General features: G+C 33.9%; 4 protein-coding genes across 5 annotated transcripts in view; 2 read left to right on the forward strand and 2 right to left on the reverse strand.

The window, feature by feature from the left end:
• Nucleotides 1–10,892: 10,892 nt before the first annotated feature.
• Nucleotides 10,893–218,542, forward strand: LOC129743239 (potassium voltage-gated channel subfamily KQT member 1-like). The gene is made up of 11 exons (XM_055735216.1): nucleotides 10,893–11,020; nucleotides 15,942–16,962; nucleotides 17,008–17,171; nucleotides 95,130–95,347; nucleotides 140,276–140,451; nucleotides 151,207–151,458; nucleotides 151,555–151,782; nucleotides 185,980–186,071; nucleotides 186,303–186,397; nucleotides 203,885–204,026; nucleotides 217,532–218,542. The coding sequence occupies exons 2-11, from the start codon at nucleotides 16,120–16,122 to the stop codon at nucleotides 218,082–218,084; spliced, it is 2,763 nt and encodes a 920-aa protein (XP_055591191.1). The 5' UTR covers nucleotides 10,893–11,020; nucleotides 15,942–16,119; the 3' UTR covers nucleotides 218,085–218,542.
• Nucleotides 218,543–233,854: 15,312 nt separating this feature from the next.
• On the reverse strand, nucleotides 233,855–258,321 carry LOC129749918 (mitochondrial uncoupling protein Bmcp). The gene is made up of 6 exons (XM_055745045.1): nucleotides 258,054–258,321; nucleotides 257,738–257,885; nucleotides 257,374–257,671; nucleotides 257,194–257,312; nucleotides 257,068–257,128; nucleotides 233,855–234,522 (listed from the first exon to the last, which is right to left on the reverse strand). The coding sequence occupies exons 1-6, from the start codon at nucleotides 258,118–258,120 to the stop codon at nucleotides 234,181–234,183; spliced, it is 1,035 nt and encodes a 344-aa protein (XP_055601020.1). The 5' UTR covers nucleotides 258,121–258,321; the 3' UTR covers nucleotides 233,855–234,180.
• A 2,599-nt stretch (nucleotides 258,322–260,920) lies between these two features.
• On the forward strand, nucleotides 260,921–261,984 carry LOC129749919 (uncharacterized). Its single transcript, XM_055745046.1, has 3 exons — nucleotides 260,921–261,196; nucleotides 261,254–261,443; nucleotides 261,512–261,984. The coding sequence occupies exons 1-3, from the start codon at nucleotides 261,024–261,026 to the stop codon at nucleotides 261,722–261,724; spliced, it is 576 nt and encodes a 191-aa protein (XP_055601021.1). The 5' UTR covers nucleotides 260,921–261,023; the 3' UTR covers nucleotides 261,725–261,984.
• A 232-nt stretch (nucleotides 261,985–262,216) lies between these two features.
• The window catches only part of LOC129749916 (cAMP-dependent protein kinase catalytic subunit PRKX), a 293,573-nt gene continuing 267,431 nt past the window's right edge, over nucleotides 262,217–288,358 (reverse strand). For both annotated transcript variants that reach the window (XM_055745041.1, XM_055745042.1), the window contains exons 4-8: nucleotides 288,236–288,358; nucleotides 287,396–287,751; nucleotides 273,456–273,637; nucleotides 273,306–273,383; nucleotides 262,217–263,315 (exon numbers count right to left, since the gene is read on the reverse strand). The exon at nucleotides 288,236–288,358 is cut by the window's right edge and continues 46 nt beyond it. In XM_055745041.1, coding sequence (XP_055601016.1) covers nucleotides 263,190–263,315; nucleotides 273,306–273,383; nucleotides 273,456–273,637; nucleotides 287,396–287,751; nucleotides 288,236–288,358 — 865 coding nt within the window. In that variant the 3' untranslated portion in view covers nucleotides 262,217–263,189. The remainder of the gene's footprint in view (nucleotides 263,316–273,305; nucleotides 273,384–273,455; nucleotides 273,638–287,395; nucleotides 287,752–288,235) is intronic.

Here is a 288,358-nt window from a genome sequence, read left to right on the forward strand (position 1 = left end):
TTTTGCCTTTAATTCTGAGTCAAGTTTGTTACTCTTGAATAATTTTTGCCATTCATCAAAATTTTATTAGGAATTAGTTATTATAAGTTTAGGGGAGAACTGCTTGGAATTTTAGGACCCTCATGGGGGGAGGGGGGTGTAAATCCCCAAAATCTCGTTCCTTTGGCCATGAGTCTGTTATCTTTAAAAAAAATCTTCCATTGAAAAAATAAAATAGCAATCTGAAAGATATACAAAATTATTAAGTAAAGCTTACTTTAAGAACATTGTAGCAATAAAAAAGGAAAGTGTAAGTAAGAAGCGTGATTTTTTTTTCAAAGAATGCTGATCAAAAATTGTGACTGATTTTTTCAATTTTTGAGAATTTCATAATAAATCTAAATTTTATGATTTTGTGCCGACACAGCAAACATTTCGTAGCTATATTTCTATAATATTTTGTTAAACGTTCCATCATGACCGTAGGAACAAGTGGTTTTTGAGGGTTATTTCCCCCCCCCCCCCCCTCTCCCCTCCCCCTTGAAGGTCCAAACTTGCCATGCGAAATGTTCTCCTCCAAACTCAAAATTTCAAGAGGTACAATCGGACTCAAAACTAACTTTTGCTTTAGCCAAACCTTTCAAATTTATTCCCAGGTACACAATCTATTACCGTTATTCACAAATATTTTAAGTTGTTGATAAAAATTTAGTCTAGGATTCAGTTAAGAATATCAAAATTCAAAAAGATTTTATTCAAATTTTCACACATTATTGACCACTGAATTCTTTTAAATTGCTAAGCACATTCATTCTCTTTTCTTCCGGCCAGCTAGGGGAAAATATTAATTGTCTGCGTGATTGTTCCGGAATATTGTGGCTCACTGATAAAACCTGTGATGTAAGCAATGTTTATAAGAACTAGCACTATCAAATAAAATTTAAGCTACATTTACCTTTCTGTTTCGATTTCTATACCAACAGCTCAACCTTAATAAACTTTTGCAGAAAATGATTGCCTTTTTCCTAGATGATTTGTGAGGATTTGTTTAGCCCAATCACGGCAACTTTCACCTTGCTACAAGGTAATTTTTACCAAGAAGAGGGGGAAAATATCTTTTTTGGATTTCTTTTTTTACTTGGTGAAGTGTACCTTTTTGTTCTGCTCAGTTCATGTAAATTCTTATTTGCTTCAAGGTTAGCTTTACCTTTTTTGGATTTATCATTTGACTATGTGAATCCTACCTTTTTTGTCAGCTCAATTCAGAGAAATTTTACCTCGTTGTGAGGTGAATTTCACCTAAACGATGTAAAAGTTACCTATTTGGATTTCACAAACATTCACCTTTTACCTGGTCCGTGATTTTATTCCCTTCTCCTCTGAGTTTTAACCTCCTAAAACAAAGCTTTTACAGCGGACTATTGTTCATGTTTTTTATGTATTTTATTTAGCAAAGGAGTGTTCCAAATCTCATCTTGCTAGACAAACTTCACAATCTAATCTAATCCTCAAGATCATGCTTAGCGAATAAAACCTTAAACTTCCCAAAGTTCAAGCTTCCCGTCAATCATTTCTTTGGCAGTTCAAATCGCGAGGGCTCTTCCCCAAAAGGGAGGCCAAGAACATCAAAAGCTGGGTAATTTCGTTTGTCAGTTTTTTTCTCTTCTCAATGTTGTTTGTCCTTCCTCGCTGAGTACCTTTATCATTATCATTATCACTAACCATCAACGGCAGTTTTTTTCCCTCGGCGGATGGCAAAGTCATCAACCCGTTATGTGACCCCGGTTAGGGAAAAAAGAGGAACCGTCCAGAATGTCCCGAAAATTTGTCAAGTCTTGCTAGGCTAGAAAAAAAAACGCGATGAAAATCCTTTGTGATTTTTTTTCCTGCTGGTTCAAATCCCTCCCAGGAATTTTTCCAAGCCACCAAAATCGTTTGTACTCGTTGTCATGAATTTTAATTAATTTGATTAAGTGACATTTGGATATTTATTACCCGCGCTCATGATGAGGATGATGGTGATGCTGCTTGCTTGCTTGCTTCATTTCAGTTCTACTTTCTTGTCTCCATTTCTACGCTTCGTGAGTGCCATCGGATCAGCATTTTTGCGTGGATTGTTTTAAACTGATTAGGGTAGTCTTTTGGTGTCCTATCACTTTGAAGGGATAAGTAACCTCTTAAGGTATTATCCTTAGATTAATTTAAAACATTTCTAAATATCAGATAAATGTTTGAGAATTGAAATGTAGCCTACAACCTCACCACGACTCATGCGTGGAAATCTATATATTGAAAATTAAACCGAAAAGAATTCATTCACAACAAACAAATTTCATGTTCAAAATATCGTGGATATTAAAAAGAGAGTTGAAATTCCATAATTCTAGAATATTAATATAACTTTTCCGATTTCTTTTTTCCAAACGCTATACTTTTCTTCCGGCTGCAAAATCACGAAAAATGGGTTAATTCACAAAAAAAAAGTTAATCTCTTTCTCGTTGCCAGCACTTTTATCCTCATTAATTAGGGTTTGGGCACAATTCCCGCAGGTTCAGACATTCGGATGGTTTTTTTCGTCCTTTCGCTTTTCATTCTCTGCAACAGGTTGGCTGTAAAATTTTGCTCCCTCCTCCTCTGAAAAAAGTTTGAACAAGAACAAAAGGAGGGACTACAAAGTTGTGTGAATTTGGCTTCAAAAATCCCTTAAAATAATGTTTTTTTTTGTTGCTTCTGAAGCTACGCCAAATTTTCACGCCATAAGGCGATAATAAGTTCAAGCGCGAATAAAATTGCGCACCCAGAAAAAAAAGCGGAGGGAAAAACTACAAAGTAGGTACAATCGGAACCGGAAAATTGTTTTTATCTCCACCAGTGGGATTATACGAATAGCTTCGAGCTGCAACATTGACGGAGAAAAGTTTTTTTTTCCCAGTGAGTTGGGATTGGAAAAAGAACTACTTATTCACTGTGAATAACTCTTCCTATCTACATCTACAAATGTATGAATGTTGTGAGAATGAAAAGTGAAGAGAGTTTTTCAGTCTGTTTTTTGATGGAATGATTTTGCATCGCTTTTCAGGGTTCCACAGGAAAATAAGGATTTGAAAACACGAGCAAAGTTGAATTAAGAATAACTTTAACAGGATGTTTTTTTGTGATTAAATTTGTTTCAGAAAGTTGTACCTACTCTCGATTTGGGCTTTACTGTTCATTTTGCATTCAGAATATGCTAACAGATTTTAATTTGCATGTTAATTTTTTGTATATCAAATCATGTAAACAAATTGGGGGTCTTGAGAAAAGAAGGCGTCCTTTTCCAACATCGAAAAAGAAAATTTCAAAACTTGAGTTTTGATACAGTATAAAAAGGTATTCGGAAAACCAATATCAACGCTCAACGCATAAAAACCGTGTCGTCGAAACTAAGAAAATGGCTGCTTTTCAAGTGTTACATTAATTATCACATTACGGACCAAAAACAAGATTTCTCTTTTTTTCGAATGCCGATTAGACTGAGTCGATTTGGATTCATTTTTTAACTTCTCAAACCCTGAAGTCTAAAAAGCTTCATTTTGGCTCAAAACTCATCCATGATTTTTTATAGAATTTTTAAGTAACATTTAAATGAACTTTGAAGTTTGTATTGGAAAATTGAATATTTTGTACTGATAAATCAATACAGTTTTTGTTTCTTCTGCCTGCAAATGGTTTTTGTGCCAATTTTTAAATTCTCAAGAGGATATTTTCCGCTGAACAACTTTGTGCTAAACCGTTACTTCCTATCTTTTTAGACAAAAAAGTTACTAAATTTGAATATTTACGAGCATGCCTTTTGGCATTGAAAAACAATAAATTTAAATGAAATCACTGCGAGGTATTGCATGACTTCTTTCCACGCAATACTTCGAGAAGCACTAGCAATGATGTCAATGGAATTTATTGCTTTTCAATGCCAAAAGTCATACCCCTGTATTACAGCTGATTGCCTTTTTACCTCATTCGATACAAAGTAATGATCTAGAACAAAGTTTTTCAGTGAAAATCTCCATCAGAGAATTTTAAAATTTTCACACAAACTGCTAGCAGGCTTGGTTCTACAGAAGAAACAAAAATGGTGTTGATTTTTAAATACAAAATATTCAATTTTCCCGTACAATCTTAAAAGACCAAAATTGCTCATGTGTACATTACTGAAAATCATGGATGAGTTTTAAGCCAACAAGAAGCTTTTTCGACTTCAGGGTTTGAGAAGTTCGAAAATGACTCCAGATAGATTCAGTCTGTATATTGCCAATGGAGCATAACTCAAATTATATAAACTTAGAAAATTGTAATTGTTTTAAAAAATTGAACATAACAATTTCAGTTACTCAAAAACGCTTAATTTGAAGGAGGTTTTCGATATTCCAAAAATCTAGTTATTTTTTTTCTGAATAAATGTTAGAGCAAAATTTTAAAATTTCATCCCAGAATGGCCACATACACGGAGAAAAAAGTATAGTTTTTTCAACAATAATCCACTTATATTCAATCATATATCTGATTGCTTTTTGACCAACTATAAGTTTGAAAGTTTCAACAATACATATAAAAGACAATGAGATTGATTTTGTACATTGAACAATATATATAATACATTCAACTATAGTTGTATGATTGTTTTTGTGCATTTAACCAAAGGGTGATACGGTCAAAATTTGGTCAAGGGAAAACGCGTGTAAATCGGTGAAACCATATATTTAAAAATCAAATAAAATTTCTTTTTCAAGTTTAATTAGTATAAAAGTCAGGAAAAACATTCAGTTAGGCTTTCGCTTTTCCAAATCCGAATTGCCGGGCCTTACGCTCAACCCCTGCCAGCAGATTTTGTACAGCCATCTTGTCCACCTTCTTCGCCGTAGAAAGCCAGTTTGCCTTGAACTGCTGCTCGTCTTTAGCAGTTTTTTTGGTCTTCTTTAGATTCCGCTTGACAAAAGCCTAGTATTTCTCAATTGGGCGGAGCTCTGACGTGTTGGGAGGGTTCTTGTCCTTGGGAACCACCTGCACGTTGTTGGCGGCGTACCACTTCATGGCCTTTTTACCGTAATGGCAAGATGCCAAATCCGGCCAAAACAGTACGGAACAACCGTGTTTCTGCAGGAAAGGCAGCAGACGTTTATTCAAACACTTTATCACGTAAATTTCTTGGTTGACGGTTTGGTCCCGGAAGCTATGAAAATGCTACTTTTCAAGCCACAGGTACAGATCCAGACTTCCTGGCTGTCGACAAACGTTCCCTAAACACTTTAATTACGTTTGTAACGGTTGATTTGGCAACTTTGCAACATTTTGCCAGCATTGCGTGCGAGTAGCTCGGATTTTCGCGATGCGCGAGCAAAATTCTGATTAGCTGCTCTTCTTCCTTGGACGGCATCTTGACAACTGAAGAGTGAATTCCAAAATCAAAATAGGAGCAACATTCTGCACACACACACACCTTCAAAATGAGGGGTGTTCAGGTTTTTAAATGCAAAATTGAAAGAAATACGTCAAGTTGATATCGACCAAATTTTGACCGTATCACCCTTTACTGTTTAGACGATTCCAAAAGGATTCAGGTGCTCAACTGAATGAAGAAAAAACGACATAAATCGACGTAGAAAAGCCAGGGGGAAGCTCCCTAACAGCACCATGGTTAAAAACGGAAACAGCAATAAAAATTCTTGGCTTTGGTTTTACCAACTGTATACGAGAAATGATCAGAATGAATTGGGAAACATTGGTAGTCAACTTTTGTCGACAAGTTTGGGTCCATTCACTACGCACACTCACTGTCCATCAAAAAGTTATTTTGCTGAACACATTTGTCACCTCTAAAATATGGTATTTATCATCCACTATCATGCCATACGACGTACATATTTATCAGCATTTGGGAGATCTGATCATTACTGGTAACAACAGTGCTTATATCATCTGCGTACCCGACTATACGTTTACATACGCCACATACGTTGTCTAGCTGTCGTAGCAGAAGTTGTAGATAAAGCACGAATAAGTGCTTCGAAAGGAGGTCCCCTTGCGGCACTGAGCGTCGACTAGGGAAAGATGTCGAGAGGTTCCCAATAACAAGAAGTCGTGATGTAGCGTTTTTGGCAATATTGGTTAGTAGGTGAATAAATTGCGGATTTAAACCAAGATTCGAGAGTGTTTTAAAAAGAAAGCTATGTATGTTCTACCCGATCAAAAGCGTGATGGAGGTCGAACGATATCAGTTTACCTTTTCTTCTATTCGCGATCAGCTGAGCAATTCGATCCTTGCTGGCTAACGCGGCTTGAAAAATGTTTCTAGCGCCATTGGAACATTTTTGGCTTGCGCTGAGCAGGTGGTGGTGCTGGATCACTGTCTCGAGACGTGCCTTCAAAATTCTAGAAAGCAGTTTGTAGTCCGTGTTCAATAAGCTTATTGGGCGATAGGAATATGCTGTGTCGCCTGCGTTTATTTTTTTCACCAATACTATGATGCCATTCACGAATTCTGATGGGTAATTGGAGCGTAAAGCATCGTTCAGGACCAAATTCAGCTCTCGGTGTATGACATCAAACGTGCGCAGGTAGAATTCTTTGGGCAAGTCGTCGGGGCCTGGCGATTTTTTAATGCACTTGTTTTAATAGTTTTGTAAATTTCATCTGTTGTGATGGCTCGCATGCAGTTGCTGTTTTCTTCGTCTTCTCCTGGAACGACCCGGTTGCAGTGGAATTCATCGTTTGTTTCAACAAAGACATTTGTGTACAAGTTTGAAAAATATTGTAACATATGTCTCTGTATTTCGGCGGCATCCGCAATCGTTCTATTCCGCTCGTCTCGAAGTTTGTTGATTGTCGTTCGCCTCTTTTCTCTTTCCCCCAAATGGAACATTGAAAGGGGCTCTCCAGGGACGTATGTCTCGTTGTTTCGAATAAACAGCTGGGTGAATCGCCGTTGGTGGGCAAGGATTTCACCCTTAAGATTGTTTATTGTCGATATCATTTCGGGGTTTTGGAAGTAGCCATCATACGCAAGTTTTAGTAGATGGTGTAGTCGTTGTTGTTCTTGATGGAAGTCTCGAAATGCCAATTTCGATTTCCACCGGTAGAATGATTGGATTTTATTTTTTGCATATGATAGCCACCATTGCAACCAGGATGAATAGTGACGTCGCGTCCGAGTCCAATACTGCCAGTTGATTTGAAACTCCTCCACATTTTCATCAGTGAGTAAATGCGGGCGAAGACTCCAGAGTCCTCTGCCGTTGGGTGAGTCGGGAAGTGGAAGCGAACACGGGTTGTAACAGCTTGATGGTCCGAGAAGCAACAGGCATGCACAGCTGTTGCTCTTAGTTGTGTTAGTAATCCTACACTCACGTAGAAGTGGTCCAGTCTTGATGTCGAGTTGTGAGCGCTGTATGTATGGCCAGCTTCACGAGCATTAAGCTGAACTCATACGTCACGAAGGTTGGTCTGTTGTATCGTGTTTTGAAGAGCGGGACTCATGTTGTTTGGGCCGGTGGCATCACACTGGCGAAAAACACAATTAAAGTCGCCGCCTAAAATTGTGTGCTTCGTACGGTGCCTGAGGTAGTATGAAACCGTGTTGTTGAAAAATCGTTCGCGTTGGGCTCGGAGCATGGAGCCAGATGGAGCGTACACATTGCAGAGGGTAGTGTTGTATATGCGTACTGCCACGAGTCTACCATCTAAACTTCTCTCAATATGGGGGTATTCGATGTGTTCTTTCAAAGCAATTGCCGTTCCTCCTCTAGCTTCATCTAGGTACATTGGATATGACGTTGTAACCGGGCAAGCTCAGCTGTTCGCTCGCAACCTCTTGGAGAAATATAATGTCCAGCTCCATCGTTCTTATAAACGTACGAAAAGCGTTAAGTTTGGTTGGGTTGGTGATGATGTTAATATTAATTGTGGCTATATTGAAGGTTGTAGGTTGTGCATTTATTTTGTTATGCCTCCTCGTCAACACTAATGTCGCTGTAGCCGCCAGTGTGTTTCATTTTCTTGCTAGGAGGATTCTTCTGTCGTTTGCTTGACCGAAGATTTTTTGACGCTTGTGAAGCATCAGATTCGCTGCCTTCTGTCGTGGAAACCTTAGTCGGGTCATTTTGTGTTATTTCTTGGGCTGGATGTGGGATGGCTGATGGACATGCTAGAAACCGTCTCCTACCTGTATTGTCGTACTGGCTCCCAGCTGTGATACTGGTGTCGGTGTAGGTTGGCTGGCTGATGTCGGCGCTGATGGGTTGGCGGTTGTCGGTGTGGGTTGGCTTGTTGGTGTGAGTCTTTGAGGTGGTAGTCTCCTGGGGAGTGTAGGTTGTGTTGGAAGCTTCGCTACGTTAGCATACAAAGGCTTGTTTTGGTCTGCTATGAGCTTCTGCACAAGCAGTCTTTTGTTCTGCACACACGGTATTCCATTGTGTGCGAACTCGTTACAGTTAGAACACGTTTGTCGTAGGCCTTTGTAGCTCAACGTGGTGGTTTGTCCGCCGATAACGACGAAGGAAGGGATGTTAACATCCACAATCATGCGAGCAGCTCGAACACCAGTCGATACTCCTCCCAGGAGAAATTTTTCGTCCCACAGCATGTCACGTACCGATAGGACTTGGCCATACGATTGTAGAAATATGGCTATGTCTTCGTTCGAGACAAATTCGGTTAGATCGAACTATCTAACTTCCACTGCTCCGTCTTCCATCTCGATTCGCACTTTGTACGGTTTGCCTTCCACTACGATCTCATGTTTGTTGTTATGTTCCTCGATGATACGCTCGGCGATATCGAGGTCAGTCACCTTTACATACACATAACCGAGTTGTCTATTCGGTTGCAGCTGTAATACGTTTTCGCACATAAGACCGAGTTGTTGTCCAATGAAGTTATGAATTTCTCCATACGACGGAACTTTTGGTGCATTGGAGAATTCGATGCGAAAAGTATTTTCGCGTCTTCCCATCGCGAAATCGAATGCGCGCACACACGGCACTTGATTCGCGGTGTTTTATGTCAAAACGTACTTTTTATTCGAGAATTTTCCGTTATCGCTCTTTCGTAAATCACGACTGATCCGCTCAAAGGTTGAGCGCAGACTATAATCAAAGAATCAAAATTCAAAATTCTGGCATGAGACTTGACCTCCCTGATGGCCCTTAACCGTATTTGCCGATCATGTGCTTCACTCCATTGCTTGATTTGAACTTTTTAGACATTTTGATAGTGTTTGCATGCTTTTCTACCACTCACGAAGAGTAATTTTTTGAATAATCAACGGTTTTGTCAGCTATCATTATGATACTGATGGATTTTGAAGGAAACTGTGCAATATCATTTTGTTCTTTTTCTCTTGCATCGTAAATATCTCAAAAATGCGTAAATTTTAAACTTTAAAAAAAAAAATTGCTCAGAAAGAACTGTTCACAGGCAACAACATGCTGTCAAATTTTTGAATGTCCGATTACTAGTGGGTGAGCTATCAGCAAAATAATGTGTTCCATTTCTAAAAGAACTTAGCTTAACAGACTTGTTGGGAACCAGCATTATCTTACAGCTGTCAAAATAAGCTTGCCAGATTGCCTGGTTTAATCCGGACTTGCCCGGATATTCAAAAAATTATTTGGGAAAGATCCAGTCCGGCCCTGTTGCCCAGATTTCGTTGAAAATGCCCAGTTTAATATTTATGGATTTAGATATTTACTTTATTTGCAAAATCAATCAAAAAAAGTAAAGATAAGGTTATTATATTTTTAGATTTTTACGTTCAAAAACGAAATTTCAAGAGCATGTTTCATCAACTAATCATACTTGAATTTTCTAGAAGCCTGAAACAGAATTTTAAGCTGACAATTAGTTTAGATGAACACTTCTATGTGTTTTAATTTTTTATTTTCGTTGTATTTTTGTATTTTAGATCGGCTTTGCACTGGATTTTGAGTATGTTGAGTACGTTAATTTGCGAAAAACCAATTATAATTGGAGTAAAAGTCATTTAAAGTTAAAAAAAAAAGTTATTTGACCCCCTACGGCACGTTTAGTGTTAAGATATAACAGCCCAGATTTATCCTGCCCAGACACATATTAAATAACTTAATAACCATTCATAACCAGTTTACAAAAGGATTGCAATATTCAAAGCAAACTGAATCCTAAATTGAACCATAAAGCATCATTTGATAACCGTTCGCAAACATAAACATTTACCAAACACTTACCTGCGAAAGGCAATTCAAACAGCCTGATAATCTTCATTAAGCAACTAAGAGGTAAAAGAGAGAGAGAGAGAGAACGCGTGGTCAAATCTGAAAAAGGAAGAAAAACAACTTCCTTCTGTGGACCACATAATTTGCTTAACACCATTTTCCAATTATCTTCCCACGAATACAGGACAGCGCGAGTTCGACCGAAACGGGACCCAAACCCCAACATCATCCACGGTATTCCGATCAGCAGCAGCAGCATCCGCAGAACAACGCCGGCAAAATTGTGTGATTGTGTGATGTGTACCTAATCGATTGACCTGCCTGAGCTGCTGACGTGACAGTTTGGAAGCTTTGGGTGGTGGCTCCAGAGAGTGAGGGGTTTCGTTGCGCGGAGAGCTTCCGGAAGCACGTTTCCGTTTGCCCGTGGCCGTTTTCTGCCTTCTTTGCAGCATCCGGTCCAGTTAATTAAAGGAAAACAGATCTCCAGGTTTCGGTTTGCATTGACGAGGACGACGGATCGAAGCCTCGAAGAGTTAGAAGAGAGGGGTATCTATTTGTGATTGGTTTGAAGTTTGGGGGCAGTTTGACCTGCATATCGGCAATGTTGACAGTGATGGGGATTAGTGATAGAATGTCATCGTCGTCGGTTCCCAGCAGTTGGTGCCAATCCGTCAAGTGCCGCTGGCTCAAAATGCGCTCCTGGTCATCCTGGGATCCGGTCAAGCTGTATCGGGTCAAGAAAAAGGGCTACTCGGTGTTGGTTTAGATGACGGTTGCCTGCGTCAGAGAAAAATTGCGCACAGCAGCAATAAGTGTAAGATTAATCTGTCATTTTGTGTTTTTTGGAGGTGATCTAGGATACTTGGACAAAAAAGTTAGAAAAATTATACAGAGCAACATATGAAAGCATGGAAACAACTTCTTTCTTTGCTAATTTGAAGTGTACAAAGTCAGAGTACTCATAAGGAGTTTATTTATAAATGTATTTCGTTTTTAAGTATATTTCCACTGGAAACGAAATTTAAAAAAAAATATGAACAGATTTATTCCGCAATTTATGTTTATAATTTCAACGATTTTAATGCGGAACAAAAATTTGATATGTGATAATAATGCTTCTAAATTAATTCTTCAAAATTGACAAAATTGACAAAGTTGACATAATTGTCAAAATTGACAAAATTGATCAAATTGACAAAATTGACAAAATTGACAAAATTGATCAAATTGACAAAATTGACAAAATTGACCAAATTGACAAAATTGACAAAATTGACAAAATTGACAAAATTGACAAAATTGACAAAATTGACAAAATTGACAAAATTGACAAAATTGACAAAATTGACAAAATTGACAAAATTGACAAAATTGACAAAATTGACAAAATTGACAAAATTGACAAAATTGACAAAATTGACAAAATTGACAAAATTGACAAAATTGACAAAATTGACAAAATTGACAAAATTGACAAAATTGACAAAATTGACAAAATTGACAAAATTGACAAAATTGACAAAATTGACAAAATTGACAAAATTGACAAAATTAACAAAATTGACAAAATTGACAAAATTGACAAAATTGACAAAATTGACAAAATTGACAAAATTGACAAAATTGACAAAATTGACAAAATTGACAAAATTGAAAAAATTGACAAAATTGACAAAATTGACAAAATTGACAAAATTGACAAAATTGACAAAATTGACAAAATTGACAAAATTGACAAAATTGACAAAATTGACAAAATTGACAAAATTGACAAAATTGACAAAATTGACAAAATTGACAAAATTGACAAAATCGACAAAATTGACAAAATTGACAAAATTGACAAAATTGACAAAATTGACAAAATTGACAAAATTGACAAAATTGACAAAATTGACAAAATTGACAAAATTGACAAAATTGACAAAATTGACAAAATTGACAAAATTGACAAAATTGACAAAATTGACAAAATTGACAAAATTGACAAAATTGACAAAATTGACAAAATTGACAAAATTGACAAAATTGACAAAATTGACAAAATTGACAAAATTGACAAAATTGACAAAATTGACAAAATTGACAAAATTGACAAAATTGACAAAATTGACAAAATTGACAAAATTGACAAAATTGACAAAATTGACAAAATTGACAAAATTGACAAAATTGACAAAATTGACAAAATTGACAAAATTGACAAAATTGACAAAATTGACAAAATTGACAAAATTGACAAAATTGACAAAATTGACAAAATTGACAAAATTGACAAAATTGACAAAATTTGTCATTTTTGTCATTTTTGTCTTTTTTGTCAGTTTTGTTATTTTTGTCATTTTTGTCATTTTTGTCATTTTTGTCATTTTTGTCATTTTTGTCATTTTTGTCATTTTTGTCATTTTTGTCATTTTTGTCATTTTTGCCATTTTTGTCATTTTTGTCATTTTTGTCATTTTTGTCATTTTTGTCATTTTTGTCATTTTTGTCATTTTTGTCATTTTTGTCATTTTTGTCATTTTTGTCATTTTTGTCATTTTTGTCATTTTTGTCATTTTTGTCATTTTTGTCATTTTTGTCATTTTTGTCATTTTTGTCATTTTTGTCATTTTTGTCATTTTTGTCATTTTTGTCATTTTTGTCATTTTTGTCATTTTTGTCATTTTTGTCATTTTTGTCATTTTTGTCATTTTTGTCATTTTTGTCATTTTTGTCATTTTTGTCATTTTTGTCATTTTTGTCATTTTTGTCATTTTTGTCATTTTTGTCATTTTTGTCATTTTTGTCATTTTTGTCATTTTTGTCATTTTTGTCATTTTTGTCATTTTTGTCATTTTTGTCATTTTTGTCATTTTTGTCATTTTTGTCATTTTTGTCATTTTTGTCATTTTTGTCATTTTTGTCATTTTTGTCATTTTTGTCATTTTTGTCATTTTTGTCATTTTTGTCATTTTTGTCATTTTTGTCATTTTTGTCATTTTTGTCATTTTTGTCATTTTTGTCATTTTTGTCATTTTTGTCATTTTTGTCATTTTTGTCATTTTTGTCATTTTTGTCATTTTTGTCATTTTTGTCATTTTTGTCATTTTTGTCATTTTTGTCATTTTTGTCATTTTTGTCATTTTTGTCATTTTTGTCATTTTTGTCATTTTTGTCATTTTTGTCATTTTTGTCATTTTTGTCATTTTTGTCATTTTTGTCATTTTTGTCATTTTTGTCATTTTTGTCATTTTTGTCATTTTTGTCATTTTTGTCATTTTTGTCATTTTTGTCATTTTTGTCATTTTTGTCATTTTTGTCATTTTTGTCATTTTTGTCATTTTTGTCATTTTTGTCATTTTTGTCATTTTTGTCATTTTTGTCATTTTTGTCATTTTTGTCATTTTTGTCATTTTTGTCATTTTTGTCATTTTTGTCATTTTTGTCATTTTTGTCATTTTTGTCATTTTTGTCATTTTTGTCATTTTTGTCATTTTTGTCATTTTTGTCATTTTTGTCATTTTTGTCATTTTTGTCATTTTTGTCATTTTTGTCATTTTTGTCATTTTTGTCATTTTTGTCATTTTTGTCATTTTTGTCATTTTTGTCATTTTTGTCATTTTTGTCATTTTTGTCATTTTTGTCATTTTTGTCATTTTTGTCATTTTTGTCATTTTTGTCATTTTTGTCATTTTTGTCATTTTTGTCATTTTTGTCATTTTTGTCATTTTTGTCATTTTTGTCATTTTTGTCATTTTTGTCATTTTTGTCATTTTTGTCATTTTTGTCATTTTTGTCATTTTTGTCATTTTTGTCATTTTTGTCATTTTTGTCATTTTTGTCATTTTTGTCATTTTTGTCATTTTTGTCATTTTTGTCATTTTTGTCATTTTTGTCATTTTTGTCATTTTTGTCATTTTTGTCATTTTTGTCATTTTTGTCAATTTTGTCAATTTTGTCAATTTTGTCAATTTTGTCAATTTTGTCAATTTTGTCAATTTTGTCAATTTTGTCAATTTTGTCAATTTTGTCAATTTTGTCAATTTTGTCAATTTTGTCAATTTTGTCAATTTTGTCAATTTTGTCAATTTTGTCAATTTTGTCAATTTTGTCAATTTTGTCAATTTTGTCAATTTTGTCAATTTTGTCAATTTTGTCATTTTTGTCAATTTTGTCAATTTTGTCAATTTTGTCAATTTTGTCAATTTTGTCAATTTTGTCAATTTTGTCAATTTTGTCAATTTTGTCAATTTTGTCAATTTTGTCAATTTTGTCAATTTTGTCAATTTTGTCATTTTTGTCAATTTTGTCAATTTTGTCAATTTTGTCAATTTTGTCAATTTTGTCAATTTTGTCAATTTTGTCAATTTTGTCAATTTTGTCAATTTTGTCAATTTTGTCAATTTTGTCAATTTTGTCAATTTTGTCAATTTTGTCAATTTTGTCAATTTTGTCAATTTTGTCAATTTTGTCAATTTTGTCAATTTTGTCAATTTTGTCAATTTTGTCAATTTTGTCAATTTTGTCAATTTTGTCAATTTTGTCAATTTTGTCAATTTTGTCAATTTTGTCAATTTTGTCAATTTTGTCAATTTTGTCAATTTTGTCAATTTTGTCAATTTTGTCAATTTTGTCAATTTTGTCAATTTTGTCATTTTTGTCATTTTTTTCATTTTTATCATTTTTGTCATTTTTGTCATTTTTGTCCTTTTTGTCATTTTTGTCATCAACATAATTATTCTTGAAAATATGTCTTTCTTTAGAGTATAATATGAACTTTATAGTGCCATTTTTTTTGAAGCAATGGTAAACTTTCATCTTTTTTTTCAGAAAAAAAATTATTGAATGGTTGTTTTGATTTCAAATGATCCTCAGAGTTTGAAAAGGTTTTTTTTCTGAATAGATCGTGTTTATTGTAAGGTACGAAATATTTTTTTTTTTTTCATCCAAAAGCTTATTTTTTCCGATAATAGCTTCGTAAATAGGACTCTTATAATTGATTTTGTTTAAAGATAAGAATAAAGCCTTTGTTGGAAGAGTAAGCAGAGAGTGCAGAAAAATAATACCGAAGCTCCGGATTGCAAAGGGAGCGCAGATTTTTAAGGCAGGCGCTACGAAAAAATATATTTCTCATTTAGCCTTCCGGTGGAAAAGGACGGAATTGGCTTATGAAGCGCAAATTTTTAAGGTTGCTGCTGCTGATTGTTTTTTTTCTGATTTAGCCTCTCGGTGTAAAAAGACTTGAATTGGCTTAGGAAGTGCAGACTTTTAGGGCTGCTGCTGTAGAATGTTTGTTTTGATTTTTCCATCCGGTGGAAAAATACGGAATTGGCTTAAAAAGCGCAGATGTTTAAGGCCGCTGCTGCTGATTGTCTGTTTTGATTTTTCTTTCCAGTGGAAAAAGACGGAATTGGCTTTTGAAGCGCTAACGACACAAACAACAAAATACGCAGAAAGAAGCCTAAATTTATTCCAGCTACTTATGACTCAGGCATCATTACTTCTTAGTTTGGTTTACATTTGCAGTTCACTTCTTATTATCAAAAATTTTGATTAGTTTAAATGTATGCTATGTATGTTACTAGAGATTCAGAATTTAAATGTAACCTTAAAATGGAAGCTACCCATTAAGCGACGATGAGAGTTGTTTGCATACGCTGAGATATTGTTGCACTGTGTTATAAGAGTAGATCATAATTCCAATAAAAACCAATTCCTCACAATGACAAATTAATGTTACATATTTTTTTCAGTTGAGTTCCTCATGAAAATAAGCAAGGACCCACGCAAATAAACAATACCAAAAATGTTAGAGTGTAGTTAGAGTAACATGTCAACTAGTAAAGAGAGTAGTTGAAAAAACGACGCACAGTGAGCGTAATAGCGCCCAATAGAAAAAAAATCTCTCAACCCGGCTGCTCTGGGCGCCAAATGTTGTCGGTTGTGCTCGGTGCGACCACGATAACAATGAACAGAGGCGAGCAGGAGAATCTCTTTCGGCAGTCGCGCAATTTGAGACTGCAGCAGGAAGCGAAACAGCAGCTGCACAACCTGCAGCAACAACAGCAACAGCAACAGTATCAGCAATATTTGAACAAACCTCGTCACTATTCCCATGGTAACATCCACCAGATCACCAGCAACAGCAGCAATCTTCATATGCAATCATCATCATCGAACTTGCGATCGTTCGTCGGCGATGATCGTGGCAGTGGAAGCCACCAATTCGGGAGCAGCAGCATCGGGTGCAGCGACGATCTGGTGCTCAGTGTGCTCAAATCTCCTGTTAAGGAGACGACGACGCTGCTCGGGGGAAGCAGTAGCATTTGCGTCGGCGGCGGGGGTCAGACGACGTTATCGGCTAGCCCGAGTGCCGGTAGCAATGGGTTCGGGGCGAATACCGGAACCGGGACGGCCACTACCCAATCGCCGAGTCCTTGTGGTGGGGGAGTTGGGGGTTATCAGGCCCTGCAAGCCTCCGAGGATGATCTCGTCGATGATATCGAGTCGGCCATCGAAACAACCGAGCTGAACGCGGCTCCGAATGCGGCTGCCGAATCGTCTTCCTCGCCGCGTGCACTGAAATTCCTGCGGCGCTTCCGAACCGGGAAAACGGGACGCTTCGAGCCGCACCACCGAAGGGTTCCGACGCCCATTCGGCGCAAGAATCGTTCCCGGTCCCGATCGAATGCCGATATCCTCGACGGGGTCACGACCGGGGTGGGTGGCGTCGATGACGACGACGATGATGTCCTGCAGGGAGACGACGACCTGGTGGGCACCGGCGTCGGTAACGAAACGACGCCCATGGCCCAGAAGTTGGGCGTCCCGGATCCGTACTACCCGATAGCACTGCCGATCGATCAAGCGTTCAAAGCCAAATATGTTTTCCACCATCGGAGGGGCAAAACGGTCCAGGAGCGGTTCTACGTTTTCTTGGAGCATCCCGTCGGCTGGTTGTGTTTTGTTTATCATTTTTCCGTGTAAGTATGAATGCCCTCAATCATTACTGATTTTTTTTTAAATGAAAGTTACAGGAAACTTGAAAAGCGCTTTTCGTCGATCTTGGCCACTAAGGCATGGATGATTAACTAGTTTTCCCAAGATTGTAGCCTTCCTGTAATGTGCACCTTTGAATGTCTTTCGACAAATAATATTGCTTACTTGCCTTAAATGTACCAACAATTTGGCTTGGTTGAAAACTGTGAATTATTTGATAATTCCTTTCTAACTTTTGATTGAAATGCTCCTTATTGTGAGCCCCACTTCGAAATGTGGTCTTTTTTGTGTTTCTAAAGCTTCGTTCAACGGTTGGTAAAAATCGGTTTCAAATGGTATCTGTCAACTGGTAGATGTTCAACGAGCCAATGTTTTGGTCGAAACTAATCAGGTCGTTTTTCAATGGAGCAAGTAGAAACTAGTCGAAACCAATCCAGCTCGGCAGCAGGATTCGTTTCGACCTGGTAGAAATCGGTCGAAGTAAATTGAAAAGAGACAGGTGATCAACTGTGAATCCATTTCTACTTGTTTCGACCCTTTTCGACTAGGTTTCATTGAACAGACTTTAAAATTGGCCGTCTCTATAAAACACGTGCCTCACTAATACAACAACGGGCCACATGAATTCGTTGCTATCATCCTGGAAGGAAGCACAATCATATTGCTTTCATAAAGTCAGAGGTACAAAATATTAACAATCTTTTAGAATTGATTCGCATTCAAAATTTTGCTCTAACGTTGAAAAAGTTTCAGGTTTTTGTTTGTTTGAAATTTTTATTTATTTTTTATTATTATTTTTTTTTTAAACAAAGCCTAAAACAAATAGTTTTCCGACTATTCCATTGGATAACATAAATTTATAAGCAAGTAAACAAATTGTTTCATTTTACTCTCATAAATAGAGGACAGACATTTGATAACCCATTATGACCTAGGAAAGAAGCAAGTCCAAGCTAAAACTAAGCTAAATAGGTCAACGATTTTTTTAATCTTTTTTTTTTAAATGCCACCCTTATCAATTTTCTAGCATGCGTTCTTTTTTAGTATGCGGAAAATCGGATTGCAAAACAAGACTAACTTTCGTTAAAATACGTCATATCAAAAAAGCTTTATTTAAAAATATGGGTAGGGATGTTACAGAAATTTAAACATTGAGATCCAAGATATCAATTCGGCTCCTAAATATGCTTGAGAGATATATAAAATTGATTTCAATCAAAAATACATTCATAGTATTTTTAACTTATTAACTTTTCACACATACATATGCACCCAGTACCGTCTGGAAGTACGGCGTTTTCTTTTATTTTAAAAAGTTTGAGCTTGTTTAATAAACTTTTTCAAAACATATCAAAACAAGAGTGGATGAAAATTGTACAGCTGTTCATGTCAATTATTTTTCAAATAATTATGTAAATATTTTCGGCATTTTCAGTCTTTATAAGATGTTAAAACGTGGTTTTATTATACATCCAACGTTTCGGCATAATTTATTTTGCTTTTTTTCAAGGAACCTAGCATCACGAAACAAAGTACACTTAAATGGAATTAAAATGTTTGTTGTTTTTAAGAGTAACAATGAAAACATATATGATGTAATTATCTTGGGTCGGAATGTAAAACTATTTTTAAAATGTGTGAATGATATTATCGTTTAATCCGAATGTGTGGATAAATTAGCTAGACTGAGACTGAGTTGGTTTGGAGTAATTTTTGAATTTCTCAAACCCTGGATTCTTAAAAGCTGCGTTATGGTTCAAAACTCATCCATGATTTTTGGCAGAATTTCTAAGAAAAGTTTACACGAGTAAATTTAACCTTTTAGGTTTGTATGGGAAAATTGAAGCTTATAACTCTTTTGTCTAATATGATACCAAGTTACGGTCTTGAACAAAGTTGTTCAGCAGAAAATTTCCTTTGGAGAATTTATATGTAAATTGGCACAAAAACCTTAAGCAGGCTCGATTCCACAGAAAAAATAAAAATGATATTTATTTTTCAGTACAATGTATTCAATTTTCCCAAACACACCAAACAGTTCAAACCTACTCATGAAAACGTTTCTTAAAAATTCTGCAAAACATCATGGATGAGTTTTGAATCAAAACTCAGGTATTAAGACCCCACGGTTTAAAACATTCAAAAATGATCCCAAACTGACTCACTCTAATGCTTCATGTTCTACCTACTGCCGGAGGGATTACAATCTACTGCAAATGTTGTTTACGAACAGTAAAGGAAAGAAAACTGCACTAGAGTGTCCTACCCGGATTTCCCGATCAGGAATTTCCGAGAATCTAAAAAAAATCGAGTATCCCCGAATCCCGGGAAACGCTTAGAAATTCCCGGGAATTTCTTAATCCGATAAAATGTGCTAAATAACCAAAAATTTACACGATCTAAATTGGAAAAAGCAAGGAAAATGATAATTCTACCATGGCTTAGCCTTTTTTTTTATTTATTTATTTAATTAAAAACTAATTATATCTACAGTAGTGTTCAGAGTCCATTTTACATAAAGTCATAAATCCAATATCAATTACAGATTCTAATATTTCAAATTATTTTTTAGTGTTGCTATTAAATAATTCTCCTTGATTATAATATCATTGGCTATTAAAATTGGAAATGAACTGATCTGCTTAACAGAACTCAAATCCCATGAGCTAAGAAAGAAAGATTTTAATACTGTCTCTGTTGTTTCGATTTCGGTCTTGTACGATTTAAAGCACTCTGTGCTTCCAAGAAGCTCCATCCCTATTATTAGTTTCCTTGCGACCGCGTTTAGTGCGCTCCGAATGTTTTGTCAAAACTGCAGAATCCATCTCTTCAACTCTCACGTCTGTTTTTTCACCCTCTGGATCAATTTGTGTCTCCGAAGCTTCCAACTGATGCTCCATGTTTTTTTCCTGATCGTTTCCTACTTTCGCAATGCCTTCTTCGTTGTTCCGATTACACGATGTTTCTGCTGCGGTGATCTCAATATTTTTTCCGCCAGAAGCCATCACTAAACACCGACTGGGTCCAGCAACAATTTCGCTGTATCGCAGAGCCTGAATATTCAACCTCTTTTGGACTGGAACACGCTGTGGACGATTAGCTTTTATGTGATCTTTGCTTCCACAAACAAAACATTTGTTAACTAGTCCCTCATAAATCACGCGAGCTTGAAAGTTTCTCACGTGTACTGTCGCAGGAATTTCAGTTTTGATTTCCATGTGTATTCCACGCACACCTGTCCAGATTGGAAACCCTGTTTCCGTGCCATATTTTTCCCTCACCATTCTTTGAATGACACCAAACTTCCCGAAGACATCTGAAATCTCTTTGTCATCAATTTCAGGTGGTAAATTGAATATTCTCACGTATTTGAACACGCTGGATGCCTCAGAGAATGTCACATTAGTCGAACTATTTTCGTTGTAGTGGAACTCCATTGAAGATGGCAACCGCGACAATGTGCTTTTCAAAAGTTTTTCGCTTGTAAATTTTAAATAAACACAGTGCTCCTTAGGTTCTTTGTACATCGCTAAAAGTTGTTCACCGACCAAACCCATCTTGAGCTTCATAAATTGAAAAACTTCAAACACTGAAGACTCAACTTTTCCAGGTCCAAAATAAATTCTGAGCGAGTTTGATCGGGCTTCTTCCATTTTGGATCCCATTGTTATCACACCACCGGATAAATGCTATTGTGTCGAACAAAGCAAAACTTAACAGTAGCTCGGCTACTCAAGGCTAAATGAAACGTCGCAGCAAAGAAAAAACGACCACTCCGCTCGAGATCCGAACACATACTCACCTTGAACATTATTTTTCTTAAATCTGATTGATATATAAGAATCGTTTTTTCCGATCGAGAACTTAGTGTAAAAGTGAAAAACGACAAAGAATCTATGAAACCAATCAATTCTAATAATGAAACGCTACGACAAGAATCTAAATGGTCTATTTTGCAGAACACATCATTTAGAACTTCTGTTTCGGAAACTGTTAACAGTAGCAAAATCATCAGGAAAAAAATAAATATTGTGGAAGAAATAGAGAGTTATCTGAAAATTTACGATATGCTTGCTAACTTCTTTCGATAGTGAAACATCTTTCTCAATTATTTCAAATTTTTGTACCAAAATCAGACCAGGTTGTCAGTTAAAGTACTTTGTTTTTGGCTCTTGGGTTGATTATTGAATTTTTGAGGCTTTAAAAAAGTTTGAAATGTTTTGAGTTAAAATACAGTGTTTTTTAATTTAAAAATATCATATCGATAACGATTCGTAGGCAGTAGATGGTTAAGATCTTCATGTATAAATCTTCATATTCAATTTTTTCCGGGATCCCGGGATTTCCCGGAAAAAGGGTAGTCAGATTTCCCGATTCCCGGGAATGCTAAAATGGCCGGAAAATGGACACTCTAAACTGCACTAGCAAAATAGGTTCGTTTGGCTTTTTCCGCAGATTAAAATCCTCTTTGCTGTTTTGTCACGAGAGAAAAATTTACTACGCAGTTATTTGAATTCAATTGTGGATAACTGATATGCAGAATGTTCACGTATGCGGGTATGCCATTTTTATCGATGTTCAAATTTCATATATTCTTAGTCCTATATCTTGGCATGTTTATCAAAAAACATTCTTTTTCTATACCAAGGCAGATCTCTAAACACCAAATTGCAGTTTAAAAATGTTTTTCCACTTACCTTGAATTTGTATCGTTCGCCCTCCAACACACTTGAAATTTTAAATAATTTGTTCAAGTCTTTCCTCGTTTTGGAGTTTTTGCAGTTCGTCCTCGACTGAACTCTACTGAATTTTATTTGCAACAAGTAAGTATTTGAGGTAGAAAAGGTTATATTTAATCGACTTGCGAATCGTTTGACAGTACAGTAAAAAGTTAGCTAATATCGCACAGCGCTTAATACTATTATTGATTGTAATTAAATCGTCTATGAGATAGGTTAAAGTTGTATATAAAAAAAAAAGGCATCTATAAATAGTTTTGGAGTCCGAAATGATGCAGTCAGACCACTGCAGTGGTATTTTATACGATCAACTAATTTTTAAACGGAACTCTCAACTGTACATGAACAAAATTGCTTGTTTTTATCAACGTAAAACGGTGCCGAGGAAGTATCGAAAGACAGGGATCGGAACATATGCATTATTAAATCAACAGCTGACAATATGCATAGGCGGTATTTGGAAATTGGCATTCACTATTTTTATAACAAGGTTCATCAATTTAATCAAAGACACATAAAGTTGTATATACAAGTTAAATTTTATTCACAGCAAACATTAAATTCTACTGTACTTATGTTAACGGCGATTCATAGTAAAATCGTTATAAAGGAAAAATATGATTGCTTTGGGAAACAGTAACAATAAATTGTATCATATGGTGAAAAAAGTTATACAAACCTCTGGCTACCTGCAAAAGGAAATTGTAATTAAATTGTAAGACAGGCAATAGAAAGTTATAAGTTATACAATCCTAAGATTTTGTGCAAAGCAAAGTTGCTATCAAATTGTTAAAAATGCATTACAAAGTTCTATATTTTCAAGGTGAGCAACATTTGGTCCGTATATTGCCTCCACTTTGGTACGTACAGGCTCATATAGAATATTTTATACAACTTTTTCAGATTGTAAAAAAGTGTCTATATCTCAGAAACAACTGAAATATACAGATCAAAATGTGCACTGGGCCCTCTCAACTCGTCTCTGAACTTCTAGCTATCCTGTCTGTTTCAATTCGCTTGTAATTTCAATCAATAGTTTTATAAGAAACTCAACATGTTCACGACGTATTTTTTAACTCATTTAAAGCTAAAGCTTTGAAGCGTTTCATTATCTAAAAACTTTTTATTAGCTATGATTCTTCACTATTTTAAGCAATCCTCCCTTGGAATTTCATACAATTTTGGAAAGCCCTCCTCTCAACTCGATTGCCTTTCGTCTTATCTCAAGATTTACTGATGATTCTACCGATTAATTACTCTTGTCAATACGTTCAGGCTGATGTCTTGGCTAACCTACAAATTTTCAAGCTGTCCTCTCAATTCGCTTGATCACCAAGCTGTCCTCTCAACTTGCTTTTTGGCGGAAACTAGCTTATTCTCAATCCGCTTGATCACCAAGCTGTCCTCTCAACCAAAGTTGCCGAAATCACACAAAAATCTGTATTATCACAGAATTTTGAGCAAAATTACGCAACAGAATCTGTGTCACAGATTACAGAATTTTTAAATTTTTTACAATATACACAGATTTTCTAAATTCTGTTAAGATTTCCAAAATTATAAATTTTTATGTCACTTTCGACTTTTTATTTCTGACTCTTATTCATTAAAATATGAAAACGAGGTTGTATAATTAGATTTTTTCCTATGAAAATTTTAAGTAGTTTCCAATTTGTTGATGTTTCACATGAATTCCCAATGAACTTCATAAAAATAGTGTCACAGAAAACCGTCACAGAATTTTAGGATCAAATCACAAAATTCAAGATTTTATTTTTCAAAAATACAGATTTTATTCGACAACCTTGCTCTCAACTCGCTAATCGGTGTTTTTTTTTTTTTCATTTATTTCAAGCTGTCCTTTCAACCCACTTGATCACCAATCTTTCCTCTCAACTCATTTAAACGCTGTTTTTTAAATTCATTTCAAGCTGTCTTCTGAACCTGCTTGATCACAAAGCTGTCCTCTTAATTCGCTTATTGGTGATTTTTTTCATTTGTTTCAAGCTGTACTCTCAACACGCTTGATCACCAAGCTGTCCTCTCAACTCACTTATAGGTGTTTTTTTTAATTCATTTTGAAGCTGTCTTCTCAAACTACTTGATTACCAAGCTGTCTTCTCGACTCACTTATCTGTGTTTTTAAGTTTTTTTTTTTTCAAGCTGTCCTCTCAACCCGCTTGATCACCAAGCTGTCCTCTCAAATCACTTATTTCTGATTTTGTTCTCGTTTGTTTCAAGCTGTATTCTCAATCCACATGATCGCCAAGCTGTTCTTAAAACTCACTTGTCGGAAATTTTTTTTCATTTGTTTCAAGCTGACCTCTCAATCTGCTTGAGGACCAAGGTGTCCTCTCAACTCACTTACTGGTGATTTTTTCTTTTATGTCAAGCTGCTCTCCCAATCCCCTTGATCGCTAATTATAGTGATTTGATATGAGCCTTTTTCCCGGTTCGGCTGTGGTATATATATATGACTTTGCGGGTTGGAGGTTCTCTTAAGACTAACTTTATTTTTAATTCCTCTTTACAGTTCTAGAGCGGTGACCGACCGAACATGGTACAGTCCGAAAGTGAGGAGTCAGCATCTTGCGCTGAGCCCTCACATTGGACTTTGTTCGATATACAGTTTGTTTATGCTTTGCGTGCATAAACGAACTGTAACATTGGTAAAACAATGTTGCGGGTCCACCACAATAGATTTTTTTTTTTTTTTCATTTTGTTCAAGCTGTCCTCTCAATCAGTTTGATCACCAAGCTATTCTCTCAACTCACTTATCGGTGACTTTTTTTTTAAATTTGTTTTAAGCTCATCCCGCTTGATAACCAAGCTGTCATCTAATTTCGATTATTGTTGATTTTTTTTTTCATTTGTTTCAAGCTGTTTGTCAAACCCGCTTGATAACCAAGCTTTTTTCTCAACTCACTTATTGGTGTTTTTTTTTATTCATTTCAAGCTGTCCTTTCAACCCGCTTGAATACTTTTCTCTCACCAAGTAGTCTTCCTAACTCGCTTTGACGATTCTTTTTAAAAATAATTCATCTGTTTTTATGTTCCTTTTATTGTTCTTTTTGTTTTTTTACTCAGGAAAGCATTTTACCACATTTGAAACCAAGCATAGTTCTGTTTAAGCTCTTTATCATAATTTATTAATTTTATTATTTATTAATTTTTTTTCAAATTTTGGTAAAAGTTTCTTAGCGTGCTTAACTTTGACGATTGTTGTTTTCAATTGGTTCGATATTTTTTTAATTTGCACACAGCGCATTTTGATTACCAAACACCTGCCACGGTTACCAAATTTGCAGACTGTTCTGGTCTTCTAAACAAGGATGCCGAAATTACAGGAAAATCTTTCATTTTACGAAATTTTGAGCAAATTTTCATCACAGAATCTGTGTCACAGAATACAGATTTTATTTGTGAAATATTCACAAATTTCGATCAAATTTCCAAGACTTAAATTTCATACCTCAGTAAACACGATGGATTTCTAACTTTCTATTGGAAAAATATGATAACTTTGGTAACTGATTTGTCTCAAGTAAAATGTTAAAAAGACCCGATTTGTCATGATCTTTCAATTAAATTTATGGAATACCATCACAGAATTTATGCTTCCAAAACAGAGCCGTTGAACCACTTGACTGCATCGCATTAAATGTGCAATCCATACACACAGTATACAGTATGATCCTGAGGTCTACGAGGTTTTGTTTTGGTTTGAAGCTTACCAATGATTTTTTGCAGAATATTAGAGTGATCATTTCGCGGTTTAATCGCAACTCATAGGTTTCTATGCGCAAGTTTTATACTTTGGATTCAAACCGATTTATGAATTCATAAAAGAAAACTTTCTGTTAGCCAGTTTTGCCAAGGCTGTAAGTTAGAATCTTTTTAAGTGAATTATAACTAAGCCGGTGAATTGAGGTATGTCTATTGGAATTAGAAAAAAAACAACACTACTCTATAAAACGAAGTATTGCTTGACCACCTTGCACTTTTGTCTGTTTAAAAAAACTATGGCTCATTATTAATTAAAATTGCGTAGTGCCGTATGCTTCAGATTTTTCTATGATTTTGACAACCTTGTTTGGAAGACCGGAACAGTCTGCACATTTGGCGACCGCCACAAGTATTTGGTAATTGAAATGCGTTGTGTAACAAATTTTTTAAAAAATATGCTCGTTAAGAAATTTTTACCAAAATTTTGAAAAATATTAACAAGTACCAAAGTTCATAAATTACGATAAAAAGCTAAATACAGGTGAATTGTTTTTTAAAAGAATCACCAGGGCGAGTTGGGAAGACTGCTTGGTGAGAGGAAAATATTCTTATGAGAACAGCTTGAAATAAATGAAAAAAAAATGTTGAAATGTTTCAAACATCAATTTCAGGAATTACCTACATTCTCAAATACCTCTTCAATCAATAAGCTTCCCAGCAAGTCAAATCGCACACCTTCTTTCTTTCTTTCCACCGTCGTCGTGTCTACTTCGAAGAAAGTTTATTTCTTTACGGCCCCCCTCCCGGATGAATCCAGTTCAAGGGTGCCGTAAATCACAAAATGGGTATACGGCGGGTTCGTCTGCTAAAGCTAAAGCTCTGAAAAGTGGGAAGTCTCGCGCATTGCGGTAAGTTTAAGAAAATTACTAACTATGTTGCTGTTTGGTTGGAGTTGGAAGTAGCTCTTTTAACGAACATGGATGGAAGAGAAATAGCCCCGCAATTGGTCAGTCAGTAGTCCGTTGGCGAAAATTTTCACCCCTTTGGGACCGTGGCCGAGAAAGGTCAAAATGAAGTGAGTAGAAAATTGAATGAAAAGGTAACTTTTGACCTTCGCTGAGGGTTCACGTGTTTGAAGTTGTATCCGTAATGCTTTAAGCTGAAGGTGAATTTGGAACTTAAATTTGAGGACTTATGTTACCTTAAAATGCATGTATATTTATTATGTATTTTTATGAGTCTGTATTTTATCATTATTTTTTATAACAAAAAAAGTAAAAATCACCCAAAAACACCCACATACTGATAAAGAAAAAATGTTTAGGTCTATCGCTGTTATATGCAGATATAAACTCAGCTGTTTATCGCTGCCGGTTGCGGAAATGCGGAATTAAGTATTCTAGACCAAACGCCTCGTAGAGGCAATTATGTGATCCGGATTATTACACCCTGGCTAAGCGGTCTGCTGGAAAACCGACAAAAGTTAGACCGAAGCCAAATACACGTGATGGGGTTGCTTTTGAAGACCCGATAAGCGACTTGTTATATTTGCTTTACGTGTAGGACTTTATCGGCTACATTAGGCAGAAATTATATTATAAAACTTTATGCTCGACACAAATTCTTATGACAGTTTGTTTTGGCGCATTCTACAAGTTGCCTGATGCTTTAAAAGCATTTTTTTACGTTCAAAGATTGGTTTGGTGTAGAATTTTATTATCATTGAAGTACACAAAATCTCATCCCAAAATCCAAAAATTATTTTTCTAAATAGCTTGCACCTTAAAACCACATTCGCTAAATACATAATTGATTGCCCTCCTGCGGGTGCAATTCTCATTTGTCGTAATTTGTATTTAGTGTATCCGTGCAGCACCTGATTCAATCGTTTGTTTTATTGAAAAGCTTATGTGAGAGTTGGAGGTGTGGGTGTTAGTCTTATAGCTTATTGAAGCACGAAGCTTTGGAACGCAGAAAGCGAAAACCAATAACAAAGTAAATAGAACCAATAAAACAGTTTGATACTCGGTTTGCGATAAGGTCAGAACTTCAGTTGGTGAGGGTAGATTTGGTTAAGTATTAACGTAATGGTCTTAAATTTGAGCGCACAATACAACTGAAATTCTTCTTGTATGCTTTGTATTAAAACTATTTTGAATCAAAATTTGAAAAGGGTCTATAATAAGCTTGTCATGTTCCCGGATATTTAATACAAAATTTGAGAAAAATTCTGTTAAAAAAATCCAGGATTTTTCCCAGATTTATTCACTTTATTTGCTAAAAATAAAAAAAATTTTAAATACATTTCCAAATTCATCCATTCAAAACGAAATGTTTTAGCAAATTCAATAAAATAAAACCTTGAAAGGTTTTTTGGAGCTTAAATTATGAAATCTGCTAGAAAGTTTTGTAAAAAAAATTAAGTTTTTTTTTCTTGACTTCATTGAGTAATTCCTGAGTTTTGATCAATTTTCCCCTGATATTGCCCGGATTTTTTGTCGACAATTTTCGAATCAAATGCCCGGACTCTGCCAGGCTTTTATGGTTTGTAAGGACCGGATACGTGCTTTTAAAAATCTGATAACCTTAATCTATACCCTGTGAAAAATACACGAGCATCATTAAAAATGTGTGAAATGAACTGGTCAAGAAGTTCAAGCAGCCTAGTTTTGGGTGCAAGCCTCGTTATTGCCAAATGTTGTTAGATTAAGGTTGCCAGATTTTTTTCAGCACGTATGCGGGCCGGACAAACCGGGCTATTTTTTCAGAAAAAGCTGGAAAAATCTAGGCATTTGATTTCAAATTGGCGACCATAAATCAGGCATTATCCGGGCAAATGTTCTCAAAACCTAGAAATTACTCAACAAAAATCAAGAAAAAAATTGAAATTATTTTTTCATCAAAACTCATCGACGAATTTTGAATCGCTTTTTAGGGTTCCAAAAAAATCTCATGAATATTTTAAAAAAACTTTCTTAAAAAATTTCGTTTTTGAGGCGTTCGTTGTATTTTTTTTTATTTGCCTAATAAAATGAATAAATTCGGGCAAAATCTGAGCATTTTTCAATGAAATCCGAGCAACCGGACTGGACCGGACTGTTCCCAAGTTTTGCCTCCATATTCGGGCAAATCCGGATAAAACCGGGCAATCTGGCAACCGAAAGTTAGATCCATCTGGACTGCAAACACTAGGATTTTCTAAGAGTATTTTACTAACTCGCCAACGTACAGCCTCTAATAGGTATCAAGAGGAGTAAATTTAAATCACTTCGCTTGCTCCTCTAAGATGTCCATCCAAATTGTAAATTTCTCTCAAACTTTTCGCCTAACTTTCCTTTCATAATTATGATTGATGGTAAATAAGAACAAAGTTAGTACCCAAACCGAAGCAGCCCCCCTCCTCCTTTTTTCATATAAGTACCCCTTTTCCTTAATAAATGCTTAATGGGTTAGACGCCAGATTTTCGAAAAAATATTCAACACTCAAATTAGAAATTTGGAAATTTCTAAAACATTCCGTTTGGGTAATGTGAAGAATCCAATATTCCTCAAATGTAAAGAGACATACATTACAAAACCTTCATTAGCGTTAAATAAAAGTAAATGAGCTTGGAAAACGTGTTTTATTTAATTTTCAACAAAACTCGATGGTTTGCTCAACAATGTCGATGATATTACCGAACTTCGAAATGTTGGAAAAATTTGCAACTGCACTTTGCAGGATTTGAACCCGCAAGGGAAGTAGGAAAACGGAAGACTTAGTGGGATGATGCAATAATTCCCTCTGCCTATATAAGATTGACACTCTGCCTCGAGTTCACTGGTTAACTACAAACTTTTTTAGCTAAGCCGGCAAAGCGTTGGCCTAGCGTTGCATCATTTCTCAAATATATTTTTTTTGTTTTATGTCCTTTTCTGAAAACCTTAGCTTTTCTGAAAGTTTCATTTTTCAACAAGAAAGTTCTTTGCAATTTTACATTTATGATTTTTTTTCCACAAGTTCTTAAAACACATAAGTTAACCAAAAATTTTTTGGATCGATCGAATCTCGAAAGCATTTGTTTGCGTTTTGCTAGGAAGATCAACGGAAAAATTATTAAAAGTAGTCGTTGACTTCATGGGAGCGCTTGAGTTTTTTTTTCGTCTAGAAAATTTGAATATTTTGTTCGTTGAAGTGATAAAATTATTGAAAATTTTTATAAAAAGCTGTATAGGATGCCCCGAAGCCGATCTTATGATTAAACAAGAATCCATCTGCGAGGATATTGGCCTACCTTCAGTAGTTGAAAAATGGGTCACCAATGTAATAGAAAAAAAAAACTTTGTTAGGTGAAGTATGGAAAAAATCAGTGATCTTTTTTTTTCAATAACTTTTTCAGCTGAATTACTTTCTGTGCTGAAAATTCGAAGCTAATATATTAAGGTTGCCGGAATTTTTTCAGTACCTATCCGGGCCGGACGAATCCTGGCAATTTTTTATAAAAACCTGGCAAAATCCGGGCATAAGATTTCAAAATTGACGATCGAAATCCGGACAAATTTTACCAAAACTCAAAAATTATTCAACTAATATCAAGAAAAAAATATTAAAAAAAATTTTTTTTCATCAAAGTACATCGACATATTTTAAATTGTATTAGAGGCTTCCAAAAAACCTTTCATGATTATTTTTTATAAAACTTGCTTATAAATTTCGTTTTGGAGGCATAAACTATCAATTTTTACAAAACTATTTGTTTTTTTTTGTTTTATTTGCCAAATAAAGTGAATACATCCGTGCAATACCCTAACATTTTCCAATGAAATCCTGGCAACCGGGCCGGGCCGGGCTGTTCCCAAATTTTGTAAGAAATATCCGGGCAAACCCGTATAAAACCGGGCAATCTGGTAACCTTATAAAATATCGATTGAATACTAAACATTTTTGGAAACTTTCAAATTCAATTTTTTTCGATTATAGTCGTTTTAACCTCTTTATGTCATTCGCGACTTCTATCAACTATGAAGTTGGCGGACAAGTCATTGAAATACTTATCCGGTACAACTGTTATCGATGTTTACTCTTGGGCTCAAACTCACGGACATCGGCTCAGAAAGCAACTGACTTGTCAACTAAGCTATATTACAAGCCCGGGGAAATTTCAAATTCAAAGTAGAGTAAGAAATAAGCATTAAAATTCAACATCTAAATGTAAAATAGAAGATTTCCGATTCTGAATTGAGAATGAGAGTTCAGATTCAGATTTGGGATTCAAATTCAGATTATAGTCCAGTATTCATATTCAGATTCAGGTTAATTCTAAATATGAATTCTAAATATTTTTTGGAAAAATAAATGATTCACAGTTGAGATTCAGAATTCACATTCTGAATTCAAATCGGAATCCATATTTAAATCCGACGTTGGCATTCAGAATTCAGATTAGAGTACAGATTCGGAATTCAGATTGGAACATAAAATTTAAAATTCAGATTAGTACCTAAGTATGAGTAGTACCTATGTAGACTCTAAGTTTAAATTTTAAATTTATGTTCAAAATTCAGATCAAAATGGCAAAATCAGATTCACATTCAGAACCCATACTTAGATTCAGAATTAAGAAGTAATATAAGCCCTCTAAAGCCAACCTCACTTGTAGAGCCTCATATGTCACTAATTTACATAACAATTCGAACGAAAATTATTTAAAAGTATAGATTTGAAGCATTCTCAAAATGTTAAAAAATTTAGGAAAAAATGGGGCAGCCGAAAGAGTACTGAAATTTAGTTCTTCAGCCCCTGTGGTTATGCAATTTTGGAAAAAAATGTTCAAAGTTTTCTATTGCGATAGAGTTTTTCGTAGGACAAAAATTGTTTGTTAATAATCATAAAATTTAACTTCTGTGAAGTTTTCAGCAACTGAAATTGTTGTTGAGAGAGTTATGAACAAGAATTTATGATTCAAATTCAGAACTCAGCTAAAGAATTTAGAATCAGAATTCAGTCATTTGAATACAATTTGAGATACCGAAACAGATACCGAATTACAATTACAATTACAATTCCAGATTTTCTAGTACCTTTTAGTTTTAAGTTTTGAAATTCAGGTTTAATGTTTTGTTTAAGATATTTTATTTCAGATCTTTTTTTTATGATATGATGGTATCAATCGAAAACGCTCACTGGAGAAGATAGTAAGTTGTTATCGAAATACCGGTATCTGAACTTTTTTATGTTGAATTAGAAGGGATCTCTCGATTGCTTTGATTCAGTAGAATTATTCAACTTAGTAGGCTCACAACCCATTACAAAATGAAATGACGTCTTCAGCTGGGCTTATATTTGTAATGAGGTTTTACAACTAGTAAATTTATAATATGAATCTACAATGTTGTTGTAATCTTTGAAATTCCGAGTTCAGTTAGTTTTAAGTTTTTAGAAAAAAAAAAAACATCTCAGTTCAGAAATAGGATTCACATTCAGAGTTCAAATCGGAATTCAGATTTGAATTTTGCGTTCCCCTTCAGAATTCAGATTAGAATTAAAACTCGGAATCCACATTCGGACATCAAATTATAAATTCAGATTAGATATGATATTCAGTTTAGCTAGACTTATAGTATAGATTTTGAATTTCTATGCGGATTCGGATTCGGATCAAGATGCCACAATCAGATTCACATTCAGAACCCAGATTCTGATTTAGAATTAAGATAGAGATGTCATGTAAAGGATTTTGAATTCAGATTCAAAATCAGAATTTAGATCGAGAAGTCATATTAACTCTCTGAAATCCAATCCCAAATTCAGGTTTAGAACAAGAAGACAGATTCATAATTCAAGAATAGAACTTACGTTCAAAATTTTTCAGATTTCTCATTCAAACTTAAATTTTGAAATTAAAGCAAGATAAAAGATTCAGATTTCAGAATCAAATAAGGGGGCATCCATAAATTACGTAACGCTCCTAGGGGGGGGAGGGAGTAAGCTCTAGCGTTACGAATTGTGACATAGGGGAGGGGGGGAGGTATGCTCATCGTTACGTAACAATTTTTTCCTAAAAAATTTCAGTTTAATCGCAGCTTTTTGATATCATACAATTTTTGCTAAATGATAAGCAAACTAAAATCAGCTTAAAATTTGTAAGCATTAACAAGATTGAAACTGGTTTGTAACCAATGGATTGGATATCTGTGAAATAACCGTTGGAAAACCGAATATTAGGTACATTTACCCCCAAGAACTCAATCTAATCCTAGAAATTTTACTATTTTTTCTCAATTGATTTTGATCATTCCGATCAGCTGTTTTGATTATTCTGACGAATATTACTAAGTGGAGTATATTTTACATAACAAGTTATGCTGCTTGAACAAAATAAAGTAAACAAGGTAGATTACTAGTTAACAAGAACAGAGAAACTCGTAATAAGACAATTAATTTATTTTATCAGAGAGTTATCATCAATGAGTACTAAGAAGCGATTTGGATGGATAATGATCAGTCTTAAGCAAGCCTTGCTACAGTTCGGTCGCTTTTTACCATCACTGCGTGGATTGCTATCGAGTGCTTACGTTACCAAGGAAACGTCATTGTTATTTTTCCGAATGGTTTCGTTTTAGTAAAGAAAGACTTTTTTTGAGATTTGTTATTTTTGCTTTATTCTAATTGTGAGAATATCATATCCAATCGGACAAAAGTGCCAAAAGAAACTGATAGTGGATGAGTGAAAATATCGGTGGCGCCATGAAATGCGTTTCCGCCGGTAGTGGTGAGGCATCAGCATTGCCTGAATCTTCTCCTCTGCCACCTTATATGCGATCATCGTCTTTTGACGGTCAAAAGAGATGGCTGCAGCTTAGACGTCCAGGTGATAATAAAAACCGGGACAAACTGCCAACAAATCCTTTTCACGTTGCTAGCGAAATTGAACGTCAATTGAAACGTGGATCTCTTCGTAAAAGTGTTACGTTGTCTCTGGAAAATGGTGGACAGAGTTATGCTATTTCCACTTTCAATCTGGAATTGGTGGAAGCTCTAAAACTAGTAACCAAGCTGGATGTTAACACTGCTGTAGAAGTTGTGGACCATCCTTCTCTTAGTCGTATCAAGGGAATAGTATTCCAGCCAGATACTATCGACATGACGGAGGTAGAGCTTCTTGCGGAGCTCAAAACTCAAGGCGTTGTTGCAGTGAAACGCATCACAAAATATGTCGATAAAAAAGTTGTAAACACTCCTTTGACCGTTTTAACCTTTGCAAGCACCTGTCTTCCAAGAGCAATATACTTTGGATGGACCAGAGTTCAAGTGAGAACTTATTATGAATCGCCTATGATTTGTAAAAATTGCTTACAATATCGTCATACTAAGAAGAGATGTAAGGAGGAAAAACGCTGCACCCGATGTTCAGAAAAACATGAATTCCAGGAAGGTGAAAGCTGCGACAGACCACTTAAATGTCCCTATTGCCCCGAAAACAATAATGAACACTCAGCATTTGGACGGAAATGTCCGAAATACCGTTTTGAAGAAGCCGTCATTCGCGTGAAAACCGATGAGTGTTTGTCTTGGATGGAAGCTAGAAAGAAAGTCGAAAATCAACAACAATCAACAAGAAAACCATCTTACTCCTCTATCATAAATCAAGGAACATCTTTCGAATTGGAAAAAAAGGATAAGCAAATAGAAGAGTTGACAAAAAAAGTTGAACTCTTGTTGGAAAGTCAGCAGAAAATGGTCCAACTTGAAACCAGCTTCAATAAGTTGAAGACAATGTACCTAGATAAATGTCGTGAGTATGAAACCATAAATGAAATGAATGATCTGACTGATTCTCTGAAATCTAAAAACTCCAATAAAAATACCAATGCTAGTGAACCATTAGTCAATATCACTACCAGAAACAAACGAGCGAATCATTCCCCTCCGGCTATTGAGAAAGATAAAAAGAAAATTGCCTATGATTCTTCAACAACGGGTAACTCTCAATGTTTTTCTTCACAAGGATCTTATTTGAATGTAAGTGAACAAGATTTTGATGAGCCTCTTCTGAACATGACGCTACGATCCCAAAAATCTCAGTTATTTCGTGACTGATGATTCACATGAAAACTTGAAGCAAAATTATTCCACCATGAACTATCAAAGATCAACCACTGCACAGTCCATCCAAAATAACACTGCTTCTGATCAAATAGCTGATTCCCGAGTTATAAAATCACCAACATCAATATATGACAATCATCAAACATCAAAACCATCAAAGCCAAACCATCATCATCAGGATTCAAGATCAACCAAACATCAAACAACATCAATCGCCGATCTGAGGTATGGGGTGTGTGAAAGAAAGTGTAGTAGCCACCTCATCGTCCAAAGTGTGGGATGCCCGGAAAACTGTCCGGGCCGCCAACCTCCAACCCGTCGACAGTCTACCGCATCCCACAGCCCTTTTCGGCGCAACTGTAACCCCCGAGCCTGGCTCCTTGCTGGCACCTACCGCTGATATAGTATCATGGCAGGTTGCTGGCATGGAGCACCCCAACAATGTACAGGTCAGTACCACAACAAATTACATTCGAACTGTGCCAAACGCTGGTCCACCTTTCAGAAATGCCAACCAAGGAATTAACGCCACCCTCATTTCATCTTCACCGAGTTGGGATCCAGGGGAGGGCCCGAGCACCCGCCAATTCAAGAAAACTACAATACCACCTATCCAAATATCTTCATCGGGGACATCGATCCACGATAAACGGCATCGGTCACAGGTACTTTCTAAGGGTCGAAATTTCATTCTACAATGGAATATTCGAGGTTTTTGGACCAACGCAGCTGAGTTTATACAGGAGATACGCAGTGAGTTACCAATTATTCTTTGTTTACAAGAAACATTAACGGAAAAATACGGCCGTTTCCTCGAAGAAAAATATTTTATATATGAGTCAGTGTGTCAAACGTCAAGCAAGAAGGGACCAGCTGTAATAGCAGTACTCAAAGAAGTTCCGCATGATCCCCTCGATATTACTCCAGAAATACCTGCTGTTGGTGTGAGGATTCATTCTCCAATGTCAGTAACAGTAGTAAGTGAGTACAATAGCTTGAAAAAACCAGATGATGCTTATCATGCGCTCTCGAAAATTTGCGAAAACATTCCTATGCCTGTTATTTTTGCTGGTGATTTTAATGGCAGACATTTCACCTGGGATAAAATAAATTCTAATAGCATGGGCAACACCATATTTACCTGGGCTTGTGAAAACCAGCTCATCCCTCTTAACGATGGATCGATCACCCGATTCGATGTAGCAGGTCGTTCTGATTCTTCCATCGATGTTACATTTGCATCCACTGATATTGTCAAGCATTTCAGTTGGAAAACATCAAATGAGCCGTTCAATAGTGATCATTTTCCAATTTCTATTCGACTTGATGACCACGGCCCAATCATTCCTCATGTAAAGAAGTGGAGACATAAAATGGCTAATTGGGATGATTTTCAAGCGAGAATTCAAGATTTGATAAGAACCAATCCTACTTCTACTGTTGAAAATTTATCTAAAATTATAATTGATGCTGCAAACGATACTATTCCCAAAACAACTGGCAATCCTTCATCAAAATTTGCGTACTGGTGGTCAGATCATGTTGGTGATCTTATTAAAGAAAGGAAAAGAGCACTTAAGAAACTTCGGAGGATTCCACATGATAGTCTTGCTTGGACATCAGCAAATGATGAATTTCGTAAGGCTCGCTATGAAGCAAAAACAGCTGTCGAAAAAGCAAAAAAAGAATCTTGGGAAACATTTGCTGCTTCTTTTAGCCCTTCCACATCTATTTCCACTATTTGGGAAAATTTTTCCAAACTTACTGGTCGAAAATCAATCCGAACCCTAAAAATGAAAATTGATGACGTTTTTATAGAAGATCCAAGTATAATTGCCGAATCCTTTGCTTCGAAATTTGAACAAAATTTCATGTTCACGAGTGAATTCCTAGAGTCTCACTCAGGCATGGTAGAATCATCTATAACAAGTATAGAGGCGAACCCAACTATAGACTGTGATTTTTCAATGCAAGAATTGTTATTTGCCCTAAATTGTGTGAAAGGCAAATCAGTCGGTCCCGATAGCATTTCATATGAAATGCTACAGCATCTTCCTCTAGCAGGTAAATGCCTATTGCTTGAAATTTTCAATAACCAGTGGCAGCTTGGAAATTTTCCTGAATCTTGGCGTGAAAGTATTATAATTCCAATACACAAACCTGGACAACCTTTTGGAACTTTAACCAGCTACCGACCGATTTCTCTAACATCTTGCCTCAGTAAGATATATGAAAGGATGATAGATCGTCGAATTCGGAATTACATTGAAGAAAACCATTTACTTAATGAAAATCAACATGCTTTCCGCAAAGGATTTGGAACAACAACTTATTTCAGTACTTTGACCGATATAATGAATGACCACAGACAAAAAGGATTATGTTCTGAAATAGTCCAGCTAGATTTAGAGAAGGCTTATGATCGTACTTGGCATCCAGCAATCATAAATGCTGCTAGACAAGCTAAATTAGGAAAAAGATCTTTTGGAGTTATACTCAACTTCTTGAAAAACAGAACATTTCGTGTCACTGTAGGAGGATCTTTTTCATCAGTGAAATATCAAGAAAATGGAGTTCCTCAAGGTTCTGTTTTGTCGGTAACCTTATTTCTACTAACAGTAAATCCAATCTTCGAAGTGATTCCGGATAATGTTACGCTTCTTGTTTATGCAGATGATCTTCTATTGATAGCTGGGCATAAATATACAGCTATAGCTAGACGACATTTACAGAAGGCTGTTGACCAAATCATAATTTGGACTAGAACTATCGGTTACAGCATAAGTGCGCATAAGAGCAACTTATTACATACTTGCCAAAGAAAGACACGCCATTGTTTCTCCAAAAAAAAGAATATCAAAATAGAAGAGTTACCTATTCCTAAAGTTTTAAGCATCCGAATTTTAGGTATTCATTTAAATCGAAAGGGAAACGCATTGACTCATGTTCGAGAAGTTAAAAAGGCATGCAATTCGAGGATCAACTTTTTACAGGCGATTAGTCACTTTGGTAACAGGCAAACGATTTTACAAATTGGAATGGCAACAATTGTGTCAAAAATGATGCATGGTATCGAAATGTTCAAACCAGAAGAAGTGGCAAAATTACAGCCTATTTACAATAGTGTTTTACGAATTTCATCAGGAGCTTTTCGAACTTCACCAATCGACTCTATAGTAGCAGAATGTGGAAGATTAGATTTCAAACATTTTTTATGTTCGATTTTAATACGACGTGCATGTTGTGTTGTACAAAAACCAAGCCAAGGGAAAGTTCTATTCAAGATAGCAGATCAATTTTTTAATCAACTGACCAACGAACGACTGCCAATTATTTGCGAACAGCTTATTGAAGGAGGACGATCCTGGAACGCCCGTATTCCGAAAATTGATTGGTCTATAACAAAAAGATGCAAAGCAGGGTCCAATAAAGACGCAGCAATGAGAATCTTCCACGAACTTCACAACAACAAATACCGACAATGTCAAACCTTTTTTACGGATGGTTCTGTATCTAACGGTAAAGTTGGAATTGGAATTATAGGACCTAACTTGGAAATCTCAGAACGCTTACCAAACACCTGTTCCATTTTTTCTGCTGAAGCTGCTGCTTTAGCCAGTGCTACACACCAATGTTCAAATGAAGCTGTATGCTACACAGATTCAGCAAGCGTTTTAGAAGCATTACAAAAAGGATCCCCACATGCGTTTATAAAATTCATCGAGCATCTTTCAAGCAAGAAAAATATCACATATGTCTGGATACCTGGTCACAGTTCTATTGCTGGCAATGAAAAAGCAGACAAACTCGCGGAATTGGGGCGAAGCAGTGACGTTCTCTGGGATACTGGAACTCCTGCCAAAGATGCAATAACATGGGCATTATCACGTTTATTTGTATCTCAACAAGAAGCTTGGACGACCAAAACAGAAAACAAACTGTGGAGGATAAAACCATGTCGTGGGTATGTCGAAGCGTTACGATTTGTGACATACGGGGGGGAGGGGGTCAAAAAAGTACATTTTTTGCGTTACGTAATTTATGGATGCCGCCTAAGTGAGTTGCTATTCATATCACTTTCATCTTCTTCTGAACCATTTTCTTTAGCAAGATAGAGCTCTTAAATGGTATTTGGTTTCATTAAAGAACAAAAAAAATATTAGCAAGATTCGAACCTGCGACCAGCAGCGCAAGAGTACCAAGCGCTACCACGATATCACTTCAACATTTAATCTAATGACTACAATTGTCTGTGAAATTACTTACCAGATCAGAAGAGAAAATCAAATTCAAATCAAGTAGAGATATTTTGAAATCAATTTGTTCGAATGTTGTTTTTAAAGTAAATATTGAGTGCTTTGAAATTTGAGCACTGCTTTGAAAACCCACAATCACGACAAGTATTTGGATTGTCATTCAACTTTCATCCATAAATCATATTTATTTGTCTTGCCGGAACAAACAAAAAATAAACCAAGGATCAATAAAAATGCACAATATTTAGTTGATATGGATAATCAAACTCATCAAACGGTTAGGAAAAAAACTATAAACTATTGCTCGGTGCTCTAAAGTACTGGGTGTGTTCAATTTTGATAGTAAATACTTAAGCTAGACATGTTTGTTGATTGGATTATATGGATATAAATTTCAGGAATCATCCTGGAGAAAATAAAACCATTTCGACATTTTTAATGGCTTTGATTACAGAAAAAAAATGAAGTACCAATCTAACATTCCCTTCGAACACCACTCAACAAATAACCCGGATGGGATCATAAATTTCCAATTCAAACCAGAAGCACTTTACAGATTAGAGCGGTTATTCGAGCTGTCGAGATGAATTCGTTTTTTTTTCCTACTTCTCCTCCATTTTCTGGACCACTTCAAGAGAGAAGAGTATGGGAAAAGAGTAATGCTACAGACTACAGGTTGGTTCCATTCAAACCGGATACGGAAAGCAATTCGGTCGATCGGATGGACAAATGGGAACATTCATGTAGTTAAGAGTATGTGTTGGTTGTGAATTGTTTCCCCATCAACGGTAATTGAAATTGATGGAATCTTGTAGGTGGAACTCGTTGCTTGAAAAAATCTAGCTATTTCCAAAGGAAATTTGACCTGATCAGAGAAATAAAAATCCAAGTGAAAGCACACATTTACTGGTGAATGATTCATTTGCCAATTGAAGATGGAAACCCAAGATTTTGAGAATTAGTCGATTGTGTGCCAGATTAGGTTCGGAACAACTCAAAAAGTCTTAATTAAAAATGAGAAAATCCTCCAACATTGAGTTTAAATTTAGAAAAGTCATCAACTGATTGTAAATGTAAACCAGAAATAGATAGAAAAATCTGAGTTCTAAATGACATGACTTAAATGCTCTAGAAAAGATTTCTCGTTCAAAAAAACTTTGTAAAAAACGTTCCAACCTTGGCCAGATTATTTTCGTTTGGGTAGCAAATCGTTTAACAAGCTTATTCTAGGCGTGTCGTCGTCCTTTTGCCAATCTAAGCTCCATTTAGGAGACCTTTGACGTAAGTAGGATGTTAAGTAAGGGGTAGGAAAAAAAACATTTACCATCTGGGCAATGCGTGCGTACCTAATCGTGTATTGGAGATTTTCTCCGGTGCCTCGTTTGACACTAAGCAGCTTTCGTGATTTTTTCGTTTACCATTTATTTGTCCTGGAAAGCTTTAAGGAGAAAATTTCAGTCTCTACTTTTGTTTGGCTTTAGATCATTAATTTAAATGAAATAAGGTAAACAAATCGAAGCACAGATTTTCGAAGTGATGAACCAGCTGAAAGCTGAAAATCTCTATAATAAAGACATTAAAAAAAATTTCAAAGTGTTTGATTTGTTAATAATAAATCAACTTTAAATGTACAGTGATAAAAATATGTATGTTAGCAACTTTCTTTATAAGAAGTATTGAGTGGATTCTGAATGAACTTTTTGGAATCAACCCATGGATCAGTCATGAAATATGAAGCTATTTTTTTAAAAGTGATCAGAGAGATTAAACATTAACTAGAAGATAAATCAAAAATATAAAATCTAATAACAAATTTATAGCGATGATTTAAATTTCTTGTAACTTGAACTGAATTTTTGCCAGATTTCTAAAGATATTCTTTTCTTTTCAACTCATTTAAACTTTTGGTTTGAAAGTTGGCATTAGATATCGAAATTCGATTTCTATCATTGAGAGAGCTTCATAGAATTTTCAGTCATGTATAGCATTTTTAAGCTAAAAGGAAGCCGCAATTTCCGGTTATCCTCACAAGGTCCTTGCCTCCTGTGTTCATCTTCTTAAGATTTCACGTCATATTCTTGCGGTGTTGTTCTTGTCCATTTAAATGAAGTTTTATGAAACATCGCTGGTGAACTGGCAACAAAACACAGACTTCCGACAATCTAGTACTTCACTTTTTTTTTGTAGAAGGTTTTTCAGAAGTCGTAAGTCCGGACTTCCGAGGTTAAATTTAGTGCTGACACGTTAATATAAGCATGCACAGATTTTTTTTTGACTATTACGTGTCACTGAAACTGCAACCTTTCAAACAAATCAACCTGTAATTAACGAAACCTGTAATTTTAAATTGTTTTCCTTAAAAGTTAACGAAGATTCATTTATTATTACAGCAAATGTCCTGTAAACAAGTTGTACACTAAAAATAAAATGTCACGTAATTTGTTTTTTGACCTGTAAAATTACGGTAAATGTCCTGCTCCTTTTTGCAACAGGACATTTGCGTAATTTTACAGGATATAATTTTTGCTGTTTGGGCTTTCAATCGCGGTTTTTTCTACGCAGTTTTTCGGAACTAAAGTGAATTATTTTGCTGCTGTATCTGCCGAGTAAAAAATGATCTAAGTGTATAGTAGACTGCTCAAAATTGGATCAGTATCAAACGGGATTTTGATTTTGATGGCTCTAGGATTTGACATACGCTTTAGCAAGAAAGTCCGATTTTAAGTGAAAATTCGTATGGAAAAGTGATTTTTCGTTAAAATCATTAGATAGATTAGATAGAAAACAGCATTGTTGTTTTGATCTATCAAGCACATTTTTCTAGAACATTATTTAGAACATGTTTCAAAAATGAAACAAAATGTAAATTGAGAATCGTTTTTTTGTCACTTTAAAATGTTTTTCACATGAAAAAATAACTAGAAAAAATTTTCATCCAGATTGTCAAACGTTAGATAATATTTATCCATTAACTACCTAATAAAAGGACTCAAACACTGTTTTTATCTAAAAACTGAATGACACTTACAAAATGTGAAATAAAAATTATTAGGACCAAAAATAGTAAACGGTATTTTTATCTTACGATTTTGCTTGATTTTTGCCAAAGGTAAGGACTCCTTGAACAAAGGATCAAGTTTTAAAAAATATCAAAAAAATTTTCGTCCCACGAAAATGCTTCTGGGTCGTCAATGTTGATGCATCTTTCAAACTTTTGGAGCATATGAACTTGAAATTACACTCTGTCAGAAAATGAAAAAGACGGAGATCGCTAATTTAAAAAAAAAATGTGACGAAAAAAGAAAAAAAATCAGTTTCCCCATTCTCCACTACTGAATAACACTTTCAAAATTGAGAAAAAATAGCCGAACAAAATAATTAAAATATGAAATTGAAAAAATTTGCAAACTGACAAAATTGGTCAAATTAACCAAATTGTTGAGATTGTCATAAAAGTTACAATAAATGGAATTCACAAAACTGACAAAGTTTTCAAAGTTGACAAAGACGACAAAATTTACCAAATTGCCATTAATGACAAAATTGAGCAAATAGACAAAACTATCTAAACTATCAATAAATGACACAAAATAAATCTGATATAATTGACATAAAATGGCAAAATAGATAAATTGAAAAAATGTCAAAATTAAAAAAAAAATTAATAATTGATTTCAAAAATTACCAAAATGACAAAAGTGACCAAATTGACCAAATTGGCTGGCAACACTAAATTTTAAAATTGATTAATTGACCCAACTGGTAGAATTGAACCAATTGGTTGAATAGAACGAACTTACATGTTGACAACATTCCAAAAATTTACAAAATTGACCAAATGGACTAAATGGACAAAATGGACATAAATAACACAATTCACAAAATTTACAAATTTTGCAAAATTAATGAATTTGCCAACATTGCCACTGAAAATATGCTTTGTCAATTTTGTCAATTTTGTCAATTTTGTCAATTTTGTCAATTTTGTCAATTTTGTCAATTTTGTCAATTTTGTCAATTTTGTCAATTTTGTCAATTTTGTCAATTTTGTCAATTTTGTCAATTTTGTCAATTTTGTCAGTTTTGTCAATTTTGTCAATTTTGTCAATTTTGTCAATTTTGTCAATTTTGTCAATTTTGTCAATTTTGTCAATTTTGTCAATTTTGTCAATTTTGTCAATTTTGTCAATTTTGTCAATTTTGTCAATTTTGTCAATTTTGTCAATTTTGTCAATTTTGTCAATTTTGTCAATTTTGTCAATTTTGTCAATTTTGTCAATTTTGTCAATTTTGTCAATTTTGTCAATTTTGTCAATTTTGTCAATTTTGTCAATTTTGTCAATTTTGTCATTTTTTTCAATTTTGTCAATTTTTTCAATTTTGTCAATTTTGTCAATTTTGTCAATTTTGTCAATTTTGTCAATTTTGTCAATTTTGTCAATTTTGTCAATTTTGTCAATTTTGTCAATTTTGTCAATTTTGTCGATTTTGTCAATTTTGTCAATTTTGTCAATTTTGTCAATTTTGTCAATTTTGTCAATTTTGTCAATTTTGTCAATTTTGTCAATTTTGTCAATTTTGTCAATTTTGTCAATTTTGTCAATTTTGTCAATTTTGTCAATTTTGTCAATTTTGTCAATTTTGTCAATTTTGTCAATTTTGTCAATTTTGTCAATTTTGTCAATTTTGTCAATTTTGTCAATTTTGTCAATTTTGTCAATTTTGTCAATTTTGTCAATTTTGTCAATTTTGTCAATTTTGTCAATTTTGTCAATTTTGTCAATTTTGTCAATTTTGTCAATTTTGTCAATTTTGTCAATTTTGTCAATTTTGTCAATTTTGTCAATTTTGTCAATTTTGTCAATTTTGTCAATTTTGTCAATTTTGTCAATTTTGTCAATTTTGTCAATTTTGTCAATTTTGTCAATTTTGTCAATTTTTTCAATTTTGTCAATTTTGTCAATTTTGTCAATTTTGTCAGTTTTGTCAATTTTGTCAATTTTGTCAATTTTGTCAATTTTGTCAATTTTGTCAATTTTGTCAATTTTGTCAATTTTGTCAATTTTTTCAATTTTGTCAATTTTGTCACGATTCACGTTTATTTTGTCAATTTCGATATTTATGTTTTTTTTAGATTTCGTCAATGGTGTCCGAATTATGCCGATTTTGTCTATTTTGTCGATTTTGTATTATAATTTTTTTTATCCTCATCCTTTATACAATTTGTCGAGGCTAATGCGAGCGTGCCCGTCACCTTTGACGTCATAAAATATGACGTCATAGTTTTGAGCATCTTGATTAGTGATTGCTGGATAGTGATAGCAAGTCAAATGGATACGTTTTTAGGAGTGATCATTTTTATGATATTTACTTTAATTAAGTAATCTTTAAACTATTTTGTTTTTTTTCCAATTGTAATAGATTGTAGATAAAAAAAATCATTTTTTCTACATTTAAAAAAGCATATCAATTGTGCAGCCCAGTTTTGTAAAAATGCCGAGAACAAAAGGTACAAAAATTCACATTAATACAAAAAAAAATACACCAATATCGTCAGAATTCGTCGAGTTTTGATTTGATTTGATAGATACCTATACAGGTATGTCTATGACCCATAATTATGATCTCACTAATCGACCGATATTTAAACTTTTCTGTAAAAAAGGCAAAAAGTTACTTTTCCACACAATAATTTCCATTCAAACTTTGAAATTTATTGCTAAAGGTCATGGCAAATACCGTTAGATACTTATTTTTGGCTAAGTTTTTTCCAGTCTAGTGTACAGGGTGTTGCCGCCGGTCGTGGCCTAGGGGATAGCGTTCCAGTCTTCTAAGCCAGAGTCCATGAGATCGAATCCCGATCACGGCACATATAGTACTCTTTCTATGGTCTGGTGGTTTTAGCATTTGTAAGATGCTAGCCATAATATCCTTGAAAGATGTACGCCTTAGAGTTAAGTAAATTAGATCTCTTCAAAGAAACATGAAGTTTCACTGAGATCCTTTATGTGTGTGTTCGTTTTAAAAAAAAAAAAAAATAAGTTCGAATATAAATTCATTAATTAACTGATCTGGAAAAACAATCACTTTATATCTACGTTTTTGGCTTAAGGCCCATTTCATTTAAACATTTCAACGGGCTTGGAATCGATTCAAGAAAATATTGAATTACAAACGAACAATTTTTTTTACAGGAAAGTAAATTCGCTGTCACTCTATTTAAAATCAATCAAATCTCGTGACGGAGAATCGGAGTCCAAAAGTCCAAACATAGGCACACCAACCCGTCAAAACAGCCAATCATTTCCGACACGAACCAATGATTGAATCAATTTTTTTTCCACCCCGTCAATAAGTGGCGGCGACACCTTTTGTGTTTTGAAAAGCTTTGCTTGCTCTCCGATGTGTCTAGTTTCCGTACAACTCTATTCAAAGCGCGGGGGCGGTTTGGAAAATCGTTCTGTTTATCAACCATAGGAAAACTTGCTCGGTGTAAATATCAACTTTCCAACTCGACTCCCACCCACACCGTTTTCCTGAATTTCGTTCTGCTAGAAGGGCTAGGGAATAAAATCATCACGTCACGTCTCCCTGTAGCAAGTGGGCTAGGTAGCTAGCTGCAGACACAAGTTTTCGGTTCGTGCCTTCTCGATTTTCCAACCTCAGCAGTTGTATAAATTAATAAACATCACCTGTTGGATGGTGTGTATTATGGTATTGTATATGGCTAGGTTTCAGTCTATTTATAAAGTTTTAAATGTCAAATTCAACGAATCATTGCAGCAGTAATACCAATAAATTTTAAATAATTAATTTAAAAGAAATTTTAGCACAAAAAAAACCGAATGCTTGCTCCACAGAATCAATGAAGAAAATTAATGAATCATGTCGCTTCAAGGCATCTCTGTGTTTCAGTTTTGAAACTTATTTACAGACAACAGATTAAATTGAATTTCCTTTCAAGCCTGTCAGTTCATTCAGAGAGGAACAAAAACACCAGACGAAGTCTTCGGCTGATGAATGTGTTGCCTTCAGGGTGTTATTAGAAAAACCCGAAAGAAAGCGGCACCTTTCGAGAAGTACAAAAGAATAAAATATGACGGCACATCGGAAGCAATCACCTGTGAAAATTTGCTCCATTGAGTAAACAAAGACTAGCCGTATCTTCCATTCAACTTCCCTTCAGGTTGGTGTTATCAATGAAAGGGATCAGCACGCGCCCATGAATCATACTATCCTTTATCAGTCGGGAAGAGAAAAAGAGATGAGTACAAAAGATTTTGTGGCTCCAAGTTATTTCCGGTTGCAATTGAGTCAGACTTATGAATTATTAGTTTTATGATTCTCTGGAAAAAAAACTCGGTAGAGTTCTTTAATTTTAGTTTTAAATAACCTCAATTAACAAAATGTAGCTGGAAGATTTTTTTCGTTCTATTTTTTTTTTTTCACAAACTTTGTGGCCCTATGAACGGGCTCATAAAAGAGTTCATGCTCACAAACAGAGGTGTAACTAACAGAGTATTGAACATCTTTTGGAATCGGCAAATTTGTTGCTTATTAAAAAAAACCCGATTTAATACACTTAACAGTGGATTGTAGCCTTTCTTACAGTCTAAAAATTATATTGGGATACACATGACACAAAATAATAAATAATTGATAGATTTATAAATTCTGAGTAATGATTAAGGTTTTTCGAACGTAGTAAATCATAAATGAATTTAAGAAATTAAGATTCAAAATTTTTTATAAGATGAAGGTATTTTGAAATAATTATAATTTTCACATAAAAAATAACATAATTGTAAACTTATTGAAAATTTTTGAATGATTGAATTCTGGGATATCTTGTATTATCCCGTTTCTATGACATTATGATCTTATATCTATAAAATAGAAGAGGTCTAAAAATGAAGAGTATAAATTTTAAAAAAGATGTCTATGCATGTGTTTCAAATAATTCAACCTCTCGAGTAAAGAAAGCGAATAAATGTAAAAAAAATCAAGTAAATTTACAACTGCTAGACTAAAATACTATGTTTCAACGTAGATTACAATGATCGATCGAATTAACTATAGATATATCTATATCTATATATATAAAAAGCAATTTCTGTATGTTTGTTTGTTTGTTTGTTTGTTTGTTTGTTTGTTTGTTTGTCCACTATAGACTCAGCCGTCTTAAGGGCTAGCGAGCTGAAATTTGGCATGGATGCTCATTAGGACCAGGAAGGATGAAAAATGTTTTTAGATTTTCGGATGACCCCTTCTGAAGGGGGTCGTCCATTGAAGACAAATATTGTTTTCGCGATATTGACGTTACTTTTCGTCGGATCGTGTTGAAAATTTACACATGAGTGTTTTGAAAGACGAGCAATCAATTTCAGGTGTCAAATTTTGTGTAAGGGGTCAGCCAAAGGGGTCGTCCATATTAACTGTTTGCTGTTTTTGCGATATTGACGTTATTATACACCGTATTCAGATGAAAATTGGTACACGATAGTTTTGAGTGACGTGCAATCGATTTTAGGTATTATATTCAGTGTAAGAGGCCGGCAAAGGGGTCGTCCATATTGAATTTTCAGTATCTTAGTGATATTGACGTTTTTATACATCGGATTGGGTCGAAAATTTGCACATAGGAGTTATTAGGGACAAACAACTGATTTCACTTATCCAAACTAAAATCAGGGGTCGGCCAAAGGGGTCGTCCATATTAACTATTCACTGTTGATGCGATATTGTCGTTATTATACATCGGATTCAGACGAAAATTGGTACACGAGTGTTTTGAGAGATGAACAATGGATTTCAGGTACCAAATTCTTTGTAAGGGGCCGGCAAAGGGGGTCGTCCATATAAACCTTCCAATATTTTTGCAATATCGTCGTTATTTTACTTCGGATTGGGATGAAAATTTGCACACGGTAGTTTTCAGGGACGAGCAACCGATTGCAGTCATCAAAGATTGTAGAAGAGCCCCCGAAAGAGGTTTAGCATTTTGGCAATAATTGCGTTGTTATGCAATGATCGAGTCGAAATTTATAGACGTGGTTTTTTGGCACAGTCAAAGGATTTTTGATTTCAAATTTAGTAGCAGACGACAGACAAAAAGATCGACCAATATTTTTGCAATTATTACTTAACAATGAATTCAGAAGTGCATCTGGAAAATGCTTGAAAGTCAATTTCATACAAACTGTTCATGACATATTCCATGTTGAAAGCGAAACGGAGTTCGTATGGGATCAGCTAGTAACAGATAAATGATAAAAAAGACCATTTTTAGCATACCTTCCAGGGGCATTCTTTCTAGTATACAAGTAAGAATGCCCCTGATAGGTATGCTAAAATTTTGATTTCTATGTTGATCCATTTTTGTAAAGGACGAAAGCTGTTTCGAGAAAATCGCGTTGAAAGTAATTAGGTTTAAAATGGAGGTCTTCAAACGGTACTTTTTTACCCAGCTGACAATTCGTTTTGTCAACATTTGGCCGCACGCCCTTTTGAAAAAATTGATATCACTGCTACTATCATGCTGGGTGGGTAGGGAACATAGAATCTTATTGGAAGAAAATAATGGGATACTGGGTATGCCAACGAATGACTTGCAATGTAAGGTCGATTTTTGAAAAGGGCACTTTTTTTGCCATATTAACTAAATTTGTCTGGTTTGTAAAATTTATCAAGTTTGAGAATGTTGACATTTTTTTTTTGTAATTTTTATCAATTTTGTCAACTATGCAAGTGTGGTCCAATTTGTAATTTTTGACGATTTTAACAATCATGTCATTTTTGTGATTATAGACTATTTTGAAATTTTTTTAAATTATGCCAGTTTTGTAAATTTGTTTAATTTTTTTCTATATTGATTCTGTCAATTTAGCATATTTTGAAAACTTTTTCAGTTGTATGATTTATATTCATTTTTATCTATCCAGTTTTGCCAATTTTTTAAATGTTATCATTTATGTCAAGCCATTCAAAATTGGTCAATTTTGGTAAATTTTTGTCAATTTTTGCCATATTTGTGAAATTTGTTAGGTTTGTTAAAACTTGATAAAAGTTTGTGAATGTTGTGTATTTTGTAATTTTTATGAATTTTGTCAATTATGTAAATTTGGTCCACTTTGTAATTTAAAAAAATTTAAATAATTATGTCGTTTTTGTTGTAATTGACTATTTTAACATTTTTGTCAATTATATCGGTTTTGTAAATTTGTTTTGTAAATCGTACAGCGCTGGATTGCATCTGAATTTTAGATTTTAATCGGAGTTCCGAAACTCACTATTGGACCCGATTTTTTTTAGATAAAATTTAAAATCAGAAATACTTTAAAGTCCAGGGAATTCAACATCTTGAAATTAACGCGTCTGTACAAAAAAAAATCACTTTAAACTTTAAAACAGTTGATAAAGTTCAATTAGGTGAAACTTTTTGTTGATGCATTTTCGTTGGAACGCGAAATTACGCCTATTTAAAATGGGATTTTTTTATCGGGGTAGGGCCAATAGATAGCGTCGATTTTTTAAATAGGATTTGATTAGATGTTTCGAAATTTCAAAAGGGTTTTTTTTTCGAGCTAACTGATAGCTTCGCCCTTATGAAATGTTACGCTAGGTTTGTTTACATTTGGCGCGTTCGCCTTTTTTCAAACTTACTACAAAATTATTTGACAGATTCCCGCTTGCTTCGTTGTATCGAAGCCAGCCATCGCTGCAGAAGAATGCGGTGTTGAACCCTACACCCATCAATTAAATAAGGCAAGTTCGGGGTTGTACCCCTATATGAAAATCCATATTAGCATATATGGTTTGGAGAATCGGCTCCAAAATTTTTGAAATCAGTTTGGGTAATACGGAACTGGTACAAAATTAAACTTAAAAAACTGCTAGAATATATTTCACTTCTCCAACTCCTTCCTCTCGCTCGTTTTGACGTCATCCAAGACATCATGAGTGGGAGTGGAGGTTGTAAATTTTACCACTATACACAGCAAGCGCGCGTGTATATGACGTCATGTATAATTTGGCGTCATATATACGATAATCTTGATTTTAGTGATTGCTGGTTGTGGCTAGCAAGCCAAATTGACACGCTTTTTGGAGTGATGATTTTATGATGATTACTATCAAAATTTATTTTTCAGACTATTTTGTTTTTTTTTTTCTTTCTTTTATACATTGAAGAGGGAAAAAATCAAATTTTTTAAGACAAAAATCATTTTTATTGTACTTTCCAGTTTCGCAAAAACGTGTGGACAAAGTTTACAAAAAATCACACCAATACACACAAATACACTGACATCGTCTGAACTCGTCGAGCTGATTCGATAGGTACCTATAAAGGTATATCTAAGACCCATAATTAATGATCTTCCAAATCGACCGATAACTATACCTTTCTGAAAGAAAGGCAAAAACTTAACCTGATCCACAGCTTTGAAATTTGAATTCCTTCGATTTAAATATTGAATTAACACACGAAGAACGTTAGAATTATATAACTCGACCCAAAAATTTCAATCAGAATTCAAATCTAAATTCTAAACATGAAATTATTAATATCAATTTAACTTTTAAATCATCACTAGATTTCAGTGTCATTAAATTAATGGCTTTTTGCAGACAGTCTCTTAGAATTCTGTACTTTAGTTATGAAATCAGTTTTAAAGAGCTTGTCCTGTAATCTTAACTATAATCCGAACTCGTAATCCTGCACGAAACTCAATCCTGATCTAAATGCTTTTAAAAACTCTCAAATTCTGAATCCCAAAGGGTTTTCAATCTGAAATGCAATTTATAGTTTTATTTATAATTCTGAATGTTCAAAATGCTTTAAAATATGAGAAAACTGCAAATTGACTTATTTTTCGAAAAATTGTCAGCCAGATCAAGAAAATTGATGGGCAGTTAGTTATAAGAGTTACCACCATTCTAGGTTAATATTCGAAAAAAAAAATATCGTAAGTTAGGTAGGAGAAGGGAGGTTAAGAAAAAACGGAAACAATTCGAAAAAATAATAAAATATTCATATTTATATAACTTGAAACAATCTTAACAAAAATTTATTTAAAATATAGCTATGAGTCTGTTTTAACATGTTACAAAATATAAAGTACTGAAAGTAAAGTTTTTTTGCCCCTGTGGTCATGCATTTTTTTCCTATATTTTCCTCGTTTATAAAGTTTTTCACAGAACAAAAGTTGATTGTTATCATAAAAATAACCCTCTGAGAATATTTCGGTGATTTAAAAATTTAAGTTCTAGAGCATAGGTCGGCAACCTGCGGCTCTTTAGCTCACTACTCAAATAATATATATGTTTTTTAAAGTTCTTAGATAGCATGTGCCTTGATTTATCAAACAACGTAACTCGTCTGTCAAAATTGATCAGTTGAAATTAGAATTATCAACCATTTCGAAAAATTGGGAAAACCACTTCAATCCTATCTTATTTATTTTTCCCCGTATAATATACAATTTTTACGAAGTTCCAAATTTTCAACCAGTTTTTGCGAAATAAATTTGCATACATTTTTATGAAATTGTGAAATAAGATTTTAGATGTGCTTTGGTAAATTTATTTTTTCGTGTGTTTGTTTTTCAGCTTTTCTCTTGCCTATTAATGTAAAATACCTAGATTTTGGATGGATTTACCCGGTTTTGAGTTTAAAACTAAGAAACCCATTAACCCGGCCTGTGTACGCGAAGGAAAAAATCTGGAAAGCTAACTCAATAAATAACGAGTTTAAAAGTGAATAGATATCGAATACAAAACTCAAAAATTAAGAAATAAGAAATACGAATTAAAGTTTGACCGCTCTTCAAACCCAATCAGCATTGAGAATGAATGAAAATTTCAATTCTGAAAATCTAAATGAAAACTTAATCACAGGTTAAATATTTGTAATCCATATTTAAGGAGTGTATTAGAAAAAAATGCAACACTTTGATTTGTATAAAACTTTTGAATGCTTGAAATATTGATTATTTTTAGTGAATTTCAGCAATTTTCGAGAAAGCACTCAATAAAGAAACAAATTTTTTGGGCAGAATCGAGAGAAATTCAGAAAAGTCCTAAAGGGAGATCAATAAATAAATAGCTGGAAATCAGCTATTCGACCAAAGTTCATATGATAAATCGTTTAAGGAGTCTTTAAGGATTTAACAGTAAGCTAAAATTTTAATAAATGTAATGTTGATTGGTTCCATTGAGTTAAGCGTTAGAGATTTTGTCAAGCGGAATGCGAAAATATCATCAAAAGAAGGGATACCAAGGTAAAATTTCTGACTGGTTCATCTATCGGATAAATTAACAGGCCTTATCTCCTATCTCAAAGATAAACTGAGAAAATTAACAAAATACGGTGGTCAAATCGCGTGCAAAATATTTGGACCGCTAACGGTGAAATATTTTGAAAAATTCCAAATTGGACAGCTAAACGAACTCTCTAGCGGGCACCTGACAGATTTCCGGCAAGTAACTTTCCGTTGAAAAGACAACCATTTTCCCTGCATAGCACTTCAATAGGTCTAAACTAGTTGATTCACTGTTTTGGTTGGATCGGAAATCGTGCCATTTCTCGAAAATTGTGGTGTAGTGATAAAAGATCAAATATGCTGTTTTTGTGCCGAAGTAGGACAATTTAATTTTACTTGATTTTGTTTCAAAACTTTAAAAGTATCCTGAACTGATTTTGCCAGTTAAAACGCACTGTTTCTGTATTATTTACGAAATCACCTTATCACAGATTCATACTGGTCAAACCACAGATTTTCTTCCAGTAATCTAATCTATAACAAGCCATGAAGAATAATCTACAATGTATTGAATTTAATTCTTCATTCAATTAGACGCACAATACTGATGAACACAATACTGAGGAATTATCCAACACAAATTAAGAAAAAAACACTTTAAAAAGTTTTTTTTCTCAGTAATTTCAAAATCGTATTCAAGGCTTTTAAAAACCTTTTCATGATTATGTTTATAAAACTTGCTCAAAAATTTCATTTTGGACACGTAAATAAAAAAAATCTACAACACAATTTGATTTTCTTTGTTTGTCATGCCAAATAATGTAAATAAATCCGGGCCGAATCCAGGCTTTTTTCAATGAAAACCGGGCAACCGGACTTTTGCCAAATTTTGTATTAAATATCCGGGCAAACCCGGATAAAACCGGGCAATCTGAAAACCTTAATTTAACCACATAATTCTAGATTTTGAAAAGGATTAGCTTAACCTGGGGAATATCATAAAAAAGCTTGATCAGCTTAAGAAAATTGAATTCACTTTACTTTGTTATTTCTTAAGCTTTTCTTTGCTGAAGAAAATATAAATGCACTGCTTATGTTAATGTGTTCAAATCTTTCAATTCAACATCATGCAAAGTAGTCATTTGAGCTTGATGTGAATTTAAAATTTTCTTGACGCGTTTTTACCAACGCATTAAAAATTATATAAAATAAAAAGATGTTTCAAGAGTGAACGATTCAGAAGAAAATTCATATTTAAAAGATTTAAAACAAATATTCGAGAGTAAGAAAAAAAAAACTCTAATGGTTTTAAAATTATTTTTGTAAAACTAACGTTCTTTGAACATCAATATATTTTGAAGTTTTTGGATCTTCAGACACAAAAGGTTGCCGACCACTGTTCTAGAGGGTTAAAATAAAACCATATTTGAAGATTTGATGACCCAAAAGGCAATTCTTTTACTTAATGGTACCGTAATCCGGGGTAACATTGTCACTGATTGTTCCAAGATCAGAAAAAGTATCCCAAGGACTAAGTTATTGGTTATATAGGTTTTCCTGAACTATGTATAGATAATTTACATTAGAAAGTTTAAGTAAATTAATATCTAAACTTTTTTAAGCATTCCAAGCCTCTACAATAGATTCTGTTCATGACACGATCAGCTCTTAGGAGTGTTTTTTTTCATAAAAATGTGAAAATGAAACTCCGAGGGAGCGCCATAAATGCGGAGATCCCCGGACAAATAATGCAGTGTTCCATGTAGAATACAACCAGATCAAAACCCGCGTTTTTAAGCTTTTCTAGGAAATTTGAGAAAAAAAGTATTCGTAAATTTGAACAAATACAAAACTTTTAGAAACAAAATTTAAAAATTCACAAAAAATCAGACAAAATAATATATTCAAAACATTGTGGAAAATAAAATCAACCATTGAAACTTTTTTTTTGTGTCGATTATAGTCATTTTAACATCTTTATGTTATGCGCGACTTATATCAACGATGCAGTTGGCAGACAGTCGTTGAAAAACTTATCCGATGCAACTGTAATCGATGTTTATTCTTGGACTCGAACTCACGAACAACGGCAAAGGAAGCAACTTAGTTACCAACTGAGCTATATCACATGCCCACGTAAAAAGTAATGCCATCTTTTTTTGAAATTTGGATTTCAATGCACTGTCATTTTTGGTCATAATTAGTGAAACCTCCTCACCACACCCCACCCCTCATCGACTCTCTCGAAATCTATTTTCCAAGTATTTTGTGGTATGACAGTATAACTATAACAATAGGAAAGATCTTACATTACAGATATGAATTCACTTTTAAAATACTAACAGCCTAGAAAAATCCTACTTCTATTTTTCATCATTACAAATATAGAAAAGGAGTTAAATTGCTGATTGGGCAAGACCCGTCCAAGTCTAGAACAGTCAAGTCTGCTTTAGTCTCATTTAATCGTATCCTCCTTTGTATTATCAAGTTACATAGATGAATCTTGTCTTGGCTAGTTCATCCTTAAAGTTTATTGATTTTTTTTTCAATTTTTAGTGTCACATGTATCTTTCCAAAGCTTATCATGTGGCATGTTATCTCCCGACTAAATCTCAAAACCACATCCTCCTCACACTTTGAAGTGTCGCTGTCACCGAAACGAGAAGTCATAAAAGTAAAAGTCATAACCGAAAACATTTCAAACAGCATCAAATCACCCATTCAGTCATCGTCAGCTGACAAAAATTGGCAAGAGGGAGGAAGCTGTGAAAGGCAATCACAGACTGACTGTCAACTATGTGTCAACCGTAAAAGCGTTCTCCCGTTTCGAGCCGAACATTTTGCATGCTAAACCATGATGCTCAATCGACCCGAAACCCCAAAATCTGCTTCTTCTCTTCGCTGAATGTCAACATGATGATGGTTTCGGTTCAATGGTACACAATTTTCGGTGTGTTTACTCGAAATTCAAATTGCTGAACGAAGGGATCAACCTTGATCTGGAATGCTCAATAGGATAGGACTAATCTTTTCTCTGAACACGATTAATTCCTTGTTTTTTTCTTCAAACGGAATCTGGATTTTCAATTCTCTGTCTATGAAAACAAACTGATTACCGTAATCCGAATTCCGAAAACATTGAAAAGAATTTGAAATTATTGACTCAAAACGGATAAGCTTAAACGTTTTACAAAACATTAAGGAAAAAATCCAAGAAAATACTCTCATGATTTGTAATCCTTCAACATCTTTTTTCATCCGATCTAAGCTCCGGCAATGTAAGATGAAAACAGCAGCATTACTTGAGCTGATATAATTAGATCCATCATCAGCAAACCATCATCAGCCACATGGTGGAAGACAACCGACGATGGAGATGACGACGACTCTTCATTTCGGAAACCCAGCACGTATGTTTGGCGAAGCACATAGACATACACCGAGTAGGGCCTCTGGCCTGAGCATTTTCAATCCTTTCGTTTGAACGGAGAGCTTTGGATTTATAAAATTGAGGAAAATGCTTGATATATCTATGTTAATATTTACGATACAGAAAATACAATAGAGTAGCGAATAGCAAATTGTCACTTTTTTCAGAATTTCAAAGCACCTGTATTCTGATTTTTTTTCTTTTTGACCTCAATAAACGTTCAATTTTTATTTTTATTTTTTTTAATGAGACTAAAGTAAGAAGGTTTGGTTTGGTGTTTTATCCCTTCAGACTATAGACACTATAATTTCATATAGTCTGGCAAAGAGAATGACGGGAGCCAATCGAACTGTCATTCGCGCGGAGCCAATCGAGCATTCTATGATAATGTTCAAGCTCTTCATAACTCTCTCCGGTTGCAAAGTATAAAATGGTTTTTTATATTCGAAAATTTATTACTTTTTTGTTAATTGAACTCGAAATCGATTTTGAAAAATATATTATGATCTATAGGTGAAAAAAAATTAAAAAATTTTCTAAACAACTTTAATTAATGTTACTAAAAAGCCAAAAAAGCTTTGTGAATCACAATACTTCAACCATGATTTTCCTATATTTAGAAAGTTTGCTCGATTGGCTCCCGCGAATGACAGTTCGATTGGCTCCCGTCTTTCTCTTTGCCAGACTATATGAAATTATAGTGTCTATACTTCAGACCAATGTGGTACAAAGAAGATGATGAACAAACACGCACACTATTACAGAACTCGTTATTCAAAAAGTAAAAAGGTAAACAAACCCTACGTCACTTGCCAGGATGTTTATGTATGTATGTAGCAATGATTTTTTCTCTATAGTTTTCGCTGTTAGTTGTTTGTTTGAATATGCGACTGACGTCACGAATGGTCATGGTTACAATGTTTACAAAAAAAAACTTTTACTAACACTTAGCACAGGATTTCCAGCGCCACCTGAGATATGGATTTCATTGAAAAATGTCCGGATTTTGCCCGGATGTTTTCACTTAATTTGGCCAATAAAACAAAAACAAAATTAATTGTGCTGTAAATTGTTTTACTAAGCCACCAAAACAACAATTTTTGAGCAGATTTTGCAAAAATAATCATGAAAGGGTTTTTCAAAGACTAAAATACGCTTTCAAATTTGTTTTTGAATTTTGATGATAATTTTTTTTTACAATTATTTTATCTTGATTTTTGTTGAGCCCGGATTTTCGGTCTCGATTAAGAAATGAAATGCCCGGATTTAGCCAGCTTTTTTTATTGTAAATTGCCCGAATAAGTGCTGAAAAAACTCTGGCAACCTAAGTATGCAGGTTGCTTCCAGACAACGTTGTTTTCGAATTTAAAAATAAATGCCAATTTGACATACCCCTACCATACAGTTTAATCACATAACAAACCTGACAAAATCAGATCATGGAGTCCTGAAGAACAGAAAACAAAAGAAATAAAATAGGTATAACAATTTTTTTTCAACGGCTTAACAGTTCATGTTGTTTATTTTTTTCTTATAAACTACCGAAATTAGTTCTAAGCTAATGATAATTTAACAAACATTCTTATTTTCTAAGTTTTTTTTTGTTTTTTACCTTAAATGCCGATAGGTGACTGGAATTTTTTTCACTATAATTCGACAAGGTCTTCGAAAAAAGAGGAAATTTTAAGCAATAACATTTAACATGAAAATTTGTAAATAGGCTTTAAATGGTCTCTAAAAGTACCTTTTGCATCACCGAATATTTTTCAAAATATATCATTGTATAAATGGTAATTTTTGCAAAATATTCGTAGGGTATTAGACTGTATTTTTAAAACCATTTCAAGCTTATTTACAATTTTTCATGTTGAGGGTCATTGCTTAAAATTTCTTCAATAATTTATTTGAAAAGCTTATAAAATTTCAAAGCGTTGTACTATTTTATAATTTCCATTGAAAAATAACAGAGTTATGAAGCTTTGAAATACGGTTAATTTAAGTTTAAATTTAATTATTTAAAAAAAAATCCTATCGTTTCGAACTAAAAAAAAAAAATTTAAGAAATCTGGAAGAATTAATATGTTTTTAAGTCGTTAAAATAAATCCAATTTCAATTATGGGGAAGATCTGAAAACTCCTGGTGAAAACTCGTTTGGTAATAAAAAAAAATCCCCACATAAAAAAAGCTTCACCTTCAAAGGTGTAACCATCATTTTTGTCCATACTTGCAGTTAGTGTTTTTTGAACCAATAATATTCAGTTATGTTTTTATTTAATTTTTTTCCAGTTTCGATTAATCGACTACAGCGGAGTTACAAATACTTTCACTATTACTGATGCTCAAGTTTTATTAAACTCTATTTTGTAGAATCAGTTAAAAATTGTATTAAAGAAATTTCAAAAAAATATATGTCCAGGACCAGACGAAATATCGCATAAATTCTGTTTGATTCACTTTGAAATAATTGGAAATTATTTGTAACTTACACCTGTTCAACAGTGATCTGTTTTCACTGAAAGAATTCACTGGTGGAATTATAACCCTTTTGGGTTTTAATTTTTTTTTTTTTGTAATTGAAAAAAAATCTGTGACTAAATATGAAAAAAATACAGCAATTTAAACATCTAATGATGTTCGGATTCTAAAGATGCAAGCAGCATAATTTTAATTCTTGTACCACAACATTAAAAAGCGATTATGCATGGTGAATATGATGTAAATAAGGCACATGACCGTGAAACTTGATGAAAATAAATTTTCTGCAAAACTTCTACGAAAATTCCGAAGTAGTGACACGATCGAAAAGCAGAAAATTTCAAGGCAACCCCAACATTTATAACCAATTTTCGGACAATGAGACAAACCATTGAAAACATGGGTGAAGTCAAGATAACCTCGAAAAAAAAAAGATACCACAATATTTTGATAAATTCAGACCCCGTTCAATTTTGGCAACACATCAAAACATTTTTTGTTGCCAAAATCGAAGGTTGTCATAATCGAACGGTTTTTTCTCAACTTTCAAGCTACAGCTCAAGCTACATAAAGAAACTAATTTCATTGTCAGTAACGTAACTTTTAGTTAATTTCTGACAAAGTTTTTTGGACGTTTTTAATTTAATTTTATCATGTATTTGATTCGTCTAGCACTTTTGTGCATTTGTTTAGTGTATTATGTTAGTTTTTCTATTTTTATCATTCTTTATCATTTTTTTTTGCATTTTTAGCTTTTTTTTGGTATTTATTGTAAAATTTTTAGAAATATTCAACTATTTGTCATTTTTGAGTACTGTAAGCTGGGGGAGCATTGATAATTTTCTTATTTCATTTTTGATTATTTGGGAAGGGTTTGTTGTTTTGTAACACTAAAAATTTTAAAAACACTTACTAAGGTAAGGAGTAAAAAGCGTGATCAATAATAGCAGAATATTCAAACAACACAAGAGGATATAACTAAATGTGACAATTGTATTTGTAATTTTTGTAATTTTTGTAATTTTTGTAATTTTTGTAATTTTTGTAATTTTTGTAATTTTTGTAATTTTTGTAATTTTTGTAATTTTTGTAATTTTTGTAATTTTTGTAATTTTTGTAATTTTTGTAATTTTTGTAATTTTTGTAATTTTTGTAATTTTTGTAATTTTTGTAATTTTTGTAATTTTTGTAATTTTTGTAATTTTTGTAATTTTTGTAATTTTTGTAATTTTTGTAATTTTTGTAATTTTTGTAATTTTTGTAATTTTTGTAATTTTTGTAATTTTTGTGATTTTTGTAATTTTTGTAATTTTTGTAATTTTTGTAATTTTTGTAATTTTTGTAATTTTTGTAATTTTTGTAATTTTTGTAATTTTTGTAATTTTTGTCATTTTTGTAATTTTTGTAATTTTTGTAATTTTTGTAATTTTTGTAATTTTTGTAATTTTTGTAATTTTTGTAATTTTTGTAATTTTTGTAATTTTTGTAATTTTTGTAATTTTTGTAATTTTTGTAATTTTTGTAATTTTTGTAATTTTTGTAATTTTTGTAATTTTTGTAATTTTTGTAATTTTTGTAATTTTTGTAATTTTTGTAATTTTTGTAATTTTTGTAATTTTTGTAATTTTTGTAATTTTTGTAATTTTTGTAATTTTTGTAATTTTTGTAATTTTTGTAATTTTTGTAATTTTTGTAATTTTTGTAATTTTTGTAATTTTTGTAATTTTTGTAATTTTTGTAATTTTTGTAATTTTTGTAATTTTTGTAATTTTTGTAATTTTTGTAATTTTTGTAATTTTTGTAATTTTTGTAATTTTTGTAATTTTTGTAATTTTTGTAATTTTTGTAATTTTTGTAATTTTTGTAATTTTTGTAATTTTTGTAATTTTTGTAATTTTTGTAATTTTTGTAATTTTTGTAATTTTTGTAATTTTTGTAATTTTTGTAATTTTTGTCATTTTTGTAATTTTTGTAATTTTTGTCATTTTTGTCATTTTTGTCATTTTTGTCATTTTTGTCATTTTTGTAATTTTTGTCATTTTTGTCATTTTTGTAATTTTTGTAATTTTTGTAATTTTTGTAATTTTTGTCATTTTTGTCATTTTTGTCATTTTTGTCATTTTTTGTCATTTTTGTCATTTTTGTCATTTTTGTCATTTTTGTCATTTTTGTCATTTTTGTCATTTTTGTCATTTTTGTCATTTTTGTCATTTTTGTCATTTTTGTCATTTTTGTCATTTTTGTCATTTTTGTCATTTTTGTCATTTTTGTCATTTTTGTCATTTTTGTCATTTTTGTCATTTTTGTCATTTTTGTCATTTTTGTCATTTTTGTCATTTTTGTCATTTTTGTCATTTTTGTCATTTTTGTCATTTTTGTCATTTTTGTCATTTTGTCATTTTTGTCCTTTTTGTCATTTTTGTCATTTTTGTCATTTTTGTCATTTTTGTCATTTTTGTCATTTTTGTCATTTTTGTCATTTTTGTCATTTTTGTCATTTTTGTCATTTTTGTCATTTTTGTCATTTTTGTCATTTTTGTCAGTTTTGTCATTTTTGTCATTTTTGTCATTTTTGTCATTTTTGTCATTTTTGTCATTTTTGTCATTTTTGTCATTTTTGTCATTTTTGTCATTTTTGTCATTTTTGTCATTTTTGTCATTTTTGTCATTTTTGTCATTTTTGTCATTTTTGTCATTTTTGTCATTTTTGTCATTTTTGTCATTTTTGTCATTTTTGTCATTTTTGTCATTTTTGTCATTTTTGTCATTTTTGTCATTTTTGTCATTTTTGTCATTTTTGTCATGTTTGTCATTTTTGTCATTTTTGTCATTTTTGTCATTTTTGTCATTTTTGTCATTTTTGTCATTTTTGTCATTTTTGTCATTTTTGTCATTTTTGTCATTTTTGTCATTTTTGTCATTTTTGTCATTTTTGTCATTTTTGTCATTTTTGTCATTTTTGTCATTTTTGTCATTTTTGTCATTTTTGTCATTTTTGTCATTTTTGTCATTTTTGTCATTTTTGTCATTTTTGTCATTTTTGTCATTTTTGTCATTTTTGTCATTTTTGTCATTTTTGTCATTTTTGTCATTTTTGTCATTTTTGTCATTTTTGTCATTTTTGTCATTTTTGTCATTTTTGTCATTTTTGTCATTTTTGTAATTTTTGTAATTTTTGTAATTTTTGTAATTTTTGTACTTTTTGTAATTTTTGTAATTTTTGTAATTTTTGTATTTTTTGTAATTTTTGTAATTTTTGTAATTTTTGTAATTTTTGTAATTTTTGTAATTTTTGTAATTTTTGTAATTTTTGTAATTTTTGTAATTTTTGTAATTTTTGTAATTTTTGTAATTTTTGTAATTTTTGTAATTTTTGTAATTTTTGTCATTTTTGTAATTTTTGTAATTTTTGTAATTTTTGTAATTTTTGTAATTTTTGTAATTTTTGTAATTTTTGTAATTTTTGTAATTTTTGTAATTTTTGTAATTTTTGTAATTTTTGTAATTTTAGTAATTTTTGTAATTTTTGTAATTTATGTAATTTATGTAATTTTTGTAATTTTTGTAATTTTTGTAATTTTTGTAATTTTTGTAATTTTTTAATTTTTGTATTTTGGTAATTTTTGTCATTTTTGTAATTTTTATAAATTTGTAATTTTTGTAATTTTTGTAATTTTTGTAATTTTTGTAATTTTAGTTATTTTAGTAATTTTTGTATTTTTTGTAATTTTTGTATTTTTTGTAATTTTTGTAAATTTTTTAATTTTTGTAATTTTGTCAATTTTGTTATATTTGTAATTTTTGTAAATTTTGCGATATTTGTAATTTTTAAAATTTTTAAATTTTTAAAATTTTTGAAATTTTTTAAATTTTTGAAATTTTTGAAATTTTTGAAATTTTTGAAATTTTTGAAATTTTTGAAATTTTTGAAATTTTTGAAATTTTTGAAATTTTTGAAATTTTTAAAATTTTTAAAATTTTTGAAATTTTTGAAATTTTTGAAATTTTTGAAATTTTTGAAATTTTTGAAATTTTTGAAATTTTTGAAATTTTTGAAATTTTTAAAATTTTTGAAATTTTTGAAATTTTTGAAATTTCTGAAATTTTTGGAAATTTTGAAATTTTTTAAATTTTTAAATATCTGTAAAAATTTGTTTTCTTGAAAGTATTTAAATATTCAATAGTATGAATGTTGAATAAATGATGGCGTCTAGCAACAATTTTTTCTTGTACTAAAAAGTTAGGCATTTTCACTTAATACTTACATTATCGAGCTATTCATACCATTTCCGGTGATTTGAAGTAAAAAAATTTTTTTTTTATTTAACTTCAAATTTACACAAATGACTTACAAATATGTTTAAAAATGGGAATTATAATTCAAATATGTGCGATCTAGCCTGAGCGTGTTCTGTTTTGACAACTTGACCGTCATCTAGTTTTAATACGGTTTTTTAAATCAAGCACTGCGTGCCTTTACAAACTTGGAACAAATTGTTTGGATAATGTTTTATTGGAGTTTTAATAGAGCATTCAGAACTCTTAACAACTTAGTAAAAGCTTAATTAGCGTTTCCGAAACTAACTGAAAACAAATGGTTGAATCAAGAATTTAAGCATTTTCATGACCATAACAAAACAGTAATAAAACTAGCTGCATAAGACACTATTCGAATCAGTAGTAGGCAAATTAAAGAGTTATATTCATTTGAATTTAAGGACCGACTATTTCTGGACGTTGGCACGAATTGACCGCTTATATTGTTTTGTAAAAAAGGCTTCCTGAGAAAAATCAAATGCGTTATAAAGGAGCTACCTCATAGATTTTTATTTTTGCATATATTTTTTGTTTTCGTTTTAATATTTTGCTCCTGTTTCTAAGAAATTTTCACGTAAAAATCACTTATAACCATAAGGATTTAACTCCCGCCATAAGGTACAATTAAGAAATAGTGATGTATTTTCACACGAGAAGCCGGAAATCCTTTTGGAATTGAAAAAGACATTTGACGTTTTAGAATCAAGTTTCCTACCATAATTTTAGATTGAACTAAGTCCCTTTGTTAGGGCAGACCTTTTTCTTTTAAACAAATCAACAATCAGTGTAAAACTGATTTACACAAAAAGCCTCTCGAGTTGATGTAGGGCTCCAATCTCATTAGACTCATCGTTTTTTTTTTTTCAAAAAAATTGTTGAGAAATGATTTCATTCGGGAAGTCGCAGTTAGATGCAAGTCGAGTGAATTTCACACAATATCAATTTGACATATTACCAACAATAAAACATTGCGAGATCTCAGTCGACTTCATCTGTCAGCTGTCATCTGTTGAACGCACAACTTGCATAATATATTGTACGAGAATTGAATACAACATTGAATACATAATTGAACGTAATCTAGTGGGAAACTGTATTAAATGTGTATAGTTCTTTAAATAAGGAATTGACACACCGAGAAAAAGTGGATGAATAAATCTAAACATCACTAATGTAACACATTTAGTTTTAACACTAAACATACTGACATACTTTGTATATACCTATTTTTACCGCGAGCGGTCAAATGACGGCAAACACCGTTTTCGCTAAAACTCCCTTGTTTCTCAACCGATTCCTACAAAATAGTTGTAGTAAATTTAGATGTAGGAATTGTCTCAGAAAATCCAAATTGATAAAAAGTTCGAAAAACAGCTACCTTTGAAAAGTCGTCATAAATTATGTATTTCGTATTTCAAAAATCTAAAGATGCCAAAATGTGACAAATTACGACCACTTTCCAATTCACTTTCTAATTTTTTCTACTGTAACAGGAACAGCTTAGGCGGTTGATTGATTGAAAAGTACGGGTTTTACACAACTTTTTTACATTTTTTGTGGCCATGATCTTAAAAAAAATTTAAAAATATGTTCCATATATGCAACATATAGCTTCTAACTTCAGCTTTCTCAGGCACTAATTTTTATTCGATTACTAAATAACTGATTTGCTGCCTTTTTCCTGAAGCCTGTTTTTTCATAAAATGTTTATTGGACTTTAAATAACTTTAAAATTATTGACTGTAGCTGAAAATTGTCTGCAAAAACATATTTAAGTCGAGTTATAAGCTTTTCAAAACTATAAATTTTGTAGAAATCGATTGAGAAACAAGAGAGTTTTAGCGAATACAGTGTAAACCGTCATTTGACCACTCAAGGTATGAATACACATGCGTTATTCGAAAACCGCAACACTTAGAAAAATTTCAATAAAACGCAAAAATACTTGCATTTTAAAAATAAAAATAGTCCTGTCGTTAATTTTGCGAAAAAAAAGTTATAAAAGGCGTAATCATCATTTAAAGTTCAAAAACCGTCATTTGACCGCCTCCGGTACGTTTAGTGTTAAGCAGAAGACGATTGTTTTTCCTAATATAATTACCTTGAACAAGAGTTTTAATCGCATTTTTACTTGTCGATTACTCTGAAAATCTGAGAAAAATTGCTCTGGCAAATATTTTAACCTTCATTTTCTGAAAATAAATTGTTCACCATGAAACATTTAAAACCCAGACTCCTATTACAAACAAATATTTACATTATCAATACCCATCTAAAAAGCTATTGAAAAAATGGTAAAGAATGTTCACTAGACTGGTTCACTTTTCGGCTTATTTGCGGATCAAAGCCGGACTCATATGGGTTGCTCATGCATTTGTGGGTTCAAGTATTTGTGGCAAATTTGAAATCTTTTGAACTAATCTCTGTTCTGTACAATGAGATTTTGTGTGAAAAGTCCATTTTTCTTGAAAATCTTTTTATGAGCCTTTAAACATGTATGGCCCATTTGCGTTATAAGTTCTCGAGTTTTGCCAAAGAACTGAAATTCTTCTTTCTGCTTTCCCACTGTAAGGAGGAAGGGGTCTCGAATAATCATAAAAAAATTTCTCGCAGCCGAGTACCACTTGTCCAAAATTTGGTTTCATTTGCTTGATAATTTCTGGAACTCTACATAAAAGTTGGTATGGGTCTCCTCTCCCCACTCGAATATGATCAAGGTATCAATGAATCATAAGAACATTTCTCGATTTGCATGTACCCTATCTTGTAAAGTTTGAGTTCATTTGCTTGATGAACTCTCGAGTTAAACCATATTATATAGAAGCCCTTAGATACATTTCCCGTATCTAACTACCCTATCATGCCAAATTGATACAAGTCATACACAGTTAGAAAAATCCATGTAGTATTACATGCAACTGCATGGGTAGAAGGGAATCGGCCTTTTACATGCGATGATACTACATATTTCATGTAAAATCCCAATAGCACAACACTTGCTTTGTTTACTGTAAGTTTACATTTTATTACCCCAATTCAATATTCCTATTGGATTCTAATGTTCGGAATAAGATCGGAAACACAAGTTTGACCAGGCATTAATTCTTTATTAGCAGATTTTATGTTTGAAATGTACACCTGTCCATAAGTGTTTGAAGTTCCTCCGGTGATTGGACAGCAGAAAAGATAATTCAAACTATTCCTTTGTTGGGTTCGCCCGCTGCTTTTGGCTCTTATGATTTCTGAAAAAAGATCAATCGGTGTGAAAAATTAGTGACGAATGGTTAAAGTTCTTTAACACCGTCTTTTCACATACAGTTAGATAGATTTTAGATCAGAACTTACCTAGTTTGAATATTCTGCGAACAGCTAACGAAATTCAATTCCCACGGGAATTGGGCTGATACAAAAGCAAAAAAAAACAAAGTGTGTTGACAGTTGAAAAACATGCAGTTTCACGTAAATGTCCTCTAGAACATGCATTCCCATTGAGTTTCTGCGTGTTTCGCGTGCATATTCATGTAAAAATCTTTGCAATTACAAAGATGCTATAGTCTTTTTCATATTTTTTTCAGAAATGATGCGGAAACGTAAAATCGCTTGTAAAGTAGGTTTACATTTTTCTTTCTGTGTAATTCTTCGTTAAGGGTGTGGTTTTTCTCATAGAAACTCCTTCAGCTTTTGGAGGTCTTTGCTATATTTTGATTTTTTTTTTTTCCATTAATTTTATTTTCCCATGTTCTCAGTATATGGTTTACTTTTGAAAAATTTGTAAAAGGTTTTATTTTGACTCAACCCAAGATTTCCGTGCTCCTTCATGTAAAGTCTCTTCCCAATCGAGCGCACACTTCACTGCAAGTAGGTAAGCACCGCACTCGGAGAAACAATGTGCCTGGCTTGCTTTCTTCTTTCGGGGCGGGCTTTTGCTGTTGTTGTTAACTCCCCCGCATCATCGACGGAAGACTTGTTGCTTGCTGCCGGTTTGTTTTGGCCCAAACGGCATTCTGATGAGTTTAGAAGGATGCTGGGGATCATTCCAAAGATTTCCCTCTACATCAGCAGGAGCACGTTCCCGTTCAGAAAGCAGCGAGCAGCATCCTTTTGGCAAACGGCACGTAATAATCTTCCCATCATGTTTGCCGAAATCTATTCGAATTGTATGTTTGTGTGTATTTGGCTCGGAAAGATGGCTGCAGCTGATTTTGCGAGATGACGACCATGTAAACCGAATTAATTATGTACGAATTGGACGTGGCTTTCTCGGAGCAGATCCGATCTGGGAAAGATGTTCTTTATACGAAGATCGGCGTAATTCCGGTTGGCGGAACACCGGGTTTCTCAGAAGTTTGGTTCAGAAATGCTGGTTCATTGCTCACTTGAGCAATTGTTTTGTCTAACATTTAAACGTGGGCTTTTATCGTTCAATCTTTGAGCAAAAATGACAGAAAACAAATCGTATCAACAGTTGAAAATCTAGAAGCAAAGATGTATGCCCCCTTCCCCTGTTTGAAGAAGATATGAATCATTTATCAAAGGATCAATATTCTATCATCAGCCCAACATAGCATGGACCAGCCCCCAGATTGATTGAGGGTTGTGATGATTGAGTTTGTTCTTGGAATAACTCAGTTGGATTTCCGACATGTGAGCAGCTTTCGATGAAGCAATAATTAAATGAAAGCTTCCTGGAAGCTGCAGAACTGTCTGGTACACACTTGGATCGGTCTCATCAAATGTAATGAATTTTTACGGGTTTTTGCGTTTTGTTACAAGGTTCCGGTGGAATGAGCCTAGCGTTTAAACATTTTGGCTAATCGAAAACTTCATTTAGTTCATGGATTCGTCGTAGATTAGCGACAACGAATAGGAAATCGATTTGCAAGAATTGGCATTAGACCGGTTCATTTTTACTTATTTTCGCTAGTCAAAGTCGGACTCATAGAGACTAAAAATAATTCATTTGCAAGTAATTTTATTTATTTTGACCTCATTGAAGCTGAGGTCTGCTAGAAGGTAAATGCAAAAAACCTATTCATAGAAATGAATAACATGAATATAGCTCACATAGTTCATGAAGAAATGGGACAGTTTCGAATGCGTATCTCTTAAAAACCATTCGTTTGATCGAAAAACTATCTTTGAAGGAAATGTAAGTAATCATATGATAATTCATGAAAAAATTTGAAAAAAATATTTATCTTTTTTTCTCAGAAAAAAAAAATACTTTATTCTTGGTATCTCCCATTCGCCGGCGTTCACTATCTTCAGTCATGATATTGAACAGTTTTTCCAACTTATACTTTGGCTAACCTGTATTTAAGGTGACTACATCCTCCTCCTTCAGGGCAATTTAGTGGATTCAGTTGTTTCGAAAATAACAGAACTTCGTTATTTTTGAGCAACTTAACAGCGTTTTAAATGGAATTTTGCTGGCAAAGTTTGGCAAGAACGAAGCAAAACCATCACGAGATTGAACTTAAAGTAGTAATCATACAAGATTACTCATTTGAGTATTTGAAAATAGCGGAAACCAATTTGTTGTTTGAGGTAAGGTTTTAATGACTCATAACTAGGCAAAGCTTCAAGTTAATCAGGAAAAAAATTGTTGAAAAATTCAGCGATCTACACTTAGTTTTCTGCTTATTCAAATTAAAAAATTCTGGTATGAGACTTGAATGTTCTTATGACCTTCAACCTAGGGTTGCCATTCGTCCCGCAAAAGCGGGACATGTTCCGCTTTTTTGGTAAATGTCCCGCCGTCCCGCTTTTTACTTATAATTTCAAGCTCCATTTGAGTATACGAAATATGAGTAATAGTATTTTTCTATTTTTAAAACTGGTGGAAATCATATGTAAATCAATCTTAAAAAGCCTTTTCTTTATTCAAAGTTCCGTTTATGCAAATTAGTGTTGAAAATTGAACATTTGGACACTGAAAACAGTATCGAAAAGTTCTACATTACAGAACTGAATTCAGTTTCAAAAAGGGCTTGTGATATAGCTCAGTTGGCAAGTCTGTTGTCTCCTGAGCCGATGTCCGCGAGTTCGAGCCCAAGAGCAAAACATCGAACACAGTTGTACCGGATAAGTTCTTCATTAACGATCCGCCAACTGCAACGACGATAAAGTCGCGAATGCCATAAAGATGGTAAAACGACTATAATCGAAACAAAAAAACAAAAAACAAAAAAAAACAAAAAAAAACAAAGTTTCGAAAACTAAAATCCACGGCCTACTTGATCATAAATTTTTAGTTGTTGGCACGGTCAGCCATATGTTGTTATTTGTTGAGATACCCTTCTTGTTGGTTAATAAATAAATTTTACGAATTTGTATAAATATGCGTATGAAAATCGTTGCAAAACTCGATTTTTTTAGCAATCGACGTAATTATTCGACTCGTCAAATCTGGTTGGATAAATTGATGACTCCCGTTGAAAAAACCAAATTTTGCAACTTATTGCTTAAATAACTATTTGCTGCATTATAGCTTTTCAGTATTTCGAAAAAATTATCAAAAAGATCTCATTTTGGATAATGCTAGTGATAGGTAACTAAAAATGACACTCTGATTCCGCACTAAAACGGATTCTGGAGGATGGTTCATTTGATTTTTATAATTTTGAAATCTTCCCAATCTTGAAACAAAGCTTATTCGAATTTAACAGTAAAAAAAAAATATTGTGTAAATATAATGAAACTCTTTTCACAAACCAGAAATTCGAAGCTTCAGAATATTCCATAAAAAAAATCAGTGAATATCTACATTGTACATTTTAATTAAATATTTATAAAAACATAATTGTTTGTTATATGATTTTAATCGCCGTAATTTGTATGATTATAATTTTAATGGCATGTGCGGCGGAATGAAAACTAGAGAGAATTTATTTTATAGAATTTGAAAGAAAGGTGGATAGACAGGCATTAGTGCGCCAATAGGAGAAAGCTTGATAGGTGTTGAAATTTTAGGCTAGAGGGCATGTTGATGAAAAGCTCCCATGAATTGCTCCCGCCTTTGCTCTGCATTAGCTAACTATACATGAGAAACCCAGAAAGAGAATTCCCATGTATAGCGAGCCCAATGGTTTGAGAGCGTGTTTTTACACACACTTCAAACGAGCAAAAACGTAGCAACCCAGTTAGCTAAGGCAGAGCAAAGGCGGGAGTAATTCATGGGAGCTTTTCATCAACATGCCCTCTAGCCTAAAATTTCAACACCTATCAAGCTTTCTCCTATTGGCGCACTAATGCCTGTCTATCCACCTTTCTTTCAAATTCTATAAAATAAATTCTCTTTAGTTTTCATTTCGCCGCACATGCCATTAAAATTATAATCAAAAACATAATTGGTTTCCTCGTTTCAAATGTTAGCTGAGTTGCCCAATGAGAACCTTATCCAAGCATTTATTTCGTCATGACATTCCATCTAAAGTATTGTAAGAATCAAGAAAAAATCTTGATATTTTTAAAATAAAAAATCCGCTTGTAATGCTGATATTTTTTTAAAATTGATTTCATTGTTGTTTCCATCAATGTTGTTTTATCGTCTTTGTGTCATTCGCACTTTTTTCCCAACGGAAAGGCATTGAAAAGCTTCAAATTTGTCCGATGTTTACACCTGGATTTGAAAGCATATACGTTGACTCGGCAAGCAGATGTTATATCAATTGAACTTTGCTCCATTATCGTTTAATAGAACTTTATACTCAAGTAAAAAAGTACCGCAATTTGAGAGTAGCAAAAATATATATTTACGTATGTGTACATAAATTTCATGACTTTCTCGAATAAATTTTTAAAATGTCCCCCTTTTTTCGGCTGTGTCCCGCTTTTTTTCTCAAAATGTCCCTCTTTTTTCTCAAAATGTCCCGCTTTTTTTTAAAAACATCTGGCAAGCCTACTTTAACCGTATTTGCCGATCATGTGCTTCACTCCAATCTTTGCCAAAAAGTCACAGAGGGATCTTTGAAATCTTAAACTAAAACTTTTCCAGTTTTCAGAGATTGGGTATCAGAAAAAATATTCAATTTCTGGACAGAAAACCATGAGTTCTATAGAATTTTGGTTTTCTCATTGTAGTAAATTTTCGTTGAAGGTCAATACTAAAAGAATTTTTGGATGAATAGATCATTAATATTTTGAAATAAGAATTACCCCAAATTTTATGAACGCACCCTAAAAGCCCAAGAAAATAAAAGTCCCTAATCAGACCTTGAGTGTAGATTTGACACTCCTTGCTTAAAATTGCTATATATTTGCTGTTTCTCAACCGATTTTTACTAAAATTATAGTTTTGGATACCTCGCTATGTAACTCAAAAAGGTTTTCCAGTCGTTATTCCCCTACAACAATTCAGTTTTCCGTTATTCAAAGTCCAAGAAAAAACTTCCGAAAAAACATACTTGGGAAAAAAGACTATGAAATATTAAAAAATAATTCACTTAGTGCTCAAAAAGGCTGAAAATAGAACATGCTTCGGAAAAAAGACTATCGAATACTCAAAAAAAAATTCACTTAGTGCCCAAACAAGTTGAAGTTAAAAACTATACGTTGCACATCATAAGGATAGATTTTTCGAAACTTTTTAAGATCACAAAAAATGCAAAAAAAAGTGGTGTAAATACCGTATTTTCAAATCAGTAAAAATTGTTTAAGTCGAACCAGATCAATTTTGAAAAGTGGATTGAAAATTTGACGTAATTTGGCACATTTTTGTATTTTCAGATTGTCAAAATACGAAACACAGAATATTAGACGAATAGGTAGTTTTTTTTTCAAACTATTTGTCAATTTGCAATTTTTCAGATTTTCTTGCACTTAAATTCAACTTCGCACTAGATTTTGAGTTTATTTTCTCAAAATTTCCCCAATGAATTTATATTCACCAGAAACCCAGTTTTATACCGATTCTAGTGGTTTAATTATATATGCGAGAGAAATATATTAGTTTTAGTCAGGAGTGTCAAACGAACATTTCTGGGACTTCAACGGGTAAAAATATCAGGGACGATGAGGGTTTATGAGTCTCTGGTTTTAATTTAAAATCAAATTGGGATAAAAAGTTGTATTGATTAATTTGCTTTTGTGAATGTGAATTGTGAATTTTGAATTGTGAATTTTTTTTTAATTCTATGAAATCTACCCCGCTTATATTCGGATTCCTTCCATCAAAGTTTTAAAACTTGACGCATGTTTGCTTGATTTTTTTACTAGCTTGCCTGGTGTGCTTCGCTACACCTTCTTAAAATAAAAAAAAATGGGTGAAAACAATTTTATTATAAATAAATTTCCTATATCTTTAAATGAAAGCTTGCACAATTTTTTTTAATGAAATACATAGAATCATTTTTTATAAAATTCGATCAGAAATTGTTTTTCAATAATTGTTTCAAATTTTATATTAAGAACTCGTTTTCATTTGCCTTTTTCCTCTGCAATGTGGGAAAGGTCTACAAACTGCCGCAAAAAAACCTTCCCGTTTCCCAGCTCTCTATTGTATGGAATTTTTCCTTGAAAACAAACAGAAACGTTTTTCGTACTCGAATACTTTTTTTTCAAATTTTTTCCATTTGTTGGATAAGTTTTCAAGTTACACAAAAAATTGTGCGGAACTGCTTTTCCCCTTTCTTATCCCCCACTGGATCGTAAAAGGGTTTTTTTTAAATAACCATAGAATACATTTCCGTTCAAAATGTCTGGGAGGCTCCTCTCTCATTTTTATTTCCACACTGGAAGAAGGGAAGAGTCTCAAATATTTTTCCAACCCATTTACCCTTGCATGCCAAATTTGGTTCCATTTACTTGATTAGTTCACGTATTGCGCGAAAAATTGTATGGGAGCCTCCCTCACCGCATCCTTTTTTCCCATTATTGGAAGAAGGGAGGGGTACCGCACCATTTTGGGAACCTTTCTCGTAACCAAATACACTCCCATACCAAATTTGATTCCATTTGCATGATCGGTTCTCAAGTTATTCAAACATTTTTCTTTTGTTTAAAAGGCCCCTCCCCATTACAGAGAGTGGGAGGGGTCTCAAACCACAATAGAAACCTTCCTCGGCCTCCAATACCCCCACATGCCAAGTTTCACACAAATCGCTTCTGTACTTTCCGAGTCTATAGGGAACAGACAGACAGACAGACTGACTGAAATTCATTTTTATATATATAGAAAAATTCTTAGAGAATTTTCAGCAAAAGGTGTTTTGTCAGATTTGACACATTACAGTTTGAATGAAAAAAGTCGGCATATATTTGATTCGTTGATAAAACTGGTATAATATTTATTTCATTGTTAAATGAAAAATTCTGAATGAATCTTAATATCTTGTCATTTCATCATAAACAAAATGTGTATTTAGATTTAATATAAGAGTAAGAGAGTTTGAGCAAAGAATTCACTGATCCTGTCTGCCTGGGAGCTCTATACTGCTGCTTGGTTCGTTCAACATTAGAATCTGTAAGCCTAGTGTGGTGGCCATTTGAAGCTGTGTGGATTGTGCGTTTCGAAGCAATTCAAAGAAGATTCGTACGATATGCTCTTCGGGAGTTGCCTTAGGAGAACCCTCTAAACTAGCCACCGTATGCTAAGCGTTGTGCATTACTGGACTTCACACTCTCTCGGATCGTCATGCCATTGGCCAGTCACTATTCGTGGCGAAGGTTTCACGAAATGAAATCGATTGTTCATGGCTTCTTTCTCGATGTAATATCTTTTCCCCTGAAAGAGCTCTGCGAAATCGTGACTGGCTTTCACTAGAATCAAGAAACATAAAACTGAACTTGGTATGGTAGTAACGACTCTCTACGTTCCGCGAAAATAAGCTTTCTACGTTTTATACGCTTTTTGACTTCAATGTATGTACAACAACCTTTAAACCACACGGATTGAATCTTATTTAACCCTTTAATGCATGACTTTTTTTAAATGAGAATTGCAGTTATTGATTCAGTGGAATAATAACATTTTAATTCGAATAACACAAATCAACAGGTTTTAAGTCGTTCTTTTGAGTATTATAAAAGTTATGGCCCATCAAAGTTGCAACATATTTTTTTTAAATCTTAATTCATTTCAATACGAATTTGCAAATTTCTTCCAAACCTTGTCAATTGGGTGCAGGAAGGTGTTTGTGATTGATTGAGGTTAAAAAATGTGATAGAATTTGCGAACCTGAAGAAATATCAGCAATTTTCTAAAAACTACTTTTTTCGAAAAAATAAATAAATTTGGATTTTTCATTTTTTCCGCATACTTTGTTCGATATCTCACGGAAACATTAAAATACCGTAACAAAAACACCATGGGCTAATTCCTTTAAATCTCTAGAACATTTTTTGTCCATACACCTTTCAAAAATATCCACGCGTTTCCGAGATATTTGGATTTAGATTAGTGTTGTTTTAAAACAACACTATGCATTAAAGGGTTAAGTGACGAATTGAGAAATAATAATTAGAAACATCATCGTTCGTGCAATATATGTATGTAACCTTAAATTAAGACCAAGACCAAGACAACTATGTCAGACGGTTTTTAAAACAATAAAACAGTAACTATCAACCTTAAACAAATAAAAGCATCTCTGGAGCCACCACTGATAATTTTCAATATTTCTGTTAGAGTGATCGTTTTTTTAACAACTCTCTGGAGCCACCAAGGCCGTGCAAACGGGGAGGTTTTAGTAGTTTGGAGATTTTCCAAGTAAAATTTTTGTTCACGAAAGGAAATTACCGTACATGTCAGAAAATTTGCTCGCCTCCGTTTTAACATTACTTTTATCATACTGCTTGAATTTCTACAAATTTATGAAAATAAATCAAAAATATAAAATCGGAATGAAAACCTGAATTATAACAACTGAAGGGGCCCCCGTAAAATAAAATCCAGCATAATTTTTCTCTTACATAAGCTAAGGAGGCACCTAAAGTAAGCAGGGAAGGAGTTCTTCCGCATTTTGCGGGCTGAGAGTATCAAAGTCTTGGTATTGAATTTAAAAATTTTCAACCCAACTCTGGACAAAAATAATGAAAACCAAATTTGAAAAAAATCGTAAAAAATGAAGAAGAATATGTGGACAAACACCTCAAATTAATAAAATAGAATTTATAAAAAAAACGTTGTTCATTTTATGGACCATTCGACAGTAGGTACTGAGTTTCTTTATTGAATTTTCATCTCAATTTATGTCTTAGACTTGAAATCTGTATTGAAACATTTTCAACTGATTTGACCAATATTTTATCATCTTCTTAAGTAAATATCCTGATTTTTTTGTCAATCAATCATTTTTGCAGTTATACCTCTTTGGCTTTGAGGGCATCGAATAAAATTTTTGGACAATCTCATTAAAACGTTTTTCTACTGTGTTTTGAAGATAAAAATTGTTATACACATGTGGTGCAATTTCTGCTTTGGCTCTGATTGTCACTTTGACCCTTTTTTTAATTTTCATTTAATTACTAGTTTAGTTCTAAAACTTGATTTGAAATTATGATTTGGATTTGAGACACTGAATTATGGTTTTGAATTTAACCTGAATTGAATTAATTTATTAAAACTCTTACGAAATGATTGCACACGACTAATTATCAATTTTTATTTGAAGATACCAGAAACAAACTTCTACGCAGACAACGTGGCTATTTGAAGTCAGTATACTGAAGAAGTCATTTCCAGTTCTTTTACACGTCTAAAATGTTTTGTAATCTCTGGGATAGCATTTGATATACAAATCTAATCATAGGTCCCCCCGAGAAAATTGTTCCGGGACCTCGGTGGTTTACTCCGGCCCGGTTCATCGAATACTTATTTTGTATGTTAACAAATTGGTAGCCATGTGACAGGCGTTTGATACTAACGATAATCAACATAATCATCCAAAAAAAACTAAAACCACTTTTTTATTATTATTCACTTTGAATATTTAAAAACATCATTACAAATTTTCTGCTAATTATTAATATTCTTCAGAAAACAAACTTTAATTTCAATTTATTTTGTTTCTGCTTCTCCTTGATGCCCAACTTCGCATTCGGAAGGTTTTTTTTCTATAAATTACACAAGGCCACAAAATTCACATTTCTCCAAGGTTTAAAGAACTTCAGAGCTGATTTTCATTAAATTCATTAAATCCAAATATGCAATTTTATATTCTATCAGTTTTTCTTTATAAAATAACTTTTAAAATGTGTATAAATTATTCAAGAAAATTCGGAACTTTGTTGACAAAACTTTAAAACACTTCGAAAAAATTTCAATTTAATGATTTCATTTAATTACAAAATTTTTCTAAGATCGCAAGTGATTTCGATTCATTTGATTCAAAATTGACGATCATAAATCCGGGCAATATCCGGAAAAATTAAGTCTTAAGTCAGAAATTTATCAACAAAAATCAAGAAAAAACTTGAAAAAAAATGTTTATCAAAACTCATCGACAGATTTTGAATCGTATCCTAGGCTTCTAAAAAACCTTTCATGATTATTTTTTAAAAACTTCGCTTTAAAGGCATAATTTAAAAAAAAAATTACAACACAATTTGTTTTTTTTTTTATTGATTTGCCGAATAAAGTGAATAAATCCAGGAAAAAATGAGCATTTTTTAATTAAGTGAAATCCGGCAACCGAGCTGGGCCGAACTATTCCCAAATTTTGTATTAAATATCCGAGAAAACCCGGGAAAACCGGGCAATCTGGCAATCTTGGTATAAACTCTATATCACTAAAACTAGAGGTGAAAGACAAAATCTGTGCAAAGAATTGAGTTCAGAAAATTCTAGGAAAATTCAATATCTATCAAATTAACTTAGGCACCAAAATTCTGTTTTCTTTCGTTGACACTTGAATTCTATGAAAAAAAATTTGAAATGGTAAGAAATATTCATTGAAAAAAATTTCTTCTGTTTGATTTTCATATTTGGTATGTATTTTTGAATAAATTTACCGTTTTTGTTTTGTAAAGTTTTTTTAAATAATTTTATGAAGGATTAATCACCGTAATTTATGTTTGTAGATTTAATTTATCGGCCTAGCGGTGAAAAGTGATGTCCTTTTTAGTAGGGACATCTAAAGATTAGATTTTTTTTTTTCAATTAGGTTGATAGAAGGTTAGATGAAATGAAAGATTTTGAAAATGAGCGGGAAGAATTTATTTAGAAGCATATCATCACATATCAAATTTTTGTTCCTCACGGGCCTACTACTATGAAGCGGTAGATACAGATAGAGTTGCATCTACCACCACACATTAGTAGGCCAAGCGTGGTCCGCCCTACAAGGGAGAACTTGCAGTGCGGACGAACAAAAAAAAATGATATGTGATCGCTCAGATATACTCCCTTTAACTCAGAAACGCATCTATCGATGTCTAGTGTTCTCAGTTTGTTATCTTCGCATTTGTTACATCCGGGGTTTGGATGCGAAACGGTACGCTTGGCCTACTAATGTGTGGTGGTACCGTATCGTACCGTTTCGCATCCAAACCCCGGATGTAACAAATGCGAAGATAACATTATTGATATACTCTCTTTACTTAAACAGAAAATATCTAAACGACATTTAAAATAAGATGAGGCATGCAAGATCTTGGTTTGAAAATTCAATTTTGATTTATTCTAAGCCAACTTAAATTGTCTTCGTCGAATTTTCTTACAGTGAGTGAGTGAGTTAAAATGACAATGTAATTTTTATCGCTCTCGAATGCAGTATTTTAGTTTAAAACAGTTGGATGCAAGGTTGATTGTAATGCAGGCGGGATGAGGATTTTTCAGGTTATAAATAAATTGTGAACGATCACAAAAAATTACGAATTAGAAATGAAATTCTTTTTATCGATGTTTTTTTTTACTATCTTTAGATTACATTCCCTTTTGAAAGATTTATAATAGCATTAGAAAAAGTGCTTAACTTTTTTTTTAAATATTCAATCAAAGATTTAGTTTAGAGTTCTATGAGTTAGGTATAATGTGGAATAACTAAAGTTATTAAGAAAAATATTAAAATGTCAACATTGAGTTGCAAGCACCACTGATCGGTTAACGCATTTGAACTCTCAAACGAAATTTTCAAATTAAGAAAAACATATTTGAAGGGTAAAACGAAATTTGCCAGAATCCGACTTCTCCGAACCGTGACACTAATTTGTGTGAAAAATGACATCATTCCGCCGGGAGAGCAAGAAAAAAAAATTGACAGCCACATGGAATTTCGCAACGATAAATTAATTATTTTAAACCGAGAGCGAGCGCTGAACCAATTTCGGAACAGAAAAAGGAGTCGAGTATAATCATATCATAACTTGCTTCATTATTCATCCTTGCAAATCTACGGTTGGAACGATGCAGCAGAAAATATATTTCATTTTCCCAAACAAATTCGTTTCCCGCGACGAAGTAACAGCTCTTGGATTCTGAAGAAGACACGTTTTGGTTTCTCTTTGGAGTTTTTTTTTCTCGTTTTCATTTTCCATCTTGAATGTTTGCGGTTGGGAAAGTGTAGCATAATTTCCCAACTCGGGGAAAAGTGTACCCTGAAAGTTAAAAAAAAACAAGCGAAAGAGACATGTTTCCTGGAAGACTTCGAGCTTTCGTAAGGGAAGGATCTTGACGTTGATGTTGCTGAGAGCGAAGCGCTCGAAACCGAAGAACGAACGGAAAGATAATCTGTGTCTTATTTTGGTTTTACGTTATCGTTGTTGTTTTCTCCTCGTGACTGCAGACTACAGAAGAAGATGATGATGATGAGAGCGAAATTAATGGTTTCGAAAGATTTCGGGGAAGCTTCGCAGCTCCCGGGACTTGATGCTTGGGGTAATTAAAAATATGAATATCCCGTCCCACCGGCTGAGCGTCTTCTGAGTTCAGTCTAAGCTTGTGAGTGCTCTAGAAGCTGGAAACGGATCGCCCGGATGATAATCTTGGTTCTAGGGGCCGGCGATAAATTTTACTGGCTCGCTTTACTCCGCGGAATGATGAAGCTATTTATCAAAAGTACACCGCACCGAAGCTCATTCGACGAAGACGAAAAAAATGTGAGTATCTAACAGGATTAGCGGAATCTCAAGGTGCAAAGTGAAAAAGCAGGTTCATGACAGCATTAGAAATTTAATGGGCCCAGTACTCTTGGGTAATGAATTTGAAGGCTTGTGGCTTATCTTTGGAAGGTAACAAAGTGTTGGATTCTTTTTGGATGAAATCGTGAATTTCTGTGTAAAAATAACATTTTCAAATTTTATAAGAATAAAGTCTAGTTAAGCCTTTTCCAAGTCTAGCTCGAGTTCAGTCCAAGTCTTGTCCAAGCTAGAAACGTACCAAATTTTCGGTTGGCCGAATATTCGGCGCCAAATACCGCCCGAAAACCGTCAGGCCGAATATTCGACTCACCGAATAGTTGAGCTAAGTATTCGGCCGAATAGGCCAAATATTTATTTTTAAAATATATACAATAACGTAATTGTCAATTTTTTTTATGTTTTGGAATAATTTAAAAAATATCCAAAAGAAATGTTGAAAAAGCTATCGAAGTCCTCAACAAAATGCCTTCACTGCTAACTGGTAACTCAATTAAACCTAGTTTCAAACTGGTCCGAAGTCCTCAACTGGTAACTTTGCCTGAACTAAACTGAAATTCTTAACTGGCAACTTTGCCTGACCTGATTCAACCAATTCAACTGACAACACTGGACCGAAGCCATGATCTGGGCGACAGTTCTCAACTGGCAGCTTTGCTTTTACTGGACTGAAGTCCTCAACTGGTGACTTTGCTTCAACTAGACTGGCTGAACTGAACCGAAGTCTAATACTGGAAACTTTACCTGAACAGAACCTTCTGGCAACTTTGCTTAAACTAGAGCAATGCCCTAAACTGACAACTTTGCCTGAAGTGGAACGATGTCCTACACTGGGATTTTTTTCTTAACTGAACCGATGTCCTAAACTGGCCGAAGTCCTCAACTGGCAATTTTGCTTAATCTGGACCGAAGTCTTCAACTGGCAACTTTTCCTGAACTTGACCGAAGTCCTACAATGGAAACTTTGCCTAAAGTGGACCGAAGTCCTAAACTGGCAACTTTGCCTGGACTGGATCGAAGTCTTCAACTGGCAACTTTTTCTGAACTGGACCGAATCCCTACACTGGCAACTTTGCCTAAAATGGACCGAAGTCCTAATCTGGCATTTTTGCCTAAAATGGACCGTAGTCCTCATCTGGCGACTTTGTCTGAACTGGACCGAAGTCCTAAACTGGACAAAAGTCCTCAACTGGCAACTTTGTCAAACTGGACAGACGTCCTACACGGGTAACTTTGCCTGAACTGGGCTGTAGTTCTCAACTGGACCGAAATCTTGATTGCCTTGATTGCCGACTGGCGATTCTCACCTGAACTTTAACTTTCCACTGAACTGGCAATTAACGCATTTGCTTAGGCTGATCCATGATAAAAAATAATTTATCGGGCAAAATAATTGCAGAAGCTAAACCTTGGATTATTTTATGCTTTGCCGTTGGGAAAAAAATCATTCAATCAAAGAAAACTGGCACTCACCTCATCCCGATTTCGTTATGAAGCCATTTCGTTCCTCAACCACATCGCGTTCGGATTACACAAGAAAATTTCATTGATTCTAATTCAACCAAAGCAACCGGAGAATTCCTTTCACTTGAAGCTATTCACCCTTTTCTCGTGCACTTGAAAAAAAGCCTTCTGGCAGGATCACCATTGTAAAATTCCGGTTCTGTCTTCCGAAGAAAATCTTCGATTGCCTTGTTGTTGTTCCTAGCTCCTACTGATCTGCTAGCGTCCACACGATTTGACGGTTGAAACACGAAAGCAGCTAACGAAGCCGAGGCGTAGGCTCGTGTGCAGCAATGCCAATGTGCCTGATTTTTGAAGGTCCTGCCTGATAACCTGATAAGCCTCGTTTTTTCCCTGATTTTTGGAAATAAGCCTGATTTTGCCTGATTTTTTGGTTTTAACGGAAAATTGAATGTTTCAGTTGGTAGAACTTTGTACAGATCCGTTCAAAACTTAATAGAAATTCAGTGCTAGAAAAACAGTTCTATGATAAATCAATTATTGATCTTTTATTATTTTTTACTTCTTTGTTGAAGACTGCAAAGCGTTTTAACTTATACTTTGAAAAATATCGAACTCATTTTGGTTTGAAATTTCATCGGAATTTCGTTTCAACAGAAGAAAAAATTCATAAAATATCTTTAACATCAAAGTCGAAATAACTTGCAATCTTCGGGAAAGTTAATTGTTGCGTACTGCGAAATTCTCTATAAAAAGCTGGACGTTTCACGGTTAGTTATATCACATTTTCATCCAACAATCAGCGAATTGCGTAATCTTCAAAATAATAAGAAACGGAATAAATGATTTATTTATGTTTAAAAGTCAGCTACTTATATACTTTTTATCAAAATTATTTGACTAGAGGATTAACATGAATGAACATTTTCAAGTTTCTGAAATTGTTCTTGCTTATCTTTTGCTACGAAAACCTAAGCTTAATTTCGGGAGAACTTATATGAAGAATTTAAGCAAAAAGCTTTGATAAGTATCTCAAACATTCAAGTTTGTTGGTTAAAATAACAGTAAGGATGTATCTAATTTAAAAGAATTGTGAACGGTACTCAGGCAGCATGGTTTTCCCTGACTTTTATTTCCTAGGTTCCTGAATTTGTGAAATAAAATAATGGCAACCCTGCTGGTGAGCTGATGCTTTCCTGTGTGTGTGTGTGTGTGACATGCAAAAGCGTGAAATAAGCAAAAGCAGGAAATAAGCATTTATGATCTTTGAATTATCTTGATCTATAATGTACGCACTGATGATATATCCATTGTTCCTCAATTTTCACTATCATTAATTTTATGATTTTTCACTTAAATCAATTTTTGAACGCGTTTTTACCATAATTGAAATTATAATGAAATTCGCTGCTACATTCCACGGCAGAAAACTATCATCGTGCCCTGATTAATGTTGCTTATACTGCCCCAGTGGGGGTTCTCATTATGCCCCTATAGTGACTGATTTTCAGCTTTCGGCAAAAAATTTTAAAATGCATTTTTAAACGTTTTTATCTACTTTTTCAAGTATTTGTTAATTAGGAAATAAACTTTTTTAGTGTCTGAACACGAAACAATGATGTAAGTCACATATCATAGCTGTTTTCTATGGTTAAATAAGCGTCTTCCTTAACGTGGCCATTATGTCCTTATCTCCCCTTTTATGCATAACAATTTATTAGCAACGCATAAGCTTTGCTAAAAAATTAATAAAAAATATTTTAACGGGTTACGAACACAGCACAGAAGTTGAAGTTTGATAAACAGTATACCTTGAAAAATTATTTGATAATGCAAGTTTAAAGAAATATTATCTGTTTATACATTTTTTTATTATAAAACTTTTCAAAAACTGTAAAAACTTCTCTGTTAATTTTAATTTTTTCCTTTCAATACAAGCGTAATAAGATTCAACTTAGCCCCTTTTTATTGAGGTGTATACTTATATTTAGACATCGAAACAAATGAGTTGACAAATTGGGGCTGTCATAACGTGTGGGCTGTTGAAATTTCCGAGATTAAATCCTGCGGGACGTGTTCCTTTTTCGGATTTCCGACGACACGAAGAATCCTACCCAGAGCGGAAGTTGAGCGTTTATGACGAACATATGTTCGTTCAGTCATAAGCATACATATAAAAGTATACACCACATTGGGTAAAAACCTGGAGGGACAATTTTCACAAACGAAGTGAAAATGTGTAATGGTCGTAAAATTTTCACCACATTTGTCAGCTGGTTTTGGTTTTCGGTTTTGGTTTTTTTTGGGTGGTGAAGTGGAACATGTGTGACTTTTTAGTGTAGTTGGTAATTTCGAAAGTTACAGCTTTCGTTGCTAAGAGGAGGAAATTCCTCCTCGAGCGGCAATAACTTGGGCACTTTACTCTCGCTCGGTTAATGATACTTTGGGCTTCTTTTGCTTGAAAATTTCTTCCTTCAACAGGTTGTGATAATGGCTACACCATCATGGGGAATTGCAACTTTTTACCGGAGTCGAAAATTCAGCCCCCCCACCCAGAGTTGGTCCTCTTTAATGGGACTTTGATGGTACTCGGTTAAAACACCATAGAACATTAAAAATTCAATCGTTTTCCAGCCATTCTCTCGCAACAAGCCACGTGTTGCTTTTCGAGGGACTGTGCTCGTTTTTTCTGTTAGCAGAACATTTTTGGGTGCTACTTACTCGTGCAATAAAAAAACTTTGGGTTAACTTTTAATCAGTTCGCTTGCCGCTGAGTCGCTTTCAAAATCTACCATCTAATAATCCAGATCGGCGAATTTCCAACTCCAACTCAAACGAGTTCAGAGAAAGTTTCGACATCTACAACTGTTGGTTTTGGAAAAAATATAGACTGAGCCAACGGTTTCCCTACAAAAACAATTGACTGAGGAAATTGGCCTAATCAATATCAAAGGTTTTGGGTTGCATTTTCGAAATTCCCAATATCGATAAAAAAATTTATTAGGAGAAGGTGATATTATTTCGATCTGAAAAGGATAGACGTTTAAAAACATTGATCCTAAACTCAACAAACAGACTGATTTTAAACTATTTTGTTGAATTGAAATAATGAAAAAAATACAAAAAAAAACCTTGGTTAAGAATTCGGATTCAGGAACGACGATAAGAAAAGTGAAAATTCATAATAAGTTTAAGGATTTAAGCTTTAAAAAAACCATCAATTTAAAACACTGTACAGATTCAGAGATTCAAATGAGTCGTCATTTGGAATCACAAGTAAATAGGTTGATGAAAATGAAAGATGCATAATAAGAATATTGAACTTTATTCTGAAATTTCCAAATTTGCTTCAAATTATTCAGATCATTCAATACTTAAAAATAAATAAAGAAATTCAAATATGTTTAATATGTAAATTCAATAAAATTATCAATATAAATAATATTTCAACAATCCTTGGATTGAACGATAAAAAGTATAAGTTGAATATTTGCATGAAGACCACAGTCTTCATACAAATGGAAAGGAAGGGGGCACTCATACGAGGTTTATGTAAAAACACGAGATCAAGAAAAAGAAACCATATTTAATGTGAGAGCATGATTGCATACGAAAAATATTTCTTCAATGATTCAAGGCCTTCACTTTTCTTACTTTGGGGAGACGTGATGGAGTTTTTGTGCAAAGCTCGAGAAATTTAAAACAATGATTGAAATTTAGTTTAAAATCAGGTTTTGAAAGTGACAAAAAATGTATTTATGAGAATAAGAAAAATTTATTTTCTTATTACTATTTTAATCTCATATTGCAGCACTCATTTTAAAGTGGTTGCATCTGAATGATGTTGAAACTTATTTCAAATGATGAACAAATAAATCAAAATATTAAAATTTCTCCAAAATATCATTAATTTTTGGAAGGTGTAGCGAAGCACACCGGATCAGCTAGTACTCTTATAAAACTTATTTCAGTAAATTATACTGGGAACTTTTTAAACATATTTTTTATTTTAGAAATGAACCATTCTTCGAATGAAAATACAAGGCAAAAAAGGATAATTTTTACCAACTATTTTCTTAAACGACTTCACTGTTAAATAGCTACAAAACAAAAGAATGTTATGTATGAACCATTTTTTAAATTAATATTTTTCCATTCTTCTCGAATGAATAGTTAAAAAAGAGAAGTTTTGACTTAAAAATACTAGGGCTTTTGGCACAGAAAAAAATATCAGTTGTACTGGACATGTATCCTCCATTTTTTTTATTATTCAAAATAAACTATTATAAAATTTGGTGGGAGTTCAATAAGCAGAATGAACAAATCTTTCAAACAGTTAATACTAATTGCACTCATATTTTTGCTGCATCAAAAACAATCTCGGACCAGATTACCAAAAAAGGGTCTTTAATAAATTTTATAATTAGATCATTAATTTTTACGGCTTTATCGGTGAATTTTGATATTCTCTTTGTGAGAACATTTGAAGATTTTGAAAACACAACACAATAGTTGGTAAATAAGCAATAAGAAATGGTTCTATGACTAAATATTTGATGCCCCTCCCTTATTCCAGTGGGGAGATAGAATGATGAGAGGGAAGGAGAAAAGGAACCTTTTAGAATTTTTAGCTTAACTGGAAAACTAATCAAGCATATGGAACCAAATTTGATATGGGAAGAAATTGGAATACGAGAAATGTTTCTATGATATTTTCAGAACCTTCTGTTTCTACAGTGGGAAAAAATTAAGAGGAAAGTTACACATTTTTACATTGCTCGAGAACTTATCCAGCGAGTGGAACCAATGCTTGGTAGGGTATTCGAGAATGAGTTTCTATGAATATTTAGTACTGATGCTTCCTTCCAGTGCGGTAGTGATAGGAAGGAGAGAGGGGGTTCCTTTACAATTTTTGCATAACTTTAGAGCTACAATTCTTTCGCATAAATCAAAAAGTTACCTAACAAATGGAACCAAATATGACATGAAATCGGAATGATTATTTGAAACACCACTCTTCTTCCAGGGAGTACACAAGAAGTAGCTAGGGGGCCCAATACAATTTTGTTGGTCTAATTGGAGAAGTTATTAAGAAAATAGAATCAAATTTGACATGGGAAGGTATTTAAATACGAGATATTTTTGTTTTTGTTTTATGAATGTTACAGACCCTTCTGTCTTGCAGCGTGGAAAAAGGAGGGAAGCAGGGGGTTGTATGGCTTAAGAACTTTTCAACCAAAGGAACCAAAAATACCTAAAATATCAGGGTTTTTTATTACGAAAAAATGGGATCTTTTCAGCAGTTGCAGATCGAAAGGAGAAAGGGGGGCTTCCATACTTGTTTTTCGGCATAAATTGAGTACTTATTATGCAAGAGCCAATATAATATGAGAGAGATTGTTTGTGTATGTTCAATTTGAGAAACTCATTTTGATCTCGAAAACTTATCAGAAAAATGGAACGAGATGTGACGTTATTCTATATGTATAATAAATCGTGAGCCCTTCCGTCCCTTGGAAGAAAGAAAAGGGTGAGGAATACATCACCTCAGTATGGGGCAGTTCCATACAATATGGCGGTAAAAAGTATGATTAGGTGTTTTGGACTATTTCGTAATTTTCGAAAATTTTGTATGAAAATTACTTTTTTAACTAACTTAAAATAAATTCATACTAAAAAAAAAATAACTTTTAAAGTAGGATGCTTGGTGTTATTTTAAACTTTTTAATTCTTTTGAAAACCGGGTTTTAGACTAATTGATCATTAGATGATAAATATCGTCAATACATTTCAAAGTTTCATGAAATTCAAGAGAAAAATGTGTAAAATTGTTGATCAATCGTGGTAAACATTTTTTTTTTTTTTGACAAACCAACATAAACTTGGTTGAATTTATACTCATTAATGGGTAAAAATTACCAATTTCTATGATATTAACAGCTTTATTTGACTATGACTCAAAAAACGGTGCTCTCGGGTGCCTGGAATCTCTTTCACTTGGCAAGTCGTAAAAAATTTTTTAATAAAAATAATAAATCATGATTTAAACCCATAATTTCAAAGTCTTCAACAAGTAATTTTGAATATATAATTTAGCTGAAAATTACAAATTTTACTTTAAATTCTCGATTGTTTTGTCTGTTCTTAAGAAAAAAAAAATGATTTTTTTTTTAAATAATCAGCAGGTTTTCAATTATGGAATTAATTCCATAAAAATTAATTTTTTTCTAATTAAAACCTAGATCTCCTTAGAATTTTTAGGACCTTAAACTAGATCTTGATGGTGAAAAGAGTATGGAGAAACGCGGGGCTTTTTTTGGCAAGGCTTTAAAGTTTTTGATTTTTGAAAAAAAATGTTGTTAACTCATTATTATCATTGATCAATTTATTGTGCTAAAATTTTGAATGGTTCAAATCATAGCATTTAATATAAGCTTTCATATGGTGTACTTTGAATTTAAGAAAAAAATGTTTTTCATAGAAATAAATGTGATTAAAATTTTTTCATTCTTCGTATACATTTTTCAATTTTTCAAAGACTGATGTCTGTGGGGCGTACAGTATCCAAAATAATGAGTTGAAAAACTGGGAAAATCTTAGTCAAATCTTAAGTTATAGCTTATAACTAAAAAATAAAAAAAAGCGATCCGATAAAGTTCAGTTTTTGACTTTTTTCCGTCTAAAAGAACCCCATAGTGCACGTGTCAAACATATATTTCGGCATAATTGAAGAACCTATGTGAAGCTTATATAAACAGATCAAAAATTGCAAATCTTTTAAAACAAATTTAGAGATCAAGTTTCAGAAAATAAGATTAAATCAACTTTGTAGTGCAATCCTTAACTCCAGTTGAAGCTCTCATTTCAAACCGTTTGCTTAAGAATTTTTTTAAAGATTAATTTAAAATGATGCCAACAAAACAAAATTGAACAATTTCCTAAAATTTCATTAATTTATGGAAGGTGTAGCAAAGCACACCGTGCCAGCTAGTCTATATCTATATATATAAAAATGAATTTCTGTCTGTCTGTCTGTCTGTCTGTCTGTCTGCTCCCTATAGACTCGAAAACTACTGAACCGATTTGCGTGAAACAGCACGTGCTTGTCCGATTGGGAAGCATGTGCTTTACCAATCCATCGGGTTGGATGTATGGGTGAACGTAATTGCGCCTCTCGCTATTACTTCTCTCAGAAATTCAATTGATGTGGGACAAAGGGTCTAGAACGCACCTTTGAAGCTTTCCATAAAATATGCTCTTGGCTCATTTTCAACATCTTTCAATTTTCTTCTATTAAGCATCTGCTTTGTCTATCCGTCATTTAATTTCAATCTTTAATTCTTCTATCAAGAATTTTCGTAGTATCAAGTTCACCGCTATGCCATTAAACTTTCATAAAAATAATAATCAACGGTGACTATTCGTTAAAAAGAATAAGTTAGATTGTTTGCGTACGATTATTTGAGACCCTCCTTTTTAGGGTGAAGCTTAAGGAAACAGATTAAAATTTTCAGATCTTTAACACAAATTTATAGATCAAGATTCAGAATATTAGTTTATGTTATCTTTGTGTTGCAATTCGAAACTCCAGGTGCAGCTCTCACTTTATAGCGGTTGCTTATGAATTATGTCATAATACAATAAAAATTTGAATAATTTTTGAAAATATCATTTTATTGTGAAATGTGTAGCAAAGCACATCGGGTCAGCTAGTATGTATATAAAATTGAATTTTTGTCTACCTGTCTGTCAGTCTAATCTTTACAGACTCAGAAGCTACTGAACCAATCATCGTGAAATTTGGAATCTGAGAGTATAAAGGCCGGAGATGGTTTTTATAATAGTTACAAATCCCTCCGACTTAAGGGAGGGGGAGCTCCTACACAAAATTATCATAAAAGATGACACAATCCCTACAATTTCAAGAAATTTCTTTCAAATTTTGCTACAAAACCAAATTTATATATTATAAGATGATTTATAATATTGGTAATTAAGTTTTGATATTTTCAGTTGATTAATTGTATTGAAAATCCCTTATTTTTGCTGAAAAGAGAGTGAGTCCCATATAAAATCCATATAAAAGTGACAAAGCTCGTACAATTTCCAAGCTATTTTGATCAAATTTGGCATACATCCATACATTATAGTTATAAGCAGAGGCGAATCTACCAAGCAAGCCTCTCTAGTAAAATAAAATAAATTAAAATAGTTATAAAATGATTTGAAATATTATAAGGCGTTAAAGGGAAGGGACTCCTATACAATTTTTTGCTTAGCTCAAAAACTTACAAAATACGTGTAACCAAGTTTGACATTGAAAGGAATTGAGGTAAGAGAAATGTTTCTATGATGCTTTGAAATCCCTCTTTCTTTCCACTGGGGGTTCAATATCAAATTCTTCTATTACCTCCCCCCTCCCCCCTCCCCCTTGGATTTTACTGACAAACTCGAAGGGAAGAAAACAATGATTCATGTATTATGTTGAAAATTCGATAAAATAAAAAATAAAAAAATTGAACATTTTAAAGAGAGAAAAACGAATTGTGGAATATTGGAATTGATTTTGTTTATTCTCGATTTTTTAAATTTGGATACAAATTTTCGATTTCTCGGAATAGCATTCAATTTTGTGGTCTGCAAGTTTTTATAAAATTCATTCCATTTTTTTTAAATGATCACAAACACACCGAAAGGGGAGATTAATTCAGCATGAGATGATTTCAAAGTAGTCGAAGATTCCTTTGAATTCAGCTACAGTATTTGAAAGACCCAAATACTAGTATTTCACTAGCTACTTGCTAGCATCCTCAGTGGGTTATCGATAACCCACTGAGGATGCTAGCAAGTAGCTAGTGAAATACTAGTATTTGGGTCTTTCAAATACTGTAGCTGAATTCAAAGGAATCTTCGACTACTTTGAAATCATAGTTTCATTCAGCTAAGAGGTTCTTCAAACCTTTGATTATTAGTCAGCATGAGAGTATTTTTGATTTGAAGATTTTTTATTTTTTTTTTTTGAGACCGCTCCCTTTTTCCAATAGGTAACTTGAAAACTTATCATGCAAATTGAACCAAATTGAGCAGTGGACGATGTTTCAGTACAAAATATTTTACTATAATCATTTGAGTGATATCCATTTCTCCTTTCACTGGGGCTACAGGAAAAGGGGAGGGGGGATCCTATACTATTGTTGGCTTAACACTAGAACTTATTGAGCAAATGGGAAAAAATTTTGGAAGGGAGAGTACTTAGATACAAGAAATATTTCTATGGGAATTTGGTTCCGATCACGGGATAGATAGGTGCCCATAATTTTTTCGTTTATCTCGAGAACTTTTCAGATTAATGGAACCAACATCCTACACAAAATTATCATAAAAGATGACACAATCCCTACAATTTCAAGAAATTTCTTTCAAATTTTGCTACAAAACCAAATTTATATATTATAAGATGATTTATAATATTGGTAATTAAGTTTTGATATTTTCAGTTGATTAATTGTATTGAAAATCCCTTATTTTTGCTGAAAAGAGAGTGAGTCCCATATAAAATCCATATAAAAGTGACAAAGCTCGTACAATTTCCAAGCTATTTTGATCAAATTTGGCATACATCCATACATTATAGTTATAAGCAGAGGCGAATCTACCAAGCAAGCCTCTCTAGTAAAATAAAATAAATTAAAATAGTTATAAAATGATTTGAAATATTATAAGGCGTTAAAGGGAAGGGACTCCTATACAATTTTTTGCTTAGCTCAAAAACTTACAAAATACGTGTAACCAAGTTTGACATTGAAAGGAATTGAGGTAAGAGAAATGTTTCTATGATGCTTTGAAATCCCTCTTTCTTTCCACTGGGGGTTCAATATCAAATTCTTCTATTACCTCCCCCCTCCCCCCTCCCCCTTGGATTTTACTGACAAACTCGAAGGGAAGAAAACAATGATTCATGTATTATGTTGAAAATTCGATAAAATAAAAAATAAAAAAATTGAACATTTTAAAGAGAGAAAAACGAATTGTGGAATATTGGAATTGATTTTGTTTATTCTCGATTTTTTAAATTTGGATACAAATTTTCGATTTCTCGGAATAGCATTCAATTTTGTGGTCTGCAAGTTTTTATAAAATTCATTCCATTTTTTTTAAATGATCACAAACACACCGAAAGGGGAGATTAATTCAGCATGAGATGATTTCAAAGTAGTCGAAGATTCCTTTGAATTCAGCTACAGTATTTGAAAGACCCAAATACTAGTATTTCACTAGCTACTTGCTAGCATCCTCAGTGGGTTATCGATAACCCACTGAGGATGCTAGCAAGTAGCTAGTGAAATACTAGTATTTGGGTCTTTCAAATACTGTAGCTGAATTCAAAGGAATCTTCGACTACTTTGAAATCATAGTTTCATTCAGCTAAGAGGTTCTTCAAACCTTTGATTATTAGTCAGCATGAGAGTATTTTTGATTTGAAGATTTTTTATTTTTTTTTTTTGAGACCGCTCCCTTTTTCCAATAGGTAACTTGAAAACTTATCATGCAAATTGAACCAAATTGAGCAGTGGACGATGTTTCAGTACAAAATATTTTACTATAATCATTTGAGTGATATCCATTTCTCCTTTCACTGGGGCTACAGGAAAAGGGGAGGGGGGATCCTATACTATTGTTGGCTTAACACTAGAACTTATTGAGCAAATGGGAAAAAATTTTGGAAGGGAGAGTACTTAGATACAAGAAATATTTCTATGGGAATTTGGTTCCGATCACGGGATAGATAGGTGCCCATAATTTTTTCGTTTATCTCGAGAACTTTTCAGATTAATGGAACCAACATCCTACACAAAATTATCATAAAAGATGACACAATCCCTACAATTTCAAGAAATTTCTTTCAAATTTTGCTACAAAACCAAATTTATATATTATAAGATGATTTATAATATTGGTAATTAAGTTTTGATATTTTCAGTTGATTAATTGTATTGAAAATCCCTTATTTTTGCTGAAAAGAGAGTGAGTCCCATATAAAATCCATATAAAAGTGACAAAGCTCGTACAATTTCCAAGCTATTTTGATCAAATTTGGCATACATCCATACATTATAGTTATAAGCAGAGGCGAATCTACCAAGCAAGCCTCTCTAGTAAAATAAAATAAATTAAAATAGTTATAAAATGATTTGAAATATTATAAGGCGTTAAAGGGAAGGGACTCCTATACAATTTTTTGCTTAGCTCAAAAACTTACAAAATACGTGTAACCAAGTTTGACATTGAAAGGAATTGAGGTAAGAGAAATGTTTCTATGATGCTTTGAAATCCCTCTTTCTTTCCACTGGGGGTTCAATATCAAATTCTTCTATTACCTCCCCCCTCCCCCCTCCCCCTTGGATTTTACTGACAAACTCGAAGGGAGGAAAACAATGATTCATGTATTATGTTGAAAATTCGATAAAATAAAAAATAAAAAAATTGAACATTTTAAAGAGAGAAAAACGAATTGTGGAATATTGGAATTGATTTTGTTTATTCTCGATTTTTTAAATTTGGATACAAATTTTCGATTTCTCGGAATAGCATTCAATTTTGTGGTCTGCAAGTTTTTATAAAATTCATTCCATTTTTTTTAAATGATCACAAACACACCGAAAGGGGAGATTAATTCAGCATGAGATGATTTCAAAGTAGTCGAAGATTCCTTTGAATTCAGCTACAGTATTTGAAAGACCCAAATACTAGTATTTCACTAGCTACTTGCTAGCATCCTCAGTGGGTTATCGATAACCCACTGAGGATGCTAGCAAGTAGCTAGTGAAATACTAGTATTTGGGTCTTTCAAATACTGTAGCTGAATTCAAAGGAATCTTCGACTACTTTGAAATCATAGTTTCATTCAGCTAAGAGGTTCTTCAAACCTTTGATTATTAGTCAGCATGAGAGTATTTTTGATTTGAAGATTTTTTATTTTTTTTTTTTGAGACCGCTCCCTTTTTCCAATAGGTAACTTGAAAACTTATCATGCAAATTGAACCAAATTGAGCAGTGGACGATGTTTCAGTACAAAATATTTTACTATAATCATTTGAGTGATATCCATTTCTCCTTTCACTGGGGCTACAGGAAAAGGGGAGGGGGGATCCTATACTATTGTTGGCTTAACACTAGAACTTATTGAGCAAATGGGAAAAAATTTTGGAAGGGAGAGTACTTAGATACAAGAAATATTTCTATGGGAATTTGGTTCCGATCACGGGATAGATAGGTGCCCATAATTTTTTCGTTTATCTCGAGAACTTTTCAGATTAATGGAACCAACATTTATAAGGGAGAGTATAATATAATAAAGAGTAGATAATAGGGTATAATTGAGCGGTTTCTCGAAAACTGAAGAATATTTCAACATAAAAAATACTCGAATGTATAGAAAACAGATGCCTACTCATGTGAATGTATTTCTTTTACATAAATTCGATGTAATATTCAATTTAATAACTATTTTCCTAACTACTTCCGATGGAGGGGGGGGATATAGGGGGAGGCGAGTTCCGTAAAAACATTTTGCAAAACTTGAGAACTTATCGAACAAATGTAACCAAATTTGACACGATTTTTTTCCCAAAATATGATTAGTTTTGGAAGGTGTCGTAAAGCACACCGGGTCAGCTAAGTTAAACATTACATAAACGCGGATACTCAAAAGAGCAAAAAAACCCAAACTTAAAATTTGTAGGAAGATTTAACATTTGTTAAATTGCTATGATTTTTTGAAGTCATGATAAAACCAAATTATTTATTCGACTACACAATATTGTATTACTCAAGACAGCTTTATTCGACCTTTAATCAAATAAGATGATGCCACCATGATGTTTACAATATGACCTTCGATTGGAATTTTGATTTAAAGTGAATATTTTCTTTAAGTTTTATCTTCAATAAGTTTGAATAGCATACGTTAAAGCTGTGTCAAAAAACAATTTGTACAACATAATCAAGCAAAAGAAAATCCAAAGATTAATGTCTAAAGATTCGTTTGATAAGCCAACAACAATTCGCTCATGTAAACTTTCAAGTTCAACTTCTTCTGAATTAATGAATAAAAATTCAACCCTTCAACGAATTTTGTAGAAACCCTTTTTATTGAACTAAGATCCAATTCCTTTTGCATTTTTATTACTGGTAAGTATAGGTATAAGATTTTGGCTACATCACTGTAGTATCGTCGTCTCATTACTCCTATTATGACCTTCTGATATATTTCGTTTGAAAACATATAATTTTGAAATTTTATTATTTAATACTCATTGTGATTTGATAACAAAAATCACAAACCTCAAAGTTTATATTCTTCAAAACATGTTGATCTGAAATGAGGACCAGAAATGCAATAGGTAGTTGTTTCAGAATTGGACTTCGGGATACTAAAAAAATTGGATCGGGATAAATGTTCATAACACATATCAATCTATTAAAATTTTTTGAAATTTTCATTTTTCTGAAGACAATGCTCGATGAGAAAAAAGGTTTTAAAGCCAAGCCACAAAGAAATTCATTATTTTCCTTCGTAGATGGACCAAATCTATGGAAATATGTTTTTTTTTAGTAAAAATGTCAGGAAAATCGATTGGACATAGTTTCAATTCATAGTTCGCCGCACGAGCTTATAAGCAGTGATAAAGTACCTTTTTGACCCCAAATTAACAAAAAAATTTAATTCAAAACTTATTTTATTCTGAATTAATTGAAAAAATTTAGGGGAATAGTAAGAAAAAATAGCCATAGCTCCAGTATACAATGCGCAAGGAGGCTTAAACAGCCTTTGATTTTATTCCTCGGAAAACCCACATATGATAGGTCTCACTGGATTCAAAATGTTCAAGTATGAAAATGCTTTTTCCTGAATTTATTTTAAAAAAAATGTAGGGGAATTGAGGGTCAACACAGCCATAGCTAGATTCTACGATACGTGCTTTTGCTCAAACAGCCTTTATTCGATTTCGTGGAGATCTTGGAGAAAATCACACAATGGTTCGAAATTTTTAAGTCCGAAATTACTTTTTTCAAAATTAATTAAATTTTTCAATTTCAGGAAATTCAGAGTTAAATCAGTCAAAACTCCATTTTTCGAACCGTAGCTCAAACAGCTTGCATTTGATTCCGCGGAAAAATCACACAAGATAACAAAATTTGTCAAGTCCAAATCAGTGTTTTTCTGGATTGTTAACAAAATATAGGGGAATAAGTGGTTAAAAAAAACACTATATCTCCGTTCGTAAGCTCGTGTGGCGTCTGAAACTATATAAAATCTATTCTCCGAACGTTTTTACTAAAGGAAAGTATATTTTAAAACATTTGTTTGATTCATGTAGGAAGAATGATATTGAATTTCTTCGCATTTTATACACATTTTTCAGATCATCATGGATTTCAAAAAGGCTCAAATGTGGTCCATAGTATACTGTATCCAAAGTTGACACTCATTGCTCCGAAAACTTAACAGTCTTATTGACACAATATTTCGGCTTACTTTGTAACATTCTTCTTCCGGTTCTGTTAACCGAGACTAACAGGTATTTCAGTCGCCACAGAAAGATTAAAGTCACTATACGAAGCGTCTCAACATTTGATCGTTCTGCTACGCGATTCAATGCTTAAAAATAAGATTCTTACCACTGACCTGTGTCAATGTGTTACATATTACATACTATATATTTCTGATATTGCTAATTTAGTTGAATTTTTACAGAAATTTTCGGCCTTGATTCATAAACATGAAAGGCATCGTTCATATAATATTTTTATTTTATAAAATAAATCATATCATGATCTTCAACCATAAAACTTCACATTTCAGGTACAAAATTGAATTACTGCTTTGCTCAAAATGACCTTCAATATCATTTCTCCATAAATTGAATTGTCGACCCACAAGAAGGGAACAGTGTGACAGCGAGCTACCATTTAAGCTTTGATATCTTCCGGTTTCATCTCTTGAAAACGCGGGCGGGACTCGTAAAACATTTTCCCAGGAAGCAACAATAAACATTAAAACTAATCCTTCCGTTTCCTGTTCTTTTTTCTTCCTCTCCCCGCGCAGGTTTATGCTCGTGTTGGTGTGTCTGATATTTAGCGTACTCTCGACGATAGACGAGTACAGTAAGTTCGCGAACGAGACCTTATTCTGGATGGAGATCTGCCTGGTGGTGTTCTTCGGCGTCGAATACCTGGTGCGTCTCTGGTCGGCCGGATGTCGCTCCAAGTACATGGGATTCTGCGGCCGGCTCCGCTTCATCCGGAAGCCGATCTGTATTATAGGTGAGTAGTGAGTGGGCGGAAGTTGTATTAGCATTAGTTGAGTGAGTGGGTGGCCGGGTGAGAAGCAAGTGTCCGGCTAAGGTTGAGTGGATTCGGCTGCCTATCAAAGCGACGTTAAGTAGCTTTGAAGATGCTATATTGAGTCGTGTCAGAAGATTTTTGGAATATTAATAACCATGCTTAAAAGATAATCCTTTTACAACCAATAAAATCCGCTGTTATTTAAAGGCTTAGGAATGAAGATCTAATCGAAGCATTTTTCAAAACGTTTCAATAAATTTCAAACCTTTCTAAGTCTTTTTGGGGAAAATTTCAGAAAAATCTAGAAAAGATAGGAAAATTCTCATCAACTTTTCAAAGAAGCAGAAGCCTTTCATAGAAACTAATTGTGTTGAAAAAGTGATACTGAAGATTTCCAGTTCATCAATTTTCACCAACATTGTGTGCCACAACATCAATGAAAGAAAGGAAGGTTTTTGTCACTTGAACGAACTAACTTCTCATCACAGCAAAGTGGGAAAACTGCGTAGAACTGAAATCCTAATCCGGGTGTCCGGTCAAGAAGAATGTTTTTTTTCTCACTTTTATGGTGTTGTTGCTACTTCAGAAACAAAGAGAAACTCGATCCGAAATAATCTCCGGCCGGTTATGCTTCAAAGACTGGCAAAAAAAAGATGGCCACACTTTTACTTGCTTACTGCTGCTGGTTTCGTCCTTCAGAAACAGGAGGATCATACCGAGAGGATAATTTTTTTGTTTCGTAAAAGTTGGCACCTGGTCCGAAGAAGTCCCCCAGGCGGAAAGCTTCCGATGATGTTTTTGTATGAAAACTCCCCAAAAAAAACTCCCACGGATGATGGGACGAAAACTTTGATAATGATTACCATGTTTCTGGTGTTGTTTTTTTTTATGTTTTCTTGTGGCTGTTTTTGTACATTGACAGAAAATGAATATGATTCGAACATTTCAAAGTTACTTGTTGTTGACAGTTACGTATCAGACAGAACGAGTTTGTTGATCTAAGATAATGTTGGAAAAGGATCATTTTCTGAAAACGAAACTTATATAGAACTAAATCCCCAGGTATTCTCCTTGTTTTTTACATGCAGAAAAACGTTTCCGAGAAAAGTTTTTTTTTGTAATAAAGTCATTTCTTATATCAAAACTAAAATCTTTCAATTCTTTTCCCACTATTTACTGCTTTATTTTGAAATGAAGGATTTTATTTTCTTTTCCAAAATTTGAATTGAATTTTCTCAAGTTTAATTTCGATATCCGATTTTCAGTAACAAATTTAAACATATGTTCTAAATCTCATTTACCTAGATGTCAAAAAAATAAATACAGAATGACAAAAATGACGAAAATGACAAAAATGACAAAAATGACAAAAATGGCAAAAATAACAAAAATGATAAAAATGACAAAAATGACAAAAATGACAAAAATGACAAAAATGACAAAAATGACAAAAATGACAAAAATGACAAAAATGACAAAAATGACAAAAATGACAAAAATGACAAAAATGACAAAAATTACCTTTCTTACAAAAATGACAAAAATGACAAAAATGACAAAAATTACCTTTATTACAAAAATTACCTTTATTACAAAAATGACAAAAATGACAAAAATGACAAAAATGACAAAAATGACAAAAATGACAAAAATGACAAAAATGACAAAAATGACAAAAATGACAAAAATGACAAAAATGACAAAAATGACAAAAATGACAAAAATGACAAAAATGACAAAAATGACAAAAATGACAAAAATGACAAAAATGACAAAAATGACAAAAATGACAAAAATGACAAAAATGACAAAAATGACAAAAATGACAAAAATGACAAAAATGACAAAAATGACAAAAATGACAAAAATGACAAAAATGACAAAAATGACAAAAATGACAAAAATGACAAAAATGACAAAACTGACAAAACTGACAAAACTGACAAAACTGACAAAAATGACAAAAATGACAAAAATGACAAAAATGACAAAAATGACAAAAATGACAAAAATGACAAAAATGACAAAAATGACAAAAATGACAAAAATGACAAAAATGACAAAAATGACAAAAATGACAAAAATGACAAAAATGACAAAAATGACAAAAATGACAAAAATGACAAAAATGACAAAAATGACAAAAATGACAAAAATGACAAAAATGACAAAAATGACAAAAATGACAAAAATGACAAAAATGACAAAAATGACAAAAATGACAAAAATGACAAAAATGACAAAAATGACAAAAATGACAAAAATGACAAAAATGACAAAAATGACAAAAATGACAAAAATGACAAAAATGACAAAAATGACAAAAATGACAAAAATGACAAAAATGACAAAAATGACAAAAATGACAAAAATGACAAAAATGACAAAAATGACAAAAATGACAAAAATGACAAAAATGACAAAAATGACAAAAATGACAAAAATGACAAAAATGACAAAAATGACAAAAATGACAAAAATGACAAAAATGACAAAAATGACAAAAATGACAAAAATGACAAAAATTACCTTTCTTACAAAAATGACAAAAATGACAAAAATGACAAAAATGACAAAAATTACCTTTATTACAAAAATGACAAAAATGACAAAAATGACAAAAATGACAAAAATGACAAAAATGACAAAAATGACAAAAATGACAAAAATGACAAAAATGACAAAAATGACAAAAATGACAAAAATGACAAAAATGACAAAAATGACAAAAATGACAAAAATGACAAAAATGACAAAAATGACAAAAATGACAAAAATGACAAAAATGACAAAAATGACAAAAATGACAAAAATGACAAAAATGACAAAAATGACAAAAATGACAAAAATGACAAAAATGACAAAAATGACAAAAATGACAAAAATGACAAAAATGACAAAAATGACAAAAATGACAAAAATGACAAAAATGACAAAAATGACAAAAATGACAAAAATGACAAAAATGACAAAAATGACAAAAATGACAAAAATGACAAAAATGACAAAAATGACAAAAATGACAAAAATGACAAAAATGACAAAAATGACAAAAATGACAAAAATGACAAAAATGACAAAAATGACAAAAATGACAAAAATGACAAAAATGACAAAAATGACAAAAATGACAAAAATGACAAAAATGACAAAAATGACAAAAATGACAAAAATGACAAAAATGACAAAAATGACAAAAATGACAAAAATGACAAAAATGACAAAAATGACAAAAATGACAAAAATGACAAAAATGACAAAAATGACAAAAATGACAAAAATGACAAAAATGACAAAAATGACAAAAATGACAAAAATGACAAAAATGACAAAAATGACAAAAATGACAAAAATGACAAAAATGACAAAAATGACAAAAATGACAAAAATGACAAAAATGACAAAAATGACAAAAATGACAAAAATGACAAAAATGACAAAAATGACAAAAATGACAAAAATGACAAAAATGACAAAAATGACAAAAATGACAAAAATGACAAAAATGACAAAAATGACAAAAATGACAAAAATGACAAAAATGACAAAAATGACAAAAATGACAAAAATGACAAAAATGACAAAAATGACAAAAATGACAAAAATGACAAAAATTACCTTTCTTACAAAAATGACAAAAATGACAAAAATGACAAAAATTACCTTTATTACAAAAATGACAAAAATGACAAAAATGACAAAAATGACAAAAATGACAAAACTGACAAAACTGACAAAAATGACAAAAATGACAAAAATGACAAAAATGACAAAAATGACAAAAATGACAAAAATGACAAAAATGACAAAAATGACAATAGTGACAAAAGTGACAAAAATGACAAAAATGACAAAAATGACAAAAATGACAAAAATGACAAAAATGACAAAAATGACAAAAATGACAAAAATGACAAAAATGGCAAAAATGACAAAAATGACAAAAATGACAAAAATGACAAAAATGACAAAAATGACAAAAATGACAAAAATGACAAAAATGACAAAAATGACAAAAATGACAAAAATGACAAAAATGACAAAAATGACAAAAATGACAAAAATGACAAAAATGACAAAAATGACAAAAATGACAAAAATGACAAAAATGACAAAAATGACAAAAATGACAAAAATGACAAAAATGACAAAAATGACAAAAATGACAAAAATGACAAAAATGACAAAAATGACAAAAATGACAAAAATGACAAAAATGACAAAAATGACAAAAATGACAAAAATGACAAAAATTACCTTTCTTACAAAAATGACAAAAATGACAAAAATGACAAAAATTACCTTTATTACAAAAATGACAAAAATGACAAAAATGACAAAAATGACAAAAATGACAAAAATGACAAAAATGACAAAAATGACAAAAATGACAAAAATGACAAAAATGACAAAAATTACAAAAAATGACAAAAAATGACAAAAATGACAAAAATGACGAAAATGACAAAAATGACAAAAATGACAAAAATGACAAAAATGACAAAAATGACAAAAATGACAAAAATGACAAAAATGACAAAAATGACAAAAATGACAAAAATGACAAAAATGACAAAAATGACAAAAATGACAAAAATGACAAAAATGACAAAAATGACAAAAATGACAAAAATGACAAAAATGACAAAAATGACAAAAATGACAAAAATGACAAAAATGACAAAAATGACAAAAATGACAAAAATGACAAAAATGACAAAAATGACAAAAATGACAAAAATGACAAAAATGACAAAAATGACAAAAATGACAAAAATGACAAAAATGACAAAAATGACAAAAATGACAAAAAATTACAAAAATGACAAAAATGACAAAAATGACAAAAATGACAAAAATGACAAAAATGACAAAAATGACAAAAATGACAAAAATGACAAAAATGACAAAAATGACAAAAATGACAAAAATGACAAAAATGACAAAACTGACAAAACTGACAAAAATGACAAAAATGACAAAAATGACAAAAATGACAAAAATGACAAAAATGACAAAAATGACAAAAATGACAAAAATGACAAAAATGACAAAAATGACAAAAATGACAAAAATGACAAAAATGACAAAAATGACAAAAATGACAAAAATGACAAAAATGACAAAAATGACAAAAATGACAAAAATGACAAAAATGACAAAAATGACAAAAATGACAAAAATGACAAAAATGACAAAAATGACAAAAATGACAAAAATGACAAAAATTACCTTTCTTACTGTTTTGGAACATCATAAATTATGTGCTATAAAGCAAGAGCCACCCTAGCGACTGAGCATAAAAGAGAGTTCTCTCCTGAGAACTCACTCTCCGTGACCGATCGTGTGATCGTGTTCGTGGTACGATCTGTTTACCAGCATAAGCATAGCACATACATCACATAAATCAGTTCGCAGCAACCTCCGTAAAGCAAACATCGCCTTCAGATTTACTTAACCCCGTCGGGGTCGCATAGTTGGGAATAAAAGTAAAGTTTCCCCCAAATCGGTTAGTTTTGTGGATTCAAATGGAAGAAAAGTAATCCCCTGTGATCGATATCACTTCGCCACACCTCGAGTGACAACAGAGGTTTGTGTGTGAAGTGTTCCCCCGATCGTTCCCAAGAGTGAAATACAGTCCACTCGAAGTTATCGTTTGCTTGGGACGATCCGGAACATTTTTTGGTCCTTCGAGCCGGATAGTGGCCAGTAAACCCGACGGAAGAACCCGGAAAGCCTACCAAGAGGCATCAGTGCACGGCCATTGCACTTCATCTAGCATCAAGCCGCTACGCCATCGCTGCTACACCATCGCGCATCCTAGCGCTATTCGCATCATCGCCGGAACACCATTTTGCTGCAACACAAAGCATCACGGAGGGCGAACAATACCTGAATCAGATTGTCGGTCGGAACTTTCCTGGGTCTACGGAGTCGGAACCAGACACAGCAGGAAAGTAAAAGTGTGCATGATTGGTGGTGTTTGCTCTTTCTTTGGAAACTTGTGGGTAAATAAATTTGATTGAATTTGCTTCAATTTTTACGAATTGGGTCACTTTTTACTTACGATATTGTGTGCAGTCCTTGGTCATAAATCTTTCATCATTCGCTGTTTCGTTTGGATTCACTTGGCAGCAATTATTGAACATTTTTCCCTTGTCAATCGGGCGCTTTGGTACATTCTTTTCCATAGAAATATTAAACTAACGTTGAGTTGAGTCGAGACCTTTACACGATTGTTTTTACACATTCATAGTCAAGGTGAGCGTACGGCAATTATTTTTTTCAATCAGTGAGAGTTGATTCAAGTCAGTGGTTTTTACCTATGTCAGTATAATTATTTAATGATCAGCGGAGATCATTAGGTCGTGTCGGTGTTAACACTATATTCCAAAATTAATTATTTTGATAATTTTGGAAAATTCATGTGTGATTGGCAATTTATTAGTGCAGTTGAAACAAGCGGACGTGTCGAAGTGATAAAATCAAAGTTTTTTTTATACTTTTTTCGGAATTCCAGTTTTTCTTTTGAAATTTTGGACTGAGTCAGTTTGTGTCGGAAATTAAGTCAGTTTTTTGTGGAATCCAAGTCAGTTTTTTAGTCAGATCATTATGGAGGACGTCGATTTCAACGAGCTCAAGGAGCAAGACAGGCAGTTAAAGCGGACCATCAATGGAGTAGCAAGGTTCGTCGAAACTTTTTCGATGGAACGGCATGAGAATCAAATCGACGTTCGATTAGAGTTGTTAGAAGATGCAATGAGGAAATTCGACGTCGTTCAGCGAAAAATTAAGCTGATTTTGGACGAAGAAGACCTCGAATTAAAGCCCGAATCCAAGGAAACTGACGGGCAGCGCGATAAACGAGTGAAATCCAAAATCGCCAAGCGTGAGGCAGATTTTGACGAGGCTGCGTCCCAGGTCGAAGAGGTTTACTGCGCAGCGAAATCTTCCCTGCTAGCTTTCAAACGTACGAAACCAGTGTCAGTTGAATCGTCAGAAACATCTTCAAGTTCGGTTATGTCTCGCGTAAAACTTCCTGAAATCCAGCTGCCCCATTTCAGTGGAAGAATTCGAGACTGGGTAACATTCCGCGACATGTTCCAGAGCCTAATCCATAACAACGACCAGCTTTCCCCAATTGACAAATTCACATACTTGAGGTCATCGGTGACGGACGAAGCACTCCAAGAGATCAGCTCAATTGAACTCACGGCAGCAAACTACCAGGTGGCATGGAACGTTTTGGAAAAGCGCTATGAAAACAAAAAGCTCATCGTCAAGGCACATCTGGACGCGCTTTTTGCGATCGAGCCAATACATCGAGAGCACAGTGAGTCGCTGAATCGCCTCATCAGTGACTTCGACAAAAACTTACAGATGCTGGACAAGATTGGGGAAAACACGGAAAGCTGGTCAACATTGTTAGCTCACATGGTCAGCATGAGATTGGATCCAGTAACTCTTCGGCAGTGGGAAACGCATCACAACTCAAAGGAAGTGCCCACCTACGCCAGCTTGATGAACTTCCTTCGAGATCAGTGCTTAGTTCTCCAGTCCCTCGTCGCTAACAATGCTCCTGTGTCACACTATCACCGGTTAAGAGGCTCACCTGAGACAGAGTATCGGCGCTTCAGGAACACAACAATACATCTCACCTCGCAGCCTCCTGAACGTTGTGTCTTTTGTGGACAACGTCATAACAATGTCTTCCAGTGTTTGAATATGAAGGATTGGTCAGTTCCACAACGGATTTCCGAAGTACGAAAACGTCGCTTGTGTTTGAATTGTTTAAGACCCGATCATTTTGCCATAAATTGCACCAGAGGAAAATGCAAAATATGTTCTTTTAATCATCACACACTTCTCCATGTCGAATCCTCTCGTAATTCCGCTCGGCCGACCTCACCAAATTACTCCTCCTCCGTTTCACCATCGCGCAGTAGACCCGATTCTGCCAATCAGCGTGAATCAAACCATTGGAGGCAAAGCCCACGCACACAGCGTACACACAATCAAACTAGTCGGCCATCTACCAATTCGTACCCAGTCATTCAAGCACCCATCCCACAAGTCAACCCACAAGTATTCCCACAACACACCACAGACAATCTTTTGCACACTTTGGAATCAGTCAGTAACCCATACAGAGTATGAGTTTGTCAGTTTATTGTTGTCGACTGCTATCATTCGCGCTGAAAAACGGTTTGAAAACACACGTTTGCATGAACGTTGGAGTGGTATACATATTTTTTGCTACGCCTCTAGTAGTATTACAATCCACTGCATCTCCAGAAATGTTGAGATCACACGGAACAGGTTATGTCTCGTGCTTTACGGAAATTGCCTATCTTGTATCGGTCAGTAAAACTGTCAGTAAATCATTTGGTTGAGTCAGAAAAACATTCAGATCCCAAAGCGGAACTTGTCGAAACTACATTCAGAAACTCATTCAGAAATCCATTCAGAAAAACATTCGGAAAAACTTTCAGAACTTTATCGAAAAATCGGTCAGAAACCCATTCAGTACAACAGTCAGAATCTATGTCAGTTTTTACGTCAGAAAATCAGTCAGTCGGACGAAGGTCCTGAAGTAATTCGCATCACTCGGCCATTTGTTGGAATTTCTTCAGCTCATCTTGAAGATTTGCGAGTAGAACAAATTCGTCGAAGGCCAACCCACATTGGTCAAAATTTTAGATCGCTTCGTATACGAGCTGAAATCGGACAGCACAACTGCAAAACCACTTGAAATTTTGCTTCATCGTGTCGCACCTCAATCGTCGTTTGTCGAACGAAGAATTGACGGTGGACCCAGTTGGTCAGAATGACTAAAATGTCCCCCATTCTATGCCTCCGTCTACATCTATATCCTACCAGTGCAGACGTCGAGAAGAACCATCAGCACACAACACACTCTGCGAAAAACGGTACAACTCGCGGTCTAAAATCGACGAAAAAATAAGCGTTGGAAAGGGTCGACAGCAGACATTGTCATAGGTGACAATGTAACGGTTGTTAGAGCTAATCATGAGCTTAAAGTTTCTGTTTGAATGGTCTACTTTAAAGAAAATAGTCAATGGGCAAGAAAACGTGAAAAATAGAACAAAAACGAAATAGTTGACCGAGACATCTACACAACCTTATTACTTTCCATGCGCGATAGCAATCATGTCGACAACATAAAGTCAGTTGATCAAGAATGATTGTGTCAGATTACATAAGTCGGAAATTGAAACATGTCAGAATGCAAAGTCAGAACTTGTCAGATTGAACAGTCAGAAATAATTTTGTCAGAACTGAAAATGTCAGTTATGAGTTTGTATTTGTCTGTAAATGTTATGTGTCAAATTGAAAAATCGGTAAAAGGGTGCATGCTGCTAAAGAGTATTCAAAAACTCGCTAAAGTCCTTTCGAATTATTGTTCTTTTCATGAACCTCACCAATCGGACCTCTGACGCCACCAACAACCCCCAACCGAGAACCTCCTGTCCAATCCACCACCATAAGTCCAGTCCGGACTAGCAAATACACCGGAATTCTCGTCCCTTGCAACTGATTCACGGTATCATCGATCAAGAATTTGTCCTAAGAAGCGGAAGTGGCTATTACAACGGTCGCTTGGTCAGGTGTCAACTTCTGGTCGGAAATCGACGGGTTGACACTTCGATCATTAGTCATCGGTCGAACAAGGAACAGCCAAACACTCGAGTTACAACCTCTGGTCGAAAGTCGACAGGTTGTGATATCGACAACATCGGCATCATCGTTTGATCACCCTAAACACCCATCATGCGGTGATTGTTCCATTGAACAACAACGCCAACATCCTGCACATCGGACTCGGAATTCTCCTTCACGCATAATCGCCACCATTCACCAAATTTCATCGGAATAGCCCTCTACCATCCCCTACTGATGACCATCACAACAATAAACATCATCATCATCATGAAATTTTCAAAATTTTATTATCTTTTGAAAATCAAACATATGACAAAATCGAAATGGTCTAGTGTTCGTCGTTGCTATCCACCAGCCAGCAACATCAGGCCCGGCTCAGCAACATTTTTCGGTCCGGCCTAGAGCACAATTCGGCATGGCGCACAAAAGCATCTTGGAGTTCGAACGAATCTGGGATATACGGCATTATCAGTTGAAAATAGGCCCACAAGTAGGCACCGGTTACGCAAGAAGGTTCAAAGGGTTCCCTGGTCAATTCCCAATGTCAGCGCAAAATTTATCGTTTATCGAAAGGAAGTCATCATTCAATCGTCGATTCCGGATACACTTATCAAAAAACAATTCGTCAGTTGGCCATCTATTTATTGATAAATCCAGCTTCAGGTGCCAACCCCTGGTCGAAAGTCGACGGGTTAGGTATCGAACAAACGATAGTCATCACAATGAACATTGGTCCACGGTTCCTCCAGCTATCAAAACCAACTTCCGGTCGAATGTCGACAGGTAATCATCGGTGCAGCACAAGTCCTGTGTCAACCTCCGGTCGAAATTCGACAGGTTGACATATCACCGGTCACCAGTCATCCATTGAAAGTCGGCCTCTGGTCAGAGATCGACAGGCTGGAGAATTATCCAATTGTACTCACCATGTCATCACGAAGTCATCACTTTCCGGTTCCAGACAATCACCATCTCCACCAAGTCATCGTCATCTACAATGAGGAAGAAAGAAGTAGTCAAATTTCAAAACTTTTCGCACATTTTGAAATATACTTACAACAAGAATCGACACGGCCCAACATTCTTCGTTGCTGGTTGCCAGCCAGCAATGGGATCAACATCAGCGAGGAAAAACAAATTTCCCCACCCAGCGGAGGGCACTCCGCGACACCAACAGCAGCAGCACCTGAACGAAAAGAATGGAGTAATCCATCAGCTGCTACCCGTATGATACGATATGTGCGACTTACCTTCGAAATTGTGTGGTTTTTTACGGCCAAAACTTCGCAAATTTGATTTTTATCCCGCAGAACTCTAATTACCCAGAGACAACCAGCCAGCTAATCAAAACAACAAGCAAATGCATATGTTTGTTTCAGTACCATTCAGAACAGCATCGATAGGAGAAGAGAGCAATTGCTACCCGGTCCCAGAGATTCCAGTCTGTTTAAGAAGCGTGTACACGGACATAACGCTTGACAACAAAATGTTTTATGTATGATTTTAATGAGTTGTGAAATTGAATGTTAGTATTGTATTCAGTTAGTTGATAAGTTATCCAAAGCGAATGTATAGATTAAGATAATGTTTGTAATATTTTGTTTCGAAACCCGTATGGTTTCAAGGGGGCCGGCGTGTTTTGGAACATCATAAATTATGTGCTATAAAGCAAGAGCCACCCTAGCGACTGAGCATAAAAGAGAGTTCTCTCCTGAGAACTCACTCTCCGTGACCGATCGTGTGATCGTGTTCGTGGTACGATCTGTTTACCAGCATAGCATAGCACAAATAAATCAGTTCGCAGCAACCTCCGTAAAGCAAACATCGCCTTCAGATTTACTTAACCCCGTCGGGTCGCATAGTTGGGAATAAAAGTAAAGTTTCCCCCAAATCGGTTAGTTTTGTGGATTCAAATGGAAGAAAAGTAATCCCCTGTGATCGATATCACTTCGCCCACCTCGAGTGACAACAGAGGTTCAATCAATTGGGTAGCCTTAATTGCACCCCCGGACAGTTAAGTGTTGTGTGTGAAGTGTTCCCCCGATCGTTCCCAAGAGTGAAATACAGTCCACTCGAAGTTATCGTTTGCTTGGGACGATCCGGAACACTTACAAAAATGACAAAAATGACAAAAATGACAAAAATTACCTTTATTACAAAAATGACAAAAATGACAAAAATGACAAAAATTACAAAAATGACAAAAATGACAAAAATGACAAAAATGACAAAAATGACAAAAATGACAAAAATGACAAAAATGACAAAAATGACAAAAATGACAAAACTGACAAAACTGACAAAACTGACAAAAATGACAAAAATGACAAAAATGACAAAAATGACAAAAATGACAAAAATTACAAAAATTACAAAAATTACAAAAATGACAAAAATGACAAAAATGACAAAAATGACAAAAATGACAAAAATTACCTTTCTTACCAAAATGACAAAAATGACAAAAATTACCTTTAATTCAAAAATGACAAAAATGACAAAAATGACAAAAATGACAAAAATGACAAAAATGACAAAAATGACAAAAATGACAAAAATGACAAAAATGACAAAAATGACAAAAATGACAAAAATGACAAAAATGACAAAAATGACAAAAATGACAAAAATGACAAAAATGACAAAAATGACAAAAATGACAAAAATGACAAAAATGACAAAAATGACAAAAATGACAAAAATGACAAAAATGACAAAAATGACAAAAATGACAAAAATGACAAAAATGACAAAAATGACAAAAATGACAAAAATGACAAAAATGACAAAAATGACAAAAATGACAAAAATGACAAAAATGACAAAAATGACAAAAATGACAAAAATGACAAAAATGACAAAAATGGCAAAAATTACAAAAATGACAGAAATGACAAAAATGACAAAAATGACAAAAATGACAAAAATGACAAAAATGACAAAAATGACAAAAATGACAAAAATGACAAAAATGACAAAAATGACAAAAATGACAAAAATTACCTTTCTTACAAAAATGACAAAAATGACAAAAATGACAAAAATGACAAAAATTACAAAAATGACAAAAATGACAAAAATGACAAAAATGACAAAAATGACAAAAATGACAAAAATGACAAAAATGACAAAAATGACAAAAATGACAAAAATGACAAAAATGACAAAAATGACAAAAATGACAAAAATGACAAAAATGACAAAAATGACAAAAATGACAAAAATGACAAAAATGACAAAAATGACAAAAATGACAAAAATGACAAAAATGACAAAAATGACAAAAATGACAAAAATGACAAAAATGACAAAAATGACAAAAATGACAAAAATGACAAAAATGACAAAAATGACCAAAATGACAAAAATGACAAAAATGACAAAAATGACAAAAATGACAAAAATGACAAAAATGACAAAAATGACAAAAATGACAAAAATGACAAAAATGACAAAAATGACAAAAATGACAAAAATGACAAAAATGATTAAAATGATAAAAAGACAATGGTGTTGCTTATCCCAACTTTTTCTTAAATATTTTAAATATTGACAACAGCTTAAATAGCAAAAGTTAAAAGTAAATTTATTGTTTCACTGCGCCAAAATGCATTTAAATCTTTTTGAGTTTTTAATCTTATCTGTTAAGTTCTTTTTTTTTCAAGGTTTGTGAGAAAAAATTCAAATAATATATAGCTTTTGAGTTAACCTTTTTTTGAGCATCATCCACAATTTGTTTGCTTTGGCTGTTTTTTTTCGCCTCAAGCCCTCCGAAAATACAAATATGTGTCCGCTTATCCAGTCATAATAATTATTTCATAAGCGACCGTGAAACATCAAAAGAGACATTAATCCATTGAACAACATCAAATAATTATTCGATAATTGTGATGGTCAGTAGAAAAAAAACCTACTGTCCCGGAAAAAATGATGAATTAATCATTCTCGCGTCGTCAAATGTCGACAATTGCTGCGGCATAAACGGGGTGCTCCTTGTGGAATTGAGCCCTGCCTGTGGAAGTGCCGTACTGTGGAGAGCAATTTTTATTTATATTCTGGCGCTGAAATAATTATGATTGATTGCCTTCCGGTGTGAGGCCAGGTAACATTCATTGGAGGGTTATTCGGTTCTCCTTTTGAGGTGAATGAAATGAAACATCGGTTGCAGCCAATTGAGCAATAACATCAATTTATTGAATTAATTTCAAATAATAATTCAGCAAAGTGGGAATTTGTTGAATGATATTCACAATAATTGAATTTTCAACAGCTGGAAAATTTTATATTGAGATATTTTTTCTACATAAGTAATATGTACCAAACAACAAGATGGTTTTTTTAGGAACATGTTCATAATGCTTCTTTTAATGGGAAACTTTTCTGTCCCGGAACAACAAATACTCAATATTTGATGGGCAACACTTGGACGCAAACAGATAATTACTAGCCCCGAGGAAGAAAAACCATCCATCGGGAAGTGAAACATCAACTTTTGTCTTCTCCCGAGAATCAGTCAACATCGGGCAGGGTTGCAAATGCTTTTTGTGAGTAACGGACAATTTAGAACGTAAAGATTTTTTATAACACTTAGACGTTTAAACTCGATCGCTCCTCGTTACGGGAAAATATGTTCGTTGCTCACACACACAGTTTGCCCGCGACCAGCGCGAAGAGTATAGCGGGTTAAGGAAGTAACTTCCACGGTTAGTAGCAAGCGATTTGATCGGTTCTGGTCGAAGGCCATCCGGTAACTGGATGTTTCCAGCTTTTACATTTTACATTGGTAATCTTGCCAGTAGCTGGAACAAAGCTAGCCTCGTCAAGCTTGTTCGTATTTATAAAAATATCTCCAGTCGCTTTGTCCGGTGTCTCCAATGATTAGAGCCAACAATGGAAATCGCATGCAAGGTCAGGTCAGTATGTTTGAATCAATGAGTGACGGGCGCCGAAAACTTGTCCATTGAAAACGATTGCCAACTAGAGATTTCAAACAAAATACGGCGTAAAATTCTTAAAGACGCGGTCAATTATTCCAGGCGGCAGCGCTATTTAAAAGTTTTGAGTCGATACGAATGAGATGAAAATCGCCATCTTCAGTTTTTTATAGACAGAAACACCCGTAGTTTTATGTTTGGAAAGAACGTTAGCTTAAACTAAGGCGGAAGCGCAAGCTTGAAATAAGGTAGAAACGGCAGCTAAAACTGAGTCGGTAACGCCAGCTTCACCTAAGGCGGAAACACAAGCTATATTTGAGGCGGAAACGCCCGCTTTAACTGAAGCAGAAACGTCAGTTTGAAAAGACGGAAACGCCAACTCTAACTTATGCAAAAATGTCAGCTTTAAATTAGGCCGAATCGCCAGCCATAGCTAGCCATAGTTAGAAACATTTCATGTTAATCTAAGGCGAGTACGCCAGCTTTTTCTGCTTTTTCTAAAGCATCTTTGTGGACTAAATTAAGCACATCTTTGGTTTCTGAACGGCAAGCTCTCCGGGAATAAACAGAAAGTTGAAAATTCCTCAAAAGCTCGAAAAGAAGGTTTGTTTATTGAAATGTTCCAACAGAATTTTAAAACCCTTTTTTTAGCATAATTCTTTCGGATTAATCCACTTCGCTTTGAATATTCTGGGCCAGCGCTTCTACTCGCTAACTTTCAGCTACTCAGTTCAGAGTGACGGCTACTCAGTTGTCGCCAAAACCGCACCTACTCAGTTCTGACTAAACGGCTTTTACTCAGAACTGACTAACAGCCCTTTTCGCGACAACTGAGTCATGGTTACTCAGAATGCGCGAAAAATTCTGAAGCGGTTTTTGGCCGCTTTTCTATGCTAGTATAGTTAAAACCTGTATTATTTTTCAGACAAATGATGGATTAGTTGATCTGATGAATAACAAAAGTCCAAATGTTGTGCAAACACATTTATTTAAAAAAAATCACAAACTTATGGAAATTTTTTTTTCCCGTCGGGTTTAGTCTCCCGGGCCGGGACCCATGATGCCGTAATATTCCATAATAATTGTGTTTGAACCATGATTACTTCGTCACAGAAACCTGTAATAAAAATAATATTGAATTAATAGCCAGAAATTACCTTTAGAATGAATATTCACCTTGTAAATTTTCTAGCTTTTGCCGCACGAAAACAACCAAGTCTGACCGCCGCGCACAAACTGATCAACATTTACTCAGTTGTCGCCTTCAAGCACTCGAGTTCTCTGAGTGCCGAATTTTCTGACGTCTGAGTAATTTTTCCGCTGATTTTTGAGTTCATTAAGATCAGCCGTCGGCTGCTTCATACATGAGGCGACGTCTGAGTAAAAGGTAGCCGTGCTCTGAGTATTTCAAATTTAACGAGTACTTGAAAAAAAAAATCACATCGAATGTGAAATGGACTGCCCCAAATTTGTATGAAAAATTCAAACCCTGTGAAATGATATGCGCTGCAGGCTAAAATTGATCGTAAGCCTAGTACAAGATCTCATGGCAAATTTCGGCCAGATCGAATCACATGAAGGGTCGCTCAACGTGCCTAAAGTTTGTATGGGATTTTAAAATAATTCATTTGGGAGAAACATGAAAAACCAGTTTTTCATCAATAACTTTGGTTTCCTTCGGCCGATTTCTTTTGAACACGCTTTTTGATAAAGCCCAAACTATGACAAATATTTCATCCGCAGACTGCATTTCGATAATAGTTAAGATAAAAATGTTATTATCTAGGCTTCAAAAATGGGCCAACTTTTTCAGGGTGGTATTCATCACTGTTAACGAGTCGGAGCGCTCGAACACATCGACGTCTCATTAATTCTCCGTTAAATGCGGGTGAACTATTATAATTTTTTACGATATGATATTTCGAAGGTTTGAAAATCACGTCGGTTATATTCACTCTTAAGTTTAAATCCATTTATTCCCATATTCCTGTTTTCAGCTGGATTAACAAACAAAATGATTGATTTTTCATTATTTGATACTAAAAACATCTAGTTTCCTAACAACCATATTTTATCATCCAAAAATTGAGCTGAGTATTATTGCTAAAAATGTGTGAGTGAAAATTAAATGTAGGCCCAAGTGAGGTCAAGCAATGCATGAATTAAGCCATATCCAACACTAGGGTGCAAAATTTGCCGTTACGTAACCACAGATGACGTCACAACCCATACTGGCTGTGATTTGTGGCAATCTTTTAAGTCGTAAGAACAAAAATTATCGAAATTTCAGAGTTTGAAAGTGCCACATGAAAGACTTATTGTTTTTGTTTTAATTTAAAAAAAAATAAAACAAAATATATGAATGATTAATCTAATGTTCATTAATTACTAAATAAAATTAAAATCCATGAGAGTTTTCTTCTAACTCTTGGATATTTTATTAACACAAATAACACACGACGTATTACAGGACACGACACTTATCGTTGTTACTAACGGAAAAAGGAATTAAATTTACCTTTTTTGTCGACCGGTTTCGGGCTCGATGTTGCCCATCTACAGGACGATGTCCGACTGACTAGATGAAGGAAAAACACTAATACATGTTCATACTATCCAATAGTATTCGTCAAAGGGTAGTCGGGTTGTTGAAAATTTGGTTTGAGCAGGTTGAAAAGCGGTGATATGATTGGAGCGTCATCCTCGTTCATAAGTGGCCTTTCCGATGTGGTGATATACCTGGATTCCCATGCGTTTAAATGTGACGCTTTGCGTACACATTTTTTGAACTTAACCTTTTCCCAATCTATGTGATGATTAAGTTCTGACGTGTGGGCAGCTACACTTGATTCGTTGCTCCTGCTGTTATCTACTGCATTTTTGTGCTCTTTGATTCTGGTTCTGAATTTCCGTCTGGTTTGCCCAATATAGACGGCCGGGCAGTTTTGACATGGAATCTCATAAATTCCAGATCTCTCTTCCGGTAGCACTTTGTCTTTTAGAGAAACCAGTCGATCTTTCAAAGTGTTTGAACTTTTGTAAGCCACTTTCAGACCATGTTTAGAGAGAATCTTACGGATACTATTTGTCAGTGGTGGGTGGTACGGCAGGCTGACTCTTTGGGATTCATCTCTTTCTGGTTTGAATGTGGTAGCGTTGCTACGGAGCCGAAGGTTTGTTTGTAGAATTTACCCCGAAACAAGAAGAAATTCTGATTCATACAAACCTCGGCTATGGTGACGTACGCTGTTGTACGATGTTGTAGATGGGCAACATCGAGCCCGAACCCGGTCGACAAAAAAGGTAAATTTAATTCCTTTTTCCGTTAATAAAAACGTTAAGTGTCGTGTCCTGTAATACGTCGTGTGTTATTTGTGTAACATAAGTTTTTACGTTTAGCACAACCAGTAAAATGAGTGATATTTCATTAAATTTGTTTTTGATTATCATCAAGGATCTCTTCTGGATCGTCAACTCTTCTGATATGGTATGATTTTATATCAACTCAAATTAAAATCCATAAAGTTCAAAATTTGAACATATTAATAAAAGCAGGATATTTATTATTTCATCAGCAAAAAAAAAGCTTATACAGTCCCCCCACAATCATTAGTCACTTAACGTATCATTAAACCACAAAATGTTCGTTCATTCGGGCGTAAGTGGACCAAACATCAAGCTTTGCTTGAATTTCAGTCATTAAACATTCCCTCTTTGATTTCAAACATGATTTTGTTTCCAATTTTGTTAAAAAATAATATATTTTACCGAAACAATCAACGTTTTTCAAAACCACAATTATGGGTCAAAATTGAAGCTTGTAACAATTATTAGTCATATTGCCCACAATTATTAGTCACATAGAAGCCCATGGCAACACCCGAATATCAACATGAAAATCAACAAGTTTCTGGCAAACATTCAGGGGCATTCTTTGCTAGTAGGTATTATGGATGCAGAAAAAATCCAAAATATGAGCGCTAGTAATCATAGCAGCTTTGCCTACTAGCGACACGTCGCATACGTCGCGACGTTGAAAATAATAACGACGCAGCGCGAGTTTCCTAGGAGACTTGAAGCATGCGATTGACGCCCTAAGGAAAATGTACAGTAAATAACATAAACAATGTTCGAGTACTACATCAAAATCGCCTACTGGACTGAAAAAAGAAAAACAAACCAGCGAATGACAGGAATCCCGCTAGTAAAAATGCGTCGCTAGTCCTACTGTCGCTATTCGGTTTGGTGCTTTACACATAATATACGTTCAAGGGGCAATTGGGTTGAGCTAGCAACCAAGAAATGTTTTGTTTTGCTTGTGAAAAAGTGACCCATGATTGTGTGGAACTTGGTGGATTCTGTAACAATTATGGGTCACTTTTATTTTGCTAAATATTATTGAATTTTAGCATATCATTCGCTCAGTTTTATTTGGAAAATGTAAACTCTTCTTTTGTGCTTATATGAGACCAATTCATGTGGTTGGAATCTTTGAAATATCCGCATAAGGGGCTTAACGGTTTAAGATGTCAACCTTATAACATTGGAATTTTATGCGATAGTTCCACAGCTTATAGTTCACCTTTGATAAAAAGTATTCAAACAGCAATTTTACTGTTATAAAACGCACAAATAATATTTTTAATGCATTTTGATGATATTATCGATTGACTAAAAATTATAATATGATATAATTTCTTTTGGTTTAGTAGATATCAGCAGTTCTAATGATCGGTGACTAATAATTGTGTGTGACCCATGATTGTGGGGGGACTGTAAAATAGTAAAGTAAAGGGAAATAAATTTTCTTGAAATTATCAAGCTTTTTAATGACATTCCCAGATTTTGAAAGTTTTTTTTCAAAATTCAGAAGTATGAGGTTAAATTCAAGTGATATTTATGTAGTTTGAAATTTAAATCTTTAACAATCATGCTCCTGACAACTAGTAGATACTCATGACATCAAGCGAATGTGTCTACAGAATTTAGTGCATCTGAATAATTAAAAATCTCATTCTATGCTACATGGTTTTCTTCGGAATTGTGGGTCTAATGGAATGAAGAAAAAATTTCAAAACGTTGTAGATTATTCATCAAGGCTTGCTAAAGCTTAGATATCTGGAAAAAAATCTGCGGTTTGTATAAATTAGTATAAATCAGAAATAATGTGACAAAATGTAAAGAAAAAATAAATTTCAACTGGCAAAATTAGTTTTTGGATAGTTTCAAAGTTTCGAGAAAAAAATTAATAAAAATATATTGACGGTGACTAACCCCTAATCAAAAATTTAAAAAATATGCCCGTTATTGAAACTTCGTTTAAAATGTGTGTCGTTTTGGTAAAAATTGGCTGCAGGGATCACAATTGAATCATAGAAAAATGCTTCGAGGTGTAAAAACCAATTTAGTTAATGATTTCATGAATTGATCCTGTTAATAAGTTTCCAAATAGATTTACAGAATTCATTTTTTTTATTCTCAATGCTGATTCGAGTTTGAAAAGCTGCCAAATTTTAGTTTGTAAGTCTTGATTCTCAATTTTGAAATTTTGTATATGAATTTCATGTACCTATTTACTAATCAACCCGTTATTTATTGAGTTAACTTTACACATTTTTTCCTGTACGTATCCAAGCTGGGCAAATCTGGGCATTGAGTTTTTGAATTTTAAACTCAAAACCGGCTTTTTTATCCGGGTGAATCCAGTCAAATCAAGGTTTTTTCCACAAAACGTGAGGTTAAAAGTGAGAAATAAACACACGAAACATGATTTTTTACCAAGGCACATCTAAAATCATATCTCACAAATCCAAAAAATGCATGCAAATTTATTGCGCCAAAACAAGTTGAAAATTTTAAATAATCTGGAAAAAAACGGGCATTTTTCCTTGACATCTGGGCAACCGGACCGAACCGGGCATTTCCAATTTTTTTCTTTGAAAGTCCCGGACAAGCCCATTCAAAACCGAGTAATCTGGAATGCTTATGAGTTACATTAAAATTATCGTTTTAAGTTCAAATAAATATAATAAGATTGAGGCGGTTTTCCAATATTATTAGGCCGGAACAAATTTCAAATCCTTCTTTTGTCACTCGCAATTGGAACATTGCGAGGGGGGGGGGGGGGACAATAAAAAATAATGCCAAAAACAAATAAATTGGAATAAATTGCACGAAAAATTGTAGGCAGTAAAATTGCATACTATATCATTGCACAAAACCTATAAATCAAGTAATTTTTGTATCGAAAAAACCAATAAAATCAAGAAATCGAAAGGTGATAAAACTCCCATTTTCCACAATCCGTTTTTCTCTCTTGTAATCTTTCAAATATTTGATTAATTTTTCAAAATTTCCATAAAAACATCAAACTTTATTTTTTCTCTCTTTGGATTTTTTGGAAATCTGGTAGGGGGGGGGGGGTGGGGGGGTTGTTTGACGAAAGAAGAAATTTATAATTGTTCCGGCGTTATGTTGTTCTGTAAATGTTTTTCAAAATGGTTGATTAATTCTAATACGATTTTGGAAACTTCAAATGCAGAGGACAAAAGTGATTGCAAGTGTATACAATATAAAGTTTGATGAGAGTTACATTGCATTTACGTTTAATGATAAATTAAATCTTGTTTTCTATGCGGATGCTTCAAAAACAGTGAAAACAAAAAAATGTAAAATTAGGCTTCAAAAATGCTTTTTTCTATAGAAGATGCAGTTTAAAAATTGTTTTACCTTTGAAAATCCAGGTGCCAGGTCACAAGAATCAATTATCGGTTTAGCACGATTTTATAAACTTATTTAAAAATTTAGAATATTTCCGCAGATAGCTTAGAAAATTTTATATGAGATTCAACATTCGATTATCCAACTGTAAAAAAACATTAATTTTTTGAATTTTTATTTGTTTGGAATCAAGATAAGGCACTCAAACATAATCCTTGATAACAAATTTGAAACTTAATTAATATTTTGATCAAGATTATAACATAAATGCAACCTTGACATAGTAACTTCATTCGAGGAGTTCAAAACAAGGAGCCACCTCAATCAAAATTCTCAGGAGCCGCTGCAATCAAATTCGTATTCTTAATGCAAAATATGATGCCCTTCCCTTGATTATGATGAAATCCATAATTCGAAAATTATTCTTGCATTCCCAATTTTAATATGTTTCAAACGGACCAGATTTCAAAATTTTCAACTTTAACAATAAATGAATATTCTGCAATATCAGTCAAGAAACATTTATAAATAATTTTTATTTTTATTTGGTTCAGTGATTGCCAAGATATAACATGTCGAATATCGTGTTATACCATTTAAATTTCCATAGTGAACTAAGCAGAACCTAAACCACCCTAAACTGAATTTTTTTTTATCTAAATGAGATTGAGGTTAAATATTTATAGCATTGTTTACATGTATTTATGAGTATGAACTTGTTTCAATAAAAAGGGTGCATTCACAAATTGATTAGCATTTTTAATTTGAATTTCAACGCACTTGAAAGTTTAAAAATTTTCATCTTTGTCTCATCTTAGTTAAAAAATCTGAAATCAACTTTTAGTTAAATCTTGTTCGATAAATAGAAATATAAAGTTTTGGATTGATAATTGAAAATTCAAATTATTTTGAAAAAATTGTTTCAGTTTTATGATTTGAGTTTTTGATCTGATTCTCAAGCTGTTTCCATCTTCAAATTCCTATCAGTGACAAACTCGAAGAACATTTAAATATTTTAAAATATTTTAATCAATAGGCCCAATCGCAATGCATTAGCAGGTGATTTTTTCTATTTACAGTCAAACCTGGATAAGTGAGGGTCCAAGGGACTGGACTTTTATTCTCGCTTAAAGAGGTTTCTCATTTCTTCAGGTTCTCTTTTGAAGAAGGTCAGGAACAAGGAAAAGGATTCTCGCTTATAAAAGTTTTAAGTTCTCAGTTAATGAGGTTTTGTGCTGTAAATAGCTTAGAACGTTCTGATTCTTCTCACTTATAGAGGTTTCTCGCTTATCCAGTTCATCCTGGTTCAGCTTTATTTTTGGAAAATATGTATAAATCTGTCTGAAGGTATGAAAATTTGTATAAAAATCTGTGCCTGTGTCTTATCTGTAATTGCGTTGAAAAATCTGTGCAATACGAAAAATTCTGTAAATATGACACCGCTGGTGTGGTGGCTCGTTAATCTTTTTGCACCCAGAAACAGTTTTTGACAGTTGCCGATTCTTTTAAGTCACGCTTGCTTAGAATACTCGGCATTTTAAACGTTACAAATATTTGCATTCACTCTTGAGTAAATTCTTATAACATGCTTAATCTATTCTGAAGGGGATGTGTATTTGTGAGAAATGGACCTAATCGCTTGTATCATATTCAACTTAAATACCAGCAGAAATCCGAATGTAACAAAGTATGTATAAAGAATATAATAAAATGTGTGCAATGTACTGAGTACTGTATTGTACCGAAAATTTCCAAATCTTTGATTAAGGTTTAAGGGGGAGCCGTTTATTTTATTGGAATACGTTCAAATTCTCAAATTTGCCCCAAAGTAACACCAGGTTTAAGATTTAAACAATTGTATTTCAAAGTATTCAAATTTATTGAAAGCTTCCAATGTTGAGTATTTCTAATCATACAAAACTAACGCAATCCCTTGAATAGCGCCGATGTGGTCTAGCAGATAGGCTGGCGGAATACACGGGTACACGGATGCCGGAATACCTGTAAGTAAACTAGCCCACCTGATTCACTCGTTCTTCCAATATAAACCTACATCAACACAATACATTCACTCCATAACAGTTCATACGAAGCCATGGGGTTCGGGTATGGTGAAGATTTGTCGAACTTATTAATCTAAGAATGCATGTGAGCACATACTTAGGCAGAAACTGCGGTGAATCCGTGCACCCATGGTGGATAACCAACATTCATACAACATACAAAACTAACGCAATCCCTTAAGCCTATATTTCCGAAAATTTGAAGATTAAAAAAAAAAGACCGAAAAAGGACCAGACATACAACTTTTTTTTTTTTTTTAAATAAAAAAAATATAAATCCTGCAAATTAAAGTATTTCTTTCCTTAGAGCTATTCTGACAAGATACTTTCGAGAAAATTAATCCAGTTACTTAATGATTTTGTCTTTTAAATATAAGTTGATTTTATTTTTAACGTGTGGTGTCACAACTTCATTCCAGCCATCAACTTTTCACATCCCTGACGCGACGTCATCTCATCCTCAAAAACAAACCGAAAGAAAGAAAACCCAAAGTCAATGGGAAAAACTTGTCAGCAAATATTTGCCCGGCTTTCCTGCGCCCAAGAGGAATTCTATGTATCTTGCCTGAAATGCTCTTAGGGCCGGTACCTTCCTGATGGAAATGGGATGCTGCCTACGACACCATACACTTTCTCAACAATCAACAAGTCGTTAAATATTCAAAACACTTACACATTTGGCTTCTATCAAAGGAATATACAAAGTTATATGTAAAGATATGTTTGCCTCTGGCAAACGTAATCCTTTGCCTTTGGCTGGCTGATATCAAATATTTAGTCTTCTAATTTACCAAACCTAATTATTGGCCTGGATAAACAACAATGTCATCCAGCTTAAGATTTATTACTTACCAAACATCGAATTAGAGTCCCGAGAAATTAATGCTTAATCAATACACCTGTCAAATCGAGCTAAGTGATATATTAAATCTGTCAATCGCTGGCAGCCGGCACGCGTTGTTTCAGCATCCCTTCTTGAATGCTTTCTCCAACCGTTAAACTTAAAGGAAATTTTCAAGAACCTCACTTTTGTTGGGTGCCATTTTTACTTTCGGTTGTTTGTAAGGGCTTTCGGCTATCAGCACAGCAGGAAAAGCCAAATTTTTCGGTTAACGACAGCCGTTGAATAATTCATTGGGTGGCACAAAAATGTGGCACCCGATTTTCCGAAGCTCAATGGTTCTCGCATTAGTTGTTGATAAAGGATCAATCAATTTAGATAAAGGTTCCTCCCTGCCTTTCACACGGAACATTAAGCCATTTTGGTGGATGGGGTAAGACGGAAAAATCAGTTGTGCTTTCTGGGAGATATTTTCAGGGTGAAACAAGTTGAATTTCCGTTGCGGATGGAAGTTGATTAATAGGTTTGTTTGACCCAGAAAGGGCTCCGGGTTGTCACAATTCACGGTTGGATGAATTTCTAACAGTTGTTTGAACGAAACTTTTCAGAAAATTAACCCATTACGTGAAGTTTGTTTGAGTAGACAACCGAACTAAAAATTAAAATGTACAAAATGAGGATTCAAGTAAATTATCTGAATAGAATAAGGATATGAATTTAGAACTTCATTTATAAAATTATTTTCTGAGGTGAAAATTTCTGATGTGTAAATATGAACCCATCATAGTAATTTGAAATTTCAAAAAAAAAAAAAGTATGGAAGATTAAATTAACTTGACATAAAATTACGGAAAATTACTTGACCTAAAAAGGTGTAAACTAAGTGTTGACAAGCAAGTAAAAAATTTTGCTTGTCTCCGGCGGAATTTTGTCTACAATCACTCTAGGCTCGAGAAATTTGATTTCACGGCACTATGTGACGTTTACGAGGTGAAACTAGTTTTTTATTGAAAATATCGATTTGCAATTCAATCAACCTTTTGTATTGAAACTCTAAACATGACTTACAAAAACCCTACCTCGTCTAGAGAATGGGTTTTTATTAAGAAGTGTAACTAGCAAAGTTAAGAATTTCAAACCAACCATTTCTTAAAATTAATTCATGGAATACTAATTTTATACATCAACAAGTTGCTGGCCATGTAACAGGTTTTTTTTATAGTTGATTGACGCTTTAACTTTAGAGGACTTTCATGTCCTGTAACAGGTATTAACCACTTACGATGATCATCAGAATTAGCAAAACAAAAACCTAAAGCTAGTATCTTCTGATTTATTTGGGTGTCCTGAATCTAAATATGCAATTTTTCTATCAGCTTGTGTTATTGAAATAAACTTTGAAATTTGATTGAAATCATAAAAGAAATTTCTGCACTTCTTTGAAAAAAAAATTTAAAAATAAATGTTTTAGATCAATTTTGAACTTTCCTCAAGATTTAGTTTTTTTTTGTCATTTTAAGTTCTGCGAAAAAAGTTATAGAAGTTCTCTATTTGTTTACTTATTTTATTACCCGAATTTTTAAAGAAGTTTTAAATCAAAATGAATTTTAATAATTTTCGAAGCATAAATCTAATCGGTAGGCAAGTTTTTACAAATTTAAAAAAAGGAAATCAATTTTTTTAAATTTCTGCAGTAATATCAGAAATACTTGTAATGATAGCTTTCCAAATTTGTAAAAACTGTAGAATTTCACTTGCTTGCTTCATCATCAGCAAAATTTGATTTCTCAAATGAATGAAGTAAATATTTTTTCTTAAAAATAGATTTGTTATTCAATCAGTTATTAATGATTGATTCAATTTAAAACTTTAACATTCTAAAACTTATAAGCTTCATATCATCGAGACTAAAGGCGATAGACTAAATTTGACAAAACATACCGAATCAATCATTAAAACATTAAAATAAGACGTGTTTATTGAAAAAATCCTTCTTAAATGTTAAAAAAAATCATCTTTTCCATCCTCCTATCTTTTTTTTTTATTTTCATATAAATTCATTGATTTTTAAGTGCAGTTTTTTTTTAATTTTCAAATAAATTTATCAAATCAAACAATTAAAATTGTTAGAAATATTTATAAAAAGATTGTCTTTGTTTTTGGATTATGAATTTTTGTGTTCTGCAAACATTATACTTTGAATCTAAATGTGTAATAAGAAAAAACATAGTTTCTACCTTCTTTTCTTTGAAGGACCCAATATTTCAATTTAAAGTGACAAAATCTTCAGAGCTTGCAATTCTAAACTTTAAACCTGCGATTAAAAATTTATTTATTTTATTTTATTTTATAATATTAAATTTTGCTTTTTGAATAAATCATGATTTTAGAATTCATCTTCAAAAAGTTCAAAAATGATTCGAAGTAGCATTTTTGAGGCCTAATTTTAATGCGCAAAGTTAACTAAATTCGAATTAGCTTAGTGCTTGTCAATATTTGCATCAAAACTTGGAATTCTTAATTTTTATTTTTTTTTTTCATAAGTTTTTTAATGATCACTCGCGACATGGCATGTACTTTGTCAGTGTAATTGAACATGATGTATTGAAATTATATAAAGTTATATTTTGAACTTCAAAAAGGAACTTTTTTGCATTTGTTTTTATAACTGAAATAATTTTATTGTAGAAACAGATTTTACCTCCCACTTTGATTCCTGGCACTCTTGAAGTAATACTAAATATTTTCTTTTTTTATCAAATTAAATTCAACTACATCATCATCAATACATTTCAAACCATGAATATTTTTTTTCAAATTCAAAATAATTTCGCAATCAACCCATTCAATTGAAAATGAAGTAGAGAAATGTAAATTAAGATGAATAATAAGTAACAATTATAACAATTTTCCTAACAAATTTTAATCATAGATAATTTTTGACCTGAGCTGACAGTTTTAAGACATCATTTTTTTTTAATCTGTGTTTCGAAAATGTTTATTCCAAATTTCAACACTAGTCTGTTTGGAATTTATATCGATGCAAATTTCTAGTTCAGAATAAGGAACATCATTTTAAAAAAATATCAATAACCTGAATTTGGTTAAGTTTATCAGTAGAATTTTGCTATTGTTATTTTTAACTAAATTTGAATTTCTAAAAATGATGCATTTTTCTAAATAATGCATTTCTGCAACTTAAGCGGAAACTGCGGTGAATCCATGCACCCCTGGTAGATTATTTACCAATATACATTAATAATTGTTTTAGATATTCAAAATTCAGAAAAATACAGAACACAAAAAAATAACATTGAGAATATCAGATCAGAATTTAAAAACCAATCAAAATTAGAATAAATTCGCGAAATTTAACAAATAATACATGAAAGTATTGCCAGCAAACAGAAAAAAATTTTATTTCGATTCGAAATTTCAATCCAGTATTCGAAACGCATAGCCAATGTCAAATCAAAAGTCCTAAAAAATGGTTCAAAATAAAAAAATGAATTTGATTATTGCATTGCAGTGGAATGTCAGTTTCTGAATTAATAATTTAGAACAAGCATTAAATTTTTAAATTTTCAATATAAACCCATACAAACCAGGTAATTTTGTGAAAAAAATCATGGGAAAAGAGGTAGAAAATCGTATCGTTTCGTTTTAAAATCTTAATCTTATTTTAATCAGAAACTTAAATTTAAACTCGACATGACGAGCGATATATATTAATTATGAAAATAATATAAAGAATCAAAAATTAAAGCTTTCTATTCATTCTATATCCAAAAGGTAAAACTGTAATAAATTTTGAAATGCAAACTTGAAAATATAATAAGATATGAAAACATATTAAAATTAAATAAAAATTAAAATAGGAGGAAAAAGGACAAAACAAGCATCCGGGGAATAGTTAGCACTCCTGTTTTTTTTTTCGGAAGTACGTATTTTCTTAAATAAATTTTGATGAGGAACAGGTTCACACCTTCTTTAGTATTTATAACAGATTACAGGTTTAATTGGAGCTTGCCCGGTTTAGCTATGAAAAAAAAAGTTGAATCCAAACAGTAAGTTTGAACCTCGAAAATTCAGGTGACACTCTTTTTTGTTAAACATTGTTAGTACGTCTGATTTCAATATCTGAAAAGCGCTAATGAAACTATGTATTTACTCTTCGGCACGAACTCATGGGCATCGGCTTAGAAGGAGACTGACTTGCCAACTGAGCTGTATCACAAGCCCACTTTTTCTAATAAATTTATTTTAAATCCAAGAGTTTGGAGAATTGGGTTTGCATATTTTATCAGGCAACATTCGGCTGTTATTGGTCTTTATCAAAATTGAGCTTATAAGGAACTAAAAAAATAGTGAAGAGACTACTCGTGTACTTTGTTTGCAATTATTTACCAAAAAAAGCGAACGGCAACAGCAAATCTACAAAAAAAACTCAATTACCATCAAGACGCCATTCACCGCCCAGACACCATTTACCGCCCAAAATCACCCTTTTGTGTGTATTTTGAAAAAACTGGGATGTTTTCTCCAAATATAAGACCTGTGTTCTGTGTTGGCATCATTGTTCGACCATTTCACTGAAAAAACATCACTTAATTATGCTAACTATAGCCAGAAATAAAATATTTGGTTTTTCGTTTCCGGTCAAATTATTGAATTCGACGCCTGTTAGCGAATTAAGCATTACTGTACTCCTAGGGCAAAAAGGGTTTTTGTTTACTAGATAGTACCTATTGGACCTAAAATCGACTTGAAACGATAGTTTTATTTTCGTAGAATAGATTTGCATCAAAAAATTTTCGATTTTTTCAATAGTTGTTGTTTTTTGAAGCGTTTAGTGATGGGCGGTAATTGGTGTATAAAAAAAAGTGTGGGTTCCTAATGACCGGTCACGCACAATTTCTTTGTTTTTAACGCATGTATTGTGTCAAATGTGTGAATTGTAAGAAGCATTTAGTTTGATTATGTTAGAAAATGATGTTTTATCGCTGAAAGTAACCGGTTACTTGAGGTTGTTTGCCGGGAATCATCATTTTGTCAGTCAACGCACTTTGTTAAAATTCGTACTAAATTTGCGGAAAAAATTTCACAAAATGTATTCTCCAAAAAGCCAAAATATGGTTTTGAAAGCTCGTTGTATGGAAAATACTAAAAAGAACAGTTTCCGTGTTGTTTAGATAGTTTTTCCTTAAGAAAACATTATCGATACCCAAAAAAGTCGAGTGGGCGGTAATAGGGCCAGTTGAACACCCCAAAGTTTAGTTAATTATTTTGAAAAGCGTACATTTTTCGCATTCCACTAAATTTTTTATTTAAAGTAGAGCAGTTTTGGGATGTATTGGAAAAGAAAGCGAATAAAAATCTGCCGTCGTTTTTTTATTACACATGTTTGAAGTTGAAAAACCGCTTAACTGGGCGGTGAATGGCGTCTTGATGGTATTTACGAAAAAGATTGAATAGTGGTAAGTTTCATATTTTTGTTACTAAATTTGAAAGTTGATGTTTCTTTTCAAAAGTCCTGAAAAAAACACACCGTGAAAAGAACTGACAAACATTTGCTTGCCTAAGAATAGTTTCTTAGGAGTTTTTCAACAACCTTTTTCACCTAACTATTTCAACTCAAGCACCATGAAATCAATCATTCGATCTCGAAACGACCAACAACTTAAAAAAAATATTTCTTGCAAGTTTGATAATGCGATTATTTTGATTCTGTGAAAAGTAATGTATTGAAGCAACTTACATATAAGTCACAAGTCTTCGTTCCTTTTGTTGTGGCAATGGACGTGTGGAAAAACTTTCATAATCATATTTTACATTTCACGACCATTTACAATTTCATCTAAATCGGACTTGATTTGGAGGTGATTCAAAGCGCTCAAAGTTTAATTTTTTTTACCCTCAAAAATCAATCGGAAAAACTAAAATTTGAATTTGATGTCAATTTCCTTTAAATGCATTAAACGTCGAAATCTGGGGTTATCTCGAAACAAAAATTATGGACAAAAAACGGCTTGAGAATTTCAAAAACCACCTAAGGGAGGACCAAAGAAAATCCGGAGAATTGATTGTTTTTTTACCAAATGATTTAAAAATGCAAAAAACGTCGACATCTGGTGTTTACTCGAAAAAAAAATTGGGCAGAAATCGACTTTCTAAGACGTTTTTTGAAAACCGGGAATAAGCCCCAGAAAGTCGATTATTTGAAAAAAAAAATTTTTAAGAAAATTTCCGGATGTTTTTTGACTTTTTAAAGTAATTTATGATCTAAATAAAAATATCGATTTTTTTAATTTTCTTGTATCCTTCCTTTGGTGATTGTAGAAAAAGATTTGAGACACCTCTAAATCAAGTCTGATGGAGCGGAAATTATGCGCTGGTCAGATTATTGGGCCAATCTTCAAATTGAATATGATCAGTTTTCGAAATTCGACATGACCCATTTTTTATTATTAATAAACATAATTTATTAAGTCAAACTTTGTAGACTACAATAGCTAAAACTACTTAAAAACTAATGTAAGCTATTGTTTTGTTGTTGTATGCCAATCTTTCGAGTAGAGTTTAAATTTTTTACAAAACATTGGGTAAAACAGCTTAAAAATTCATTAATTCTTAGAATTTTTTCAAGAGTTTTGTAAAAAAAAAATGAAATAATTTTGAAGCAGTCTTGAAAGTGTTTTATAGTATTTTGTGTTAAAAACGCTTGTGTTTATTAACCAGGAATCGAAGAAAAGGTAGTGAAATAGATTTTTTAATGTTATTAAACGGCTGCTTACTTTAGGGTTAAAAAAGTATTTTTCGTTTTCTTTCAAACTGAAAAATAGGTTGAATAGGTTGACTCATCTTACCGACTCTCTGGAATGTGAATAAATATTTAACATATTTTGTAAACAAAAGGATAACCCACTTTCGTTGTACATCAAATGCACATTCCATGTTTCTCAGGAACGTGCGCGACGTTCCTTTCTGCTTTTGACCTATTTTTATAATATTTCTCCATTAACCAATCGCGTGATTAATTACACCAGCGATTTTATCATTCCCCACTATTCAAACAAGCCTTTATACGTATGTCAAAAAATACCTCAAAAAGGCCTAATTACTTCGGTTGCTGGAATGCAGTGAGCAGAAGGTGTTTCTGCTTCCTGCTAAAACCCAACAGATGTTCCCGGTTGGCCTGTCTGAAATTAACAGTAACGACCCTAGAACATGGTATAAAACATCTAAAGTTAGCGAGGGGTTGGAGAATCGTAAACATACCTCCAGCCATATTTTTACTTGGAACCAAAAATGTCGTGACGACTATCAATTTAGTAGCTTGGGTGCCACCCAAAACTTGTCTAGGTGCCGAGAAGTTTGAACAATTTTAGTTTGCTTGCTTACTGGCTAATTGTAATGTCCAGGTTTTTGGGAACTTTTATAGCAGCTAGGGTGATTGTAAAAATCTATTTCGCCTTATTGTGACATCAATTTTTTCGCTTACAATACTAAGATTTTTTCAACAAAGCATTTTTTGATCGAATTCATAAAAAGATTTCGTAGCTTTATTTTGTTTGTTGATTTTCAAAATTGTTTATTTATTCCGCGTCTTGAAAGTAGAATGGTTTCCCATATGAGATCTAATACCAGATACACAAGGCCAAATTGCACCAAAAATTTTAAACTTTTCACTATTCTAGAAGTTGCAAATAATTTTTTTCTGTGTATGCCTCGGATGAACGTTAATTATTACAGTACCGTTCATAATTGTATAGAAAATGGAAGCAAGCGCACTGTCACTTCGACTTTGAACTTCCATAACTTTTGACTCTGATGATATTTTTTGGTCAAATTTTCTGCGTTAGATAGATCAACTATCACACTATTATATCACAAAATTTGAGCTTTCTGGAGTTTGTGTGGCCTGAGATACAGTAATTCTACGAAAATCGGACTTTTTAGACTTTTCTCATTCATACTGCAATATCTCAGGAACTATACTACATTTTTTGTTGAAATTTTGCAGAGTGATTGTTGAAATATAAAGTAAGCATGTCTGAAGTTTTTGGAAAGTTTTATTGATGGGATCAAAAGTTACGGGAGGTACAATTTTTCAGGCATGAATTTTTTCAGGCAAAAATGCGATTTCTATAGAATTTTGGACGATTCATAAGAACATAATCGTTTCCATCCACAAATCAGTCAAAAAATGTCTGGCAAAAGCAATGATGAAATGAAAAAATGAAATTAAAGATCTATTTGTGTTTTGAAATCAGAATCTCGCAATATTGTTTTGATTTTTTGGTTGAAATAGATTTACTGGTTGTTAAACATAAAATAGGAGTTTTCTATGAAAACAATCGTCCAAAATTCTATAGAAATCGCATTTTTAGGTTCATGCCTGAAAAATTGTACCTCCCGTAACTAATGATTCCATCGATGAAACTTTTCAAAAACTTCAGACATGATAGCTTTACATTTCAACAATCACTCTGCGAAATTTCAATAAAAAATGTAGCGTATTTTCTGAGATATTACAGTTTGAATGAGAAAAGTCCAAAAAGTCGGATTTTCGTAGAATTACTGTATCTCAGGTCACACAAACTCCAGAAAGCTCAAATTTTGTGATATAATAGTGTGATAGTTGATCTATCTAACGCAGAAAATTTGACCAAAAAATATCATCAGAGTCAAAAGTTATGGAAGTTCAAAGTCGAAGTGACAGTGCGCGTGCTTCCAATTTCTATACAATTATGAACGGTACTGTAGCTACATAAAGTCGAAAAAACTAGAAGACTTAACTTAGGCATTTTCTTGTTGAAAAAAAAATCCAAAAAGGGTGAAGTGACTGGCTCACTTTTTAAAATAAAACTTGACTCAAGAAAAATAAACTTCGTCAGTTAGAAGGTAGCACAGTCGTGCCCCCACAAGTTTGGAACCGGTAGCTTTTGGCTGCCATCACGTTATGTTTTTCCACACAAACAGCACGTATTTTTTCTTGAATTAAACTTGGAAGGTATGTGAACAGGGCTTTGAGAAAGGGGGAGAAAAAGTGGGGAAATAAACTTCACAACACTCGTTTTGGTTCTGAAAAATATGAGTCATCCAGAAAGTTGAAAACTAGCGCTGAAAGCACTATTACCCCGAAAGTAATCGGTCGTTGAACGTCATTAGGGGTCGTAAAAAATTACTGCCCTCATACTTCGGTGAAAAGGAAAATTTTGGACGGCAAAGAAAATTGTTAAGTTTGGAAAACATCACCGAAACAGGAAACTTTTCATTTTTCTTTTGAGTTTGGCAGAATTTTTTTTAAAGGAATGATCTTATGTTACCAACAACGACATGAACAAAAAGTGTGAGCTACATTTACTTTATAAATTAGTCTACTGACTGAATCCTTAACAAATTTCGGATTTTAACGGTCGCCATGGAAAAAAACCGATAATACTTTCACAAAGAGATAACTCCCTAACAGAAAAAAATTATTTTAAGCTTCAAAGACTTTGCATAATGACTGAATTCGTAATGCAAATTCATCCCCCATTAAAATGTTTGAATTATGTTTATTAGTCGCTCCCCATCAAGGTCAATTTCGGTGTCTTCCTTCTGGTACCCGAAACCGTACAGTATATTTTAACCCCCAAAAATATTCGACCTCTTCCAAAACGGCGCCTCATAATCCACCTCTTGGCTCAAAATTATATACCATACCTTTTCCGGGCTGCCACTTTGAATCGCCAAAACCACAAAAATCCTTTCTCGATGGCAATGGCTTGGCTGCTGGCTTCATTGGCGTAGCGTGCCGTGTGCCTTCTTTAGCTTCGAAAAGCCCCTCGGGCAGTCATAAATTTGATGAACCGGAAGACTTCCGAAAAAGACCGGGGCTTCTTCTCTCACCTGATGTATACGGAGCCGTTTCCTTTTTTTGGGGTGAAGATTTCGGTGCCGGTCAAGAGTTTTTTCTACCCATTTTTGACCATCTTCTATTTGTGGCGGCCAGCAAAAAAACTACACCTTGATTTTTGCTGTGCAAAGTTGCACTCCAGCTGGGTTTCCTCAATTCTATTCAAGGATCCGAAAGCCTTGGGTTCTCAAGGGAACCTCCTCGTGGCGGTCAGTGTTCTTAAGTGGTTACCCAAGGTTAGACTTCATAGCCGGGCTATGGTTTTTTTCCAGCTCATTTATTTGATTTACAACTTTTGATTTTTTTTCATCCTTCATTTTATTTTTTTAAATCCGGCAAGTGGATTGTTTTTCATATTCTAGCATTGTACAATATACACTAATGAAATACCTAAAACCACTTAAAATAGGTAATCTTATTTTGAGCAAGGAAAATCTGTACATAGATAATCTGTACATAGAAACATTTTTAACCCTCATTCAACCCTGATTTTTAAACACGTTATAGTCCCTGGAGTGTCTACTCGCATAAAGCTTTGTTACTTTGCGCTATACGATACATTTTTCCTAAAAATACATCAATAGAAACATTCAGTAAAAAATGTTCCGAAAATTATATAGCGGAGAATGGGAATATTTTTATCATATCTTTTTGGAAAAGTTTAGCAACTCGCCGTTTTTTGCATTTTCTGACAGTGTGTAACTTCAAGTTGGAACTGCAAAAGTTGGAACGATACATGAAAGCGTAGATGAATTAGAAGCATTTTCGTGGGAGTAAAAAAATTGCGATATTTTTAAAGTTAAGAGAGACTTGATCCTTCATTCCGGGGGTCCTAATCCTTGGAAAAAAAAATCAAACAGATTTTTCAAAATATAATCTAAATTGATCATTTTGGATATGTTTTTTATCATTTCACAATCTATAAATGTTAGAAGCAGAAAATTCCAAAACTATTTCTCAACCCAAGAGTCATTGCATACCTTAAGGCGCTTTTTTCCAGATTTTAGAAAAATCAATTTTCTTACCTCTTTTTGTCAGACAATTATTGAATAAATATCAGTTATTGGATAAATATTAGTAATTTCGTAATAAAAAATGATCACGTTCTATTTATAAGAAAAATATACTCTTTTGAACTCTAGGGATCAATTGAACCCATGTTGAAGATTTTAGAAAACTTTGTCTGAAAAATGTTGAGAGTTTACCATTGTTACACCATTGATATTATGAAGTTCATGTAACGATTTAACGATTCATATATTGGAATATATATTTTTGTAAAAAAATTTCATGTCAGAAACATTTTAAAGTGATACGTGAAACATTTGTAAGTGATGAAGTCGCATTTTGTGAAATTTTTCAAACAATGTTAAAAAAACTCAAAAAAATTTCATCAGAGTTCAAGAAAGCTGAAATTAAAAGCTATACAATGGAAAATAAAAAAAAAATCACATTGTTTTCATATTTTTGGTCGACAAAAATTTAAAAAAGTAGTCTAAAAACGTAGTTTTTATTTAAACTCTTGAAAGAACTGTTTTAGAGTTGGAAATGGAGCTTTAAAACACGGCTACGATATTTTTTCTTAAAATTTCCAACATTTTGCGATCATTAGATTTTGGATACGTAGAGAATTGAATCTACTATAAGTTGGCTATTGAAATGTTATCCTTTTTTTGTAATCTTCCCTGAATTTTCACTCAGTTTTCAGTAAATACTAAATATTCTGGAATACTTAAAATTTTGGAACGACTTTAAGTTTATAATTTGCAAATTCTAGTGACACATCACAGTGGATTTTTTTTTTATTTCATACGAATGTCAATTAAATTTGATTTCCATTAAATATACTCTTAATTTGTATAAACTAGAGATGTACCGAATATTCGGCCCCGATCGGAGGTACGAAAAACACGTGCTTCGATCCATCCATGTATCATTGTATAGATCAATGCAAAGTCAGCCTATCGACTTTGCTTCTTCTAGACAATAATACGATGTGGGACAAATGGTCTTGTGCGGCAAGAAGTTTTCTCAAATCACGCTCTTGGCTCATTTTCAACACCTTTCATGCTTCCTAATCTAATCTATCCGTCTATAATTTTCATTACTTTCATTTGAAATTCTTCCTATTAGAATGTATAGTTCACCGAAATGCCATTAATCATTAAATTAAAATCATAAACCAGCGGTGATAAACTGTTAACACGGAAAATATTTCTATGATTATTTGAGACCTCTCCCTCTTTCCGGTAGGGAGATATAAAGGGAGGAGGGGCCCTATTTTTAAATTTTTTACATAACTCAAATACTAATCAAGCAAATGGAACCAAATTTGGCAAGGGCGGATATTTGGGAACGTGACATGTTCTAATGATTGTTTGAGACCCCTTTCTTCTTCCAGCGGGAAGAAAGGAAAGAGGGAGAGAAGTTCCATACAATTTTCATTGCATAACTCAAGAACTACAACAGCGAATAGAACCAAATTTGGCATGGAACGATATTTGGGTACAAGAAATGCTTCTATGAATATTTGGTATCCCTCACTCCTTCAAAAAGGTGGATGAAAAGGGGGGAAGAGGTCTCCCTTACAATTTTCAGTATAACTGGAGAGCTGATCGAGCAAATTGAACCATATTTGGCATGTGAGGGTAATATTTGAGAACCCTCTTTTTTCAGTAGAAAGATATAAAGAGGGGAGGAGACCTCTTTCATAATTTTTCCAATAATGGCAAAATAATTAAGCAAATGGAACCAAATTTGGCATGGAAGGGTATTTTGGAACGAGACATGTTCTAATGATTGTTTGAGACCCCTTCCTTCTTCTAGCGAGGAGAAACGAAAGAGGGAGGGGAGTTTCATACAATTTTTACTTTATAACTCGAGAACTACAACAGCAAATGGAACCGAATTTGACATGGAACGATATTTAAGTACGAGAAATTCTTCTATGAATATTTGGTTTCCCTCCCAACAAAACAATAGAAATTTGAATAATTTCTTAAAATATCATTTGTTTTTTAAAGGTGTAGCAAAGCACACCGGGTCAGCTAGTAGACCAAATAAAGAATAATAGATAAATTAAATCTGACCAGGAGAGCCACATGTTTTTTTACAAATATCTTATAGATTTTTCTTTTAAATTTTCTATTACAAAACGATTATTTCATCAGATTTTCATTAGATACGATGTTAACACTGCTGTTGTAATTAGATGAAAACTATAGATTTCAAGTAATTTTATTACTTGTTCCTCTTGTATGTTTGAGAATAATGCCTAGTTTCTGTTCAGATTTTCCATTTTTTTACAAGTTTTTAAAAAAATCGTTCAGGTCCGGCCATGTGGATACGTATCGTAGAAAGTATTGTATGCTTAAGGTTAAAGATCATCGTTTTTTTCTGGCAACTATTTTGATGATTTTTCGGCCGAATATTCGTTTGGCCAAATAGTTGAAAAGGTCAATATTCGGTATTCGGCCGTTCGCCGGTACATCTCTAGTATAAACAGTGAAAATTCGCTTACAACTGAGTGCAAACTCAGGAACGATTACAAAAAAAAGGGAACATTTCAAATTCCTAAAAATTACCGCGAAATAGCAAACTTTGAAAAATTGAAATTGATTCAATGCTCCACGTATCTAAATTTTATGATTGCAAAATGTTGGAAATAACATGAATTTTGTATGCGTAATTTAAAAACTAACTTTTTCATTTCTAAAACAGTTATAACTTATAAGTCAAGAGGTGACATGAAAACTATGTTTTTTAAACTATTACTTTTTTGTTATTTTTGTTCGACAAAACCTTGAAAAAAATATGAAAATTGTTTTAGATGTTCCATCGTATGGTTTTTAACACGTTCGTCGTCAAGAGTGGGTGATGCAAAATTCGTCGATATTTGAAAAGCTAAAACACCAATCTGGAGATACGCTTTTATTCAAAACAATCTCGGATCATACCCATATTAATCTCTGTTTTCTAGCGAAAATTTGGAACCGAAACAATATTTCCTATTGATGTTTTGGCTGGGTGACACTTGGCAATGAACGTTTTAACTTCAGCTTTCATAAACTTATAAGCAATTTTTTTTTAATTAAACCATAATTCAGTCAAGGATGTTTTTTTTCGGATTTTTAATTTAAGAAGTTGAATTGCGAAAAATCAAGTGGATATAACTGTATAAAATGTTCGGAACATTTCTTTTTTGAAATGTTTCTATTGATGTACTTAATAATTGATGTTTCACTCCAAGACAGCAACTCGATTGGACTTGAAACAAAAACAGTTATTGCGGTTCAAAAACTGTACATACAATGAGTACTTTTTACGCATTGCTTTTTATTCGAGAATTTTCGGCTAAATACAATCTTTGAACCGCTATAACTTTTTTGTTTCAAGTCCAATCGTGTTTCAGTCTTCGAGTGCAATATTTGTCTCAATTAGGCTGGAGAAAATAAATATCAAATTCTTCCTTTCTCACTCCCTCCTTCGAAATTTCCAAAAAACCCGAAAAGGGGAATAAATAAAGTTTGAAGTATTTTATGTACATTTTGTACATTGTACATTTACATTTTCCAAATATCCGAAAGATTTCAAGACCAAAATAATAATTTTGGAAGATGGAAGTTATTTTACCTTTTGTATTCTTGATTTTATTGAATTATTCGATAAAAATTACTAGATTTATAGGTTTTGTGCAATTATATAGTATGCAATTTTGTTGTATACAAGCTTTCGTACAATTTATTCAAATTTATTTGTTTTTCGCATTATTTTATATTGTTACCCTCCTCGCGAGGCTTCAGCTTCGAATGACAGAAGAAGGATTAAAAATTTGTTCCGACCTTAAGGCTTTAAGAAAATTGTTCATAAAAACCAATCAGTTTATGGACAAAAAAGTGATTAATGAAAAATCAGTATTTTTATTTTTCCAAAATATCATAAAATTCTATTCACGTTTGAGACCCTTGCAACCCCTCCCCATGGTCAGATCGTTCTGAAATTTGACATGTGACCTTAGGATATGCTAATTATATATTTTGGCTTGGAGCGAGTGAGATTTAATTCTTTCCATACTATGATAAGTACATCGTTGTTCGATAAATCATTCAAAAATTCAAAAATTACTGTTATGGGAAAGCAACCATAACTTCTTCAATTTTCAAACGATTTTTAAAACTGAATTGATATTCAAGGTCAATGGAAAATCAGTTTTTTTTATTTAACCTTTGAGTCTAAAACTTTAGCTTAACAAAAATTTCTCTAAAAAAATGCGTTTTTTTATAAATTTTTCTATCATAAAGCCACTAAAATTACCAAAAATATTATCAAAAATAAAGTTTCAATGCTCTATAGCAAACTTATTTACCTTTAATATGCAAAAAAGAGATTTCGAATTACTGTTTTGCATTCAGAGATATTTGAATTTGAGTTCAAGTTCTTTTTTTTATTTTTCCAAAATTTCATACTTGGAGCATAACTCAAAAACATTTCTACTGAGATTTTTTTTAAATTTCATATTGAGATTCAGCGCCCAATTTCACATTAAAAATGGTTAGTTAATTAAGTTTTTTTTTCAAATTTTGTAAACTAGTGCTATTAAACATATTGAATAAACTCTCCAGCACTGCAAAAATATAACTGCTTTAAAAATTATTTTTTTTCCATTTTTTTTTCAGAATTTATTCCTTTTTAGGTATGATATTTTCATCTGACATTCTCAACTTCAAGAAAAATGGGAAAATTCGAAAACTTCTGTATTCTGTGTTTTAAAAAAACACAGAACACAGAATTTGTATCCTTTTTTATTTTCAGTTTTAAGCAATCTTGTTTTGAATTATGGGTGTTAAATACCTTTATAAGTTTTTTATTAATTTTAGCGACTTTCATTTTTTTTCTTATTTTTGTTTAGCCGAGTGATCACATTATAAAATTTGTTTTGAGGATTTAATGCTATTAGCACAATTTCTACAATTGTATTTACTAGAAAAAGTGTTTGTGATAATGATTATGCAAAAATCTAATTTTTTCAAAATTTTATTTCTAATTCTATTTTTTTTTTCTTAAATATTCTTTCTCAAAGAATATACAATTTCACCGATATAGCCGATAAAATAATTTCATTAAACAAATTTACGGTGATTAACTCTTCATTTCGTAATTCTATTTCTGGATTAATCGGTTCTCGGTATTGATTCAATTTTAGCTAATTGTGTTAGACTTCAAAAATTATTATCGAATGTGGAACCTTTTATTTACTGCATCTTGTTTTTAGAAAGCTTTTTAATCAAAATATAACACAGTAATATGACCTGAATCCATGATAGATTGAAGTAACCTGATTCTCAATTTTGTTAGTCGAATTTATATTTATAATATTTGCTCAGTATTCTCTTTTGCATTTCGATGAAATTTTCTTTCGTTTTAAACTAGCTGTCCCGGTAAACTTCGTTTTACCTTCCAATTAATAAACCGTTATAAATGTTTAACTTCTTCTACACGTATTGAGCTTCTTGGTGCTCGTAAATCAATTTATACGAAAATCGGTTTTCAATTTTTTGACTTAAGCTCCATTTCAAGTAGATTTTGTATGGGGGCCCCCTTTCCATAAAAAGTGAGATTCTTGAAACTATTATACAAACCATGTCTCACCCGAAAACGCCATTTTTATATATTAGATTCTAGGAAGTGTGTGACATTTATTAAACAATTCATTTCTTTCCTGGTTAAATAAATTTTTATTTTTTATGAAACAATTTGAAATTTGAAATTTTGATTCCCTCCAAATGAGTTTTTTTCAGTGCAAATTTTTATCTTAAAACCATCAATAAAATTTAAAACTTGCTTAGTTTCATTTCCCGTTTTTAAGAGTTTTAAACCAGACATACTTGAGATGATTTGCAAAATTGTGTCACCTGAATTATTGAGGCTTACATTTAGATATTGTTCAAATCAATTAATTATAATTCAAAGCTCTAGGTTCTGGATTAGAGTACCTCGTATTGACAAGATTAATCAGGAACTCAGAGGATTCTCATTATTAGATTTTTTTTGTTTGTACAAACCCTTTTTTTGTTAATTAAATCAAACAGGTATTAAATATATTAGCTTCATCTTGTGCAAAATACAGATGTTAAATTCCAATATGTTTTTATTCGAATTTTATAATTTGCCTTCTTCTGACCCTAAGGTCTTCAAATTTGATTTCTGAATATTGGTTCATCCAATTTTTTATTTAAACTACTTTTTTAAACAAACTTTCTAGACTTTTTTCTGAACATATCCGTTCCGAGAAAATCCGGACATTTTCAACTTTAAACTTTGCAAAATCTGGAGGATGGATTTCAAAATTTTCAACTCTCTAACCAAGCAATTTACAGGTAAATCCAAATAACGGAATTCTAAAAAAACAAGTTTTATGGTGAAAGATAAACACATGAGAGTAAATTTTTTTTCAACGAAGCATTCAAGCCTTAATATTTAAATTTCACAATTCCCTTGAATATTTGCATGTTTATTTCGATGGAACAAGCTTAATTTTTTTTGTAATTCAATCAAAACTCAAGTATTACGTAAATATCAGTTTTTGGTTTCAATTATGCTAAGACTGTGAATAAATCCGGACAAAATGCAAGGCAACCAAGCCGGGCCATGTTTTCAATTTTTGTTCGGAAAACCGGGCTAGCCCCAATAAAACCTGATAAATACATTTGAAGATCTAATTATATTTTATCTTACAGATTTTTAGAGTCTTGGTATCAAATAAAAAATCCAAAATTATATGTCAAGAATCAGATAAAATTGGTGCCTAGAATCAGAGCTACAAAAAATATAAAAAGTGTTTTTTTAATGGTGTTTTTTTCGTTAAATTTTAATATAGCTTATTCATGATTGTAAATGATGGTTTGAATTTCGTGTTTAGGACCGAGTATTGTTCCAAAACCTTATCCACAAGTTTTTTTCTTCATCCTCATGCTTATATTTTCAAAAAGTATTTTTAATTGTTTTTTTACAAACCTTCTGAACTTTTTTTTCGGTGAAACGTACCCTTGGCATAGTCGAGGTATCCTTATATGAAAAATGAAACCCAAATTTTGACTTACTCCGACCTTTATTCTTGCAGAATGATACAAAAGTTAACTTTCAAGGCATGATAGAAGAATTCGGTATAATTTTTCCATTAAAGTGTGCTTGGGAATGCTCTCAAACACTTGATATTTCTAGGCAAATACAGACTGAATTCTGAACAAACTTAGTTAAATCAAGGATTATATTATAAAAATCTAAAACATATTGTATGCAACTGTTGTTACTATTTTTCTAAAAATAATTAAATTTTTACAGGTTAAGAAGGTTTTTTCTTATGTTCAGACATTTGAATAATTCATCCAAATAAATCTGTCTTGAACATTGCCTTCTAGTTCCCACCTGTTCCAAGTTCAAACCACTTCCAACTTTATCAGCATTTCCAAACCAGTGTCCTGGTTTAAATGACCACACACAGGTTAAAGCGAAGGTGGAAGAATTAGAGAACCACCGGAGGTAGTCCAGCTGCTGCCAAACACAAACCACAATTGCCACTTTCCGACTGAACTACACTCTGCAGCATCTGAAGTGGGTATTTTCTCACCATGTGGTTAACCGAAATGACCGAAACGACCATCCCGTTGTTGGTAAGCTCTTGCTAGAGGGTCTTGATGTTGTTGGTGTTCCAACTCTGCCGGTTGAGTTGACATTCCTAGAACGTGGTTTTGAATTATGTACGCCGTGATAATATTTGTTTCAGACTGAATTGAGTGTTGAAAACGATTTAAAAAATAACTGAAGCTGACGTATTTATTTGGATGAATTTAAAGTTCTTCGTTTTTGTTTATTTTTTCACATTCTGATGAACAAACACTACTTCTAAGCAACCTTTCAAACTGAAATCAATACTTTTGAGTAGACAACGGTGGCTCCAGAGAGTGGATCTATACTAAGGCTATGATCATTTAGTATCCGGGCAGTTACAAACGTGTGTATTTTCAAAACTATTCATTTGATCGAAAAACTTTCTATGGAGGAAATGAAGGTGTTAATATGAGATTTAATGTAAAAATATAAAAAAAATATAATTATCAATGATTTCAAGAAATACTCTAACTTTTTCATAAAATCTTTTTTTTATCTTTGCACACTTTTTTCAGTCATGTATTGATTTATTTTTTTTACCACAGAAGCAAAACCTTTGCAAAATCATGATATTTTACACAAACTCACCTAGAAAAAGCAATTGGAATCTGGTTGGAACCTTTTTGTTAGTAGGCATCTCGAAGAATTCGATTTCTTAAATCCGGTCTTAACATAAATTTTCTTGTCCATCGGAACAAATCTGTCATATTGCGTAAAAACCGGATGCACAAATTGCGATCTTTGTAAATGATCATTATTAGTTAATTACTTGGTGTTTACTAGTCAGGCAATACTTTTTGCCTGCCAGAAATGGATGTTTTGCATTATTCAAGAAGTCTGCATTCAGTTATCCCCAATAACCATAGACTATTTACCATATATAAGATCAAGGGATGCACTCCGATGGTTGGCTTGAACTTCGTGAGCATCCTAGGATGGCTCTTTATACTTCTTAACCATTTGGTCCGGATAAAAATCAGAAAAAATCAACAGTTCATGAGCTTTCAAGTCAACAATGAAGAATTTTCGAGGCGCAAAATCCGAAAAAGGAGCAAATTTGTGCAAAATTGTTTATACCATGTATTTTTGCATCGTAATTATCTCAAACACACGTTAACTTAAAAATCTATCAAAAATAGGCAATGATCATAGCCTTATGTTCTAAATTATGTTCCTAAAAAAACAGAATAATCCACAAACAATGGTCACTCCAGAGAGTGATTCCATGCTCCGCAGCCGGAAGCTGAATGTTATGTTCGCAAAAATAACACACACATCTTTCAACGTCCCTTAAGTGCACAATCAATCAAAATATTACTCTCCCTCAACCATTCCGTCAGACAGACATTCCCCACAGAGAAAATTCCCCTCCCACCAATCTTAATCAACGTTTAATGCAACCTGGAAAGTGCTCTAAAATCAACTTGACTGCTTAATTCGCAATCAAACAGAAACCAAGGTCTCTTTCTCTCTGTCTGACGGTGTGTGTGTGTGTGTGTCTGTGCTAATCTGGAGAACTACCCTAAAGTTCGTATACTACCCTCAATTATGCAGATGGAAGTGTTCTCGTTTGAATTCGTTATTTGCCAAACGAACGTACGAATGAAGGAAAGAAGACGGAGGCCATTACCTCACCTCATGCCACATCAGCTTCGCATTCCTTATTCTCTCATCCTTGATCCTCACCCCCCACATTTCCCTCAGCAAGGATATGGCGTGTCAAGTGAAGATTTTCCCACCATCTTTTCTGGCTGCGGAAAATTATACTTTGCGGTTGAACTAGCAGACGTGTAGCTGCCATGCCGTTTGCATAATGCAGACAAAGCTCCGTGGTGGTCTTTCTAACACCCACCCACCCACACCTACTTATGAATGATCTCTAGCTCTTTTCGGGGGCGGAAAACTCCGTCTCACAATCGAATCCTACTCAACTTGTTTAGTTTTCTTCCCCAAATGGGGAGGAAAACAACTGAAACAAAACCCGACACTCGTTTTGACTTCTGCTATTCAAATCACAAGTTATGCTAAAGGCATTTTCCGTTTTTTGCAACCGTTTCTGATGTTCTATTTTTCATTTCTTTTCTTCCCTCAACACAGATTTAATAGTTGTAGTAGCATCGATGGTTGTGCTGTCAGTTGGCTCAAATGGACAGGTGTTTGCCACCAGTGCCATCCGAGGTATCCGGTTCCTGCAGATCCTGCGGATGTTGCACGTCGATCGGCAGGGCGGCACCTGGCGACTACTCGGTTCGGTCGTTTTCATCCATCGGCAGGTGAGTAGCAAGTAGCCTTGGAACGTCTTTATAGATGTTTATAATAAAAATCGTTTAAAAATCGACACAAAAAACAGGAAATTTGCGGAAATTATCTGGATTTTGTAATTTGTATTTGTATTTTTTGAACTCGACATCAATTGGGTATTTGAAAAAGAAAGCAAACTTAGACTGGGATTATTCAATTGAACATTAAATACAAATTTTAGAAGAATGCAACACTTTTTTTGTAAATAACTTTTGAATACATGAATGGAAATTGATGAAATTTTCAGCGAAACTGCCTAGTAATGTAAAGTTCAGATGTGCAATTTTTTGTGACGATGTGCTAAGCAATTTTTGAGATAACTATCATTAAAGAAGTTTTTCGATATGAACCATTTTCTAAATCAAGGCTTTTTTTTATTACATTCTCTACCTTCAAAATTACTAAAAAAAACTTTAATTTGGTCGAAGTTAAAAACAAATTTTCCTTCTTTGGCACAAAACCAACATTTTTGACATTATAGTTTTCGCATCACAGTTTTCGCATAATGTTAATGGCATGATTTCCGATCAAAACAAAATAGAAACAGAATACAGTGAAAACACTCTTATTTGTATTTTTTACCCATTTATCGTGTAAATAGTTATAAAACATTGATTTATTTGCAGCTTCCACAGATTGACAGCCTCCTCAAGTTCCAGACAGCAATTTTTTTTCCTTGTTTATCTCTGCAAAATGCAGGCGAAACTTATCAACGGAAAGTTTAAAGCTGAAAACCTGCCAGGTGCCTTTCTATCTTTTATAAATAAAGTCGGGCCTGTTTATTAGTCAGCTATATGGAAGAACCAGTCAGAAAAATTTATATTTTTTATCATTTCCCTTATTGAAATTTGCGGATTGCCCTTGATAAAACCTTACACATTCTTTAACTTTATGGAATCAATTATCTTCAATGTTATTCAAATTTCAGCTCACTGTTAGATTCTCTAGGACTTCTTAATCGAATAACCATTTGAATTTTGGTCGAATTGTTTTTTTCCAGCTGTTTTTGGGCCTCTCACTGGGACTCACCTGGATTCTTCTCGATCCTGCCCAAAAAAAATTGTCAATAAGCTTCAAGTGATTAAGCCAACTATCATTGGAAAATTTTATTATGGTTTTATTATGGCGCTTTATATGTAGCTAGTTTTATAACTATTTTATTGTGGTCATGAAAAATGCTTAGATTCTTGTTTCAACCATTTGATTTTAAGTAGCTCTGAAAACGCTAATGAAGTTTTTACTATATAAAGGGGAAAATGGGGATACTTGATCCCATTTTCTTATTCTCATCATATCTTCTTCCAAAAAGTATAGAAACTCGCCGTTTTTTACAGCTTGTGAAAACATGTTATTTCGAATGACCATGCTCTAAAAAATAGAACGATACTTGGTCCCGTACATGAATAGGTAGCTTTTTTTTTGTCGTGCGAGAAAAATCGTAATTATTATCTATTTAAAGGAGACTTGATTATTTATTCAAAGAAACTTGAGCCTTCATTCACGGACGCTTAAACATTGTCAAAAATCAAGCAAGTCGAAAGATAAAATGTTAATTTATTTTGTGGCCGTATTACTTTTCAGTTTTAAAGTCTTAAATATAGTGTATAACAAAGAATTCAAAAAGTTTGTCCACTGACCATACTGACTGGACACGCTATTTCTTTTTTTTTTTTGGATAATTTTGAAAACAGTACGCAATATCTATTCCAGAGTACGCGTCCATCGGTTTGAAGAAATGCTATCCCAGTTAGAAACGCCCTCAACTTAAAAAAAATATAGGCAATTCCTACGATAAAATCGTGCTAAACAGATATATTTTTCCGATAGGGCATTTGTATCGGGAAAATGGTAGGTTCGCCACCCACCGTCGGTTTGCGAAACTGCAAAATTTGACAAAAAAAAATAACTATAAAATGGTCGAAATTTTGTTTTAAGTGTCTTTTCAGTGTGATCAGTGGTTTGTCTACAACCCTATAGTCATAGCATGCTTTCGAACGAAAATTTATAGTTTTTGGACAAAACCAATCTTTAAAGTTCAGATAGGTCTATTTTACTAGACAGAATCAGTCTTTTGAATCCGTTCAAACAGGCAATCATAAGATAAACAATAGGTTCTGGATTAATATAAGTTATATTGTGCTCAAAAGTTATCATGATTCATTTAGTTGAAAACATGACTTTTTGAACTCATGGGATGAATAGAACCCATTGGTTACATGTTAGAGAACTTTCTCTAAAAAAATTGAAGAGCTAGCTTTTGCACTGAAATTGTTCATATCATTCCTTTACGATGTCATTTTCAACAAATATTTTTGACAAATTTTTATCATGTTGGAAACATTTGAAAATGATGAAAAAATATCATTCAGTCACAATTTTCAATCAAAAGTTCAATAACTCAGAAATTTTTTTATGCTAACAGCATTTTTGTTTTGCTCTATTTGGCATATTTATCTAGATCATTACATTTTTGTTTGTCCAAATAACTCGAAAACGCTTGGATATTTTAAATGATGTCAAAAAATATTCTTAAGGTTAAAAGAAATTAGCTCATGGTATTTTTATTTCTATGTTTTTACGTATGTGTGAGATTTCTCACAAAAATCAAAAAAAAATCAAAAATATAATTTATTTATTTTTTTTGTTTAAGTAGTTTTAGGAAAATCGTTGTTTATTTCTGCAGATTTGCCAATTCAAACAAATTTTTTAATCGCAATCAAGCACAAACATCTTCCTTCACCCAATTAACAAGATTTGGAAGAAATTTGAAAAATCGTAGTGAAATTAATAAAGAATTTCTATAATTACTTTTTAAGTTTGATGGACCATAATTTTTATAAGACTCAAAATAACGACCTCAAGCCTGTTTAGTTGTGCCATTCGAATTAAAATGTTTTTTTTTTTGCTGAATCAATAACTGCTATTCTCATTTTAAATAAAAATCATGTATAGGGTAGAGTTGTTCAGAAAAAGTTCAGAATGCTCTATTAAACTCCAATAATACTTGATTGAAATACAAATCACCGGAAATGGTGTTAATATCTCTACAATATGCGTAGGTATTAAGTAAAAGGTCTAAACTAGTAGAAAAAAAAATTGTTTTCTAACGCCATCATTAATCCAAGATGGCAGCTACTTTTCAAAGCTGTTAATTAATGAAAATCTCAAAAAAAAAAGCCGAATATTCCTTTCCGACGCTATCTTAAAATCCAAGATGGTGGCGTCCGCTCTACTTTTCAAAGCTATAAATGACTGAAAATCACATGAAACGTCCATAATATGGGTATTAGTTGAAAGGGCTCTACGAGTGAAAGTCGAATTTCGCAATCTGACGCCATAGGGAAATCTATTCAAACCTGTATATAACCCCCATAATATTGGTATTGGGTGAAAAGGATAAACGAGTAGAAGTCGAATTTCTCTTTCTGACTTGAAAATGCTGTAAATCACTGAAAATCGCATGAAATTCGACAATTTGCAGCATTTTAAAGATCATCCAAGGCCAAAACAAATGTTAATAAACATGTCAGAAAACTAGCTCACCTCCGGCTGAATTGATTCCTAAGTCGCTCAAGGCCTAAGACATTTCATTTAAAGACGTTTCAAAATTGATACTATTTTTTATTGTAAATTTCAGTTTGTTATTCAAAAGACCATCTACATGGAAACTCAAATCTAGACACAAAAATGAGTTGTATTTAACAAGCGTTTTTCTAAAGAAGTGTAACCAACGAAATTCAGAATTCAAAGCTTATTATTTTAACTTCAAAATTCATTCATCGAATACTTATATTGTTGGTCAACAAATTGGTAGCCATGTGACATGTGACAGGCTTTCAATACTTACGATAGTCAGCAGATTAAGCCAAAAAAAATAAAACCTCAATTTAATTGATGAAATTACTTTGATTTAAAGAAAAACGTCATTACAAATTTTCTGCTGATCTTCAATATAATTTTGCGTTTCTTGTTTTTCCAATGATCAACTCCACATTCGAAGGGATGCTGATAAATAAAACAAGTTAACAAAGTTCTTGTTTTTTCGAGGTGCAAAGAACTTTAGAGCTATTTTTTATCAAACTCATTAAATTCAAATACGCAATTTGTTTATTTTCTATCAGCATTTGTTTTTTATAATGACTTTCGAAAATTTGTAAATATTATTAAAGAAAATTCGGAACTTTTTAAATTTTTAAGCAAAGGTTTTGATTTTATTATCAGCTTTTCATTTGTTTACTTTTCTCCACCCTGTTTTATGAGAAAATTTCAAAAAAAAAATTCAAGGAGTTTCCACCAAAATTGAGTTTTTGAAATTCTACAACAAATAGGTATTATTTAAAAAAAACCTTTTTTCAAACTTTTTACAGTTATGTCTAAAATAATAATTATGATATTTTCTCATTTCAACTGCAGACTTTTTTTTGAGTTTATGCAGTATCATCATGTTCAAAATATTTTTCCTTATCAAATGAAGCATATTAAAAAAAAATCAAAATAAGTTTTTTTTTCTTTCATATCTCACGTGAGCTTTTATTACGCCGTATGAAACGAAATGTAAACAAACAGTTTTAGTACGAAAAAAATACAAAAAATGGCATAAACTAGTCGTAATTTCTTTCCATTTAGAATATTTTTAGCCTGAATAACATATTCTAAATGTGGAATGCAAATTTTAAAGTTGTTTTGATAACTTTTACAGCAGTTTTCTGTGAATTCTTAACATGTTCCATAAGACGCGAGATATAGATTTGTAAGTTTATCAGTTATCAATGATTGATTTCACTCAACACTGATTCATTTTTAAACGTATAAACTCTATATCACCAAAACTAGAGGCAAAAGACCAAATCTGTGTAAAGATATGAGTTCTGGAAATTTCATGAAAATTCAAAATCTACAAAATTAGCATAAGCACCCAAATGGTGTTCTCTTTAGATATCAATTTAATTCTATGAATACATTCTCAAAGTAATACAAAGTTTTTATTGAAAACTTCAACTTATCTTTTTGATTTATATATTTTGTTTGTATTTTCAAATGAATATACCGAATTGTTTAGTAAAGCTTTTCAAATTTTCAAATATACTGACCACATATTTTAGTAAACTTTTTTTAATTTTTTGCTATATTTTATAAAAAGTTTGTCTTTTTTTTAATTCTGAATTTTTGTTTTCTATGAAGAAAATCTTCTTCAAATTTCGATTAAAAAAATGTTTCTACCTTTTGTCCTTGTCAGGAATCAATATTTTTTGGCAGCAGCAAATTTTCATAACTTCAAATTTTAAACTATATGATATGCAATTGAAGTTTTATTAAAGTTTCATGTTTTTTTTTAATATTTTAAATCATCTGTTTTTAAACGATCATGACTTTTCATGATCGATTTATGATTATTTCAATGCTTTCAAAGTGATTCATATTTACAACAAAATAGGAAATTACATAATTTTGAATATTTGTTAAATTACTTACCGGATTTATTATGCATTTTTAGATTTGTTATTATTTCTAGCTAAATTAGAATTTTGAAGTCCCGCTTTTTTCGAAAATGTCCCACCGTCCCGCTTTTTTTCAACAAAGTATTCAAATAAAAAATAGTTTTCCTGATTTTATTTGATCCAATTGCTATATCCAACCTACACTACACACAAATAGGATGCCTGCTTCTTTTGGTCACTAATTTCTATGAAAATGATATTCACAAATTTTTCAATGCAAGTCATATTTAAACATCACGTTGGAGTGCTTCGAAAATGTTTCAACTTCACCTATCACGAAATCCCACGAGATTTAATTTTGTATGAAATACTCATTCTTCAAGAATGCACCTCATCCTCATAATTATCTGGAGATTCTACTTGATTTAATTTGAAATGAAATATAATACGTTTTTCATTCCATTCTTCAAGAATATATAAAAAAAAAGGTTTCATTTTACTCATGGCAGATGTCAATCCATCAAGTTTAATTATCAAATATTGCTAAGTATTTTGAAAAACTGAATGTAAGTTGAAAATATTACTTTTGTTACAATAATTTTCATGTTTTTGTTTTTCTTGTCAAGCCCCATTTTATATATGACATGCAATTTACTTATCTATGACGTTTTCCTATTTCCGAACCTGGTGAAAATTGGCATATTAGTTTCAAAAGCATTTTTATAATCTTAAATGACGTTTTTTAAATAAGTGTGACATAAACATAACCGTTGTTTAACGTTTTATATAACAACCTTGCATTTTGAAAGGGTTGTTTCGAGAAGCTCCGCGATGGCAACTAATTATTTTTACTGCATGGCAAAATTTAAAGATTTTCAGTCAACTTAAAAAATATTGTCAAAAAGATTTCATTTTAGGCAATACTAGTGAGAGACTACTGAAATATTAACACTGACACAAGTTTGCACCAAAATGGATTCATTTGATTGGTAAAAAATTTTCTATAATTTTGAGAAGTTCTCAATCATAAAACGAAACTTCTGACTTTTACAGTAAAACAAATTATTTATGAGAGCTTTATCCAAGCATTTGATTTGTATTAACATTCAAGTGAAAGTATGGTGAAAATCAAGAAGATATTTTGAGGTTTATGAAATCAAAATTCGCCTGTCTTTTTTCATCAAAGATTTACCTTTTTTGTTGCAATCAAAGTTGTTATAGGCTTGTGATATAGCTCAGTTGGCAAATCAGTAAATGAGTAAACATCGATCAGCGTTGTACCGGATAAGTTTTCCAATGACTGTCCGCCAACTGCATCATTTATAAAAGTTGCGAATGAGTTAAAGATATTAAAACGACTTTAATCGAAACAAAAAAATGGTGTTGTAACAACTTTGAGCCAGTCGTTTAATTTTTATCCAACGATGCAGTTATCGCAAAAGCGAGGCATGCCACAGATGTCGATTTATACAAATTTATTTATCTATATATATAAAAATGAATGTTTGTCTGTCTGTCTGTTCCCTATAGACTCGGAAACTACTGAACCGATCATCGTCAAAACTGGCATCTGAGGGTTTTTGAGGCCGGGGATGGTTTCTGTAATAGTCAAAACTCCATCCGACTTTAGGAAGGAGAGGCTTCCATACAAAATTTGTAGTTTTTCGAAACAAATTAAAGTCATGACATCCATTTTCTTGAGATTTTTTTTCCTTTGGGCGGTTTGTTTTTCGTCTCTATGGTCGAGGCGTCGTCAGCCAACGTCGCTAAAGGAAAGTAACCCAGGCATAGCATACTGATCAGTAGGAATATTTTGGCGCGTATTTTTCAACCTGGGGTTTGTTTTTCGTCTCCATGGGCGAGCAAACGTCGTCGAAAGAGGATAGTAACCAAAGCACACTGTTCATTGATTGCTGGAAAATTTAACAATAAGGCGCCTGTTTCTCAAACACGTGGGGCGATATGCAACCTAGATGTGTTTTTTTCTTGCTTATTTGATTTGTACACAGCACGTGGTAATAAATGACGCCTAGATGCGACACGGATTGGTATTTTATCAATCCAATCCAAACCAATTGAAAGATTTGCAAAAATTCTTCCGTATTTTGTTCGTGTTAATGTAGGTAGCATTCGACTTTTCATTCAAGGAACATTAGAACATGTTCAAACGTTCAACTTTTTCTGTTACAAAAATTAAAAATTATGTTTTCTTCTAGAAATTGTAACTTCGGCCCATATACACAACTGAAACGAATTAAGAAATGAAAATGGGAGCTTTTTATTTTAAATAATTCTGAAAAAACCATCGTACTTTTTGCTTACATACCAGTTCAAGTACGTACTTAACATGAAAAGTGTTTTTGTGTTACATGGCTGCATAAAAGAGACTTTTGATCCGCTTCGTTTTTGAAAAGCGAGACTTTAGAACTGATATTCAACTGGACGCAAAATTTTTAAGAGAAACTTTTAGTTTACCCTTTAAAGTGTTAAATACAATATTCCCTTCTGTTAACTTACACGGTGGGGCAAGGGCAAACGTCGAACTTTTAAGAAATTCATCTTCAAAATGATTCAATGTGTTGGAAGACCAGAAATGGTGCTTCGAATGTTGAAACTGAAGCGGATATTTAAAATTCTTAAACGTTTTTGTAAATGAAGGTCATTTGCTTTGAACAGCATTCGTTAGAAAAGGAGTAACAAACATAAATTTATACTGAAGGAATACTGTAGATATACAGTATTCCTTCAGTATAACAGAAACCTAAATTTGAATATTTTTTTTACAAATTACATTTATTTTTTGAAGGTGTAGCAAGTTTCACTTGATAAAACAAACAAACAGAAATACGTATTAAATCCATTTTAAAGCCATAACTCCAACGCATCTGAAAATAAGCTTTGCATTGACACTCGCTCCAATATACGGGACAAATGTAAACTTAGAAATTTGTTTTTGCCAACATTTTTAAATATTTGAATTTCAAAGCGAATATTAAAAAAACACTGAGAATTTATTAATGATGCAACTGATATTTTGTAAAATTTTTATATTTTTTGCTTGAATAAATTTATTAAAAAAAAATTTGCACTGCATAAAATCGATAATTTTTTGAAACCATGACAAGTGTTGTTTGGGAAAACTTCAAGTTGTAATGTCTCATGTCCACGAGTTTGGCATATTGCGAAATATTTTTTTAACATAATTTTGGCGAAAAAAGGAGAGATATACTACAAACTTCTTCGAAGGGCGAGGATGGTGTAAAAAACTCTTTGGAAATGGCGTTTAAAAAAATAGATTGAATAGTTTTTTTTTTCAAATTTCTATAGCTCATTTTTTCAGCTTCAAAAATACACCATCTAAAGCTAATCAGAAGCTGGAAGTGCTCATAATTCAGAATATTGGGAATATACTCAAATCACTGTCCCGATTCACGCTATTGATCGGTTTTCAAAATTCTATCTCCATAAAGTACAATATGCAATAAAGTCCAAAATGCGGTTCTTTTTTTTCAATTAGAAATTTATTCAAAATCGAGCCGGGTAAATCAGCCTACCTTCTTCAAGCAGTATGGGACAGATTTGGAAAAGATGGGGGAGCTCCTATGTAAGTTTAAGATAAAGAGCTTTTCAAAGAAGGGACCATATTTTATAAGAGGGTATTTTGGGTACGGATATTTGGCATAACTCAAAAATAGATGAGACAAATGTTTTTTTGCAAATTCGTAACATCCCACTTTGGGAAAAAAGATGGAAAATCCATAAATTTTGACATTATTTAAGTGATTATGAAGCCTTAAAAACAGAGTACGAATTTCAGATCTTGAAAATTAAATTTGGAGATCAAGTTTTAGTAAATAATATATACCATCTATGAATTGCAATTCGGAACTCCAGCTGCAGCTCTGATTTCAAAATTGTTGGTTCTGAACTATGATGAGGTTTGATTTAAAAAAAATTCTAACAGAAACCTAAATTTGAATATTTTTTTACAAATTACATTTATTTTTTGAAGGTGTAGCAAAGCACACCGGGTCAGCTAGTATTCAAATATAAAAGCATCGCACTTTTACATCAAGAAATTTTACCAAAAACATACATATCATGTTTTTTTCACATTTTAAAATGTCCAGCTTTTTTCGACTGTATCCCGCTTTTTTTCTCAAAATTACCTTTTTAAGCCATCTGGCAAGCATACACAATACACATATTGTGGGGGTTCAATGCGATTTAAAGTCATTTATAACATTTTAAAGTCAGGCGTAAGCCGCTGATTTTAGGATAGCGTCAGACTACGAATTTTGACTTCAACTCATGAATTCATTCTATCAGACATTCACAACCAATCCCTTATTTATTTCATTAAATAAATCTGTCCTCATTCACTGTATTGATGATTAACAATTCAGAAAAGAAGAACTCACCCTACGCGTGTTACAGGTTGACTTGCGAGAGAATCGTTAAAAATTAGACATTTGTATGGCTCTCATGAAACCGTTATAAAACATTTATCGGACCATAATAAAGCTATTAAGCATTGAATTGAATAACGCCTTGCTGGTTGTAGAATCGAAGGGCTCGAAATGACGCCATGTTGATGGATTCACAATCTAAAAATATTTTTTCAGGCCTATTGATTGAAATCAACTCCATTATGATTGCGATGTCATTATGTCATGATTTAAAATTATTTTTATTTACAATTATATTTATTAATAAATGATATTTTTTGTAATTTGATTTTTTTTACCATAAAAAAATATATACATAATTTAAATTTCTTTATTCTAAAGAATTGACGAGGCGCATTTATTTAAAAATGCTATTTCATAAACATTTTACCTAAAATCTTAAGCAATAGAAGATATGCTCATAATATGCTTTTTTGTTATTAATTTTACCAGATCACTAAAATAAAAAAATGCTAATATTTTTTATAAAAGCTTTATAAAAGCTTTGATGACCAGAATTTTACTGCATAATCATTTTATCGAAGTTGTCATGATGACGTTTTTAGTCAAATAGCCAGCTTTATCAGAGTTCTGGCGATGTACAGAATATACTGTTGCTTTTTATGAAGATTAATGCTGTAGCTCTAACGAAGTTGTGCTGACCATAATAAAGCTAAAATTGTTACGCAGCTACTTCTCCCATGCAGAATATTCTCTGGGCTTAACCTATTTGAGATTTGAAGAAGAGAGATTTGATTAAAAATGAACTAAAATTGCACATTAGAACTATCGGAATAAGGTAATTCCGAATTGATGATTCGTTTTTTTATTCTCGTTCCAGGAATTGATAACGACCCTGTACATTGGTTTCCTCGGGCTAATATTTAGCTCCTACTTTGTGTATCTGGCGGAGAAAGACGTGATCGGCCCCAACGGGCGGCAGGACTTTGCCAGCTACGCGGACGCCCTCTGGTGGGGAGTCATTACGGTCACCACGATCGGCTACGGGGACACGGTGCCGCAGACCTGGATGGGCAAAATAGTGGCCTCGTGCTTCAGTGTGTTCGCAATCTCGTTCTTCGCACTACCAGCGGTTAGTTTGGGGGATCACTTTGGGAGACAATTTCGATTTGAAATCAATCCGTTCACCGACTTTCGTCTTTCGTCTTCTTCTACTTGTTCGTTGCAGGGCATCCTCGGGTCCGGATTCGCACTCAAGGTGCAGCAGAAGCAGCGCCAGAAGCACTTTAATCGCCAAATTCCGGCGGCCGCCATGCTCATTCAGTGCCTCTGGCGCTGCTATGCCGCAGACAAGAGCTTCCATTCGGACGCGACCTGGCAGATCTACGTCAAGTCGGACGACCACAACACTAACAACTCCAATATCAGCGCCGCCCTTCCCTCGCAGCTGGGCAAAGTGAGTGCGTTGTTTAGCGGTGTACGTGTTTGTATGTTTTGATGTAACAACCAAGAGATCCCCTTCCCCACTATACTTAGCTCTCCCCTAAAGCAAATCCTTGCGATTTTCCACCCACACCCAAAAAGCAACTCTCTGCTTTCCATTAATAACCCACCAACATTTCACCCGAAGCGATTTTCAACAAACGGATGTGTGTTTCAGTCATTGTCGTCGAAAGTTTCCTTACCAAATGTTCCTACTTTGGTAAGTAAGATGCTCGAAAATGACTTTAACTGGAACGACACATTCCGTTTTCAATTTCGGCTTGCTTTCCATTTTCTGGCTGTTCTAAGGAATTATCTCTTTTCTTCAAAATTTCACCCTTTCCGTTCCTCAAAACATTCCAACTCCTTCGAAAAGAAAAACTATCCGGGAAAAAATCTTGAAAAGATTCAAAGAATTTGAAATCCAGCTAGAAGTAAATGTGCATCGTAAGAATTCTCACTTAGTTTCCACAAAATGCAACCTTATATTAATATTTCTTGATCTATTACAAACAATTTTGTTGATTGGAGGGAAAAAGGGCATGAAGCGCATCTTAAGCTAAATTAGGGTTAAAACATAAAAATTTTATAAAACTTTGAGACCAAGGTTGCCGATGGTTTCTGTATTGAAAACTGCATTAATTTCTTCGAAAAGTGATGAATAAATGAGTCTTTTTCACATCTCACATAAGAAAAATCAATTGACATTATCAATATAAGCATGTTTTTCCAAAAGAAAGTCAGAAATCCAAAATTTATGTTGATATAAAAATTTATATTTTGAAAAATACGTACAAAATTTGAAAATCTGCGAAATCTGTGAATATTTCCAAAGATTTGTGTACTGTGGCACAGATTCTGTGATGAAAATTTGCTGTTGGTTCAAGCTTCAATGAGCCTTTTGAGGATATGGGAGATTTTCCAGCAAGCGATTAGAGTTTTTTTTTTTGTACTAGGACCTTGTGACCTTTTCATTATTTACAAGTTTTTAACGGAATTGAATGTTTGGAGCTACGAAAAACAAGTTTAATCGGCTATATCCAATCAATTAGGAACATTCTTGACTATCAGTCTTACCCATGCGTACTGATTCTAGACATCTCGAAGCGGGTTACTTTGAAGTATCACTTTTGCATCCCATTGTCCAAAATTTAGTCCTTCTAGCTTGAAGGAAATAGCGATCAATTTTTGAGATATTTTTCCATTATACAACCGGATGAAAGTGTACCGAAACATTAACAATTTTTTTTAAACATGCCAAATAATTCATATGACCTTTTCAAAACTGACAAAAAAAAATTTCAGTTTGGTTTGACATTTGGAGACATCTGGTGGCCCAGTCAAAAAATATCAAAAATTGGTTCAAAATGATGGTTGGAAATTTTACACAAGTTTCGAGCTTGTACGTCTGTTCTCTGTGCAATATCTTCCAACTTAGACAGGCTGCCATTCCTCTCACAGTTGATATTTTTCCATGAAACTATCAAACAATCTAGCTATTTTCATAAAAATGGGGGAAAATTGATATTGCTTCACAAAATTAGCCACAACTATATCAAACTTCATATTTTCATCTCAAAATTTTGTAAATAATGTGTATCTGGCCAATTTTTATCGAAATCGATCATCGATATTTGGAATTTAAGCGGTTTGAATTTGAGATTGATTCCAGGATAACAGACGATTCAATTTCTTTAAAACGAAAACTTTTTAAGAAACTGCCATTTTTTCAGAAAAATTTGTACCCTCTGATACATAAGAACGTAGTCATTGTTGCCAGGAGATTAAAATACCCATTACAGAAATTCTTTTTACAATCAAATTTTTTTTTCAACAGTGAAAAGAATGCAAATACATTTATAGCAGATCCAAACACCCTCAACTCACTTTGGACAAGATTTTGCGCATATTCGGATCAAGAACTAATTTGATACCTAATTAGATCTTAAAGTTTAATTTCATCAATAATTCATCCAGAAAACGTTCCTATTTTTTTAAAGCAATTTCAATTTAAATTTCTGTGAAAGTTTTTTTAACAGAAATAACTCCAAAAACATGGTCCAATCATGTTCATGCAATAATAGATTCTTTGTGCTAGTCAGGATTTATAAAAATCAATAAATACTTTAAGAATCGTTAACAGTATATTATGATATAAGCTTGAATGGCTATATTTTGAAGTTTGGAAATATGGAAAAAATATAATTAATACATAAGAAAATATGCAACGCTTCTTTCACTTGTATAGATATGAAATTCAATGTTTGGTGTCTAAAATTATTCAAAGAATTAATGTAATTGAGAAAAGTGTCAGAGCTAAAAATGAAAAAACACAATTTTTGACAAGTTTTTTTTTAGATGGACCTCTGTGCACCACCGTTTTTAAAAGAATCCATTGTTGGAGCTTAGAAAAATAATTTCAAATTATTATTTTAAAAAAAACAGATAATACTTTTGAGTTATTCTCCAAAGTTTATGTAAATTTTATTTTATTTTTTCTGTAAACTGCAACAATAGTTTCAAACTCACAATGCTAAATAATAGGGAGAAGAGAGAGTTTTTGTTACAAAGTAAAATCGAAGTTGAATCTTAGAACAAATATCGAAAATACAATAAATAAGTTAAATTTTTTCTTTCAATTTGTTCAAATACATTTAGAATCAACATTTTAGACAAAATTATAAAATATGACGATGAATACATTTCCAAATAAAATATTTTATATTTCACTAGCTGACCCGGTGTGCTTTGCTACACCTTCAAAAAATAAATGTAATTTGTAAAAAAATATTCAAATTTAGGTTTCTGTTAGAATTTTTTTTAAATCAAACCTCATCATAGTTCAGAACCAACAATTTTGAAATCAGAGCTGCAGCTGGAGTTCCGAATTGCAATTCATAGATGGTATATATTATTTACTAAAACTTGATCTCCAAATTTAATTTTCAAGATCTGAAATTCGTACTCTGTTTTTAAGGCTTCATAATCACTTAAATAATGTCAAAATTTATGGATTTTCCATCTTTTTTCCCAAAGTGGGATGTTACGAATTTGCAAAAAAACATTTGTCTCATCTATTTTTGAGTTATGCCAAATATCCGTACCCAAAATACCCTCTTATAAAATATGGTCCCTTCTTTGAAAAGCTCTTTATCTTAAACTTACATAGGAGCTCCCCCATCTTTTCCAAATCTGTCCCATACTGCTTGAAGAAGGTAGGCTGATTTACCCGGCTCGATTTTGAATAAATTTCTAATTGAAAAAAAAGAACCGCATTTTGGACTTTATTGCATATTGTACTTTATGGAGATAGAATTTTGAAAACCGATCAATAGCGTGAATCGGGACAGTGATTTGAGTATATTCCCAATATTCTGAATTATGAGCACTTCCAGCTTCTGATTAGCTTTAGATGGTGTATTTTTGAAGCTGAAAAAATGAGCTATAGAAATTTGAAAAAAAAAACTATTCAATCTATTTTTTTAAACGCCATTTCCAAAGAGTTTTTTACACCATCCTCGCCCTTCGAAGAAGTTTGTAGTATATCTCTCCTTTTTTCGCCAAAATTATGTTAAAAAAATATTTCGCAATATGCCAAACTCGTGGACATGAGACATTACAACTTGAAGTTTTCCCAAACAACACTTGTCATGGTTTCAAAAAATTATCGATTTTATGCAGTGCAAATTTTTTTTTAATAAATTTATTCAAGCAAAAAATATAAAAATTTTACAAAATATCAGTTGCATCATTAATAAATTCTCAGTGTTTTTTTAATATTCGCTTTGAAATTCAAATATTTAAAAATGTTGGCAAAAACAAATTTCTAAGTTTACATTTGTCCCGTATATTGGAGCGAGTGTCAATGCAAAGCTTATTTTCAGATGCGTTGGAGTTATGGCTTTAAAATGGATTTAATACGTATTTCTGTTTGTTTGTTTTATCAAGTGAAACTTGCTACACCTTCAAAAAATAAATGTAATTTGTAAAAAAAATATTCAAATTTAGGTTTCTGTTATACTGAAGGAATACTGTATATCTACAGTATTCCTTCAGTATAAATTTATGTTTGTTACTCCTTTTCTAACGAATGCTGTTCAAAGCAAATGACCTTCATTTACAAAAACGTTTAAGAATTTTAAATATCCGCTTCAGTTTCAACATTCGAAGCACCATTTCTGGTCTTCCAACACATTGAATCATTTTGAAGATGAATTTCTTAAAAGTTCGACGTTTGCCCTTGCCCCACCGTGTAAGTTAACAGAAGGGAATATTGTATTTAACACTTTAAAGGGTAAACTAAAAGTTTCTCTTAAAAATTTTGCGTCCAGTTGAATATCAGTTCTAAAGTCTCGCTTTTCAAAAACGAAGCGGATCAAAAGTCTCTTTTATGCAGCCATGTAACACAAAAACACTTTTCATGTTAAGTACGTACTTGAACTGGTATGTAAGCAAAAAGTACGATGGTTTTTTCAGAATTATTTAAAATAAAAAGCTCCCATTTTCATTTCTTAATTCGTTTCAGTTGTGTATATGGGCCGAAGTTACAATTTCTAGAAGAAAACATAATTTTTAATTTTTGTAACAGAAAAAGTTGAACGTTTGAACATGTTCTAATGTTCCTTGAATGAAAAGTCGAATGCTACCTACATTAACACGAACAAAATACGGAAGAATTTTTGCAAATCTTTCAATTGGTTTGGATTGGATTGATAAAATACCAATCCGTGTCGCATCTAGGCGTCATTTATTACCACGTGCTGTGTACAAATCAAATAAGCAAGAAAAAAACACATCTAGGTTGCATATCGCCCCACGTGTTTGAGAAACAGGCGCCTTATTGTTAAATTTTCCAGCAATCAATGAACAGTGTGCTTTGGTTACTATCCTCTTTCGACGACGTTTGCTCGCCCATGGAGACGAAAAACAAACCCCAGGTTGAAAAATACGCGCCAAAATATTCCTACTGATCAGTATGCTATGCCTGGGTTACTTTCCTTTAGCGACGTTGGCTGACGACGCCTCGACCATAGAGACGAAAAACAAACCGCCCAAAGGAAAAAAAATCTCAAGAAAATGGATGTCATGACTTTAATTTGTTTCGAAAAACTACAAATTTTGTATGGAAGCCTCTCCTTCCTAAAGTCGGATGGAGTTTTGACTATTACAGAAACCATCCCCGGCCTCAAAAACCCTCAGATGCCAGTTTTGACGATGATCGGTTCAGTAGTTTCCGAGTCTATAGGGAACAGACAGACAGACAAACATTCATTTTTATATATATAGATTACACCAATTTATTATGTAAATTTACGAAACATTCATTCGATTTTTTAAATATGCCTCACACAAAAACTTCTGTTCAACTAATGCCGTTTTCGTTTATCTCCACTCGCGCGGGGCAAAACTTTTTCTGAATAAACAAACAGAATCGTTACCCAGGACGATGCAAATATATGGTTGCTATACTCACCCTTATGCTTACCCCCAACACTGACGATTTTTACGGGGTGTAACCGCCTGCTTGAGGTTCAAATCTCGGGCAAAACTAGTGGACTTCTGAATTAATAACCGAACGTAATAACAGCAGTTAGGGCAAAACTCGTGGGTAACGAGATTGCCACTGCCAATAAACGAAAACACTATAAGACTCCTTTGAATAAGGATTCTTCTAAGCATTGCACAGTGGTCCGAAAAGGCAAAATGTAGAATTTTTTCCTTGTGATTTGTACTTCATTTTAGCTCTGAAGTGTTTTCAGAGCATTTGCTCCTTCAATGATGCTTAAAAAAAGTATAAATGTAGAAAAATTAGTCAAAGTCCAGCATCGAAAAACTAAAAATTCTAACTATTTTTGTTTCAAGAGATGCAGCTTTATTTCCATCTACAAAGTTGTAGAGAACATGAAAATATGAAACTTTGTTGAGCACTAGACTGAGCCAATTTGGGGTCAATTTTGAATTTAACAAATCGTGGAATCTAAAAAGCATGCCCCCGTTCAACGCCTAATATTTTTTTCTTCTAATAAGATACGAAGTTACGGTCTACGACATAGGTCTGCAACCTGCGGGTCGCGAGCCGCATGCGGCTCTTTGGATATAAATCTGTGGCTCTTTAGCTCACTGCGCAAATATTTTATAAATTTTTGAATAAAAAAATATTTAAAAAAATGTGCTAAACCGTTAATTGGGTCTTGTGAAGTGGCTACGGATTTTCATAGGTCAAGAATTCTGCTTTCAAAGAGATATTGGGAAATACCCGGTCCGGTCCGGTTACCCGTTTTAGAGGTGGAGTACCCGGTTTTCTCCCGGATTATTCACAATTTTTTACGGAATTTCAAACTTTCAATTTGTTTTAGCGAAAAAATGCATTTTTTAAATTGTAAGAAAAGATTTCAACGCTGCTGATCATTTTCCGTGTGTTCATTTTTCAGATTTTTCTTGCTCTTCTTTTTATGGAAAATACCTAGATTTTGACTGGATTTCCCCGAATATTACATGGTTTTTCATCATTTTTTTGATAATTTTTGTCATTTTTTTGCTATTTTTTATCAAGTTTCAAAAACATTTCGATTTTTTTTTGTTGTGTTCAGAATGTTTGTTATTTTAATCATATATGTAATTTTTGTCATTTGACATCTATTTACAGATATTTTGTGTCATTTCTATTCCTTTGTTTGTATTTGTTTTCGAGTTTTTTGAAATTTTAGATTTTTGTCATTTTTCAATGTTTTTTTTTTATTTTTGATTTTTTGATATTATTGTTATGATTTTTCAACATTTCAGAACGTAAAAACGTATTAACGATGTTATTCTAAATAACATATATTGGACCTTCTATAGAAAATACGATATGGTAATGTCGTTTAAAAAAACCGTGTTGCCAAAATCGAATGTTACGAAAAATGAACGGGATCTGTATAAAAAAGTAAATCTTTGAGGCTTACTTACCGTTAATTTATTTTATTTAATTTTTGTTTCGAAATTTTTAAAGTATCCTCGTACGGATCTTGCCAGTTAAAATGAACTGTGTCAGGAATTTTCAATGAAGACTAAAAAACCACATTTTACAGATTTATACATAGCTTCTCCCAGTAATATAATCTTTAGCAAGCATTGATGAATAATCTACTGTGTATTTCATTCTTCATTCAATTGAACGCACAATACTAAAGAATTATATGTGACATAAAATAGGATTTTTGAATTTTTCCAGATGCATAAAATACTGAGAACGTGTCGCTTAATGTTATTTATTTTCAAAGATTACAAATTTGATTTCAGTTGAATTTAACTTCATACTCCTGGATTTTGGAAAAGATTAGCTTAATCTGGGGAAATTCATAAAAGAGCTTGATAATATAAAAAAATGTTTCCCATTACTTTATATTTTAAAAGCTTTTCTTTGCTGAAGAAATTATAAATATTCTGCTCATGTTTATATGTTCAACTGTTCCACTTTAACATCATACAAAGCACTCATTATAGCTTAATATGGATTTTAAATTTTTTGACCCGATATTTGCCAACCAATTAAAATTTAAATAAAATCAAACCATGTTCAAAGCGTTGATGATCTAGAATCATGTACGTAATGGTAATCAGAAACAGATTTTTAAAAATATTCAATAGTTAGAGAAAACTCTAATGATTTTAAGGCTATTTTCGAAAAAACTTATGTTCATTGACCATTCATATTCATTTTTTATCTAACACGAAAACAATAAAACAATAAATCTTTAATGTGGCTCTTTCAAACTTTGAAGTTTTAAAAATTTCAAGTTTTTGGCTCTTTTAACTCAAAAGGTTGCCGACCACTGGTCTACGACAAAGTTGTTCAACGAATAATTTCCTTCAGAAAATTAAAGTTGGAACAAAAACCAGGAGAAGGCTCGGTTCCACAGAAGATAATAAGATAAGATATAAGATTTCAACAATCTACGACTTTTCAAAGCAAAGTTATTGGAACTTTGAATTTTACTTTTTGTCAACTTTTCCCGAGTTTATTGCAAAAATGTGCAAGTGAAATATTAAAACTAACAAATCATATTGAAACCTGAATCCAGTTGAACAAATTGGTGTTGGCTCCGTTTGTCTCCATGCGCTCATATTTGAACACATGAAACATAAGTATATTTGATGTGTTTTGCATGTTTCCATACAAAAATTATTTTCAACTGCCTCTGCGTAGCACGGAAATCTATTTTTCTATAGAAACACGCAGAACTCGTCTAACATATGCTTGTTATGTTCAAATAGAAGCGCGTGGAGACAAATTGCGCCAACACCAATTTTTTGCACTTGATTCAAGCATCAATTTTATTTATAAGCTTTAAAAATCCACCTGACCGTTTTTTAATAAACTCTCGTAAAGTTGAGAAAAAATAAAGATCAAAGCTGCAATAACTTTGCAAGGAAAGTGATTTGTGTGATTTGATTGCCCGTACAACCTTTAAGAACAGCTTATTCATGTAAATCATCTTCCAACAAAAGTTATGTTTGGAAAACTACTTTAAAGAATTTTTAAATAACTTCCAAAATAAACCTTTATAACCCTGCCCTGAATAGAGATAGAAATTTGATGTGTTCAACAAAGTTCCATATTTTGAAACAAAAGATAATTTTTAATTTCTTCATGGTGGACTTTGCCTATTTTTGTATGCTTTCATGTTTGAAGGAGCAAATGTTCTGAAAACACTTAAGAGTTAAAATGAAAGATAAAGTTATTAGGAAAAATGTTCCACTTTTTGCTGCTTCGAAGCAGTTTGCAGTGCAATGTTGCCGAAAAAAATTTTGTGCTTGCGTCAAAATAAATTCTTGAATTCTGTGATTTGTGGGCAAAATTCTGAGACAAAATTTTGTGATTTTCTGTTGAATTTAGTAAGAGAATTCTATACAATTCTATACAACATGTTTAAGATGAAATAAAAAGCCTCAAACATGTACATAATTCATTAAGCTTTTCAAACTAATACTCGAAATTCTTGTTATCATATTAAATAAGTTTATCTCCATCTGTGTTGAACAAAGAATTTGTGTTAGGTTAAAACTGACGATTGATTTGAGAAAACACCTGACAATGAACATTTCAAGGAGTTTCTCAAAAAAAAAACTGTGAAATCAGTGATTTTTCAGAAAATTCTGAGATCTGTGACACAGATTTTGTGTTGAAAATTTGCTCGAAATTCTGTAAAATTACAGATTTTTTTCGTGATTTCCATGCAGTGGTCCAGGACGAAACTTTACAGTGACAAAATTGATTACGAAGATACTATTTATAAGAGACTAATGGTGTCGTCAGCAAAAACGCTCATCAAATAATCCGGTTTAATAATCTTCAATCAAATATTGGAGCGTGCCAAATTTGAATGATATACAGGTAAAAATTTTCTCCAGAAAAAAGATAGAGGCAAATTGTCCTCTACTGAACTGCAGCAAACAGTTTTTGAGGCAACTTTACCTAAGACACCACATAAATATGACGATTCGTAAGCGAGTTATGATTTTTACGATATTGAAATGTTAGAGTGTGTCGAATATATCAGTATTCTGGCTCTAACTTTTGTGAATGAAATTGTACAAGAAATGTGTTTTCTTAGCATTTGTATAAAATTAAAATGCGCACATATTTTCCTCAGTAAGAAAACTTGAACCTGGAAGCTCTCGTTAGTTATAGGGTTTTTTTTGCAAAAACTTGTACATTTTCAACTGTAATACTTTGAATTCGTGCAAACAAAAAAAAAAGATTTTATTGTGGCATTACTTAGTTCAAATAACAAATATTCAATTGTGAAACTATGAGATATAGTTATTATTAAGTTCTATTAGTAACACTTTACCATCTTCGTGACATTCGTGTCATTATAAGAGATAGGTTATTTTCAAAACTTGAGAAATAAATATTCCAAAGTTTGTTAATTTTCCCTACAAATGCACACATTTTGAAACCCTTAGAAACAGAACATCCCCATTTCTTGTGCAAATGTCTAATTTTCATCATTTTGTTATTGCCTGAGTCTAATGCAATTCTTAACTAAACGATTATCTCACTGTTCTCTCTTTTAGAAAAATTTATAAAAACTAAAAGTTTCAAAAATAATAAAAACGGTTTTCAGTTTATTTTTTTATTTTTTATTTTCAACTTTTATTAGATATGTTGAATTGCTTATTAAAACATTGCAATGGACTAAAGCCAAAACAAAACAATTTAAATTGGATTTTTGCATGAGAAATAGGGATGTTCTCCTTCTAAGGTTCTTTGAATGTGTGAATTTGTATGGAAAACTAACATACTTGGGATTTTTTTTCTCGAGTTTGAATAATTACTTTTCTTCCATTATTGCGCAATCAAATATTTGATATTTGAATTAAATAATGCCGTCATAAAAAATTTTCGGTTTGCACAAAACCAAGATATGACATCTTAACAAATACAAATTTTTGATAAAAAAAAACAGAACTTACATAACTAACGAATGCTTCCAGATACAAGTTTAATTACTGAAAAAAGAATGTGCGCATTTTGATTTCAAACAAATGCTTAGAAGACATGTTTCTTGTATGATTTCATATGCAAAAATTAGAGCCAGAATTCATTTCATTTTTTAACATTTCAATATTCAAAACATCATAACTCGCTTACGAATCGTCATATGCATGTGGTGTCTTCCGGTAAAGTTGACTCAAAAGCCGTTGTAGCTAACTTGATAGAAGACAATTTGGCTCTATCTGTTCACTGGAAATAGTTTTTAAGTGTTCAATCATGCAAAAATGGAACGCTCAAATATTTGATTGAAAATTATTAAAGGGCATGGTTTGATGAGCATTTTTGTTTAAGACACAATTCGTCAATCTCTTATAGTATCTTCGTTATTAATTTTGTCACGATAAAGTTCCGTCCAGGACCACTGTGCATTGGAGTTTTTAAGGTTTTCAGCCTTTTGTGCAATTGCTGCAATTTTTTCAAAAGGTCAAAGTGGCAAGAAAAAAAAATCAGACAAATTGATATTTTTATCTTTATCTTTATCTAAGGAATGGATTGAATTGTTTTAAGATATATTTGCTAAACAACTATCTTTGTTCAAATATATTATTCTTACCTATAAGGTAAGGTTGCCAGATTGCCCGGTATTATCACGGTTTGTCCGGATATTTAATACAAAATTTGGGAAAAGTTTGGAACGGTCCGGTTGCCCAGATTTCCTTAAGGGGGGGGTAGGGTCTAAAGGTTATAAAAAAACACCATTTTCACGATTTTTTTCTAGAGCTATCATTCAAACAAATGTATTCAAATTTTTTGCATTATACAAAGCATTGTTAAAAGAACGTTTAGTATTTTTTTCGAAGAAAAATATTAAAAAATGAACCGGTGACGGAGCACTTTCGAGGATGCCTTTTAGAAAACAGGATTTGCGGTGGACACTGTATCTCAGCACAGAATCATCTGAAGTCAAAAAATCAGAGCAAAATATTTTTAATAGATGTTTTTCTGGACCACAACGTTTTTATTTAACTAAAAAAAAAATTTATGAAATTTTTGTGGCTGTTTGAAGTAAAAACTACGATTTTTCAAGAAAAAATCCGCCATTTTTTATCTGTAAAATCTCCCCAAAGTAAAACGTTGGGGTCTGGTATTTTATATGTAGAAAATATGTTCCGAATTTGAAAAGAATCGGATAAGTAGTTTTCAAATGACGATGTCCACGGACTTTAAAAATGTGCTTTCGAGAATAACGCGTTTGAAGTTTCTGCTCTTGCTTTCTTGCAGTATTAGATAGGAGGAGATAAGGGCCTATAATTTCTACAGTTTTGCTTCAATTGACTTGAAAATTTGACACAACATTCTTGAAATGTTTTACAATAAGAAAATAAAAAAATAAAAAAATCGATTTTTTGAAAGTGTTAGACCCCTTAAAAAATACCCGGATTTTGCCCGGATTTATTCACTTTATTTGTTAAACCATTAATAAAAATCATAAACGAAAATAGAATAAATAAGAGAATTTTTCAGTCATGCGTTCAAACCGATATTTTTCAAAAAAGTTTTATAAGAACGATATAATAAGAATATAAAAATTTAAGTCCAAATACGATTGAAAATCTGCTAAGACCCAATTTGCTTTCGAGTTTTTTTGAATTTTTGATGAGCAATTCTTGGGTTTCGACCAAATTTGCCCGGATATTGCCCAGATTTTTTGTCGACAGTTTCTGAATCAAATGCTTGGATTTTGCCAGGTTTTTAGATAAAATTGTCCGGATTTGTCCGACCCGGATATGTGCTGAAAAATTCTGGCAACCTAATATAAGGACAGCTAAGCTTTTCAACGAAAGGAAAATGTCAAAAATGTTAATAATTGAACCTTTGCATTTATTATTTAAATAAATTTTCTGTTAAAAAGTCTACAACATGTTGCACATTTGCATTAATTTTCTTTTAAGTAATGGAAACTAAGTGAGAATTCTTTTATCATGTCGATGCAGAAGCTTGTATGTAATATCAAAAAGTATCTTGAGCAAGAAGGGTGCATGCTAGTTTGAATTACGAATGTTGCATTGCCTAGAAAATGGGACCCGGCGAAGTATAAGGGTTGATCAATATTTCCAAAATAATTATTTGAATCCATCTTTAATCGATAGTGTGATATTTGTTTCACAAGTTGATGTTCTATCGCAGTGAAACGGAAGTTTAATACCAAAAATTTCTCGAATTTTGAGAAACGGCCGCTGAGTGACCTTTTTACTTCATCGGATTCCGGATGAATGATTGCAAAAAAAAACTAGATTGTTTAGTTACAAAGCTGTACCCACTCACAAACCACCCAAACGTTAGTTGTTAGTTGTCGTTCCAACTAGTGATTTAGTTGCTGCCCGTTTAGCTCGTTTGATAGTGATGTTGTATTTAAAAAGACTAATGCATACTGTGTAAAAAAAAGCAAGTATATAGCCGTCGCTTCTCCATAAGTTGTCAGGGTGCTCACAAAATGCTAAAAATATTATCTTTGGAATCACACGTTTAACGATAAATTAATTCAACTGGAAACAATAAAAATACAATGAACACCCTGATAATTTATGATAACATTGAAATAAATAAGCAGTATCTGTTGAAAGCTCCCGCCCTGATCCTGCCCGAACCCCGCCCATCGTTTTCTGGAGCCCAACCAAGTTTCCTCAGTCATCGATTACCTACCCTTGAACCTGTATGTTTGAAACAGCCTCCGAAAGGTATGACAAAACTTTATTTAAATTTAACCTGAACAGTTTTCAATTTAGGATATGTAAAATTGCAGCACTCGACGGCTGTGGGATAATTATGAAGAAAAATACACAGTTTTCAATACTCGCATCCAAAACTAGTGTTTTATCCACAAATTCTCGGCTCGTGAATTTTTGATGACTTGTTTATCGAAAGAAAATATTTTTATTAAGAAAATAATTACTTCTTACTATTCAGGAATTTTAAATATCATCTTCATAATCCGATAACTACTGTGCAATTTTTCAAACCGTATGTGCTTTGTTCCGGAGTAACTATCTAATAGTGATGAAAGCCCCCAAAATAAATGGTTCCACAAAAGTTCAACTAGTTATGCTGCCTCATAAAAGCGGAAAAGGTTCACACTTCCGCACATTCAACAGGTTGAACTATTCTCTCGGCCGAAAGGCAAGTGGCTTCATTTTTCTTCTCTATTTTCTGGTTGACTTTTTTCAGCCGGAGGCTGAATAGAGAGGTCACGAGAATGGTTCAATTTTTGTGGTAAGAATTTTCCTTTAAAAAAAATTATGAAAAAATTAACAATATAACCTATCTGTGAGCCGAAACACTCGAAGTTCAAAAGGTTTAGAAATCGAAAATTCATCTTAGAAAAAATTGAACTAGATCAACGAAAATACGTTTAAAACGCCATACCTGACTTCATGCAGTTCAACAGATGAGGAAGTGAAAAACCAGGGAAAAAATTTCTTTCTTTGTAACCAAGAATGTGTCACTAGCTGAACTATTCATCATCATTGGTATCGCCACTAGGAACCTTTTCAAAGAAGTGACTTCAGAGCTTCCTTTTCTCTCTGTTCAAATATGAAATAAAAATTTTTGGAATCGTTCATTCATTCGAAATCGAATAGTGGCCCTCTTTTACATCAAACTGCCCCTGATTTTTTTCCAACTGTTTTAGCTCAGAGCAATTGAGGAAATTTGGTGGGTAAAAAATTCAAGTGAAACAAGAAACTTGTTTCCTTGAAAATTTTAAATTTTTTTCACAATTTTAGTAAATACGTGTTTTGTTAAATTTTTCATGTTTTCACCTAAAATTATTCCAAAAAACTTCAAACTTTTAATTTTCTTCACAAAAAATTCGAAATCAACCAAAATATTTCAGCTTTACCAAAAATAAATGGCTGAATACAAATCCAGAAGCCAAATATTATGGTAAATAAAAAGTTCAATTAGCTTACGCCATAAAAATCCCACAACTCAAAAACCACACGAGTAATGTGAGCAATACATAACAACTGTTAATCCTTTGAACAGAGCGTTCAATCCCCGTGCGGCCCATTCAACGCCATTCACGTAACACTCAATCTTTTCAACCAACAGAGAGGGAGATTGAATTACAAATTACGAAACAATTATCCCTGACTCCACCACCCCTTTTTTTCTTGCCACACCTGCTGTTGGCGCTGCTGCGAAAGTTACGCGGTGACACCTTGTTAGTGCTATTCCAGGCCTACAGCAGCCACTTCATTGACACAACTTGCTCAACCACACTTAGGACTGGAGCCAATGTTGTGGGTGGGTGGCTGTGAAAATCTCGCACCTCCCCCATTCATGAACAGGTGGTTGTTACCGATTTGATTGATGGTCTCCTCCTGCTTCAGCGAATAGATGGCACGTGTGTGGGTGTGCCGAGCGAGATTGTTTGTCACCCTTTGGGGAAAAAGCGATCGTTCGGGCAAACCAAAGCACGTACACACTCTTGGGACAACACGATTTTTCACTTCCGGCCTAGTTTGCGGAATGAATTACTGCTAAATTTACTCCGCTGACTGGTTTGGTTTGGTTGTTGATTTTTCCAGTGTGTTGGGGTGAGAAATTTTCTGAGGTGGCAAGAGAAATAAATAAGCTGTTTTTTTTTCGAGCCAACCACATTCTTACTGTTTTGGAAAGATTGACAGGATGAATTACAAGTCGAAATTTTCATGAAATATTAAACGTAAACCTTAATTGTCATTTTTGTCAATTTTGTCAATTTTGTCAATTTTGTCAATTTTGTCAATTTTGTCAATTTTGTCAATTTTGTCAATTTTGTCAATTTTGTCAATTTTGTCAATTTTGTCAATTTTGTCAATTTTGTCAATTTTGTCAATTTTGTCAATTTTGTCAATTTTGTCAATTTTGTCAATTTTGTCAATTTTGTCAATTTTGTCAATTTTGTCAATTTTGTCAATTTTGTCAATTTTGTCAATTTTGTCAATTTTGTCAATTTTGTCAATTTTGTCAATTGTGTCAATTTTGTCAATTTTGTCAATTTTGTCAATTTTGTCAATTTTGTCAATTTTGTCAATTTTGTCAATTTTGTCAATTTTGTCAATTTTGTCAATTTTGTCAATTTTGTCAATTTTGTCAATTTTGTCAATTTTGTCAATTTTGTCAATTTTGTCAATTTTGTCAATTTTGTCAATTTTGTCAATTTTGTCAGTTTTGTCAATTTTGTCAATTTTGTCAATTTTGTCAATTTTGTCAATTTTGTCAATTTTGTCAATTTTGTCAATTTTGTCAATTTTGTCAATTTTGTCAATTTTGTCAATTTTGTCAATTTTGTCAATTTTGTCAATTTTGTCAATTTTGTCAATTTTGTCAATTTTGTCAATTTTGTCAATTTTGTCAATTTTGTCAATTTTGTCAATTTTGTCAATTTTGTCAATTTTGTCAATTTTGTCAATTTTGTCAATTTTGTCAATTTTGTCAATTTTGTCAATTTTGTCAATTTTGTCAATTTTGTCAATTTTGTCAATTTTGTCAATTTTGTCAATTTTGTCAATTTTGTCAATTTTGTCAATTTTGTCAATTTTGTCAATTTTGTCAATTTTGTCAATTTTGTCAATTTTGTCAATTTTGTCAATTTTGTCAATTTTGTCAATTTTGTCAATTTTGTCAATTTTGTCAATTTTGTCAATTTTGTCAATTTGGTCAATTTTGTCAATTTTGTCAATTTTGTCAATTTTGTCAATTTTGTCAATTTTGTCAATTTTGTCAATTTTGTCAATTTTGTCAATTTTGTCAATTTTGTCAATTTTGTCAATTTTGTCAATTTTGTCAATTTTGTCAATTTTGTCAATTTTGTCAATTTTGTCAATTTTGTCAATTTTGTCAATTTTGTCAATTTTGTCAATTTTTTTCAATTTTGTCAATTTTGTCAATTTTTTTCAATTTTGTCAATTTTGTCAATTTTTTTCAATTTTGTCAATTTTGTCAATTTTTTTCAATTTTGTCAATTTTGTCAATTTTGTCAATTTTGTCAATTTTGTCAATTTTGTCAATTTTGTCAATTTTGTCAATTTTGTCAATTTTGTCAATTTTGTCAATTTTGTCAATTTTGTCAATTTTGTCAATTTTGTCAATTTTGTCAATTTTGTCAATTTTGTCAATTTTGTCAATTTTGTCAATTTTGTCAATTTTGTCAATTTTGTCAATTTTTTTCAATTTTGTCAATTTTGTCAATTTTTTTCAATTTTGTCAATTTTGTCAATTTTTTTCAATTTTGTCAATTTTGTCAATTTTGACAATTTTGTCAATTTTGTCAATTTTGTCAATTTTGTCAATTTTGTCAATTTTGTCAATTTTGTCTATTTTGTCAATTTTGTCAATTTTGTCAATTTTGTCAATTTTGTCAATTTTGTCAATTTTGTCAATTTTGTCAATTTTGTCAATTTTGTCAAGTTTTTGTCAATTTTGTCAATTTTGTCAAGTTTTTGTCAATTTTGTCAATTTTGTCAATTTTGTCAATTTTGTCAATTTTGTCAATTTTGTCAATTTTGTCAATTTTGTCAATTTTGTCAATTTTGTCAATTTTGTCAATCTTGTCAATTTTGTCAATTTTGTCAATTTTGTCAATTTTGTCAATTTTGTCAATTTTGTCAATTTTGTCAATTTTGTCAACTTTGTCAATTTTGTCAATTTTGTCAATTTTTTCAATTTTTTCAATTTTGTCAATTTTGTCAATTTTGTCAATTTTGTCAATTTTGTCAATTTTGTCAATTTTGTCAATTTTGTCAATTTTGTGAATTTTATCAATTTTGTCCATTTTGTCAATTTTATCAATTTGGTCAATTTTGTCAATTTTGTCAATTTTGTCAATTTTGTCAATTTTGTCAATTTTGTCAATTTTGTCAATTTTGTCAATTTTGTCAATTTTGTCAATTTTGTCAATTTTGTCAATTTTGTCAATTTTGTCAATTTTGTCAATTTTTTCAATTTTGTCAATTTTGTCAATTTTGTCAATTTTGTCAATTTTGTCAATTTTGTCAATTTTGTCAATTTTGTCAATTTTGTCAATTTTGTCAATTTTGTCAATTTTGTCAATTTTGTCAATTTTGTCAATTTTGTCAATTTTGTCAATTTTGTCAATTTTGTCAATTTTGTCAATTTTGTCAATTTTGTCAATTTTGTCAATTTTGTCAATTTTGTCAATTTTGTCAATTTTGTCAATTTTGTCAATTTTGTCAATTTTGTCAATTTTGTCAATTTTGTTAATTTTGTCAATTTTGTCAATTTTGTCAATTTTGTCAATTTTGTCAATTTTGTCAATTTTGTCAATTTTGTCAATTTTGTCAATTTTGTCAATTTTGTCAATTTTGTCAATTTTGTCAATTTTGTCAATTTTGACATTTTTGACATTTTTGACATTTTTGACATTTTTGACATTTTTGACATTTTTGACATTTTTGACATTTTTGACATTTTTGACATTTTTGACATTTTTGACATTTTTGACATTTTTGACATTTTTGACATTTTTGACATTTTTGACATTTTTGACATTTTTGACATTTTTGACATTTTTGACATTTTTGACATTTTTGACATTTTTGACATTTTTGACATTTTTGACATTTTTGACATTTTTGACATTTTTGACATTTTTGACATTTTTGACATTTTTGACATTTTTGACATTTTTGACATTTTTGACATTTTTGACATTTTTGACATTTTTGACATTTTTGACATTTTTGACATTTTTGACATTTTTGACATTTTTGACATTTTTGACATTTTTGACATTTTTGACATTTTTGACATTTTTGACATTTTTGACATTTTTGACATTTTTGACATTTTTGACATTTTTGACATTTTTGACATTTTTGACATTTTTGACAATTTTTGACATTTTTGACATTTTTGACATTTTTGACATTTTTGACATTTTTGACATTTTTGACATTTTTGACATTTTTGACATTTTTGACATTTTTGACATTTTTGACATTTTTGACATTTTTGACATTTTTGACATTTTTGACATTTTTGACATTTTTGACATTTTTGACATTTTTGACATTTTTGACATTTTTGACATTTTTGACATTTTTGACATTTTTGACATTTTTGACATTTTTGACATTTTTGACATTTTTGACATTTTTGACATTTTTGACATTTTTGACATTTTTGACATTTTTGACATTTTTGACATTTTTGACATTTTTGACATTTTTGATATTTTTGATATTTTTGACATTTTTGACATTTTTGATATTTTTGACATTTTTGACATTTTTTGACATTTTTGACATTTTTGACATTTTTGACATTTTTGACATTTTTGACATTTTTGACATTTTTGACATTTTTGACATTTTTGACATTTTTGACATTTTTGACATTTTTGACATTTTTGACATTTTTGACATTTTTGACATTTTTGACATTTTTGACATTTTTGACATTTTTGACATTTTTGACATTTTTGACATTTTTGACATTTTTGACATTTTTGACATTTTTGACATTTTTGACATTTTTGACATTTTTGACATTTTTGACATTTTTGACATTTTTGACATTTTTGACATTTTTGACATTTTTGACATTTTTGACATTTTTGACATTTTTGACATTTTTGACATTTTTGATATTTTTGACATTTTTGACATTTTTGACATTTTTTACATTTTTGACATTTTTGACATTTTTGACATTTTTTACATTTTTGACATTTTTGACATTTTTGACATTTTTGACATTTTTGACATTTTTGACATTTTTGACATTTTTGACATTTTTGACATTTTTGACATTTTTGACATTTTTGACGTTTTTGACATTTTTGACATTTTTGACATTTTTGACATTTTTGACATTTTTGACATTTTTGACATTTTTGACATTTTTGACATTTTTGACATTTTTGACATTTTTGACATTTTTGACATTTTTGACATTTTTGACATTTTTGACATTTTTGACATTTTTGACATTTTTGACATTTTTGACATTTTTGACATTTTTGACATTTTTGACATTTTTGACATTTTTGACATTTTTGACATTTTTGACATTTTTGACATTTTTGACATTTTTGACATTTTTGACATTTTTGACATTTTTGACATTTTTGACATTTTTGACATTTTTGACATTTTTGACATTTTTGACATTTTTGACATTTTTGACATTTTTGACATTTTTGACATTTTTGACATTTTTGACATTTTTGACATTTTTGACATTTTTGACATTTTTTTTTTTTTTTTTTATTTATTTAGGACCTTTTTTAACATTCGGTCCAAATTATGTATCAAAAATACAATAAAGCTTAAATTCTATCATACAACTGAATAAATTTTAGATATTCCAAAACTTTTTTCGCCATGCTACTGTCGTCCGCTAAAGCTTCTCTCAGATTTCCTGGTACTCCATGGTTTCTCCGTTCGTCTTCCAGTTGTGGACACATTGCCATAAAATGCTTCACTGTTAATGCTTCATTACACCTGGGGCACAGTGGATGATCAACTTTGTCCAGAAGAAATGCATGTGTGAGCTGAGTGTGCCCGATGCGCAGTCGTGCTAAGATGACATCTTCTCGCCTATTACTTTGGAACACAGCTTTGAAGGGTAATACGGTGTTTTTAACCTCACGCAGTTTGTTATTAGGACTCGAGTGCCAGTCAGCCTGCCATCTATTTGTTATTTGATTTTTGATGATTTTCCGAACTTCTTTTAAGTCAACGAGAAGTTGTTCGTCTTCTGTTAGTTCCAACGCCTTTTTTGCCTCCTGGTCAGCTTTCTCATTTCCGGGAATGCCAATATGACTCGGAACCCAACAAAATACTACCTCTGCGCCTATTTCTGTTATCTTATGAAGGAGGATTTGTATTTGATCTTTCCACCTGGAATTTACCTTGTGCTTTTCCAGACTCGTTATCACACTCATGGAGTCCGTACAAAGGAGATAGGCCCGGGCAACTCGTTGATCGACAATCCATGAAAGTGCATGCTTGACGGCCTCGCTCTCCGCTGCGAAAATGCTGCATATGTCATTCAGTCGTTTTTGAAGCACGAATTCCTCGCTTACTACGCCATATCCACACTTAGAATTCTGCTTGGATCCGTCGGTATAAATTGTCCTATGGATGCGATATTTTGTACGCCGTAGCACACAAAAAGTGTTTCTTAGATCATTTGGAGGGGCTCCTTGAGCAAGTTTCATGTGCAGACTTTTATCTACTCGAGGCTTCGTTCTGTGCCATGGTGGGCATTCTGGGATACCAAAACTAGCTATTCTTGGAAGGTGAACACCTAGTTCGTTCATTCCATCTCGTCCTCTATTTTGGAAGGTGTTTGCTTGAATTCTCGGTCTTTCTCCCCACCGTTCATCAGAACTAGAACCCTCGTCACTAGAACTGCTGCTGCTGACATTATTCTCGACCACTGCGGTGACTTCAGTTCCAAAATTTTGCTCTGCATGGCCAACGGCTGAGCGACGAACCGTATAAAGCATAGTTCGCTGATCGATTAATGTTTTCAAACTGGGGATTCCAGTTTCGACCTGAAGACTCACAATCGGGCTTGTGATGAATGCACCTACTATCGCCCGGAGACCTGCGTTATGTACTTTTTCCAGGGATTGAAGAGCTTTTCCGTCCATTGCGGACAAGATAGGAGCTGCGTAGAGGAGTTTTTCCAATATTGTTGAACGGTACAACTTTAGCAAGGTGTTCCGATCTCCTCCCCAAGTTCTAGAGGCTATACTCCGAATGAAGATTATTTTTTGTTGGCATGCTGCTTTCACCTCTTCGGCGTGAGCTCGGAACTTCAGGTGTTGGTCGAGTATTACTCCAAGGCATTTATGGCTGGTCTTACGAGGCACTATGGCTCCATTCAGCTTTAAGTTGCTTCGGCTCGGTGGTTTCTTCTTTCGAGGTGTACGATATACGACAGTGACGCTCTTTTCTGCTGATATTTTGAATCCTGATTTTGATTCCCATGATTCAAGCTGGTTAAGGGCAATTTGCAGCTTATTTTCTGTGCTCTCGGCGTCAGGACCGGTTGCGATTAAGATGACATCATCAGCGTATATCAAGCATTGTATATTTGCTGGCAGGTAGTTGTTGAGGGTATTTATTGCCAGTAAAAACATGGTCACACTAAGAACCGAACCTTGGCACAGGCCGGTCTCCATCGTTTTGCTGCTTGACATTGTTCCGTTCGTTGTTACTTGGAAAACTCTTTTGCGTAGTGTCTCTTGTAGAAAACTTAGCATTTTTCCACCGATGTTGTTGTTCGCCAACTGTTCCAAACAAAGCCGGCGCCACGTTGTGTCGTATGCCTTGCTTATGTCCAGGAAGGCTACCTGTGCTACAAGGTTTTTGCTGAACACTTCACGGATTATCTCTTCCAACGTGCAGAGGTGATCTGTGGTGCTTCTTCCCTTTCGAAACGCATATTGATGTTTATAGAGCAATCCTCTGGTTTCCAGCAGGTGCATCAGTCGATTGTTGATCATGCGTTCAAAGACCTTTCCCAAACAGCTGTTTAGATAAATTGGGCGATAGTTCAGAGGATCTGAGCGCTGCCCTTTGCCTTTAAATATTGGCACGACAAGGGATTTCGTCCATTCCGTCGGGTACACAGATGCTTCCCACAGCCGATTGTATGTATCCAGAAGCAATTGTTTACCATCTAAGGGGAGATGGGTTATCATCCCGTAATGGATATTGTCCAGTCCAGGTGAGGAGCCTTTAAGTCCTTCCAACGCTTCTTCGAGTTCGTACATGCTGAAGCTCCGGTTGTGATGGCCTGTATCAGCAGGTATGAACAACGGATTTGATTCAACCCGCCGTTTGTGCGTAACAAAATTTTGACTGTATGCACTCTCGCTGGACACATTTTGAAAAGCGATTCCAAGGAGCTCACAAATTGCATCAGAGTCTGTCGCTGTTTTGCCATCGTAGCATATCGAACTTATTTGGCTGTTCTGATTCTTCCCTTGAATTTTCCGGTAATTACTCCACATTTCCTTCAGCGGGGTCTGTGAGGAGAAATTTTCCGCAAGTTCTTGCCAGCTTTTTCTCTTTGCTTCGATGATAGCTTCTTTTGCAGCAACGTTTGCGCTCCGAAAGTTTTCTTCTTGTTGTTCTTGGTGTACTCTGTTGGCTTTAAGCCGTCTCAGTGCACTCCTCCTTTTTTTCACGAGTTCTGCAATTGTTGGATTCCACCATGGGACGCACTTTTTTCCTGAGAAGCCTTTAGATTGAGGGATGGACAATTCAGCTGCATTGAGTATAGTTTGTGTAATTTTTTCGACTTGTACTTCTACGTTGTCATCTCGAGTAAAACTAAGAGCACCTTGGTACTGTTCCCAGTTGGCTTCCTCAATTTTCCAGCTCTTTCGGCGAGTTTGAGGAGTAATATTCCCAGGAAAAATAACTCTTATCGGTAGATGGTCGCTACTGAAGGCATCAGGTACCACGTCCCACTCAAGTAATCCTGCTAGCTCGTTTGAACAGACGGCTACATCTAGGCAGGAGAAGGTTCCGTGTCGTTGGTCGACATATGTCGGCTCTCCGTTATTAAGCATGATCAAGTTGTTTTCCTCTATTAGTTCGGCTATGGTGCTTCCACGTACACTGACATGGTCCGAACCCCACAACGGGTGGTGGGCGTTCAAATCTCCGATTAATAGAGTCGGCTTTGGGATTTGATTAATGAGGGCTGTTAATTGCGACTTTTCAATATGCTCTCGTGGTGGTAAATAAATGTTTAAAACGTTCACGTTGAATGGAACTCCAATTTGGATGGCTACCGCTTCGAAAGTAGTTTCGAGCTCAATTTCTGTGCTGTCGATATTCTCCTTTACTGCAATTGCAACTCCGCCTGATGCTCGGCTTCCTGTCGAGCGGGGGCGGTGATATACATTGTATCCCGAAATCCGTGGGCGATGTTGGGGTTGGCACATTGTTTCCTGCAGGCATAATACTCGTGGCTGAATTTCTTGGATGAGAATATCCAGTTCAGCCTTCTTGGGCCTTAGTCCTTGAATGTTCCAGGAAATTACAGTTGGTGGTATGTTTAGTCTCGTAGGTATTCCTGAGCTGGTAGAGCGATGAGTAGGCTGACAGAACACAGGTTGAGGGATAGCTTCCCCGCTCCCGCTCCCGCTTCCTCGATCGTCTTCTCCTGTATTCAGAAGAGGGGGGGCTACTCCTTCTTCACCGGTCCCCAACGAGTGGTGGATGTTTTGCCGTTGTCGTGTGTTCCCAGTCGTTCCGTTAGAGTTTCCTGTTGAGTTGCGTGGTTCAATGCCGTCCGTTTCAGTTTCGATAATCTGTAGTCCGTAGTCGTGTCCATGTTCGAGTGCAGTGTCATTCATAATGCAGTTACTGTTTGTTTTGCTGGCCATTTTTATTCTTCGGGGGGCGACCTCTTCTCTTGACTACGGGCTGGTATTGACTCTCAGCGATTTCTTCTGATTTCGTGGGTGAACTTAGTGGTAGTGAGTTTTTAGAGCTCAGCTTCTGTTTTTTGAACTTTGGCGTTTCTTCAAAAGTTGTCGATTTTGCGGAAGAAAGGGATAATTGTTCATCATCCAATTCCATTTCATGTTCAGATGTGCTCTCAGAAATTTCCAAGTGCTCCTCTGCAGATTTCAATTTCGCTTTTAGTAAGTAAAATTCCTTTGCGACTTTTCTGAGGTTTTCGATTTCCCTTCGAAGTTTTCCAATTTCTTCCGATTCGTTTATTTGTGGCACTTTTTGCTTGAGCTCTGCGTTCTCTTGGGTCAATTTGGCTATTTGCAGGTCTTTTGCTTGATCTCTGCGGGTTTGATCGAGACGCTGTTGTGCTCCACAGACGTTGGCGTAAGAGTTTTCAGCGTGTTTCTGAGCGTAGACTTTTCTAGCTTCTCCAAATGTTATTCCGCTGTCGATTTTGATTTTTACAATCTCTTCTTCTTTCCGATACAATGGACAATTTCTGGAGATCGGGGAGTGACTCCCTCTGCAGTTTTTGCAGAAGGCGTTTTCTTGGCATTGATTGTCTTCAGCAGTTTCGTGGATATTCGAACAGTGTTTACATACTTCATCGTTGTTACATTTATCTTTTGTATGTCCATAAGTACAACATTTGTAACAGACTAATGGAGATGGGTAGAACAGGCGAGTTCTGCAATTTATAATTCCCACTCTGATTTCCTTGGGGATAACTGTTCCAGAAATTGTCAGGACAACTGTCGGTGTATTGATTTTATTTTTGTTTTCCGTACGAGTTATTCTGCGGACTTTAATCACTCCTTGAGAAGAGAGTTCTGTTTGTAATTCATCCTCCGTAAGTTCGCTGGCTTCTTTGCAGCTAATCACACAACGACTTACATTTAGGACGGGGTGGGGAATTATTTGAATTTTCGTGCCATCAATCAGTTCTGTCATTTGCGTGAGCTTTGCAGCTAGCTTTGAGCTACGAGTCTTAATAACGTACTTCGTTCCGTTGTTTTCCGTGTACGCAGCTTCAATTTTTCCGATGGATTGGTCAAGAGATTTGCTGATGATGAACGGATTTTTGGGTAATGGGTGCTGCTCATCAGCTGGGACTAACGACAAAATAATTAGCTTTCCGAAGGTTCCCAATCGATCCATATATTCAGGCAATGTCCTATCATTTCTATCTGCAGGATCTCCTGTTGTCGTTGCCCCCGTGGGGGGGCTTACTGCAGCCATGGCGGCTGCCAACTAGGTGTAGCTTTCAAGGTTTCTTCAGATGAGAACTTTTCTCAGGAACAAATAACGAATCAGACTAATGCGTTTTCACCGTAGTGAGGAACGACTACCCTTTTACCTCAAATTGCTTCGGTTCACCCAAGGGTTAAAGGTACAAGTGACCGGTAATGCGTTTCCGCCGAAGCGGGTAACGTCTACGCTTTTCCCTTTGATACTACTTTGGCCAAGCGTTAAAGGTACAACCTAAAGTAGGGACGTTTTACCCTTTTTTTTCTACGAGACTTGCCCAAGACGTCCAAAAGGTACAAACAAGCTCGGTGCTGGAACGACCAGCTCGCGCGCACTGCGATCGATGCGTTTAACCACGTTTCCTCAACAGATTTTTCGATGGAGGCGTATGGTTTCTTACATGTGCGGTGTGTAGTTAGAGCTTCAGACGTTTTACAGCAGATGTCTCGCAGGTGACAAGGAGATGCTGCTGCTGGTGAAGCTTTTCGCTCGCAACTAGATGGCTAGCGCTTTAGCCGTGCAAGCTCTACTTGCAAGCAATATTGCATGAAGCTGCTTTCTAGTTGGCTTGGTTCTGTCGCTATGTCAAAACAATGGACAAATGATGCCACTAGCCGGGACCAACTAAATTGTTTATATATCGTCTTTATCAAGCACTTTGAGGAATTTCTCCACTTCTTCACAAAACTCTTTGCTCCGCCGATTGAGCTCGCAACCAAACCACTATTCGCGGAAGTGAACTTCGCCCGAAATAAAAGATTCGAAAGTAGACCGTTAGAACGTACTTGTTTCCACTACCAAAGGTGCCTTGACAATTGTTGACATTTTTGACATTTTTGACATTTTTGACATTTTTGACATTTTTGACATTTTTGACATTTTTGACATTTTTGACATTTTTGACATTTTTGACATTTTTGACATTTTTGACATTTTTGACATTTTTGACATTTTTGACATTTTTGACATTTTTGACATTTTTGACATTTTTGACATTTTTGACATTTTTGACATTTTTGACATTTTTGACATTTTTGATATTTTTGATATTTTTGTCATTTTTGATATTTTTGACATTTTTGACATTTTTGACATTTTTGACATTTTTGACATTTTTGACATTTTTGACATTTTTGACATTTTTGACATTTTTGACATTTCTGACATTTTTGACATTTTTGACATTTTTGACATTTTTGATATTTTTGACATTTTTGACATTTTTGACATTTTTGACATTTTTGACATTTTTGACATTTTTGACATTTTTGACATTTTTGACATTTTTGACATTTTTGACATTTTTGACATTTTTGACATTTTTGACATTTTTGACATTTTTGACATTTTTGACATTTTTGACATTTTTGACATTTTAAACATTTTTGACATTTTTGACATTTTTGACATTTTTGACATTTTTGACATTTTGGACATTTTTGACATTTTTGACATTTTTGACATTTTTGACATTTTTGAAATTTTTGACATTTTTGACATTTTTGACATTTTTGACATTTTTGACATTTTTGACATTTTTGACATTTTTGACATTTTTGACATTTTTGACATTTTTGACATTTTTGACATTTTTGACATTTTTGACATTTTTGACATTTTTGACATTTTTGACATTTTTGACATTTTTGACATTTTTGACATTTTTGACATTTTTGACATTTTTGACATTTTTGACATTTTTGACATTTTTGACATTTTTGACATTTTTGACATTTTTGACATTTTTGACATTTTTGACATTTTTGACATTTTTGACATTTTTGACATTTTTGACATTTTTGACATTTTTGACATTTTTGACATTTTTGACATTTTTTGATATTTTTGACATTTTTGACATTTTTGACATTTTTGACATTTTTGACATTTTTGACATTTTTGACATTTTTGACATTTTTGACATTTTTGACATTTTTGACATTTTTGACATTTTTGACATTTTTGACATTTTTGACATTTTTGACATTTTTGACATTTTTGACATTTTTGACATTTTTGACATTTTTGACATTTTTGACATTTTTGACATTTTTGACATTTTTTGATATTTTTGACATTTTTGACATTTTTGACATTTTTGACATTTTTGACATTTTTGATATTTTTGACATTTTTGACATTTTTGACATTTTTGACATTTTTGACATTTTTACATTTTTGACATTTTTTACATTTTTGACATTTTTGACATTTATTACATTTTTGACATTTTTGACATTTTTGACATTTTTGACGTTTTTGACATTTTTGACATTTTTGACATTTTTGACATTTTTGACATTTTTGACATTTTTGACATTTTTGACATTTTTGACATTTTTGACATTTTTGACATTTTTGACATTTTTGACATTTTTGACATTTTTGACATTTTTGACATTTTTGACATTTTTGACATTTTTGACATTTTTGACATTTTTGACATTTTTGACATTTTTGTTTTTGACATTTTTGACATTTTTGACATTTTTGACATTTTTGACATTTTTGACATTTTTGACATTTATGACATTTTTGACATTTTTGACATTTTTGACATTTTTGACATTTTTGACATTTTTGACATTTTTGACATTTTTGACATTTTTGACATTTTTGACATTTTTGACATTTTTGACATTTTTGACATTTTTGACATTTTTGACATTTTTGACATTTTTGACATTTTTGACATTTTTGACATTTTTGACATTTTTGACATTTTTGACATTTTTGACATTTTTGACATTTTTGACATTTTTGACATTTTTGACATTTTTGACATTTTTGACATTTTTGACATTTTTGACATTTTTGACATTTTTGACATTTTTGACATTTTTGACATTTTTGACATTTTTGACATTTTTGACATTTTTGACATTTTTGACATTTTTGACATTTTTGACATTTTTGACATTTTTGACATTTTTGACATTTTTGACATTTTTGACATTTTTGACATTTTTGACATTTTTGACATTTTTGACATTTTTGACATTTTTGACATTTTTGACATTTTTGACATTTTTGACATTTTTGACATTTTTGACATTTTTGACATTTTTGACATTTTTGACATTTTTGACATTTTTGACATTTTTGACATTTTTGACATTTTTGACATTTTTGACATTTTTGACATTTTTGACATTTTTGACATTTTTGACATTTTTGACATTTTTGACATTTTTGACATTTTTGACATTTTTGACATTTTTGACATTTTTGACATTTTTGACATTTTTGACATTTTTGATATTTTTGACATTTTTGACATTTTTGATATTTTTGACATTTTTGACATTTTTTGATATTTTTGACATTTTTGACATTTTTTGATATTTTTGACATTTTTGACATTTTTGACATTTTTGACATTTTTGACATTTTTGACATTTTTGACATTTTTGACATTTTTGACATTTTTGACATTTTTGACATTTTTGACATTTTTGACATTTTTGACATTTTTGACATTTTTGACATTTTTGACATTTTTGACATTTTTGACATTTTTGACATTTTTGACATTTTTGACATTTTTGACATTTTTGACATTTTTGACATTTTTGACATTTTTGACATTTTTGACATTTTTGACATTTTTGACATTTTTGACATTTTTGACATTTTTGACATTTTTGACATTTTTGACATTTTTGACATTTTTGACATTTTTGACATTTTTGACATTTTTGATATTTTTGACATTTTTGACATTTTTGACATTTTTGACATTTTTGACATTTTTGACATTTTTTACATTTTTGACATTTTTGACATTTTTGACATTTTTGACATTTTTGACATTTTTGACATTTTTGACATTTTTGACATTTTTGACATTTTTGACATTTTTGACGTTTTTGACATTTTTGACATTTTTGACATTTTTGACATTTTTGACATTTTTGACATTTTTGACATTTTTGACATTTTTGACATTTTTGACATTTTTGACATTTTTGACATTTTTGACATTTTTGACATTTTTGACATTTTTGACATTTTTGACATTTTTGACATTTTTGACATTTTTGACATTTTTGACATTTTTGACATTTTTGACATTTTTGACATTTTTGACATTTTTGACATTTTTGACATTTTTGACATTTTTGACATTTTTGACATTTTTGACATTTTTGACATTTTTGACATTTTTGACATTTTTGACATTTTTGACATTTTTGACATTTTTGACATTTTTGACATTTTTGACATTTTTGACATTTTTGACATTTTTGACATTTTTGACATTTTTGACATTTTTGACATTTTTGACATTTTTGACATTTTTGACATTTTTGACATTTTTGACATTTTTGACATTTTTGACATTTTTGACATTTTTGACATTTTTGACATTTTTGACATTTTTGACATTTTTGACATTTTTGACATTTTTGACATTTTTGACATTTTTGACATTTTTGACATTTTTGACATTTTTGACATTTTTGACATTTTTGACATTTTTGACATTTTTGACATTTTTGACATTTTTGACATTTTTGACATTTTTGACATTTTTGACATTTTTGACATTTTTGACATTTTTGACATTTTTGACATTTTTGACATTTTTGACATTTTTGACATTTTTGACATTTTTGTCATTTTTGATATTTTTGATATTTTTGTCATTTTTGATATTTTTGACATTTTTGACATTTTTGACATTTTTGACATTTTTGACATTTTTGACATTTTTGACATTTTTGACATTTTTGACATTTTTGACATTTCTGACATTTTTGACATTTTTGACATTTTTGACATTTTTGATATTTTTGACATTTTTGACATTTTTGACATTTTTGACATTTTTGACATTTTTGACATTTTTGACATTTTTGACATTTTTGACATTTTTGACATTTTTGACATTTTTGACATTTTAAACATTTTTGACATTTTTGACATTTTAAACATTTTTGACATTTTTGACATTTTGGACATTTTTGACATTTTTGACATTTTTGACATTTTTGACATTTTTGAAATTTTTGACATTTTTGACATTTTTGACATTTTTGACATTTTTGACATTTTTGACATTTTTGACATTTTTGACATTTTTGACATTTTTGACATTTTTGACATTTTTGACATTTTTGACATTTTTGACATTTTTGACATTTTTGACATTTTTGACATTTTTGACATTTTTGACATTTTTGACATTTTTGACATTTTTGACATTTTTGACATTTTTGACATTTTTGACATTTTTGACATTTTTGACATTTTTGACATTTTTGACATTTTTGACATTTTTGACATTTTTGACATTTTTGACATTTTTGACATTTTTGACATTTTTGACATTTTTGACATTTTTGACATTTTTGACATTTTTGACATTTTTTGATATTTTTGACATTTTTGACATTTTTGACATTTTTGACATTTTTGACATTTTTGACATTTTTGACATTTTTGACATTTTTGACATTTTTGACATTTTTGACATTTTTGACATTTTTGACATTTTTGACATTTTTGACATTTTTGACATTTTTGACATTTTTGACATTTTTGACATTTTTGACATTTTTGACATTTTTGACATTTTTGATATTTTTGACATTTTTGACATTTTTGACATTTTTGACATTTTTGACATTTTTGACATTTTTTACATTTTTGACATTTTTGACATTTTTTACATTTTTGACATTTTTGACATTTTTGACATTTTTGACATTTTTGACATTTTTGACGTTTTTGACATTTTTGACATTTTTGACATTTTTGACATTTTTGACATTTTTGACATTTTTGACATTTTTGACATTTTTGACATTTTTGACATTTTTGACATTTTTGACATTTTTGACATTTTTGACATTTTTGACATTTTTGACATTTTTGACATTTTTGACATTTTTGACATTTTTGACATTTTTGACATTTTTGACATTTTTGACATTTTTGACATTTTTGACATTTTTGACATTTTTGACATTTTTGACATTTTTGACATTTTTGACATTTTTGACATTTTTGACATTTTTGACATTTTTGACATTTTTGACATTTTTGACATTTTTGACATTTTTGACATTTTTGACATTTTTGACATTTTTGACATTTTTGACATTTTTGACATTTTTGACATTTTTGACATTTTTGTCATTTTTGATATTTTTGATATTTTTGTCATTTTTGATATTTTTGACATTTTTGACATTTTTGACATTTTTGACATTTTTGACATTTTTGACATTTTTGACATTGACATTTTTGACATTTTTGACATTTCTGACATTTTTGACATTTTTGACATTTTTGACATTTTTGATATTTTTGACATTTTTTACATTTTTGACATTTTTGACATTTTTGACATTTTTGACATTTTTGACATTTTTGACATTTTTGACATTTTTGACATTTTTGACATTTTTGACATTTTTGACATTTTTGATATTTTTGACATTTTTGACATTTTTGACATATTTGACATTTTTGACATTTTTGACATTTTTGAAATTTTTGACATTTTTGACATTTTGGACATTTTTGACATTTTTGACATTTTTGACATTTTTAACATTTTTGACATTTTTGACATTTTTGACATTTTTGACATTTTTGACATTATTGACATTTTTGACATTTTTGACATTTTTGACATTATTGACATTTTTGACATTATTGACATTATTGACATTTTTGACATTTTTGACATTTTTGACATTTTTGACATTTTTGACATTTTTGACATTTTTGACATTTTTGACATTTTTGACATTTTTGACATTTTTGACATTTTTGACATTTTTGACATTTTTGACATTTTTGACATTTTTGACATTTTTGACATTTTTGACATTTTTGACATTTTTGACATTTTTGACATTATTGACATTTTTGACATTTTTGACATTTTTGACATTTTTGACATTTTTGACATTTTTGACATTTTTGACATTTTTGACATTTTTGACATTTTTGACATTTTTGACATTTTTGACATTTTTGACATTTTTGACATTTTTGACATTTTTGACATTTTTGACATTTTTGACATTTTTGACATTTTTGACATTTTTGACATTTTTGACATTATTGACATTTTTGACATTTTTGACATTTTTGACATTTTTGACATTATTGACATTTTTGACATTTTTGACATTATTGACATTTTTGACATTTTTGACATTATTGACATTTTTGACATTTTTGACATTTTTGACATTTTTGACATTTTTGACATTTTTGACATTTTTGACATTTTTGACATTTTTGACATTTTTGACATTTTTGACATTTTTGACATTTTTGACATTTTTGACATTTTTGACATTTTTGACATTTTTGACATTTTTGACATTTTTGACATTTTTGACATTTTTGACATTTTTGACATTTTTGAAATTTTTGAAATTTTTGACATTTTTGACATTTTTGACATTTTTGACATTTTTGACATGTTTGACATTTTTGACATTTTTGACATTTTTGACATTTTTGACATTTTTGACATTTTTGACATTTTTGACATTTTTGACATTTTTGACATTTTTGACATTTTTGACATTTTTGACATTTTTGACATTTTTGACATTTTTGACATTTTTGACATTTTTGACATTTTTGACATTTTTGACATTTTTGACATTTTTGACATTTTTGACATTTTTGACATTTTTGACATTTTTGACATTTTTGACATTTTTGACATTTTTGACATTTTTGACATTTTTGACATTTTTGACATTTTTAACATTTTTGACATTTTTGACATTTTTGACATTTTTGACATTTTTGACATTTTTGACATTTTTGACATTTTTGACATTTTTAAACATTTTTGACATTTTTGACATTTTTGACATTTTTGACATTTTTGACATTTTTGACATTTTTGACATTTTTGACATTTTTGACATTTTTGACATTTTTGACATTTTTGACATTTTTGACATTTTTGACATTTTTGACATTTTTGACATTTTTGACATTTTTGACATTTTTGACATTTTTAACATTTTTGACATTTTTGACATTTTTGACATTTTTGACATTTTTGACATTTTTGACATTTTTGACATTTTTGACATTTTTAAACATTTTTGACATTTTTGACATTTTTGATAGTTTTGATATTGATGACATTTTTGACATTTTTGACATTTTTGACATTTTTGACATTTTTGACATTTTTGACATTTTTGACATTTTTGACATTTTTGACATTTTTGACATTTTTGACATTTTTGACATTTTTGACATTTTTGACATTTTTGACATTTTTGACATTTTTGACATTTTTGACATTTTTGACATTTTTGACTTTTTTGACATTTTTGACATTTTTGACATTTTTGACATTTTTGACATTTTTGACATTTTTGACATTTTTGACATTTTTGACATTTTTGACATTTTTGACATTTTTGACATTTTTGACATTTTTGACATTTTTGACATTTTTGAAATTTTTGACATTTTTAGACATTTTTGACATTTTTAGACATTTTTGACATTTTTAACATTTTTGTCATATTTGACATTTTTGACATTTTTGATAGTTTTGATATTGATGACATTTTTGAGATTTTTTTTCGGCTACAAGCTTAAATTTCGAAAAATATTGTGATTCGACACACCTTACTGAATATGAAACATTAAATGAGTCACGACTGCTGTTTCAGTGTCTCCTCTTTCATCTTTCCTAAGCTGTACCTACCTGCTGAATGCTAGCTCTGCTTGTCTTCCGCCTGTAAAGTAAGCCATCCCACGTCGCCCGCCATCACACGAAAAGGATAAAGCTCATTGCTCGCCTTTGTTGATCCCCTCCCTCTCATCATCTTCCCCCATTTGCTCCTCCTTCCTGGCATCTTCCGGTTCATGCGTGTGTCGTATCCGCCCTAGATGTGTATCAATGTTTGTTGTTTGTTGTATTTCTTGTCGAAACATTCGGGTTCAGACCCTAATGGTACAGGTGGCGAGACGCGGCGCATCGGTCCTGAAGCGGCGGAAATCTCGAAACCGAATGGACGCCCCCGGGATGAAGAACTCGGCGACGGCAACGACTTCCTCGACGCTGGTTGGCGGCAATGCCGGTGGAATTAGCACTACCCCTACGGCCACCACCGGAACGGGTAGTTCTGGTGTGGGTGGAAGTGGGGGTGGTGGAGCGGGAGGTGCCTCTAGCAATAGTTGTTCCGGTGCCGGAGGAGGAGGAGCAGGAAGCCATGGGACACCCGGTCCAAGTGGGGGTGGTGGTGCAGCAGGAAGTGAAAATACTCTGGGAACTCCGATGACGCCGGCAGCAGATTCACATCTGTCCAAGAGCGAATCCGATGGCGATGTTGTCTTCTACATGGAGGAACCACGGGCAGCAGGTAAGACTCATTTGGAATTTTAGGCATATTCTATTACATGTTAGTTTCAACAAATCTTTTTAGATTTTGACTTCAAGAATTCGATGGGTTCTCGGTTTTTTTTTAATCTCTTCTTTCTCGACAAAATGTGAAAATACCAATATCTATGTACATTAAAGATCGATATCCGTCAGCTGTCCAAGAAATTTACTTTCAAATCTTCATAACTCTTTGGAAAAAAAAATTGGAAAAATGTGAAATATGGAACATATAACTGAAATCACGAGATACACAATCTGTAGAAAAATCAACTTCCGTTGACCACCGCAAGTGCTCCTACCAGCATGTCAGGAAAAAAAATTACACATTTGCCATTCGGGTCAATATGACCCGAGAGTTTGCATGCGTTCTCCTGATGACATGATTTTAATGATTTCAGATTCATTATTTAGGAAATTTGTTCTAGTTTCTGAATATATAAAACTTGAGTAGATGCAACTCATCCAAGCGTCTTGATTCTGCTCCGAACGGAAATCCATTGTATTTTTATAGCTTTGACGTATTGAAGTTATTCTATAAGTGTTGCAGTTTTGAAAAATATATCAAAGTTTAGGATCACCTAAAAGTTTTCGCCACTAACCTGGAATTTCTGAAAAAAAAATCTCCCTTGAAATTTTCGTTTTGCTGCATTGTATTTCATTCAAAGTTGAACCAATTACCAAAACTGAAATTTAAGTTTTATTTTGGAAACATGATTATCATTTTACTGAATACGCGTTGTTTCTCAAATGTTACTGTTATTTATTTGTAATATAAGAATGTAAACCAAAAACAATTTCGTAGTTTTCGTGCCCGGCTAATATGATGCGTGCATTTTTCAAGTTGTTATCGTAATTTCCCAAAGTTTTCAACAAAACTGCCCATTTTTCTATAAAACCAATGATAGATTAAAATCTATTCAATTGACAGATCGTGCTCTCGAATTCTGCCTTCCTATAACAGACTAAAGGAAAACCTCGACACCAAATACTTAGCTCAACTTTTCGATGATAAAGGTTTTTGGGCGGTATTCGGCGCCGAATATTCAGCCGGCCGAATATTTGGTAAAACTCTAGTACTTTTTAAGATACGATTTGTATTTCATCTAAATTTATATTTTTATTTCAGAATCCCAATATCGTCTCAACTTTGAATCCCTGTTCTGAACAAAACTTTAAAATAAATAGAATGTTTTTGTTCAAAATAACTTTATCTGGATTCAAAATTATTACATCGAAATTATGAGTTTCTTTTTCACTTTATGGATTTTATTATTCACAATACTGAACTCGAAATATTGAATTTTGAATTAAAAATCCACAATTTCCCATTCAATATTGAGTTCAAAACTGTGATTTAAAAAAAAATTTAAAGTTCAAGATTGAAAATTCGTACGGAAAAAAATGTTCATTTCATATTCATGAAACTTAATTCAAAACTGAAAAATTTGAATTCAACTTCTGAGTTTTGAATTTAGAATTGTGAATTTTGAATTTTTAGTTGTGGATTTAGAATTCACAATACAAATAGTAATGTGTGAGTTTTTCATTCACAAATCATATAACAAAATTCATAATTCCAAAATGAAAATACAAAATTTACCATTTCAAATAACAAATTTTGAATTTGGAATAACCAATTCTTAAGTCTGAGTTTTCAATTATGATTTTATTTATTTTAAATTCCAATTCTGAACTCTGAGAAAAAAATGAAAATTTAAATTGCATAATTAATATTTGGTAACACAGAAATGTAAATGATAAAATCTGAAAAATAGGTTCCGAACTTACAATTCAAAGCACAGGGTTATGAAACCATAAAATAATTTTTGAAGTTTGAATCACAAATTATGAATTACTAGCTGAACCGATGTGTTTTGCTACCCCTTTCATGGCACAAATTCAGTTTGTTGAAAATATTCTAATTAAATTCAATTTAAATTAAATTTCTACATTATTCAAAGGCGAAATATTTTTCATTGCATCTGAGCTTCAGGATTGTCTTGATTCTTAAATAAAGCCACAATAATAGGATCTTCAATACAATAAATAATCTCTTTAGATTTGAAAACAAAATTTTTAAAGCGGGAGGAGTTTTTGTATTCAGGCAAATTTGCACATTATCAATAAGTGTGCCAAACTTTATGAAAACATGAAGACATTGGTTTTGTTAATAACATGTATTTTTACTAATGACACTTTACCATTTATGTGGCATTCGTGGCATTCGGATTCGGAGGGGTTTGAAACTGAAAAATAATAGAAACCATTCCCGTTTTAAAAACAACTACACAGGTTTAGTAGTTCACGGAAATTGTTCGAATTGTGCAATAAGTTTATTAATTTTGTATAACAACCCCATCCCCAGCCCGCCCTCCCCCCCCCCCCTCCTTTAATTTAGAGGCGTTTGAAAGTATTATAGAAACCATTGCTGGTCTTGAAAACGACAAATTTCATTATCAAATTATTAGTTTCCAAAAATTATTTGAATTGTGTGGTCACACCGCCCCCAAACCCCCCCCTCCCCTTACCCCCTAACCTATATTAAGATTAGCAGATTGCCCGGTTTTATCCGAGTTTGTCCTGATATTTAACACAAAATTTGACAAAAGTCCGGCCCGGCCCAGTTGCCCAGAGTTCAGTTAGAAAGCCCGGATTTTGTTCGGATTTTTTCACATTAGTTACCAAAACAAACAAAACAAATTTGTTGTAATTTTTTTTTATTTATGCTTCTAAAACAAAATTTTTGAACAAGTTTAATAAAATGAACCATAAGAAGTTTTTTTGAAATCGTAAAATACGATTTAAAAACTGCTTTGTGTTAAGTAATTCCTGGATTTCGACCAAATTCTCCCGGATATTGCCCGGATTATGCCAGGTTTTTAGATAAAAATAGCCCGGATTGTCCGGCCCGGGTACTTGCTGAAAAAATTCTGGCAACTTAAACCTATATCATGAAAGACAAAAAATAAAATTTTGGATCCGATTTATTTTTTTCTGAAATCTATCACATTAAACAAACATGTTATGGATGACCATCGAATATGAAATGTTCATCATAAGAGTTCAATTTCTAAAAAAATCTAATCAAGATTGCTTAACTCAGATTTATGCGTTAAAACACGAGAAATTCCAGCATCAATGTATCAAAATAAGAGATTTTGTGTTAAAACTTTTACGTTTTCTATGAGTTATTAGAGCCAAAAAGAAATAAAAAGTATTTATAAAAGCTGTTTCAATATGAAGGAATTGGTTTTTTTTTGTGATGGAGATTTAAATTTATGCCCAGAACTCAGAATCTTTATTCAAAATTACAACGAAAGGAAACAAAGTTCATTTTCCAGGAGGCAAAGAATTTGAAAACTTATTTCGACTTATTTAAGGGCGCTGAATGCAAATTTGTATTTTTTTTTTTCCTATCAGCTCTTGTTTCCGGCGTAACTTTTAGAAAAAAAAAAAACAAGATAAAATTTGTGCACTTTTTAGCAAAAGTGTAAAATATGAAAAAGGTTTCGAAAAAGATTTTAACTTAATTATCAATTTTAATGTAGATTATGAGTGATTTACCGTAATTTCTGGACGAAAAAATTGTATATGAAAGTGTGGTTTCCCATTTTGTAAAATACGAGAATTTTTAAACATTTTGAACTAAAATCAACCTTGGATATTTGCACAAGTAAAAATGCTTTTCAGCCTTCACCAAAGTTGTGAAATAGATAAAAAATTTCAGTATCAAATACTTAACGTTACAAATCTTCCATTCGTGTTGTTAGCAATAGTTAAATATAATGTTATCTAGTCATTTAAAGAAAAGTCAAATTTATTTTTTTCAAATCGTTGTATCTTCGGAATTATCTATTATTTTGACGAAATCTGTATGGATTTTTTTTACAGGGATTTGTCATTTTGTGGAATTTGTCATCTGTCATATCTGTCATCTGTCTGTTTGAATCTGTCATATCTCATCAGTCATCATTAATCGATTGAACTCTAAGCTGATTAGTTTTAAAAAAAACTTAACGCAGTAAAACCAGAGTTGATAGAAAATAATCTGACAAAAATTCGAGTTAAGGACACAAAAATCTTCCAAAATCAGTTTGCCTACCTTTTAATTTTTTTCCCTTGTGAATTAAAACTATCCCGTTACCAGTAGACTATGTTTTCAGCAAAAAGGCTATCTATCGAGCTTAACATTCTAATCCAATAGGGATTTTTGACAACCACTGCTGGATTTCACGGGCTACACCAATTATTACGCCCATACTGCTTACGCCCAAAAAATAATATTCTTATTTTATGTTTAAATCCAGTTTAAGGTTTGATCTTCTGAATCTCAAAGTTTGACTATTTTAATTGTAATTGATTGAGACTCTTCACTAAAGAACAGTATGAATTATCAAAACTAACCCCTTCATTTCAAGATTTTGATTATAATTCAAAATCATTTAAAAAAATTTAGAATTATGTGGAGGTACCTACATGAAGAAAAAAAAAGATTTTCACTTTCTTTATTATTTATTATTTGCCTATTTGTAACTATTTCATTCGATTCATTACAATTAAAATTTAAAATTTTGTGTGATAACTTCAAATTAAAGAGCAAATCAATTAAAACTATGTTCCAAAAGCTTTACACTTCAGAAACTGATTTTGATAATCTTATTTTCATTAATTAATTAATTTTATATTAAGAAATTTAAAAATAAAAATTAGAATTTTTAAACTGCGACACAGAGATGGGTCTTGACTCAAACATTCAGTCAGCGAAACTTTTTTTTGTAGAGAAATGAATCCAACTGTGTAAGTTGAAATTTCAGGGACTATAGACAAGATGAAAATTGACGTTGAACAACATGTGAAAAAATTCGCCTTGTCTCCCGGTAGGACTTGAACCCACATCTTGCGCCTCTCCGGGGCCCATGTATTAACATTCTACTACAGGAGATAACCTGGCGTATGAAAGTTATACTGGTCGAGTGTCGATGTCTATCGGAATGAATGGAATTTGTCTCTCATGTGATCATCATCAATTTCGTGGTCTATATCTATTCCCTTCATTTCATCTTGCGGTAGTTGGACTCAAATTTGGACATTTTAAGCAAGGCATTCATTTTTTCCTATTTTTCGAAATACATCTGATTTGTTCAGTTAAATTCAAGAGACGGAGGAGGAGCAGTATGCAGCTTATATTGTAAACTTATCAGGAGTTGAACCCCCTCCCGCCCTGTCACCCCTCCCTCTTATTTCGCTCTCAAAAAATGATAGTTTTTTTACCAGATATTAACGTTTCTTTATATTGACTAATTTTCGAAAATTTGAAAAAGCACTCCCTCCCCCAAGAGTCTAGCTCTAGGACCGCCCCTGGGTATATCTCTAATATATATGTATAGATAAAAAAGAGAAGAAAATGTTTCCAAGGCCTTTGTGAAGAAAATTACGACAAAAAGTCCATCCGTTATAATTTTACTTCCAAGAAAGTGTTGTGTAGATTAAAATTTAAGTTAAGCAGTTAAGTTGCACTTAGAATTGTTTAATTATATTTTTTTTACAATCCAAAAGGTAATAAAAATAATTTCCCTGAAAGTTTGTAAAAACAAAAATTGCAAAGTGGTAATAAGCAAATGTCTGTGAAATTATAAGTACCTAGATGACAAATTAGCGGTATCGTTTTGAGTAAAGGGCGAATGCACCAACATCGCTGTTACGATAAAATTGCGCTTAAAGTTTTACATCTTCATAAGCTCCCAGCAAGAATATTTAAATGAGAATAGCAGTTATTGACTCAAAGAAAAAATCACATTTTTATTCGAATAACACAACTGAACAGGTTTGTAGTGGTTATTTTGAGTATTTTAAAAGTTTGTTTTAAAAGTTATGGCCCATCACAGATGAATTTTTTTTTTAATTCTTTATTCCAAACCTTGTTTATAAGGTGCAGTAAGGTGTTTGTGATTAATTAAAATCAAACAATTTGTTAGAATTTGCAAATCTAAGAAATAACAGCAATTTTCCGAAAACTACTTTGAAAAAAAATTTTTTTTTTTAATTTTTCCGCATACTTTGTTCGATAGCTCACACATACATTAAAATTTAGTCATAAAAATACCATCGGCTTTTTTTAATCTCTAGGATATTTTTGAAGGGGGGGGGGGGGGGGGTTAATATCTCGAACGCAAATCATCCATCTGACAAGCGAGTACATTAGAAATATAGGTCTTCGTCCATAGTATTTCACCCAGCAGTTAATTCGATTTGTTCACATTTGGAACATACGCCCTTTTGGAAAATCGATATCCAATATTCTTTTCCAGGTAAATTAAAGAGGTTTTGATTCAAATGACAACATGTTCATGTAAATATTTCAAATTAAAGATTCCAATTTTTGTACACGGAGAATTTTATTTTTTTAGGATTAATGGAGAAGGATATAAATTAATAATGAATGCGAAGTTTCAGAAAATTGAAAATCTTCAGCTTTGATATTTTTATTATAGTTTACCAACACGTGAGACAAGCAAAGTTTATAACTGGATAAAATTTCGCCAAACGTGTATTTACAAAACATATTTTTATTTCACATGACACAATGGTAACGATCGGTTGATCTTTTCATTACTGAACAATTTAATTCATTTATTCGCGCGTAAATTCATATCCTTTCAGATCCGTATACTTTTATTAAAAAATAATAAAATTAAATGATTATTTTTTTAGACTATTTACATATACCTAACGATATTATTGTATTATTAACTGTCTTACATAAAGTAATTTTCGTTACGGCCACATATTTAGGGTTAGGGATATTTCTTGTTTTTTATTTAAAGTTTTAGAGGGAATGCACCTGGGGATGACTTGACGAAACCTTTGCAAGCGGAGTGGTAGCCAAACGTCGTGGGTTTTTGAGAGTGGGATGCCTTCCCTCGACGAATCATTGGACGTGGAAGCCACACAGACATGGCAGGACCTTGCTGCCGATGGGAGACCCCTATATTCATACATACATACATAATGAATAAGCAGGTGTTATCCATTATATCATTGTTATCATGTTTCTTCGCTGACTTACTAGAGGCTGAAGAGATGATAAATTATGTGCTGTATCCTTTTTAAAATAATAATAATTATATTTTTTATGGTTTTTCATTTGATCCATTCTTATAAGCGTATTATGTATAATATTATATTATTAAATTTTGTTATGTTACTAAATATTTACTATACAACATTATTCCTTGCATTTCCAGATGCAAAACATTTCTAGAAGGAATGCATCTGGGGATAGCCCAAAGAGATAATTGCAAGCGGCACGGGTAGCCGGCCATTGTAGGTTTCTGAGGGTTGGATGCCTTCCTTCGACGAACCATTGGACCGTGGAAGCCCTAGAAGAAATTCGAAGGCCAAACCACACAGCCATAGGCAGGACCTTGCTACCGATGGGGGAACCATACATACATACATACATACATACGAAGAATTTTATTTTTGTAAATGGCCAATTTCGAGCATTTGTATTAAAACTCTTCAATTGAAAACCCAGCAATATCCAGGAATTCTGGTCAAATCCATGTGTACATTAAAGAATATTCGAATAGGAAGTGGAAAAAAATGATTCTTAATATTATCACATCAGCACTAAGAAAAATCACATTCAATAAAATATGCAAACTTTCGTACACACCCTTGAAGCATAACTCCCTTTCAATTTAATGCTGTCAAGCCCAATTACGGCAAAAGAACAACTTATTTTCACTCTAATATACAGCCAAACTTAGCCATGGGGAAACTTATTTTAAGTTTTCCTTCGCGTTTACTCAACACGCAAATCGTGTAACTGTATAGTAGCATGTGCAAAAATTTTCTTAAAAAGTAAACAACACGCAAAAACTAACCCAATAAAATGAAAATCCAAGTAGGTACATGTTCCTGTGGGTTGAGTTGAAAAAATATGAAATTTGAATAGGTATAAATTTAATGTTCTGGAATTCCAAACAGAAAAAGATAGACATGCCTTTCGTTTAAAAAAAAAAAAAAAAGGGCAAATGAAGCTCAAATGAAGCTTGGCCATTGTTTGGTTTGTGTTTACGAATGATAAAATTATCCTTGTCACGAATTTTACGAACCATCACGGAAGGCAATGCACACGCAACCCGCCCTTTGACTGGCTGTGGTTGGATCTGGCAATTTAGATCGGTATCACGTGTAGAGAAATAAAATTTAATCGATTTTTGACAGTCCGAACACTAACGGTGAAGCGGGGTTTTAAATTTCAATTATTCGGAATTCGGACTAGTTTATTCAATCTGTTTGTAAAACTTTGAAATATTATGTTGAAAATTCTTGATTGAAAAAGGAGTAGACGAAATTATGAATGCTGTTTTGAACACCGGAAATGTGAATTTTGAAGTAACATATAGTGAACTTATAATTTGGATGACTTCTACTAAAATTTTGCAATCTCAATATTTAAATATCGATAGATTCAAAATTTATCCGACCAAAATTTCAACGGTTCATTAAAAATAATTTCAGATAGTGTCATTCACATTAGTTTTTCATTTTTTAAACCCCCACGATCGTTCGGCCCGATTGCATTCCAAACAAAAAGCTTCACACGTTCACGTTGTTTCAATTTGGAACGAACGAAATTTGCATATCAGCAGCCATTCTGTGGAAATTCATTTTCATTTGCCAGATTTTCGGTTGCCCCTGACCGAAAAAGTGAGAGGGAACTCGAAATCGGACTCCGGCCGGAGTCGGTCGCCATATTTTGACCATAGAGAAATTAATGTTAAAATATGCAAAGTGGAATGTGTCGCTTGACTTATCGGGCCGGGTTGATCTGCCAAAAATGTCTTATTTGGGCTTCTCTTCTACAGTTTTCTTCGGAAGGTTTTCAAAAGGCGAAGAAAGTTCTTTCTGATACCTATAGGGTTCTGTAGCAAGTATTATGTGAAGGTATATACACAGAATGCAATGACGCTAACGAAGAACGGAAACGGTTTCGTTCCTTTGCTGCTTTGAATTTATTTGCATCTTTGCCGAGCCACCTCCACCTTTCTACTTTCCTCGAGGGAGGAATGCTTTTGAATTCTCGGAAAAACATTCCGATCAATTGGTAGATCTAAGAGCCTCCCGCAAAGCGCCATAAACATCCTTTCTATAATTCCGTATCAGTATCAGTCTCTTCCCGTTCCATATCTTTCGGTTTGCCGATACTGGTTCGTTCCTTGAATGGACAGGGAAGAACAACGGAGACCCCGGCTTCTGCTGCTATTTCTGCGAATATTTTCACAAAGCTCGTTTGAGCGTTCTGCATATTTTAAGGGGATGGCTGCTTTAAGGTTTACCGGGAAGGATAAATTGGAAAACACTAGGAAAAATGGAATGTTTTACCCGATTTTCGATATCCGAAGTTTTTGGAGCCACATTTTCCGGAGTGCCCAGGAGCGAGTTTTCGTACTGTTGTTTATTTTTTTTCTTTTTGTGTTTTCTCGATCAGACAGTTGTACTAAAATGTCATGGAAATTTTAAAATTTTGTAAGGCATAATTATTTCTAATATCGTTTTAGTTGAGTGGATTCAATCGCTGATTCACAGTTATTTAAATTTTAAATTATAAAAATATTTCGACAGCATCATTTAACCACAACCCACAAAACCCAGTCAGTATCTTATCAAATTCCCATTTGGAAATCCACTTCTGATCGGGTTTCTGCTTTTGTTGGTGCAGGTAAAACTTGAAGATAAAACAAACATATTTGTCTGGAATATCTTCTTTCCTGGAAAGGATATCAGTCGAGTTGGGAGTAAAATGTAGAAATCATCGGTACTGGGTCAGGAGTATCGATGTCAGGGGGAACCAAGGGGCGAGTTTTTTATCGAAATAAAAATTACGGTTGTTCAGCTACAGAAAGTGAAAAGAGGCAAGAGGTCAATTGAAATATGTTGATTTATTAAACAAAATATGGCTCTTAATTTATTAAAGCCTGCAAGTTCAATCGAAATAGATGTTGAACAGTAAAACTTAAAAAAACAAACGAATTCAAACATTGAAAATTCATAATCAAAAGCTAATATTTTCAAAGTTCTAATTATATTTTAGAGATTTAAATTTTAAGCTTGAAAAAGGAAGCACAAAAAAATTGACAATAATTATAAAATTATTGATGCAATTTGGCAGTCCGTCTCAAACATCGAAGTTTACAATAAAATAATCATAAAGTAGAAAGTCAGTAAGTCAAAAACTTAAATAGTCATAAAGTCATTGTTATTTAACGGAGCTACTGAATGGGCAGCACTGAACGCACTCAAGTTGATGACGGTTTTGAACAGGAAAAAAGAGCGAGAGAAAGGAAAGCGGTTATTCGGCGGGAAAGTCGAATAACAAAACAACAATAAATTCGCGTTAGGTGTGAAGTTGTGAAGCAGAAGAATCTAGTTTTTGTGAAGATTCATTCTAAAAGTACGAGCTTAGGCTCAAAGTGCGAACTTAATGCAGTAGTGCGAAGTGAAGTGAGGTCGCTTGAGCAAAGGTAGGAGTATTAATAGTATTCTAATAAGTGCGCTTCGAGTAATTTGGAACCTCATAATTTAGGGCAATACTGCGGATACGCGCTTGTTAAGAAGACACCTAATTAAGTTGTTGAACCTGATGAGTAGAGGTGAGAATGTCATTGAGAAATGTTAAAAAAAAAGTTACTTAATCCAGCATAATTAATGTTAAAGGTGGCTAGCGGAAGGCAGCTACAGCAGATACGAATCGAGACAGCAGGAAGCGAATAGGAGAAGTTACTAAACGTGAGATTGAAACATTGAATTTAGTTCTTTTCATCAAAGCTATGTTTCTATCGTAGGTTTTTAAAACTCGCCAAACTTCGAACGAATAAAGGAGTGTTAAAAATTCGGAAACAACTTTTCTTTGTTACCCGTGAACCGCAAGTAACAAAATTACAGTCATACATGTATGATACACTGATATTTTTCAGGAAGTAAGAGAACCAGAACGACAGAAACTCAAAAGATCAAAACTACAGAGGGCACCTAACAACGAAAAAAAATCAGAAAGTCAAAAATTTTAAAAATCAAAAAGTCGTCAATGCCAGAAAGTAGGAAATTCATAAAGTTTGACAACCTGAAAGTCAAAATTACGAAAAACAGAAAAACCTCATGTCGGAAAGGACGAGATTGTAGAACGTAAGAAAGTATTGAAATCAGATAGGTCTAACACAGAATATACACAATAGGGTGGCAATGGAGTTATCAAAAAAAATAATTATGATCGAGTTTATAATCGACCATATAAATTTAGTAGATTGGGTAAAGAAACTGAACTGTGCAAAATTTCAACTCCATCGGAATTAATTTAGGGGAGCTTCGTTTTTTTTACTCTCAAAAATCACCAAAAGATAAACCAAAGGAAATTTAAAAAAAATAGAATTTTCAATTTTTAGCCTCTTTGACTTCCTGACATTCGTACTTTCTGTCTGTTTTAGTATTTTACCTAAATTTTCCTGACTACTTGAGTTTAGAACTTATTGATTGTGACTTTTGCACTTTGTGGTTTCCTGAGTTTATAAATTTCTGAATTTGATTTTCTGACATTCTGAATTTCTGGCTTTTCTGACTTTCTGCCTTTCTGCCTATCAAATCTTTTGAATTTCTTTTGAAACTAATGATGAGTTACTTATTTTCTATATCTGTTTGATATTCTGATTTACTGACTTGAAAATGCATTCAACTTCAAAATTTTTTGTAAATTCGATTTTTATCAAAAATCGAATTAAAAATTTGAAAAATCACCTAAAGGGGGGGGGGTCCAAAAGAAATCGTAAAATCGAAATATTTATTTTGATGCCAAATGAGTCAAAAAATTTATAAAACGTGAAAATTTGGTGTTTTTTCAAAAAATATTTATTGGCTAAAAATCGGATTTCTGGGACTTTTTTTGCAGACGTTTTTCTTTTTTGTAAATTTATTTTCGGCATATCGGTGAAAATGTATATTCTTAGCAAAGAATATCATAATTAAAAATTGACAAAGATGAATAGAAAAGTAAGGAGAAAATTTACAGATGTTGAAAAGAGCGAAAGGGCATTTTTGCGAGGAAAACTTTTCAACATAAACCAGAATGACCCACCATTTTCTCAAAACTTTCTTATGCATGTTTATCAATATTCAATTCGGATATTCTGTCTTCTAAAAAATTCTGATTTTCTGAGTTTCCTTTGGTGATTTTTCAAATTTTAAAGTCAATTTTTAACAACAATTTTTTTTTCTTAGTTAACACCAGATATTGAAGTTTTATGCAGTTTTCATTTAATATTATAATTAAAATTTAATTTTTTTTATTTCCCTTGGTCACCCTTTTGGTTATTTTTGAAGATCGAAAACCCGAAACTTTGAGCGCTTTGAGGCATCCCTAAATCAAGTGCAATTGAACTGAAATTTTGCCCAGCTTGGTTTTTCGGGCTATTCAACAAAATGTATATGGTCGGTTTTCAAAATTCGACATGATCTATTTGGCTGCCACCCTAATAAACAATGCAAAAAGTTAACAAAATGACAAAGTCATAACGTCAACAACATGATAAAGTTAAGCATTTACAACTCCAAGGAGTCAGAAAAATAAAAAAGACAGAAATTCATAAATTCAATATTTCAAAATGTCAGACAATCAGCATGTAAGAATATCAAACAAATCAAACAAAGTTAGTAATTCATACGTATAAAAAGAACTTCAAAAATTTTGATATGCAGAAACGCATAAAGTCAGACAAGCAATATATTTAGTAGGTCAGAAAATCGATTACAAATGTTTTAAAAATCAAAAGTAGAAAGAATTCTAAACTCAGGAAGCCAGAAAAGTTAAGGTCAAATTTCAAGAAAGATAGAAAGTCAGAATGTCAGGAAGTCAGCAAGTCAAACATATAAAAGTCAGATAGTCAAAGAGTCAAATAGTCAAAATACAAAAAAATTGAAAATAATGAAGTCAGAACATTCTCTGATTAGCTAATAGAAAATTAATAAAGTCAGAAACTCAAAAATTTTAAAAACCAGAAAGTCTTAAAGTCAAAAAATCAGAAAGTCAAGGAATCAGAATTTCAAAAAGTCAGAAAGTCTGAAAATCAAACCGTCAGAAAGTCAAAAATCCAAAAAGCGAGTAAGCCAGACAATCAAGAAGTCAGAAAGTCATAAAGACATTCAAAAGGTCAGAAAGTTTTAAAGAAATTCAGAGAGCAGAGAATCTTAAAGTAGGAGAATCAGAAAATCAGTCAAAGAGTATGAAGAAAAAAAAATTGTAAGTTAGAAATTCAGTTAGTTAGTTAGTGATTTCCGAAAATCTGAAAATCAAAATTTAATTAAGTCAGAGAGTCGAAAGCATGAAGGTAAAAATATCTGAAGTCAAAAAGTCAGAAATTCGAAAAATTAAAACGTTAGAAAGTCATAAAAACAGAAATTCAGAAAGTCAGAGAGTCAAAAAGAAAAAAATCAGAAAGTTAGAAAGTCCAAAAATCAGAAAATCAGAAAGGTTAAAAGTCAGAAATTCAAAAAGTCAGAAAGTCAGAAAGTCGGAAAGTCAGAAAGTCAGAAAGTCAGAGAGTCGAGACTTAGAAAGTCAGAAAGTCAGAAAGTCAGAAAGTCAGAAAGTCAAAAAGTAAAACAGTCAGAACGTCATAAAATCATAAAGTAAGAAAGTCCAAAAGAAAGTCAGAAAGTCAGCAAGTAAAAAAAGTCAGAAATTTAAAAATTCAAAATATCAGCAAGTCAAAATACTTAAAAGTCAGAAAGCCACAAAGTCAGAAAGTTAAAAAATCAGAAAGTCATAAAGTCAGAAATTAAGAAAGTCAGAAAGTCAGAAAGTAAGAAAGTCAGAAAATCTAAAAGACAGAAAGTCAGAAAGTCAAAAATTCAGAAAGTCAGAAAGTCATAAAGTCAGGAAGTCAGAAAGTCAAAAATTCAGAAAGTCAGAAAGTTAGAAAGTCAGAAAGTCAGAAAGGTAGAAATTCAGAAAGTCGAAAAAGCAGAAAGTAAGAAAGTCAGAAATTCAGAAAGTCAGAAAGTCAGAAAGTCTGAAAGCCAAAAAGTCAAAAAGTCAGAAAGTCAGAAAGTCAAAAAGTCGGAAAGTCTGAAAGTCAGAAAGTCAGAAAGTTAGGAAGTTAGAAAGTCTGAAAATCAGAAAGTCAAAAAGTCAGAAAATTAGAAAGTCAGAAAGTCAAAAATCAGAAAGTCAAAAAGTCGAAGATTCAGAAAGTCAAAAAGTCAGAGAATCAAAAGTTTAGAAAGTGAGAAAGTCAGAAAGTCTGAAAATCAAACCGTCAGAAAGTTAGAAAGTCATTCAGAAAGTCATAAGTCAAAAAGTCAGAAATTTAGAAATTCACAAAATCAGAAAATCATAAAATCAGAAAAGTCAGAAAGTCAGAAACTCAAAAAATCAAAAAGTCAGAAAGTCAGAAAGTCAGAAAGTCAGAAAGTCAAAAAGTTAGAAAGTAAGAAAGTCAAAAAGTCGAAAAGCCAAAAAGTCAGAAATTCAAAAATTCAAATATCAAAAAGTCTGAAAATCAAAAAGTCAGAAAGTTAAAACGTCAAAAAGCTAAAAAGTCAAAAATTAAAACAATCAGAAAGTCAGAAGGACAGAAAGTCGGAGAGTCAGAAATTTAGAAATTCTAAGAGTATAAAAGTCAAAACAATTTTAAAGTCAGAAACTCAGTAAGTCAGCATTTCAGAAAGTCAGAAGTTTTGAAATTCAGAAAATCAGAAAATCTAAAATTTATTAAGTCGAAAGTTTGTAGTATGATGGTCACAAAATCTAAAGTCAGAAAGTCAGAAAGTCAAAGAGTATAAAAATCAGCTATTTTGAAAGTAAAAAATGAAAAAGTTAGAATGTCTAAAGTCACAAAATCTGAAAGTCAAAAATAAGAAAGTCAAAAAATCAGAATGTATGAAGTCACAAGATAAAAAACTCAGAAATTCGGAAAGTTAGAATTTCAAAGAGTCAGATAGTCAGAAAGTTAAAAACACAAAAATTGATAAAGTAAGAAAAGCACAAATTCAGACAGTCTGGAAGTCAGAAATTCAGAAATTCTGAATGTTTAATACTCATTTAGAAAGTATAACGGTCACAAAACCATAAAATCAGAATGTAACAAAGTAACAAAGCGGAAAAAGTCCAAAAGTCAGAAAGACGTAAAATTAGAAAGCTAGAAAGACAGAAAATCAAAAAATCAACGATTCACAAAGTCAAAAAGACACACAATTACAATGTCAGAAAATTAAAAGGTCGAAAATTCGGAAACTGAAACAGTCAGAAATTGAGAAAATGTGTAGGTCAGAGAGACAGAGAGAGTAAGAAAGTCAAAAAGGAAGACATAAAGTCAAAAAAATCCTAATACGATGATGTACGAAGACGGAAAATAACTTTGAAAGCCAAAATGCCAGAAAGATTAATTTCACTTCAAATTTCATTGATTCTTAGTCCTTTGGAAAATTAGCTCCATCTAACAATGTTTTTGAAATTGACTTCATATCAAAAATTTTAAGACTAAATAAATTTTAAATCCTATTTCTTATTTAATTTTTTCTATCCTTACCATGAAGAAATAACAGTCTGAAATAAAATGATAGAGAAGCTTGTATGTAGCAATAAAAGTTATAAAAAATATCATTCGTAGCCATAAGATGGCGTTTTTTTGAAAAATAGTGGAATGGCCTTTTACTCCGCTGGTTTTCCCATTTCAATGTATTGTATTGAAATTCAATACTTGAATTTAATCCATTATTTGAATCTGATGTTTGAATCTAAATTCTTGACCCTGAAGTTCAATTTTATTTGTCAATGTTCCTGAGAGGCTTGAATCTAATTAGAAAGCCAGCTCTCTTTTCTATTTGAGTCTACCAAAATTTAAACTCATTTAATATAATCTGGATTTCAACTTTTTCAACTTAAATATAAATTATCACAGGAACTTGAATTTCTGATTCCTATTTTTGTAAACATAACCACTGGACACAAATTTAATTTTTGCAGTAATTTCACAAAAATAATTTTAAACCCTAGTTTTAAGTTTGAATTTGAGGTTTTCATTGCAGATCTGAAATAAAATGTTACATTCTGGCTTTAAATCAAAATGCTTTGCCTGGACAAATGAGAAAATCATGTTTAAATTCGGAAATCCAAAGAAAAAATTAAATATTAATGTTAATGCGAAAAAATTAAAAACGTCAATTTTTAATAGCAATAATGTGAAAGTTTATGTGGTAAACAGTACGATAGTTGAAATGCTAACATTATTAATATTCATAAGGCAAATATAATCCCCATACATTTATGTACGATACTGTAGCTTGCACACGTGGAGCTCTAAAAAAAGTTTCAAAACTATGCATTTTTCATTGAGCCACCTTTTGAAAGGGTTCTGAATCTCGAGCCATAATTAGAAAAAAAAAACGTTTTAGCGAATGTGAGATGTCCGAGAAATGGGAGAACGGTTGCCATAGACTGAGTGAATTTTAAGAATCATATTCATCAAGTTATGCCGTAAGACGGAAAACTATAAAAATAAAAAAAAACGTTCTTGCAGACATCATGTTGAATTTGTGAAAAGGAATATCAAATGACAGCCTTCACACGATAATATGGAGCTGACATATGATGTACCCCAAATCGTTCTCTAAGCCTTAGATCTCCTAAAAAGAAAAAAATGAAATGGTGGCTCCAGAGAGAATTCAAATAAATTTTCTGAAACCATTTATTTCAACCGTATCAGCAAATTTTACTTCCAATCTGTTAGATTGTTAGATGTTATGAAATCTGAACATGTTAGTAAATATTTGTTTAATTGTTAAAATGAGACAATTCTCTGGAGCCACCAAATAATAAGGCGTTTTGCAGCGATTTTTCTTGAACCACTCTGGCAATCGTAATATTTTAAAACTGTTAAAGCTTAAATTTCGAAACTTATTTTATGTATTGCAGATGCAGCAGTTTAATGTAGTCGAAATAGTCAAGCAAGCTTAGCCAAGCTAAGAGTTTTCTCTGGAGCCACCAAATTTTATAACCTAATTCCCTTTCTAAACTATTTTGGAATCGAAGTTCACATTATCGAAAAAAATTTCTTACTTTAGGCCAAGGATAAGCTTTCACTCTCAAACTTCATGCTGCCAGTATCCATTTCTATTCTAAAGGAATGCGTCCGAAATGCACCAGACTTACTGTTGCACTCATTCATGAAATATGTACCCCCATATCTTGTTTTCGCACCAACAGCGATATAGTACAAGCTCAACTGAGAGAGCTGATCCGGAAGCTCATCAACTATTAATCTTCATCCATCAACAATATCCGGCACGGGATCTCCGGTGAATTGGATATATTTTCGCTCTATACCGACGTCATAACTGAATCGAGTTCTATGTTATCCTGTTTAACATTATTTTTTTCTTCAAATTTCTCTTCCCTCCCCCATTCCAGGTACACCTTCCCGAACGCGGCGAAACGACCCAAACCGGGGTGCATTCGTGAGTCAGAACAGTTCCGTGACGGAGGCTCCGAGCGACGAGGTGGAACAGGAACCGGAACAGGACGATGAAGCCGAACCGGCCCGGGTTACGCAGTAAGTGTCAACGGCCGCCTGTGTTTATTCGAGTTTTTTATTTTGTTTTTCTGTTTCTGTGAATTTGCTCTCAAAGCTTCAACACAAATCAAGCTTTCACGGGGTTTGGCAATACTGTTTTTCGATAGAATTTGGAGTGATGAATAATTCAAACGTTTTCTCATTCACTCCTGAATTGTGGCATTTTGGCAATGATTTCGAAGCACAATCAATTATTAAAAAACAAACTGAGCAAGGCATATTTTTAATCAGAAAAGTCTGGAAAAATGTGAATGATTGATGCACTTTTCACAACGTTCGACCACACGCTTGAAAAACTCACAAGAACTATCAGTTTTGATAGTGAAATTTAAATGCTGCAACTGTGAGTACGCACATTCAATGAACCATTTTTGTACTATTCAAACATATCATGTGACGATTTTAGAGATTTGAGAAAAAGTTTTATACAGTTAACTAAACTCTCAAACATCGTGTGTTTTGAAAAACTTCGGGATATTTCAACAAAACATCAAAACATCGTTTGAAATGCGATTGCTTACATGTTTCGCATATATCCTTACTGAAAATCAACCTAGTAAAGTTCCATATTGAATGTCCAGGAACAACGCTTTTGGCATGATTGATTTTTTCCCTTATTACACTTTGATATTGTTTGCAACAATTAGAATTGCACATTCTTTCCCAATCGTTTGTTTTAACTTCTAGTTTTCAACTTCTTTCTTCTTCATTATTTGATTCAAGTAGTTAAAAAATGCACCTATTTGTTCTAAATTTTAATAAATTGATCGATTTTCTACACTTCATAGCTAATAGAATCATTAATTCCTTCTGCTTGTTTTCGGTTTTGGCTCTTTCTCCCCTAGACTAACTATTGTTGCCATTTTCTACTTCCCCCTTTTTTCCCCAATCGTTTTCCCTATCAGTTATTTCAGTGATTCTTCTTATACACCTCTAACCCTGTCCAAGTCGCCTAACGGATGCCAGAGAAAAAATTGTTTGTATAAAAATATGTGAGTAGTTATTACTTATGATAAACAATAAACTTTAAACCAACAAACCACCCAATTTGCACGTTGGTTTTCGAAATTTTCGCTTAACTTTCATATGACACTTTGGTACCGAACCATTATTACGATAACAACTGTTTGTTTCAACATAAAATAAAATAAAATCTTGAAGTTTTGAACTCTGATCAAAAGATACCCGACTGTCGAAGCCAAAAAATTTACGGAGTAAATAATAGGGTACTAGCAAATCACAGCACAAAAACCACTTCACCGAAACCATATTTCTTCATTCAAATTTGCATTAATGCCAAGAACAATTACTAACTGGTCAACTGAGTGATATCTTTATAGACATTTTTTTTTTTTTTCAATTTATTTCAAATACGATTCATACATTTACAACTTCATCAAAACAGTGTATACGCAGAAAAAATTACACAACACTTTAACAATCGTAAAAAAAACCTTTAAGTTACAAAAAATTAAATACTAACACAACTTCACCAAGATTTTAATTACGTTTCATTGATTCGAATGGCATTAATCTTCCTTGCTCTCAGGTTTAATTTTTGCCATCTTTGTTTTGTATTCCTACAGAATTCATCCCGACCATCGTTCGGAACAATTACTATTTTTGATAACGTAAATTCACATCGCAGAGCTGCTATCGAATATCCACTCTAGTTAACTCCCACAATTTTCAAGGTGTTGACGATAAATGACTTCCCCAGCTTCTGAAGTAATTGATGTATAGCTTTCATTCTGCACATGCGAGGAAGAATGACCTAAATTTGTTAAACTTCTATCAAAAACAAAAAAAAAATCAATCTGCAGATTGAAATCATTCATATTTGGTACAGGAGACTGAGTCGATTTGGGGTCATATTTGGATTTCTCAAACCGTGGGGTCTCAAAGTCTTCGTTTGGGTTCAAAACTCATCCATGATCTTTTGCAGCCAGCAGATCGTGGCCTAGTGGATAGCATACTTGTCTTCTAAGCCAACGTTCATGAGATCGAATCCCGGTCGTGACATAACCTGGCACACATAGTATGATGAAGGTTGGCGGTTATAGCATTAGTGAAATGCTAGCCGTGTATACCTTGGAATTGTACGCCTCAATAATGCAGCACATGCATGTGGATGGATCTTTTCAAGGGAACTTAGATTGCACTTGGAGATCCTACCTTGATATGTGTGTGCTCGTAGTGCTACCGGTAAACAACTGCAGCTTCAACCAATAGTGCAGGGGTGTCAAGTAGCATAGCAAAGTAAAAATAGTAACGCGGGGTAATACCACAATAGATCAACTTAATGGTCGCAGTGGACTCTCTCCCCAACAGGAAAAAAAAAATGATCTTTTGCAGAATTTACAAGTAACGTTTATATAAGACATTTAACCTTTTATATTTGTCATGCCCTCACAAGTCTTTGACGATAGCTTCTCTGGTGACAGTTATAAATGTCGGTGTCAAAGTAACGAATCCAGTGTTCTATCCTAGGGTTACCATATCCTGCAATGCCAAAAAGAGTACATTCACAAATATTTTTAAAAAATGTGAAGACAAACGCCATTTGTTCAAAACCACGATGATTTAGGTCATTCAAATAGCGCCAATTTGTTGCAATATATGTGACTTAATTGACAAATGCCAGTGTCCGGCACAAAATCACTATTCCGCTAATCGCTAATTAGTCCGCTAACTTTCGGCTAGCGAATTAATTTTCTCGCTACTTTTTTCTTCAGCTAGCGGATAAGAAAGTTCCGCTAATTTTTAGTTCCGCTAACTGAAGAACGCTACTTCTTTGAAGTGTTAATTTGGCCAGAGACTTATAGATCACTAGCTGATTTACCCGGCCTTGCTCGGGTTTGCATAAAATATAAATCAAAATGTGTCGTTTGACTTTAGAAATTTTGGTAGCTTTGTATTCAATATGTTTTATATATTTATTATGAGAAAATTTTACCCATGTTGTGCCATGTATGTAAGCTTTGAAAGTTTTGTTAGTGTTTTCAAGTTTTGAATGAGAATATTTACTGTGTTTCCCTTTTTCATATTTTTGATATACTTATTGTTATGAGGTTCGTATTCATATAAATTAAAAATAATTTACCATGAATGTTTTTTATTTCATCATGAAAAACATTTTATACCCACCCTTTCTTGAACGAAGCTTAAATAGCTTTGGCCTTCTAATTTTTCTTCTTCAAATGATTAAACTATATTTTTATCTTTCCCAACCCCCATCTAATAAAATCTCTTTTGGAGATGATCTCTTCGGACGCTATATGCCAAATGCTCCCCCGTATGCTATATTCAAGTTTAATTTGTCCAAAAAATTCTAAGAAGGCTTCCGAAACTTGCCGCAGCTCGTGGCCTTCAAGTCTCCCAAGCCAACGACTATGAGTTCGAATCCCAGTCACGGTATACACAGTAAACTTTTGTGGTTTAGTGGTTTAAGCATTTGTGAGATGCTAGCCATCATATACTCGAAAGATGTACGCTTAGAATTAAGTAAAAGGAATCTCTTCTAGGAAACATTAAGTTTCATTGAGATCCTGTATGTGTTTGTATTTGTTTTTTTTAAACTGGTTGAAGACTCATTTTGCATGTTTTCAAATGGATGTGTACTTTTCGTTGTGTTTTCCACACTGTTTTATGATTAGTTTTTCTTAACTGTTCCAAGTTAAACTACTAGTTTTTTGAAGTGATCTAAAAGAAATTATTTTGGAACCCAAATCGCCCATTTTATGATGTTATAACAAAAGATTTTTTTTTTAATTTGTACAATCTTGGAAAAAAATCTCATTAATTATTGTGAAGAGTGATAAAGTAAAAATTCTTGGAAATAACTTGATTGAATTCGCAGTACTTAACGGTTTAAGTTTGCGCATAATTGGATGGTAAAATTGAACACATTGATAATCAACATTTTTACAAAACTTATAGATTGACCAATAAAATTGAATTGTATTAAACTTAAAACCTCATACTTAATTTCAAATTAAATTTTTTTGCGTTGGATTTGGTTTTTCCAGATAATGCACGTTAAATTTTTGAGACGGCTTTCAAAGCGTTGACATCACAGCTCTCAACTTTTAACTCTGAATTTAAATATTTTATCTTTCTCTATGAGGAATTCTAAAAATACGAAAATGGTTGGTTCTAAAAAGTTCGATTTTAAGAAAATTACTTAATATGTTTTCAGCACTCAATCCAAATTCATAATGAAGATAAATCACTGCATACATACTTCACACACTGTATATTCTTATAGACTCCAAAGCCCTGCAGCAGTGGTAGGGAGTACTTTGAAAACCACTACAATTCAAGTCAATACATACTTTACAGGTTAGTTTAAGGTTGCCAGAATTTTTTCCACTCCCATCCGGGCCTAGCAATTCCGGGCATTTTTTCAAAAAAACCTGGCAAAATCCGGGCATGGATTTCAATTTTTCAAATCCAAAAACCGGGCAAAAACCGGGCAAAGTGTAGGTGTTATTATATATAAAAGCAAAGAAAAAATGCAAAAAAAAATGAAATTAATATTTTATTAATGTAATTGCAGACTTCCAAAAAGTTTTTGGAACACTTAAATATTTAAAGGTTTATAAAAGTAAATCAGCGAAATTATTTGAAACAACCGTTGAAAATTTCCATACCATTAATCGATTTTGCTGAAACTTACTCAAAAACTTTGATTTTTTTTTTGCTTTCTTTGTGAAAATTGTGAATAAATCCGGGCAATATCCGGACTTTTTTCACGATATCCGGGCAACCGGGCCGGACCGGACTTTCTCGAAATTTTGCATCAAATATCCGGGCAAACCCGGATAAATCCGGGCAATCTGGCACGCTTAGGTTAGTTGTATTTTTCAATCCGAAATGTTAGCTCATTATTGCATCCAAAATTCTCGTATCTACCGGTACCACGTGCTTTCAGCAGTAGAAGGTACAAAAAACACCCGCCAAAATTTCCCCTTTCAAATCTTTAACGCTCAGCAAGCTTTGATTTGCTTTCCAGTACACGTGAACTCTGGATAGTAGTTTCTTACGCCCGGCCCATGGTGATGGTGAAAACAACCCGCCAAAGGAAACGAAAATCGGCTGCCAAACGGGTGCCATGACTTTGGATTTGTGGGAATAAAAACGAAAGTTGTATGGGAGGGTCCTTTTTCTTAGGTGGGAGGGGCTCAGAACTATTACTAAAACCTTACCATGGTTTAACTACATCTCTGTACCAAATTTCAAGCTGATCGGTTAAGCGGTGTGGATTTGTATAAGGTGCATACAAACAAACAAACATATATAGTCCAACTCATCTTTATATATTAGATATATTCGGCAGCATTCAGATTTAAAATTTTGATCGTTTTTTAATTTTCGTTAAAAATTGATTTAAGAAGCTATTCGATCTCGATTTTGACTGGAATCATAGGAATATACGTCTTTTTGAATTGTCTTCACTTGAATTTAGGTCTGAAGAATAAGCCTTCTTTAAATTTAAAAGAGATGAAAAAAAGTTGTGAAAAATTAAAATTTCTAGAACAAAATAAGTCAATAAATCAATCAATCTTTTGAGTATCAATGTTAAAAAAGATGAAAAACTATTTCGGACAAAACAAAACATCTACCTTAAGAGAATCTTTGCATTACCTGAGGCAAAACAATAACTTGATAAACGGGTCAATATTTTGAAAAATTTAATTCAAAAGTTTTTCCTTTTACTTTCCACCAAACACGTCAACTAAAATTAAAAATGGACTGACGCAACTGACATGGTCAGAAATATTACAAAATAAGTTCGAAAACTGCCCCTATTCATATTGTTTAACAACTTTTCAAGTCAATATTATAATTAAAGATGGTCGCTAAATTTGTATTATGCTAATCTTTTTCAAAACTTTCTAGTACTGATTAGCGATTAGCGCTTTATTATAGATCGATAACTTTTGGGCAACATTTAGCGGTTTTAATAAGCGATCGCTAACTTTGACCGAGTTAGCGATCTAATAAGCGCCGCTAACTTTTCAGTTAGCGATGCCGAACACTGACAAATGCTAAGTATTTTAAGTTGAACTATTCAAAGTTTCGATTTTACACTGAGAAAGCACACCAACGCTGATAAAAAAAATGAATTTTCAAGAGTTTTTTTAGAGGGGTATTTTTTTACCCGCCAAAAACATTAATGCTGATTCGTTCGCTTTTGATTTGTGCACTATGATTTTAAGTAAGTTGTTGTTATGCATATTGCCTACTGTTCAGGAGTTCATTGCATACTCAAAGGCGCTTTTTTTGAACGAAAAATCCAGATTAAAATCTCGTTATTCCTTCCATCCATCTTTTGAAACATTTAACAAAAGAAGCAAAACTGAAGTGTTGTGCAACGAATGCTTAAAAAGTTGGATTTTTTTTATTTAAAAAAATACAATCTTCATGTATATGAAGAAATAAGTGAATTTATAAGAGGAAATTTCATTTATTTCCTTTCACCAAAAAAAGAGTACATTTGGTAAAATTTTACAAAAAGAAGAGTACGCTCATTTTTCGATCGAAAAAGAGTACACGTACTCTTAAAGAGTACGTATGGTATCCCTATTCTACCGCGTCTACCATTAGATTTCTTTCAGCTAAAGTGTATAAAGCATGGATCACTACAAATCTGGACGCACTATTTATTTTACCATAGTACTCCTAATTGTCGGATCTGGAGTGTTTTGGCAGCACTTTGTAGAGGAATGCCCAAGTAACACCGATTGTTTTATTAGACTCCCCAAGCCCTTTATGAAACCAAAACTTGGTCTAGTAGCCTGTTATAAAACTTCATTTGTTACTTGGGTGTTTCTTCTACCAGTGCTGAAAATTTCATTACGATTCGTTTTGTTTCAAAAAAGTTACACGTGATGGAAGCCGCGAGATGAAAATAAATTTTGAACAACCACGTCAAAAACCCGACGTGGTCGGGTTCAAAAATCGCGAAATCGTTAAAAATAGTCAAATCAACCGTGTGTAGCGTTCTCAAACGGGTCTGTAAGATGCGTACTATAGATCGGCAGGTTCATACCAAGCGTCATAGTGGAATTAAGGATCGGAAACTGCATTTGAAGGTGTTGAGAACGATCAAGGAAAACACAGGGTAGTCGGACTATGACATTGCCAAGAAATTCAACGCCGACCGGTGCACCGTCAGCAGAATTCGTCTACGCGAAGGAATACGATCCTATCGGGCCAGTAAGCAACCAAACCGGACATTGAAGCAGAATTTAGTAGCCAAAGGACGTGCCCGCAAGTTATACAAGAAGATTCCAACGAAGTTCGACGGATGCATCCTCATGGATGACGAAACGTACGTGAAGATGGATTTTGGGCAGCTTTCTGGCCAAAAATTATGTAAAGCCACTGCAGTGGTGCACTGCACTGGTCATGGTGATGTCCCCGGCAACTTCAAATTCGTTTTTGCTGATAAGTTTGCAAGAAAGTGTTTGATCTGGCAAGGTATTTGCATCTGCGGACGAAAAATTCCGGTTTTTGTGAAAAACAAGACCACGGACTCCGAAATTTACAAGGAGGAATGCCTGAAAAACTTTTTTTTCGTACATTAGATCTCACAAAGCACTAGTTAAGTTTTCGCCAGATCAGGCAAGCTGCCACTACAGCTAGGAGGTTCTACAGTGGTATTGGGCCAACGGGTGGATTTTGTCGAAAAGGACATCAACCCACCCAACTGTCCTCAATTCCGCTCTATCGAAAAATTTTGGGCAATTGTCAAGCAGAAGATGAAGAAGAATGGTAGGACGACTCGGGAAGCAACAGAGATGAAGAGATTGTGGAACAAAATGGCCGTTGAGGTCAGCGAATAGGGTGTTCAAACTATAATGAGTGATACTCAACGAAAAGTTCGAAAATTCATCAAAACAACATCGGAATAATTTTTTTATTATTTTTCCTTTAAAGTGCAATAAAAACCCTACATTTCAAGTACAAGTACATTTTTATTTTGTTTACATAGCTCCGAGATAGACCCGTTTTAATGCGTCCAGATTTGTAGTGATCCATGCTTTATCTCTAGCACAAGGTTGCCAGATTTTTTTCTGAGCGAATCCGGACTGGACAATTCCGGGTAGAATTTTCGGCTTCTTAAAAACCTTTCATGATAATTTTTGCAAAACTTGCTCAAAAAATTTCGTTTTGGAGGTATACATTTAAAAAAAAATACAACACAATTTGTTTTTTTTTTGTTTAATTTTGGCTGTGTGGCAGCGGCCTAAAGAACACTGCCACTGGGATACTGTCCATGTCGTACGAGGCAACTTATCCAGTACTTCCCAGATACGTTTATCTCATATTTCTGTCTATTGGAAATCAATGAGACTGTATCTGGGAGGGGGAGAAAATATGTCAAGGTCAATTATTGCATGCAGATTTCAGAAGTTTTTCAAGTTCAAAACATTGGAAGAAAATGTTTTGAATCTGAATCAGTTTTAAATTCTTGCTAGTATTTTTAAACTTTTGTACGTATTTTCTCTCGAGAAGGGTATGCCAATAGTGCATATGTAGTACATACATTTGCACAAGCTGTATTCTTCCATATTTTATTGTTTTGCCAATTTGGAATATGATTTTTCATTTAACTAATCTCTTTGCTCTCCTAGTAACTCCGTTCAATAAAATCTCTTCACAGGTGTTCAAATGTGTATCGCAAACGCATCGCTTACGGCCCCATTGCTTTTGGCTATCTGTTAATATTAACCGATTTGAAATCATAGAAGAATATGATCTAAATTAAATCAGTTATTTCTGTAACATCAAGCGCAAAATTAGTGTATTTTCCTTATAATGTGCAAGTGTTCAGTTCCTTTTATCTTTGGATTGGTAACAGAATTTTGTGGAGGTAAATGTCCTTTCATATAAAGATATTTAATTTTTTTAATTGCGTCATGGTTATTCAATCATTCAAGCCGTACAATATCGTTTCCATTGAAAAAATGTTCAAGAAAAATATTTTCTTTTAGGTTGCCAAAAGGCTTTAAAATTCTCTATTAAATCAAGCTTTTGATCAAAACTTTTATCGTATGTCGACAGTCATATCTGTTTCAACTAATATATGTCACTTCTCTTGTTTTGACACATGTTCCCTTAGCTTTAGAATGGTTGTAGTGTTATGAAGAGTCAAAGCTCCTCTAATATCGTACTCTGATATTTCGTTATCATACGTCAATCCTTGTTCTGGAATCCACTGCTACAGCTTCGTACAGTGTTAAAATCGCTTGTTTCAAATTTGGCATCACAGAAACACATTGCAGTCGTCTAACCAGAGCGCTATCTGGTTAGTTAAATAAAAATATATAAAAACAAGACTTTGTTTTCTGAATCTCTTGTATGGTTCAGCTGTGATTCAGAGGTACTATTGTACCTATATTTACCCTCCACTCAGTGTGTACATGTCCCTCTTTTGCCCGACTATATTTCTTTAATGTATGTCAGAATTTAACAAAGTAAGTTTAAAAAAGTCCTTATTTCCAATATTATGATTAAAAAAAAGCTTTATTGCTTAAAAATTCCTATGTGGATAGGCTAAATGCCAACTTTGCCATTATAAAATCGTTTATTTGCCCTCATTGTAGCATACTGGTTAGAACATTTTCTTATCTGATTCTGATATATGCCTGTTTTTCGTTTGCTAGGAAGCTTAAAGGTACTCTTGCCTATCCTGTTATAAGTGTATCTAATTCTAAGAATTTAAACTAAAACAACAATCTGTCATTTTTTACCCAATGTGATTATAAGCTCCAATGCTTCAAAATCCCTATGTGGATCGGATTAGGGCATAAACCCTAAATATTTATTTATTTTCTATTCTTTTATGGTTTTCAGGTTTCTCAGGTATATGATAAAATCTGTAAAAAAAGGCTAGGCACAATTTTCCCGTTTGTTTGGATAACGTGCCGCTTTAAACCTACCCCTTTTCTGATACCTGATATCTCTAGCACAAGGTTGCAAATTTTTTTCAGAACGAATCCGGGCTGGACAATTCCGGGTAGAATTTTCGGCTTCTTAAAAACCTTTCATGATTATTTTTGCAAAACTTGCTCAAAAAATTTCGTTTTGGAGGCATAAATTTAAAAAAAAAATTACAACACAATTTGTTTTTTTTTGTTTAATTTGCCATATAAAGTGAATAAATCTGGGCAAAATTTGGGCTGTTTTAAAAAAATCAGGTATCCTGGCCGGGCCTAAATTTTATATTAAATATTTGGTCAATCCGACAACCTTACTCTAGCATTAAACCACAGCTACAGGCTCCAGCAGTTGAAGTGTCCCGTTGAAAATTACTGATAAATTGACGGAAACAAAACTTTTTATTTAAAATTAAATCCACTTCAGTTCATCATAATTCATTGGTAAAGTTAGACATTTGTGGTCTATAGTTTTACCTTCCGCTGCAGAACGTCGAAGAACAAGCCTAATAGATCCTATTGTAGTATTTTATCCCAGATTTTGCCTACATGGCGCTTCAGAACTTCCAAACTGTACTGTTTAAAGTGCAAACTACGGCCTTGATCCTAGAGCTTTGAAATCTGCTTGAATGAATCGGATATAAGGTTCTTCAGTCATCAACCTTGTATTTACAGTTTCCATCCACAATTCTTCTAAAGCTTAGCTACAATTTATGTTCTCTCATCCTTACAACTCGACGTCTGAACTCTCCTCTAACGACTTGAGAACCGACATCTCCTCGCAATGACTTGAGATTCTCACATAAATCTCTCCTCTTCGCGACTCGAGAACTGATCTCTCCTCTAACGACTCGAAATCCGACCCCTCAAGGTCCGATCTCTCCTCTAGCGATTCGAGATCTGACCACTCTTCGTAATGACTCGAGGTGACCACTTATACCCCTCCACTTGTTAATTAAAGGCCCGATCTCGCTTTTACGACTCGAGACCCGACCTGTTATCGTAAGGACTCGGGGTTGACCACAAAAACCTCTCCTCCTGAAGATTCAAAGCCTGACCTATCCTCTAACGACTCAAAGCCCGACCTCTTATCACCAGGATTCGAGATTTGTCACCTTTTTTCCGATCGTGTGCCGATCGAGAGCAGCTTATCCTAGACTCGCGCCTGGAACAGAACACGCGCGGGACCTAACGCAACTACTCGGATGATTCCCGACGAAGACATCATCCTACTCCTACTCCCCGAAGGTGGAGCATCCTATGCACGAACGTGGCGCACTTACGGCATTCGATAGGCGGAAGAGATTGCCTTATCTTTGTAGCTTCAAATCGTGGAGTCGGACGCACACTACTCGACAGCCCCCCGACGATGGGGTCAATCTACTTCGACCGTTGTCCTGTCTTCTTTATCCCTTTGGCTGACAACCCACAAAATTTTCGGCACGCGGTTTTTTTACCCGTCGTGTCCAAGATAGAGAGCAGCTTATCCTGGACTCACGCCTGTCACGGCACACATTTGAGACTTTGAACGCTACGATTTGGATGTTTCCCGACAGTGACGACATCCTACACCTTCCTGCGAAGTCCGCTTCGAGGAAAGTATAGTCTTATCCCCACAGTCCCCCTAAGGAAGCGGCACTACTCGGATACTCCCGGGCGATGGGATATCCTACACACGTTCGCAGCGCACCCATGCATGACCTCCGCTACGCAGAAGAAGATGCCTTATCTTTGTAGCTTCGATCAAGGAACCAGACGCACACTACTCAGATGCTCCCTGACGATGGATTCATCCTACACCGTTCACGGACTGCCGTTGACTAGAGCTCCTCAGCAGGGCAGTCATGATTCGGGTGTACCCATTGCTGACCGCATGCCAAGTGTTGGAGTCTGCACACATCCTCTGCGACACGTTGTCTGCTGTCGTGTCCTTTCCGCAGATGGCAATCATGTTGGTACGTACCACCGCAAAAACCACATGTTCGGGGGTTTCCTTTCGTTACCACGATCTAGGCAATTTTTGTCATATGGAAGTCCACTTGACCGTTTCTGCTTCCGATCCAGCTCCCGATGTGCGGAATCAGACGATGGGTCCACCTTCCTCTCGCTGGGCTGACCCACAGCTGCTGCCAGTTGAACATCGAGTTCTCGTTAGCGAGATCTCGTACGTTGGACGTATCTTTATTTTTGTAGCAATAGACATGCTTCTCTATTAAGCAAAACCGAGATGGGCATGACGCTCGCCACTATGCAGGCCGTTTCGGACGAGATGGTCCGGTATCCACTGATGATCCGTAGGTTCATCAGCCACTGGACGCTGCTAAGTCTCAGCAGGTTACCTTGTCTTCCCAGGGCCTGCCTCCAGACCGCTGCTCCGTACCGCAAGATCGACGTGGTCACGCTTGCCAGTATCCTCCTCTGACTACTGCGGATTGCCGAGGAGTTCGACATCATCCGTGTGAGTACGGCCGTGGTCATTGCCACTCTCTTACACACGTAGTCAACATGACTCGTAAAGCTGAGTCTGTCGTCTATCATCACCCCTAGGTGCTTAATTGCTTAATGTTTGGACACGATATCGCACGGTCCAACTACGATGGTACCTGTTTGGAATGAGAATCACCGATTTGACGACCTTCCGTGGTACTCTGCTCGCAAGTTCACCAGTGGCACCACCTGGTTCCTAACTCGACATCTTTCCGTGGTACCGGCCCGTCAACGTTCCATGGCTTTCGGTACGACGATCTGCCAGTAGATCTGGCCAGACGACTGCTTCGTTGTCTCTGCCCAGTGACCTTCCATGGCACCGGTCCGACGACCTTGTTTGGTTCCGGCTCAACGCTCTTATTTTGACCCGACACCTTACCAATGGCACGACGACCTTCCGCAGGCTCCAGACTCGCCGACCTTCAAAGGATTTGACCAAACGACCTTCCATTGCACCTGTCCGACGATCTCCTGTGTTTCTTGGCTTCCCGATTCGACGACCTTCCAGTTGGATTCTGGTCCGACAACCTCCCAGGGTCCCTGACTAGGGCGGCGAGTCCCCCAGTGGCCCCGGCTCAACGACCATATAGCTCTGCACTGCCGAGCTTCCAGTGGCTCTGGTTTCTGCCTCGATGACCTCCCAACGGTGCCTGGTTAGTTGTCCTTCCGGGCTTTGGCTCGTTGTCCTTCCTTTGGCGCTGGCTCTTTTTGCCACCTTCGATTCCTCGCGTTACTTCTTCTCCTCCTTTCCACTATTGCTGGGAATATAACCTTTGAAGTAAGCACTGCTGCTTCAACACCTTTAAAGCTAAAGAGAAAACAAAATGTATTCAAAAAACAATGTCAAATGACATGAAAACAGAAAATACTCACCATACCTTATCACAAACATTGCTCATAATATACAGAATTCATTAAATAAAAAATCAATATCAGATTGGCTAATCACTTTTTCAAAATGAATGAAAATCCATAATCATCACAGCATTGCATTTTAAATTATTTCGAACTTCAAATTCAAAGCTTTTTCTCTCTCTCTCTTTTCCACAGACTCACGGAAGCGCATCGAAATGCCATCCGGGCGATCCGGAAAATCAAATACTTCGTCGCCCGACGGAAATTCCAGCAAGCGCGGAAACCCTACGACGTGCGGGACGTCATCGAGCAGTACTCCCAGGGCCATCTGAACATGATGGTGCGGATCAAGGAACTTCAACGCCGCCTGGACCAGACCCTGGGGAAACCGGGCAGCTATCTGGCCGGCATCGATCGGGTCGGGAACATCAAACCGATGACGGTGGGAGCCCGCCTTTATCGGGTCGAACAGCAACTATCTGTGATGGATAAGAAATTAGATCAATTAACCCATGCCATTAACTCAATGACGATGCAGCAGAAGATGATATTACCCCCAATCCAGCCGCAGCTGTTCCCAGGTGGCGTAGTGTCTAGTAGTGCAGGTACCGGGGTCATTGCTCAACCGAATCCCCTTCAGCCGACGACGGCCAGCTGCATTGCTCCACTACAACTTCCGGCTGCTCCGTCGCAGGCCAACTCGCCGACCCCGCAGCAGCCTCTCAAATGCCTCGAAGACGATGTATAATATTGGATGTAATCAGTAGCGGACATCCTACGTACTCTACGACAGCAACTGCACCCCCAATCGCCTAACACGGACCACGGACGGACTTAGAGATCACGGAAGCGACTGAGCCAGGCATCCAAACAACTATCGACTTTTAGGTTAAGCTTTCCGATTGTAGCGTTACGGAGAAACAAACCAAACCAAATCAAGAAGTAAAATTTAACAGAAAAAAAAACAAACAAATCAATCTCTACAGTAGCTCTAGTTACAGAAGTAAAGTAAGTCCAACAGAGATTTTTAATACAAATTCAACTCTTAGCTCGTAGCGTCAATAGTTATTAATAGGTATGGGCAAGGAACATCCAAGAGACAGACAGGAGGAGGAGAAAGATGCATTTAATAGGCGAACAAAACTCTAATACTGATAACTTAGCTAAGCGATCTTCAAAAAAGAACATTTTTAATCGAAGCACAAATTGCTATATTCCTTTATAAAATTTTATTCATACTAAAAAAAAACTAAATCGTTCACCAGGTGCTGCACGTGAAGTTTTCACTGTTTGTATACAAACATCCAGTGAAAACTTACCTCGTGCAGCCATCCAACGTTACCACAGAACAAACCAAACCAAACCTGTACATTGTCGATTTGCGATCCAGAACAAAATTTCGGAAAGGCCTATACCACAACTCAACAAAGAATCCATTTTGCTGCTGCTGGCTGATGGGGAAAAAACGTTTCCTTTCGAGCCTTTTTCCCGCGAAAAGCTTCGTCGTGTCCCGGCTGAGCCTGGAAAGTGTTTTATTCGGTTTGGAGTGAAATGGTGTTATTTAATTTTATAGTGTGTGTTTTTTTTTTTTTTCAAATATAATCTCGTGTTTTTTCTTCCCTCTTCCTAAACAATGTAATGCAAATTTTAACAGTATTATACAAAATTTTATCAGAAGATCATCATTTTTGGCGTCTTAATTTTAATCATTAGTCGTTCTTTGCCAATCAGCTCTAGTTTTAGTCATGTGGCGTTTTGATGTTTCAAAAATATTCAGTTTTGAGTAAAGGCTTCATCTTTTTCCTTTCACTTCTTCTCAAATTTGCGCAAAGTGTTTGCCTAGCAAAGAGGAACAGCACCCAAGCAACCAAAAGTCACATATTGGCTGACAAAGAGAATCAACAGCCCAATTCCCAGGAGTGAACTATATGTACTGATTAATGAACTTGAAAGTTGCAAAAGTGATTTATATGTATGTACGTTGGAAGGGACTCAAGTCACATAAAGGGCACAAAAGTGCTTAAAATGGGGTTTACTAAATCACAAAAAGTGCTTCGAAGTGCTTTCAAAATCACATCACAACTTCGAGTTTTAGTTTCAGTGGTCTTGTGGTAGCATGTTCGATTCTCACCGCGAAGGCCGGGACTCGATCCCCAAGCCGGGCAATTTTTTTGCAATAAGTAATTTGGTACTGATGCAATATGTATATGGGAAATGTAGGAAACAAGCAGTAGAGCAATTTGTCGAGTTTGGAACCTGGCACGTTGCATCATGGCGGCATCATGTACTGAATATAGTAAATAATCAAAAGAAGGTGATATGAAATGATGCCAAGGGTGCGATTGAGATAGAGAGAGAATTTTTGCTCATTTTACGATTTTTTGGAAGCTGAAAGGCCGCTGGATGCTGAATAAAAGATCATTAAGACTCGTTTTGGAACTTGAAAGTATTAATTAGAATTCAATTTTCGAGCTGCATAGAACGTACTTCAATGGTGGCGTATCAATGGTGGGGCAGAGAAAGCTTTTTTGTTCCTATTTGTACCTATTTTTTCCTGGCAATCATCAATTCACGGAGAAAAAAGTATGGTATTTCCAACAATAATCCACTTATATTCAATCTATAATTATCAAAATTTCAACAATACATAAATAAGACCATCTGATTGATTTCGTATATTCAACAATATATAATACATTCAACTATAGTTGTATGATTGATTTTGTGCCTTTAACTATAAATATAATACATTTAACTATAATGTACGATTGATGTCATACATTCAATAATAATTATAGTAGATTCAAATAATATGATTGATTTGATTAAAAATTTGATAGATTGAATAACAATAATAATATGATTGCTTTAATTGTAAATATGGTAGATTCAACTATAATAATATGATTGATTTAATAATAAATATGATAGTTTCAAAAATATTTCTATGATTGATTCAATGAGGTCAACTATAAATATTGTAAATTTAAATTCTGTTTACTTTGGAAGTTATCATATCTTAAGATTTTTTATAAGAATAATTTTATGACTACGTTTTATTTTCTTTTAATTTATTATTTCAGCATTTTGCATCTTTTTCGTTTAAGCCGACACGATGCTAGAAAACTGACCGGAAATCCCGATACCCACGTTCTGGTTCCTCCGCTGTTGTTCTTTTTGATCATCTTGATGCCATCTTGATGACCATCTTGATGCATGGTTGCCCAGCAAATTGTGCGTCCTAACTAATCGGTCAAGGAAGACGTCCTCAGAAATCCGTGCTTTCTTGACCTTCTTGGCGAAGATTGCTCTAAAAACAGCTAAAAAAAACACGTACGGGTCTCACACTTACGATTTTTTTTTATTTCTCTGTTGAACATGTATGAACACTATAGTTTTCAAGTAGCACACAATCAATCTTAAAAATATAGTTTAGTTTACTATATTTATAGTTCAATACCTAGAATCAATCATACATTTGTAGCTAAATCTATCATATTTACAGTTGAATCAATTATACCACCACAGTTGAATCTATCATATTTATAGTTAAATATTAGAGATCAATCAGAAATGTATAGTTAAATCTGTTATATTTATAATTGAATAACTAAAATCAATCATACAATTGTAGATGAATTTATCATATTTACAGTTGAATCATTACAGTTGATTCTATTATATTCATAGTTGTTGCATAAAGTCAATCATTAGTTTGTAGTTGAGTCGACTATATTTATAGTTAGATACGAAAAAATCAACTACGCTTTGATAATTGGTATAACCAGCTGAAATAATTAGAACAACTGTGGTCTTTTTTCTCCGTGTTGCGAATTGGCGTAAAGAGAACAGTACCAAAACAAACTGGCTGGCTGATCCACAGTCTAGATATGCGGTAAAGAAAGCTGACCGCTTCTCAGGATCTTTCTGATATATGCATACTTCACATTTAGATGCTTCATCCGCTGATGGATACGCGCCTTCTTTTAGTACTGGACACATAGGATGTTGTACTCCATCAAAGTGAAATGAGTGCTAACCACAGCCAATTCACTTGGGAAGTTTGTTAACAACAAACCCTATACCAACGCCATATCGATCATACGTCGAAGATATCGCAGAACACGCTTCAGGCCTAGTCGCCGAACTGACCTGGTATTTGCGAAGTGCGCTAACCGCAGCACTGGTATTCTGATGCAAATAACCGAGCAAATCGTTGAACGGCTGCTCGGTGATAATCTCACTTCGTTCAGCCCGACTCTCGTTCTCTTTCATGGCTGCCATTCTTTTGTCGATGGTGGTCTTCCGTAAAAAGCAGTCCCTTTGGCCCTTCAGCTTGCTAACGATTCAAAGTTGCTCTTCCTCATCATCAGCGGCTACGTCAGCCACGTAGCGTTGAGTAGCTTCTCCTATTCGCTGCGTCTCTGGGCCAGTTTGAGATTGACGGAATCTTGATCATCATCTTCATCTTCGTCATCGCTACTCTCGTAGTCACACTCATCTCGCGCTATACGCTGACTGGTACCGGAATCGATAGTTCGTTGATTCCGGTGGCTGATAAACTCAGCACGCGAACGAACAGCGTTTCTAGCATGTTGCTTTCTGGTAACCCCCAGAGAAGCAACCTCTTGTAGCTAATAGAGCTAATTCTCGATGCATCCGAGAATAAGCAAGACTCACTCAAATCAATTTTTTAGAAACGTCGCTGGTGAACTGGCAACAAAATACAGACTTCCTACAATCTAGTACTTCTCTTTTCTTTGTCGGAAGTCGGAAGTCCGGACTTCCGAAGTACAATTTAGTGCTGGTGCGCTAATACCAAGCCTGAGAATATTCCTGTCGACTTGCAGCTTCATGGCTTTTCGTTCCGCTGCTTCAAAAGCCGGAGAGCAACGTTCAGCAGCATGAGTCAGATTTGGCTTTGATGCGTTGCTGATGTTGTTGGCAACTAACTGTCGCCCAAAACATCTCCTCCAAAGCCACAGAACAATCGTACTGTAGGCTTAGATGAGATCACGCGTACTGATTGTAGACTACTGATCACAAGAGTAACCCTCTCTACCTGTGCACTTCTGCAAAGCCCGGTTTCGGATCTTAAGACTCATCCCGACCATCGAACGTGAGCTCCTGCTTGCTAACCGCAGCGTAGCTCGTGACGACATCAAGAGTAACCCTCTCGGTCCACGAACTTCCCCGGATTCGACCTCAAACGGAACTTCCTAGCTGGTCTCTGTGCTGACGGTCCTCCGACTACTAGCAGGCCCTCTGAGATGATCCTTTGATTCTTGGATGACCCCTCTGGTGGTGTGGCTGTGGGGTTCAGCCATATTGATTGCATTGCCCAACCAAAGTGGACCAGCTGAAAGGAAAATTAATGCCAATTGATTACTACCATGCAGTGTTATGGAAAAAGCTAAATGTTTACAATTGAAAACAACAGAAAGTATTTGTAGAAAAAGTTTTGACAGCGACACATGACGGCAGGAATGTTTTCCAGTTTTTCTCGACGTTTTTTACCTTGACGAACTTCGGTCAGTCAAGGCTCGTTCAACGAAGTTCGGCAGAAAATAATCGTCAAAAGCATAAATTATTTATTTATTTCCAAATTCCACAACTAGTTCGGTAGAATAAATTACCGAACTCGGCAATTTTCGTAAACTGTTTACATGAACATTTTTGTGTATTGCATGTTGACTCATAAATCAATCTCAATTTTTTATGATAACTATTTCGACCGCATCTAACATCTATGGCAGATTAAATCGCACAAAAATCGGAACCCAACAGGAAATTTTGATCAGTTCCGCCAAACGTCTGATGCTCGACCGCTTAGGACCCACACCGTTCCTTAGCCAGGCACAGTTGACGGGATTATCGTCCAAATTAATCGCATGCAAATCGGTCCAGGTCGGGGGAATGTATACCCTTTCCAATCTGTTACTGGTCAGATCCAAGCGCTTGAGTCCCGGAAGATCCAACATACTGGTCACCTCAAACACCCGGAGCTGATTCTTTTGCAAAGCAAAAACTCTCAGCAATGGAAAAGACAAACGGCTTGTTGCCGCAATCTGGGTTATTCCATTGCTGTGCAACGAAAGTTCCTGCAGATCTTTGAGATCCCGAAAAGCATCCATTTGTACTACGCGGATGGAATTGTTGTCCAAATACAATCGCCACAGACTACTGAAGCTCGCGATTTCTTCGGGAATTCGTTTGAGATTCTTATTGTCGGATATTGTTAGCTCAGTGAGGACCGGGAAATCCCATCCGATAAACTCGATCGCATTGAATTTGGTTGGATTCATCGTTGTTAAACCAGTTATCTGCAAGATAATTTGAGGATTAAAGTTTAACTCAGTTGATTATTTCTTCGGGATAACCTACACGGATTACATGTAACTTTGCAAATCGCTTGAATTTGGGAGACACGATCACAGATGAGACATTATCCAAATCCAACGCTTCCAGCTGATAGGGTAAACCTTCTGGAATTATCAATCGGACCTCGTGACACGTCAAGAGCGATAGATGGGTGATGGATTCTGGCAAGGTTATAGTAATTTTCGATAGATTTAGAACACTGGCCCGAATCGTTGGTTCAGTTGCTGAAGATCGATTTGACCTTAGGGAATAGGTCCGGGATACCACTCCACGAATTAGGAGAACTGGTAGAAGTACATTGAACATTTGATTTAGGCAAAAGATCAATTCTGAAGTTCGAGGGGCTCCTATCAAATAGGTCACACAAAATGGTTAAAAGTTTTATTTTTACCACCATCTAATTTTACATTGTGCCTAATATTAAGCCAAATATTAATAAGCCAAATAATAATAAGCCAAATCACATTATGATTAGACCAATTTGCCTATCGTTAATTCATTTTTAACATCTGCAGCGTTTTCGGTGTTAAGCCGTTGGCAACACTCAGTTCAGCGGCAAAATATTTTAAAATGAGTTCACAATTTACATGAATTTTATGTTGCTTATTGTTTGAATACATCTGCCTTCTTCTTGAAGCAACGTTAAATTTCACGTCAAGTATCGTCTAAGCAACAATACCCAAAGAAAATGTTCATTATTTGCCGCTTGGCGTTAATTCTATGCCAAAAATGCGCTGGATAGTGTACAGTACCAAAGATAGACTAAGAATGTCAGATGGATTAAACGTAAATGAAAATAAAACTGCGGTGAATCTGTGCACCTATGGTGGATTACCTACATGAAAAAAATTGAAATTTTAGAACTGAAAATTTAGAACTAAAAATCAGTCTGCAGATTTCTTTAGTGATTTGAATTTTAAAAAGAATTTTATTTGATACCCTGTTTTCTATAACTTTTCATTACATTGTTTTAAAGAAGTTTTGGTTATAATTTTCAATTTGTAGAAATAATTTACCATGAAGTGAAAAAGTGTAAAAAACATCGATCTCGCACCCGGATGGTCATTAGAATATGGAATCTGTTTTTGTACACCGTAGCGTTACAAAATCATTTTGAAATGCAAAAAAGTTTTCATATTCTTGCGGTCATTCGGGTGGCTAACAACGAAAAAAAAAATGTTCCAGTGAAGTGCGATTTGTGTTTTATTTGTCAGTTTAGTGGCCAGCTCAGCCGGTGAAGTGTTGTACGCACAATCAGAACAAGGTGTTGAGTTGACGGACGAAGATCTGATTATACTTTGAAAGATCGCTGGAAAACTACTCAAAATAATAAAGGTAAAACAATCGGATATCAGATCGGAGATTTGAGTTTAACCTTAATAGAAAAAAAAATTTTTTTTAATAAAGCTATATTTAACAAACAAAATACCGAAAAATCGTTAAAAAGATATTTGCTGTGATTACTCTTTAAATCTAATACCAAAAAACACAACTGAAAAAATTCACTAGAAAAGTGCGAACGAACAAAACACAAAACGAATATTGTAGTAGAGTGAGTAAGGCGACGTGTGCTTGTACATAGGAAAAGTAGTGTAATAATTCCTTCTACTTTTGCATGATTTCTGCGTTCTGGAAGTCTCCTTTTTCGTTGTAACTAGTTGATAGAAAAAAATACAAATGTAAGAAAAATTCGAGCCTCCATATCGATTTAGCGAGCAACCATTAGATGTATATTTCAGAGCAACAGAAAATATCAGAAAGAGAGATATAAAACCGGAGACATTATTATGGGAAAATTTAAAGTAAAAAAAAACAGAACAGAAGAGAAATAAAAACATAAAGCTTAAGGGTCCAATCTTGTTTGCCTCTAATGTTCACAATAGTTGAACTTTGAAGAAATGCGTCACAAGAATGCAATCAAGTTGACAGTTTTAATCCACTTTTGCGCATACCGATAACCTCTGAGCCTTTTCCTGAATCGCAAACGAAAGTGATGTGAGAGCGAAATATTGTCACGGTCGCCATGTAAATACTGTTTTAGATGAATTCTATTGGCTGTCGTTTATTCAAACATCATTAAGAAAGGTTTAAACCTAGATTGGTGCATAAGAGAGACGGGGAAGGCGACATTGAACTAATAAAAAAAATCAAAACAAATCCAGTTCCAGGCTTTAATCGTAGGACCATATTGGGTAAAGTTTTTGCACCATACCTGTAACATTTTTTCTCCAAAAATTAAATTAAATACCAATTTGTACGGAAAAAATAATAACGCAGAAATAGACCAACTACACAATACAGAATTTACATATCCCATAAATATTCGTTTTTAATCGATTGATAATCAATATAAAAAAAAGTAAAAATACATAAAAATCATTATCTTGTTAAAATATTTTCTCTCGAAAGCTATCTGTACACCGGATGAAGCCGTTAAAAGAGAGCACCGGAACCCAAATTCTAACACACACGAAACAAACTCTAAAGGTTTCCCAGCTATTTACCATAAAAAAAACCCGACCAGATTTAACGAACCAATTCTATTGGAAAGCACCTACAAATTTCCACTTTTCCTAGTTCTTCTACCATTTTAATCAGGAAAATAGCGAAGAAAAGACAGAATAACTGAATAACTACAGTAACAATAAAAGAAAACAATCTACAAAACTAACCCTAGAAACCGCGCTTCGAATGCTTTCAGTTTGAATCAAAACCCTGGTGGAACTTTAATTTTTCCGATTCGATAACAACATGAAAGGAATAAAAGAAACACATCACAAAACTATACCGTAGAGGCCTCTATAACTTTTAACAAAAAAAAACAAAAAAAACAAAACTAAACAAAAACTAAATTGAAAATAAGAAGATGAACAGTGAAAAATACTAGCAAAACTATCGACACCGGTGGGACGAAACGTTTGTGTGGCTACAGAGAACTGGTGGTGGATATCGATTTTTCTACTAGCTATCTACTACCTATAGGATACAGACTCGTTGAAAGAGAATCGTTTATGAAATTCATTCAGATAAAAACAAATACAACCTAGAAGCTTTAAGCCTGTTGAACTGTTAAAAAAAATCTAATTAGAGTTTGTGCACGAATTGGAATGATTTTTAGCTCAATATTTTTTCTTACCAAGCAGCTATGAAACATATCTAACTAGAAAATTTTATGTAAGAAATCTAAAATGTCATGGTCGCTATGTTATGTTTAAAAACTATAAGAAAAATTGAGCTGCAGCTAAACCATTCGTCATCATTTTGAATTAAGTTTCAAATCGTCCGACAGGTTTTTTCCAACACTTCTATAGGTTTGCCAAAATAACTCAGTTTCCAGAGAGAGTAAAATTCAAAATTTTGAGAACAGATTTTATCCAAACTATATCCATTTGAGTAGCTCAAATTGTATCAAGTCTGAGGTTCAGGGGGTTCAAACTCAAAAATAACTTATCTGATTAAAAAATGACTTGATTGTTAAGGCTGTTCGGATCAAAAAGTGGTCAAACTAAATTCGTGTAAATCGATTATTTGTTTATAAATAAAAATCAAAGTATCTTTCTTTTTTAAGTATGCATAAAAGACGGAACAAATACGCAGTTAAGATTCTGATCGACTTACTTTGAACTGCTTCTCGCTGCTTACAGTTTCTTGAGTCTTCTTGAGGTTCTGCTTAACTTTCGCTCAATATTTTTCGATTAGGAAAAGTTCTGGTGTGTTAGGAGGGTTCTAATCCTTGAGCACAATCTGAATGTTGTTAGGGACATACAACTCTATGGCCTTTTTCCATAATAGCTTGATGCCAAATCCGGTCAAAACAGCACAGACAAGTCATGTTTCTTCAAGAAAGCCAGCAATCGCTCTTGAAGTCACCTTTTCACGTAAATTCCTTTGTTGACAACGAAATTGTCGCTTTTCAAGCAACAAATACAGATTGCTTGTCAAACGAGATTTTCCTTGGCAAACTTTGATAGTTTAATATGGTTGAAAATGACTGCCACCTTCCCCTTCCGGTTGCTGTATAGGTAATACTCTTGTCCAGGAAGCTGTCTGAAGTCTACGTTGGCGTAAGTTTCGTCGTCCATTACCAAATTTTGTCAACAATGCCGTATACAGCTTCCAAGATCTGGTTTTTGCCATAGGGTTTTTGCGATTTGGAACCACAACCTTGTCAGAAGTGGATAGTCTGGATCGTATTTTAGCTTCATGTACGGTTATAGATGATATTCTCAACGTTTTTGCGAACATCTCGAACAGAGAAGTTGGGATTGCGCTTGAAAGCGCCAGCCACTCTTCTGTTCATCACTGCTGCTCCCGGCTTCCGATTTTCTCCAGATCCAGGCTTCCTAGCTGTCGACAAACGTTCCCCGAACACTTTTAATACTTTGGGGACGGTTGATTTGACTACATTCAACGATTTTGCTACTTCTGCGTGCGTGTAGTTTGGATTCTCACAATGCATGTACAAAATTTCGATTCGTAACTCCTCTTGCTTAGATGCCTTTTTGATAACTAAAGATCTAATTGTGGTATCCTCGAGTATTGCTCATTGCTCTCTCCCCATGAGAGCCATATTGAGAGACAAGTGATGTTGAGCAATCACTAGCATAACTGACCGTTCTAGCATCTAGCTAGCAACCTCGTCAGTTGTGCGTCAATCTCGAGATGAACTCTGAAATGGGCCGTTTGAGATTACACACAAATGTCAAAATTCAAATAGAAGCATCATTCTACACACAAACACGATGGTGACGATTGCCATTGCTTCGCGAATTATATACACCATGCCGTGCGGTCGTTTTGATACAGCCACACAAAAATGAGGGGTTTTCGGGTTTTCTTGAATGGGGCTTAATGGTGTTGTATTTGTGAACGTACTCCTGGAGCGCTTCTTTCCAATTACTGCCGGTCTCCTTTGCAGTGACAAGGGCTTTGATAATGCCCTGATTTTGGCGCTCTACTGAGCCACTGGACTGGAGGTCAGAGGGATTGATTTATGGATTTTCATTCCTTTTCCTTCCCATTAACTAACGAAGTCGGTTCCTTGGAAAGGAAGTCCGTCGTCGCTTTGAATCGATAGTAGCAGTCCCCAAGTGTAAAAAATCTTACAGAGTGCTATATTGGTTGTTTTACATTCTATTGATTTCACTTCGATGACTGCCAAGTACCTAGAGTACGTGTCTATGCACACTAGGAGTTCGCTAGAACCACAACCAGGCACGCTAAGGAAGTCGATTTGCAAGATATGCCATGGACCGTATGGAAGATCGTGACTGGTCAATGGTATAGAGGCGTTCCATTTCGAGATAATTTAGTAGGTTTTGCAACCTTTAACGAATGACTCAATCGCTTCGCCCATTTTCGGCCACAAAAAGTACTCCCTCATGACCTGTTTCATGGCTGCAAACCCGATGTGGCCGTGATGCGCTGTTTCCACGGCTTTTCTGCGTAATTGATAAAGCAGAACTATCCTGTCACCTTTAAATACCATCGGACCCAAGGTTGTAAAGTGTCTTGCTTGAGCTTCATATTGGCGGTGATGGCTTGTCCGGAATCCATAGACGCCCTTATTTGCGCCCTATCCGCATCACCTACTGATTCAATTTCGACATCCTTCCAGGTTATGTCCATGATTCATGTATCAATAGCGTACTGAAGATATCTGTCATTATCGTCATCAAAAGGCTCATCCTGCTGAGAACCTATCAGTCGGGAAAGAGCGTCCTCTACGATTAGATGTCTAGAAATCCGTTTCTCGTCGAAATTGAAACATTAGAGCCTTAAAGCGCTTGCTTTCTCTGTAGCCTTGTGTCCGCATTGAGAAGCGTTTACCTGTCAAATAAAAAACAAATTTTACAACGACCCAAACAATGGTCAATGCTTCCTTCAGAATTTGGGTATACCTTTTATCTACTTCGGTAAGGGCCTTAGAAGCACACGGTATGATCCTTGGAATCTTCTCATCACTAAACTGGAAGAGCACAGCTCCCAAGCCAATAGGCAAGGTGTCTACATAGAGCTCCATCTCGTTCGATGGCGATCTTCGTTGAAATCATTCAACGAGATTATTGCTTTAAGGGATTCATGTTTCAAGAACAAGAACTCTTTTTCTTCAAAGTCTGTCCAGAAAAAGACTCGGCTTTAGCTAAAAGTCGCAACTTCTCGGTTTTGTCTGCCCTCTTAAATATAAACTCCTCCGTAAAATTCATGAATACCAAAAAAACTCTTAATTTCAAGTTGAGACTCAGGTCTGCGAAAAACCTTGATTTCTCCGAGCTCGTTATGCGCGAGGATAAAGCTAAGAAACTTTACTGACTGCTGTCTTAATACGCACTTTTCTTCGTTTATGCTTACTTGATGCATCTCAATCTGGGTAGAGTTGCTTGTAAGTTCTGCTCGTACTCGATTTGGGTTTTCCCGTGGACAATTATGTCGTCCAAATAATTGCGAACGCCCTGACATCCAGCGAGAACTTTTGTCTGGAGAATTTCCTGGAAGATGTCAGGAGCGTTGCAAAGTCCGAAAGGCAGTCATTTAAATCGGAAGAAATTCGCACTTCGAAGTCAATGGTGGAAAACCATGTCGAACCGTGCAAATCCGTCATGATCTCTTCTAGTGTTAGCTTCCAATGGTATTCACCTCGGCTTCTGAGCCAACAAGAAAAGTCACGCGTACATCGGTAATTCGTTCAACGACTGTACCGTCGCATTTGCTCAATACCCAGGGCTGGAAAACAAAAAAATTAAAAAAATCACTTAAATGTCAAATTGGTCTGATTAAATCACAGATCAGTGAGTGAGTAACAAATTTTGCTTCTTGAAAATGATCATTGTAATTTTTTTTTTAAGTTTTTAAGAAAGTTTTTAGTTGAACATGTTTGCAAATTTCATTTAACAGAGCATGCCTTTTACATAAAACAATAGTTTTGTTGACTTTGTTTAATCCCGGTACAAATTTTTATCTTGAACAATAACAACTCTGTTTTTGAAAACTGCTCAGTTTTTGTAGAAAAGTTAGGAAAAAAAAGCTGCAGCGAATTTCTATTTGTCTCACCTAGCTCAATAAAAAAGGTACCCTGTAATTTGACCAACAACCGTATCGTCATAGAAGCCCCCTTCATTCGAGCAGCAGTTCGTTATCAGAGATTCGCTAATTTCGTCCCCTATAAATTCGCCAACAACCGTATCACCATGAAAGCCACTTAAATTATGGAAACGGTTCATCTTTTCAGCCGTAAATTTGTTGTCAGAGTTTAGGTTATCATCGGAAAACACTATAGTTACCACAAGACACACGCAGAACGGATGTGATGCAACAGTAGTTTTCGTGAAAAATCCCGTATATTTAATTCCTAAATTATTTTGCGTGTACTTGTATCAAGATTAGAATATCAGATTCTATCGGCTTTCCTAAAATTTTGACGCCATCACACTAGCGTCAACTAAGGGTTAACGGGTCAGGGTCCTGATATCGCTGTACAACTTAGTCCTCCTGTTCTAGATAAAACCAAAGTAATTAACAACTTCTTGTAAAAGTTGTTTCAAAGCCAAATCTGGAAATCAAGACCCTAAAAAAGCACTGTCATTATAGTTATTTGTTCTGTTATTCATTGGGATACTAAAAAACTTTCCAATTCGTTCCACAAACGCAACGTTACAGTAGATAATTACAAATCAATACTCGGTGCAAGCCTCAAAATCGATTACTTGTTGACGAATACATGCTTCTACAGTGTTAAGAAATACGTTCCTACTAATTTCTAAGAACAATCTCGATTAGTTTTCTTTTCTTTTTACTTAAGAAACAAGCAACTACTTTCTCTCTTCTCTAATATCTATCCACATTTCTTCTATAACTTAACTTTAATAGAAAAAATATCGATTTTGAAAAGAAACACAACCAAAACAAAAACCCGTCGGATCGGATCTAGTTGAAGCAATTTTTATCGGTAAACTAAACACACCTTTTTACTTGTAAATACATCCTCACCACACAATAGGCTCTCTATCAAAATAAGAGAGAAATTACACTTACACGGGTTTCTATACTATACATAAACGGGATGCGAGAAAGAGAGATTGAAAAGAAAGTAAGAAAGTGAGTTTAAGCAGAGAGCACGAGCGAAACCAAACTAAACACAAAAATATATCAGTGAGAATCGATAACCGAACGCTAGCAACTTCGAAAAAAACCTGTAAAATAAATTCAGTAGTAAAACATCTTATTTTCGTCAAATTGCGACAACCGAATATTTAATAACAAAACCAAATCAACTCGTAGAAGAACAGAAACGCGCTTATCGATTACACTTATTGACTAACGAATATGAGAAAGAGAAATCGATTCAGAACAAAAAAATAGAGCTGGAGAAAAACAATAAAAAGAAACAGTGCAAACTTCGTTCAAATACCAAACATTATTAAATTACCCTTAATCTGAAATCAAAGATGCAACACTCAAAACGAGATCACATTTCAGTATAGCAAAATAACCTGGAACGCCATTGGTTACTTATTAACAATAAATTTAGACAAAAGATTTAAAACAGTAAGATAAGCTCTGAACAAATGAATAATTGAAAAAACAAACAGTTGAACGAGATCAATATTATTACTATTATTATTACTTATATTGAATTGATTCGGTGCGAACAACAACAACACAGAGCGATGGATACATTACAAGTTACAAGATAAATCTATATTTAAAAAAGAGAAAACTAATCTTATTTCACTTTTAAATTAAAAAAAAAAAGTACAATCCATAGATGCTGTGGATGGTAAGCGTTACCAACTACCAACTACTTAATAAAAATGAACAGAGAATAAAAGAAACATTCTTTGCTGAATCAACCTTGATGATTTGATTTTTGAAAGAAAAGCACATTTAGCCAGTAATTTCTAAAATATTTCCTACCAATTCGGGCTCTTATGTCGTATTATTCTTTCGATTTTCCTTAAAATGTTGTCGAAAAATTTTATTCCTTCAATGTTGTGTAAATAGTATGCAGGGAACCAAAATATCGTAATAATGGCAGATTTGACTCCCTGACTGGTATGATGATTGGTATGATACCCTAGAAAGTATCTGGAGCATTCGATGAACCAAACGGCATTTGCAAACTCTCCAAATGGTCGAATTATTGCCGCTCTCGTTAAACTGAGTATGAAGAATTGCATTTTTTGGGTCCGTAGTGGAAAACAATTTTGCCACCTGAAAATCCATGATTGTTGATTCAAACACAGCACCTGATCGAAAAGATCTTTCTTTGGTTCATTAAACCAAACTTAACACATTGAGGACCAAATACGAGATATCTCGATTTTTCGCTCGGCGCGAATCTGCTACATTTAGCAGCATAGCATAAATGTTGTAAATTGAACAAAGAAACTATATGCAGCAAAGTTAAAAACAACACTTTTGGTAACTGAAAGATACCAAAGTTTTAGAATTTGGTGGTTTCTGATATATAGATTGCCAAATTTAGGTGTTTTCCGGATTAGATTCTCCGCACTTTCTAGTTTAATATTTTATCGCAAAAATAGAAAAATTTCAACTAATATTTAAACATCCTACTAAAAACTATTTAATGGCTTCTCATTTAGTTAAAACAAACAGTGAATTTCATCTTATCTTTCGATAACTTTTATTATTTGGTTTCCTTTTCAAAATATTCTATAACATCTATTTACTTGTACAAATAAACACGACAGCGGGGATTCCGATATCATAATTTCCCGTTGAAACGCAGCCACGGAGGCGCCTCCTGTGTATCTCTCTATAGCTCAAATAACTGTTCTCTTACTTTCGTTCCATCAGACGCTCTACGAGCTTGATCTAGAACCTGTATGTTAACAATTTGTGTGTGTGTGCTTTCTGCCCCTGTCAGTCTATTATGTTTTCGAATAAATATAGCTGGTTCACTTAATTTTAATATTGATAATTTGGATTTTTTTCAATGGGTAGATGGGAGAATAAACTTGTCTGAGGGAAAACTTTTAGTAGCGAAACTTTTTGGTAGCTTTGTAGGGTATTTTTCTCTCTCGCAGTTGAGTTGTACTCTACTAATATTGTTAATTTTCTTATCGAGTGCTACACTAACGAAATGCAAAAGATTGTTGAAACAACAAATTCGATTGGCAATGAGACCTTTGGTAAAATTAAAACTTGGAACAAAATTTCTAGTCTAAAATTATCTAAAAAAAAAACAAATGCCTTCATCAAAAGCTACCCCGCTTGGGTATGCGAATGTTATAACATTGATTCTCAGAAAGCAAAAGATTCTGATTTTTGGATAGTTCTCTTACAGTTTAACACAAGATTCATTGTTCTACTTACAATCAAAGGTTAGGTATCAATTAACTCGAATAGCCTATCGTTAGCTTTACCATATAGCATATAGTTTTGTTCGATTATCGTCATCCTTCATTCAGTGATTGATCCTGTTGATGCTAAGTGCAAAAAGTTCAGTAGAACTGCTTCAACTGCTCGTACGTGATGAAGAAGATGATGTTCCAGGGACCCATCCGGAACCAGGTCGGCACGAAGCCTTTGTACAGTGCCCGGAAGCCCTCGTGGCGAACGGTCTGGATGGCACAATCCAAACTACCGGCGTAGATTTTGTGACCGGCGCTGGTGGAAACGGTGGCCGTGCCAACGACCCTGCCGCCACCAACGCCTACGGCACTGCTACCTGTTCCACCGCCGCCGCCGCCGCCGCCTCCTCCTCCTCCACCGGAACCAACGCCACCACCCAGGCCGATGTTGTGCACCCGCAGATGCACCCGACGTTGATTCATCAAACGGGTCTAAGGAAATTGGTGATAAGTATAAGAAATAAGAGTTATTGAGTCTTCAGATATGTTGGAAAACGAACGAATTTTGGTTAAAATTAAATAATTTTGTGTCATTTTGATAACAAATTGTAAGAAGTTAAATTTCCAAACGAAACTGACTTTTACATCTTATTTACACGACGACCAAACCGGCAATAACTTGATGAACATTATTTCTACAAAAAAATCGGTCCGTGGCAACCGTTCTTTAATCTCTCGTGCATACCACATTCGCCAGATCATGCTTCACTTGATCTAATCCCCTCGCTTGTTATGCCCTTGCTCGTCAGGTGCCTACCGGATTCGCAGCGAACACCCGTTTTGCAGGACAGTCGTCTGGCATTCTTGTTGAGATAGCTGAATTGGGGCAGGGACAGGAACAACCAGAATCCAAAAGGCTTTCAGACTAATATAAAAGTACGTCTTTATTAAGCGGAATTCTGGTACTAAGTAATATGTTTTTCATTATAAACAAAGTTCGTTACTAAGCACTGTTGCTATGGAAAAACTAGAATTGTTGAAAGGATATCATGGATTGCTACTCCTTCAACACCCCCTCTCGTTCATGTAGGCCGACATCCGTTTCGGGTCCCAAACGGAATTCCAGCAGCTTGGTTGAGACATCAGCAAGTTGATCTTGTTTCTCGATAGCATCTATTTTCACCAATCTTGAGGCCTCATGATCGCACGCAAAATGATATCCGATGGACCGATTTACAGCATACAACGACCGGACCAAACGCCTCACTCGACGGGGTTTTGACTGTCGGGAACCTCCATGTAAACCGTCTCTTTCAACATTCCTTGAAGTCACTCCATCAACGAAAACCACATGGATCGCTGCTAACCGACCTCCGGCAGGGTAGGTTTCTTCGATGTCTTGCCCAAGTTGCTGTCGATAGTTTTTCGCTGCTAATCGAGCCTCGTAGTGCAACGGTCGACCAGGGTCATCTTCATTAAGGCGAAACGTCCATTCCGGACTCAAGAGCTTCATACCATCGGGGCACATTGTGAGGTCCCAAGAATAATTCTTTTCAAATGAACTAGTTTCGCTCCTCACATCTTTCACTGGCATCGTACGATTCGGTACCAAGGTCGGAAAAACTTTCTGGAACATCAAAAGAAAGAGGACCAGCAGAAACTGCACCAAAATTAACGGAATAAACCAGGACTTACCTGGGAGCGAGCGCTCCCTACCGCTACGCCTCACCGATGCTTGCTTTAAGGGCTCGTGGTGTTCTAGATGCGGCGGGAGCGCGGATGGCTCTCCGTTGCTGCTAACATCAGTTGCACATTCATCCGTCTCAGGGAATTCTTCAGAACCAGTAAGCGAATCGGGCAATTCACTGTCAACCGCATTTAACGAACCTTGAGCTCCGATGACTATTTTCGAACCATCAGTTTCGTCCCCCTCTGGTTCGATAGGTAGGGTGACCATTACGCACTCTCTTTTGACTTGGTTACCATCTGAATTTATCTTGATTTGCAGTTCATAAAGATTACCATTCAGATATGCGACCGCAACTGTCATTCCATCCTTCTTCAACGTCGCTTTGGTGCCAGAGAACAGCACGGAAATTCCAGCCTTTGCCAGCTTCTTGACCGACATCAGATTGTCCCTGAGATCCGAAATGTACAGCACATCTTTCATATTGACGAGCACTTTGGTGTTGCTGCTTCCAATTATCGTCCCGGTTTGAGTTGCTTCAAGGGTCTGTCCATCTTTCACCACCTCTATGATAATCGGTTTGCTTAATTTGGATAACGACGCAAAACCCGATCTATCATTCACTAGATGCTCACTGGATCCAGAGTCGAGCTTGAAACACAGCGTTTTCTCGCGTTTACTTTGCTCCGAAAATTGATCTGCCATGAAGCACACAGATTTGCTCCCTGATGCTACGTTAGCCTCACCATCCAGTTTGACACGGCAATCGACCCTCTTGTGTTCCTTCTTGCCGCACCGATTGCTTTTTCCGTTGAACCTCTTCGTGACTTTCTTAGGAAAACCAGCCCCAAGAAACGCTGCTGATTGCTCTTGATCTTGCACAACCCTATGACGATCCAGCTGCTTCATCTCCTCGCTTAGCAAACGTTGCTTTACGAGTTCCAGGCTTATTTCATCGTCGTCCAGGTTCTCCAAGGCTGTGATCAAGGGGTCGTATGATTCCGGCAGGGTGCCGAAAAGAATCACCACAACATCTGCTTCTGACAAATTCGTTCCTGCCAAACGTAGCTGCCGAACAAGGTCTTCAAATTTCACTAGATGGGACCGCATGGATTCACCTTCGTTCATCTTTAAACGACCAAGTTGCTTCCGAAAAAGATTCTGCAAGGCAAGACTTTTCTTGGCAAACGAATTTTCGAGAGCACACCACATCAGTTTTGCTGTTGCCTTGTCACGAACTATTTCCAGGCATTCGTCTCCGAGGAAACTAATCAACGTTGACTTCGCTTTCCTGTCCGCTTCACGAAATTTCGTCCTTTCTGCTGCCACTTCCGGTGGATCCTGCGCCAACGTGTGGGCCAATCCCAATGCGTCCAGATGCATCTTAACCCGGAAGCTCCAATTGTGGAATCCATTTCCACCACAGAATAACGGTATGCCGTGTAAAACTGCTTCTCTTCCTGAAGAGCCCATAACCTGTTGAGATAGCTGAATTGGGGCAGGGACAGGAACAACCAGAATCCAAAAGGCTTTCAGACTAATATAAAAGTACGTCTTTATTAAGCGGAGTTCTGGTACTAAGTAATATGTTTTTCATTATAAACAAAGTTCGTTACTAAGGGGCTGTTCACTAATTACGTAAGCACATAGGGAGGGTGGGGGGGTTTCACATTTGCTTACGATCTCTTACTAGGGGGGTAGGGGGGGTTTCCAAAAATCTTACGTAAGAAATATTACATTAAAAATTCATCACAGCCACAGCCATACGAAACCATATAACTCAGGTTTTATTTACTCACTACCTATTTGTTGGTTAATTTTTATATTATGTTATTTATCTTTTAATGTCTTTGAATTAATAAAAAAAATACTGAGGTTCTATAAAACTTATAGAGAACAAATTCAAACCAACATGTCATCAAAAACACTAAATCACATGGTTAAAAAAGATCGTCGCTTTTCGCTTTCCATCATAACAATCTTTTTAATTGGAAAATTTATAGAAACAACAAGGAAAATGGCGCGTTGTGACAACACGATTTGAATTCATCATTTTTAGAAAATGACTTCATCCAGATAAGGCGCTTTAAATGATCAATTTCTTGACAGTTTTTTCAATGATAGACACCACCAGCTCTAAATTTTACAAAAGATTTACCAAAAAATCCTAAAACTTTATCGCTTACCGCTGAATGAGTCTGAGCTTTTAGGTTAGTTGACAATGTGATTATCTTCAAACATGTTTGCCCCAATTCTAGTAGTATAGAATGATATACTTTTTAAAAGATTTTTATGATTTTCAGGTAAAAAACATAACAAATTTTTGTATGGTTACTTCAGCTAACCTGATCTTTCTTTTTGAAATCGGAATTTAGATTTCATATTGTTTATTCGATTGGGGAAATTTATTGAAAATTATTGTTACCCCAAACATGTCTTGAATAATGTTTTCTTTAATCGTTGATGACATTTCATCTATTGTTTTGTATAGATTGTGCTTTTCAAATACAGTTGTTTTAATTTTACTTAAAAAGTGCTTTGCTTTGAAGCATGTATGTCACGTTTTTAATATTTTCAAGCTATTTTTGAAAAAAACGGGTCAATTTCTCAAAGAATAAAAAACGTAAGATCTTACTAGGGGGGGAGGGGGGGTTTTGAAAAATCTTACTTTGTCTTACCAGGGGGGGAGGGAGGGTTGAAAATTTCCAAAATCGTGCTTACGTAATTAGTGAACGGCCCCTAAGCACTGTTGCTGTGGAAAAACTAGAATTGTTGAAAGGATATCATGGATTGCTACTCCTTCAACAATTCTCGCAACATGTCTAGCCTTCAACATCTTCTGGATGCTGCACCCGAAGAAGAGGTTGCAAAATTTCAATACCGATCGAAGCTAACTAAATATGTGCAGCAAATGCGCTGAAATATGCATTGCGCCAAAAATGATATGATTGCTTTCCCGTCACTGACATAAAGACTCGAGCTCTCGGGCAAAACGATGTAGGACCAATACAAACAAACATTCAAGCGAAACAAGTAAAATATTTTATAGGATTTTAATTTCATTTTATAGGATTTTAATTCATCCCAGAAACAAGAAAAAAAAAACGCCGTCGGTGAGAATCAATCTCACGACAATTTTCTACCTTCATCTTTCCATCAGACAACTAACCAGTGTACCACCTAAGCCAGATGGAAAGCGAGGATTAAATGAAACAGTTTTTTGTCACGGACTATCAACAAAAGTACGCACGTCTGGCATTTGGCCGAGGGTATGCCAGCATTGTCTTATGGTGGGAAAGGGAATTTGAAACGAGAAACTGTTTTTTGCTTTCCTACTTCCTGCTTATATACACATGCACAGCTGGGCAGCTTAGTTTTAGGTCGTTAGCCGGTGATTTTTAACAAGGAAATATTTTTTTCTATAGTTTTCCTAATGTTGCTTTACATACACACGCACAGCATTGACCGAGCGGATCAATTCATTGTTTCCATTCTTCTTTATCTTGTAATGAGATAGAGAGGGACATGAAAACGTTTTTATTTTGTTTTGTTTATTTTGGCGGTCTCAAATTGAATCATCGCCACTGGCGTTCACATCTCATGCCAATGACGTTATAATATTGAGAACTCATGATTGGAGTAAAGGATGAATTTTGGGTGTGGGTCCGCCATAGAGTAGCACGAGCTCGTGGTTCATCCTTCACTTCCACACTCCGTTCTTCTGCACCATAGATGGTTCCTAACCATTACCAGAATTAAAATAACTCCAAGGAGAGAAGCAACGCAGTAGTGTGAGTACATTCAGGGGATATGCAACAATAGACTGAGCCAATGTGGGGTCATTTTTGAATTTCTCAAACCTTGGGGTCTAAAAAGCTTCGTTTTGGTTCAAAACTTATTATGATATTTTGCAAAATTTTTAAGTGACGTTTACATGAGTAATTTTGAACTTATAAGTTCGTATGAGAAAATTTAATATTTTGTACTGAAAAATCAACATCATTTTTGTTTCTTCTGTGGAACCGAGCCTGCCAATGGTTTTTGTGCCAATTTACAAATTTTTAAAAGGAAATTTTCTGCTGAACACATTGTCGAAAACCGTAGCTTTGTATCTATGGGGGTTTCCGCCCGAAGAGGGATTCGGTTTCACGGGATAGAAAAGATACGTGTTCACTATATAATGGTCACTTTATTACTAACTACTATTTACAAATGATCAGATATTTATAGCTATGGATTGTGAGTGTGTGAGTGTATGAACGTGAGAACGCTATTGGTTGTTTGCCGGTGCTATCGTTTGTTGTTGCTATTGTTGGTTTGCCGGCTATTGTCTGCTGGTGTCAATTGCGTGGCTGTTGTTGTTATTACTGCATGCGTGTGTTTGGTTCGAGAAGGTTCTCGACTGGACTGACTGATGGAATGTTCGGGAACTAGTTTGTAGTGTTAGTGATGATGATGAATGACGGTGAATAATGATGGAATGGAATGATGGTGATGAAATGATGATGTGAGGGTAAGATGGTTTACGTCGCCACAATACTCCCCCCTTAATTTACGCAATAGGGACGAGTAAATCGAACTTGTCTTCCTGACCTGGTTCGGTACTTCGGTTGTTCCTGTTCGTCCTTAGCATCAGATGATCTTTCACCGGGATCGGGTGGTTTCACTGTTGGTTCGTTGGCTTGCATGTGTGCAGCTTTTAAACGGTCGATAGAAATTGGCTGCTTTCGACCATTGATGTCTACGATGAAAACTTTCTTCTTTCGGCGCAACACTTTGAATGGTCCATCGTAAGGCGGTGTTAGTGGCGGTTTGATTGCTCCAACTCGGACAAATACGTGGGTACATGTGGCCAATTCCTTTTGAATGAAGGTCGCTTGTTTCGAATGGTTGCTTGTTGGCGTTGGTCGCAATTTTGCCATAGTCGCTTTCAAGTCGGCAACATATTCGGCGGATGGCGACTTGCTTGAGCTTGATGCGAAAAATTCTCCTGGAAGACGAAGAGTTGTGCCATACGTAAGCTCAGCGCTCGATGCTTCGATATTTTCCTTCAGCGATGTCCGCATGCCGAGAAGGACGATGGGTAACGATTCAGTCCAGCGGGGATTCTGATGACACATGATGGCGGCTTTGAGCTGGCGGTGTGTTCGCTCAATCTGTCCGTTAGCCTGCGGGTGGTACGGTGTCGTCCTCAGATGAGTGATGCCCAAAAGCTTCGTTAATTCACGAAACAGCTCGGATTCGAATTGACGACCAAGATCCGTAGTTACGTTCACGGGGACGCCAAATCGTGCGATCCAACCAGCGACAAAGGCTCGGGCGATCGTGTGTGCCGTCATGTTAGGGATGGGAATTATTTCTGGCCAACGAGAAAATTTATCGATAAGGGTTAAGCAATATACGTACCCTTCTGATGGCGGTAATGGTCCAATGATGTCCATGTGGATGTGGGCAAATCTTTCGTTTGGCGTGGAGATTTGCACGATCGGTGCTTTGTTGTGTCGGTGAACTTTCGCTCGTTGACATGGAATGCAGTTGGTGGCGAAATTCTTGCAGTCTCGACGCAGTGAAGGCCATACGAAACGATCAGAGATAAGACGAGTTGTCGCACGAATTCCAGGATGTGAAACGTTGTGGAATTTTCTCATGATCGCATCGCGAAACTGCTTCGGCACGAATGGACGGATGGCATCAGTTGACACGTCGCAATAGATAGGCGCAGACGAGAACGGGGATTTGAGCGCTTTCAGCTTGATCGTTGTGCTGGATGGAGGATTTTCCAGGTACAGCTTCAGCTCGGGATCAATTTTCTGCTCGAGGGCCATACGATCGAAATCGATTGTATCGTTGGTGATTGACTCGATACGGCTCAACATATCAGCAACTTTGTTTGCTTCGCCGGGGACATGTCGAATGTCGGTTGTATATTCGCTGATGAAGCTGAGGTGGCGTTGTTGAGTTGGACTAGCACGTTCTGGGCGCTGAAGGAAAGCTGTGGTGAGAGGCTTGTGATCTGTGTACACGCAGAAATCACGAGCGATGAGCATGTCCTTGAAATGCTTTATCGCTTCGTAGATTGCGAAAAGCTCTCGGTCATACGTGCTAGCTTTCCTTTTGCTGTCACTCAATTTCCTGGAGAAAAATCCTAGTGGTTGTCGACCATTTTCGGAGATTTGATGAAGAACTGCCCCAATAGCTGTGCCAGAGGCATCCACTTCCAGGGCTAGTTTTGCTTCAGGTGCTGGATGTGCTAGAAGGACGGCATTGGCTAGGTCCTGTTTGCATTTTTCGAATGCTTGATTGGTTGTTTCACTCCACTGCAAAACGGTGTTGTCGTTCCTTATGTTTCCGCAGATCATCGATTGTAAGATCTGTTGATCGACGGCGGCGTGGGGGATGAAACGTCGATAAAAATTGATGGTGCCAAGAAATCGCTTGAGCTGTTTTGCTACGGTCGGACGTGGGAAATTCAAAACAGCATCAACCTTTTTTGGACTGGGTTTGATGCCATCTTTGGTGATCAAATGACCGAGAAACTCGACGACCGGTTGTCCAATTTGGCACTTGCTTGGGTTAATAATGAGACCATTTTCCCGGAGTCGCTGGAAGACGGCGCGCAGATGCAGCTTGTGTTCGTCTTCGGTGGTGGATGCTATGCACAAATCGTCCACATACGGGAATACGAAGTCCAGATCTCCGAGGATGTCGTGCAAATGACGCTGTAGAGTTTGACCGGCGTTCCGTAGGCCAAACGTCATGTATTTGAATTCGAACAATCCAAAGGGCGTGGTGATTGCGGTCTTGGGAATGTCCTCAGGTGCCACAGGAATTTGGTGGTATGCTCGTTGTAAGTCGATGCACGAAAAAATGGACTTACCGTGCAGAATTGTTGAGAAGTCCTGGATGTGGGGTATTGGATACCGATCTGGGACTGTGATCGCATTAAGATTGCGGTAGTCACCACAAGGTCTCCATTTTCCGTTCGGCTTCTTCACTAGATGCAGTGGACTGGCCCAGCAGCTTTTCGAGGGTTGACAAATGCCTTGTTCCATGAGGAATTTGAATTCCGCTTTGGCTTCGTTCAATTTGTCGATGGGCAAACGGCGGGGACGACAAAAAACGGGCTGACCAGTCGTGATGATTTGATGCATTGTTTGCGCTTTCGTAGGACGGTGGTTCATGTTCAGAACTGTAATGTCCTGAAACTCCTTAAGTAGTTGTGCAAATGGTGCGTTCACATCGAATGTGGTGATGGATGGTTCGGAGACTGCATTGATGTTGTTGATTTCCAGTTTCGTTGTGTTGTCGACGAGTTTGTTTCTCCGGAGATCCACTAGCAAGTCGTAGTGCTTCAGGAAATCTGCTCCGATGATGGGTGATTTGACTTCAGCTATCGTGAAGGTCCAGGTAAACGAACGACGTAGACCAATGTCGATTGTCAATCGTTTGGTGCCGTAAGTAGCTATCGGGCTTCCATTGGCTGCGAACAATAGATGTGAATTCGTTCGGTTCAACATTTCCTTTGGTGTTGGTGGGATCACAGAGATATCGGCTCCTGTGTCGATTAGGAAGCTTTGCGACGTTTGTTGGTCGTGGACGTGAATACGGCGAATGTTGATGGTTTGGTTCAGCTTGATGCTGGAGAGATTTGATTTTGGTTCGAGCGGCGCTCGGCGAGGAACGTGTGACCTAAAAACTGAACGTGTGTTTCTTCTTCCGGGTTTGTCGTCGTAGAAAATGCACTGAATTTTCAGATTATCCTTTTTCCACTTCTCGCACTTTCTGGCTTGTGCCCCATGCCGGTAATGAAACCAACAAATCCACCCGCGATTTCGTTTTTGCTGCACAAGTTGCTGTTTGTCGAGCGACAGATTCTTTACTCGTTCACAATTCTGGAATTTTCTCGATGTTGCCTGATTCAAACGTAGAGTAAGCGCCTCGATTTGCTGCTCCAGGATGGAGATGGACGTGCCTTCCGAATGATCGGGAAAAATCCTTTCTTTGAGGGGATTCATTATTTCGGCACTGTTAGGAAAACTCGAGAAGTTTTTTTTTTTAACTCGCGATACACTTAAAACTCGCGGCGCGACGAAGAAAAGCGTGGAACTTACGAGAAAAATCGAACACTTTCCCACTGCACTCGCGTTTTTGTTCTTGCACTCGCGACGGAGGCTTCGAGAATTCGAACACTCGCGATAACGATAGAACTTTCGGGAAAGTCGGTTCACACGCGATCACTTTACTGAACGTACGGGGTCACCAATTTATGGGGGTTTCCGCCCGAAGAGGGATTCGGTTTCACGGGATAGAAAAGATACGTGTTCACTATATAATGGTCACTTTATTACTAACTACTATTTACAAATGATCAGATATTTATAGCTATGGATTGTGAGTGTGTGAGTGTATGAACGTGAGAACGCTATTGGTTGTTTGCCGGTGCTATCGTTTGTTGTTGCTATTGTTGGTTTGCCGGCTATTGTCTGCTGGTGTCAATTGCGTGGCTGTTGTTGTTATTACTGCATGCGTGTGTTTGGTTCGAGAAGGTTCTCGACTGGACTGACTGATGGAATGTTCGGGAACTAGTTTGTAGTGTTAGTGATGATGATGAATGACGGTGAATAATGATGGAATGGAATGATGGTGATGAAATGATGATGTGAGGGTAAGATGGTTTACGTCGCCACATATCTTATTAGGCAAAATAGTTATTAAATTCAATTGACATCACTGCTGGGTGCCTAGCGAAGTATTACATGAAAAACCACTCTACAGTTTACAACCGAGTGGTACAGTCGAGGTGTTCTAGCTTATGTTATGTGATGTATGCGAATACAGCATTTATACAGGAAGTGAGAATTAATTTAGAATGCGGTCTTAAAGAAAGTGTGCAGATACAATTTTGGATGTTTCTAAGATCGGAGAGGATTAAATTACACCACGGATAAGATCTACCAGGTCGAGCACGTTTACACCACGTGGTGTCAGGTTGGCGGCGACCAGCCTGGCCAGTCCCAGCATGAAGAGGATATTAATTGAGAGGATGTTTGAGGTCAAAAGAGGTCCAGGGGCAATCGAGGATCAAATCGGTAACGGACAAGAACCGGATTTAAGGTGGGAGAAAATTTATTTATTTAACTAATCCAAAGTGCGGTTGCACAACCAATTTGAGGTTAGAAATTACTGCATGGTGCATGCTATGCACCGTCTTTAATGAGCGTCCAAGTTACAAATTAATGTAAATCTTATTGAGCTTTTTCATTCGTATCTCGGCTGAACTGCCGATTCATTTTTAAATAATCAGTAGATGGTATCGCTATCATCTCAAGTCTGTACTTAACCAAATTAATATTCTCGCGTTGTATGTAAACGCAATCAAATTCTGCGTTGTCGAAATACTGTTCCCGTACGAATTGTTATTGTTAACGAAACCGGTGAAGGAGTTTATTCAGCCTAAGGGCACAACTTCCACAAGACGAGAAATAAAAAGTTTAGCGCGATTTCGAATCGCGTTCTCGAGTCATGATGCAGCGGTCAAAGGATTCCACTCAGGAACCACGCAGGAGCCAGCCAAAAGTGTCGCTAAGTATAGGTAGCCAGCCAGCGCGCTGTAATGTCACGTTGAGCTCCAAAAAGAAAAAATGCTTAAAGACGCTTAAGACGCAAAGAGATTTCTGAACTAGGACGCTTCCGATTCAAAGAAGTTTGGATTCAGCAGGAGCTTTTGAAGGTATTCAGAAGATCAATTTATCACAACACAACTTAAAAATATTCCAGCCTAAATCTAAATCTGAAGTAGTAGCTTTTGTGCGAGGAATCCTAATAGAATTTGATGAAAACGATATCGCTGTGAACATCGAATGCGAGTTCGATGTCCTCAACGTAGAAAGGATTAAGAGGAAAAGGGACGACAAATTAATCCCCACAGAAAACTTAAAAATAACTATTCAAGGTGGAGTTTCAGAAAAAGTGATAATCTATGGCTGATCCTTCAAATCGGAGATGTAGGTATATCCGGTCAAACAATGTTTTAAATGCTGGAGATTCAGGCATTTGAAAAATTACTGCGTCTCTAAACAACGGTGCAAAGAATGCGCTAAAGTGCATCCAGGGAAAGAAGACCAATTCAACAACGTACCCTTTTGCCTGAATTGCAGAGGAAGGCACAACACAGGAAACAGAGTGTCCCGAGCGCCGTAGGCGGATTCATATTACGGACGAGATGCGGAGGAAAGGTGTTTCCTTCAAGGAAGCGGAATGACGTTTTCCGAAAGTAAGCAATAGATTCGACATGCAGCAAACAGAGGACGAACGGGTGCGGAGTAAAGCGACTAAGAAGAATAAACAATCAATACGAAGCAATAGGTCAAAACGGGAAAGAAGATCATCCACTGAGATTTAACCTTATAATGTCAACTTTGTTGAGGCTGTAGTATCATGGTTAAGAAGGGAGTTGATAAGAAGCTTACGCGAGAAAGCCTGGCTTGCACCGCTTATCGCCTTAAGGGATCAGACTTCTGAAAAAATGAAAAATTGCAAAAATGGTATAGAATCTGACGAATTAGCAATGTTTATATACGGAAGGCTGAATAAGATAATTGATCAATAGTTCAACAACACAAGGCAGGTACACGATAGAAGATTAATTGAAAATGGTCAATAAAAAACTTAAAATATTATTAAAATATTAATATACAACCAATCCGACCCAGTGATAAAAGAGACGTATTATTAAGATTCATGCAGTCTAATGAGCTAGAAATTGCGTTGTTACATAAGATTTGGTTGCGAGAACATGAGGAATTCCAAATTAGAGGATTTCAATTGATTTCTAAGGACTGCTTATTTCTAAAGATTTGGTGGTGGAGGCTGTGAAAGTTCCAGATATCAAATTCCTGGAAGTCATTGCGGCTAAATTGGTAAGAGGTTTCGATCCTGTACTGATAGTATCTGCTTATGTGAACAGAGATGAATGAACTTTTAAGTTTAAAGTCTCTCTAATCAAACAATCAATCAATCTATCTGCTTACATACCACCAGATAGGGCGGATATCCCATTCACTATCAGCCAACAAAAAAAAACTTTGGCCACGAACGAAATTAAAATCCTTTTCGATTGGCTAGAGAAACAATCGGGAGAAGTATTAATGGGAGCAGATTTTAATGCTCACCATAAATCATGCGAAGAAGGAATAGCTACTTTCTATAGAAGTAGAGTACTAGGAAACATCATTGAGAAATCCAGATTCATTTTACTTAATGATGGAAGCCCAACAACGATTAGTCTACCAGGGAATCGCGACTCTGCAATCGACATTACTCTAGGAACCCCAGGATTAGCCAGAAAAATAAAATGGGATGTAGAAGAAGAAGACTTCAGGAGCAGCAGTCAATTCAGGTATTTAGAAATTTCAAGTGACTTCGCAGTAGCTAACACCAAGACAACCAAGGTTAATCAGGACAAGGTAGTCGAATACCTGAACCAAATCAGACCGCAATTTATGTATGACCCAAAAGAAATGCAGGAAATTTTTGAAAAAGCTGTAGCCCAAGGTTTGTATGTTATCAAAAACAAAAAAGCAATTATTTAAAAAAAAAAATAGTGGACCCAAGACATTAATGAACTATATCAACACAAAAGAGAAGCTCTTAGAAGGTACAACAGAAGCAAAACAATGGAAGATTTTCTGAACCTTAAAAAAAGCGAGTTCTTTTTAAACGGAAATTTGTGAAGTCGAAACGCAACTATATAGAGGAACATTCTGCTAATATTGACGAAGGTATTGACACGCTGGGGAAACCAAATCGCTGAAGCTGGTTACACATGATGAAGGTTTAGAGTTTATGGATCACTATTTTACGGAGGACGAGAACGTTGTAAACTGCCCCCGAAACAACACAACTACTTTACTCATGGGGTATGAAATGTCTCTTAGAGCAACTGAAATATTAGAGATACCTAAAAAAAAGAAAAAAAAATTTCTGCTCCAGGGGAGGATAAAGTCTCATACGCAATTTTGAAACAGCTAAATCTAGACATGCAACTTAAAATTTGTGAAATGCTCAATATAGTCTTCGAGACGGAGCAAATTCCAGAGAGATGGCAAGTGACAGAAATAAAACCAATTCCAAAGCAAAGACTACGGATAGGGCTCTAAAATTGATTAACTCAGTCGTCAAAAATCGAATCGCAGATGTTGCCAAAATTATGAGTTTTATTCCCAAATACTCGTTCGGGTTTCGCAAGTTCTGTTCTGCGCGCAAACTTGTGTGAACTTCCTGATCAATTCCATAAAAGAGGCTAAAGCTAATAAACAAAAATGCATTGTGGCATTCTTAGATGTATCCCGAGCTTTTGATAAGATCAAAACGGAAAACCTATTAGAGACGCTAGCTTCACAAAAAATTCCACAAAAAATAATATCCTGACTTCATAAATATCTTAGTCACAGGAAATTAGCATTAAATACGTACAAGAAAATAATTAGGAAGACTGTTTCCGAAGGTCTACCGCAAGGCTGCCCGTTGTCACCAGTGCTCTTTAACCTGTGCACCGCGGAATTGCATCACTTCCAAAAAAAAATATTGCCTTTCTTCAATTTGCTGACGATCTGGCAGTTTTCGACGACTCGCTAAAAGGAGCGGAGTTTAAGCTCAACGAATTTCTTAAAAACATTGTCGACAAAATGAAAGAATTAAATTTAGAAGTCAATCCTGAGAAATGAGCTGCTGTTCCATTCTCCTACAAAAAAATCGTAATTTAAGAATCAAGATAAATGGAAACCAAATCGCGATAAACAATACCCCCAAATATCTTGAAGCCATTGTGGGATAGTAGACAACGAGTTAGCGGACCAGGAAGCGGTCAAAGCAACAAGAAGCATACAGTCCAACTTCACTCGCTCACAGCAGGAGATGTACTGTTTTTGGCCAAACTAGAGGCCTGGGAATCTTGAATGATCCAATTTCGAAACACAAGCCTAGTCAAGGGAGCTCATTATGCTCAAATTGAACATCTTCCTTTAAAAACAATTTGGTTTAAAGATTTGATCCTTAACAGCAAAGAGAAAAAAGTCCTCTCTCGAATTAGATCTGGACACGCACTGACAAAAGCAGGATGAGAATCTGAGCACAACAGGTTCACAATCACCAGTAACGACTACAGAAGAAGCATCAGACCATAAGTTGGCGAGTTGGACCATATTGGTCTTAGCCGTCCCATTGCGGACAAGCAAAAAAAGATATTACATGTGTGATGGTCAGATTATGTTGCATGGTCCGATTTTGTCATATGGTCGATTATGTTGCACGATCGGATTCACATGGTATTATGTTGCATAGTCGGATTTTGTCACACTGTCCGATTATGTTGCAAAATCGACTTATGTTGCACGGTCGGATTATGTCTCATGGCCGATTATGTTGCATGGTCAGACTTTTCACATAGTTGGATTATGTCACATGTTCGATTAAGTTGCATGGTCAGATTTTGTCACATGGTATGATTATGTTGCATGGTTTATGTCACTCAGTAGGATTATGCCATATAGTCCGACTATGTTGCATGGTCCGATTATGTCACATGGACTGATTATAATGCATGCTCAGATTATGTCTCATGATTAGGTTATGTCACATGGTTAAATTCTGTTATATGGTTGAAATTTGTCATACAGTCAGATTTTGCCATTTTGATACTATCACATGTTGATCATTACGAGAATACATAATTTACAAGGAAAAAAATGGCGTAATTCTACGTTTAGCAATTAGCATAGTATAGCATTGGGTGACTAAACACATCATGCATTGGTTGATACACAAAGTACAACTTCATCATCAAAAGAAACACAAGATGCGATATCTTTTGCAATCTTTATGCACAATTTCACGATTTTTTTGATATTTAAAGTAATTTTACGGTTAGTCCTTATGGGCAAATTTAAACGTATCACACAAACATATCAAACATTTCCTTCTGTACTATGTTTGCTGATACATTATTAATTTGCTCAATGTTAATATTTTCCAAATTTATCAGCTATTCACTACCCTATAATATAACGTTAAAAACAGCTTTGAACAAGTTTTTTTTGACAGTCTCTAGGGAAAATTTTCTGTTATCAAACGGCATCTCTCTATCACCACTAGGATCAGTAGATGTTATTTGAAAATGTTGGTGGTGCCTGATCCTGATCCTGATCCTGTATACACCCAAAATTCAGCCTCTGTGCCAATGGCGTGTAGTCAATTACATAGCATCATCGGTACAAGAAGATAACGCGACCGGTGCTGATTCGCTTTGCTCCCACCGGCATTAACCTCCCAAGTTAACCGAATTGCGTATGTCTGAAAGAAACAAAATAAAAACGAATTCACGTCCCTCCCGATCGTATCACAAGACGAAGAAGGATAGAAATAAATACCGGCCAACACCAGGCAGCCAGCGAACCGAGCACTGTGCGTGTGTAGCAAAAGCAACAACAAACATATTCCTTCAATTCAATCTGCCGGCAAACGCGTGTGTAGCACAAGCAACAACAAAAATATTTCTTCAATTCAATCCGCCGGCAAACAACCACGGCCAAGCTGTGCGTGTGTATGTAGTAAAAGCAACAAAAAAAACATTGCTTCAATTCACCGGCAAACAATTACCGGCCAAGCTGCCCGGCTTTAGCAGCTGTGTATATGTAGCGTGTGTATGTAATAGCAGGCAGTAAGCAAAGCACAGTTCTCATTCAATGGGTTTCCCGTTTCCCGTTCCCCTTCCCGTTTCCATCCAAAACAAAGGAATACCTTGGAAGGAGGCCAAACGCCGGGAATCCTCCGTCGTGCGTTATTTTTTTGTGATTGATCGGTGGCAGAAAGCCTATGACAAATAGCCCTCGTCTTGCATGAAGTTCAAATAGTACACTGGTTAAGATGTCGGACTGGCAAGACGATGTAATTGGTGATTTGAGTTCGAATCTTCCAACGGCGCTGTGGTTGTTATTTTTATTTTCTTGTTTCTGGGATGGATTATCCAATAGGAACGAAATCCCATAAAATGTTTTTCTTGTTTTGCTTGAATGTAGTGGTCATGAATAATATTGGTTGGAAGCCGAGTCCTTATGCCAGTTACGGTTTTTCAAACATATCATCTTCGGCACAGTGCACATTTCAGAGCATTATCGGCACAGAGATTTGCTAAAAAGGCATTGGATTTCTGCAACCTCTTCTATGGGTGTAGACATGGGCAAAACGGATAGTTTCAATGAGCAAATCACCGTTCGCTCAAATTAATGAGCCAGTTGATTTGAGCGGATTAAAATTGAAACGTGTCTCGCAGTGTAACACAAGTTCAAAAATTTAACCGCGGCTCGCAACTTTTTTATTAAAATTGGCTGGTAGCTCAATTCAAGAATATTGAGCAGCAGTTCAATATTCGAACCAGTGTTGATCTGCGAATCGCGGTTCTTTTTAATAGAGCCACGTTTCGTTGGATCTTTAAAAGAACTGGTTCAAAAAAGTAGCATTTGGTTGCTCGCCCACATGCAACAAAAACTGAAGAGCAAGGGACAGCAGAAAGCTGTTCGTTCGTTGTCTTGAACCAAATACACGGATCAAAAATGAACCATGGCACTTCTCGAAAAAGAACCACGGTTCGGAAAAGAGCCGCGAATCATCGTCAACTCCGGTTGATGAACTAAACGGCAAAAGCGCAGTATGGAGAGCCGTTCGATTCGGCTACGCGTCATTTTCTGCCCGGTTCTTTTTCGAACCGTGCCATGGCTCTTTTTTGAACCACATAGGTTCTTTTGATTTCATAGAATACGGAAGCTTTTGCTTTGAGTCCGCCGCGAAAACTCACTTGATCAAACTAGAACGAATACAGTATCGGTGTTTGCGTATTGCCATGGGATGCATGCAATCGACATATACGATGAGTCTCGAAGTACTGGCGGGAGTAATGCCCTTAAAAAATCGGTTCTATGATTTATCGCTACACCCATAGAAGAGGTTGCAAAAATCCAATGCCTATTTAGCAAATCTCTGTGCCGATAATGCGCTGAAATGTGCACTGTGCCGAAGACGGTATGTTTGAAAAACCGTAACTGGCATAAGGACTCGGCTCCCAACCAAAATGATGACCACTACATTCAAGCGAAACAAGAAAAACATTTTATGGGATTTCCTTCCTATTGGATAATTCATCCCAGAAACAAGAAAATAAAAATTAAAACCACAGCGCTGTAGTGAGAATCGAACTCACATCACCAATTGTATCGTCTTGCCAGTCCGACATTCTAACCAGTGTACTATTCGAGCTTCATGCAGGACAAGGTATATTTGTCATAGGCTTTCTGTTACCGATCAATCACAAAAAACGTACAACGGCGGCTTCCCGGCGTTTGGCCTCCTTTCAATGCATTCCTTTGTCTTAAGATGGAAACGGGAAAGGGAACGGGAGTGAAGGAACGGGAAACCCATTGAATGAGAACTGTGCTTTGCTTACTGCCTGCTATTACATACACACGCTACATATACACAGCTGCTAAAGCCGGGCAGCTTGGCCGGTGTTGTTCGCCGGTGAATGTTTTTCTTGTTGCTTTTGCTACATACACACGCACAGCTTAGCCGTGTTTGCCGGTTGATTGAATTAGAAGGAAGTTTTTGTTGTTGCTTTTGCTACATTCACACGCACAGTGCTCGGTTCGCTGGCTGCCTGGTGTTGGCCGGTATTTATTTCCATCCTTCTTCGGCTTGTGATGCGATCGGGAGGGACGCGAAAACGTTTTTATTTTGTTTCATTCAGACATACGCAATTCGGTTGAGCTGGGAGGTTAATGCCGGTGGGCGCAAATCGAATCAATGCCGGTCGCGTTATCTTCTTGTACCAATGATGCTATGAAATTGACTACACGCCATTGGCACAGAGGCTGAATTTTGGGTGTACGTTTCCTAATTCGAAGTGTAACTATGAATCCTTTGGTGATAGAAAATTTGGGAAGGCTTATGAATATCAATCCGCAAGTTAAATCTATAAACAATTATCATTCAGTCAATTAGAAATAAATCCTTCTTTATTAAATTCGGACACGAGTCACTTTTACCCGATTAGCAGTTCCTTAATAAAATTCGATCTTTCCATGACCGCTGAGATCCGTGGAATTCCAGATCACGTCCGACCCAACGTCATTCCTTCAATATTTGCATCAAAAGTACGTGAAATTGACCCTACAAAAATGTTCTTTACTGATGGTTCTAAAATCGACGGCGCGACTGGTTTCGCAGTGTATAATGAGCGCTTTGAAGCTTCGTTCAAGCTTCAAGAGCCATGCTCCGTTTACGTTGCCGAACTAGCCGCTATTTATTGTACCTTGGAACACATTCGCACACTGCCCGTAGACCACTATTTAAGTTTAAGTTTAAATTTATTATTCGAAATTGCGGTAGCCTCAAAGTTACATATAACTGTTGTACAAGGTCAAGGACAGTGACCTATTTCATCTATTTGGATAGTCTCGGCTCCGTTGAGGCGATCTGATCGATGAAACTGATGAAGCGCTCTTCCCATTTCTTGCTGAAAATTACAGGGGTATTGGGCGCTCTGATCGAAAATTCGTATAGGAATACCTAAGCTTGGATCCCGTCTCATTTTCTTATTCAATATTTTTTCAATACCTCGCACTTCAGCGATTAACGTTTGGCAGTCTAGCTGGGATAATGGCACACTGGGACGTTGGCTCCATACGATTATCTCTAAGGTTTCGACGAAGGCATGGTTTAAGCATTTCAACATGAGTCGCGATTTCATTCGCGTGGTTTCTCGGCTCATGTCAAATCACTACCGGCTTGAACTGCGATTTCGGTTGCTGAGACTTGTTAATGTTTACATTTAGAGGTAGAAAAGGAGATGCATGTCTCAAGTCTCCCGACAAGTATGGGAGACCTACTCTGCCGCTCATAGCAAGTCCGTCCCATTTGCGTTTTTGTTGAAGTGAGAAAAATGGCATTGAAAAATCGTAAAAAGTCCAACGCTAATTCGGCACTTGTATGCGTTTTTTATCAAAGTAATCAACAGAATCTGTCACTGCTACGGCCAATGAAAGATTTTCGCTTTATAAGGATTATTTTTTTGTTTTGATTCTGTTGAAAATCATTTGCTGGGCCCTTATGGCTGTGGGACCGACTTGCGATGATTTATGCCATATGGGACCGACTTGCGATCATTTGCTCAATGGGACAAAATTTCTTGAGGTTTTTTTCGATGTTCATAAGAACAAAGTACTAAAACAAAAGTTTTCTCTTGAAACTACAGATGAAACTAAAGTGTTTCCAGCGATAAACTGAAAAATGATGAAAACGCAAATGGGACGGACTTGCTATGAGCGGCAGTACTGCTCCTTTCAGAACCAAGATGTAAATATAAAAAAAAGTCTCAGCAAACGAAATCGCAGTTCAAGTTGCCAAGTGAGGGATGAATGACCCCATAACTGTTAAAATCCCAATGATCAAATAAATAAATAAAAAAAAAAAAGTTGCCAAGTGTAGACGACGCTTTAGAATATTCGATTCCGCATATAATTATCCGAGTTTTCAACTGGGTACCTACTTAATATCAATTGTTATTTTCGAAGCGTTTGTTAACCGATTTATTTTGGCATTTCAATATTAACCCTTTCCTTCCCACGAGGTTTTTCACGTTTTAAAAATAGAAATATTTATTTACAGCTAAAGTTCTAGAACAAAAGATGCATAATTTAAGCCTACTTTAATGACCCATTTGATAAATTTGGGTTTTGAGGTGGATCATATGTGCTCCATTGGGAAGATAACTACACATAGGGTGCAAATGAAAAACAGAAAACAATTGCAAAAAAACATGGAATTTCATCACTTCATTGATCACAAACTAAAACGATCCTATTTGATGAAAAACTTCTTTGGTATACACATCCCTCGAAAGTCTATTTATTGAAATATCTAAAATTTTCATTTTTGCCTTGAACAATTGGTCGCCATGACACTTTGCGCAAGGGAAACAAAACATGCCGTTTTTCGATAAAATCTCGAACTTTTACAAATATTTTGAGACATGTGGTCATTTAAGCAGATGAAATAACTATCCTGAAGCGATTTTTATTGTCGACGAAATGATTTTCTAGAGTATTGATAAGAAGCTTCACAAGAAGAAAAGTACGTTTTGTTCCCAGTGTATCACCAGTGATCCACTTTACTTACTCAAAAAATTATATGTTTTAGTTGAAATCTAAGTAAACCATCATTTGATTCTGCTTGCATAAGCAACCTTCTGCACGTCAGTATTTTTATTTGAAGGAAATTATAAAAACTTGTCAAGTTATTGAGTAACAATTGACGACTTGATTTAAATTCGAAAAAAATCCGACTTTTTTGCAGCTTTTGATCTGCCAAGCAAAACCTAGCGAACCGATTTTCTTCAAATTTTGTGCAATGTTTCTTCACTACTGTCTACACATTCGGTGAAAAAATGGTGTTGATCCTAAGCGCCCAGTTCAAATGCGAGCTGTGCAAAGTTGTGGATCACCTGTGCTACCATGGGAAGGAAAGGGTTAAAAGCCTGCTTCTAAAAAATGTGTTCAGAAATTTTGAACGCAAGTTCAGGTATTATATGCACCAACCAGTATTGTGCCACCTTTTTAACAGTATAATAGCTTCCGTAACATTTCCAAGTACATGGAGGAAAGCTATCGTGACTCCTATCCCGAAAATAAGTAATCCTACGGCTGCTAAAGATTACAGACCAATAAGCGTTCTTCCAGCCATGTCCAAAATACTGGAAAAAGTACTACTGGCACAAATAACAGAACATCTTAACCAACACGATCCTCCTCTCCTTGCTAAACATCAATCTGGTTATCGTAAAGGTCACTCAACTACAACTGCCTTAGCCAAGGTGACACACGACATACTCAGTAATCTCGACAATGATCATTGCACAATATTGGTTCTTGTTGACTGCTCGCTAGCATTCAACTGCGTCAATCATCGATCGCTAGCAAGGAAGTTGATATCCGAATTTTGTTTCTCGTCACCCGCATGTAATCTCATATCGTCTTTTCTCACGAACCGATGTCAGGTCGTGCGCTGTTCTAATACGACATCAGCTGAACTACCACTCACAGATGGTACACCCCAAGGCTCATGCCTGAGTGCCTTGCTCTTCAGCTTATATGTAAATAGTCTCCCTACCATCCTAAAATGCAGCTATCAACTCTATGCAGATGACTTACAAATTTACATAAATGGTCCTATATCTGAAGTCGATCAACTTGTCCGAACCATCAACGAAGACCTGGCGAGAATTGAGCTGTGGAGCAAGAATAATTATCTCTCACCCAACCCCAGTAAGACCCAGGCGATTGCCTTCTCCAAACGAGATAGTATCAGTCCTAACATTGACATTATCTTCTGTAATCAAACCATCCCTCTGATGAAAAAAGTGAAGAACTTAGGACTTACAATGGATCACAACTTGAATTGGACCGACCACGTGAATAGTATTTCATCAAAAGTCTTCCTCACTCTCAGAACTTTCCGTAAATTCCAATCCGTTCTCACTGTTCCAATTCGTTTGAAACTGGTCCAATCTATTATTGTCCCCATTTTCTCATACTGCGATACAGTTTACTTCCCAGGTCTCTCAGCAGCCTGTAAAGACCAGCTGCTAAGGTGCTACAAGTCTGCGGCAAGATTTGTCTTCAATCTGAAACGAAGGGAGACTACAGAGACCACCAGAAGACTTATACTTGGCTGCGATCTCCTTGAGAACTATCGGAGGCGTATATGTTGCTTCATGCGCCAAGGTTACGACCAAAAGCTACCTGCATATCTCCTTTCTCATCTCCAGCGAGGGAGGAACGAGCGATCTAAATGCTTCATCATCCCCCAACATACCACAACCTCTAGGAAGAGTATACTGGTGTATGGCCCCTCCTGTTGGAACAACTTGCCTTTGGCGACAAGACAAACCAGCTCGCTAACAACCTTCAAGACCGCGTTGAACAGAGCTACATAACGCAAATATTATATTCGTTATCAAAACATTTATTAATATTCCACGCGTTTTGTGACACAAGTGATTTCCTTAACCTGAACTAATAGTTAATTGTAACCGACAGGCTGCGTTAAAGTTAATAAATTACAAATTACTGATACTAATTACTGATACCAACTGATAGACCCTTTCGGCAAAATCTTCAATAATGAAAAGTTGTCATTTAAAGTTCGGGTAAAGTTTCCCAATTATTCCGAATGACTAGTGGGGAATTTACTTTGCATTCTTTTTTAACAGACTACGTAGAGGTTGCTACAAGAAGAATACTCACTCTGATTACATCAATTGGCGTAGATGCAACTGCACTTCCTAAGCTAGCAATAAAACTTGATCTAAAAGAACAAAAAAATACTATGAACTTTCTCGTAGTTTTCCAAACGGACTGGAAGGGACTTACATAAAATGATTCGCCACCTGATCACCGAAAGTTTCCATCAGATGAAGCTTACAGAAATCATACACCGGCAGTTCAACTGCCGCTATCACAGCTGCTCGCTGAGCCGTTGGCCCAACACCCTGGAACAGTTCGAAACGGATCGTAAATACCTACATTAGTTATAACAGACTCAAATGTTACCCTCCACAATCCCGCGACACCCTCGTGGACGTAAATCTCCCGGAAGCAGTGCACCAGCCCAACGTTTTCGGTTCCCTTCCCGTGCACCTGCATCCTCACCTTCAGCACATCGGTTGGATTAGCAATGGCGCTGGAAAAAGCACCGGCAAAGGTGGCACAGGCCGCATTGCACCAGAGATTTCCGTTGCCGGCCTTATCCAGCAGCCAACCCCGTTCGCTGGCCACCTTTTTCAACGTGTAGTAGGTGCCAAACTTAATGGTACCGTAAGTGGCTTGCCTCAGAACAGCGGGCCAAATGCTAGAAAAAAGTTGAAGGCATTGGTTAAGCGGAAACAGAAAAGTTTGGAAATCTACAATCTCATACCCAGAATACAGTGCCTTGATGCCTTCCTGCTTACTGATTTTGACGAAGGCATCGGTCATGCCCCGGTATTTTAGCTCCACCAGCGATTGATCGATGCGCTGACCTTGGATTTGCAGCCGTGTCTTTGTTGTGTCGATAGGGAAAGTTCCTGCGAGCAAACAAACGAAAAAAAAGTTAATCAGAGTGGAAAACAACCATAAGCGGCTGTTTTCCGATTGCGTAAGCAGAAACTGTTCTCCACTATTATTCGTTAATCTCGGTTAGAGATAAGCTCGGCTGCTAAAATTCCCTTAAGTAAACAACACCAGATACGTACCAAATTCCGCGGTTATGGAGGCCACTCCACCGTAAACAAAGGGACGCCAGTCCCGGATCTCTCCCATGACTGTTGCTGCCTTTCCGAGGACGACTGCTAAACTTTCGAAAAGCAAACACACGGCACACTTCCGCGGTCCAAAAAAGGGCCCACTTGCTGATAGGAGACAATCCCTAAGCTATCGGGGAACAAGCTGAAATTGTCTTCTACTCTGGAAAAATCAGTAAAAATCCACCACGGCTGACAAGCAGCAGAGCACCATCAGATATTTTTTTGTTATGATTTTCGCAGTTTGACGTTTCGGTGAGTATTTCGCTTCCCATTTGCTGATTGGGCTAACTTCACCCGAAGCCGGTACACGTGCGTTTTTCGACCTGTCATGAGGTTTTGCTTCCCGGGATTTTCTTGTGACTCCCGGGATTTTCTCAAATGAAATGAACCAGTAATCTAATTAAAGCCTATGATGTGGTTGACTAATAAGACTAAAATAGTTATTTAACTTTCTTTTTAATTTAAATAACTGTTACGTAAACTTTTCATCAAGCAGAATTGAAATTGAGAAAATGGCTTTTTAAGGGCGATTATAAAACAGAATTAGTGATAAGTAAAACGAAATAAAATTAAAAAAAAAATTCTTAAGATTAAAAAGTCTTAGGAGAACATCATGAACATCAATATTAAACTTACGCAACTGTTGAAAAATAATAATAACCTCCAGGCTCCGTAAAACAGCTACCAGCTTGAAAAAAAAAACAACAGTATTTATAAAAATTTGATTTATTTGAAAGATAGATAATGAAATCATATACAGTTTACGATAACTAAATCAATTTTGTCTATTATGTTAGCCTTATCAATCTTGATATTTTTTTAAAATTCTGTTAATTTTATCAATTCTTACAATTCAGTCAAATTCTACATTTTTATCATTTTACTCATATTCGTGAATTTTGTCGTTTTTGTCATTTGTGTCATATTTGTAATTTTAATCAGTATTGTATTTTTTTTTTTTTTCATTTCAATCTTTTTGTCATTTTTGTCAGGTGTGTAATTTTTGTCATTTTTGTCAATTTCGTCATTTTCGTCATTTTTATCATTTTTATCATTTTTATCATTTTTGTCATTTTTGTCATTTTTGTCATTTTTGTCATTTTTGTCATTTTTGTCATTTTTGTCATTTTTATCATTTTTGCCATTTTTGTCATTTTTGTCATTTTTGTCATTTTTGTCATTTTTGTTATTATTGTCATTTTTGTCATTTTTGTCATTTTTGTCATTTTTGTCATTTTTGTCATTTTTGTCATTTTTGTCATTTTTGTCATTTTTGTCATTTTTGTCATTTTTGTCATTTTTGTCATTTTTGTCATTTTTGTCATTTTTGTCATTTTTGTCATTTTTGTCATTTTTGTCATTTTTGTCATTTTTATCATTTTTGCCATTTTTGTCATTTTTGTCATTTTTGTCATTTTTGTCATTTTTGTCATTTTTGTCATTTTTGTCATTTTTGTCATTTTTGTCATTTTTGTCATTTTTGTCATTTTTGTCATTTTTGTCATTTTTGTCATTTTTTTCATTTTTGTCATTTTTGTCATTTTTGTCATTTTTGTCATTTTTGTCATTTTTGTCATTTTTATCAATTTTATCAATTTTATCATTTTTGTCATTTTTGTCATTTTTGTCATTTTTGTCATTTTTGTCATTTTTGTCATTTTTGTCATTTTTGTCATTTTTGTCATTTTTGTCATTTTTGTCATTTTTGTCATTTTTGTCATTTTTGTCATTTTTGTCATTTTTGTCATTTTTGTCATTTTTGTCATTTTTGTCATTTTTGGTCGTTTTTTGTCATTTTTATCATTTTTGTCATTTTTGTCATTTTTGTCATTTTTGTCATTTTTGTCATTTTTGTCATTTTTGGTCATTTTTTTGTCATTTTTATCATTTTTGTCATTTTTGTCATTTTTGTCATTTTTGTCATTTTTGTCATTTTTGTCATTTTTGTCATTTTTGTCATTTTTGTCATTTTTGTCATTTTTGTCATTTTTGTCATTTTTGTCATTTTTGTCATTTTTGTCATTTTTGTCATTTTTGTCATTTTTGTCATTTTTGTCATTTTTGTCATTTTTGTCATTTTTGTCATTTTTGTCATTTTTGTCATTTTTGTCATTTTTGTCATTTTTGTCATTTTTGTCATTTTTGTCATTTTTGTCATTTTTGTCATTTTTGTCATTTTTGTCATTTTTGTCATTTTTGTCATTTTTGTCATTTTTGTCATTTTTGTCATTTTTGTCATTTTTGTCATTTTTGTCATTTTTGTCATTTTTGTCATTTTTGTCATTTTTGTCATTTTTGTCATTTTTGTCATTTTTGTCATTTTTGTCATTTTTGTCGTTTTTGTCATTTTTGTCATTTTTGTCATTTTTGTCATTTTTCGTCATTTTTCGTCATTTTTTGTCATTTTTTGTCATTTTTTGTCATTTTTGTCATTTTTGTCATTTTTGTCATTTTTGTCATTTTTGTCATTTTTGTCATTTTTGTCATTTTTGTCATTTTTGTCATTTTTGTCATTTTTGTCATTTTTGTCATTTTTGTCATTTTTGTCATTTTTGTCATTTTTGTCATTTTTGTCATTTTTGTCATTTTTGTCATTTTCGTCATTTTAGTCATTTTTTCCATTTTTGTCATTTTTCAAATAGTTTAATGTCAATTCTATGATTTTCGTTACTTTTTTGGAATTTCATCAATTCCCGGATTATAATTTTTTTTGAAAATCTTTTGAATTTTTCAAAAATGGCAGCACAGCACGATGTTTGGTTAAAAAATAACCCGAATTCCAAAACTGTTTTAAGTGTGTAGAAAAATAACGGGATTTGGCATTAAAAACATAAAATCGTTCCAAAAATTTAAAATTTCCAGTACCTTTTTCACAAGTTTCTTTATAGTTATCTAGAAGCTGCAAAGTACAACTTAAAAATGAACAAAATACTCCGGTGGTTTGCCTGCTTCAGCACTAAACGGACCAAATTTTTGAAGAAATCTCAACCGAAGGAGAAGAAATCCTGCTTACAGCTGAACGACTTGAAACTCCCGCAGTCAAAATCCGTTTTCTACGATGTTCAGGAAACCATCCTGAAGGCCGAGATCTAGTAAGTTTTTATTCTTCCTATTTTATTTTAACAAAATAATTTCTGAAATTTATTTAGCAAAAGCAACGACTATGAGGATATATCAAGTGAAGAAGTGTCCATCACTTCCGATGTTCAAACTACTAGTTTGCTGTCCCGGGTAACATCTGGAATGTCACCGGTTCGGGATTTACCTCAAAAAAGAATTAAACTTAAACCACTCCTGGAAACTGTTGAACATTATCAGTTCAAAGAAAATGAACTCTTGGTAAGCTTGGGGAACTTAGCTGTATGGTTGAAGTTATCTTTTTTTAACAGGATCTTTTTTTTTTGTAGAAACCCCGGGGGTACCATTGTGTCCAAAATCGGCCCAGAATTTGTCTCTGTACCTGTGTAAGGAAAACAACAATGCCAGCTTGTGATATGAGTCAGTACCAAAGGCTGCCCTGGGATGCTTCCTGGGTTTTCACCGAAGAAGATAGCAAAGAACGGTTAAAAGCAATCCACAATTCCGAACTGAGGTTGAAGGAAATTTTAGGGTTAAGCTAGGCTGATACTAATTTCAATGATTGTATAGTCGTTTAACTGCAAAAAGTCAACCTCCAAAAGAAATAACTCAGATTTATCAAAAATCTAGCCAAATATTACTGTTAAGAATTATCTGCTTACTAACATATTATAAATCTATTTAATCTTTTCTATCTTTTATATAATCATTTTTAAATTATTCTTTCTAAAGCAGAATTTAAAAGAAGAGAAAATGAATTTCAGTATTTATGCGTCAAAAATTCGAATCAAAATGAAATTCGTATCAGCCAAATATCTTTAAAAAGTTTTTGCTTATCTATACGTTAAATATTTTGATGTAAATTCATAAGCGATTTATTTATTTTTAGTGTTAATGCCTCGTATTTGGGCAGTGAAATGTTCCTGTTATTGATGATTATTAAATTTTGAATAGTAATCTCTTTAAACGTCTCATGTTTGTTTTCTTAGTAAAGAAGATATATTTCTCAACTTTTCTCTTAAAAAACTAAACTCTTTCAGTTATAAAACATCCTTTATTGTTCATCCAATGTGACACTCTTCCTACGTTTAGATTTACTAGCAACTAGTTAAGATTATTTTTGCCGTAAATTCCTCAATTTTGTCTGGTAAATAGTGATTTTGCATTTATGACGATCTTGGAAATTATCATATCGTTTTTCTATAACATATTTGGGAAAATATTGGGAATTTCGTAAAAAAAAAACTTGCAACGAAAAAACTAAAACAATGTGTTTATTGCTTAAAAAAGGGGAAGTAAAACCTGATGCAATTATTCTAATAAAGTTTTCTAAGCTTTTTCATTTCCTTACAGTTCTTTTTTTTCTGCTTTCTCAATGTTTATTTTTATTTTCTCTTTTGATAATGCTCTTTAACCACTTCCTTTTTCCTCGCATGGAAAAGTCATAAACTTAATTCACAGGTTTTCCGGTTTTATTTTCCTCTCTCTCTCTATCACAGTGATTGTGTGGTTGTTTTTCTTCTTTAAATTAAATATTAAGTAAGGTATCTTACGTAAACTAGGGATCGATTAAACTTAGTAGGATGCTCAACCTAACAATCTACAGTATTGATTGGGAAACACATTGTTTTAAGACTTTTTAAAGTTGTTTCTTCTAGTTTATTGGTGCTTCATCTAATGTGAGAGTTTCCGTTATTTTCTGTTTCATTTTAAGTTTGTGTTCACTTATCCACAAGGTACTATATTTACATCTTTTCTTATTGAATAAAGTGATCAGTATTCGATATGCATTTTTTATATAAAAGTTATCATTGATGAGTAACCCAAACTCACTTCATCTTTTTAAGAGTTTCATAATAAATTTATCCAGAGTTACAATTTTATATGTTTCCTCAACTTTCCTCATGCTATTTTCTATTTTGGCTCATCGCTACGTTATCAATATAGATATATGTAGGTTTAAAACTAATTAACACGAAAACGAAACGGGGTGGTGGGGGCTTCTTCTTAAAAATCTTCAAACAGCTGCATTTCCACCTTATCCAGAGAGCGCGCCGATTTCCAGTCCGTTTCCGGGTAGTCGTCGAAGTTGCTGGTATCGCCCTCCTGGACGAACTTTGGCACTATTGGAGGCTATAAGAGTTTAAAATGAAAAAAAAAAACACAAATTAACAACATTTTAACTATCTACCATTCTATTTTTTTTCCAGGATTTTAACTAACTAGACATACTAAGATATTTATTTTTTCAAGTTACTCTTTCTTTAGCTTAGAATTCTGTTTGTAAAAAAAAGATATTCTGAACACAATATCAAGCTCATCTATCAAATATAAATAAAATCAAATCAAATTAAAGGCTTGGTATGTCTGTATGTCCGAAATGGACGCGTAAACTACTGAACATTTCGGAGAAGTTTTTGAGGCCGGGAGTGGTTCCTACGAAGTTTGAAGACCTTCCCCTTTCGAGAAAGGGAGACCACCATACAAACTTTGGGAAAATTGATTAAAACTTGGGTAACGAATTTTAAAATTCAAACAAATTTAGTATGTACATTTTTTTTGTGAAGAGTTACCTTGAAGTTATGTGGTTTCATTCATATATTCATTCATTCGAATTATTTAAGATTAATTAAATAAGAATTTCTTTACCATTTGTTTTTACTTTTTCTAGATCAGTGATTTTAATTTTAATTGAAAATTCTAGCTTCCAATTATCAACGTTTCAAAAATAATTGATCGTTTACATTTTAAATTTGGTCTTTAAGCATAAATCTGAAATGTAGGTATTAATCATTTCAGGTTTCTATTTTTTTAGTGTTCAATATTCGAAAATAAAATTATTAATTCTCTCGTTTCAGCTCAACATTCAGGGAACATTTTTCATTCAAAACATTTGATTTGAGTGTAAGGGCTTGAAAACACTCTAAAGAATAAAAGTTGAAAAAAACACGATCTTCTCTTTTAACAGTTACGTTTGCCCTTTTGATTTGAGTACCTTTTGTTGATAATCGCATATCACATAATTTCTTAGGAACAGTTTTCTATAATTCATTCTGCATAACATTTAATTTTTCCACAATATTTTTTAAATGAGTAATTCAATTCTTTTGTTTCATTTCATTTTTTTAAATGAATATTTATATAATTCAGTTACCAGTTTAGGCTAAATCGTGAAGCAAAACGGATATCGGGATGAATGATTCCACATAAATAATTAAAATCCCGGGAAAAAGGAAAAAAAAAAGTTTAGGCTAAAATGCAAATCAAAGATTCACCATTTAAATCTCATTCCCATATGCTGAAATATGATTGTTTTACATCACACGTTTGTTAATTACAAAATCTCATCCATTCAAACATTATTTTTTATGATAGTCATTTAGTAGCTAGTAATTTTTTTGTAGTAGTGTTTACTCCTGAATGATATTTTTAAAAACATTTTTGACAGAAAAATGTAGAATTTAATTAGAACAAAACCAAAAGTTACTGCAATTGGTACGTTATGCGTTATGACATCACGAATATATCAAAAACTATAAGTTTCCAAACGTTTTCACGTGATTTTACATTTTAAAAAAAGGTTGTTGCAACCTATCCCTTTTTTTTCTTAGAAGGGTGGAAATCGCATGTTTTTTGTAAATTTAAAAATAACTGGTGACACCAACAATTTTTCTGACTACGCCAATTTGATGTCCCCCCGATGAAACCTTAACAGTTTTGATGTACAGGCTGTATGATTATCTGAGGACATTCAGTTTTAAGAAGCCATTGAATTTGAAAAGTGTTGTTGGATGCCCCAGTTGACGGTATCTTGTTTTTTCGTTCGCCTCTATTGTGCTATATTAAGAAGCATAACTCAAGTGTTATAAATTTATTCATAAAACAGTAAATTAAATACAACACTTTCGTAACTCAAAGGTACTATGTAATTTTGTTAAATTTGATCCACTGATTTCTGAGCTACAGTTCGCTGAATTTCTGTGTTTCCCGGCTAAGATTTCTTCGCGGTCCTCAATGTGTTTAGAATACTTTTTATAATTTCTAGTCTATTTTCATGATCGTTTTTTTGCGCTTAAAATTGCAGCCGAGAAAGCGAACTACCTGCAACATTCTATCATTTTTACTGAATCGGCTCGGCAAGCTATATTGATGCACTTTCGAAAGGAAGCTCAAGACACCCATGAATCCAAGAGGCAGAAAAGCCGTTAGTCGAAAACAATGTTGTTGTTGCATGGATCCCTGGACACTGTAACATCCCTGGTAATGAGTTAGCAGATCGTTGGGCAAACGAAGGACGGAAGAGCTCACTGATGGAGTTACCTATTCCAGCAGCAGACACAATTCGATTGGTCAAAACTAGTTTGAAAAAGGCATGGCAATCGGAATGGAATAGGTCACAAAATCTACTGAGACGTGTTCAACCATCTAGATGTGCTTACACCGACAGGAAATGCGCATCTGAACAGCGTCTGTTTACTAGGTTGCGTATTGGGCACACTCGTTTAACACACAGCTTTCTCTTGGAACGATCTACACCTTCTGAGTCCTGAATGCTCTTTTTGCGGAGTAAAGATTTGATCAAGCCCGACGTGCCTGTGATGTGGAAGGTTCAATCTATGATATTCTATCGAATTGTACAAACAAAGAAACCAACGTTGTAAAATTCATAAAACTCTATAATTTGACGGTTAAGTTGTGGATGATTTTTTTTTGTTACAGTAACAGACACGAATGCCATAAGAATGGTAAAATGTCTTTTAAAATAATAATAATGATGATGATGCTCGTTTTCATTGTTTTTCCAATTCACTTTTTTTTTTATTTTAAATTTTGCTCTATTGAAATTAATTTTAATTTAGTGATCTCAATTTAAATTTCCAATTTTTTCGTTTTCACATCCAATGTTTACATTAAGGATAGGAGTTATTGTGTACACTGGATTCTTTTTTTAAACGATCTTATTTCACGCGGTTTTATTTTAAACGATTTTCTCGAAATAAGACGATTTTCGAACATGTCAAAAATAGATTTTAGACATTCCCGCTTTTTGCCAAACCACTCTTGGATGGTAAATTGGTTCGGACGTGGCTTCCCGACAGAAACATGGGCCGGAATGGCCACTTAGAGACTTTGCGGAAGTTCCGGAACAACCGTGGCTTAAAATCCATAACAGATCAATCTAAAACAAATCTTTGAGCTTCCCAATTTCACTCAAATCACCCCAGAAAGGTCTACCTGGTTGGAAATGATCGATTTGCAGTCCAAGTTGGCCATTTTACTCGAAATGAGCGATGAATTTTGCCCGATTGTTTTGAACTTTTTTTAAACGATTTCTTTTTTTGCACGAACACAACAATCGTTTAAAAAAAGAATCCAGTGTATTTGATTTTTTTTTTAAAGAAAATTAGTGAGTTCCACTTTTGGCAACTGTCTTCAATTCACTTTTTCGACCTTCAAACATTAATTTTAGCAATAGATTTTCGATATTCGTTAAGTTTTGTAAATTCGATTTTATATAGTTTTTCATTTTAGATTTTAGTTGCAATTGTTAATTTCAACCCACATTTCACTCAAATGATTAATTTTTCTTTTTTTTTTTCAAGATTTTAATTAAAATTTTTTTTATTTTTTTTTTTTTTTGGTTTTTTTTTGTAAGAATTTTAAAAACTATTTTTACAAACTTCCGAAAACGTTCACTGAAGAAGGTAGTAAGTTGCTATCGAAATACTGCTATATGAACATTTCATTGACCGTGGTTGAATTAAAAGGAATCTTTCGATTGCTTTGATTCAGTTGAATCATTCAACCAAGTAGGCTCATACCACAACAGAGTGAAACTTCCTTGTTAATTTTTTTTCAATTTCAATGGAACACTTTGAATTCTTCATTTAAGAATTTTAACACTGAATATACCGACACTTTGTATACCTATACATATTCACACCGCGAGCGGTCAAGAAATGACTGCAAACACCATTCTCGCTAAAACTCTTTTGTTTCTCAACCGATTTAGAGTTTTGAAAAGCTCTTAACGTGACTCAAATATGCTTTTCAGACAATTTTTAGCTACAATCAATTATTTACAAGTTATTTGAAGTCCAAAAATTTTTTTTTTGAAAAAAACATGCTTCAGGAAAAAATCTGTAAATCAGTTATAAGAAAGCTGAAGCATATCGTTGTTTGTTGCAATGCAACAAGCAATAAGCCTAAAAACTCGTTTAATGGATAATTACACTGCACAGTGGTGCAGAACATCAATCTAGCTGTACGAAATTAATAGCGCCCAGGGATGAAGAGATAGACATTTGATGTCTTCAGCAACATTGTTCAGTTTTACAAGGGGCATATTCTAGTATCAAAATTTTTGCCGAGGGGTCCACCTATAGCGAGATAAAAATGCTAACTTTTTTGTTTTTCAAATTAGGGCTTTGATGTCTTCGACAAAGTTGTTTATCTGATCAAAATACATAAGTTTGTTGAATATGTCAAAGTCCTGTCACATCACCCTCAGGAGTTACAGTCAAAGTAAAAAAAATCTCTTGAAAAAACAGTTTTTTGAACCTGACACGTTGTAGATTGGATAAAATGGTTCGCTGACTTTGAAACAAAGTTGTAACAAGCCACGATCTACATTTGTCTCATACATTATGATGGGTTCAGAATTTGCTGAAGCTCTATAGAAAGCATTTAGTGTATTTTATTGGCAATTTTGGAAGGCTCGTCCATCGAAAAGTGCACATTTTCGCAACATCCCCTTTTTTGTGATTATTTTTGATGATAAGCGGAACCATTTCCATCTGAAGTTAGCGCGGAAATCAGTGGAACTAGTAGAAATTTGAATGATTGAAAATACACATTTTATGTAAAAATTACCTATTTTACTTTAAAAAAAAAAGTTAAAAAATTTAATTGATTAATAAAATGTTGTAGTTTTCTTTTATATATTTTGTTTTATTAAAAGGCATTCAAATTCGATTAAAACTTGTGACTCAACGAAAAGACAAAAGCGAATTGCTTGTAAGTTTGGTTACTTGGTCACAGTTACTTGGAACCAGTTATAGCAGTTATATTGTAATGGCAAAATTCTATAATTCAAATACTAATTTAGTGCTCTACCAAATTTAACAGATAAGTTCCATTCATTTTTTGGGGTTTAAATGATTTGAAAAATCGAATTTAAATGTCTTTTAATAAAACAAAATATAAAAAATAAAACTGCAACACTTTATTAAAAAATTAAATGTTTTAACGTTTTTTCTAAAAGTAAAATAGGTTATTTTTACATAAAACGTGTATTTTCAATCATTCAAATCTCTACTGTTCCACCGATTTCCGCGCTAATTTCAAATGGAAATAGTTCCGCTTATCATCAAAAATAATCACAAAAAGGGGATGTTGCGAAAATGTGCACTTTTCGATGGATGAGCCTTCCAAAATTGCCAATAAAATACACTAAATGCTTTCTATAGAGCTTCAGCAACTTCTAAACCCATCATAATGTATGAGACAAATGTAGATCGTGGCTTGTTACAACTTTGTTTCAAAGTCAGCGAACCATTTTATCCAATCTACAACGTGTCAGGTTCAAAAAACTGTTTTTTCAAGAGATTTTTTTTACTTTGACTATAACTCCTGAGGGTGATGTGACAGGACTTTGACATATTCAACAAACTTATGTATTTTGATCAGATAAACAACTTTGTCGAAGACATCAAAGCCCTAATTTGAAAAACAAAAAAGTTAGCATTTTTATCTCGCTATCGGTGGACCCCTCGGCAAAAATTTTGATACTAGAATATGCCCCTTGTAAAACTGAACAATATTGCTGAAGACATCAAATGTCTATCTCTTCATCCCTGGGCGCTATTAATTTCGTACAGCTAGATTGCTGTTTTGCACCACTGTGCACTGGTCGGTATTTTGAACCACCATGTTTCTATTTTGGACCACATATTTTATAACATTTTGCTACAGTTCCGTCAGCAATTGGTTTGCACGTATTATTTAGTTAACCATTTAATTTTTACTCTCATAGTCAAGTTTTGTTCACGGTAAGTTTTAACCATTTTTCTTCAACTTTGTCTAAATTTGTTTGTTGGGTGTTGACTACTACAAACGACCATCTGTTATTTGTTTTTACAACTGTCCTGTAAACAACAACTATTGAATCAAAAAACGTACCTATCAACTTAAAACTCATCCGTTTATATAGTTTTTTTTTTTAGTTTTTTTTTTCAACTTCATGAAGAAATTTAAAACCGCAACACAATTTACTTTCAGGCGACTCAATGATAAGTTAAGAAAGTCGATAATCAGCTCCGCGACATTAATTAATTCAATTTTTCTTCCAAAACCTAAGTGGATTTTGGATTTTGTACTTGGATTCATGGATTCTCGTTCGATTCGTCTCAAATTCAGATTTTTTCCTAAAAAAAATCACAAAAGTTCTCATATATGATTACAAACAACTTTTGTTTTACTAAATTGTTTCATGGTTTATCAATCCAAAAAGACATACACCTGTTAAACAGCTAATAACTTTTTTGTCTAAAAAGATACGAAGTTATAATATTCGACAAAGTTGTTCAGCGGAAAATTTTCTTGAAGAAATTTATAAATTGGCACAAAAACCATTAGCAGGCTCGGTTTCACAGAAGAAACAAAAATGATGTTGATTTTTCAGTACAAAATATTCAATTTTCCCATACAAACTTAAAAGTTCAAATTTACTCATATAAACGTTACTTAAAAATTCTGCAAAAAATCATGGATGAGTTTTGGACCAAAACGAAGCTTTTAAGACCCCAGGGTTTGAGAAATTCAAAAATGACCCCAAATCGACTCAGTCTAATGCACCAGGTCCACAATAAGTCCGTTACCAAACCTGTCAACTGTTGTCAGAAATTTTTGTTTTCTGTTTCGCTATACAATTTTTATTATTCATAGTATTTTCAATCCTCATTACTTTACTGTAATAATGTTTTTTTTTTGTAATTCATGTAAAAAACTTTATTTTTGATTTTTTCATTTTAATTGATTAACATACATAAAACACAAACATGTTTCACCTTGTACAGTAAATTTAAGAAAAAAGAAATTTACAACTGAGCAGATTTCAAAAAATTTCCCAAATAATATTTAAAAAAATCAAAATTTTTACATTGAATAAAAAATGTTAAAATTTCGATTTTTTAAATATAATTTGGAAAAAAAATTTAAATCTGCTTAGTTGTAAACTTTTTTTTTCTTAAATTTACTGTACAGGGTGAAACTTGTTTGTGTTTTATGTAATTAACGAAGCGTTTCACTTTCAAGTTGCCACCCTGTACAGACTCAGGCCCGTGCGAAGGACCCGTCCATGTGTGGGGGGGGGGGTTTGGACGAGGTTTTAAAATTCAAAATTTAGCCAAAAATGATAACAATACCAAAAAATATACAATAAATAAGGTGATTTATTTCTAAACAATTTTCTTATTTATTATCAACACAAAAACTTGAAATATAATAAATTCTACTGATGAAATAAAGCAAAATTTTCAAAACAAATCCGAATGAATGTTTCAAATCAATGCTTTAAATAAAGTAAATTCATTCATTCATCAAATTGATGTTCCTTATTCTGAACTAGAAATTTAATTGAAAATAAATTCTAAGCAGTCATGTTTTCAAATGTGAAATCTATATTTCCGAAACACCAGAAAAAGAATGAAAATAAAAATTTCGAAGAAAGTTTCAGGCACAAGAATTTATGCAGAGAAATAGAATACATAAAATATAACATCAGATTTTAGAAAAATCTGAATTCTCAAATAGATGTTCGATCCGATTAAAAATTAAGCCAGATTAAAAATTGTTAGCAAAATGACAGTGATTGTTACTTAATATAAATTTTATTTTACATTTTTTTCTCCATTTTCAGTGGAAGCATTGATTAAAAAATTCAGCTGTTCCACCTTGAATTTGAAAAAAAAAATCACGATTTTAAATGTGAATTCTCGATTAGGAAAAAAATATTTTGGACTAAAGAGAATTTACTCAATAATTGATAATTGATTTTTTTACAGTGAAGTGAATATTTAATTTTATTTCAAGACTGCCAGTGATCAAAGTCAAAGATTAAACCCTTTTCTAGATTAAAATTCTTCCAGTTATTAAAATAAAAAGGTACAAAAAGGTCTGAAGTTCAAAATAATAAATTTATATATTTCTAATACATCATGTTCAAGTAAACTGAAAAGTTACAGATTGGGAAATGATCAATAAGAAATTGATAAAATAAGAATAAAAATCATGAATTCCAAGCTTTGCTGTAAGGATTGAAAGCACAAAGTTTATACAAATTTAATTAACTTGGGCTTTAAAATTTTACTTAATAGTTGTTACTCCAAATAATTTTTGAACTTTTTAAAGATAAATTAAAAATCATGATTGATTAATAAAATGATTTAATATAAAGAAAATTAAAGATATAAAATTTATAATTTATTAGAAAATCAAAACAAAATATGAGGAATAAAATGATATTTTTTTACATTTTTTTTTAAATTTTTTTTGTCAATTAATTTGTCTAACCATTTTAAAACTTATAAATAGAACTTAAATGATAACTTAAAGATTTAGGTCCCTATGATTGAATGATTGATTTGGTAGATTTAAGCGCGCTGAACTTGCTTTGTTTGTCAAATTTTGTCTATCATCTTGCGTTTAGTGATATGGAGTTTATAAGCTTTAAAATGTATCAAATTTAGGTGGAATCAATCTTTGATAACTGATAAAATAAAAAATCAACGTTGAAGAAAAATCTGATTCTGAATGTTTATTATTCATTTAATTCAATTAAGGAATAATATTTTAAAGATGATGATACATGATCTAAAAAAGTTTAATTTTACAGTTCTGATAAATTTGGAAAGATATCATTACAAGTATTACTGACATTACTAAATAAAGTTTAGAAAAAAATCGAATTAATTTAAAAAATTTGTTCAAACTTGTAAAACTTTTTTTTGCATTTTTTGATTAGTTTTTTGCTTTAAAAATATCTTAAAATCAATTTGATTTAAAGTTTCATTCATCGCTTTCGAATGTTATGTTGAGCATTTAGAGCAAGAAACACAAAATAAAATTAAGATTGAAATTGTTTTCTTGAAGAATATTTCATATCAGCACAATGTTTTGTAAATTAAAATTTTTAGTTATAAAAGAGAGGATACTAGGTTTTAGATTATATTTGGCTAATTCTGATGACCATTATGGCTTCTAACTTGTAAATGTATAAAATAAGTATTCGATGAAGTAATTTTGATGTTAAAATGGTTGGAATTCAACTATCAATTTGTTTCGTTACACTTCTTATTAAAAATCAATTCTAAAAACAAGCTTGTGCTTTTGAATGTCAAGTAAAGAGTTTCAATATAAAATGTTGATTGAGTTGCAAATCGAAATTTACAATAAAAAAATAGTTCAAATTCGTGAACGGCATTGTATGTAATTTCGTAAAATGAAATGTCTCAAGTCTAGGATGAGTAAAAATCATTTTCCGCCGGAGGCGAGAAAAATGTCTGATTTTCTTGTTAACACTTATTTAACACCTTGGAAGATCAAGTAATTTCCCTTTACTACGTTGAAAATTTTACTAGGAAAAAATCTCCATGGGGGGGGGGTTTAGGGGTAAAACCCCTAATATTGCATTGCAATAAAAACATTTTTTCTGCCAAATTTTAAAAGACGGATATCTGCAAATATTTTGCGCAGTAAAGAACAATTCCGAGCACCACAAGTAAGTGCCTGAATTTTTACTATCATAACGATTTAAAACTTGAATCATTAGTAGAACCTTTTAATTATAGTAAAAATTTGTTTATATCTAAAGTTCAAATCTATGTATATTTAAAGATTCTAGTCTTTTTTAACCATTTGATAATCTTTGTGAAAAAAAGCCAAATTCCTTTGAAAAGAAATTGATAACAACTGACTCAAAGAGATAAAATTATTTTACGAGAGTGCTCCTCAATCGAGGGATCAGAATAAGATAAATTATCCCTCGGAGTGGGTAGTGTAAACTTTGTTCAAACAGAAGAATGAAACTTTTACTTTGATGAATTACCAGTAGCAGCACCATACCTTAAGCTGTCTCCTGTACACGACATCCCAATCCAGATGCTTGAACCAACGATGCCTCTTAATGTCCTCTGCTCCGTTCTGCCAAGAAAGAGAAAGAATGAAAACAAAGTTAGTTCAAAAGCTTATAAAGTCATAACTATAATAACTCACCTTCATATTGCCAAGCCGCTTGGTTCGATCCTGGACCAGAAGTTTCTTGACCAAATCCTTCGCTATCGGTTCAATATGTCGGGACCATTCGATTTTGCCACTGAGGATTTTCTCATAGATTCCAAAAGGATTGTCATCGTAGAAGGGCGGATAACCGACTACCATTTCGTAGATGAGAACACCTGAGGAGAAAAATTAGTGTATTACATTTTCAGTTCTCTTCAACTTTATCTTATACTTCAATTTATCAATTTAATTGTTGAATTCTAAATACTATCCCACCTTTCTAACATAAAAATAAGCCAGAACCTAGATTAATAAATTATTCCCGGCCAAGGATCGGTAATGAATCCAGTCAACCTGTTAATCAGCATTCAACACAGTTTTGTGTTATTCTGTACCTGGTAGAGGCAAAGTGTAACAAATCCCCCCACCTAGTGTATAGTTCTTCATACATCACATTACACCAGTCCGGTTTCGTTGATTCATGCAAGGCGCGAGCCAAGTGGACAACCTTCTCTTGGGTTGGGTCCCGTAGTCAAATTTTCACTACAACACCCCCACAAATGGGGCACTGTAGAACTTCTAGACGTTCGTTTTTTTTATTTCGCGTGTCAACCTGTGACGGTCCTAAGTCCTAACATGAAACGGAGTGATTTATTCCCTGCCGTCAAAAATTTGCCATCAAAATGTGCTGCTTCGCGGGTTAACTTTCGCCGCTGCTACCTAGTATAGTTTCAATAATGTGTAGGAATTCTCGACATTCAGCTAATCCACCTGTACATCGGTAATAAGTACCTGGCGGGTGGTGCTGCCAGTGAAAGTTCAGCGTTGAACCTAATTTTTTTTTGTGCTGCCTCGTCCTTTTTCCAGTAGGAAGGTTATGATGTTATAATGAATAATGTTTGCGAAAAATAATTGGGTCGTTTATTGTGTGCCCTGGAAGATCGCTCTATTTTATCGATCTGGTAGGCAAAGTACTAACTTTTTTACCACGTGTGAGAAGCAAAGGTGTTAAAAACAAAATTCTAGTTAAAATAACAATATTTTTGTAGTTTAGGTAGGAACCTCCCTATGGAATACAAATAGCAGAAACCCAAAAAACATAACTAATCCCCGATAGTAGTATCTTATTTCTTATCGTTAAATATTATTTTTTTATTTTTTAAACTGCGACCCAGAGATGGGTCTTGACCCAAACATTAAGTCAGCGGAACTTTTTTTTTGTAGAGAAATGAATCCAACTGTGTACGTTGAAATTTCAGGGACTAGACAACATGAAAATTGATGTTGAAAAACATGTGAAAAAAATTCGCCTTGTTTCCCGGTAGGACTTGAAACCACATCTTGCGCCTTTTTTAAGTTTGAACAAAATTTAGACAATATTTCAAGGCTTTGATTTCGGATCATACTCCTTTTTTTTTGACCATCCTATTGTATAATTTGGATATGATTATTTAGAGGCTTAATTTATAAAAAAAAAAGTAAAATTTTATTTCAAAAGCTTATTTGTGAATTTATTCCGTGCTTTGTTGGAAAAGTTTTTCACAGTCTTATAATTTTCATTAAAATATTGTTTATGATTCAAAATTTAAAAATACCATACTTTTTTCGGGCCCGAGGGAAACTACCCAACGTTTCAGTTAGGCAGGGGATGGGGGGGGGGGGGGGGGGGTGATTTTCCAAATTTTCAAAAATCAGTCAATATGAAGGAACGTAATATCTCATGAAAAAACGTTCATTTTGAAAAAGCGAAAAAAGGAGTAGGATGGCTGGCGGGGGGGGCGGGGGGTGGTGTGGTTATAGGGTTGCCACTTTCAAATGAGTACAATATATGCTGAACACGGCTTCTTCTCCCTCATTTCAATTTCACCGAACAAAATCAGATGTATTTTGAAAAATATGAAATAAGAGAAGAAATAAAATAAAACAGAAAAAATTGGCATAATTTGTATATCTGGTAGTTTGAAATTGTCACTTTCAAAGATCTTTAAAGAATTTCTTTTTTTAAATGTCATTTTACAAATGAAAATTATACACACGTGGTTTAGCTTCTAAATATTATTTTTTGTTAAATATTGCTACGAATTTCAAACTGATTAACGGTGATTAATTTTTTCATTAGAGTATTTTATTGAATAGTGATTTGGAAATTTCGTAATATTATTTTCAATTTTGAAACACATTCCTTGTTCAAAATTCTGGTTTTGATTTTTCAAATTCTCAATATAAAAAATCAACACTCTAAATATCAATTCAGATGAAAATAAGATTTTCAAAATCAGATACTGAAGTACAGGCGCGGTCCTATGGGGGGGTGATCGGGGTGATCACCCCCCCCAAGCGGCAAAAAACCGTTACGAAATACTCGCAAACGCTGGATTTTGTATCAAAACTATAAACTTTTCATAGTAGGTGTACTTCCGAGTTCTCAAATTTTTCCACTCCGTGGGAGTGTTTTTTCAATAAAAGAATTTATTATTCATTTAATAGCTTAAAACTGAAAAAAGTCGGTTCGCCAAACTAAAACAGCTGTAACTGAATTGCACCGAACTGGACCGAATTTCATCAAATAACTTTTGTTGAGGTACAGCGTTGAATTAGAATTTGCTGACCATATACGCTACCGGCCAAAAGTTTGGGATCACCCCCTCAAAAACAGGAAAATTTGTTTGATTATATTTCAGTCAACTGATGACATATTGCATTTCTTTTGAGCTCATTCTATGTTCGAAAATCAAAACCATTTTCGTATGTTTTGGCAAAATGTATATTTTAACTTAATATGACTTAAACTTAGCGTAAAGTTGGAAAATTTCCAAAAAATCGCACTTTATATTTCAACCCGATCATTTCAGGGTAGGGTTGACCGAATTTAAAAATTCGAGTTGCATTTTAATCTTTTTTCATAAATGTCAAAATACATTTTTTTAAATTTTGTGCTAAAAAATTTGCATAGTGCTTTAAACAAATAAAATAGCTACTTAAGTTATCGATCAAAAGTTTGGGCTCACCTCCAATATGATGTATCGGCAAAAAGTTTGGGATCATGTGAAACATGCAATTTAATTTCTTGCGTATGCGTTCCTTCTGTCATCAAACAAGGTATCGCTTATCTGATAAGTTATATTTAATGCTCATGAGTTGTTTTCGCTTTTTGGATATTTAGTAAAAATGTTATTTCATACTATCTTCGTTAAAATTTTAGCCATAATTTGATTATTTTTTTTTTTGATAATGTCCACCGGTATATTCAATAAATACCTGCAAACTTGTTTCGATTCTTTTTAAAAGAAAAAAAGACTTGAGCCTTTAACTGTTAAAACCTTTGGGGCCGTCCAGATACCACGTTGACAGAAAAATGAGATTTTTACCCCCTTCTCCCTCTCCGTTCAAACGTGTGGACATTTGGCAATCCCCACCACCCTCCTCCAGTATTCACCTGGACAGATTCGATTTTTGTTGCCTACAACATTTTTATTTCTTGGTTTAATTTGTATTGCAATTTCCAATTTACAGAATACATCTCAATTAGAGATTCTTAAGCGCCCATATTGTTCTCTGAATTGAAGATATCGTAACTGTCTAGACAATTTGAATTGAAAAGTAGCATTCAATTTTCAGAATATTTTTTTTAAAATAATTTCTTGTTCTGGAAAGTTTTTGAAAAAAGTGAGATTTGATAGTATTCGCCTCAACGTAGCAAAAATGATCGATTTTGATTTATTGATATAAAACAGTTTTTCATAATTCAAACTATTTTCAGATATTTAGAATTTTAATCTACATACTTTTACGTTTGAAAAAAAAAAATAAAAATTTTAGAGAAATAAATGGAAAATTGCCAAACACATCAAATTAAAAATGTGTTTTCTCTAAATAAGTTTCTATTTTTTAAAGTAAATCACTTATTTTTCTTCCCAAGGCTTATTTACTGTGATATTTTACGTCTGTCATTAGCTTTTTTGCTTTTATACCCCTTTGGCTTGAAGGGCCTCTTTCAATTTGAGCCGTTATCACAATTAAACCATTTGAATAATGTCAATAGTTCTTATAAAAAAATCTATTATTTATTTTCAAACTTTCAAAATTAAGTTAATTAAGTAAGAAATGGTTACGATTAAAAATTTTTTGAGACCACATTATGATTAAAATTATTAAAAAACATCAATTATGGGGATTTTATGGTTAAAAATAAATGTAAAAGTTTGGTTATTTCAATGGCAATTGATTATGGATTATCACTGCAATTTTGAAATAGTTTTAACATTCAGAAATTGACTCTTTATGCAATATGGTTTTATTTAATTCAATCATTATAGAAAAAATTTTAAAATATTGAGAACATGAAGAAAAAAATCGACTTTTCACTTTTTTCATAAATAATTCGTTACAAATTAGTTACTTTTTCTTTGGATTCAGTTCCAATAAAGCTCATAACATATCTACTAGACTTTTATAAGAGCTTGACACTCAAGAAAAAACAAATGAAAATGAAGTTTCAAAAGCTTCATACCTAAAAATATAATTTTGATTATCTTATTTTAGAATTAAATTTATATTTTTAAATTGAAGAGTTTTAATAAGAATTTATAATAATTCAATACTTTCGAACAACGATTCAGCAAAATATTTCATAAAAATAATTAAATATTCAGTTTTTAATTCATAGCTATTATTAAAAAACACTTTTTTCAAATAATTGTTTTGGAATCATTGCAAAATGAGAATCATTAAAATTTTTGGTGAGTGTCTTACCCGGATATGAAGATTAAAATATTGTGGATTACTTGAAGATTTTTTTTTTTACAATTTCTTCCAAGACAATGTGTGTTTAATTTTCATTTGTGAAATGACATTTATATCGTTAAATTATTTAAAGAATTTTTAAAGTTATAATTTTTTAACTGCAAAATGTTTAATTACGAAAATTATCTTTTTTTCAACACTTTTTTATGATGAACATCTATGATTCGCAGATTGTTTTATAAAAAGATATCGAAATAAGTATAATGAGGAAATTTGTAAATAGTTATCACTATTTTTCTTTAATTTCAATTTTTTCAAATTTTAAACCTACAAGTATACAAACCTACTAAATACAAGACTTATTTGCAACTGCAAACACCCCCCCCCCCCTTCCTCCATGCACCACTATGTTTCTCAAAATTAACCTTTTTTCCGCCAGATATTTACGATCCTTCTTATTGACTGATTTTTGAAAATTTGGAAAATCACCCCCCCCAAGAGCCAACTCTAGGACCGCCCCTGCTGAAGTATGAAGCTTCTGGAATTTAATTTTAATTGATTTGCTCTTGAATTTCAGGTTTCAATACAAAATTTTCAATTTTAATTGTATTGAAACAAATGAAATAGCAACAAATAAATTACAAAGAAGGTGAAAAGCTGATTTTGGAAAATTTTGCGTTTGCGATTTTTGTCGGATTTTTTGTCGGAAAACTAATTAGTTTAAAGTTTAATCGATCAGTGATAACTTATGAAGCAGCTGACCTACATGAACATGAAATAATTATTTTGAATCTATAAATTATTTTTCTTTTTATCATCGATGTAGATTTTAGGAAAGAATGCCACTAAGTGGTTCGGTATGAAATTTCAAATTTAAATTCTGAGTACAGATTCGATTTAGAACTTCTCAATTGGTCGAATTAAGTTCTCTGTGGTAAGATTTCAATCATGTTTTCAGAAGTTGGACTGAAAATGCAGGTGAATTTTGAAACAAGATTCTGGTGTACTTAAGTTTGAGATTTAAAGTTTTGAAATCGGACTCAGTATTAAATTTCAAAATGTAAAAATATAACTAAGCTTGAGATTCGAAATTCAAACCCATGGCTTGTGATATAGCTCAGTTGGCAGGTCAGTTGCTTCCTGAGCCGATGTCCGTGAGTTCGAGCCCAAGAGTAAACGATCACAGTTGTACCGGAGAAGTTTTTCAATGACTGTCCGCCAACTGCATCGTTAATATAAGTCGCGAATGACATAACGATGTTATGTTCAGTAACCAGTTCATAGTACTATTATTTCAGAAATAATTATTCAAATATCATTCGAAAATCATATATCCATATTCAGAATTAAACAAAAAAAAAAAGATTGTTGCTATTTATGCAATTAATATTAATCTAAATTTCTAAGTTTTTTTTTTTTCAAGTTCTAGTTTAAAGGAAAATACATAAACAGCACGAAATAAGCTTGTAAAAATTTGAATTAATTTATCAGAATCAATTTATTTAAACTTTCAAATTTGATTCATTCATTCTTTTTCTTTTTCTTCTTCTTCTTCTTCTTTTTCTTCTCACATCAACATGGCCAAAACATGTAGGCATCCTGGAAAATGGAAGATTTGCGTCTTTCATTTTTCTTTTCAGCGTACTACACCCATAGAAGAGGTTGCAGAAATCCTATGCCTTTTTAGCAAATCTCTGTGCCGATAATGCTCTGAAATGTGCACTGTGCCGAAGACGGTATGTTTGAAAAACCGTTACTACAACCAAAATTGTTCATGACCACTACATTCAAGCGAAACAAGAAAAACATTTAATGGGATTTCGTTCCTATTGGATAATCCATCCCAGAAACAAGAAAATAAAAATAACAACCACAGCGCCGCAGGGAGATTCGAACTCAAAACACCAATTTCATCGTCTTGCCAGTCCGACATCTTAACCAGTGTACTATTTGAACTTCATGCAAGATGAGGGCTATTTGTCATAGGATTTCTGCCACCGATCAATCACAAAAAAATAACGCACGACGGAGGCTTCCCGGCGTTTGGCCTCCTTTCAAGGTATTCCTTTGTTTTGGATGGAAACGGGAAACGGGAAACCCATTGAATGAGAACTGTGCTTTGCTTACTGCCTGCTATTACATACACACGCTACATATACACAGCTGCTAAAGCCGGGCAGCTTGGCCGGTACCTAATTGTTTGCCGGTGAATTGAAGCAATGTTTTTTTTGTTGCTTTTACTACATACACACGCACAGCTTGGCCGTGGTTGTTTGCCGGCGGATTGAATTGAAGGAATATTTTTGTTGTTGCTTTTGCTACACACGCACAGTGCTCGGTTCGCTGGCTGCCTGGTGTTGGCCGGTATTTATTTCTATCCTTCTTCGTCTTGTGATGCGATAGGGAGGGACGTGAATTCGTTTTTATTTTGTTTCTTTCAGACATACGCAATTCGGTTAACTTGGGAGGTTAATGCCGGTGGGAGCAAATCGAATCAGCACCGACCGCGTTATCTTCTTGTACCGATGATGCTATGTAATTGACTACACGCCATTGGCACAGAGGCTGAATTTTGGGTGTAGGCTGTTACATATCCATGTGGTTCATCTAAAGGTGGGGACAAGACTACCCTTGCACGAGTGTGAGAATCAGTTTTTTCAATGTTTTGATTGCTACGTCACAAACGTTCATGAGCGTCTCGACGTTGAAGTAGCCATTCATCGACGACATGCAACGTTCCATGTTATTTAAAAAAAAATCTGGGACGAATTAGGGTTAGGGCAGTGTTCCGAAAATCAATCAAAACAAACACTCAGGATGCGTTTCTTGTTGGAAACATTCTGTTTGTATAATGGAATAGCGACACTCGCAACTGCTTCGCCTGACTGGTATGCAATCTCGATCAGCGCTCCACTCAGCAATGCAAACCGAGTCGCATCATTCAGAATCATCGATTTTGCAAACATCGCCTATCGGAGATGAGTGAGATACAAACTGATCCATTCTGAATGTCGGTCACTCAGTATCTACCTTACTTATTTGTAATTCAAAAAATTTTTTCGCAGGACGAGAAAAATCAAACAGTTGTTCGGGATACCATAGATTCTCAGTAATTTTAACGTAACGGACGACAATTCAATAAGAGAACTTGTTAAAATTCAAAATACGGCGGAAGTGAACATCTTTCCCTCACAAACACAACTGCAATTTGATTTTGTTCATAGGCGTCGTACACAAATTACGTAACGCATGTAGGGGGGAGAGGGGGGTTGAGTCTGCGTTACTTACTGTTACATAGGGGGGAGGGGGGTACTTGGTTCAGTTACGTAACAAATTAATGAAAAAAACATAAAGAAAAGAATTGTAATTTTCTTTTTTTTTTGGCGAGCAAATTTACGCACCCCTTGTTCGGAAGCGTCAATGGTGGTTAAGTATTTTGTAAATAAAGTTTGATTCAGAAAAATCGCACTGCGCGAATGAAACGAAGTGAGCTTTGCTGTTATATTTATTTTACCGTCACGTCATCGACTGCAGCTCATTCAGTGTTTATATGCAGTGTAATTCAAATCAAATAAATTTTTGTGTACTTTTACTTTTAATTTCAAAATTGAATATGGTTGGGGGGGGGGGGGGGTTATTAAACGTTACGTAACTATAGAAGGGGGGTCATATCAAACGTTACTTATTGTTACATAGGGGGGAGAGGGGGTCTTAATTCTAGATTTTTTGCGTTACGTAATTTGTGTACGACGCCATACTGATGTTAAAAAACGTTATAAAAATAAAAAAAAAATATTGATTTGCTATGTTTGTAATCAAACAACATTCGCTAATGATCGGATTCCCGTATCACTCACTCACTGTCTAAAGCATGCACTCCTGATCGAAGACCAACATGATTCGCCGTATGCATCGCGCATTGGTGAGATTCCAATTTGATGATGCTGCCCATATTTGATAAACGGTCTAATATGCCATTTTTTTCAAAATGGAGAAAAATGTGCCATTTTATCGTTTATACTCTATATAATATCCCTACTTCATTCATTTTTCAAAAAATCCATTGGTGGAGGCATACAACCCTAAAGAAAATCTGTCTAATGTGCAATATATTTGATAAATTGTCTAATGTGCACGATTTGTTAAATCATCATTCGCAGCAACCGATGTCTTCTTATAGAAAGTTTTTCTAATCCCTTCTTGTTGTGATCTTGTGGCTTGGTAGTTATGGGCGTGAGCAATCGCAGCAATATTTGAAAACGTATGTACATCAGGCAAATTCAGAGCTATTTGTCAACCTTTGTTCACGTTATATTTGATAATGTGAATGTCCTATGTCCTACACCTACAATGATTGTTATGCACATTAATCTACTTTATTTTGAGTATTAGGATGCAAAAAATTGTTAAAACATTTATTTTGCGTTTTTCTCGCATTGGTGCTCATGGCACATTAGACCGTTTATCAAATATGGGCAGGATGGTGCTGCACTGTTTTGACAGCAAGCATCGTGCGAGGTGATCTGTATTTTAGCGATAAATTGAACGACCGATGATCGGATAGGTCCAGTAGCAATCAATAACAAAACCCGACCGCTGTACGTTCAGTTGCGAAGTGCAATCAGAAACATTAATTGAAAACACTGGGTTAGGAGAGTAATTTTAAAAAGGAACGATCTCACCAAACTCCAAAGGTTTCCGCTGGTGCTATCTCCCTATTTTTCCTGGTTCCGGTCATCTTCAAATTGGTTGCATTTACATGTTCTCAACATCACTGTTCCCTCAATTTAAGCGCCTACCATCAACTGCCAATTGGTTGCTCGCGTTTACCTTAGAATAGCGTTGCCATCCGTCCCGCAAAAGCGGGACATGTCCCACTTTTTTGATGAATGTCCCGCTGTCCCGCTTTTTTATGAAAAACTTTTAGAAAGTTTACTGACTTCCACTGGAAAAAATCAAACATTATCCTCAATTTCAATTCATTGGTTCAACACAAAAAATGTTTCGAATACGTGTATTTTCTCAAAATAAGCATCAATTTTTCATTGTTTACTTAAGACAGTAACAGTAAGATTCTGATTCTGAGCGTTTTTGGAGCACGTTCAACCAATGCAATGTGAATAAATTTGGCATTGAGAAAATATTGTTTAAGATGTTTCCAAATGATTATAGATCTTCATTTTTCGGTAGAGTCTTAGTTAAATGTCCTTTTCTCATACACTACCTTTTTCGACTCAGATGTCAAAAGTTTACATACAATGAATCAAATTTTCATGAGTTTTCAATTTTTTAAAACAAATTTTAAATATATTTTTTATTCCACAAAGCTTTTTACGCGATATCAAATCCGCGTTCACATGTAGGACTTGAAATATTTCTGTCATATAACGTGGAAATTTGCGAGAACTGTGGACAATAACCTTGCTTATGGCAAAAAACCATGAAAATAGAAGTCATGTAAGAAAAACTGAGCAAAATCCTAAGTGTACTTTCTATGAATAACTTTGGTTGACGGTTTACGTTAAGTTTGACAAAACAATAACGCTTTTTTATGAGTTTTCCAAATGTCCCGCTTTTTTTTGGGCTGTGTCCCGCTTTTTTATCGTTAAATGTCCCGCTTTTTTCTGAAAGTATCTGGCAAGCCTACCTTAGAAGGTAATTAGTAGGCTCTGTCAAGAACCGTAGAAAAGCAAATACAAGCCGAAAGAAAATGTTGCTCAGACCACCAGTTTTTTCCGTTCTTCTACTGGGAGAAATCAACATGAGCATTTTACGAGAACCAAAACTTTAACGGAAAAACACTTATCGAGTGATGCTCAATCATATGATCATTAATATCCCTCCAACCGAAACTTAACTTATTTGATTTCAAGTATGAAAATCACGACGACCAGATGTAGAGTTCCTTTTTCTAGAACCAACGATTAGCCAAGCACAACAGAACACCAAATTTAGAAATGAAAAGCACCTATTTCAATTATTTGGATGCATTTCAATCACTTGTAAAATGTATCTTTCTAAACGGAAGTCTCCTTAAAAATGATATTCGCGAAAATACAATCGAGAAAAAACGCGACGTTTGAAAAAAACACGTCCGTTCCCGAGCCTGACTTGCTGCGATCTCTTAAATTTTCAAATTTGATTCAATCTGGCTATTTTTATAAATTTTATTTTGTGAGATTTTTAAGATTGATGATCCCTTTTTCCAATGCACATTCGTTACTTTATCCAAATGAAATCAAATAAAAGCATTGAAATTTTACCATATTTTGAATGGCAAACTTCTACATGAGAAATCTAAAAAAACTGTATCATCAAGTATTCGGCAAAATACATAATTTTCCAGCCTTTTTGATGTTGCAGCTTTCATTTTAAGACGTCATAATGGGCTATTCGTTCCTTTTCGAGCTATGGAAGAAATTATGACAATAATTCTTTATTTTTGCGTCCAATTCTAACGAATCTAACATGATTCTTTTAAGAATACATAAAATTTCACAGTGAAATACCTTAAACTTTATAAATACCCACAGTTTAAAAATGAAAAAATATTTGTATTTAAAACATTGTTTAAATATTTTCTCGAAGATAGCGAAAATCATAGATACCTCAAATGTTTCAGAAAATATATTTTCCTCACCATAATGTTAAAGATTTTAGAACCCCAGAATTGTTTTACCAACAAATGGAAGTTTCGGTTCTTATAGGTAAAACGAAAATTGAAATCTCCCTGAGAATTTGAGATCCAGAACGTCAACATGTCAAGTTTATTGAACCATATCATAATATGATATTATAATGTGGTTTTGAAAAGACGTCCAAAAAATTTAAATTATAAAAATAAAGAAGTTTCCGTAAGAAAACAATTGTCAAAATTGTAAAAAGGTGTTGTCAAAGTCTAAGACAATGGTGACAATTTTCGTTGCAATATTGGAATCATTTTCTTACCCTTTTACATTTCAACATTGAAACACTTTATTATCGGTACGAAATCTAACAAGTCTCACTGCAACTTTCGCAGTTGTGAGTACAGTCGAATTACAAAATTGAATAACTGAAATTTTTTAGTTTTCACATATTTTAACGTACAAATATTATAACATGTCTATTTGCTCGGTTAATAAATCTTGTAAAAGGCGCGTATTCTAAACCGTGAAAAACATAAAGTCTCACAAGGGAAAACCGGGAATTTAAAAATGGAAACCAGCTGACCACCCTGTTTTTTTATTATTAGAAAAAAAGAATAGAACAACATGTTCCCCTGCGTAATTAGAAGATGGTAATGATGTATCTATATTTTTGGAGGAAATGAGTTGTTGTGTTCCAGTGGTTTTGAATGAAATATGTAGAATCGAGTGCCCCAAATGACCCGACATTTGAAAAAGTTATGCGCTAAAGGCTTAAATTGATCCTAGGCCTAGTACAAGGTCTCATGCCAAATTTGGGCCAGATCGGATCACGGGAAGGGGTCGCTCAACAAGCCTAAGGTTTGTATGGGACTTTGGGATATTTTGTTCGGGAGGAACACCCCAATCCAGTTTTCAATGAATAACTTTGATCCACTTAGGCCGATTTCTTTTGAAAACGGTTTTTATTAAAGCCTAAACTACGACATATATTTCATCCGAAGACTGCATTTCGATTTAAGTTAAGACAAAAAATTTATTCAGCATGAAAAAAAGGTTATCTTTTTTAAGGGGGGGGGGGGGGGGGGGTAGGGTCTAACGGGTATAAAAAAATCACCATTTTCACGATTTTTTTTCTAGAGCTATCGTTCAAACAAATGTATTCAAATTTTTTGCATCATACAAAGCATTGTTAAAAGAACATTTAGTAATTTTTTCGTAGAAAAATATTGAAAAATGAGCCGGTGACGGAGCACTTTCGAGGATGCCTTTTAGAAAACAGGATTTGCGGTGGACACTGTATCTCAGCACAGAATCATCTGAAGTCAAAAAATCAGAGCAAAATATTTTTAACAGATGTTTTTCTGGACCCCAACGTTTTTATTTACCTCAAAAATTTTTTTATGAAATTTTTGTGGCTGTTTGAAGTAAAAACTAAAAACTAAAAAACCCGCCATTTTTAACCTGTAAAATCTCCCCAAAGTAAAAAAAACAAAAAACAAAAACGTTGGGGTCTGGTATTTTATATGTAGAAAATATGTTCCAAATTTGAAAAGAATTGGATAAGTAGTTTTCAAATGACGATGTCCACGGACTTTAAAAATGTGCTTTCGAGAAAAACGCGTTTGAAGTTTCTGCTCTTGCTTTCTTGCAGTATTAGATAGGAGGAGATAAAGGCCTACAACTTCTACAGTTTTGCTTCAATTGACTTGAAAATTTGACACAACATTCTTGAAATGTTTTACAATAAGAAAATAAAAAAATAAAAAAATCGATTTTTTGAAAGGGTGATATTCATCACGATTAACGAGAGACACTGTTTCGAACATTTTGACACAGCATTAACAGTGATGAATATCACCCTGAAAAAAGTTACCCGATTTTTGAAGTTTAATAAATTTTTTATCGTAAATCGAATCGAAATGCAGTCTTCGGATGAAATATTTGTCATAGTTGAGGCTTTAGGAAAAACCATATTCAAAAGAAATCGGCCGAAAGGTTCGTCCCCTTATTTATGAAAAACTGGATTTTCATGTTCCTCCAGAACAAAATGTTTCAAAATTCCATACAAACTTTAGACTCGTTAAATGACCTCTTCACTTGATCCGATCTGGCCCAAATTTAGCATGATACATTGTTCTAGGCTTAGGATCAATATAAGCCTGCAGCGCATAACAATTTACAAACTTTTTTCTCATATAAATTTCGGGCAGTTTGATGTAGAATAAAAAAATCTACCGTGGCTTCTTTGCTCATTTACTAACAATTACAATGTTTCGTAGTTTAATAAAACGGAATAGATTATAGTCCAACCACATGTCAAAAAATTATGAAATTCCGGGTCAAAAGTAGGAGGGTAGGACAAAGAGTAAAAAGAAGGACAGAACATTCTAGCATTGATTCTTTCAGATTTTGGCACATAATATTTATTTTAAATATCATCAGCAATCCTAATACTATTTATTTGAAATTCAAATTCCAATTTTTAATTTATATTCCTCCCCTTGCCCGAAATAAAGAAATTAAGAGAAATAGATTAAAAGATCGATTTTTTTGTCTACTTACCCAACGCCCACCAATCAACGGCTTTGTTGTGACCCTTGGATTGAATGATCTCCGGCGCCAGATATTCCGGCGTTCCACAGAGCGTCCACGTCCGATCCTTTAACTTTTTGGCAAAACCGAAATCGGTAATCTTCAGATGTCCCTCCCGATCCAACAGCAAATTCTCCGGCTTCAAATCCCGATAGACTATCGACAGAGCATGCAGATATTCGAGGGCCAGAACAATCTCACACGCGTAGAAATTTGAGGTGGCATTATCAAACCGTCCAGCATTCCGGAGATATGAAAATAGCTCTCCTCCACTGACGTACTCGAACAGCATGTACAAACAGCAGTCGTCTTTGGCGTGCCATCGCCTAGAAAAATTGAAAAAAAAATTAAAATTTATCAGGTAGATGCTTTTGTTATCAAGAAGACAGGAGAAGAAAGTTGAATCAAAACCGGATACCGCTGAGAGGCTGATATCAGTTTTCATATCTTACTAGGTCAGGCTTAAGAACATCCGGAAGCTTTACGCAAATTTTTGAACTGCCTTCAACTTGGTCTTATCTTAGTTCACTCTATTCGAAAGATACGGTAGCTTCACTCTTTATTTTTATCAGTTTAAACATATATTTGCCCTTAATGTGTGATCTACTTTTTTTCAGAGACAACCGGTGATTTTCTTTTATAAGGCAATTGAAAAAAAAAACCAGATATTAGCTTTGTTTGTCTGATTGAATTCCTAGTTTCTTTCAAATGATTTTGTTTATTGTTTAAAAAATAAACTGAACTTTAAGTTTGGCATTCGACTTGATGTGTAACACTTATGTTAGTTTTCAAAATCGGTCGCACGCTTACATATTCACAATGAAGGGATGGTCGATTTCCTCCAGAATGTTCTTTTCGTTTTTGACGTGCTCGATCTGCTTCAACCGGATGACGTCGGCCATGGCCAGAATCTTCATCGCCCAGTACTTGTCC

This window comes from Uranotaenia lowii, chromosome 2, assembly GCF_029784155.1.
Source record: "Uranotaenia lowii strain MFRU-FL chromosome 2, ASM2978415v1, whole genome shotgun sequence".
NCBI lineage: Eukaryota > Metazoa > Arthropoda > Insecta > Diptera > Culicidae > Uranotaenia > Uranotaenia lowii.

What these genes read in the sequence shown, in the direction of transcription:
- LOC129749918 (XM_055745045.1), bottom strand. Translation starts at nt 258,120, where the DNA reads ATGGGAGAGATCCGGGACTGGCGTCCCTTTGTTTACGGTGGAGTGGCC. An exon ending in CTCCATAACCGCGGAATTTG is followed by an intron (nt 257,886 to 258,053) that starts GTACGTATCTGG and finishes GTTTGCTCGCAG; the next exon opens with GAACTTTCCCTATCGACACA. An exon ending in ATCAAGGCACTGTATTCTGG is followed by an intron (nt 257,672 to 257,737) that starts GTATGAGATTGT and finishes ACTTTTTTCTAG; the next exon opens with CATTTGGCCCGCTGTTCTGA.
- LOC129749919 (XM_055745046.1), top strand. Translation starts at nt 261,024, where the DNA reads ATGAACAAAATACTCCGGTGGTTTGCCTGCTTCAGCACTAAACGGACC. An exon ending in ATCCTGAAGGCCGAGATCTA is followed by an intron (nt 261,197 to 261,253) that starts GTAAGTTTTTAT and finishes AAATTTATTTAG; the next exon opens with CAAAAGCAACGACTATGAGG. An exon ending in TCAAAGAAAATGAACTCTTG is followed by an intron (nt 261,444 to 261,511) that starts GTAAGCTTGGGG and finishes TTTTTTTTGTAG; the next exon opens with AAACCCCGGGGGTACCATTG.
- LOC129743239 (XM_055735216.1), top strand. Translation starts at nt 16,120, where the DNA reads ATGTTGTCGGTTGTGCTCGGTGCGACCACGATAACAATGAACAGAGGC. An exon ending in GAAGCCGATCTGTATTATAG is followed by an intron (nt 95,348 to 140,275) that starts GTGAGTAGTGAG and finishes CCCTCAACACAG; the next exon opens with ATTTAATAGTTGTAGTAGCA. An exon ending in GCCCCCGGGATGAAGAACTC is followed by an intron (nt 186,072 to 186,302) that starts GGCGACGGCAAC and finishes TGAAAATACTCT; the next exon opens with GGGAACTCCGATGACGCCGG.